Raw genomic sequence first — 236,166 nt, forward strand, 5'->3', positions numbered from 1 at the left:
ATAAAGAATAAATAAATATGAATGCCTTCAAACGGTAGTTTGGTTGTCTGATACATGCTCTCTCTGAACCTAAAGGTAAAGTCCGTCAGGTTGTTGGTGCTCAGCCTGTGTGCGCCTCCTGTCACAGATTCCAGTGTACTTTAGCTTCCAGCTTTCATCCCGTTCCGTGGATTCTCTGAGGAGATGGAAAGAACTCCACGGCTCGTCCAGAAACTCTGGTTCTCCAGCCCAGAGCCCTGACGCCGGCGGTAACGTGTCACCAAGCTTGCAGCCCCTTCTTAAAAAGGAGAAGACAAGTTGCGTCCAACTTTCTGGGTTTCTTTTTTGTCGTTGCTTGTGGTTTTTTAAAAAAAGTCTCTTAGCCCGTCTTGGTCTCTCTGGTCAGGTCCAGGTACGCCGAGGACTTGAGGAAGCGAGGGTAGCAGTCTTTCTCCATCAGCGTGTAGATTTTGTCCTGAGCCTGATCGAAAGACGACTGACTGGGCCGCGTCATGTTCTCCCTGGTGACTTCTTTGGTGGCGTGGTCGAGGTTTACCTGCGGAAACAGAGAGTTTTAGAGTCAACTTCTGGCCGGGAGGTCGGCAGCAGGATCGGCAGAGCGAAGGGAGGGTCGGGGGTGGGCCGTACCTCTCGTGGCGCGTCGGAGCAGACAAACTCCTTGTAGATCTTCCTGGCTTTGGCGGCCAGCTTGGACGGTTTGCTCGTCCGGTAGTCCTCACAGGCCAAGTAAAAGGCAATGTTCTCCTCGCTGAACTCTGACACCAGGAACGCTCTGAACAGACACAGTCCGTCTGGAAGCGAAAGCAAAGCGGACGTTAAAAACCCGTCAACTGAAGTTGATGGACAGAGTGATTCCGTCGCATTTACACAGGATCGTGGACTTACTTTGACTGGACAGCAGATTGTCAAATGATTCCTTCCATTTCAGAGGCTCGTTGACTTCATCATGTAATCTGTAAAGACAAGGGGGGAAAAAAAACATCATTAGAAAAGGTTTCCGCTGCTGGTTCACCGAAATGCTTCCAAAGAGACGTTGCATGCCGGTCTTACCTCTGCTTGTCACTTTTCTTGGCCTGCCCTGTGAGGCTGTGCTCTGATCTCTGCAGCAAACTTCCAAACAACGCCTTCAGCTCCTTCGCCCTGCAGGGACACACCGAGGCAACACAGACCGCTTCAGACGACATGCAACGTGTGCGCAAGTTGCTGGCATGAGAAAACTTGACTACAAGCGTGAAAACTCTGGTTGGGTTTACCTCTCCAGGCAGGTGATGGGCAGCGATTCAAGTCCTCTGCACATGGTGAGATGCTTCCTGCTCGTTCTTGAGTGGCTCCCAAAGTTTCTCCTGAACGATTGTGGGAGTGAGCCGTCCTCCTTGTTGTCAGCAAAATGAGCTTTCCAGCTGCTCTGCCGTCTGTGCGGGGAAAGCGGGGTTTTATAGAGGCGGTCGGCGTGTGACATCATGCTTCTCAGCCCAATGAGGGACCCGAGTGGGCGGATGATGAGACTCCTCAACGGTGAATTTCCTCCACGCTACTTCCTCGCTGCTCGGTGACTCGTCACTGAATGAATTACTTCACTGCTCTCCAGTGTCCTTGCTGTGAATAGGGGAGTGAGGGCTGTCTCTGTGTGGTGTCAGGGCTTTGCCTTTGTGAGCGTGTGTACTCATACAGTGATTCTGAAGAAGATTAACCAGAAAATCCCTTTCAGCTGTAGCATTTAACTTAAAAGAGGTTCTTCCTTTTTTAGTGCCTCTGCCTAAAAGAACCTAACATATCATGAGCCTTTCTTTGCAATGGCTCCTCTCACATGCACCCTCCGTTCTATTACTTCAAATATAAAATGAACACCTAATTACTTAAAACTTTCTGCAAATGAGCATAATCTGCTTCAACTCAGAGCAGTTTGTCAAGACAGTCAGTGCGTATATTTTTGTCGACGTTTTGACTTTAATGAGGCGTTCTATACCCGCCGTCTCCGTTTCTCGTCTCGCCTCATATGTTGACTAATAGGATAAAGCGGAACATGTGGGTTGGAGGAGTATATTTTGTGGAATATTACGTTCTGTCACATGTTTGAATTACGTGTCACTTTTGATGCCTCCCAAAATAGCATAATGTGTGCGTTAGATGAAAAGTGTCCTCACGCTTTTGTTTTGGCGGGACAACTTCTGTTTTGATTTTTCCATCAAGGATGAACTGGTCATCTAGAAATGAACGCCATGAGGAGGTTAAACGATTATTAGCTCGTTTAGCTAAACAGTAGCTGAACTGGACTCAGTTGGAGCTATACCAAGCAGTTAGCATGCTATAGTGAACGAATCTTCATCAGCGCAGACAGAGCGTCTGCATAGCTTATCAAGATCCTGAGTGATGTTTTCATTGGATCATTTCTGTGACATTTAAATTAAGAACTGTGTTTATTCTGATGCGTATATGTATATTTCCTAATTTTGATGCTCATGCCACCACATTTTTTGACATGTTCAAAACTCCATGACAGTTTTTGATTTAGCTGATAGTCTAACTGCATATGTTACAAATCCTACAGTGTGATGGGAGAATACCATAGCTTTCTAGTATCGATTATTATAGCACACTGATATACTTTGAATAAAAAGATAACTCACTATAAATAATAAATACAATATATTGCTTACATAATATTTATATAGATAAGAGGTGTTGCATAACCTGGGTAATGAATTCAGCTTCAGTGCTCGCAGGTACAGGAATAAATGTGTTTTCTTTCTTTCTTTTTTTTTTTTTGCTTCATTCTGCACAGATCCTGTCTGGGTCGTCTTTTCTATCAAGGCATGACCATGGATAGAAAGCTGTACCCATAAATAGCCTCATGGGCACAAAAACAATTGTCTACTTAATCCCAGAATCTATTTTTAGACTCGACCGGGAGGCAAGTTACCAGTAAACTCTGCTAATGGCCTGTTTCCCAGTTAGTTGAAGAGCGCTAGCAGGAAGGAGACAATCAGCCCGCCAGATGAAAAGGCACAACGCTCGCTGATAGCGGCTGAGGCAGCTTCCTCTACCGGCAGCCACCGACAATTCCTTCCCCTCTGACTGCCTGCCTCAGCTGGCGCACAGCTCTGGATGTCAACACGAGGTCACTTCAGACGCAGCTAATGAGCCTCTCTCCTCCTTCTTCTCAGGAAACAGTCTGAGAAGCTAACCGGTATGAAAAAGAAAAAAGAAAAAAGAGAGAGAGAGAGTGTCGAGGAAGCCCACATTCTGGTGTGGGTTGGAACTTTTGGAAAAAAAAAATGGATGAGTAACGCTATTTGTTTTTGATCTGACGTTCAACTGGCTTCTAGGGGGAAAACTGGATTAACACGGTTGACATTTCGTCGCTACAGTCACCAGTTCATGCGCATGTCATTGGGATTTCATGTGACAGAGCCAACACAAAGTATTGCAAAACTAAGGAAAATAATTCACAGATACATTTTTCCAAAAAAACCCCAAAAACTTCTGTATTCGTGCAGCCTCCTTTACTCTAGCACCAGAAAATAAAATCCAGTTCAGAAGCCGCCTATTTTGTGTATAAAGCTAATCTGTGTGTAACTTCATTTCACTGTGAATCCAGATGTTCTGTGAAGGCCTCAGAGGTTTGCTAGCAAACAAGCAACACCAAGCACTCCTTAAAACTGCAGTATGTAAATGTTACAAAGAGCACGTTTGTTACATATTTGTTACAACAGGCACCACGTCGTGACTATTTTCGAGGCAGATAATCTGTGAAAAGGTCCATCTCCTCCACCTCCTCTCTGAGCTTCTGAAAAAATGCAACGCTTCGACCAAAAACAACCAATCAGCGCAAGGGGGAGGGGCTCGGTGCTGTCAGCTGACATCAATGAACTCGCTGCTAGCGGCCGAGATCCAACTTACTGTTACAGGACAACTGTTTATCTGTGGTGGTGACGCTAACTAGCAATACTATTCACAACATGCTATGCTAGCTGCAGTAGCAGAGAGAATGAGCAGCGCCACGCAAGACTGTGATTGACAAGCACTAAGACCCGCCTCCACGCTCTGATTTGTTGTTTCTAGTTAGCACTGGGCGAAGGTGAAACCGCTGAGTTTTTTTTCTCCTACCAAACTATCTGCCTCATATCAAATTGTTATGACAGAGTGACAGCTTCAACTGATATGTAAAAAATAATAATAATAATAAATATGATCAGTTACATACTGCAGCTTTAATAAACCATCTGGAAACAGAACAAGTGTGGTGTTAACTTGTCACATGTAACTGAATTAAGTTCGGCAGGCTTACCTTATTCACATTTGCTTAACATGGCGACTTAATATATTCACTTGGATAAATGTAACTGATTACTTGTGACCAGTCAACATAATATACTGAAGTTGATTCGAGTGCTTTCTTGTTGCAGTGAGCGAATTGAACAGAGACGCAGCCAAGAGGCGAGTGGTAACCATGGCGAAGCTGTGGATCTCCACAGCTCAGGTGGGGAAATTTTTTGATAGAACTATTATTATTATTATTAATTTATTAATCACCAATAGGTTTGTCCTCTGTGGAAGAAGAAAGACAGCAAGATGATTGAGGAAAGTTCTCCGTCAGATGCAATGGCAGATCTAAATGATCTTAGTGGGAAAATGTCCACATTAAATCTTGTAGCAGGATTATCTGTGTTGTGCCACTGCTTGTCATGACAATGATTTCAGGTCCGAATTAACAGACTTCGCACTATCCCACCCAGAACAGTCGGCGGCTGAGCTGGAGCTCAAACATTCTCTTCCATTTTGTCTCGTTTGTGTTGTGTTTGGCTCGGTAGGGCAAAGTTCATTGGCCGAAGATTCTGGAGTCTATTTTTGTTCTCGGGTCAGCGCTGATCAGGACAACGAGGCCCATCTATGTCCCGCTCTCAGGCCGACGGAGCTTTTCCTTTCAAACGTACTTCACTGGCTGTAAACATGTTTTTGTGGAGCGCAGCGCAGCCCAATTTCTGCGGGAGGCAAAACACAATCATTCATCCAGCCAGGGCATGTTTTTCTCCTTCACAACCTTCCTATTTAAGGTTATGTTTGGGGTTTTTTCTCCCCACACATACTCTCTAAAATTTGATAGGGTGAAAACAACCACATTTGGAATAATTTGCTGCCCAAGTAAGGGACAAGGGTGAACAGAAAATGGATGGATGGATGGATGGATGCTGTCCAAGTCCTGGGTAAAATATAAATTATAAGTGGGTTGAAATGATTAATTTATCACATTCAGGTCAACAGAGACTGGCTTGAAAAGATAACTTAACTTGCATGACTATGAGTAGTAGAATCAGGAGGATCAACACAACTTCTTCCTGTGTTTCAGAAAAATGATTTCATGCAACATTCTTTAGCTTTATGTACCTTAAAGATGTTACGCTCATTTTATTTTATTAGAAACTAAAAATATCCCTTTATTGTTGCATTTTTGCTACAATTATGCCACCATATTAGCATCTACATGGTCGACAGTTTAGCCATTTTAATCATTATCGCTATGATTTAGTTGCTGGTTTAATTACAGTATTAGAGAAAATGGACAGACTATGATTTTTATCGTCTTCAAACTACTCCTTTTTTATTCAAATTTTAATAAATAAAATAAATAAATTCTACCAGTTGGTTAGTGTGGTTGCAAACAAGTACTTTGCGGTCCATGATATTGAGTAAGAATAAGTTAATACGCAACTGCCTTCATTTCATTAATCACACACTCTACTGATTAACGTTTTCCTGGCTTAGCTCATTCATAAATAACCCTTGTTTTGTCATTTCTTTTTTTTTTTATCTGTGCTCTCAGCTCTGGGACTGCCGCCGCTTCCTGTCCCACTCTGACTGCTCAGCCTGGTTTCTGGAAAGGCCGTCCGAATGCGGGAAATGCACAACTACTGGGAATTCCCAGAAGGCCCGTTCGTTTCCCAACCGATGCGGTCCCCTTTGCCCCGGCTTGGACCGCTTCCAAACATACGAGTTCGACCTCTCCGTCGTCCCTGTCCCCCTCCACCTCTATGCGTTTTGACCTCAGCCTTTGAGGTGGCATCATTCAAATTCCAGAAGAGTCCAAACCTCGGGGCGTTTATGCTCTCCCCTCTTGCCTCTTCATCTTCTTCTTTTTTTTTTTTTTTAATAACAACCTGTTCTGCATTTTGCAGAGTGCAGCAGGCTGCAGATACAGTTGGAGCTGCACCATCTGGCTGTGACGAGGGAAGCCAGGAACTGCATATTTACTAAGCCATCTATCTGGGAGAACAGGTGGAGGCTGACCTGATGCGATGGCCGCTGGCTGCCCATGCTCCCGTCTCTGCGTTATCAGATGTCAGCCGGCCATTGAACATCTGGAGATCCAGTGACGGCGATGGCAAATCAATGTTAACTAGCCTCAGGTAGGGGGGGGGATATCAATGAAGGCACGTGCTGCTGGACACTCCCATCTGTCCTGTTAGTTTCCTCTGCCTGCCAGCTCTAAAAGCAAACAAACAAGAAAAAAACAACAAGACAATCTATCTTTAATTTTGACTGACTTTCACAAGCGTCGTGTCAGTTTACAAAGAATATCACGGCACGTTCACAGAGTTGAAATCAATTAGGCCGCACCAGTTAGCTTCCAACTAGCCCCGTCCTCTCGGTTCACACACCGAGGTCCGTTTGGTCCCACCGTGAACATGTTTGGCGACAGCATGCGGAGCCTCTCTCTTTCTTCTTGGAAATAATACAAAAAGTCACAGAAAGATGGCGGCATCCCCCCCCACAGGAGGCTAATAGGTCTGCACTCGCTGTCACCGAAACAAATGCGCGAGGACGAGAACCCGCCAGCAGGACGTTGGCAGACACGCGGATAATTGGGTACATTGTCTGAAATCTAGCAGCAGGCGGCATAAATCTTGTTTAAAAGGAAATGATGAGGAACATTAAGCGCATAATGCGCCGTCTTTTATGCTGAGATATGGCTGCGGCGCAGGGGGACGATGGGTACGGAAGGTTAATCAGGTGCCAGTAAAGGAGACAAAGCTGTCACTGCGACAGCGTGGGTCAGCAGCGTCTCTGCCTTATTTATCGAGAACGCACAGCGCCCGGCAAAAGTATTCATGCATCTTGAATTTCTCCGTGTTTTCTCGTGCTTTAATCACAAACCTCATTGTAAGTTATTGGGAATTTTAAAAAATCTGATCTAGTGACACAAAGTAAGGTAGACAGAAGTGGAAGGAGAAAGAAAAAAACAATAGGTGGGGTGTTTTTTAAAAATAAAATGTGACATACATTAGTATCCTCTTGAGCTGATACTCTTAAAGGGGCAGTATAATTAGTTTTTCATCACATGATATTATTTTACAGCCCAGTAAACTAGCTATGTTACAGTCAGTTTTTACAAAAATGCTAGATCAAATATGACTTAATAAAATTTTCTTTGTAATTTAACGCTATGAAATTGGACCGCTGTCTCTTTAAGAAGCTCCTACTCTTTATGAAACTCTGCTTTCAGAGTTGCACCAGAGTTGCACGGAGAAGTAGCTCCTATAATAAGCTCAGTAGATCCGCAGTGCTACCAGGTGTTTGCTAATTGCTGCTGGCTAGTCTGAAGGAGCTGAGGTGGGAAAATCTTAAGACTAGGGCAGAGTTATATTTTCCCCAAACACACAGATACACACACGCACACAAATCTAAAGGAAAAACTACCACATCACAAGAAAATGTATGTCCATACATGCTCTTCATGCAATTAGATTGAATTTGAGCAATTTCACATAGAAGAAAAGACAAAACGTTTGTACAGAAAAACATGAAAATCAAAAACACGGCAAACTTTACAGATATTTATTTGCAAAAAAAAAATAAAAAAAATAAAATCAAAGTTTCACATTTCATTTTGAGACCGGTACTTAATTTTCAGCTGGTCTTTCACATAAAGCCCATTAAAGTACACTCAGACGTGTGTTTGTGATTTGCGAAAACAAGTGAAAACAGGTGTGAACAATTTGGCCAAACTTTTCTGTAGGCGCCAGTTTATTTTTCAAAATGCGAGATAATTGATGTCGTGTCAACTTATGTAAACGTGTGACGACATCCTCCATTAACGTCTGTTAATTTAGGTTGAGTAACAACGTTGTTCTTTAGGTTTTCTCCCCTTTTTCCATTACAAGTAATGGACTAATGTTTGCCTGCTTTTAAGCACCATTGTACAATTCGGGGTGACGAACATTCTGGGTCCGGCCTGTTGAAGGTATCTGGGCAGGCAAGCTTTAAGAGAGACATGCGCGCTTGGCAACGCTCGAGTGCGGAAAACCCCGTGGAGTTTTTCCTCACACATAACCTGTGTGAGAAATGGATACGTTATTGACCATCTAGCGGTGATCCGTCAGGGTCGAACAAGTTATCAAATAAAATTCACTTTTTTTTAAAGTTGAAGTTGTATCTGAGATAGACTTATTTATTTCTTTTCTCAAAACCACAAACTCGAACAGACCTGAACTGAGCTAAAGAGAAAAAAAGCACAATAGTTTCAATAACTGCTGAAACAGGTGAGTGGCGTGACTAAAACGGGGGAAAGACAGGAGGGTTCAATGAGCTTGATAACTGGGAGAATTAGCTGAACCGAAGAACTGGAACCAAAAGGAGCAACAGGCCTGACAACAATCTGAGAAAATAAAGACAAACCCACAAGAAAAGTAACACCAAAAAAAACTTAACACTTACTAAACGAGGGAATGAACAGCAAACCTGAATAGCACAAATGAACTAATGAATAAAAAAACCAAAATACTGATATAAGAACATGACAGGAGTAATCCAAAGAAAAAAAAATAAACAGGGCTAAGGGATAAACTACGAACTAGCAAAACCTGAGGAGCAAGAAAGGGTATGAAAAAGTCTTAAGCTAGAATCAACTAAACACAGCAGAAGCTATTCAGGAAGATTAACACTTGAATAACTTAAAACGGACCTCAGAAAGAACTGATAATGCAGAAAGTACCAACCATAAACAACCCGTAACAAAACCACAAGCCAGCACACGCAATAATCATGGCTATTCCATAAAAATCTGTCAGACGACAAGACTGACATAAAACTGACCATTTAAAACAAAATAACTTTATTTGCTGCATTAAAAAGAAAACTACTGTGTGTGTATTTGATGACAAAATAAATGGAAATCAATCAACCAAAGGAAAACAAAATAATATAAAGGTCAAACATGGCAATTTTACATGACACTGCCCCTTTAAGGCCACACAAGATGGTATAAACGTTTCACCCAGAGGTTTTACAAAATCTAATGGTACAGCTTCCTGAAAAGCTGTTTGATGCCCTGCTATGGACCACTAGGGGGCTCCACTGAGTCCCCTGCCTGATTCCCAGGGTTTTAACCACCATCATGCCACCTAGTGGCCAAATGTGTTCCTCTGGCATCCACAGCCTCTGTGACTGCAGCTCTGAGGAGGAGGTTCGTCCCTGAAGGCGGGGCTAGACACCACCCATTGCGTTTTTGCACAGCTGAATGGTTGCCATGGGAGATTAAAGGATTTCTCAAACACGATTAAAGGATTTCTCAAACACGCATGAAAGACTCAAGGCAACACTCCAGGTATGTTTTTGATGAGGGGATAACATTATAACATGATGTAAAGCTCAAAAAAAAAAAATATTAGTGATTTTAAATAATACTGCCACTTTAAAAGTTTTGCATCATCAAATACATTTTAAAACCAGGTAAAAAGCTCTTGAGAAAATACAAAATGGAGTTTTCAAATAAATATTTCACTCTTTAAGGAATAAGTAGCTATCCAAACCAACAAGGTTCTTTGTGAGAAAGTAATTGGTGTCTAAACCTAAACAACTGGTTACAATCGGCAGCTTCCTTCCAACATTTACAGCCGCTGTGGAATTTTGGTCCATCTTTCTTTGCAGAATTGTCTAAAACCAGCCACATTTTGATATGACTTATAGTAAGTCCAGACTTTCACCAGGGCTCTCTAAAACATTCATTTATTTTGAGGAAAGCACAAAATCAGGTTATAGTGTAACCAAAATAGCCCTTTTGTCCCAGTTTCCCCTCATTTTCACAAACTGAAAAAGAAGTTCACAATTTCTTAAAGTACTTTCTGCAGACGAAGAAGAAGAAGAAGAGGGGAAAAACGAGGTATTCTTACTGGTGAAAGTGTGTAACTGGACAAACAAACAAACTGAGCATGTGTGTGTGTGTGTGTGTAAGCTTATTGTTTCAATTTTAATCCGGTGTAATCACGGAGCTTCCGCCTGTAATCCTGCAGAGGTTTCACGATCTGAGATTGTTTTGCTCCTCTTGCGTCCGCGCGGAGAAACTAGCCGGGCTGCCTTTGTTTGCGCTCCGTGCGCGCTGGAACGTCTCCATCAGGCCGCCTTTACAGCGGCTCATTCTGGGCCTGTGGGAGACCGCGAGAAGCTCAGAGAGAATTAATGTGCAGGATAACTGTATCTTCAGCCGCAGTACAAAGCCAAAGCTGCGAGTGATGCTGGTAGCGGAAAGACAAAAACAAAACAAAACAAAAAAAAAAAGCAAGAGCTCGATGGAGGCAAAGCGTCTCAGATCTTCCTCAGCGAGATGCAACACAGATTCTGACAACAAAGCCTGGGTTTCTAAATGATGCTCCCCTCAACAAGATGCTACTAAATAAATAAAAACGTTCTCCAATCCTCTCAACCACTGATTCCTGCGAGGTTCCATCCAGAACAAGAGTGACTGAAGATGAACAGTCCTGAAGGTTAGACAGTAGAGGTCGAATACCTCAAACTGTAGAACAGCAGTGTTTTAGTCAGACTGTCTGATATAATATACAGAGGCCTGTCATTGCAGTCGCCCTGCTGGACGGTGATTTTTCCAGGTATTTTCCTTCCTTTTCATCCAGCACACAGGAAAAGAAACAATAAATTCATAAAAGTGCAAAAGAACCCTTTTTTATTTTCTGGTCTGTTGGGTGAGAAGTGAATAAAGAAAATTCTCTTGCTCTGCAGGGCCTAAGTCAAAGAAAACAAAAATAAATAAATATACTTTAAAAATATATATATAACTTTTTTCCTTCTCTTCTCTGTTGGTTGTTTTTGGTAGAAAATAAACACATATATATTTTTATAGTCATAAATACTTAATAGAAAAAGAAAAAAAAAACCCGCAGTTGGTCAAATTTTGAAAATCATGAATATTTTTTTATGCTCAACTTCGGGGCAAAAAATGTTCCAAGATTGTGGGGAAAAAACAAACAACTTTAAAATATTTTAACCGTTAGCTTACGTAGACTAGCGTGTTGGCAGGTCTGATGGATCGAACAGATGTTTGATACGTATTCAGTTCCTGACGTGTTGCTCTCTAACCTTTTACACCTCTCCAAAAAATGTCCAAGAATTTCAGTGAATCAGTTGTCTGCAACACAACCAGACGGTTGCATAGGCAAAGCAACAAATACGCTCAAATCAACGCCATGGATCGCTTTATAGTCTGTACAAGCCTTCAGAAATATTAAAAAAACAAAAAACAGATGTTTTATTTTCCTGCATTCTTCTTACAGATTATTGATGTCATGAAATAACAGCTTGATCTATTTTTCCAGTCAGTGAAGTTTAATTTGCAAAAACTTTCCCATCTGTTATCGGCATATTCATCCATTTGCTGTCTATCCTTGAAGGGTGGGCCCTGGTCTCTAGACAAATGCTCACTGCTACAAGGTTTAAAATTGCTAAAATGATAAAAATAAAAAGTAAGCACGTCCTTTGGTCGAACTGATTCAAACACAAACATGTACCGACACACATAGGGGCAACCGACATCAACAAAGGGTGGAAGGTCAAATATTTTCTTGGTCAGGTTCTGAGGTGTTAACAGAACTCTGAAGTGTTTATTGTTTTATTTTTTGGTGCAGTTATCATCTGCACATTCAAAGTTCACCACTTTTCCATATTTAATTCCTCGTCACAGTGTTTCCAAGTATTTATAAGACCAGTGAGCGGTGTCCGGTGTCACAACTTGGAAGCTGCATCAAAGAGAACCCTCCGCCCCACCCACCCCACGCCGACACCACAGTCCTCTCCGGGGCAGCAGGGCAATGCTGGGAAAACAATGCACTGCATTCTATTTTCTTAGGAAGTGATGCCATCCCCCAATCTTTACCGCATCCCAGCTGCAAGTCGGAAGACCAGCAGGATTTGCCATTCAGGCCAACGGCGATGTAGTTCTCGGGATTTCAGGCATCCGAACACTGTAACATTAGGAGAGGCTGTCTGAGTGGAGACTGATTTAATGTCGAACAAATCACCAGAAGGTCAAACAAACAGTTAATTTCTGAAGCTATCACTTGCGTATACACACAGATGCTCTATTGGACTTTTTGGCCTGGGAATATCTTGGTATCTCTTTCTAAGGAGCTGGTTCAGAGTTATTGTAGAGAGAGATTTCTGGGTTGCTCTCCTCAATGTTCATAGCAAGACTCATTACTGCCACTCAACAAAATATGAAACAGTGGAATTATCTGACATAGCAAATGTCTTTCACTCACAAGCTACGTTTTTCCCCCCGCATATTCTTCAACTAGTCATAGAGTAAATTAAAAAAAAGAAGTTTTGAACTTTTTTTTAAATTCAGTTCTTCATCTTTATCCACCACCCAGCTCATTGATTTGGTACAAAATGTCCTGGATAAATAAAGAACTCTCTCCGGTGCCCTTTCTTAAACATTTGTGGTCGAATATCTTATCCAGGTCCACTGTTTTCCACCCAAACAACACAGATTGGGCTGGTCACTATTTCTCTTTCTAAGTCACCAAAAAGTGCTCAAGAGCTTCCTTGAGGACAAGCAAATGTCTGTCACAAAACCTTAGCGACTTCCACTCATACCCGAGTTTCTGGCTCTGCAGCTAAAGAACCTTGAGTCTTGTGAGTCACTCAGTACCTCTCATCTGCATGAGGAGTCCCCAAAGACAGCCACCATCCTTCTCAAATGCTGTGTCCTTGGGCAAGACACTTCACCTTGCCTCCTGGTGGTGGTCATTGTACAGCAGCTACTGTAGAGCAATAGCTTACCACCATTCTCGTGACTGAATGTAGTGTAAAGAGCTTAAAACTCCTTTAGACAAGATACAATGCTTCTCAGAAACAGGCAACTTACCATTTACCATAACGTTGCCTGTCTAATGGTACGATTGCAAAGTTGATTGTTGACTTTTGACCCACTGTAGCCTGGTGCAAAGCACAGTTATGAACCACAATGTGCTTGAAAATGGTGTTCATTATCGACATACTTCTTTCCTATGCATGATTCCATTGTTGCCCACCACAAATATCCAATCTAGATATCCACGATTTCCAGGACGCTTTCCAGGGAGTCCAAGAAAGTCGGGTAATGTAGGCCAATGTTCATTGCATAAGCACAGACAACAGTCAGAGCCCTTTCCTGTTGCAAGCTGAAGCTCCTTTCACTCACCAGTGAGACACAATCAATGCTCTCAGCTTGAAATTTGTGAGCATCTCCACACCCACTTGACATCTCTCTGCCTGGTGAGCTCTGGGGTAGGAAAAATACATCCTGTCTCCAGGAGTTGAGTTCCAAAGTACAAGCTATGCGTAGTGTTGAGTTCATTAGATTTAGCCGGGCTTACTCTACCTCACATACCAACCGTGGCTGCTCACCCACCAGCCGGGGACGTTCCAATCCCCTAAAGTCAGGCCGTGCCGCTGGGAGCTGGCACGCCAAGGTCCCTGCACTTGCATAGACCTGCTGAGCCTCGCTGACCCCCGGGGGCCAAAGTTCGATCACCACACCGATAAAATGCTTATTGTGTTGTATTTTAAAGGATTACACAGCCGAACAGACTTTCCCAATCAGAACTAGCGTGGCATATGAAAATTAGCATTACGGTGTAACATATCCAGGATAACTGCTTTGAAACACACCTCAAGGCCACTGAGTGCCAGTGTGAAACAGCCATGTACACATCAGCAGACTTCCTACGTCTCTGAAATAGCTCATTGCTGCGGCCTGTTTGAGGCCGGTGCGTCACTATGGAGGTAAGACAGCAAACATTTGTGTTCTTAAATAGCAGCTGCACGTGACGACCAAAACAGATACAAAGTCAGCTGCAGAGTTACTGTCTGGAGCATGATTGCCCAAAGTCGGTCCTCGAGGGCCGGCATCCTGCATGTTTTAGTCCTCTCGCTGGTAGTACCAACAACCTTTTCAGCATGTCAATGTTCTTCTGAGACCTTCTAATGAGGCATCATTTGATCCAGGTGTGCTAAACCAGGGAGAGAACTAAACATGAAGGATGTCGGCCCTCCAGGACCAACTTTAGGCACCCTTGGTCTAGAGAGTAAATGGAGTCAAATGACTGACATAACATGCGAATACTGCTGTTAGCTTTTGCAAAGGTATTCATACTCCAGGAACCTTTTAGCGTTTCATTTTGCAAACACAAACTTTCATTGGGATTTTATGTATTTGACCCACACAAAGCAGAACATCTTCATGTTTGTGATACAACTGTGTAGCGTAGCATGACACGATTGTTCACCTTCACGCCAGACGAGAACTTTAGTCATGTGACGATCCCGGGGTGTGAGTTTTTGATTTCAGTTGTGATCGTGCTTTGATCACTTCCTGTTTGTGATTGAAAGCCAAACAAGAACTTGTGGCAAAAACATGGGAGACTGATGTCGACAGGTTCTTTCAAACTGACCTGGATGAGCTTTACTTATATTACGAAGAAGAATGTTTGAAGATCTCAGTATGTAGATGTGCAAAACTGGTGGAGCGATATCTAAAAACTCTTGCAGCTGTGATTGGAACCAAAGTCCTGACTTGTGTGCTTCTACTTTGTAATGGTCTTCATGAAAAATCCCAATAAAATACATGGAAATTTCTGTTTGGTTTACAGAGACATCAAAATCCATTTTTAAATATGATTTTGGTTGTATGTGGTTTTTATTTCTGCTGTATTTTTTGGTTTCTTGTGTTTCATTTTGGATATTTGCAATATCTTCCACTTCCAGTGTTAATTGTTCATTGGCGTTTGAGTGAGAGAACTCAAATTATTACGCCATCATCAATATATTACCTGAAAATGGACTCAAAACAACAATAGTATCATTTATCGCAAGGTTTCCTGGGACGATTTATCGGCCAGCAAAATCTGTTGCCGTGACGGGCTGAGTCTGTTATAGCTTAAAAATGTCTTTAAGACAAACCTTCTTTCATTTTTCTGAACTTTTTAAGGAGTGTGGCATTTTTCACATTTCCTGGCCAAAAAGATTATAAATCAAAGTGTCTTTTATTGCAGTATCACACCATAAAAATGGCTGCAGTTCTCTGGCAGTGTGCTTTGAAGATTTAGGATTTTCATTAGATTCAGAGTGAATGATACACCGAGGAACAACAACAAGAACAAAAAAAACTTTCCAAGTTACCAAACTCCCAGATGCAGCGGATTTCCTTGGTAGGATCCAGTTGCAAGCCACAACGTCAGCGTGGGAATCTGGGCCCAAGCGGTGATGGAATACCAGCATTGGTCACATGGCCGGCAGCATTTTTTATCTGTATTGCGGCAGAGTGGGAATCACATGCCTTGTAGCAGCTATGCCCTCTGAACTCTGGTTTTCCCTCTTGAGGGTGGAGCGATCCTTTCAGCCCGGCTTAGTTCATCTTCCTAAATATCAGAGCAGTAGAGGGCAAGTTTTCTCTCCGCTAAAGGGGAGATGAACTTCGGACGTTTTGCATTTTCAATGTTCATCGGATGTTACAAATAAAATTACAATAATGCAAGAGATAATACAAGTTCAAAGACGTGGGTGGAAGTATAAACTTCACAATTATGATCTCTCGCTATTTATAGGTGTTGTAGCAATACGCCTTCATTTTACTTTCAGTCTTGATGAATGCAATACATACAATACATGTGCTTAAAATTATTGGTAAAATTATTGCTTATAGTAAGTAGTTCTGATAAATTTAACAGCAATAATAAAGATAATATTGATGCCCATAATACCACAACAACAACAAAATTAACCAAGATAGAATAGAAATGCATTTTTGCACTTAGTAAAAAGAGTTCTGAAAAAAAACGTTTAAACGTTATTTAAAACTGAATCTAATATAAAAAAAAAAAAGTGTGATCGTCAGTTTTTTCATTGGTACATATTTTATTTCAATTTCCATGAATACTTTGTAGGTGTTTTTATTTTATTTTTTTTATTAAAATTTTTTATTTTATTTAATTTTTTAATTTATATATATATATATCACTTATTTATGATCAACTGATGAAGGATTGTATTCTTGAATTCTGTGTATATATTAGATATATTATGGTATTTCGGTGGAGGCTTTATATTAGCCATGCTATATAAATATAACATAATTCAATCATTTGAAATATAAAAAACTATAAAAACAGTTGGGGTTTTTTTAATCCATAAAAATCTTTAATATATTTGATGTGTATTTACGCCACTAAAAATATCTAAACTTTACATTTGCTATTGTCTGAGTTGCTTTGGACTGCAGATGTAATGCTCTATCCATCACCCATTCATCTGTTTTACAGCTACTAAAATCCATACAGCAGCGATGACAAACGATCGAGTTACGCAGACGACCTCTCACTCCTGCGCTCACCTCTGACTAAGCATCCATCCATCATTTTATCAATGGTGTCTTCGACTAATGACATTTTCTCCGTAATTAACACCCAGACGAGAAGGTGGGGTATAAAACGTCTCGTCCAGGGGTATTTGTCCAGCCAGTACCTGGTGACACGAAGCGCTTTAACGTCTCTGTCCAGCAGATGGCGCCAGAGCTGCGTCTCTGTCACGTCCTAATAACTGCGGCTCGTTCCGACTGTGCACCACTTCCCTTAAAATTTCCATTAATAACAAATCTGCGTGCAAATCTTCAAGGTTGTGGAGAAAATGAGAACTGATCTGCTCGAAGAAAAGAGCGAGAAAGAGAGAAGAAAAAAAACGGTTTTCAATTTATTGAGGGTGTAAAGAAGGCAATCCAAAAAAGAAGAAGAAGAAGAAGAAAAAAAGGGATTGCTTTGAACTAGAAACAGCAGAGAGAGAAGTGAGCTCAGAAAAGGAAAACAAAAAACCTTGGGCTGAAAGTCTTAGAGCCACTAAGCGGGCTTTGTGTCACAGATAATAGGACTGTGTGAGTGCGCGCTCCGGAGATACCGACTGTGTGGCAGAAATTGTTAAAGGATGTTTCTTCTTATCAAAACCAGCTCCAATTTGCTGCAGATAGCAGAGATGAGCAGCGAGGAGAAGAAGAAGAAAAAAAATTGTTCTTTTTTTTTTTCTTTTTCCCGATCAATTTTTTTTTTTCACCCTGCAGAAACCGACATTGTTTTTGTTTCATGCACCTTTCCCCCCAAGGAGCACATTATCTTGCATATTTTTGAAGCAAAACACAAGAGAAAGTATTTATAATTCTTTCATGCATCGCCCAGAGGGAGATGATGTGCAAGTGTAAGCATATTTTATCATGTTTGCCAGTATTTAGCTTTATTAAAATCACCCCGGGGCCATTCCTCCCCTCCTTCTTTCTCTGCTTGTTTAAGAACAGGAAAAAGGACAAAATAAAACAACAACTAAAAACTGGTATTTCGGCGCACGTCCACGAGGTTTTCTCTTCTTAGAAACGACTTCTTCAGTGAAAGATGGCGTTCTTCTACGGTAATTTAGTTGATTTGGATCAGTGGGTGTAACTAAAGCCTAATGGGAATGGATGATGGCTCTAACAGCACCTGTCTGAAAATGATGGCTTAAATCACTATTCTCTCTTGCGATGAGAAGTGGAAGTAAGGGCTGGAGTTAAGACCATGCTGGTGTCTGTCCCCTGGTCTGTGAAATGGCTCAATCTCCTCCACCCATTTTCTGTTTGATTGTTATAAATCGTTCAGAATCGCGTTATCGTTGCAATGCTGTGCCCGAAGATTGAGGAACCTGGAGGAGCCAAGTAATAACCAAACGCAGGAGGCGTCGCTGGAGTTTGGTTATACAAAAAAATGCAAGCAAAAATAAACACACACACACACAAAAAAAACTGTCTTAACGATTAAAGCTTTGATCAACGTTCAAAACGAAGATCCACATCTGCTGCTTCTCCATCTAAGCGAGTTTGTTTACACCGTACTGATCAGCGATTCTGTGTGGAGTGCCACTGATTCGGCTGATGGGAAAAATTGTCCAGTATGTGCTTTTCCAAGCACATACTGAGATTTTATAGCACAATCAAGTAACTATGTTAACTTCAGTTGGTGTAAAAATGCTGCATTCATCAAATATGTCTTAAAAGATTTTGCTTCACAATTTATCGCCTTGAAATTGGGCCTCCGTCTCTTTAAGGACCTCTCTCTTTCTGAAACACCGCCTTCAGGAAGTCAGCACAAAGTGGCTCCGTTGTTAGCCCTTTACAAACATTTTTACCAGCGTCACACTAAGAAGTAGCAAGCATAACAAGCTCCGCAGATGCGCAGTTCCAGCCGGTGTTTGCCAATTGCTGCTGGCTAGTCTGAAGGAGCTGAGTGGGGGAGTCGCTGCTCTGTGAGGCAGAAGCTTGGAAACTTTGAGGAGGGGCTTTGCCTCGAAGGCGGGCCTGCATCCCGCTAGGCGTTTTGCAACAACCAAAAATTCAACACAGATGTCAAACTTTATTCAACTGAAAGTTTGCAAAACAGCCAAGTAAATTAGCTCTTCAGAATTTATCTGGAAAATTATATTGAGGGGAATCTAAGTGTGCTGAACTTATTCAGAATTAGCAAAAGAGCTTTATGAAAAAGTAGCTCTGCTATTAGCACATTAGTGGATTAGCGGCAGTGTGCTTCCCACCGAGTTTTAACGCGTCAGAATTTGGTAAAGTTCAAGGGGGATGAATGCTTTTGCAGTTATTCAGAGTAAGCAATAAAAAAAAAAAAGTGAAACTGAAGATATAGCAACCACTGCAGTGACAGTAAAGTGCTGAATGAGTTTCCTGCTCAGTTTTATTCGTGTTGCAGCATTCTGTCTCTCAGCTCTCTGCAGAGCGTCTCTGTTTGACCTCCAGGTTTACTCCTCGCTCACAGCCTCCCAGCGCCGTCCGGTGATGGTAAAGTGCCGCTCGGGGGGCGAGGATCCAGGCTGCTTTCTGGACACGCTGAAGGACAATTACAGTCACATGCAAGGAAAAGAGTAAAACAACCCTGATTTGTTCAGTTTTAAGGGGCGGCCCCGTCAGAGCACTTAAGCTAAAAGGGTAATTTCACAAATGGGGATGAAGGCCATTGTGGCGATTTGTCTTTCTTCGAAGAGATTTCTGATATTCTTCCTAGTTAGACGGAGCGCTGCGGTCCTAAAGCACTATTAGCCGTAACAAAGGTTTTTTTTTCCCAACAGGCGACACAAACAATATTGACTAATCTCGTCATACTTGGTGTCGCAGAAATGAACAAATTTCAGCTGCGTGTGCAGTGAGAAAGATAATAAAAGCATTAAACATTTGTCAATAAAGCCATCCTGATGACGGAGGCCTGTCGGTAAGGCGAGCCCCGAGGCGGCGGCGAGGAATCAGGTATGATGTGAAAACCAAAGCCATTGTTGTGGAAGGCCTGGATGTTCTCTGCATATCAATGCACTGTTTTAATTAGAGACTCGGGTTTATAATGAGAACACGCTTTTCTTCCTCTCTTGAGCAGTCTGCGAAATTTTAGGCCACAGCGATCTTGTTTGCTTTCCATCAAATGCGGCTGCAATGCAAAAGATTCCAAGTTTTGAAATGTGTGTATTTAACTCGGTTTTTTTATTTTTAATTTTTATGATAAACTAGCAGAGAACAGTTGTAGGTTTAATGTTCTGAACCAGACAAATTATTCGTCCCTCTCCAATCATATCATAGCACTTCTCCAGAGTTATTTGACTTTGATCATCAGGAAATGTTTCATCATAGCTGACAGTCATTAACCATCTGCCAGAGCAGCATTGAAACACAGATGTGGTCGTCACCTTAGAGTCATTTTCTCAATCCTCAGCTGATAAATTAACTCCCGTTAGTGGCTCACATGGGGGTCCAACCCAAACATAAGCCCCTTAATTGTAATGCAGTTTTAAATGTGTGCTTTTGAGCCAGTAAGAAGACGGAAGCTTGGATTTTAATTTTTAACAAAATCAATGGTGACAGAACTCCATGAACTCACTGAAACGTCTGCTTGCTGCTGAGGATGAACCGGGCCTGCATGCGTCGAGCTGAGCTTCCAGCTTATCCGTAATCCGCCCTCCCCGTACCGCATGTCAGAGCTCACTTTACCCCAGAGAGCTCTTATGGCTTATCGAGACAGAAATGAAGACTTGGATTGCTGCGATCGTGTTTAATTAAGAACCCCCCCAGTGAATGTCTTCTGAGGCTCTAATGTCTCTTTAACAGAGGATCGCATGTCAAAACAGACCTTTCGTTCTGAGACTACGTCCCATGATGACGACACGCGGACGGTTCAGTCAGACTATCATGTAGAATTTGAGGTCATGGTGAATAATCCTCGTAAATTGTATCCTTGAATTATCATTTTAGTTGTTTTTTATATGAAGAAAGTCTGGACTAACAGTAATGTACATATAAAGAATAATTGAAAATCTGCACCTATTGTATCAGCGGATCTTTTTTTTTTTATACGCAAAGAAGGTCACGTGAAGGTCTTTTGTTGTACAGCCCGACAACTAACAGCCAAAACAATTGACTATTACCGCGATTAAGTGCCTACAGCTACGCTGCCGGCTCTGAGAGGACGCTGACACAGTGTGCAAGTTGAGAAAACATTAGATCGGCTGGGAGACTGGGCAAACTGTTTGACCTCAATCTGCTGGCGGGAGAAATTCATGAAGCATTTACGCGTCACCACCGGAGGTTCATTCTCTCCGTAAAAATGAACCAAAAATAATATTTCACTCACTCAGTTAGAATCCAGAATAATTGGTCGCTGTGCTCAGTCACTGTATTACTACCTTGTGCTGCATTGATTTCTGAAGATATGGGAACATAAACCACACAGGCTGTCAGGGTTTTGAAGCGTTGCACTGCTGCAAGCTGCGTTTCCATTCACCATATAAATGCTCAATTTGACATTTCGAAAGTAAATTTGCTTAAACACACCTATTTTGAAAAAACAGATTTTTTTATCAAAAGTTTTGGTGATGGGATAAAGGGATTTTTCAACCGTACTGAAATCGGTTTATTTTGAAAAACTCAGTACGGAAACACTAGTCCTGAGATCAACAGCTGGATGTTGCCACTGGTGCAAACCATGAAGAAGACGACAACAGGAAGTAGTTCGATGATTGTGCCACCGCGTGTTTTTTAATGACTTATCACTTAAACAAACTTCATTTGTGATTTTAATTACATTTTTTTTATTCAATGAAAACACACCAATTCCAAGATTGTGTTTTTTACATTTGTGGAATTCGTCATTTGTAATGGAAATGCAGTTACTGAGATTTGGCGTTGAGGACGACGTTTGTTTCCATTAAACGGTTTTACTTGGTTTAATTGAAAAGCCACAAATTGTCAATATCCCGTATTTATTAGGCACACTGGTGGAAACTGTATGATGAAACTACAACAGAGAAATATAAACACTTATAACAATAATAGCAACAAAAAAAAAAGAAAAAAAAGTGGTGCCACCACTGATCCCAGTACAAACACTTTTACACACACTTCACAGAAACCTGAAGTTTTAAAACACATGCTTCATTTCATTAACATACATGAAAAAATATTATTCACAAGAAGCCAACGAGGTCTTAAAACATATCAACAGGTGTGCCTCCACATAACTCAAATGTTGTAAATTAACCAAAGTGTTTAATATATAAACACTTTCAGACTTTCCAAAATATTTAATCTATGCTAGCATATGCAAACTTCCTTTAGAAAAAGAGGAATACATTTGTTTCTTCCCTAAGAGACAAAACATTTAGTTTGATTTATTGTCAGAAAGTGGGGAAAAAAAAAAGTTTATGTACAGACTATATAGATCTAGTTTGAGCTGCTCTGCCACACGCAAAGTTTTCCTGCATCACTGTTTGACTCTTCCTGTTTTCTTCTTTTAATTTCTCACATTCTTTCCACAGAAATTTCATTCTTAAAGAACCGTGTTTTGGCATTCTAAAGTGAAGAGATGTAGTTTTGAAAAATGACCTAGAAAAATTTGTCAATTCACTTCAAAGATTTCTCACACTCTTTTAAGCCTAAATTATTCCCCTTATTAAAAAAAAAAAAAAAAAAAAAAAAACCGAACAAAAAAGAAAAAAACATCTTATCAAAATGAATATTGACTTTGCCCTGGCAGATTAATAAAAACTCTCTTTTGGCTTAAGTCCTCTTGAGTTAGATAATTATTTCACACCTTGAACATCCCTTGTGCCCCGACCTGGGTTTATTTTAAATTAAAGTGCAAATCAAGATTTGTAGGATTGCAGGGTAAAGCTACAACTTTGGCAGAGAGCGACAACAGTAACTGTCGCTTGCAAACCTTTTTATGACCTTTGAGTTTTTCGCATTTTGTCATGTTTTGACCACAAACTTCAAATTATGTTGTTGGAATTTTCTATTTGACAGGCAGGCAGAAAGTAGTGATTGAAAAGTTGGAGGAAAAACATAAGGGGCTATTTTATTTATTTTATTTTACAAATTAAAATCAGAAAAGTGTGAGGTGCACCCCTAAAAGCAAGGCAATGACTTGAATTTAAAATATATGAAGTCCATCTATGTCTATTGTAATCCCAAAGTAAAGGCATATGTTCTGTGAAGGCCTTACATAAAGAAATGGCTAGAGTTGTGGAAAACAGAAAGGCAGGTTTGGGATCTAAAGTAATATTCTGAGCTTCAGACATCTCACAGAGCAAAACAAACACAAACGAAGACATGGCTGTCCAGCTACACTAAAAGGTTTGACAAGGAGAGCAAGAACCAGAGATGTGGCCAGTATCCCATGGTACCCTTAGAGGAGCTGCAGCGATCCACAGCTTAGGAGGGAGAACTGGGACTGTTTCATCCTGCAGCGACTCTTATTGGCTTGGATGTTTGGGTTGGAGTCAGGGTCGAGGGTCATTTGGGGGGCAGGAGCAGGTTTGGGCGGAGTCCGATCCTGGTCTGAAATGATGGGCCACTCTGCTACTGTGGGGGTGTGAGGAGTCTGCTTGTCGAATCTTTGAATGAAGGGGGTCTACCTTCTGGATCCAGGAGCTGGTTGCCCCTAAGAAGTATTGTCATCACCTGGACGTTAAAGTGTGTTTGGGGAATGTGAGTGTGTGTACAGTGTCTGTTCTTGCACCTCTTTGTGTAAGGTTTCAGTAATCTGTCAGGTTGGGTGTTGGATTGCCCCAAATACAACCCAGGATCCAAATGTGGGACCTAATCCCCCCATCACACTCCCTGCCACTGGTCAGTGCCTCTGTCCACCAATGCGTCAGATGTTCTGGTGTGCTCGAGTGAGTGCCGGCTCACTCCTGGTGTGCTGCTTGGCGGGGTCTGTGTCATGCCCCTAGTGCTAGTGTCCCCTAGCTCTGTCAGGCCTCTGCTGTGAGGTGGAGTGCTCTTGGGTCTCAGGTCTCTGGATCCAGGCCTGATTCTGCTCTGGCATAGCTGGCCACTGGCAGACCCAGTGGACTCGTCACTGCAGCCCGCTGAGGCTAAGGGAATATTTGTCTTGAGTTGGGACAGTTAAGCTTGATGGAGCTTGGCTCAAGGGAAAAATAGTATTAGAACCTGCAAAAACACTTAAACTGGGGTGGAGGGTTACCTTCCAGCAGGACAAGAACCCTTGACACTCATTCGACGCAAGAGTGGAATGGATAGATCAAAGCATACTCAAGTTCAGATCTAAATCCATTTGAGAATTTGTGGCAAGACTTGAAAATTGATGAGCTCAGACTTTCTCCACCCATCGGACTGAGTCTGAGCTGTTTTGCAAAGAAGCTATTGGCATAAATTTCAGTTTCTAAATGTGGAAGGCTGGTAGTCATATCCCAATAGACCTTCGGCTGTAATTGCAAACAAAGGAGGTTTCCAGAAGGTATTCACTCAGGGGTTTGAAGACAAATGACTGATTTAAATTCGTCAAAAATCTTGAAAACTGTGCGTCTTTCTCCTTCCACTTCACAATTAATACCTTGTGTTAGTTTCTCACATAAATTCCCAACGACACGTGCTGGAGCATGTGGTTGTATGACATTAAAAAGTTGCAAGGAAAACTGATCTGTAAGGTCTCTTGTCAAATATTGAAAACAATCGAGAGGAAAGTATTGTTTCCTTTTCATGCATTTTTATAGATCATTACATAACATATTATGACTTACAACCTGCTTCTTTCTTTTAAAATGAGATGAGTTCCTTCTTAATGTAGTTGTAAGGAAGACTGGAAAAGGCCGTGTGCGATGCTTCATTCGTCTTTATCATCCAGGATGAAAGTGGATCAGAAGGGGAGAAAAAAAGCAAGAGGAAATCTTCAAGTTTCTCCCATAAGGTGTAAAAGAGTGTATATATTCCTCAGAGCACTAGAACTGTGCGCAACCTTTCATTGGGTTTCATCTTCGGCGTTCACACAGTCCATCACCCCGCACCACGCATTATTCCTTTGGCTTTCATTCATCTCACCTAGGCCACAGAATTCATTCCTGCAAATTACAAAATCATTTGATCTCCTCTGGAGGATTTATGAGGCCGGTTTCTGTGGTCGGGCTCTGTCATTGACACCGTGCATGTCTTTGATGTTTCCCGATCTGTGAAATAGGTCCTGCAGACGCTGGGATTTTCTGCTCTCCTCCTCTCTGCTGCCAGGAGATGAAAGGGCCTTATGAGGGAAATGGAACAATTATCAACTCTGTCAGGGAGGCGATTCAGTTGACAAACAGCGCCACGGTGACGTGGAAGGTCATGCCCCGTTCTCTGCTTGACCAGCAAGCAGAACTTTCTTTCGATCATCTTCCTCATCCCGTTTCCAACCGCTCCCGCAACGTCACCGCAGGATATGCACAGAGCAATGTGAGAGCATAAGATGTTCCTCAAACATTTTGTCGCGTTACAACTCCAAAACTTCAATGTGTTTTATTAGTAGGATTTAATATGAGCAACGAAAAGTACAGCATGACTGGAAAAGAATACCTGATTGTCATGGTTGGTGAATGTCTCTAGCAGCTTTGCACATCTATAGGCTCTTCTTTGCAAAACAGTTCAAAGACATTCAAAGTGGATGCATGGGGTCTATGAAAAAGCAATTTTCAGGTCTTACAACAGGAATTTAGGTCAGGACTTTAAGTAGGCCGAACCAACACATGAATATCCTTTGATCTCAAACACTTCGTTGTAGTTCCGGCTGGAAGTTTCAGTCGCTGCTCTTCTGCAGCCTCTTCCAGGATTGCTATGTATCTTCTCATCATTTCTGACCAACTTCAATGACCCTGCTGAAGAAAAACATCCTGACAGCTCAATGCTGCCACCATCTGTTTCAAAGTGGAAGAGGTGTATTAGAGGTGCTTGGGCGGTTTTAGATATAGCACTTTGTCTCCAGGCCCAAAAGATCTGGTCTCATCTAAATGCCGTGTTCCATGTTTGCTAATCAAACTCTAAAAACCCAAGTCTCGGCTCGGTTGAAGTGAACTCTGGTGCAGTTCGAATGCCTATGTGAATGCCAAGCAGACTGATGAACACTCCAAAAGCAGGAAGTAGGCTACAGCGCAGGGCATTCTGTGTAAATAGAACCAAAACAAACAGACGCTCATGGCTTATGGTCTTTTACCAAAGACAGAAGAGAAATCCTCCAACCACTAAAATCGGACATTTTTGTTAACATTTTGTGAAGGTGAAAGTTACATTCAGGTTGTCATCTCGTCTCCTTCAGTGGTTCTCGGTGCAGCGCCACCACAGGTTGGGGGGTGAACAGGTTTTTCAAAGGGGTTGATTTGTTTGACGGTGAAGTGTGAAAGCAAACCGCACCAACTGAAGGTGTAACAAATGTTACAATTTTGGTCCTCGATCGTACTGAGTCTAATGGTTCTACAAACAGAAGAAAATGTTAAGTTTGGATCCTTATTTCCATATTTTTCATTATTTCCAAATGAACCAGATCTGTTTTGTAGTCTAACCAACCTCGATTATCTTCTGTGTAGCAAAAATGTTGACGGCTAAATTTAACATTTTAATTCTCGAAACAACACATGATTTGTAGGAGCTAACAGTAGGAAATCTGTCTGGTTTTGATGCTTGCTAGATGTCAGATTTATTTATACAGGAAAAAAGGCTTCATCAGCCGAGTCTCTCTGTAAGAACTCTGAACAGGACAGCCAACCCAGATCTGTCTGATTCTGATGAGGAGTCAGACTCGAGATATAATGATGGAATTCTGTGTAAACACACACAAAAACACAAAATAATTCGCAAGGGAAAAGCAACTACAAAGAAAAGTAGCACAACACCTGGCTGGCTCATCTAACCTTGTCCAATTTAACCAGCATAATTATTTCAGGGAACAAACAATGGCAGAGGAAAACAAACAAAAGACGCAGCGGAGAGTGGTTTTAATGCGCATCCACAGATGAAAATATAATGGGATTATGCAAAAAGTGTCTGACCTTCGGTTTACTGCCACGTCCCTGAAAGCTGTAGATGAAATTAGCGAGACAGAAATAAGTTAGAGCCGAGTGTCAAAATCCCAACAAATGCGGAATTCAGACGATCTATCTCAATTTACCCATCAAAGTGCTGTGAGCTTCTCCTGATCCCATTAGATGGATTCTGTGGATGAGAATGACTTCATTGAGCCTCGGACAGGCAGATCTGACAGCCGCATCCACGAAGCAAGGCGTGGTTGTAGACGTGTGCGTGTGGGGTGGCGGGCTATAGGGATGGAAAGCCTCCATTGTCGCCCTCAGGGCTACTGAAGGTGAGAGAATGGAGAGGAGGAGGGAAGCTATAGAGGAGGGGAGTGTTTAAAAACGACACCTGAATTGAGAGTAATGAATCCAGAGAGGAGCGCAGACATGTCTTTCATCTTCAGGCAAAGCTCACACCACTCTTTCATCATCGTCATCTAAAAATATGTGCATGCTCATTGCACGTACCTGCAGGCGGGGAAGGAAGACACGTTTCACTTTCAAAGAACATCCCCGGCTTTACCTCCAGGTACCGCTTTTCAGGTCCGACTGCGCTTGGCAGCGGAGCGGCGAGTGATTAAAGACGCAAAACACTCCCGTTGCGAGGATCGGGCAGGTGACAATTATTTACCCAGAAATTAGCCTTGTTACTTCGCCTGATGAATGTGTATGAAAATTAAAACTGAAAACCCATACTGGCGGGCTCACAGCACAGCTGAAAAAAACAAAAAAAGAAAAGGCGGGAGTGTTTGAAGAGTACCTCCTCAGAGCGACAGAAAACAATCAGAGGAGTTGGTTTCCTCTTGATTTCTGAAGTCTGAATATTTATCCGGGGGTGAGGCGTTTTCATCTGATTTATTTGATCATCTGTTTCAATCCGTTGTCACAGCTAAAGGAAAGTCAGATCGAGTCAGCTGCGTTTTTTATTAGTGCTGCTCGCGGCGTTATTCGAAAGAATGATTTCATGAATTTGATGGTACACATTGTTCAGGAAAGAAATCGTGACGGACCTGGGCTCAGGTGGATAGGGAGTGAAACTCCAGACAAGACCATAACCAGACATATTAAAAATTGAGGCCTTAAAACGACTTAAATTCATAAAAAACTAAGTTAGTTTTTAACATGTTAAATACAGATCTTAAATCTAGTTTTGACAGGACTATTTAATTTTATATGTATTCATTTTTTCTCTGCAAACTTTTCTGTCAGACGAAAGTTTGAGTCACACACAGACATGTTCATCGCATGTGACACAAGGCGATTGAGATCACCAGGAACTCGCTAACATACCCTTTTTGCTATGAAACCTTAGCTAGCTGGCAATGTAGCAAGGGTATGCTAACGAGTTACTAGCTAGATAGCAAGAAAAAGTATCATTGCTGTATTAAAGGTGAGCTTTAACCTTCTAATGAAGTTAACGTAAAAAGTCACAATACAGAAAAATTGAATGCATGCACACTACAGTACAAGAAATAAATAAAAAAATACTGTGCCTCTTGTGTAAATTCATAAATTCAGATTCATCTTTCTGTTGAAGGTTTCAGCACACTTGTTAGCCTCATTTCTCTGTACAAGGAAGAAAGCAGGCAGTTTGGAGGTTTGTGGCGAGGAAACCAGAGGAGAAACTGACAACTGCTGTTAAGGTAATGCTATTTGAAAGCACAGTTAGCAAGCTAACAGGCTAATATGATATTAAACAGCACACTGCTAGCTAACAGGCCCATTTCATGTACAGCAGCGCCACCTAGTTGGCTGCCAAAAAAGTATCACTGCTGTTTTAAAGACAAGTGTTAACCTCCTAATTAAGCTAATGTAGAAAGTCGTAGTGCAGGAAAATATCATTTTAAGCTCAAGAAAACCCTGGAGAAGCAGCGTGCCGTTTTTATGTACCACAAATTTGGAACAAACGTCTTGAAAAATGCTGAAAGGCAACTTTCAAAGGGCATTTAGGTGGGTGGTTTAACATTAAATCAATGCTGAAAATACATTTGATTTGAGCGGCCTTTGATAAATAATAACTGAAAGCACAGTATATTAGTTCTCTTCTTCTCTGTATTTTGCCACTATAGAATGTTTCTTTTTTTAGTTTGTTTCTTATGTATTGCTTTCATCATGTGAAGCACTTTGAACTGTTTTGCTGCTGAAACGTGCTGCACAAATAAGCTTGACTTCACCTGACTTACTTAATACCCAGTGTTGCTCTATAATTAGCGGAACAACAAAAAGAGAATATTTTACTCAATAAGCACAGCACGGAAAAAGCTCTACTAAATAATGTGCTTATTCCATATTTTTGCTCTTTTTCTTCCAGCTCTGTGAGTGTGGGTTAAGTCAAATCTATTAAAAGGTTTATATTATTTACTGCAGCCTGTCAACTTTGAGGTCATATGCAACCCTGGTTTAATAAAGTCAATCAAGCGAACGGGATTCTATCTCCAGACATTTTAAGGGAAATTGTGTTCTGGCATATACAATCAACCAAATCCACCTTATAGTACTCCAAAAACATGGTTATTGTGTGGTTTTTATTGACATTTTTGTTCGCACTTCAATAGTTTCTGTGTGCCCTGAAAATACATTGAATAATTCGACAGAACTGTGCCCGCTTTCACTGCGAAACCTGCACGACCATAAATATTCAGTCCTTTCAGATGAACTATTCTTAATATCAAAGGTCCAGTGATGCTTTAAGAGATTCAAGTGTTGATCAAAGAAGAAAAAATAAACAAATCAAATAAGACATTTTTTGTCAATACCTTGGGATATTTAGCATCATCTGTCCAGGGTGACCCCGCCTCTTGCCCATTGACAGCTGGAGAAAGGCACCAGCACCCCTCCTGACCACGATGGAACCCAAAAGCTCCTGGAGATAAATAATGTGATGGATTGAAATTTGGTCATTTACCATTCAGAGCTATATTTACTCTTTTTGGTTGAGCTGCTTTGTCAGCAGTTTGGACTAAATATGTTAATGTATGGTCTTATTTGGCTGATGTAGTGGTCAGATGCAACCAGCAGGGGGAGTCTACGTCTTGGTTAAGAGCACCGGAACTTTCTCCTCAGATGACAATGATACATGATGGAGCAGAAGCGACGTGTCTGGCTCTTTCAATAAAATATTCCCCTTCTTTAGGTATGAGTTTTTATATAAACACACCTGCACAGCTGTAAATTAGTTTAATAACTTTTAGAAAGCTCGTGAGTATATTTTTGACTCACCATAAGTTGACGCGCTCCGCTGTTAGCGCTGTTGTTGGCTACCGTACTGTTGTTTCAAGTTTGGTGTCATTGTGCATGTTTGTTAGTGAGATAGTAATACATGATGGAGCAGAGGCGACGTGTCTGGCTTTCATTAAAATAGTTCCCTTCAGCAGAGCTTTCATGATACCTTCACATATTTGGCTAACTTTAGCACATCGAGCAGCTAGCTTGAAGTAACACCCTTTTCAACAAACCAATATCACATTTTTATTTTACTCTCGACAACATTGTTGGAATGAGTGAAATGTTATAATATAACAATGTGGGTGTGATGGTAAGACAACGTGTGGACAAAGTGGAAGGCATTTTTTGGTATATATAGCATTCTTGTTGCTAGCTAGTAGCTTGACATTAGCAGGTAGCTACAATTTGCAGCTAGGCACAACTAGGGACCATTTTATCATTTTAGTTTTACCTATTTAAAAAGCAACATATTATTTCTTCAATATAGATAAATATTTCTTTAATTTGAATCGCTAAAATTTAGTCATTAAATAGCATTTTCAACTCTATGCCTATGTAAGCTAACTTCCACTATTGATTCCACTCTGTTGTTTTTGACAGTAATTGCGTTGTGCCATAAATTAGCATTAGGAGTAGCACTTAGCTCAGTAGGGGAGCTCACAGTTGGCAGATAAGTGTGGGATTTAACTTCTGTTTGTGTACTCTGAGAGCAAAACCACGTTATTAAAAAAGAAAAAAAAGAAAAAAAGAATTAAAAGTCTTTCCCGGGAGAACCGAGCCCCGGCTTTTCAATATTAGTCTGTGCACACTTATAGGTAATTGTGTGCTTCCGAACTAAAGCTCAGTGGCTCATTGAGTGCACAAGCAAAAGACATAAAGTGCTTTGGACCATCCGACTGGAATTACCGTGACCCAGTTAACCTGAACCGCTGGCTCGCTGCCGCCGCGGCAAAGGCAACCTGGCTTTGCTCGTGCAAATTCCTTCTTAATTGAAGAGACAGCTTAGCGAGAGAAGGCCGCAACTTTCAAAGGGCATTTAGGTGGGTGGTTTATTTTCACTTGAGGTGGGCTTAGTCATTGGCTGAGTCATCGGGAATGGGACTTGACGCGGGTTTTCTTCCCCTCCAAGAGCGCCGAGCGCAGAAGTGACATTAGCAAAAACGGTCAGCAAACACAAAGTCGCATATTTACATCTCCTCTAAGCAATCGGCAGTCCACAGTCGGACCTGCTTATTTATTCCGGTGCTGAATTGCGTTTGGAGAGATGAATGGCGTGTGATTTTGAGACATAATTACTACATCCCGCTGTGAATGGATATGCCAGTTTTCTCTCAATAATTGGCCGCAGGATTCCCGGCTGTGAGATTGCTGTTTGTCTGGTTATGGCAGCCTCTGCTTTCCAGCGGTCCCTGCGGACCAAAAAGTGCTGATTCCGAGTGCTTTTATAAAGAACTTATTCTCTCCTAATCGCAAAGTGGTCTCCCGGTGTGTGTGTGTGTGTGTGTGTGTGTGTAGGGGAGGCGTGTGCGCGCGCGCGCGCGCGTGTGTCCGCCCCAGTTCTGATAAATGCGAACTGGGAGTTGTGAAACTGCTGCCAGGCTCCGAGGTGTCACCCAACACTGCTGAATAAATGAACAGAACTAATTGTTTGTTTATGATTTGAAATATTAATAAGGACGGAAATATGAGGCAGTCAGTTCAAGTCACCATTTGGGACAAATATGCCCTGGAACCTCGTGCAAACATGTAGGGAACACCGTCTGTTCCCTACATGTTCAGGCCACCTGGTTGGACTTCTCTATTCCCTTTGAAAGAGAAAAAGAATAAAAATCCTCTATGTTTCCGGAATGTTCCAGGTCATAAACAATTGATTTGTAAACTGCAGGAGACGTTAGTTCCCTTTTTCTGATGAGATGATGAAATATTCTTCAACAGCTTGCTGCACATTGCACATCTACTTCACTTTGCTGCGTGTCATTCACACAGGAAAAAAAGAAAAGAAAAAGAAAACACAAAGAGTGGCAGCATCACAGCTCCAGTTTGCGGGCCGTGGGGATTTTGACTGCAACTGGAAGTGGCCTTGATGATTATTATCGAGTATGATTGCACTTCAAGGATCCTCTAGTTCCGAGCTGACAAGTATTCCCGAGCCGCTGATTAATGGACTATTACGCAGTGTGTTCGGCTCTCCAGCCACTAAGAGGAAGCATTAATGTTTCCGCAGGCGGTGCGGTAATGAGTGCAGTCCTCACGTATGAACCCGTGGAAATCCCCCCGCCCCCCCCCAAAAAAAACTTGTTCAGATGCTGCAGTTGAGAGCTCTGGTGGTTCCTCATCAGGATTTCTGCTTCGGCGCTTTGAGTTTAAAGAGGGCGAAGCTAAATAAGGAGACTAAATCCCCCAACTCCCTGGTGGCGCGGGCCCCGGGCACAGTTTTGTTTATCGGGGATCTAGGAAGCATCGTAAATTCCTTTGTATCTCTCTCTTTCATCTCCGTACGGCACCTTGATCCTCAGTGCGTCATTAGCGCAGCAGCAGTAATGAGGGGACCGGGTGAGGAATTGTAACCCTGCGGTCGCCCCGCTTTGGAAGAGCGTGTGTGTGAAGGAGAGAGGGAGCACGAAAAATACTCATTAAAAAAAAAAACAAGACATGGTGTAGATCCAAATGCTTCTATTGTTTTAAAACTTGGTAAGGAAGCACTCCTGACTTTTTTTTTTATTGTGCTACAAATTAAAATAAAGTAATGGTTATGATAATGGCTGTTACAGGAGGCACATAGCTATGAGTGAATAGATTCTGTAGCGTCTAATGAAAACTGGGATAAGTTGGTACCAGTCCACGTCACTTAACCCCTTTGTGCCTTAATATAATTACTGTTATTTTAAAAATTAAGTGTGTTTACTTTTGCTATCTTCAAGCAGATGCTGAATGAAGTACAGGCTATTTGGAATTGAACACATACAATCACTAGCAGATGCAGATTAGGTACAATTAGGCGTAATTATGCATAACAGCAATTAATTAAGTGTTGAAATCTCAGGTATGGAGATTATTTTATTGATGTTGCTATTGGTGACAACATTTGAAACTGAATCATAAGTTTCTGTTACTCCTCTGGTTCATCATCACAATTTCTCATCAAGGAGAATCAATTATTCTTCCTTTTAAACTAGTTTGGTTAAATATATGAGCCATGCAAATCATGTTTGCACAAAATAATTATCATAATAAGATTTCACCAGCTTCATTCTGCCTATTTTGAGCTCATTTCAGCATGAGCTGTTTAAGGGCTCTGTCACTTTTATGCAAATAAGCCGTTGCTGGCCACGCCCCCCAACCCCCCAAACTCAATCTTTACATTTACACTTTTTACACATGACCATGGCGACAAACAGATGCACAACTGTACAATCGTACATCTTTGACTCAGTCAGAAGCAGATGGAGTGGAGCCTCCTGCACAACCAACAAGAATGCAGCGAGCGGTTTCTGAACAGTAAGTCAACAACAAAACACTTATTTTTTCCAGCAGCCATTGTACAGCGCAAACAGCAGTAAATCTAGCTTGTCTTGTATTAATGAACTGTGTGGAGCTCCGCTTGGGTTGCTAGGTGAAGGACGGTGCCAGCCGATTGTGAGGTTTTTAAAACATCTTGTTTTCTAGACACCAAAAAACATTAATTTATTGCCAGAAAAAAGCTGGATGCTTATTTATTTATTTCTATGTACATTTGTATTTAATGCTTCAAATATTTCTAGAAGCAGGAAAGTCCCAAATGGAAACACAAAAAAGCGCAAAAAGCACATTTTGCATAATGTGCACCCTTTGATATTGCAAAAATCACAGTTGGATATAGTTCCCGTTTTGGTCACTGGATGGCAGTAAAGCACTTCCAATACAATTCTTGATGTGTGTCAGATGTGCAACAACAGGCACCATGGCTACATTAAGGTCAGAAACAAACATTTTTTCTTAAATTGGAGCAACGATTCAAAACCCGTCCGCTTTACCATGCAGTAAAATACCACAATACATTGCATCAATATTAACTCAATCACCAGTAAACGTGCATCTTACTCCTGCTGACACGAGCCCTTTGCTTTTTCCAGTAAGCTAACACTAGCATGTTACCTTCTGTTTTAACATGACTCACTGGCAATTTGACACATTTCAGTTTAGTTATAGATAATTGTGCGGACAAACTTACAGCAGTAGTTAGTTTCTTGCTTTGTAAACGTCTTAATATCTCATATATGCATGTAAATAGTCTGTGATATTTAAAAGGACCAGCACAAACTGCAGCCACATGCCTCACTTGCCGACATCAAATCACAAACAGTAACAGCAATGGGTAGTTTACTTTATTCAGGGACTCATACCAAACATTTAAAGGTGCCTTCATCAGGACCATTATGAGGTGGATGTACAGATGAACAATGGGGCCATCTGTCCATCCACCTCCTTTTATTCTTCCAGTTCTCAAGTGATGCTTTTTCTTTTTTTGTGAAACTGCAAGAAGTGTGGGGCATCTATCTGCCTCCAAAAGCCCCTTCAACGTGTCATGAAGCAGCAGAGTAGGGTCAGACTGGGCTTGTTGTTAAGGATAAAGGAGAAAACCTACAAATATCTAATGCTTTATTAATAAAACCAATACCTTTTTGTTGTTGATGCACAGTTCACAAACCCCCACGAAGCTCACAGACAGAAGAACAAGAGGACAAAAGTGAGATTTTCAGCATCTGCAATGTTTTAGCCATCCCACTGCTCATTGATAGGCTGGACGGTGTGTGCGGTTGTTGAGGGAAACAGAGCTATGAAGCATGCGGAGATAGGTCGGGCAATGCTAATCTCCCCTGCAGCAGGTCTGCATGGCAACGGTGAAAACTGCTGCAAACAATAAAACATTCAGCCTCCCTCAGCTGGAGCGCCGCTAGCCCAGGTCGCTTACGTGAGCTAAAAGTAAACCCGCAGTGTAAAGTTTACAATCAATTCAAACGTGAAAATATTAACTGTTGGCAACATCAACAGGAATACATTTCTGTGGTGCTTTCTGTAGATAATAGTCAAATGAAACACCCAACCTGACCGATACGCATAGCTTGTCAAGAAGCAACATGGCAGGAAGGTCTAACAGGGTAGCTCAGTCCGTCAGAACTCCGACTCTCACAGCGTCTGACTGACAGCAGTTCAAAACCCTCCACAATTTTAAAATGAAGTTGCATTACAATCGGTCATTTGCCACCATTCTGAACGGTTCCCAACAGAGCTATTCACTGCACTATGTGGCGAGCATCAGAGAAATCCCTGGTGGCCACTTATTTGAGCTTTACACCATGTTATAATGTTATTCCTTCCTCATAAACATATCTGGAGTGTTGCCTTGATTCTCTCATGGATGCTGGAGAAATCCTTGACAATGGCAATCCCATGGCAACTATTCAGCCTCACAGAGCACCCCATCCCTTTGACTCCCCCACTCAGCTCCTTCAGACTAGCCAGCTGCAATTAGCAAACACCTGGTGTAAGTGGAGCTCTTTATAGGAGCTACATCTCAGTACAACGGTGATAAAAACTTTGTTAAAGGGTTAATAGAGGAGCTAAGACTTTCTGATTCGGAGTTTCAGAAAGAGCAGTATTTTCTTAAAAGACAGAGTTCCACTTCCAAGGCATTAAATTACAAAGTCAAATGTCTTTTAAGTCATATTTGGTAAATATGACATTTTTATAGCAGCTGATTTCTTCATTGTGCTCTAAATACCTGGGAAGTAAATAATACAGCCCCTTTAATACAGAGACACAGGAGACAAACAACACACTCACTCATGCCCCAGAGCAGAACACAAAGTCCAGATAACCTAGCATGTACCCAGAGAAGATTCACCACATCATAGAGGGGAATATGCAAACTCCACATCAGACTAGGACTTTCAATGACCCCACCGACACAACACCAGGACAGAATCAACTCACTCGTCAAACAATCCCTGGGATTCGACATGCACCCAGAGTGACAGAGTGACATCCCCCACAACCATATAAACAGACATTCAACATCAATAACAATGCAATGTCAGCCCAGAGACAACCACCCCCAAGCCCAACCAATTTGTCATCAACCAGCCAAAGCATCAGAGACCACACCTCTAAGACTGGATACAACCATCGCCCACAACACATGCTGTACATCGTGTGAAAATGTGGAACCAGTACAGTCGACATTCACCAGACGCAGTGTCGAACAGAGCAGAAACTGCCCAACCTTCCAGCCAATGCCAACAACCCCAGCACACCTGTCCAAAAAACAACACATGCGCCCATGTTAACAGCACCCGAGCCAACCCACCGCCCCACGTCAAGCACAACCCACCAGCCACCACAAGATACCCTCCACTGCCCCCACACATGACCGCAAACACAAACCGTTTATCCAAGTCAACAGTGCAACAGGTGGAATATCTCAACTCAGAGTTTCCCCCTGAAAACCTACTAAGCCCAGTGGTAGGGGCACTAGGGCAGTCCTCCAGCACTAGGGCAGTCCTCCAGCACTAGGGCAGTCCTCCAGCAGCCCGCCATGTTTTTATGTTGGAAAATGTTAGAAGACATGCCCCAAAATATGTCCTAACTTGGAAATAACAGTGTGTGAGGTCAATGGGGATGGCACAATCAATGTGCACCCAGTTCAATGCGTCATCTAGAAACCTAGCTTAATCTGTTATAGGTGCATAAAAATCAAACTTAAATTTAAGTAAACTACTTCATTTACTCAGCAGCGAGTAAATTTAAGAGAAAAATCCATCAAACTGTGATGCTGAACTGATCTGGGTTGATTACATCGTGGACTGGCTCTGATGCCTTTACTCACTCCATGGTGTTTCAGATCTGATTAGCTTTTTTTTTGCAAGTGCCATCATACTTTTCCTAATAGGTGCCACATCATTTGATGCCTTATCATCATCCCAGTCAACATTAGGCCTGTTATTACTCCTAGCAGGGCCTAACCCCACCCTTTAATTTTCTAAATTAACAATCCCTTATGCTAATTGAATGGGCTTTTAATAGCTCTCAGCAGACAGCGCCGCAGGCGACCCGAGGAGAAGCCGGTTCTGTTCCCTACGCCCCGGCCGATTCGCCCGGGGACAAGGAAGAATAAAATCTTGTAATCTTGTAAAATCTTGTAAAAAAACCCAAAACAACAACACATGTTTTTGTTTCAGAGAGCGAACTGAAACAAAAACAAAAAACTTCACAAAGAAATAAGTGAAAGCGATGGTGAGCTGAGGACGTGGTGATCAATAACGAGTCCCCGCTTGTGATGATAAAAAAAGGGCCGGGGAGGAATCGACACTTTCCAGTTAGCTTCCCAAGAAGAGCTCCCTGTTGGCCTTTAAAGCAAGCTGCCTGAGTTGTTCTTGACATATTGTTAGCTATTATTCCTGATGCCTCCCGCGGGGCCGTCCTCTTCATAAACTCGCTCTACCCTCTTACCCCCGTCGCCGGCGTGCTTGTTCAACAGAAACACACAGATCTGTGACTGGCGTCTCCTCGGAGGCCCAGCATCACACACACACACACACACACACACACACACACGTACGCCTGCTTATCGCTCAGTCTCATTCCTCACAGACTGCGGAGCGCCCGCCTCCGAGCCCAGACATGACATCTTCTAATTACCCGCAAATCCTTCTGCGATCTTGTTTTGAGATTAATTGACGGTGCAAGTGGGGGTTTTGATTTGTGGTTTTAATTTGTTGATCATTTTTATAGATTTTTATGTTAATGTGCCCATTAAACCTGATTGGTAAGTTTATTAAAGTAAATTAAAACTGAGTTTTATGGGGGCGGGGGGACAGCAGATTGTTCTATCCAAGATCGGACGGTAAGTATTTAAGAGAGTGGAGAGGAAGAAAAAAAAAAGAATGAGAGAATATTTAGCTTATAGTTTCCCCTACTAAGCTGAATGATCATTTCAAACTGTATTTAAGCTGATTATCTTCACCTGGCATTAAAGTTTGTTCAAGGATTAGAAAAATTTTAAGTGTGATAAAAAGTAAAAGAATAAATCTGTGAGTGAGAAAATGCTAGATTTTGTAGTATCAGAATAATTAATTAGCCAATCAAAAATTCTTGTCTGCTGTCACTAGGCAGAGTTTTTCTCATCATGGGGGGGGGGGGGGGGGGGATTCTGCCTCTTTCTTCTCAGCCCTAAATTAAAATGACAAAATATTAGATTGTTACATGTGAGCACTTAAACAAATGTGGGCTCTAAGTAAAGCTTGTTTATCTTAAAGGTTATTTTAAAAAGTGCATTTAGTCTGACAAACAAGCATCATATAAAAGCAGTTTCCTAATAATATACATAAGTATATGATGAGGCTACACTTATGTACAGCCTCAAAGATTTAGCTATTGTCCTATATTTACACATGTAAACAAGTTACTAAATACTTTGATAATTAGCTGAATATTTAAACATTTTTAAAAAAGAAAAAGCATTTAATGTTTTAATATTAAATGTTTAATATTTAAACATTTAGCTAAATACTTAGCTAAACTTGGTAAAGTGACTTGAAATGAGCACCTGCCCATTATTATTTCCTTATGAAAAGATAAATGTCACAAAAATATTGTCAACCTTTGAGCCTGTAACTTTATAAGCGGTTACTTCTTTAACTCTTTCTGCTAACAAACCGGTTCTGAGACGAAGCTGGAGTTCTTCACAGACGTTCATGGACTGTTAAAAAGATTTGGTTTATAGTTTTCAGGTTAGACGCTCACAAGGCTCGGTGTGGGACTGGAGAAGATGCTAACCTGTTCAGCTGGAGTTACTGGAACACTCAAGTTTAAGTTTTCAGAAGCTGTGCTTCCATTACAAATGTGCACAGAACTTTGTTTTTGTAAATGTAAAAAAACCAAAACAAAACAATTCAGCAATTGTGATGTTTCCATTAAATTAAATAAAAAAAATAAAAAAAACACAATTAACATCAAACGTGAGAGAAAGGTTGTTCACAAAATAAATAATTTAAAAATACATACCGTGTGCGCCACGATCCTCCATCCACTTCCTGTCGTCTTCTTTGTGGTTGGCGCCCACGGCAACGTCCGGTTGGTGATCATGTGACTCGTGTGATGTGAAAAAAAGAAAATGCATTTTTGATAAATATACCAACTTTGATAAGTCCAAAAGATCCTGCCTCATCGTAGTGCCAAAACCTTTTGAAATCGGTGTTTATTTTCAAAATGTCGCAGCTGTTACAGGTTTCGCAACATGCATACGGATTATTAAAAGATCCATCAAAATGGATTGATTGTTTTTGCTGCTGCGTTTTTTTGTCCGTCCGTTCAGGCAGGTGACACCGTGGAACATCGGTCCAATCGGTCAAACGTCCAACCCCGACTGGACATTTTCTACATTCCTTTAATACTTTAGCTGGAACGGAATGACTTTCCATCAAACTCCTAAAGTTTCCTCAACAATATCCCCTGGCCGCACACACTCCAGCATCCCAGATGTGTTTTCACAGAAAGGCGCTGCATTTGTTTTTGGTTTACACTTTGGAGATGCAGAAAACATCAGCAAAAAACAGCGAGGGACCAAATTACCCGTCACCTCTTACGCATCAGGTTGTGCTGTCGAGGCAATCAAAGAGGAATTTCATAGCGCTCAGAGTGGGTGATGTAAAAATCATTCAAATAAAGTTATTTTATTTCAGACTAAATTACGATGCTCCGCTGCCTGAGAGTAATTGCCTGGTACTTTGCAGGGGATGTAATGGGATGGACATCCCTGTCATTCCACCTGCAGAAACTAACATGAAATGAAAACTGAAATCTCTTTTCACTGTTCAGGGATAGTGCTGTGAAAAACATAGTTACATATTCCTTTAGTTTTTGTTTTTATTTTATTTTTGCTTTTTGGCACCTTAATGTTGTCGAATAATGTTAATATCAAAGATAACCAGAGTAAATACAACAAGCAGTTTGCAGGTGATGATAAGTAAATGGGGAAAAAAAACAAAAAAAGAGGTCAGAGCAGCTCGGAGCCACATGACAAGTAAATTCAGATCACACTGTGGGGTTCATGCCGCCTCAGTCCCCATTTCCCCAGTGGCGCAGCGTCACTTTTACAGTCTTCTACACTCTCTGCTTCTGCTCCCAGTTGTTGGACACAGGCAGTTTAACTGCAGCAATATCTTCTGTTTGAAATACGAACCGATGGGAATGTCCTGCACCTCCAACAGAAGCATAAAGGCCGAAGGGACCAACTTTACGTCCAACTTGAGGTCAAGTCTTGAGTTGCTAATGACTGAAATGAAAGTTGACATAATGACATCTACAACTAGTGCACCTCCACCTCAGTGGCTGAGATTCCGTCGGCCGTGGCGCAGGGGGTCGGCACGCCCCGCGTTTGGAGGCCTTCAGTCCTTGACGCGGACGTCGCGGGTTCGACTCCCTTTGCCGCACGTCTTCCCTCCTCTCCTCACCCGCCTTCCTGTCTGCCTACTGTCACAAAAATACGAGCCACTAGCGCCGCAAAAACTCTTCGGAGAAAAAAAGAATTACAAAAAGAGACTCAGTTAATGGGAACGTGCCAATTTCGGGGGAAAAAGTCAAATCTTTCAAACTGAAACGTTTTGCGCTAGGAGGAAATGGTTTTTTCAGCAGTGTTGGAATTAGCGTTTTTCACGAAACTGCCATTGAAATGCCCTTTTTTTTCTTTTTTTTTTCCAACATTGCACAAGTCGTGTGATCAACAACTAGACGTAAATGATGAAGATGACAACAGGAAACGATAGGAGGAGGATGGCACGGTGTTTTGGTAAAGACTTATCAGGTGAACAAATGTATTCACCGACGAGTGATTTTGTTTCCTATTTAAAGGAAACACCACAATTGTGATTTTTTTTTTATTTATTTTTTTTTTACATTAGTGGAATATCTGAAAAGTTTTGTAACAGAAACTCGGCATTCGACCTCCCTGCCCTCTCCGCAGACACCCAGGGCGAAAGGAGATGCAATTTTAAAACTTTTTCACAATTATGCAACAAAAACAACAAAAATATTAATATTTAACATTCTTTTTTTTTTCTCTATTTTTTTTTTTCTCCAGACACCCTGCATGTAAAACCTGTAGAAAACACTGGCACTAAGAGAAACGATTCATTTGGGCTTTCAGTTACCACACAAAAAATTAATTATTACCAAGACATAATTAAATTAATGTCCTAATTTTCTAAATTCCTTTCATGTTTTGTCTTCAGCCGGGTCGAAATCTGCTTTTACTACCTGCACCACACCATATGAAAACCATGACAATCCAATCACGGTTTTCTAATGTTTTGCCTATTCTATACTGTTCAGGCTGTATTGACACACAAGACTACTGTATTCGGAGTTTAACATTTATTTTGTTTTCATATTTAAAATAAGGTAAATGACCATATTATGCAAGGTCCTGGTATTTTTGTTCTGTCCGTTGTTTATCCAGATAATTAGGCACTGAGATTCTAATAATGATAACTTAGTTTGTGAAGTGCTTTGGAACAAAATGAAGAAAAATTACAGGGAGATAAAGACCAAAATAGAACAATACAGAAAGACAATAGATAAAGACACCAAGAATGTGTTTTGATAAACCTTTAAGTATAAAATTAAAGTAAAGCTTTGACAACCTCAACTGAACGTGTCATGTTTGACATCTGAGGGGGGATTGCATGTTCACGCTGCAGCTCCTACTGCTCAGTTCTCGTTTTTTTTTTTTGCTCAGATCTGATGGTTTGTTTGTTTTGCTTTTTTTTTTGTTTGTTTACATCATAATTTGAATGCACCTGCCATCAGGCTCCAGTGTCTGCATGCGAGCCGCCACGTTTACCGAAGAAAATACGAACGCTACACACCTCGGCGCGCGTGTCGGCTCCAAAGAGGTTTTCCGAACCATGACCAGCTCCATCCGACTGTCTGCCGTGCTTGTTGTTTACATTCGATCTCGCCGCTTCCAGCCCCCCCTGCAGCGTCAGACTGGCCCCAATTTGGTGATAGAAAACTCAGATTGAAAGAAATGTTCCTGCTCAGACTTTAAAACGCTGTGATTTTAGCGTGTTGTTGAACGCACCTGGGCTTTTGATCCTCAGGTCATCTCTCTCAATAGTGGATTAGAATAGACTTCCAGACTCCACCCACTTTACATTAGTTTTCAAATATAACCAACAACCCTGAAGCACGGTCTTGTCCTCCACACACACGCGCTTTCCATATTTGACATTCCTCAAGCTGAGACTTTAACTGTCAGTACAACGGTTTGGTTTGTTTTGTTTTTCGGCCCTGATGGCCTTTATTGATCGCGAAGTGACAGGAAAGTGGGTTGTGTGGAAGAGGGAAGACTCGTGGAATTGGCTTAGACATTTCCATTAATCCCAACCTGAGGCCTTACGGTCTAATGACTTATCAGACACTGTAGCTGCTCAAGGCCACCACATCATACACTCAGGGAAATCCACCACAAGAAGGCATCTTCTACTTCGGCCAAGTAGAGGAGGCTCCTTTAACTACTCTGCTAGCGAAACGACAGTCCACGATCTATCCTGTGTGGTCCAAACTGTGAATAGCTGCAAAGAAATGAAGGTACAACATAAGCATCTCGTCTCTTAAAGGGACTCGGAGTGATCGTTCCACCAGCGCCGGTGCATGCTGCCCAGCCTGGCACGGCTGATGTGAAATTACCGTACCAGGTTTCGCGGCAGAGCACTCGTCGTGGCCTACCCTCCCTTCGACCAATGGAGAACGGCCAGAAAAGTCATGGCAACGTTTTCACGCGGATTTAGCCGGCCAGTTCGAAGGCGAGATGCGTTTAGCGATGCACAACGCCAGCAGAAAAATGGCAAGTAGCGTTCATAACATCATCGACCAAAATAGAGAAAACAATGGAGACGATGGGTGAGGCGATCAGCCGGTTTGGACGTCCAGCAGAGGCGGTCTGGGTTTGGAGACGATGATTATCTGATTGAACGACGGAACCATCATCATCCTCATCAACTCTATTTGACGTGTAAAAATGGTACTTTGTTCCACAATCAAAAACTGCGTGTGTGTTTATTTGATGACAAAATAAATGAAAGTCGACAAAAGGAAATAATTTACATGACAATAAATAGATGACCTCCAGTATGTCTTATTAGTTCAATATTGGTTTTGTTGTTCTCTCATACATACCGTATATATTTAGCAGTATTTCTTTGTATGATATTTACACTACCGCTTTTTTTGTACCCTCACCAAAACAAGGTGGGGGAATTCAATAACCAGAAGGAAACTCAACGTATGTTGATTATTATTTTTCTGTTTTTCCACTGGCCATCCACATAGAGACCTACAGTACGTATGAACGTGATTAATTTCAGGTTAAAATAATCCAATTTTATTGAAGTTATACTGGTACCACAGACTCTCAGTTTTCACTAAACTTCCTTTTGCGTTTGTCGCTGAACAACACATTCATATCATAGAGTGATTATTGTGACTCTATGATACGGAACATCATTAGAGAACACGTATTTGTTTGGATCTTTGGTTTGAAGTAAATCACTCCCTGTGTCTCTTTGCATAAAAGGAGTGAGCCGCGTCGGGACAACGGTAGTCGTTGGTAAAGTCTCTTGTCCACATGCTGCTGGTTGTCATTCTGGGACTGCTGTCATGTTTTCGTTCTTGTGTTGTTGTTGGGGGTTTTTTTCCAGAAAGCTCTGTTTGCCTCTTTTAAGGTTCCAGCTGTTTTGATGCAGCTGAAGCGAGATGCTGGTCAATTGCTTAATCCTGTTTGTTTTCTCTTTAAAAAAAAAAAAAAGACATGTGCTGTACAGAATAATGAGAATTACACTGATTTAGACCTGAAATAACAATTGAATCGATACAATATTTATTTAATCTTTTGTTGACTTTTTCTGGTGGACATTTCCTCTGTCAGCACACACTTCCTCATGCTGGTTGACTTCTTACCCACCGACACTGCGAGGTAATTTCACTTCACAGTTGAAACCAGATGTTTAAATACACTGACTAAAAATTTAAAAACACATTTTACTCTCAGTGTCTGAAGTGAAATCAGACCGAACCCCCCTCTCTCTCTCTCTCTCTCGTTTCATCTAAATAACAATCAACAAAATTATCTCTAAACTTCGTCAGAACGTTTCTTATAGATTTTTGTTTTTATTCTGCATATGTAAACTTCTCGTTTCAAATGCATGTTCCTGAATTTGAATGCGTCTACATGATTTGGTTGGATTGAGACGATTATACATCCCGATGTACAGTGAAGCCATATATCACAACAAAAACAAAAAAATTAAATCTTCACCAGAAAAATTACATCAACTCGTTTCCTGTAGATCATAAAAAAAAAAATAATAATCAAAAAAATCTGAATGCACCATTTTTAGTCTCACTTGTGCACCAAATTCTGATTTAGAAACACAAAGTAGAGATAATCTGATAATTAACAATTGATAATTATCAAGAAGTGGTGAGTAATTCTAAAATGGAAGAAGTATACTTTAACGCAGGGGAGCCCAAAGTTGAAATAGATTACTGTCAGTCTGACTTTATCCCCTTGACTTGGATTTCTGCGTTAGAATTTCAGCGGGTCCAATTTTTTTGTAGAATTTTCTTCACTTGTTTCACAATTGCAGTCTGCCTATGGTTTTAGCAGAGGCAGTGGAGTTAAGTGTTGTCAATCTTAAATTGTTGCTCATTAGTCCAAAATTATGTTAATTGGGAATTTTTAATTAAGGTAGAAAAATAAATAACATTTTCAATATCTCAGGGGTAATTAAATGCAGTTTAATTATTCATAGAAAATTGTTGCAGATGAGGACATTTGTTAATTGCAAGTATTTCTGACCTACTTTCCTTTTCTGATGCACCTGACAACCGCAGAGTCATCTGTTAGGAGTACAGATGGACGGCGAATGAAACACTGGTGGCAGCTGAGTCGGCTTTTTTATGCTGACGGTAGGTATATTTATAGTACATCATGTTGATTACTGGTTTTATTTCTGTTTTGTATCTTAATCTTAATTAACATATGCTATAATGGTACATCAGGAGGTATTTGTAGTGTGTACACAAAGTATTTTTTTGTTCTTGGATGGTTTGTTTTTTGTTTTTTTTTCTTGCTTTTTACAAATAAATTGTGATCGATATCACGGTTGTTCTTTCGCTTTTATAGTAGAAAAACAGATTTGACCAACATTTATTTAGCAGGGACTTTTCAGACCTGGAGTCAGAACAATAGTTCTAGAAGATTTAAAAGCATTATGACACCAGTGGTGGACTTGGCAAACTAACCACTGATTCGCCAAACCAGAATCTTAGCTCTGCTAATGCTAAAAACGTTTTAAAAAAATGAGAAGAAGCTAATGATAACCATTAAGATGAGCGTCTCTTCAGACTGTGTGAGACTCGCAAACAGCAAAGCCCTCAGCTTCAGTTTTGACCGTTTATTTTGCTACATACAGTTACTTTAAAGTTGTGCAAACAGAGAATGACCAAAGTTGAAAAAAAAATATGTGACAAAGTTCATCCAAACCATTTTAAGACGATTTGTTTGTGGAAATTAGATAACTTCAGAACGGAGTTTTCCAATGTTGTAGTTTTGGAAGAATAAAAAAGGCCACGGTAAGCCTGTTTAGTGAACAAATAGTACAAGTCAAATAGCCAGTAAAAAAAAAAAAAAACTAACCTACCTTCCACTCAACACTGCCTTCTTTCTCCTCTCTTTGAGTTCTCTGCATTTCAACCATGGTTTAAGTTGCTCCACGCTCCCGGGACGCCCTCGTCCTCCAACGTTACACTGCCTTCGGAAGACGCCATTTTCTTTGTGCTTTGTTTGATCGAACATCTGGGTAACAGTGACGTCATTTGCGACCAGCGTCAGTGGTTTAAAGGACTCAAAAATGGCCACCATCTTGAAATTTAAGTGGCCATTGAGAAAAATGGAAAACCTAGAACCTGGGGAGTTAGCATGCTAACTATTGTGCTTGCATCCTCAAATTGAAAGACTTTTACAGTGACATGCTGCATTGTTTTTGCTGTAACGCCAAGCAATACGAACGGTGGAAACTGTTCAGGCATGTTTTCTGGTTTATCTATTAATGTAGGCGGTTCAAAGCAATTTTAGAGGAAGTCTCATCAGGTTTTGGTGGTAGAAACCAGCCCCGTGTTCTACGCTGCGCTTCGTGTAGGAGGTCTGAGGTCTCTGCTGTTAAATTAACATTTAGGTATTATTTCAAACTTATATCTCTTAACGTTTTCTCGTGACATATGCGGTGTGCCAGTTTGATGCCAAGAAGCTTACCGAAGAAATAGCTGGAAATGGATGTAAACAACAAACATCCAAAGAGAGAGGTGGAGGCGTGGCCAGCACAGACTTAACGTCTTCGTCCACTTCCTTCGCCGTCTTGCTGCAATTTCCTTCGCTGTCTTTCAGACTGCAATTCCAAAGCTCCGTCGGTTTTCTGCGACTTCTTCGTTCACAATGTCTGGCCCACGTTGTTTTCCTCCTGTAAGTCTGCATGTCAGTCCGAGTCATTTTACAGCAGCAGATCCGTTCCATAAAGCACAGATCTGTGAAATGCAGGTTGTGCTGTGGAGAGGTCAACCGGAAAATGGGTCGCTACAGATCCTCCATAGTTACCTCTCTGATCAATCCTCTCTTTGCCTTTGGGGAAGAAATCCTTTTATTACCAAAGTCTGCTTCAAATGTATCTGCACTTTCTCCTTGGTCTCCATGATGCCGTTTGTTCTCTTCCGAAATCCTCTGGCGCGTTCACGGAACGGCCGCAGTCATACTGAGATTAAATTACAACCAGGTGGACAATGTGAGGCAAGAAGGCAGCTACCTGTGTTTTATTCACTGAATATGAACAAACGTCACGTTATCAAAGCTTGTAGTTGCAGTGTGAATATGAAACAGTTCAAAGGGCCGCGGGTGTACTGTTTTTCATTAGTCCCCTTTTTTTCCAGAGAGCACATAAGATTATTCCAAAAACTGGTTTCCTTTAAAGCTGACACTCCTGTCCCTCGCCTTTTTATTACCCATAATCCTTTAGGATTTATTTTGAAGCTTTTAAAAAGCTTTATTCAAAAGCTTAGAGGTTAAGCTCTCAGTGGTTAAAGAAAATCCAATACCTTTAAACCTCAGTCATATCTTTCAGAGCCTCGATGAATGAAAAAGAAAAAACAAACAAACAAACAAAAAAAGCGTACGAAGCAGTGAAACTGCTGTAATCTAATCCGAGGGGAACTGTCAAAGTAAAACTGCTTGTTCTTGCCATTGTTGTTGAAATCATTTTTATTTCTTTTTATTTTCCAATAAAATCTTTTGTCTTTCTGCAGTAAACCTCTCTGATCTAACAGATTCCAGTGGATATTGCCGTTGTAGCAACATTTCTGTGTTTCATTCCGTCCTTCTCGAGGGTTCGCACAACGTGACGGCCGGCGGGAGGCCGAACATCCAGCTCCGTTCAGTCAGTCAGTCATTTTTCTTCGGTCCACGTTTCTCACGACTTAAGTAAGAATTTTCTCATCAAAGGCGTGTCAACTAGTCGCCCATTAACACTCCTTTATTGTAGGTGAGGAAGTGAAGTTATGTACTGTTTGTGTGCAATTCTAAAAATGTTACAACTTTAATTGTGATTTTTAACATTTTATCTATACTCATATTTTTTTAAAACCATTATGAGCTGCTTTGGGGGCTGCACAGTGGCGCAGTTGGTAGAGTTGTTGCCTTGCAGCAAGAAGGTCCTGGGTTCGATTCCCGGCCCGGGGTCTTTCTGCGTGGATGGATGGATGGATGGATGGGTGGGTGGGTGGATGGATGGATGGATGGATGGGTGGATGGATGGATGGGTGGGTGGATGGATGGTTGGGTGGATGGATGGATGGATGGGTGGGTGGATGGATGGATGGATGGGTGGATGGATGAGCTGCTTTGGAACGTTTTAAATGTATTCTGTAAATTGTTTGATTAGCTGAAAATGTTTTGATTCAGGTGGTTTTCAGATACGCTCTACGTTGAGGCGTTGGTTGTCACTAAACAACATCTTGCATTAACTTTTTAGTGACCTCAAAATTGTTATAGACTAATCTGTGATTGTTGCTGTGGTTTCTCTCTTTTTTTTTTAGCCTTTTCTCTTTCTGCAGGTGCAGACTTGTGGTGTTGACTTGTGTTCTCTCTCTGCTTCTTTGTCTCCTTTCCTCTCATCTCCTCCCTTCCCTTGTAACCTTTTCTCCATCTTCCTCCCTTTCTTCACCTGTTCATGCCTGCGTTTATATGACCCACTTCTTCATCTACTGTGCTGTATAGGGCTTGGAGGCTCTTAACTGTCAACACATTTCATGGAGTATAACGTGAGGGAGGCGCAGTGAAGTGAGGTAGAATGTTGACTACCTGCCTTTTATTTTGAAAAACAGGAAATGCCTTAGCAATGACAAAAGTACCCCCGACAGAACAGAGATTATCTACTAGCTTGTTTTCACCCTGGCTACATGAGAATCGACTGTATGTAGAATATGAATCAACGTGTCTGTTAATTGAACCTCAAATCTTTGGCTTTTGTCATTTAGATGCGACTTCAGTTTGACTCTCAAACATTTAGCCCCGTTTCTGGTTTCAGTCTCCTCAGAGACTAGCCTGCTGCTAACCATCGGGAGCGTGTAAACAGTAGAAGTTGCTTTTCAATGACTCTTAGTAACTGCAGGCTGCTTGTTCAAAAGGCCTCTCCCCGTTACCGTCTGCTCTCACTCACACGTCTGTGTTTCAATCTCAGCACCCAGGAGACGTCTTCGCCTTTGAACACTTGTTTTCCTCTTGGATCAGACTGCGGCTGTTTTTAGCTCATGTAATTATTTGTTTGGTCTTGAAACTATTCTCCTTCTTCTTAGAGGATTAATTATTATCACAGAACCCCGGGCGAGAGTAATATCGCAGATAAGTTTGTGTTTAAAGGACGGTTCTTGGCCGAACCATAAAAAGCTGTTGCGCCTCTCAGACTGACGGGGAAACGCGGCCCAGACAGGACAGATGTCAGCTAAAGCTGTTTTATGTCGGATTAAGAATGTCTGTTCAGAAGGTAGATCAACACAGAACGAGGCGAAAGATGTTTGTCGATCTCAGTCAGGTGAACATTCGTCTCGGAGCAAAAACACAAAACCTTACCGAGTAATTTTGTCTAGTTTCTCGGGTAGATATCTTTGTACACATGAAATAAGACACAAGTAACTTTTCAGCAAGATACAAGCGCTTGTATTTCTTGAATATTGATTAAAAACAAAGGACTAGTTCCACTGGCAGCTTATTTAACTTTTAATGTTTTATTTTATTTTCCCCATTTAATGAGTAAAAAAATCTGCCAGTGGCTCTTGAGCTTCTTGATCAGTATTCAAGAGTTATTGACTTAAAACAAGCTCCTTTATCCTTTATCTTGCCGCAAGGTCACCTGTGAGGTAGCTTGGCCTTTTTTCCAAGTGTACTCTAAGAAACCAGCTGAAAACACTCAATGCAACTTTGTGTTTTAGCGGCGTGAACAAATTGTGAAGGTTGAAAAAGTAAACCTTTTACACACAGAGCCTTGTGCTGCCTTCAGGAGAATGGGACATCAGAGTATCATCCATAAAATTTCCCCAGAGCTTCCAGATCCTTCCCCAGAAGTTCCAGATCCTTTAACAAAGATGAGATAGAAATATGTGTGATATTTTTCAGTAGACCTGTCTGTTGATTTATGGATTAATAGTTTTACTGGACAGAAATGAGAAAGGACAAAGCTGGTTCTTAAATCCAAATGAGTCAAATCGAAAGTGTCATGGAGTCATCAGCCTCATGACATTAACGCTGACATAAAAAATGATATTGAAGAAATAAACACATTTCAAATCTAATTAAAAGCATAAATAATAAGAGATAAGATTATTGTGGCCTGCCATGCAAAGCAATGGCAGGAACCTATTGTTATGCACCTATTACCGTTAATGCGGCTCGAACCGCTGAATGGACCCCAGCAAAAGTGGTATCAAAACGTGCGGCTTGATCACAGCATTTGATACCACTTTTGCAGTTAGTAATTGTTCTGACATGATCACAGCACTGCCAAAACATATGTACAAAATTCCTCAATAAAACATAAAATATCTGAAAATCAGATGCCAGACAAGTGAATCACAGCAACGTCATCAGCCGGTGTGGCGCTGAACCGATGCGGAGCTGGAAGAAAGCTAACAGAAACACTGAAGAGATACAGTCGTCTAGATTGTTGTGCATTGAAAGTGTAAAGTTTATTGCAGCGACCCCCCCCTTTTGTAAAGATTTCTGCCCTGCAGTCCTCTGGACGCCCCCCACGGGGCGGTACCGCCCCCGTTGAGAAACGTTAAGATAGTGGAAGCGGACTTGTTGAAGATGTTTGCAAAAACTGCGACTGCAAACTTCTGGTCAGTCTCACAACACACCCACAGGCTCCTGAGCGAAACAGTTGGACCTCGGCCTCGCCTCGAGAAGGAAGGGGAATTATAGGGCCAATGTTTCCACCGGCCCTTTAATTATGCAATGTGACATTTCGAAAACAAAGACTTATGGAAACCTGGCAATTTATATATATGTCTATATAAAAAAAAAAATCGTTTCTCAATTAAAATGTTTTGGCAGAATCGAAATTGGTTTGTTTCACAAAACATAAACGGCTTTTGTCGCGTCACAAGCGTGCAAACCAGGAAGAAGACAACATGGTGCAAGTTGCATGTAGTTCTGAACGACTCATCACATGGGCAAACGTATTCACGTGCAAATTGAATTGTGTTTTTTATTTAATGGCACCAACATATTTGTGAGATGATGTTCTTTTGTCCATTTTAGCAGAATATCGCCAAACTTTTGCCCACATTTGTAACGGAAATCAGAGCCAATTTTCTACATTTTGAGTGACGTATGGGAGAGACCGTTAAGGCAACGAAGGATCAGGACATAAAAAAACTCAAAGGACAGGAAACAGAACAAGATATTTTTAAAGACACATGTAGATACAAAAAAAAAAAAAAATTTCAAACTGGGTCATGGACGTCCTCCGAGCGTTTCTGTGCGACTTCAGAAAGAACGAAAGTGGGTAGGCGGGTTGAAGTCAACCCACTGAGCCAATCAGCTATAACCTGCAACAGTCAGCTTATGCAAGGCAGCTGTGCTGTTAAGGGCTGTGATGTAGAGGGCAGCAGACGGCCTGCCAGCTGGATACAGGATCATTCCACACAGGAACCCCACTGTGGAACATTTGACACGCAGCAGTTCTCACCAGACCCACACATCGGACCGCACGCTTCGGCACCACGTCCAATAAGTGTTAATAAACACATCCAGATGCCTCTAGTGTGGCCTAATCCCTTACAGCCTGGATTTACTTGCAACTACAGAAAAACTAAATTTTTTGCTGTCAGATAGTTTAAACGTTTTTGGGGTTTTTTCTTTTTGTCTACACAGATGACCAGATTTCCGCAGCGAGCCGAAGCAGTTTAAAGCAGATTTGCAGCAACAATCTACAAGGGGCTAAGAGGCACAAAGGCAATTTTTTTTTATTTTTTTTTGTCTCGACATCGCTGATGTGTTTTCTGCAGAATCGCAGAGCCTCCTGCGGGAGCTTCCGTCTGTGTGGGACAACGCTGCTGGTGGCTAATGAACTCAGAGAGGTTTTTAAAGAGAGGCTTGGTCTTCAGCTGTTTGACAGAAATGTCTGGTGAAAGTGGCTAATGCTTATGACAGGAAAAAAAAAAAACCAAAACAAAACCCCGAAAGACATGAAACCTACCTCCACTGTGAAGACTGGATTACTGAACGTCCTGAATCCAGGGACGATTCCTTGACCGAGGTGATGGTGCTGGAATTTTGCGCTTGATGCCACTTTCAGTGCAACACGAAAAGAAATGAAGATATCAAGCACACTTTGACAGTCGTGGATGATGTATGGCCGCATGTCAGGTGGAGCACGGCGGCTGACAAGTCATTACCTCTGCAGGATTCACACAGGCAGAATATCATTTTTCTCATTCCATCAGTTCGGAGGAGGTTCGGTCGTTTCTCAGGATAATGATGCATATTGTCGTGCAGGCAGGAACGTTAAATGGCTTCTCCACGGAGGGCAGGTCAACTCGGCGACATCCAGCGGAGAGTTTATGTTCTTTACTTGATCTGATAAAAAGTCCAAATCGGTTCCACCACGGGTTTTTTTTTTTTTTTTTAGTATTTTCCTAGAGGCAAAACGAAGCAGTCCAGATCAGCTTCTTTTGCCAATTTGTAAAATGTTTTCCAGCTAAATAAAAGCCAACAGATTGATTTGAGTCACTGACTTAAACCTGGATGTCACCGAATTATTAACTAATTTAATTATTAATAAAGTCACTGAGCTAAATTTCAAACTAGATAGTCAGCTCACAAAATAGTTTGGGAATTATCTCATTATTGTTCATCTAAATACTTTGCATGCAAACTAAATATTTAGATCCAAGCTAAATATTTAGCAAATACGATAAGTTTAAGACTTCCTGTTTACGCTTTCATTAGAGAAAATTATTTCTATGAAAATGAATCGTTATGATTTTGGGGTGTAAACGTCAGTAGCCGCTCTATTGAAGCGGTTCCATTCATATATTTATGACCAGAATAGCGAAAATACGACTGAAATATAAACACCCACAGGACAAAGAAACCAAAATATTACTGTAAAAAAAATTTTTTTTTTCTTTTACTGTGTAACTTTACAAAAGCCACAGCAAACTGTTCTTCCAAAAATAATTCATCATGTTGGGCTAAGAGGTCATTCAGCTCATTTGCATGAACTGTAAAAAGTCCGTTTTGGAGATGATGTCTGTGGCAAACAACAGCGAGAACAAACCAACGAATCAATCCTTCTCCACAGCTGGGGGGGAAAGGAGCGTTTTAGTGCTGCCGTTCGGTTCATCGACACATCTTCTCTCGCGATGTTCTGTGCCGTGACCCTGAAAGCAAATCAGTTCAAATGGATGCAGCTCCAGCCACTAACAAGCTGAACGTTTTAGACTGATTAGCGGGATGAGGTGAGCGTCTGTAAACCCATATTTGCCTTCCAAATGGATCCCCGCTACCACTGTTTCTTATTCCCTTCTTCCCAGCACGGCAGAGCTACTCTGGAGCATTTCCAACAACTCTGCAGCACATTTCCATGCCCAGATGCAGAATATTTGCTTGTTTAAAAGGTTTAAAAGCACAGCAGATGCTCCCTATTAAACCCAAGGACTTAACCCTTTCCTGGGACGCGGTCCAGATTTTTCTAACATCCCCCTCCCCCTGCAGTCCTTTCTAAACGCGGTGCAAAACTTTTTAGTTGGCTTAATATTCCAGCTGCAGCTTTACAAACTTTAACTTAACGAGAACACGAGGGAGGAAGGGGCGGGGGGTGGACAGTCAGACTGTAAAAACAGAACTATAAAGGGTGATTATTTAGAGAGCGGACTAAATTAGCCAATGCTGGTGTTACGTTTGATAACTCAATAAAAAGGCTCACAGCCTGGAGACAGAGCTGTGTCTGAAAACCGGCCACCGAACACTGAAAAATCAATGCCGAAGCTTAAAGACAGCCCGTTGGAAGTGGTGCTAAAACTTGTAATGAAGTCGGTGCCTCGAGTTTCGAGCCCCGACAATCGATCATCTGCCACGTAAACCGATTTAAGATTACCATTCCGGCCGGGCGCATCGTACAGTAACTGCGCGCGTGGGTTCTGGAGCCGCTCGTCTCACAATCAAAACACCGTCGCCCGGGCCTCGTTCCCACTCATTCGGAACGGCGGCATCAGAGAAAATTGTGTCCGTCTTCAATCTCGGGAGAAAGCGCGTGCGGCGAATGTTGATGGAGGCACATTTTACGTTTGGCGAGCTCACCTAGATGCCAGCCCAATCAAAGCAGCACCACGGCGGCGACTGCCCCTGACGCCGACAACCCTCGGGGGGGATTGAAGCTGATTTCCATTTGGGCCAGAACCACTCTAGAGGGAGGGAGAGAGAGAGAGAAAGAGAGAGAGCGCACGAGGTGCCCGGGATTCGCCGTGGCGGTAGCTGGGTGAGCCCGTGCGCGCGGTCCGATATCCTCGCTCTGCTGCTGTTTGATGCCGGGCATGTCTCTGCAGCTGCCCCACTCATCCATCACAGTAACTGTGAATGGCGTACAGGGACGGCGGAGGAACCGAAGAAGGCGACTCCCAGCGCTCCTTCCTCTCACTATATACTTAGTAATCAGTGGCGATGCCGCTCGCTGAATGGAGAATGGGGACCTTGTGTTCTGAGGTTCCAGATGGGCCAAAACAACACAGCGCGCACACACCACTCAGACTCTCAAGTGGGAAGGAGAGGAACGGTGTGTGTGCGCGTGCGTGCGTGTGCTTGGGGAGGGAGAAAAAAAATCTGAACATTATGTGTTTTTGTTGTTATGTGTGGAAAAAAAAAACACATATAAGACGCTCAGAGATTACCCAGAGAAGAGTCTGTAAGTGTTACCGAGTTCTTGGAAAAATATTCACAGCCCTTGAATGTTTTCACTTGTCATGTTAAGAATTCAAATGAGTGTGTTTTCTTACTTTGAACTGAACAAACTAACCATTTATCTAATATACAATGTTTAATACAGTACGTTTCCATTATAATTACTTTGTTTAATATATAACACAAACTTGAATGTTTTGGAAATGTACAAGCTTTAAAGTAACAGGAGTTTGTGAATATGTGAGGAGATATAATGTGAAAATACGCAAGATTTCAGTTTTTAAGTAACAGCAAAGTTTGCGAGTTGTGGAAAATTTCAGTTTTGGATTAAACAGAAATGTGACTTAATTGAATGTTAAAAACTTCAAATTCCAGTAAAAACTCTGTTTCATGTTCACACAATTAATGATTTGGGTTTTTTTATGATTTCTTCCATAAAATATGATTTTTAAGTGGGGAATGAAAAAAGAACGTCAGTCATCTTGACATCACTTAACGTCGTTTTTCATTTGGACTGGGTTTTTTTTTTTTTAACAAGAAAAATTATTTGACAGAAAAAGCTGCAGCATTTCCTATCGAAGCACGCGTTCAGTGTGGCTTGAGTGGGTTAGCCCACTTATAACAAACAATACATCTGTCTATACACACATATGTGTGAAAAAGCTAGCAAGCAAGTTAGCAGTTAGCCTCAACCGTCTCAAGTCACAGAACACAATAAAGACGTCTGAGTGCGAACTTATTAGATAGAATATCTACACATAGAAATTTGCAAAGACCAAATTTAAGACTTGTGATTAACATATAGAAAGTCAATGTAACGCCTTCATTTTAGATGCACTAATTTAAGACTTGTTAAGGATACACACTTTAATATCAGATTTTTAGGGTTTTTCATAGTTAAAAAAAATACAGAAAAGGTCCAGATTTCCCAATAAAACTTAAAAATATTGAGATAACCTGGCAAAATGGGTAGAATTTCAAGGGGTGAATACTTTTCAAAGGCGTCGTGTACAAAGACGATTTTTTAAAATATATATATGTGTGTATATATGTTTTGTAAAGGAGCTCCAGAAATCTGCAACTGAAAATATTGAAAAAAACCCATCAAATTTAATTGCACGTTGTGTATGTACAGCACAGCCGTAAACAACATACCACACACATGACACAATATGATCCTGCTGCCCATGGATACCAGTCTTGTCTGTGCCGAGAAAACAGTAAAAAAAAAAAGAAACGCATTGAGTGGCGAGGCCATTAGCTGCACAGCTTATTCGCCTCGTACTCTGTGTAGTTTGGATGTTTGGCACTGAAAGCTTGCAGGGCAGTGAGTATCCGCGTCACGTCGGCGCCGGACAGCTTGAGCCTGTGACGGAGCAGGCAGGCGAACAGATCCACGTGCGGCGCCCCCGGTGGAGACAGGCGGTTGACGCGGTAACGCAGCTCCACCAGCTGTAGCAGGGCTGAGTCCTGGGATCCCTGAGTGTACGGGTAGTCTATCTGCAGGATCAGGTCCTGGATGGCTTCGGGGTCAAAGTGCACGCTGTACCCGAACAGCTGCATGCTGTTCACCTTCATGTAGCCGACGTTGCTGGACGGCTCCGGGTCCTCGGGTGGATCGCCGTACAGACTCGCGTTCTTGCTTCCTCCCGCCGAGTCCCGGCTGTAACTCCTCAGGTAGAAGTGGACGGTCTCAAAGAAGCTCTTCCACCTGTTCCCCAGAGTCAGCGTCCAGTTGTAGCAGTCCAGCGGGATGTCCAGCCTGGTGCGCTCCCAGTCGGGATACCCGTGCTGACCGATCGGCATGGTCCAGCTCTCGGAATGGCTGCCCCCGAAAGGGTTGACGAACAGCGACAGGGTGGGCTCCAGGGTGCTGTTCCTGGTGAGGCAGAACTGCAGGGCGAGTCCCAGGAGCAGGTGGACCCGGTTGGATTTGACTCGGTTGCTCTTGAGCGTGAGCAGCATCCTCTTCCTCCAAGACGGGTCGAACCAGGTGTTGATGCGCACGTCGTTGCTCACGAACACGCCGTGCAGCGCGAGTCGCGGGTCGCGGCGCTGCATCAGGAAGCGCAACTCCAGGTCCTGCAGGTCCCTGTCGCTCTCCATGCCCAGGTAAGGGTCGGTGGGGTCGGGCACGGCGGGGCGGCACGCCCCCTGGGTCAGGGTGAAGCCCGGGTTGCAGCCGGCGCACCGCGTCCGGTTCTCGGCAGAGCAGGAGGCGCAGCGGGGGCCGTCGCCCACAGAGCAGGGCAGCGGCCCCTGGCACGGCGGGTGGTCGTAGGGGCAGGAGCAGCTGCGGCTCCTCTCGCTGTAAACGCCCACCTGCTTGTTCTCGCTGCAGTAGAGCGTGGAGAGAGCACAGTTCAACCAGAAGTGCAGGGGCCTGTGGGGAGAGACGACAAACTGGTTGAGTAGGCATCGGGTCTGGAGACGCCGCGCTGCCCTACTGGCTCCGTTAGATAGTTAAATCATTTATTAGCCCCGTGAAGTGGCATTTAGTCCGACAAAGAAATTTGAAAAGTCACAATTTAAAAGCAATGCATTTGGACTTTGTGCCCAGAAACAAAAAACAGTGGGGGAGCGGGGGGTTGACAAAAACAGAAATATGTCAAATTGATGTGTGTCTGCCTATTGACATCACTCGAAAAGATGGAGGATGATCTTAGGTTCCCCAAAATTCTACACATTTTAGAAAGTGAACAGGTAAAGAGGACAAATGTCTCGTCACCCATGACAACAGTCTCTCTGTTAGAAAAACATCCTGTCCCAGGATAATAAAGATATTTGAATCTTGGTTGTGCAACAAGGACACAAAAAATTTCACACCACAACAACAATAGCAGCAACAAGCTCTATCAGATTCAGCAGCCAGACCACTGAGGCAAACTTAAGTGTTGTTTGTGAGCACGAAGTGTCTCAGATAAAACAAAAGGTAATACTACTATTTATATGGTTTTTTTTTTATGTGTCCTCTGTGCAAAACACCAGCTGGTGTCCACGGATCACTTCATCATATGGATAAGACTGTTCTCTTCAAATGTCTGTTTAATGCAATACACACGTTTGTGAACAATAAGTAGCTAGTCTTAGATAATTTTCTCAGTGCCCATTAAAATCAGGCAAATTATTTGACTGTTTTTTTTTTTTGTTTGTTTTTGAAAAAAATAATGTGTGAGAAAACAAACTGTAAACGGACAGTTTGAGTTTGGGGTCCTTAAGACGCCATTTTGGCCACATTACAGTCATAAAGGTTGAGCATCATGAGACTGATTGTGTGAAGAGAATGTTGACTTCCAGCTGCTTCCATTCACTTCGTGGCCCGCTGATATGGAGTCTCCTATAGTGACTTTTGAGCACTAAAGAAGCGTTGCTGGTTGGAACTGTTGCCTAAACTACAGCATGGACCAAAACACAGAGAATTTCTGTGTTTTGAATTCCCATTTTTGGTCGCAAACAATCCACTGTGGCCAATTACTGGCAGACTGGGCTTGCTATTAAATCCCTGGGTAGTGTGCAAGTCTGTTACAGTTCCTAGCTACTGCTCTTGGGCTTATTCCTATTCACTTTGCAAGCTGCCATATAAATTTTTCACCATAAAAAGTAACATTCGAGATGGATTCCCTTCAGGGGGCTCGCCCTATTATGTTCTGATGTTAAAGTTCAGTAATTCATATATAAAGTCATCAAAATGTTGCAACATTTTGGCCCGATATCTGCAGATTTCAGCAAGTCGAATGTAAGACTTTGTAATGCCAGCTTGAATCAAATTTAAGACTGAAAACATCATTACTATTGAGAATGGTTGGGGGTCCTGCCGGCTCGTAAGGGTTGACAACAGAAATGAGCCTGTGGTAAAAAATGAACATCGTCCAGCCAACTGGTGGTACACTTGCTCTTATCCATGATGGACGCAAAATAAAAAAATAAAAAAATTAATAGCCAGCTGGCTGAATAGCAAGGGTATATTAGCAGGTACTTACTGACCGCCTAGAGTCACTGAATGTAATGACTCAAACTTTTGCCTGACAGAGAAGTCCAAATTTAAGACCTGTGATAAGTGTATATAAGACCAACTTAATAAAAAAAAAGAATTTAAGAAATTTTAAGGCCTTTATTTTAATGCATAAATTTAGGACATTTTTTTATTTTTTTTTTGTTGAACTTTTTAAGGATGCCTGGACAATGTGTAAGGAAGAACATCCCCTACACCACAATTGCATCTGCACCAAACTCACTGTTCTCCTAGCAACTGTTGCAACCAGACCCGGCTGTCGGATTGCTAAACGGAAAGGCGTAAAGGCCTCTCTGCAGAGAACACGCATCCACTGCTCTATCGTCCAGTGGTGGGCTGCCTCGCGGCAATTCATGTATCGTTTTGCATTCCACTTGTTCACGCAAGCTGCTCGGGGAAGAAAACAGATTCCATGAAAGTTTTAAGAGCTACTTTGGATGCTGTAGGAAGCTTGGAGGTCTGTATCTGTTTCCGCTAAAGAAACTTCGGCTGGACCCCTCGCTTAGCGGCTTTGAGTGGCATTCCGCTTTGTGAGCGCTTGTCATTCCCAGTCACTCCCACTTTGTTGTAATTCCACCCACAGTTGACTGTGGAATATTTAGTACGGAGGAAATTTGGACTCATTGCACAGACAGTATTCCGATCACGACGGCGCACAGGAATCCACTGAGCCGCTGAAAGCGACTCATTCTCTCACAAATATTCCTAGCGGCAGTCTGCATGCCGATGCGCTGGGCTTTATACACCTGTGGCCGTGGCAGTGATTGGAACACCTGAATTCAATCGCCTGGAGGGGTGAGCGAGTGCTTATAGCGACACAGAGTATCAACAAAAACCGAAGAGGGGGAAGTTATAAAACACATTCAGGCGCCGCTGGATTAATAAAAGCTAGCCCATCCCGTCCAAACGGGGTAGGAAACAGTCAGAAGCAGGCCTGTTGCAATAAGCAGTACATCGATTAATCACAAGAAGAATTGAAACAAGCGCCATAATTTCCATTTGCACGATTTTGTTGTTTTTCTCTTTTCTCTCTCTCTCTTTCTCCCCAAAATCTAGGTGACTGAACTCTTCAGTCTGGTGCTTTAGCCTCAACTAGCTCGTTATTTTTCAAGGGCAATTTTGTTTACAGAGGCTTCATAATTCATTTTATTTGTTGTTTCTGTTGTTTATTTTTTGTGGATATTTAAAGTATGTTAAGGATCCGGTGTTAAACGTTCATCAGAATTCAAAGTTTGTTGGATATGCCATCACGTGACTAGAAAATGGTCTCCAAACAAACGATATTGTTTTCTATCGCAGTAACTTGTGGGATCATTCATCGTCCAGCGGGCCTAATTACAAGAACGAAAACAACAATTTGTGTGGAAAAAGAATATGTAAATTGTGGATGACAAAAAAAAACAAACATAAATAGGCCAAACCAATTCAATCTCCACAAATAGAAGAAGCTTGAAGCAGAGTTGCTGTCAGAGTGTGATGGTGAGGAGCCAGAAGGACGACATGAGAAGCACACTGATGGGCTCGGCATTGTTTAGCTAATTTTCCTGCCAAAAATAGCTTTCAGTATTGAGTGTTGATAAGAGACCATCCAGGTGAGAGTGAAATGACTAACTTATCTATCTCCACAGTTATTTGGCAAGAAGTTTTAAGATGACATATTTAGAGTAATTCTGTGCAGATGGTTAGAAATGTGTGTTTTATAGTTTTGTTTTTTTTTGTTTTTTGCCAGACGGGTTCCTTTGTCTTCCTTTGGCTGGGGAAGCAGCTTCGCTCCAGTCAGCACTTTTCTCCGCTCTCGCCGGCTACTTTTCCTCAAGTGCCTTCTAATAAGCGCCGTCTCGCTCTGCCGCTTACTCTCTCTTTCTCTCCGCCTCACGCATAAATCATTCTCGTAATTATGGGTTCCGGGGAGCAGCTCGGGTTAACGCAAGCATCCCTCCCCTCTCGTTCCCCCCAGCCGTCCCGTGTCTTACCTCGGCCTCGGCAGGATAATCCTCGGCGGCTTTCGGCACCTCTTGCTGAGGCTGAAGAGCTTGTTAGTGGTGCGGCGGGCTCTGGCCAGGAGCTGCTTGCTGCTGGTTTCCAGCTGCCTGTGGCGCTGCAGCAGGCCGCCGTCCGTGCGCCACAAGTGCTCCACGACAGATGTGTTCACAGCGTAGTGGACCGGCAGCTTCCCGACGAAGCCTCGGAACTCCTCTGGCAGGAAGAGGGGGAAGTGAATAAATGAACTCGGCCTGCGGCTACAAACCCGCAAATTAACAACATCCAGAGAGAGAGAGGGGAAAAAAAAGGAACCTCATCCTTTGCTTTTCGCCCGGCACAGTGGAGTGGTCGAAGGAACCGCAGCACAGAGGGAGGAAAACTTTATGCGTATATTTATATTTTCTTTGCTGGTCAGTTCAGAAAAGGAGCAACAGCGTCCGGCTTGTAAAAATATTCATAACGTTTTGACCTTAATTTTTCTGGCTCTTATCTAAATTTCTGGATTTCGCTTCCACTCATACGACGTATTGCATTATTAATAGGGCCATATTGAGAAAAAATAAATAAAATGCAAAGACAATATGATGAGAATAAAGTCATGGTATTATGAGAGTAGCGTCATAATATTCTTGTAGAGCTACAGCGTCTTAATTCTCGTACGATTTTATCCACGTAATGTTATAAATTCATTCTCCCCAATTTTATGAGTTTATTCTTGTAATACCACGACTTTTTTGTCATAGTACTATGACTTTATTCTCACAATTTTTGCTCTTTAAAAAAAAAAAATAATAATAATCTTTTTAATGTGAGCCTAATACTCTGCTGTACATTTATTCTCCACTTTCTTTACCAAAAACCAATTTTTTTCTGTACGTTGTTAACGTAGCCTAAAAGGCACTGTGGTTTCCGGACAAAAAGTTGATGGTTTTTCATAGTTCAGATGGCACTTCGATTTATGTGTGTTTTTTTTTTTTCTCTTCATGACACATGTCTTTGACTGAAGCGATTTACATGAACCAAGTATTAAGCATTACAGCCGGAAGTCACAGCGAACGCAACATGCAGCCTGACACCAGAAGGAGGCCTTACTAAAAATGAAAGATGCTGGTCATGAAGGGGTTGAATAAGTTTGGAGGAATGTCTTGGTTGCACTGATTCTTGAACATTAATTGTGAAGGATCCAGCTGCCAGCTTACACATTTTGCCAATATGTTCTACTTCACAAAGAGTTCAACTTTCTGAAGGGTTTTTTGTGGCTCTAACCGGGGACGACTGCATCGAGGACTGTAGCCTCTGCATATGGTGCGGCTGCTCTACCGCTGAGCCATGTGGCGCCCCATGAAGAGTTTTATTGAGGTGGATGAAAGACCACCGATAATTTCCCCACCTTATTAGCACACAGCTGGCAAAAGGCATGAGCACACGAAGCTGCTGTTTATGGATCCATGCCAATATGGTGCTCCCAAAAGCAGAATAATCCTCACATAAAACGCATATTTTAAAACTTCATTATTACTGCCAGGTTTATCGGGAAATCATTTCATTTTAAACTTCTGTTTTAAAAATCTCAAATAGCAGTTTTTGACCAATATACTTTATATACTGACTAGGTAACTTATAATGGCACTGAAAACTATGTATCCTTTTCCTTCTACTTCCCAAATATGAACTATGTTATAACTGTTAGAACTAAACTATGAAACGACAGGTGTTAAATTAAAAACATAGAGAGCAAATTTGAAAATGTAAGAGATATTATAGGTGTGACATCAAATGTCTTAAAGTATAAAGTGGTTTTTATTTTCATGAATGTGTGTCTGACTGAACCAAACACACCAGTGAATCAGAGGTGAATGGAAAGCAACCTGCCTATGCTAAGTTATGTGCGATATGGAGGTGTTTCCGCAACTCGCCACCAGTAACAAGACTGGTGCATGAAGGTTTTTAGGTAAAAGAATCCTGAAGATAGTGCTGTATTTACTGGCACTGCGTCCGAAACATAATAATGACCACAACCAGCAAGTGGTTTCTGGATGGTGAGTCAACAACATTTTTAAATTTTTTTTTACAGTAAATACAGCGATAAAACCAGCAGTCGAAAGTGCTGGGTTGCTAGGGGACTGGCTGGGCTCGGCTGGGGTTGCTAGCTAACGGCGCAGTGCCAGTGGAGTCCGACTTAAACAGAAGGTTTTTGAAACCACTCATTTTCCAGGTACCAAAACACGTCATCTTATTGCCACGAAATGTCTTGGGGATTTTTTTTAAAACATGTGGGAGGTTCAAAAACGTGCTAATTTAAGTTTTGCATAATAGGTCCTCCTTAATACCCTGTCTGAGCTCCAACTTGCTCCGTCTCTGGAAGAGACAAAACGATTCGGACATTTGGGGCTCCACGGTATACATCCCGGGGTCAGACGGGTTTGCTGCATAATTTATTTGGAAATGTCTCCTCTGTAAACCCGTATCGTTTAACTGTTTAAACTTATGACCACTAACTTATCACAATATATAAAAAAGTGTTCAATTAAATCCAAATTGGTCCAAAGTGGCGTTTTCCATTTAATGAACACAACAGAAAACAATAAAACTCCGACTATATGCGTTAGTGGGATCCATAACTCCAGTGAGAAATGAACTGTTAAAGCACATTGCAATCTATAAGCCATTAATCGTGCATTATTACAGATTTGGAGATGGGCAAAGCTCCTCTTTCCTCTCTTTGAACTTGAACAGCAGATCTCAAATGTGAGAATCACTGCTTTAGCCTAATAATTTTTTTTATGTTTTTGCTTTTTTTCCCCCTCTCCACTCATAAATGTTTCAGATCGTCAGAGGAAGAAATCATTTGATGATTTCATTTATGAAGGGGGGAAGAAATGATCACTGTTGAGGTACATTGGCCCACCAGTTCTTCGCTGAATTACTTTTAATTTAGCCACACTGGAATGTTGGATCGTTCATCGATGGCCTGTTAAAGGCCAGACATGGTGTGTCAATTAAGACTGGAGTTTGACTAGGCCACTCAAAAGCCTTCATTTTGTCCAAAGCTTTATCCCAAGGAACCAAAAACTGACACATTTTAACTACTTTTGGACAACAAAATTCATTGATTGCAATTACAAAAATTAGTTTTCTGATTTTTCTTCCTATTTTAGTTTTACATGCTCAACAATAAATAAAATGTTTATAAAATCTAAACATCATTAAAGATCCAAAACTCATTTGGAAATCTATTTCCAAATGAGTTTTATATTTTTAGAGCATTCTTGATTTGTTGTCAGGGACCAAAGAAAATTATTTCAAGAGCCACAAAGGGCCACACTTTGGACAGTCCTGACCTACTGACCTACAGTATGACTGAACCATAGTTTCATTAAGTATTGCAAGGCATCCTGGACCAAGACCTGTAAGAAATAAAAAAAAAAAAGTTGTTTTTTTCCCTGGAGCGTTTTTCCTTTGTCAAAAGTATTTTGTTAATTTGAAATGATCTTTTGGTCGACCATTTTTGTTCCACATTTTCTCCATTAGTGGTTAATGGCTCTCACTGTGGTTCACTGGACACTCAGAGCAACTTGGTGAGTGACTTTTGTAAAGGCCCAGAAATGTCTTTGCAACCCTTTCGAGACGGACAGACGTGACTGACATTGAATTCTGCTGTTGAATTTTCTTAAATCGTGGTAAGATGCGTTTCGTTTTTCAGACATGTCTGCTTACTTGATGTTGTCAGACAGGTTATATTGAAGGGACGTCTTGATTCTACTGGTCTGGCAATATTCACCTGAACTCAGCTTTCCAATAAAAAATAATAATAAAAAAAATGGTTAATCATGACTTTGAAATGAAGGGGGTAAAAATTTTCCATATCAAAAAAGGGTTCTTTTCCCCCTTAATTAAATATTTAATTCATTCAAAATCTACTTTTTTTTATTCACTCCAGTTACTGTTCTCTTTAAAAGCAAAAGAAAAACAAAAACACAATTAAAGAACCTTTTCATTGAGCTTAACACATTTTTTTTTTGTCAAAAATGAACATAAACATAAAATAAGTCTTCAGGGAACTTTGTTTGCAAAAGTCCAGCAACATCCAGAAATTTTTTTTTAGCCACAACACTTTTTGGGGGCTCGTCCGGGATTCTGCACCTGGGCTGAGACAGAAGTGTAATTGGTAATAGCCAAACGATGCCCTATCAAACAAGCATGTCTCGATGAGCAGCAAAAACTCTACTGAAGTCCTGATCTGGGAAACTGACATGTTAAACGCTTTTACTCTGTGCTTTGTCAAGCAGCAAGGCGCACCAGTTCCCAGGCACACATGAGCTGGAGACTACAGAATTGTGACGGATGTCTGAATCACTGTCTCGCTTCATTAAAAAAAAAAAAAGACAGTTTTTTCTGTTTCGTAATTGTTTTTCCTCAAGCTTGCGTAACTCGCTCAAGGCATTCAGGCTGATGTCCCAGCCTCAGTACAATTTACCACATTCTACTATTTTTATGTAGCGTTGCTTCCATTATGTATCAATCTGATTCTCTCCTTTCTTTGTGCCTTCTCTTGCTGCTTTTTGCCAGTATGCAGAGATAATCTTTTCGGTTATGTAGGGAATAAATGATTTATGCCTTCAAACTCTTCATTATGTTAAAATGATAACTTGGAAAAAATGATGGCGCTCTCACGTCTTGTTTCACGAGGCAGAAACAGAAGCAAGATGAATAAGCTGTGTCGGGGCTAACAAATTGCACAATTCTGCAAGTCATATTTCTTTTTCTGTGTAAGAATAACTTACACTGCGGTGGGTGGTTCGTTTTCCCCTTTTATGAAGTCAGAGAACATATTTTTGTGTTCATTATTTTTGCTCAGGGACTCTTAATACACTTTTGGGCTAAACAAATAGATTTTTTAGGAACTAACCAAGCACCTAAAACGTCAAATCAATCACTGAAAGCTAATTGTTTGTTCTTTGAATTCAGAGTCTACAGTGCCTCCCATCGCTACGGTCACCGAAGATTATGGAGAAAGAATGCAAAAAAATCTTTTGAGTTCATATTTAGAGGTACAAATTCATTTTTATTTGTCAGAGAAAGAGGCTACCTTTGCTTGAAACTCTAGAGAGAAAGGTCTTAAATGACAAGTTTTTTCCTCCCTCAGCACTAAAAGCACAATTCAAGCTGACATTTTCAGCTTCCATTTGGAAGGGTCAAAATGAACTTGTTGCTCACCAGATTCCTCAAAGTCCTTGTTGGACAGCCTCAGCGCATCTCTGATGTGCAGCAGGCTATTTTCCAGAGTGTCCAGGTCGGAGTGAGGACAGTTGCACTGAGGGAAGTCCCCACTGCACTCGCACCAGCAGTCGTTGTTGCGGCAAACAAACTGCCCCTCCGACTTGCAGCCAATGTAGTTGAGGGCCGCCTGAATGAAACGGCTCTGTAGGTAACCAGGAAGGATCACCTGCAAGCCTGAGGCGGGTCCAAGACGGGAGAAGTGGAGAAAAACACATTTTAGCACATTTTCATGTCTCTGAATTACAGTTACATTGAAATGTACTTCAGTAAGTCAAAAAGTGCAACTCGCATAGATTAATTATACACAAGGTGATAAATCCCCCTTCAGATTTTCAGCCAGAATATTACATAAAGCTCATTTAAAAGGCATTTCACACTTGTTGTGTTGTACTCAATCAAGGTGAAGATTGACGAAGTAACAGGGTATCAGATGAAGGGTTCTGCCTGTATCCAGCCATATAAATGGAAATTTGAGTGGAGGAAAAATGTAGTTGAAAAGGACAACTACAACTACGCAGCCTGTTCCTGCACAAGGAACAGGCTCTGTGCTTTGATTCCACTATTCATTTCTGTATGGCAAATCTTTGACTGGTTTTATGTAGTGTATATAAAAATCTTTATCAAATTAATCACTGTGATTAATCCTGATTAGTCACTACGCCTAACTTTGCAAGTTTAAAATATAAATATGCAAGCACAGTTGTTCTTACAGGAACGATGCCCTGGATAAGCTTCTCCTTCTGCCACACCCCAACCAATTAAAATGCAAGAAATGATCTGGGGTTTTTTTTTGTTTTTTGAAGCAGAAAGCAGCTAATGTGGTCTCCCACTATTCAACAACTACTAAGGGAAACTTACTCCACAATGCATACATACAAGTAATAGCAAACCTGTTCATCTTACAGATGAGATAAATTTCATTTTCTAGTTCTTTGATGCCCTGGGCCTCTATGAAAAACCACCACTGTGTGCACATTGTCAAAAAGTGCTTAAGAAAATGTTTTATTGTCTCAAACTGACCATGCCTGAAGATCACTAATCACACACGGAAATCGGCCGATTATGATCGGTGGCCGATCGATCGGCACACCTCTAAAAGCAGGAAGTTTGATTCATCTGCACTATGGAATATTAACGAGTTAAAATTTTCGGATTAATCGCGTGTGTTAAGGTGTTAACAATGACAACCTTGGTTTTATGTAATATTCAAATTATCTGAGGAACTGAACTGTGGATTCCACTGGCTGTCAGCTGTAATGATAAAAGGCAGCTGGAAAAAAAACCGCCAACAAACTCTTGACATAAAACTCTCACTTTTTTAGACGCAAGTGTAGCTTCTTTCAATGGCTGCTGAACTACAGAGCAGCAAACAATAACTAAACCGAAACTAGATATTTCTCCCCTGAATTTTTGTCATGTCATATAATACCCACCAACATAACCCTGGTTTAAAGGTATGATAGAGATCCTCATGCCGTTATCCTGAATGCTATCACATGTGTATTAGTCCAAGGATACAAATGATCCAACAAAACAGGACGCTATGTTCTTTGAGTCATCTCTTCATGCACATCCGAGTTGAAGCAGAAGAAGATGAAAGATTAAAGTTTGAAGGTACAGGGTCTCGTGGGGAAGCACAAATTTACAGGCTGATGTGCTGCAGGTTTGGGTCAATAAGAGAAGCAAAAAGAGCCTCACAGGTGTCCTTTAAAGAAGAGCTCTGACATTTTGGAAAATAAGCCTCTTCTGCCTTTTTTTTTTTTTTTTTACAGAGTTGGCGATTATTCTGCCTGCACCCTTCACGATGAACAAGATGGCTTGACACAGCACGACTTGTTCCCAGTGAGAGTGGAAGGAGGCACGCAGACAATTACTCTCTCTTTTTTTTTTTCCCCCTCCGGCGAATAAAGCAGCAAGTGTTTTGTTAAAATGTGCATTAATACAACAAAAGAATGGCAACACGCTGACACTAAATGCTAATCGTGGCGAGACTTTTACCATTACAGCAAACTCAAGGACTATCAGTAATCATTTCAAAGCTTTTCCAACACGAAGTGTGACATTTAGCCTGTACGACTCAACCGAAAAACAAACAGTTCAAAATATGTCAGCTGCAAACAGTTGGTGAAGAAAGTCACTATTTGATTCGATATTGATATAAATGCTTTCTTACTGATTTAGTAATAAGAAGTATACAAATAATTCATTGGAGCATCCATTATTAGTTTTATGTATTACTTATTTTTTCATTGAACAACCATGGTGGTACACTTTAACAGTGTAAAACATCGGAATATGAAACAGTAGAACAATACAGAGAACAGAAGTTAAAACATCGTCGTGCAACTGTGACGGCCAAATCCATGGCCACACTCCCATGTCGGGAACTCTTTTTATGCACAATTTATTGTTTTCATACACACACAACAACACTTTGGTTTCAATAAAAACATTTATTAGTTGATTTGGATACATTTGGTCTAACATATGTATTTATATCAACTTAAAGTTAATTTTGTTTGCGAGGTTTTAGCCGTGCAATTAAAGGAATTTAAAAACAAAATACTGAATTGATACATATCAATTTGCAAATTAGCTGCATTAATGCATCAAGACTTGGTAACAAGATAACAGACTGATAGTCATCTTTCTGTAGGTGAAGTGCAAAAGACCAGGATGTAAGACACATCTGAGCTAAACAGAACTACGAAGCTATTAGCTTAGAGGCTGAATTAACCACCATCAGCCAACAGCTAGCTGAACCACTGCTATGACACTTTTTATATGTGACACAAAACGATCAAATTATTTTTATTTAATACAGTAAGCTAACATTTACCCCAACTCCTGCAAGCATGCAACAACAATTACTATTAAAATATCAAAAATGTTTTTGTTTTTTTTATCATTTTGATTTCCACACACATCCTCAGAAAACACCCCCAACAAATTTAATGTTGGGGGTGGGCGAGTGTTTGGATATTAACATAAGCATAACAAACTTGTTAATTAAAACACGTTTTCAATGCAGGAACCAGCGTAGCATTTTATGCTAGTCGTAAAAGCCGGTCAACTTGTCTGTTAACTTTGGATTATGCGGCAGGAGTTTTGTAGTTCTACTTGCAGACGCAGCATCAGATCCAGCCATCCATGCTCCAAATCACCAGGTTTTACACAGATTGGATTCAAATACATTAAGAAAATCCCTCAACCTTCCAACTTCCTTCAAAGTGGAAGTATTTAAGTGACGGGAGTGTGACTGTGAACTTCTGCTTCAGCATCTCTTCAGATGTGGGGAGAAATAAAGATTAAAAGATTTTAACCGGTAAAGGCAAAATATATTTTTTTATCTTTTTGGTTCTCAGACAGATTAAAGTGATGAGTGATCACATCTGCCAGGGATTGCTGATTATTTCACTAGTTTGAAGTCTGAATGGATTTGTGCAAACTACTTCTGAGTTGGAAGTGATTTTAATTCACTTTCAGATCTTAGCCACAAGGAAATTGTATAAAATCACCTCTATTGAAAGCCGACTGCCATCCTGATTGGAGCTCTCCTTGCCTCCTGTCTCTCAAAGAGCCAGGTTTGGTGCAGGTCATCAACTCTACCTTTGGTCAGTGGGTTTAAAAATTATGATTGCTATAATAATAGAATTTCAGATTCATGCTGTGTTAGTTGGATTTCATTGTTTTTGTCTTGTGTCGCATTAACTACCTGGGTTTCAGTTTAGGAAACCGTTATCACAACATGCCTTCTTCACTGCATTGTCCTACAATTTTCACACCATTACTGTGTGTATTTTCCTTTACTAAAAAAAACACTGTTTCTCTTCTTTCAAGTGAGGGAAAAGTCTCTAGCAACAGGTGGGGAGGGAGCAGTGCTGCATCCAGTCTTTGCTCCAGTCTTTCTGGCACCTTCTCTGGTATCTTGTTAAAAATAAATTCCGAGATGTTCGGTGAGTTGCGGGAAATTTTCAGCAGTTTGGAGGCTTTTTATAACCGTGGTGGTTTACTGGTACGCAACAAATGGCTACTCACAATTCGAACCACCCCATAGAGAAATACGCAATTTTATTATCAGAATTGCATATTCCCCTCACTTAGACAACATACGTGGAGCTAAATCATTGGCCTTAAAGTTTGTTAAAAAAATAAATACATTTGAAAAAGAACCGGAAAAAATGTGAAACTGAAAAATGATTTTGAATCTTTAAAAGAAGTTTTGAAACTGAGACAAAGTTCAGAACTACACGAAAACACCAGCGGCACCAGAAACGATGCAGTGTGCATGCCAGGCCAGTAGGAGGCGGTGAAACCTTTTGAACTTTCTGATCCAGACGTTTGCCTCCCTAATATTTCGCTTCTATTTAGGTGCACATGGAATCTATGCGTCTTCGCTGACGGCATAAATCTTTTCCAATGGGCATATTTTTCTTTTAAGAGGGATTTATTATGTGTTTTCCAATACTGTGTGTTCTGGCATTGTCACGCTAAAGTGCCTTAGCCTCATCTATGGTCTGTGAACCTATTTTCAACCCCAAGTGGCATTAGCTGTGTGTGAGCTACTCATACAATCTCTCATCCTTTACATTTACCTTGCAGCTGAACCTTGTTTTCAGGACTGTGGACCAGAACGGAGCTGACCGTGTCCAGATTGTCATAGTTGCTGCAGCCGAGAGGCCCGGTTCTAGTTTCAGTCACCTGAAACGACATGGAAAAAACCCAGAAAAATCCCATCTGTGTTAGTTTTTACTAATTATAAGATACACTTACTTAACTTTTCATCCTTCTAAAGCAGAACATATTGGCACATTAAAACCATATTCTGCCTCAGAGGCATGAGTAATGGAACAACACTATCAAAGTAGTAATAGGACCTTATAAAGGTCTTTTAGTTAAAAGACCTTTATAAGACTTTCCTAGACAGAATATTTTTGAGGGAAAGAGGAAGTCATCGTCCCAAAAAAGTTGAAACTAATTCACAAGTGTGAAGAAACTGCTTCTGACATGAATTAGTGTTGACACATTGAAGATAGAAATTCAGGAACATTGCTTGGTGTGTTGTTTTATGCTCAGAATCCTTCTTACTTCCCATATTAAAGCTATTGTAAATCAAAAAAGAAGAGTAAAATTCCAAGATTGAAAAGTTAAAAAAGAAACAAAAAAAACTCAGAAACTCAAAGATTAACTCCAGAAACTTTCTACAATTTTTTTTTTTTTAAAAGTTTCTGAGATTAAATTGGAAATTTGCTGCAATAAAACTCAGAAATCTTTTAGGTTAATTTCAGAAAAGACATAATAATAATAATAAAAAAAAAAAGTCTTAATTTTGCTAGAAAAAAAACCTTAGAAATCTTGAAATTAACTTCAGAATTCTTCGACCAAAAACCAGAAAATTTCTGAGTTTGAAAAGTTGAAAATTTGCGAGAAAAAACCCTCACACATTTCAAAACCAAAAGGTTCCACTTTTGGAAGATTACTCAGTGAAAAATAATAATAATTAAAAAAAAAAAAACGTTCAACTTTTGAAATTAAAATTTTTGTGGTTTTTGGTAGAAATTTGCTGAGACTAGTCTAAAAATTTTCAATGTTTTCTCTAACGCATTTTTGACTTTTTGGGGCTCAAAATTGTTCTGGAAAAAAAACAAACAAGCACATTTCTGAGGTTTTTGTTTTCTATCTTTCTACCTAATACGCCGTCGTCCTCCTCCCACATCTCGATGCGTGGTTTTAACGGAGGTCCACGTGTTGCAGGCGCAAGCTTTGCATCCCTCATAAAACGCGGCGTTCATCTCCCTCCTCTCATTCTCGCTGATCTTCAATCCGCCTCAAAGTGGCAAATGAATGGAAGTCAGGCTGGCTGGAAATGAATGGAACGGTATCTTCAATCCATCAAACTGATGCATAACCAGGCTAACACGTTCTCATTTTAGGTGGGGGGCACTTGTCTTCATCAGTGGCCACTCACTTTAGCATCGAGGCTTTGCCCCTCGGGCTGATTAATGCGCTCGCTCTAATAGCCACTTCAGATGATAAAATGGATGATTGGTGTTTTATACGAGAGGATACACAACCGCCGCGCCGTTCTGCTTCCTCACTCTCCTGATTGCAGTTCGCCACAGAGCAGGGCAAAGTCCCCGAAGAAGAAGAAGAAGAAGAAAAAAAAAAAAAAAAGGCTTGTATCGTATGTTTATTAATACGCTCTATGGCTGGATGTTCGCTACAGCGGCTCAGAGATGTGATTCATGAGATTCTGCTTAGAATCAATCAATTCTTTATCTTTCTGTGAGATTTTCGGGAGCGTGAACTGCATCAAAGAGGAAAACAGATCTGACAGTCTGGTGCTCGCCTGCAGTCACAGGAGATGCAACTTTCTGGCCAATTCTGTAAATAAGCATTTGCTCTTAATCTAACTGATTAAATAAGCTACGGGTAGAAAGTCCCTGAGCTGGTATTAAAGGATTTGTGAGTCTAAGTTGTCCTCCAGTTAAGTTTCTGAAGTGTCATAAATAAAAACTTTGCTGTAGATGAGTACAGGCAGGAAATTTCGTACTTGATTATTTTCTTAACGGACAATTTTTTAATTTTTTGCATTAAATTAAGAAGTAAATTTAGCTTGCATTTAGTAGAAAATGTTAACAAACATACTTGATGTCTTAGATAAAGCACTGAAAGACTGTTACAACATTTGCTGTGTTTCTATTCACGTATAAATGTGCAATTTGAAAATAAATTTGCTTAATAGAAACACTGCAATTAAAAAAAACCAACTCATTTTTTAATGAAAATTTTGCCACCAGGATGAGTTTGTTTGGGTTTTCTTTTACTGGCAAGAACCACGAACAAGAAGACAACAGGAAGTAGTAGGAGGATCGTAGTGGAGCATGTTTATTAATGTCTTATCATGTGATCTCATTTATGTGAGATTGTAACTGTGTTTCTTATCTAATGGAAACACAATTGCAAAATTGTCTTTTTTTCGACAATAGCAGAATTTCGGCACGATTGTCATGGAAACGCAGCTGGAACGGCCCACCAGACACCAGAGGGACACATAGAGAAAACCTTAAAGATGCCCAAATATGATCTTATCAATCAAATCAAAGTAGTTTATATCTGCATGCTACCAAATGACATCAGTCAGTTCCTCCAGTTACCGACTCACCTGACAGTCTACTCATCACCATGGTTGTTCTACTTGCCTACTCTTGTTACAGGATCGTTAAATCCCACTCAGTGATCCATCACCAACTTTTAGGACCTTTGCCGTGTCGTCTGGCTCCTTCTGAATCATTTAGGAGGAAACTGCTCAGAGCTCAACGTCGCCTCACACCTCTCACTGGTGTTTGAACTTGAGTCGTGCTTCGGGGGACTCCGATTCTTGTAGAAGTAAAGCAAACACATTTCTTAGCGGACCTCCTGTGTTACAGACGTACTGCTGTTGTCGTTTGCTTTGACCCCAGTCCACTGAGATTGAAGAGGTATGTTTCTATAACACTGATCAGCTTGCTCGGTCTAATGGCAGGGTTCTTCCTGCTAAACGTCTTCACAGATCTAAAGGAAGGGTTCCCTCCTTCGGCTTTGCGCAGAGACTTGCGTGGAGGTTCATGGAGAGGTTAGCCGTCAGTCAGTACTTTCACAGTTTTGAATCATCGCTCCACAATGACTTTGAGTTGATAAATATTCATTTCCACCCCTGCTATTTTGGGGAGCAGTTTGTCAATGTTCTTCGTGGAGAAAGGAGGCATCTTGTTCTGAATTTAGCTTATGTTCAGAAAATCAGAATCCCTAGAGTCCTTAAATTTAAAGTAAGCCACCTGTGAAATCAGACAATGTGAACATAACCACCAAAGCAGGTGAAATAAAAACAAAAAACAAAAAAAACAACAGTAAAGCAAAAACTATCAAAAGCCAAAACTATAATGAGAGTTGAGAGGCTGGTTGCAACACTGAAAGTGTCATGATCTGTGTTTTTCTGTGTGCTCATTTTGAGTTTCTGAGTCTCCGTGTTGTCCCGTCTACCCCTTGATTGTTCCCAGGTGTGTCTCGTTCCGTAATGTAAATTTACATTTACATTAACTGCAAATGTTAATGTAATGTAAATTAACATTTACATTAACTGTAAAATTGCACAAATTGAAATTACAAAAATAAACGTGCTTAATGGAAACGCAACAATTTCGAAAAGACTTGTGTTTTGTGTTTTTTTTGGTAAAAGGCTCCCGTCTCAGGATGTGGTAGTATTTTGGCCGTAGTGAAATAGATGTATTTCGCAAAACTGCAATGAAAACACTTTTATTTATTTTTTTCACATCACACGAGTCACATGATCCGACAGCCGCATGTTTCTACTGGTGGAATCAATGACAAAGATGACAGGAAGTGTTTGGAGAAAGGTGGACAATGTGCACCAGAGCTCTCACAGCGTCATCACAGTTAATAAAAAGTCGTGTCATCGGAACGTGTTGAATCCACGGTTCTTCTGGAAAATCACCGACTACAACTTCCCTCAAAATATAAGGGAATTGTCGCTCTAATACTTGGATGAGACCCGGACGTCTCCTCTGATGGCTGATAGATGATGAGAATCACACAGAATCAGCCTTTATTGTCATCATACTGAAGCACGTGGAAATTTGTTTCAGTACAGCCCATACAAAAAAACAACCAAAAAAACCCCACAAATACCATAAGACCTGGGTAGACAGGTGCGTGAGGCTGCAGTTTCATGGCTGAATTATGAATACACTCTCATGTAACAGTTTACATCCGTTGCTGCTATTTTTTTGTTTTTATCTCTGCTTCTGCAAAATCAAACTCCAGCCCTCCATATTTACCCTTTGACCTTTGAGTTTCACATAGTAACTCTATAAATCTAAGGATGCTCTCTAAAAATCCAAGGCCAGATAACCAATAGGATTTCATGTAACATCCTGAGGCTTGTGCCTTAGAGGTGATTATTAAAGCGCAGAAATAAAGACTTTAGCAGAAGAAGACAATTAGCAGCAGGACTAATCTTCGCCCCAGTTTATGGGATTAATAACTTGTTCTGGTGTTTTACTCCAGAAAATTAATTCCACCCATTTTAATGTGAGGGCTGTACAGGGAGCTTTCTGGTGGTAATTATTATTTTTCCCGTTGTGGTGTCAAAGTAAGAGACTGCAGAAAAATGAGAGCCGATTTATCGCAGAAAAATCCTAATCACATTTCTTCATCTAATTGCTTGGGGTAAAAAAAAACAAAATCCTTGTTTTATACATTATCTCTTATGGTTTGTTTGTGGCAGGTTGCTGTGATTTTCGCAAAACAGGGAAATCATTTTTTATTTATCAGTTTATTGACAAAACGAGTGTTTGTTTTTTTTTCTTAATACATCTGAAAATACTGCCAACAGCAAAAAAAAATTTTTTAATCTTAAATTAAAATGAGATTTCGAGCTACTCTAAAATATTGATACTGTAATTTGAGAAACATAAATAGAGAAAATGAACACATTACCATTTAGTTTTATTCTGACAAATCCCTGCTATGAATTCATACAAAATGCAGCTCTGTGCCTTTGGGGCATGACCTGATTGGCTGAACATTTAGGACATTAATATCATGTCAGTATCTGTTGCTGACATATTTTCTTTGAGTTCTGAATCAAAAGCTAGCTAGTAATTTGTGGTGGTTATATTGGCTCACAGTTTCATTCATCGTACATCTTTATCTAACCCACAACTTTCCTTAACAAGGTTCGGCTTGTCGCTACATCTGATCTGACTTAAATAGTAAACTCACAAGAACAATCTGGACAAATCAGTACTGCTTAATTACAGGTCAATCTCCGATCTTCCATTCATCAGCAAAATTATTGACCATAACATCTTATTGAAATGAATGGAGAGTTGGGTTGGACTCTGGTCCAGTACTCGACTGGTTTTTTCATAAAGGATCTCTCTTATTCAATACCTATATGCTCCCACTGACTCAGGTTGTAACAAGAAATATGATTAGATACCATAGCTATGCAAATGATACATAACTCTACATCACTGAACCCATCCAATCAGTGAACAGATGCTTACAGAACAGATAGATGTGTGGAGGTGCCATAACGTTCTCCAGCTGAATGGAAACAAAACTGAAGTTATTATCTTTTACTCTAAAGAGGAACCATCTGGAGTCAAAGCACAGCTTCAATTACTGCATCTGGAAACTAGAGATCAGGCCCGAAACCCGGGTGGAGTGATTGACTCTGATCTGACTTTTGTTACAAAGTCAGCAAAATCTAAAGAAACTCATCCATGCGTTTATCTTTAGTCACGTTGATTACTTCAACAGTGACTTCACAGATCTGCCTTATCCAGAACGCTGCAGCTGGCATTCTGACTAAAACCAGGAAGAGAGAGCACCTCACAGTTTTTGTGTTTTTAGTTCTAAAGTCCTTCCACTGACTCCCTATAACTCAGAGAAAAGACCTTATTGGTTTATAAATCACTGAACGGTTTTGCACCACAATACATTAAAGATCTGCTGCTGTTGTATCAACCTTCCAGGCCTCTCAGGCCTTCTGGTTCTGGTCTGCTCTGCATCCACAGAACCAGAACCAAACATGGAGAAGCAGAATTTGATATCTATGCACCACAACTCTGGAACAAAATCTCAGAAAACTGCAAAACAGCTGAAAGACTGAGCTCCTTTAAACAAAGGATAAAAACCCACCTGGTTAGAGTTGCTTCTAAGCCATAATAAATGGAACACTGACCAACATATTTGATATGTAATGATGAGTTTGAGGATGGGACTCAACCAAATGTAATGTCTGTAAGAGGTTTATCAACTGTTGTCTGTATGACATTTTTAGTACTTTTCGTTTTTGTGTTTTTATCATGTTGAAGCACTTCGATCTGCCTTGTTGCTGAAATGTGCTGTACAAATAAACTTGATTCAATGATATTATATGTATTTATTTCTCAATTCTGAAGTAATTTTTTTTCCTCCCTGAATAATTTTCTTTCTCTTACTTTGAATAGGTTTCAGAACCCCACCTTCAGAAAGAGAATCCAGCTCAGTATCAACATTTTCTATGCGGCCATTCCCTGGTGAGAATGCTGGAGGCTAACAAACCGCCAGGCGGAGGGGGGGGGGAGCAACACGGCTGCCTTCAGGCGCTGACTACGTGGCGATCTCATTTCCCGCATGTGTGCTTCTTGTACTCTCACCTACCCGTATGGCGGTGGAGGCTATTTGCAGGTGGTGGAGCCTGCGCAGGGTGCTCTCCCTGTCCGTGAAGTAGGAAGCGGCCAGCTGGTGGAGGGCTTCCAGAGTCACCGCCCCCGTCGTGTTGGAGCCACTACCGCCGCCGCCGTTGGCCCCCGCGGGCGAAGACTCCAGGCTCAACTTCCTTTTGTCCACAAATATTGTCAGAGACTCCTCCCCTGGTGATAGTCAGACAGAGCGGTTCATTAGCTCAGACGGAGCGGCGCTAATCACCTTTCATTAGGATCTTTTCAGATAGAAAAGCGCAGTGGTGATTAAGTGTTGTGGAGGAACTGATGGCTTGGATGATTAGAGGAAGAGACACAAACAAGGTCTCTGCATCTATTAGACCCCTCATGAATAAATAGAGGTTATTTGAGGTCGCTAATGAAGTTACCCTAATGATTGTTATTATCTTAATCATAATGGACAGAAAATAAAATCTAGAGAAAACGATACAGATCTCAGATCAGGGCTGTTACACTTTGAGACAACAGTTGGAGACTTGAAACCTTTTTTCCTCAATCAGATTTAGTTCTTCTGTGTTTACAGTATGCATCTGCATCAGAAAAACAAGACGTACTGAATGAATTTCATGTTCTTCTCAGTCAGTCTCACGCTTCAGAACTAAAGCTTGAAGTCCAGCGCACTCACTACCCACTGGCTGAGTCTTTCTAGCTCTCTTTAATCACTTAGCTATCCATACGGCAGTAGTTGTCAAGTAAATGCATTGATTTTTCTTTAACTTGGATGATCTCCACTGGATGTGTCAGATATTCAATACCAAAAAAAGGAAACTTTTTCCAAACCCTAGTGGTGCACCCGAAGGGTGGCTATGAGGGGTGGGTACGAGGGGGCCATGGCCACCTTGGGAAAAAAAAGAAAAGTAATGCAAGCAAAAAAAATTAAATGTGTGAACAAGCAAATTTAGCTTTAAAAAACACCTAATGGAAGTTTTGATAAAACCAGGTTAGTATGTAGATATTACAGCAATGATTTATCCTTCAATCAAAGCACACGCAGTTTATTGTTAAGGAAGCAGGATTATGTAAAATCAACTTTTTTGAGCTTTACTTCATACTTAATAATGTTGTTGCCCAGATTCTTTCATGCATGTTTGAAAAAAAATCCTTTAATCTCCATGGCAACCATTCAGTTGTGCAAAACGTCTTGGTGGACCTATCACCACCTTCTAAAATGAAGCTCCTTCAAAGAGCTGAAGTTTCTAACAGAGCTTCCCACCGCTGAAACTCTCCCACTCAGCTCCTTCAGACTAGCCAGGAACAATTAGCAAACACCTGGTGGAACTGAGCTCATTATAGCAGCCACTTCTCAGTAAAATGCTGTCTAAAAATGTTGTGAAAGGGTTAATAGAGGAGTCATATTGTGTTTACTTCCAGAAGGCAGAGTTTCAGAAAAAGCAGGAGTTTCTTAAAGAGACAGAGACCCAATTTCAAGGCGTTAAATGATGATGTTAAATTTCTTTAAAGCCATATTTGATACATACAGTGTACAATATATACCAACAACTGAAGATGACAGTTACTTCACTGTGCTATAAAATGGCTCTACGTGCCTAGAAAACACATAAACAAAGTGACTTGTTTCAAACCTTCCTTCAGACATGTTTGGTTGGAGACAATAAAACAGGTTTATTAAACTTTTTTTTTGAAAACCTGCACATTTATATTTCAAGCTCATTTGTGAACCACAGTGCTAGTGTGATTGATCTGATCTTTTGTGTTAATCGATGGACACAACTAAAATATGTACATAAAATTCTTGTTGTTGTGTCATCCTAAAAATATTTTACTGGCCTGGTCTCTGGTCACCCCCAGGAGAATTTTCTGGGGGCTCCACTATCTAACCCACATGTATAGATCCAGAGTCAGCTCACATCTCATAAACAAAATACTGCAGGTTATGGCAATGCTTGCACAATGAAAAGTACCATTCCAAACGTGGCGTCATGAGGATTTTAAGATTAAAAATAAGTGTTTAAATTAGAGTGAAGATGGGTAGAAATGGTTCTAGTGTCAACGATCCAACTAGTTCACTTTGTGATGCGAGTTTTTCTGTTCTCGGATGTGAATTTAAATTTGCGGTTTCCATGAGAACACACGGTGGCAACAACAGGGCAACAGAAATGAACAGCTATGAATAAGTTTGTTAGTGGAAGTGAGTCTGCAGCTGCCGTTGACACTCGAGTCTCCTGATTGGTGATTACACCGCCGGCTGCACCGTCTCCTCAAAACAGCTTTTTATTTTCTGTCAGGTTTTCAGTATCAAGAACTCCAGCTCAGGAAACATGCCCAGAAAAAAAAACAAAAAACTGCTAATATAAATTTCTTTTATTCCTGTGGGTGTGCTCTTCCTCTTGAAGTTTTTGCTCTGTGGCAAAACAGTGTTTGATTTTACTGCAGACTTTGGTTTTTAAAGCAAATAAACTGTCTGTTAAGGTATAAATATAGTTGCCAACCGACCACAGGAAAAAAACAAACACAAAATAGAAAAAAATATATAGTCTTTGAGTTAAACAACACTTTGGAATCTAAAACACTAATAGGTCCCAAAGTGACGCAATACGTTAATAAAAACAAGATTGCTATGTCTTTGATTAAAGCTAGAATAATAGAAGTATGTCACAACATTTTTGTCATTATGTTGGGACAGTATAAGAAATCCCCACTCAGTCAGAAACAACCAATCAGAGCAAGGGGGAGGGACATAACGCTGTCAATCACTCTTATGCTCACCTCATCCTGTTTGCTCTATGCTAAGCTACAGCTGGTTCACCACAACACAGCCTGCTACAAATGCTAACGCTAGTTAGCATAGCCATTAATGACAGTGGATAAACAATTTCCTGTAACAGGAAGTTGGTCTTCCACCATTAGCACATTGAGCAGCATACAGGAAGTTGATTGACAGCGAATTTCTGTCACTCTAGACAATATTACAAAAAATATACAGTACACTAAAAAAAATATAATAAACTGACTGTAACCAGGAGAAATAAATAAGATTTATTCCAACAGCTGAAAAATAGTATTCTTTTTGTTTGTTTTGTTTGGTGATAAAGGGTCACAAGAGAATATTGCTAAATAATTAACTATATTGAAAAAATATATTCAGAAGCCTGCATCTGCTTGGATCACTTACCTAGGTGCACATTGTTGAATTACAATATTTCTAGGCATTTTTATTATACCTTACAACATAAGAATATAAGACATTTTATATTATAATATAACAAATGTTAGTTTTCAAAAACAGTCAAAACTTCTGCCTGGTCATCATTGGTATTTTCGGTTTCTTAAATCTCCCCCTCAACCTCAAAATGTTCTACTTGATTTGTATTTTTTTTTTTTATTATTATTCTCTATTAGGCTATTTTATAATGTAAAATGTTCTGATGGGGGGAAAAAAAGGACTAAATTAAGGTCATTATGAGAAACGTGCTTTGAAAGAAAGCATTTCCAAAAAGATTACCACACAAACACTGTTTCCTCTAATGTATTTGTTGTATGTTAAACCAAGTGATTGGATGTTTTTGCCAAACAACATCCTTATGGGGAATAAAAATCATGTGCTTTGTTGCTTGGCGGGCAGCAGACGGTTTAATCAGTGCTGTAGAAGCAGAAGGAAATCCCGTTAGCAGCCGTGGGAATCAGGCCTGCAGTGAAGCGCTCTCAGTACCTCCCAGGGTGGCGGAGAGCAGGAGGTGGGTGCCGTACTTCTTGATTAGACTCTCTGTAATCATCTGGAGGGTGGGCCGCCTCCCCAGCTGGCGGATGGTGTGCATCAGGTCGGGGTCGAGGGGCAAAGCCAGACCGCCGCTGCCACCAAAGCTGTCCCGCTTCTCCACCGCCAGGCTGTTTACTTTCCATCGACCAAACTCCCTGAGAAAGAAAACACAGCGTTAAGGTATGACGGATTAGGATGTGATGCGGCTTTATGCTGCTTCATACTTTTGCAATGTTGCAACCACTAACAACGGAAAGTGTTAGGGCAAACGATAAGAAAAAAAAACTAAAACTAAATTACAAGAAAAATGAAAGAAACTTAAGAGAATCAAGTTGTATTGTTAGTATCATGAGAATAAAGTCATAATACTGCGAAATTTCGTAAAACATTATAAGAGTGGCAACAGTACGAGAAGAAAGTCGTAACATGGCAAGAATAAAGTGTAACATTGCAGGAATAAAGTGTAATATTGCGACTGTTTTCTTGTAATATGACTTTATTCTCAAATTACTTTAGTTTTGCTATATTACAAGTCGTAACATTACGAGAAAAAAGTCGCACAAAAATAAAGTTGAAGTGATTAGAGAATTAAGTAAGTCGTAGTATTATGAGAAGAATAAAGTCCTGATGTTATGACTTTTTTCATGCACAGCTTTATTCTCGTATTATTACAACTTTACTTTGTTTTTCTTAGTATGGCCCTAAAACTCTGCTATATAAACCTGATGCTATTTTATTGGGGTTTTTACAAAATAGACCAATAAGCAGAAGAAAACAGAAATCTGACGTCATATTCCAGAGGCTGTGAAAACTTCTGCAAGGCAGAACACCCCGAATCTAATGTTTTGCTTAGTTACGCTGTGATTCACACGAGCAGCTGAGTTGAAAAGTAGATTTACACACAGAGAAAATAAACCCAGACTGGATTGAGCCTCCTTGCTCGGCTGCTGCCACCATTTGCAGCTACGCCTGCTGGAAACGACTGAAGTCGCTCCTGTAAGCAGAGCAAACTCTGCTGGAACTCCAGCAAAGGTGAAAACACACCGGCAAGTAGAGGTGAAAGTCGAGCTGACAGCAAAACTCCATCGCATCCCGCTGAACTGGAAAGAAAACCGAACTAAAAGCTTTACTATTTACTGTAAGATACAAACTCTGAGCCTTTCATATAAAAAAAGCACAAAAAAACAACACAGAACTTCATATGCTGAAATGCATGTGCTGAAAAAAATAATTTACCTCTTTTAAAGTCTGTGTGAAAAACGTATTGCTCAGTTTTAGTTTCACTGATTACTACCAGATCCGGAAGTCACTCAAACACAATCTAAATATCAGCAAAAAGAAAAAGAAAAAAGGCTTTGAAAGTTTTACAAAACCATTTCTGAGACTTTGGGATTCCAGTAAGTTGAGACAAAGGATGAATCAGGCGTCAGCTGCTTGATTGACGCTTGTCAGAATAATCGCTATCTCAGTACAATCGATACTAGAAAAATGAATTATTCAAACATACTCATTTGCGTCCAAATCGATACAAACGGAGCCATTTATATTTACCGAAACTGTCGCATTTCTTCCAGCAGCATCATCGCAGTAACGAAACCCTCACACCCTCTCCTCCACTGGAATGTGGATTAAATCGTTTCCGCAAAGAACTGTGGGTCAAAACCCCTCCACAGAGATGTAGAAGACTTCATTCCAGTTATTGCAAATGCTGGACAGAAGTTGTAGGGAAATTATAAAGATATTGCGTTTAGTGGGCAAGTACAATTACTCTTTTGGCATGGAGCCATGTTGGTTTGTGTTAGCGCTGTGCACAGCATCAATATTGCAAGAATTGCTTTGATTGCCATAAATATTGGCACCGTAACGTATTCAGGCTGTCTTTGATGCTGAAGCTTATTATTTAATGTAACAATGTTCTAGAAGGTAAAGTGATGGTTTGGTGGTAAAGTCATTAAGTAATGACACGCTGTAAGAGAGCTTGCTAGTTCTCCTACATCCTAATAGTGGAACTAAACTAACCTAGGCTAAAAACCTTTGAAACATTATGAATGACACATTAATCAATATCCTGATGTGTAATGTTGGCACTTGACAAAATGTAATGCTTCAGTTGTTGACTGGCTGCTCTATGACTTTGTATTTTTGTGTTTTTAAAGCACTTTGAACTGCCTTGTTGCTGAGATGCGCTACACAAATAAACTTGATTAATTGATTGATTAAACCTGATGGCTCATCAGGTTTAATCTGATGACTCAATTTTCCAATATGGGACAATTTAGAAAAATTCCCACCAAAGTGGGTGGTGCCATGAGACTCTAAGGGGCGTGGTCAAGTGAGGAGATGAGTGGGAGGGGTTTAATGGGGGTGTGGTCAGCAAATAGCAAACACCTAGTGGAACTGTGCATCTGCTAAGCTCATTATACAAACTCCTATGAAGAATGGCTGTAAACGGCACTGATGGCATAAAGAAGCTGGAGACTCGGAAAGGGTAGGAGGTTCTTAAAGAGACAAAGCCCAATTTCAAAGGCGTCAGATACAGCTGTGATGTGAAGTCAAATGTCTTTGGGGTTATTTTTGATACATACATTTCATGACAGTTGACAGTTACGATGCACACGTGCCTGTAATATACATAAAACCCCACCTTTAAACAAGAATACACAAAAATGTCACAATTTGCACAGTCACAACGCTTAGCTTAAAAAAAAGTTGATTTGAGATTCAGTTACTCCTTAAAGAATTGCAGACATATCACAGCATGTCTTAGGAAATATCATTTGGTTTAAACTGTTCCCTACATCTCTGCTGTTCCTCTGAATTCACTGCTACTGAAACTAGCTAACTTTGAATTTACTTCCCTCAGTCAAAGCGCCAACACTGAACAGTGTTGTTGGCTAGTGCTACGCAACAGAGCGTATGTATGGTGGAAAAATATTGGAATTTCCAGTGTCCAGTTAGCTAATCACTGGTGCGAATTAGCTAGAGAAGCCAGAGGATTTCTTCTTTTGTGGTTGCAAACAACCTTCACTTATGTGTTTACTAGAGAAAGGCCAATGTACTACCTGACTTACATGAGCTTACACTTCTTTATAGAAGTAATTTATAAAGCCAAGACTGGGCAAATCCAGGTTTCAAACAGGCTGGTAAAACATGAATGCTTGAGAAAATCACCAAAGATCTGTAGAGGAAACTGGAATATCTCCACTATCAGATCTGTAGAGTCCCTGAAGGAAAAACAGACATCTGCTTTGGCCATATCAGCCAAGAGAGAAAATAGATCAATATGCGTAGGACACTGACGATGAGCTGAGCCAATTTCTAAATATTGTTCAATGGGATCAGTCATCTGCCTTCGTCACTTCAGACGGCAATCATCTCACAGTTAGCAGAAATGCTAGAATTACAAAATGAATAAAATGTGTTTGTTACTCCATTAAGGAAGATTACTCAAACCTCTGTAGGTAATATTCTCACTAGGCGTAAATACATAATAAAAATGCTGCTTGTTTTATTCAAATGCTTTTTTCTTTTTAACAAAAATTGGACATTGGGTGTGATACATTAATACCTTCCTTTTTCAGTATTTTAAGTCATGTTTATGTTGTCTTATGTCTTAGTGACATAGCTGCATAATTCGAGTAGTAAAAAGGGAATACAATTAAACTATAGAGAAGCAGCCAAATGAAAAGATGTTTTATAGCAGCTGCCATGTAGTTAATTTGACATGTTTGGTTATTGAACAAGCTGAGCACCATGGGATGAGCTGACATTCAGAAGATAAATTAAACTCTCCAAATGTTTTAAATGCAGCGCGTCGACGTGTTTTATTTTGCTACTGCAGTTCAACTAGTAAAGTCCTCATTTCAGCTTTACTTTGAGATGAATATTTCCTCATATCTTTCACGCACTGAGTAGAAGAGACCGCAGTCAATTTAATATTTAGCACAGAGGAGCTCCTTTTTAATTTAACGTCTTTCATTTTTCACTCACTGTGCGTTTTCTCAAATAAAATACTAGAATACTGCAGTATATTATGGACTAAAGCCAGCAAATAACCTCAGCTAAACTCTCCTCATTATTATTCTCTGCAGAAATCTCTGTCAATACTACCTTGCCTTTTGTATTAAAATAATCTGACACATGGAAACTGTAGAAACTATATTAATTCACCTGGTAATAAATGTCATATTCATAAATAATGTAAAAAAAAAACAAAAACTTTTACCCGGTCCCACAATTATTAGTACCCCTAACGCCTTCAAAGTAAACAGGTAAATTATTTTTTAATTAATATTCTACTTTTAAAGTTGGTCAGACTTTAAAAGGGGGAACTTTTTAAATTAATTCATGTCTGTCTTTTCCCATTTGGAAATACATTTAGCCACAGACTGGGCAAAAAGAAAAATCTCCAAACCTGAAGAGCGTCACCAAGTCTCCATAGCAACCGCTAGATGATATCTACAAGCTAAAAGCCAATTTGGGTGTGAAGTTATAAAAAAGGTACTTTTGGTCCTACCATCACAAACATTAAAGTAGAGCTGGGTAAACTCACCTGGGACTTTAATTAGAACTCTGAGCTTTGGTCAGAACATGTTGTAGCTGAGGTACTAAGATGCAACAAACCATTTTACACATGTTTTCAGCTACTCAGCTTTCAACAACTTAAGTTTAAGACTTTTTAATACCACTATGGGTGGAATGTAAGACTTACAGCTCCACAGATATGAAAACTCGTCTAGCCAACTACTGATAAATTTGCACTTACCCATAACAGACACAAAACAAATACCTAGCCAGCTAGCAAGAGTGTATTAGCAGCTAGTTAGCAGTGGTCTCAACCATCTCAAGTCAGAGAACGCAATGAAGACAAACCCCAAATCATAGATTATATTATGTAACTATAAAAATGGAATATATTTATATATATTTTGCCATTCACATGACACAAGTCGATCCAACATGGCCTACAATTTGCAACATTCACCTGTGGAGCATGTGTAAGTATATGTCTGTGGCTGAGCTCTTCATCCAGGCTGTACAAATACATTCAGTGTTTTAAATCCGAGAAAGGTTGTTGCGCATTGTCACAATGTCTTACTCTCTGCATCAGATACTGCTGACCAACAGTTTTCTAAAATAAATCAGATGAGGATTATCCAATGCCACCAGTCTGGAATCATGTAGCGACAGCATCTGGTGATCCCGTTAAAAACTGTCCTGTTCAGAAGCATCCAAGTTTGAAGTCCTGTAATGTATTTTGCCCTGTGCAGAGTGGTGCATCAGACATGTTGAAGGCCTTGATTGATGCTGGTTAAATGTAAACAGTGAATGTGCTGTATTGTCAGCCTGGCCGCTGCCTTCCTTTGCAATTACAATTGATTCAAATCTCGCTGCACAGCTCAATCTGTGGTTTTCCCATTGACTTGGATTTCTCCAGTACAATTTCAGCCAATCAGTGAACAAAAGGACAAGTTGTGAAGGATGCTGTCAACTTTTTGTGCTGTACTGTAATTGTAGTCTGCCTGTAGTTTTACCAATAGAACCTAAACTACGGTCGGACATTAGCTTGGCGAAGACGTTCAGTCCGTGTTGGCCACGCTTCCAAATATTGAATTAATATTTCCACGCTTCCAGGAAGCAATTGTTTCTCAACAGGCAAGAGACCAGACCCTCTGGATGAAGCGAAGCATACAACAAGTGGCCTGTTTTCACCAGGTTAAGTATTTGTGGGTGTTAGGAACCACAGCCACCTGTAAATTGCTAAAATCTGAAAATACTCATGACCCCCTCCAAAAACTGCGTATTTTGATAGATAAAAACATGTATATCCTAATTTGCATTAATTTGCAAAGTAGAAAACATCTACCGCAGTACCTAATGTCTCTAGATTCTTCCTTGTCTCCACTTTTGGGAGTAACAGAAATGATTGACTCTCCTGGATTGGCTGCTTTGCAAATGGAAGTTAATAGCGTGTCAAGTTGCATTTTCCCGTAAATCCCATCTTTCAGAGTCTTTCAGTTCTCAAAATGACACACACACACACACAAAACTTGTAAAAGCGCATGTGGAGTCAGTGTGACCCGCCAGACCGGGCACAAAGTAAACCGCTTGTGGGGTCCAAATGACCCCATCTCTTATGAGTGCAGGAAGGTTAAAGGACATTGTTATCAATAACTGCGCAACCTGGGATTGTGCTAAAACCAATAAGTTCTTAAGATATGGTAAGCATACTCACATAAAAGGCTGGATTTTATTCAAATTTATCCAAATGCAATAAAAACTAAAATTATTTCAGGGCCTTTTACACATTTATCAAGATTGCCGGCCGACTTGTCCATGGTGGTATATCTCAGAAATGGCTGCTGTCTTTACAAAGAGCACCAGCAGCCCAGTGGGGAAATGTATTATGTGATTTACTGTGCAGAACTTTAGCTTAAAAAAAAGACAGAGAAAACAAAGCTTACTGCAATGCAAAACTCCCAGCAAAAGAAAAAAAAAAAAAAGCCACAACACCAAAATCTCACAGCGTCTTGCATCGTGTTTGTTATCTCGTGGCCTTAAGACAAACTCCTTGTTGAACTCCAGATACTCGTTAACCCCTCGCTCGCTCGGTTAGTGTACCTTTCCCAAAGCCCTGCCTGCTCTTCCACATACACACCCCACCCGCTCCTCTCAGGAGGCCATTATATCAGTGCCACGAGAAGAACAAGAGATAATTGGTGAACTGGGACGGTGTGGAGTGTGTCATTACAAGCAATCATCATGACAATAGGACAGGATGAGCGTCCATCTCTTCTGGACAGATGGCGGTTGAGCCTGCAGCTATTCCCTCAGCGTGTGGCGAACAGCAGAGGTGACAGGAGGTGGAGCTCTGGGTAAACAGGAAGCCTCGGTGTGTGCACAGAAGGCAATCAGCCATGATACAGAAAACTTTTCGGGATTGGAGGAAAAATGTTTGAAATGCGCCGCCGTAGGGGAGCAAACTGACGGCTTAATCACATGCTGCCACATGACTGACAGCTATGTTATGCTCACTGTAGAGTTTGGCCTATTACAGAGGTCAGAGGGGTAGAACTGCACTCCAATCCCATGGGCTGCTTAGGAGGCTGTAGAGAAATCATCTCAGGCATCACTGCTGCTTTACCCTAGCACCTCAATATATGTTCAACCTTTATTACAGTTTTGTAATCTCTCGATAAAATATTTTGGTGGAACATTTTGAACTTTTAATTTGACTACATGTATTCAGCGGGAAGGATCCCATATCAACAAATAATTGCTTTTCACAAAATCACAGCTTGAACAATTACTGGTGGCCCATGTAGGCAGTAACGTATTTCTCCAACAGGGCAGCACTTAGGCAAAGGTTGATTTTCTGTCTGTAAAAACCCTTTCCGTGTTGATTTGCACCAAACAGCAAGAGAGTGAAATCGGCCAATTTTCCCTTAATTAGCTCTGATTGAGAAACACTGGAAATGCATCAAATCTAAGAACTCCAGTCATTTACAGTTTGCAAATGCATCAACTAACAGCGCTAACCTTGACGCACTTTCTGAGGTTTGAGAAAAGGCAGGGCACGCATGAATACAGACTGGCACCTATTCATGGCTGAGTACTAACAGATTCACCTGTTCGCAGATTTTTCTGTGGAACATAACTCCAAATTATTCACAGGAAAAATAGATTGTTCAGTTATATGGAGCAAATCTAAAATATTTCAAAGAAAATCCAGCTTGGTGAGCTGAAAAACCAAGGAGCAAACTACTAGCTGGAGTTTGCAAAGCAGCCAATCCTGGAGACATAGACATAGAGGAAAAAAAAAACAAAACGCCACAATGAGTGCCACTCATTTTCCTTGGCAGTGATCGGCTCAACTTCCAAGCTCAGAAGACTGTAGACGCTAGCTTCTGCAGAAGTACTAAGATGGTATCTGTTGTGCGCAATAAAGCATAGTAACACATACTATATGTTTCAAATACTAAAATATGAAGTTGGAAATGGTTTTGGAGGGACTCTCACGTTTCATGGCCTCTAAACCACACAAATACCACTGTAGTTCCTTCTTTTTCTTTTGGGTTTAAAAATACCACCTTCATCAAGGAACCAGCACCTTATTGTTTCTCTTTTAAGTGTTACAGTCTACAGAAAATAAAAATCGGAATCAGTCAAAGTTGAAATTTTCAGAGAAGACTTCAAAGAAGCTTGAATCACTTTCCTGGTAAAAAAAGAGTCTTTGCTGCCATGCATTCTAACAAGAAGCTTGAATCACTTTCCTGGTAAAAAAAGAGACTTTCTTTAAGAGTCTTTGCTGCCATGCATTCTAACAAGGGTTCAAAAGCTTTTGGAAAAAAGTTATTTTACCACATTTTGGGCAGGAGATAACTAATCCTTTGTTTCACTCCAAACCCGCTTCAGGTGTTTGCTTTTGAAACGTTTGATTTTATAGTCTCCTGTGGTCAATGCCAAATGTCCCAGTTAAAATCCTAGTAGAGTTAAGCAACCAATACAAGTTTAAAATTGTAATAATAGAAGAAGAATCCAGGCAACGTTTTGGTAGAACGTAATGGTTGTTATGGGGATGTGGTGACCCAAAGATGTTCCTGTTCTCAAACCCTGTTATGGAGATTTTCTTTGCCTTCCTTACCACAGTGATGTTTACGCATGTGGCTCAACTTACGAAGCCTAATGACCAGCAACAAACGCCAACAAGCTTTTGTGTTTGCATATAATGTTGTATGTTTATAGCTGAGAGAAACAAGAAGCTGAATATCATTCTGTATATTTTCATAAACTGTCATGTGAATTTCAAGTGAACTTTTAAAAAAGAAAGAAAGGAAATATGAATTAGTCGTGTTTTCATCTTCTGGTGTGAAACAAATAAACCAGGATATGCACAGCATAATTCTGTCTGACGTTGATGCTACATGTGGCTGTAGTAAAAAGGGAAAATGGAGAGTACTCCCCTTCATGCAGGTGGTTTTCACTTGTAAATGTTTCCAAGTTTTGTGCCTATGGTAAGGCATTGATGCATGAGTAAGTTTCCTTATTCAGAAAATGTTTCCAGTTAAACTTTAGCGCATTAACTCGCTTTCAGAAAAGTCCAAATCCGCCTCAAGCTAGTGTAAGAAATCCTTTTTTTTTTTTTTTACGATATTGAGAAAGTTATTTGCATTTCTGATGTTTCCATCGACCTTTAATACGATACTTGGAGATTGGAACCAGCAACCCTCCTGACCCCATTAGGGACAAAGGGTGAACAGAAAATGAATGGATGGATTTTTAGATGGACTTATGAATATGCCTCCTCTAATCCTGTTCAAACAATTACTTTCAAATTGGAATTTGTTTCTCTTTTTGACTAAACGTGCTGGTTTTCGAAATGCTCCAACAGCAAAAAAAAAAAAAAGTCATGAATGAATTTTAACAAATTCTGCCCGTCCTTTTCTATGGTGTTCTATGTTTTGTTGTGTTGAGCCTGCAGGACAGACAGATGTGGGAATCCTTTTCCAGTAGAAGACCCACTGATGGATGTTTTGAATGCAGATCTGTGTAGAAGTTGTATTTTCTATTGCTGTCAGGCTTAAAATGCTTAATCCATAATCCCTCCAAGGTGCCGTTGGGTCAGAAATGTGAGAAAATGGGACTTGAGCTTGGCGTTTAAAAACACACTTTAGGAAGAACGGTGGCAGCAGGCCATTACCGATTCTGGTCGCCTCTGACAGCTCAGGCAGTCAGCATCTTCTGTAATTATCTCCGATTATTCACTAATTTCGGAAGAGGAGAGGCGTGAAGCCAGGGGACTCCAGAAAAAGCTGATGCGGCGGACTCGTCAAGACAAACAAAATAACAAATAAATGATTTGCAGCAGAGCCTTAAAAAAAAAAAAAGATTCCTGAGATAGGAAAATGGAGAAATTGATTTATTCGCCTGCAAGAAGCCCGCTAAGTATTTTTTCCGCTTGGTTAAACCCTTGGCAGTGGTCACCCGCAGAAAAGAAGCATTCTATTCTCCACCCGAACCCCACAGGACTGTGAGAGCAGGGAGAATATGTGTGAACATGTTAAATCACGAAGAGGATTCAGACCGGCTTATTTGCCTCTGCGCGCAGCCTAAATGCTGACAGATGGGGGGGATATGAGGCGCACGCTTCGACGAGCTCCTAACAGCTGCATACACAGGAATGCTTGTGAGGAACAGTTAGACAAAGGTGGCAGAAGCTTCTGCTAATGCAGCTGCAGGAAGTGGCAGAAAGGATGCAGCGCTCCGTGCACTGTAAGGGGATTAACTCCTGCTCTCCTGCAGCAGAGGTCATTCACAAGAAGCAGCCCCGAAATATCCCAGAGTCCTAATCCGAGGGAACGAGACTGGGGGGGGGGCATGCTGCGGTAGGAATACTCAATGATGGAAGCAAAGGCGCATTTTGAATCGCTCCAGTTGTCCTTCGGCTTTGCTCGTCTGCTAATTTGATGCGGTTATCGATACCTGAGAGGCAATGCAAGGTTTAACTGCAAACATGACGCTGCTAAACATGAGTTTATGCTGATAAACTGTTCTGGGGCTCGGATCAGTGGAGGCGGGGGGCTAAAGTGGGGCCCGGAGAGGCAATAGTCACCCCCTTTAAATTTGCTTGCACTCCCACTTGCCCCACTTGGCTAGAAAACATGCAGAATCAGATTTTTTTTGTTTTGTTTTTAGTTATTTGGTAGCGGATGCCAATGAAATCCTAGTTTGACTTTTGGTGGTTTAAATGTGGCCCCCCAATATAGATCACAAAAATCTGACTGTCAACTTAAAAACAGTCTGATATGCATTATATTTTTTTATATGAATTCACTAAAGGATAAATATTTATTTACGTTTTCCTTCCCTGGAAATATGACAGAAATTCTTCCGGTTTTGCCCCCCTCCATAAATGCTTCCTTGAGGCACCCCTGTCCATACATTAATACATATTTAAATATGAATTCACTGAAGAATAGAAAAAGTTTCAATCGGTGACATGAGTGGTTTTAGACGGGGGGCCAACAGGGGCCAGCGCCCTTGTCAGAACTGACCCTGAAATCTGTTATGGCCACCAAGATGATATGCACTGACACAGAAACCATAGTTATAGGACTTGGTGATATGATGGACATATAAACATATAACAATATAAGGACTTCATATCAGTCAAAATTTATAATTATTGGTTAGTTTTTAGTTTTAAATATCTGAAATATTGCCAAACTGGTGGCATGACCGTTTTCATTTTATCTACAGTTTTGTTTTTATTCTTTTTAAGTCATTATGGGTTGTAGTTGCAAAACATGAAACTGCTGCTGTGCAAGTTACTCAATAGGTCGTTGCTAGGTACCCAAACTGAGTGAGTTAGTTGATGCTATCACCTTGCTTACCCGGCATGACAGGCTAACTGGGTAAAGCCTTTTCTCTGCCTACATCCCCCAGAATGCTGTGCGGTTATGGCTCGATTCTACATATCGAATATTCTGTCAGACATATTATCTATTGATATTGATCATGTGCCTATCTTGATATGTATTGTTATTGTTTTATTGCACATCTGTATATAAGATACGATACGATAAGATAAGATGTATTTGTCATTGTCATCAACAGATTACAATGAGATTGAGATTTGCTTGACTCGAGTTAAAGTGCAGGTTATGTATATTTACATAATATACAATGTTATATAGCTAATTGGTTTCTTGGACCAGTTTGTTTTTTACCTTCACTGTTTTACTTTAGCAATAAATTAAAAATCAAGATGTTGCACTTGAAGTTTAAGCCATACTGAGATCACACATTTCATTTAATAGATCAATTAATTTATCAAACAATGAAGTATTGACCTGCTTGTTTCATTTTTTTGTTTTATGTTGGTAAACAATCTAGAACCATCATATATTTATTTAAATATATTGAATAATTCTGATTTGTTTATTTAGTTAATGTACCCATTTTGAATGCTTGAATGCTGATTAGAGTAATTTTCTTGCAATAGGAAGGTCGTGGGGTCTATTATAGTTTACCCCCTGGGCTTAAAAGGCATTTTGACTGGACAGTATAACTAAAAAAAGGCAATATAAATTTAATTACTTTGGTGGATAAAAGTGGCCCCCATCTGCTCACCCTTTTAAAACTTTCTGGAAGTACCCCTGTGTCTGTTATTCTTAGCAAAATGCTAACCCAAACGTAAACCCCCAACAGAATGGGGGTCTTCTTACCTATAGATTTTATACCGAGTGCTGAAGCCCTGCTGGTATCTCTCCAGCGCCTCCTGGAACTCCAGCGACCGGTGGAAAGGTCCTTTATCCGACAGCAGCCACTCCAGGGAGCCGGGGGCGCCTTCGCCCTGGCCGGCCACTCCTGAGGTCCAGCCGCAGCATAGCCACAGGCTGAGGACCGCCAGCCCCTTCCATAGCAGAGACAGCCGCTTATGACTGATCCTCTGACGGCTCATGCTTCACCCAGCGACACCTCATTCTCTCCGGACTGGAGGGAGGACGGATGGTGGGGGTGAAAAAAGTCGCGCGTGGCGCAGATTTAGGTGATTGTCAGGAGTCCGAAATAAAATCCAGGGAGAGACAGAGAAAAAAGTGACAAATAAATAACGAATTTCAGCCTTCAAATATTAAAGGGTGCGCTCCTGTGAACCTGTTATCCCGGTGAACAGCCGTCCTGATTCAAAAATCCGACCAAAACCCCGCGGGTAATCTCGTATTTTCAGGCGACAACTCCAGCTAGTTTTCTCAATCTTCGTTAACTTTAATTCGCCGGCGGGTCCGCGCGTGCCGTCGCTCCCCGGTGAGAAGTTGATGCGCGCGGCGGAGTTCACGCTGGGGCCGTCCTCGTGCTCCGAGACATTCTCCGGAGGTGGGCGGCGAGGCGAGGGGCAGGTTTCATCACCCGGACCGGAATCCGTCTGCTCAAATGCCCGAGAAACCGAAATATACGCCCAGGGCAGGCTGCGCGGCTCCGTCTCCCGCTGCTGCTCCTCTTCGCAGAGCGAGCTGGTGAGTGAATGATCTCCGGCTTCAACAAAGAGAGCTTTTTATTCCTCAGGATTTTTTTTCTTTCTAGCGAGACAGCGAGAGGGCGAGCCAGCGCATCATGATGAGGGCAACACAAACTCCGAGAAAGATCATTGGCTAGAGTCAAGTTTTTAGGAGAGGTTGATGGTGATAACGGTGATGGTGAGCAGAGCTGGTCCAAGACAGGTTGGGGCCATAGGCGGACTTTAATTTGGGGCCCCCCCTTTTTTTTAAACTATCTGCATTTCAGTAAATCATAATACCATTGGCTTATTCATTTCAACAATTCAGATAGTCTTTTTCCAATCTAATCAAGCAAAAACATTAATGTGTGAAAATAGTATTTGTGCTTTAGCTGGGCAGAGTGAGAAATGGAAGGAAAGTTTCAATATTTCCCCAAAACAGTAAAATTTTAGTTTGAGTTTATCATCCTTTTTTTTTGTGGATGAATTATGGAGATAGATTATAGTAAAAATGCGATTAATCTAAAAAAGTTTAACGCGTTAACGTTGATCTATTTTGACCTAAAGCCTCGCTTCAGCAGAGAGTTACCGAGATCAAAGACGCACGTCACACGGTCTTGTACTGCGGTCAACAATGGAGAGTGGCAAACGCGAGTGAAAAGATGACAGCGAGGAGAGTCAGAGGGATGAACTCAGCGGCATATTTCACTTAAAAAAAACTCCAATGCGATAGAAGTTTGGAACCTTCCACCGAAATCACAAGCGGTTTGTAGTTAATATTTCTAAATTAACATTTCTTTTAAACCTTCCTGAATAGGAAAACCAGGAAAACAGACAACTTCATATGCACATTTATAAGCGTGTTCTATGTACGTTTTTGAAACCATTAGTGGTGATTAGTCACAGAGCTAGAGCGTACTTAATCTGATTAATTTTTTAAAATCGATTGACAGCACTAAAATTTGTATAACAGTATTGCTTTTTCACACTTCTTTCTAATACCTCTCACATATCACATCATTAGCTCCAATGAAGTATAGACTGTAACTCCTGCTCAAACCAAAACAAACATTATAGCTATAAAGTACGACTACAATAAAGAAAAAGTATTTCTGGTCGCTGGAACAAAACACTCCCAAAAGCACGTGGTCGGTTGGTCAGTAATTGATGCCCCAAATAGGGGTGCACCGATTTATTGGCCAGCCAATTTATTGGCCAGCCAATTTATCAGCCGGTTTATTGGTGCAACAACTCAGAAAAAAAATAGTATCGACCAAAATCAGAATAGACAGGTCAGGTTTTTTTTGAAGATCGCAATTAGCGATCGACCAGACAAGAGCAATCAGTGCCTCAAAGCAAGAGGTTGTGTTTTGTACTTAAAGATTACATTTGGAATTTACCAAAGCCACAAAAGTGCAAAAATGATGATGCAAAGTTTCTGGGAAAATTAAATAGAGTTTGATTAAAGCAGACTAAACATTCTGGTCTGGAAAAAGTAAGATATAAACTGTTAGAAGAGAAATACCCTAAAAGTTTATTACTTTAGTTAGGGCGGCCATATTGGATTTGCTGTTGGGTATTGGTAAGGCCCTCCTAGCAGTCAAGCAATCCAATTTCAGAAGGTTTCTCCGAAAGATTAAGATCATTTCTTCCCAACTTGATGCTGGGAAATTAGAGAGTACAGAGTAGAGATGGGATACACATTGTCATCAATACATTTGACTTTTATTCCCCTCAGTGTGTCACAGCCTCATAGCCCGCTGCTGGCATGACTAAACCGCTGCAGCTGTCCTTTGTGAAATGTTTGCTTCCTTATTCTCCGGTACGGAAAAAAAAAACCTCAAGCCCATTATCAGAGAACAGATTTCTCGGTTTATGCGTTTCTGGTTCAGGAGTGCACTCGGCTTGCACTCCCCAAAGTGTGATCGTTTGCACGAAAATGCCATTTTCCTCTCAACTAAAAGGGGCTATTAAACTCAAAATTATGCAAAAGAAATCCGCGACCTCCAACTTGTAAATAATGCATTTTCAACCCTGAAAACATTTTCGAGGGATTTCTCATTATTTATGGCATTTCTCTGAGATAGCGCAGGTGTGAGCGACAGATGATGATTTGGATTTCAGGTGCCCCAGCACTCCTTGCGGCAACATCACACCTACTTGAGGCAATCTTTCACACGTAGCAAGCTGAGTGACTTTAGAAAGAAGCACTTATAACCCCTCAAAATGTGTTTCATGGGAAAACATGAATGTGCTGTGGAAAGATATTTGGCCCTTTACACATTCGTTCTGTTTTTGCGGTTTTGTCAGGCTTAAATGCTTTCAGATGATGAAACAACTTTTCGTATTTCACAGAGATAACCTGAGGAAATAAAAAAAAAAAAAACAACCTCACTCATAATTTCACTTATTAGTGGTGGGGAGGAGGAAACTATCCAAACTTTTTGACACAACTTAATATTGTGTGAAAAGGTAATTGTGCAACTACCGCTCATGCGTCCCCTGGAGGTAAAAACAACAACAATAAAATTCACACCATGAGAATCACAATTCTAATTTTGCACAAATTAACCCCTCTAACAGAATTTTAATTGTTTTATTAATACTGTGATTTCCAATACTAATTGGAAATAACTGCATACTGTGGGATTCTTATTAGCATTCTGTCTACGCCGATTAGAATTTAATCACCACAACTTGTTTAAAGGGGCAGGATTATGTGTCTTTTAGGCACATATTGCTGTTTTATATTACAATTAAGTAACTATGCTACCTTCTGTTGTTATAAAAATGCTGAATATGTCAAATGTAACTTAAAAAAAAACAAAAAACAATTTGTCTTCGCAATTTAACACCTTGAAATTGTTCCTGTATCTCTTTAAGAAGGTCTTTCTCTTTCTGAAACTCCGCCTTCAGGAAGTCATCAGGACACGGCTCCTTAACCCTTTAATAACGTTTTTTTGTTTGTTTTTTTACCAGCGTTTCACTACGAAGTAGCTAGCATAATAAGCAGAGTCAAAAGAGGAGGGGAGCTTCCCTTCGTGGTAAGAACTGCTGTATTTTATAATCACAGTGGATGCCGTCAACCTCCAACTACTATTTAATAAATAAATAATAATAAATAAATAAAATCCAATAAATAGTAAAATCAGGAGCTGTTTCCTGTTTCCTCCATCAGAACCTAATGTTAGCTGGATAAACACCTCTTTTCCTGTCTTTTCCTGTCATTACATTTGTCAGACCCACAGCCCCTGTTTGACAAAGACCTTGGCGTGTTAATGGTCTGCACAGAGACTCTTTTATCCAGGAGGGATTGGGATCAATAGCCCGTTTCCACTGATTCTCTCTTACAATATTATTTAGCAGAATCCCCTACAGGATGTCAAGGAATCCCTCCACCCCCGCCGCCGCACCTTTTGTTTTAAAGTTCAAATTATGACAATTTGTCAATCCGGTAATGAGCCACCTTCCCCCTCCCCCTTCAGAAGCCCAAATGGCAGCTTGTTTCCATCGGCTCTGTTGATAAGACGTCCGGATTGTCTCTGCAAACTCAAAACTCTTTGAAATTGAAAGCAGGAGACAGTTTTCTTGTTATCTGCCACGGGGGGTGGGAGGTGCAGGTTGGAGGATTTGCTTCCCCCAGGTAGCTGATCTTGACATTTGGGACATGTATCATGATAGCGGAGCCTGCGTTTGCCGGGGCCAACAAAAGAAAATGCATTAAATATTCCAACCGCTAATTTGTGTGGATAAGGAATAAGAGAACAGGCTAAATGAGCTTCTCCCTCCGGGCTACAGGCTGTTATATCCTCTTGAAATCTAGGTCTTTGTTGTCTGGATGTGCTGTAATTGAAAAGTTCCTGCTCCCCTACTGGAGCCTCCCCCCACGTCTCCACCACCTGACTTCTCTTCCACCACCTCAACCACCAGTCTCCCTTTTTCTCTTTGGTTTTCTCCCTCTACATGAATTTCCTGTTATCTGTTTGACAGATCTCCCTCCCTCCCTCCATCCGTCGGCCTCGTCGTGCAGAGCTCTAGGATGAATGTAGGCAATTTCTGGCCATCAACACCCCAAATATTTCCACCTTTTTCAGCTTCCTGAAAGGAAGAGTAGCTCAGAATAAGTTCAGGAAGATGAGGTAGAAAGGTGGCTGTATGTCACGAAATAGTTCAGAACTGATGCTCAAAAGTCTGTTGAACTCAGTCCATCACTCAGTTGAGTTTTTACAGAGAGTTTCTGAACCCGATAGTCCAGTCAGCTTGGTTCGACTGGGGACCAACACGGCAAAAATTGTTCTAGGTTCTAGAGCAAATATCTTAGTAGACCTGAAATAAGACAAAACTAACTCATAACTTTTTAGGAAGAAATAGGAGCCTGGTTTAAGGCAATAATTCCTTAACATGGATGAAACTACTACTAGTTCCACTGGAAGATAATTTCTTTTATGGCAAGATATTTTGCCCACATTAAATATAAGTTTGTTCACTTCGTAAGTCATTTAAAGGAAACCAAACAAACAAAAAACACGCTGTGCCATCATCCTCCACCTACTTCTTTGTGTTTTCTTCTTCATGGTTTGCGCCAGCAGCTACATCAGATCAATAAAATAAAACAACACACCTCATCCTATTGCCGAAACTTTTAATCAAGAAATGAGTTGTCCCCCCCCCAAAACTGGTGGTTTTTTTCTCTATGCAAATTCATTTTTGAAATTGTGCAATTATATGGTCAATGGAAACGCAGACAGTGACTTGGTTTCGTTCTTAGATTTCTTTTGATCGGGACTTGATGTGTTGTTTTTTTAAAACCTTTTTGCCTACTTCGTTTTGTTAAACAGGTTCTTTCTAAGTGATTTCTTGACTTTACAGGTCAAGCAGTAATCAGACGTAGGTAAGGCTAGGATTTGTCACTCGCGAAAAAAGTGTTTCCAATACAGTCTTACGAAATAAACCAATTTTGATACATCCGCAAAACCCACTTCATCACAATGCCAAAACTTTCTAACCAAAAGTTTTTTTGGGGAAGCCGTCGTATTTTCATTGAGAGAATATACTCTCGAAATGTCAAATTGGGTAAATACATGGTCAGCTATTGTGTCTTCGTCCCACAGGAAGTGTCCAGAAATAAGGTTCAAACCTCAAAACGTCTTGAAGGATTCAGGCTGCAGAAGGACTGTGTCTCTTGTACGTGTGTTTCTTGGCACCGTCTCTGCTAAAAGCGCTTAAAAAAAAAAAAAAAAGATTAATTTTTTTTGTCAAGTGCTTGGCACGTCCCAAAGAGTCCCACACGCTTCCTTTCTGTTTCAGTAGATAAGACGCCGGAGTCTTCCCGGTTGACAAGAGAAGAGTTTAACTAAGTAATTACTTCTTCTGAACCTCTTATTGTGAAGGAATGAATTGTCCTTGATGGGCGCCGTGTAAGGAAGATCATGGCCGCACTGTGTGCTCATTGTTCTTTGAAAAAGTCTCTTCCGCAAAAGGGATTGGAAGAGTAACTTGGCAGGTGGTGAATGTGAAAGTGCAAACAAAAACGGAGGTGATGATTATGAGGTCTCTGGCTTCGCTAATTCCATTCAACTCCGGAGAGGAGACGGGCTCTGTCTGTCTGTAATTCCAGTGGCTTTGCGAGACGTTTGGGGAAAGACGCAAACCCCGTGCAGTGGGTCAGAGAGGTTTTATCAATTTGAATTTACTTAAAAAGACTTGTGGAAAAGCGTTTCCGCGTACTGTCACGTTGCGACTCTGTGACGCCTCCCGGGTCTACCTGGAGGAGCACGCCTCAGCTCTCTCGGTTATTCAGGTCAGGGAACACACATGTCCGAGTCTTTGTCAAAGCCTCGGCTTCTGTGGCCCAGCAGCTATTTTTGCTTCTTCCCCATCCATGGCCTTTCATTCTTGAGTCACGCTGGAGCATTGGAGGGCTGACCTAGAATGCTGAAAGCCTGTCACAGCAGGATACATCTGCATAAAGAATGAGGTAGCCCAACCGGTAGCAAGACGCAGGACATAACTTTAAAAAAAAGAAAAAAAGTATAATATAATGACGCGAGCAGAGGGAAAAGGAAAAAGGGGATTTCATACTGTGCTTTATAGCTTTACACTCTACACATTGATTGTGACAGTTTAATCTCTTGCTCTGGAGGACTTTGATAAATCCTTCATACATTATTGCCCCATCCCCCTTATTTGTTTAGTTAGTGAAACTTCAGTAAAATCTGATTTATTAATATTAATATCTATATTGGTCTGATATTGAAAAACCTCTAGATTGGATATCTGTGATACTGTATCCAATCCATAAGGCTTTGTGCTGACTGACATCTCGCTTTATTTTTTTTCTTCTATATCAAATTTGAAAGAAACCAGTTGAAAACAAGCTTGCAGTTTTATTTTTACATGTTTGACCAAAGTAGTCAACCTATTGTCTTTGTCCGTTTCAGTTAATTGATTACTTTAAATCGGCGCTGACTGAACAAATAAAGGTCATGTTGTTATTACATGTTGGACCAAGCTTGTTAAACTTTAAGTGTGCTGTTCTGGTGCGGAGTTAGCACATAAATGTGTTTCTGTTTTGCTGTATCGGATTGATATCGGCCGATACTAAACCTCACATATCGGTATTGGAGGTGAAAACAGTAGATCAGTGCATCCCAACCGTTTTCTTGTTATATCTGCTAGAAAGTTGCCTGAAACAAAGGAAGGACAAAAGAAGTTCAGAGCCGACATGTTCACTCCTAAAAGCTGCACAGAGGATAATGCTAACACAATTTTGCAAACTTTACATTGCCTGCCACCACTTTTGCTAGCAGTTAGCTAGCCTGCACTTGTTCCACTGACAGATTATTTCACTTATGAGGAAAAATGTCTTTTACAAGTGAAAGAATCTGCCGATGCTGGTACTTATTCATCAATATTAACAAATTTATTTAAAACAAGCTCCTATATCTTGATGAAAAATGACTTGTAAGTTAGTTTTGTCTTATTTCAAGAGTACCAAGAAAGAAACTTGACCAAAAATATTTGGTGAGATTGTGTTTTTTTTAGTGTTGTTAATGTAAAAATCTTGCCAAATTTGGAGGATGTTTTTTTTTTCATGATATCAGATATCAGAAATATGAAATATGAAATGATGGGAAAACAAAATATCTTTTTGTGTCATGTTGAGTTTTTCGGTCTATAATGTTGAGCAGCTCACCTATACATATAAACTGATGTCTATATAATCAGCGATCATTTGTGCTGTCAAACAGTGAGTCTGTGTTTGATATGCAGTCACACCTCATAGCAACAGCAGCAGCGATTTTTCTAACTTCATCTAAATCCAGACTTTAAGCTGACACTGAACACTGTATGTATACAGTATGTAGTCAGTGGCTTACAGCAGACAAAACCAAAATGCTGCTTCCAAAATGGAAAAGAGGAAGACATTAGAGGTGAGGTGACATTATGCTAATGCAATAACCAATACTGGCTAATGTGCTAGCATAATGAGGGAGTCAATCACACTTACCAATTTGGCTCCGCAAGGGGATGATATTTAAGAAAAGCAATACTGCTACGCACAGAATACCAAAAGGTTCAGTCCCTGTTGTTGAGCTCCGGCTTACAGGACCGTTACACTTCTGGATTTGAACACGTCTTTTAAAGCCACGTCCTTTGAATAGATTCATAAAGTGGACCAGTTCTAGCAATTTCACCAGTTTTAAGCCATTTTGACAATTAGATTGTCTAAAATGCGTCTTCGTAGGATCCAGACGATGGTGTAAGAACACAGTGGGTCACCAAAACACTGCAGACATTTTGATTTACAGACATTCTGCGCATGTTCACAACATTGGAGGGCAAAAAGACAATTCTTTTACAGAACAATTCTGTTAATAAAAGGAAACCTGGAGATGTGGCTATTATTAATTTACTGCACAGCACCACAGCAACAGGGAAAATAATGCAGAAAAAGTGTTGATCTACCATTCAGAACCACTGGCATTCCTTATTTTTCTCGGTCTTATGCGTCGGCTGCGCTACATAAAGGCCTGTCGTCATAGCAATTGACTGACAACAGCTCAACTATTCAATCAGTATTGAACATAAAAAACCCCCCAAAAAACATGCAAACATTTCCCACACAAAGAACGTTCAGATTGTGAACGTTTTGTTGCTCATTTTACGGTTATCAGGAAGTGATCTTCTGAAGACAGCGGTGATTGATGAGCTAATTTAAACACCTACTTTACTGATGATCAGAAAACTGCTGTGTGGGTCGTTTTCATTTTAGTTTGTAATTTTCTTTTTAAACTGGACTGACCCACAAACAAATTCCACAGCACATTTACATGTTAGCGTTGTCAAAGTCAAGCTAGCATAACTCAGGTACTTCTCTCTACTTTTCTTAATTTAAAAATTGTGGACTTCGCGACGTTACAATATTACAGTTTTTTCTGCTACGTTTGCTCAACATAAAATTTGAGAGGTTTTGATATGTTGTCCTTAACCAAAGTGTAATCAAAAAAACAACACAGATGAAGCGTAAGTGTCCAAATGTAAGAAGAGTTGACAGGATCGCAAATTTAATTCAAATTAAGTAAGTTTTGAAATAAATTAATGTCTCTCAGTGGTTTGTTTATTATGAAAGTTCTTTCAATCACATCCACATTTCCTGTTCTTTATATAAAATGTAAAATCATCCAACATCCATTCAAACTGCACGCAAATCATTCACAATTATTCTGAACATATGCTGAACTGCTAACGTTGCCAGGTAATTAGAACACATTTTTCAAGAGAAAGCATCTCGACATTATGTAATTTTCTTACACTTCTGAGCACAATCCTCACCTTCAGAGGATCTTCATCTTTTGGCCCATTAATTATGTTGGTTTGAAAGCTGTTGTTGTTTTTTTATGGGTCTCACATCATTCCTGTGTGACACTGGAGTTCTTAAAGGAAGCAATAAATGATTATGTTAACAAATGAGCTCAAACTAAGTCATGGCTCACAACCTGCAGAAACACCTACACATTTTCTGCCTCTACCAACTTTCATTTCAGTTTATACTCAAACGTTTTACAAACATTCGTCGTGGACTTAAAAGTCAGTGTGACCTTTAGCCTCTCTATGGTTCCCCACCAGCTAACGAAAACTAGCGAAATAACAAAAACTGAAATTAGGAAAACATTTTCGTCAACTGAAGTAAATAAAAACAGCGATTAACGGGAAGAACTATAACTAACTAAAAGACTAAAATTATATTCGTAGTTTTTGTGTTTATGAATCTATTTATTAGCCTTTTGAACTGATTTTTTAAAAGATTTTTTTCAAATCCACTCAAGCAGTTTACATCAGCTGTCGGCTAACTGCAGCGCTCCTTGCTAGTAATGGCGGTTGCGCTACACCGGTCCACAAAATGGCGACCGCAAAAGTTGGGAGAAACACCGGAGTCAGCTGGTTGATCAACAATAACCGAATACATTTTCTGAAAATGCTATCTTCTGTTGAGTATTCAATACCCAATCGACGTATACATGAACAATACATGAACAATACATGAACAATACAATACTCTGACCTTTGTGAGTTCTGCACCTAAAAAAATCAGCCAAAGTATGAAAAACTAAAACTATTATTATTACTACTAGTTTATATTACTATAACATAAACAAGGCTACAACCAGTAAAAACTAGCAAACACACTCAACTACACATTAATCAAATAATGACTTATAATGAAAAACCCAGAATTGTTGTAATGCCATCAGGATACTTTGCAAAATGAAACGTACAAGAGGTCTTGAGAGAGCTCTTTGGTTGTTGCCCATTGTGAGATATTTCTTTTGTGAAAGGACATGTTTTTATTGGCCAGTTCGGACTTAATCAGCGGATATTGATTGGCACCGAGATGCGAGGTTTTCTTTCTAAACACAGACAGATTCCAGCTTGTTAAACGAATCGCCATGCCTTCCTAAACTTACCTTTCTTTGTGTCTTCAATATATTTTACCCGTCACTTTAAACTGGATCACACATAACAGACTTGACTCTTTTGATAGTGTGGAAGAAGGAGGTTTCACTCTGCTACACATAACTCTCTGGATCGAAGGGCAGATGCATGCTTTTATTTTCTTGGATGATTAAAGGACGACTGCAGTCACTTCATATTGATTGTTCCTCAATAGATCGTCCGTGCACAGATAGCGTCTTATTATCCAAGCAACTGCCTTGGAAACTGTAATTATAATGTTGCTGAGACTCATTTTGCTTTAAGGTCAGCTTGGTTCCTGGCTGACATCGGTAGTCCGTTGCGTTGAACACCGTGCGCGTTTCTCCCTAAACGCCGTCCGTACCGACTCCGTTCAGTGCCGCTGGGCAGAGCCCAACGGAAAAACAACAACACACTACGTGACGTCCTCAGAGATGGGCTATTAGTTTTGTGTTTCAAGTGTCCACAAGTAAATTTTTTATTTCAGAATGAAAAGAATCAAGTGGCTTACCTTGAAAGATGAAAAAGCATAAGTCATCCTTAGTACTTTGAAAACGTGGTGGAGAAATTTGATGAAAAGGTGTAAAACAAATTATCGTCACTAACCTTGGATGTAAAAGTTTTGTGACGTGAAAAATGAGACCAAGAGAAGGCATTTTTAAAAACACCTTCGTGAGTGCAAGAAACTGTATTGAGTGAAATGTATAAACGTTTCCTCAACTGAAACTAGACTCATACTTTGTTGAACCAGACTCGGAGTTTCAGTCTTCTATGAAAGGAATCTATTAGAATATGAAATCGTGACTTTGTAATGTCTGCAACTCTGTCTCACCAAATCTATCTGATTGTCATAAACTCTTGTCCACATTCCCTTACAGGAGACACCCGCCAGATTTACTTCTGAACTTTGACTAGGTCATTCCAAAACGTCAAAAATTACACGGCACTAATTTTTGTGAGGCCATTCTTCATTTTTACATAATGCTTCGACTCACAGCAAAGCTTTGTGTTTTGCTTTCTTTTGTGCTGTGATCAATGGCAGTACAGTAATTGTGTTTCCATTGGCTTTATATTGACACAACCTGACATTTCAAAAATAAATGAATGGAAACACAGCAATTAAGAAAACAAATTATTTTTTTTAATAAAATGTTTTGGGGTTAGGATGAGGTGGGTTTTTGTTTTTTTTGGCCGAATCAAAATTGTTTCGCAAAACTACAATGGAAAATTGTTTCCATCCTGAGTCACATGATCAACAACCGGACGTTGCCACTGGCGCAAACAATGAAGAAGACGACAACAGGAAGTCACTGAAGGATCACCATCATGTTTTTTTAATGACTTTGTGAGTGAAAAACTTTATTCCTGTGCGATTTCAATTGTTTTCCTCATTTAATGAACACACCAGAATTGCGAAATTGTGTGCGTTTGTCTTTTGGTTTGTTTTTTTTACGTTAGCAGAATATTCACATTTGTAAAGGAAACGGAGCTACTGATGCTGAAAAATTAAACTCTTTGGGTTTCTGTTGGAGGTTTGGAGTCAAACTGGCCGGTTTCTAGAGCTGTTTAGGATTTTGTTTGTTTCCGTGAGCCTCTCAGGAGGATTTCCTGCTCGGTATTCAGCTTAAAAAACCCCTGGAGTCAAGGAAGAACTCAAAAGTTCAACCTGTGGTTCTCAACAACGAACAGACACGGGGACCTCTGAAATGAACTACAAACACATCGCTGACTTAAAAATGACTCACTGCGATGAAGTGGTTAACTTGGCTTCCAGAATGAAACCTTTTATTTTTTTAGGTACTTGCTTTTTAGATTCCCTCAGCTCGAATGGTCGGAGCGTACAGACTGATCACTGAGCTCCACTTCACCGATGAACTGAGATCAACTCCAGGCTCACGCTGAGTCTGCTGACGTTTCGTAATCCTTGGATGCCGAGATGCGTTTCTGACACAGTGTGAGAGAGAAACTGTACAACGTGGCTGTGAGGTTCTGCTAAAGAAAGAGTCCAGCCTGTCAGTCATCACAGCTTATCGAAGTTATCCAAAAAACAAAAGTTGTCAGTGTAACTTGGCAGTTTTAAACATAGTTTCAAGAAAACCTTCAGGTATAACTTTTATCATTAGCTATAAATGTCTCCATGTTTTAGAGTAATATTGGAAATGAATAATTGTGTTCGGTCTGTGATGCTCCTGGGAGTAACTAAATTTGGATTAGAAAAAGTTAAAGGGGCAGTATTATGTAAAAATCAACTTTTTTGGTTTACATCATGCTTACAATGTTATTCCCTCATCAAAAACATACCTGGAGTGTCACCTGGAGCAGGAGTTTTTAAAGAGACAGAGGCCTAATTTTAAGGAATTTGAGCAAATCAAATTTCTTTTAAGTTATATTTGACATGTGTAGCGTTTTTTTTCTAACAACTGAAGGCAACAACTACATAAAACTACATAAAATTACATAATACTGCCCCTTTGAAGGATCTTCAGACTAAAACAAGGCCTCAGATAATCTGTGATTTATTCAAATACTAAAAGGAACAAAAGCCAAGAATGAACTAAGAAACTGCCCACAAAGAAATGAAGTTGTATGGGAACGGCACTGTAGCAAAAATAACACAGAGAAATGAGCTAGAAATGACAACTCGACATAACCTACAAGAAAACGATCAAAGCACAAAAGAAAGCAAAACACAAACACCCCAGGGCTGTGTCAGAAAGTCAAACATGTTTCCTTTTGTGGCTGAATAATGCAGGATATTTCATATTAATCAGACAAAAAAAGTCCCGGTTTTAGGCCAGCAATAATCTGCCATTAAAATCCATCATATTTTGCAAAATAAAAAGTAAAAATGTAGTCTTTATTGACCAATCTCGGTGGTCTCTCTCGCCTCAGGCGATTTTAAATCACCGCTCTGCTGACTGACGCGGTCGCTCTCGGGAACGAGGCTGAGCTCGCCGCGTCGTTCCGTCAGACGGAGGCAGAGCCAGGCGCCCGAGATCATCGGATGGCTTGTTCCAGCCAGCACTGTCATATGATGATGAAGAGCGAGTCAGCGTTTGATTGTTATATGAGATGAATGATGGGTGGGGCCGGGGGGATCCGATGATGTTCCCCATATGCATCGTAATCGGTCATAATCTATTTCGGCGCACGTTTACCGCAGAGCTTCGGTGAATCTGTAATGATCCCTGGGTCAGTGGCGCATTAACACGTGAAAAGAAAACATCATGAGTGTGTGGGGGGTTTTTGTGTGCGTTTTTTTTCCCCCGCTTTGCCAGGGTGCCGCATTCTAAATACATTACGTCCCGTCTAATCCAAACAGCAGCTCATAATGTGTCCCCCCCTCGCTGTCGCACCAAGCTGTGTACACACGGCGGGAACCTGCTGCTTGGTTTCTAAATACGCCTGTTTGTTGGCTTTCTGACTGCACAGGTGGCGAAGGGAAAACAAGGTGTGACCTTCAGAACCGGCTAAATGAAGCCTGGTGCCGACTGCTTCACACGAATCTGTCAAGGTTCCGTTAGGGGGAAAAAAAAATAATAAAATTAAAAAAAATCTAATTTAGCAAGCATGAGAGTGCATCTACTGGACTATGACACATGAGAAGTTAAAATCGGTGGAGGAAGTGGCAGCACAGCCAGAGTTGAGTTTATGGATTAGTTCCTAATGTTCCAACGAAACCCAGCAGCTCAACCTTCTGGGATATAGTCAACAAAACAGTTATCAATAACAGCATTGTAAATATATGAGTTCCTACTATCTCGGAGCCCTGGTCTAAATACTGTCAAATCCTAGTTAAACACACCAACGTTTGTGGTTCTAATCCAACAAAGTTTGAAAATCTTCTAAAGATATGAATTCTAAGACTAAATGTACCCTGCTGGAAGCAAATTTACTAAGTTCTTACCAACAGTAAGTAGACATCAGTCAAGGAGTGAACAGACTCTGTTCACCCTCTCCAGTTGAACAGCTGGAAGTCACTTTGAGGAGTTTAAATGCACTAAAAGTTCTCTATAGCATTTATTTGATCGCATTAGTTAAGTCTATTTCTGACTTCCCTCCATCTGCGTGTCGGTACTGAAGTCAGCAGATCATCTTAAATCCCATCTTTGGAAAAAGAAGAAGAAGAAGGAAAAAAAAGCGCTTTTTTGACCTTTCTGCCATGTTCACGTGGTGTGTTTTATATGCCACCACACGTGTTGTGAGTGACACTAAGTAATCAACACTGTGGTTAAGGAAGAGAAGAGCCAAAAAAGGAGAACTTGTACATTCACCAGCTCCAAGTGTGAATGTAGACTCATTTTTCAGCATGACATTTTTCAGGGGTAGCAATGTCTTATTCTTAACATCTATTTTTATAGTATAAAAAAACAAACTTAGTGAGTTTTACATCATGTTATAATGTCATTCCCTCATCAGAAACATACCTGGACTGTTGCTGTGATTCTTCCAGTGGCAACCATTCAGTTGTGGAAAACGCCCGGGTGGACCTAGCCCCACCTTGACTTGATTCAAGTCTAGCCCCGCCTTGACTTGATTGTGCTTTGAATCAAGTCAAGCACAATCTTGACTTGATTTTACATGTCTGGCATTAGCTGATATTGATCGTTCCTGCTTACGGGGAAAATAAAAATGCGCACTGACAATGACAAATCATTCTCGAAAACCATGTCTTAGACTTACCTTCGATTTTTACTGGATTTCTGCCCTTTACCGAGTCAACGCCTCGCTCTGCAGAAGCCGAGGTTGGCTGAGGCGATGGGAGTCACGATTGTACTGCGGGGTTACGTCTATCTGAATATCTATGCTTGATCACACCCTGGGAGAACACGAGGTTACGTCTGCTGGAAGGTTTTGACAGCTTGCAGGAGGGCATCTCTCCAAACTTTTCACAGATAAATGTCAATTTGCCAGGCGCAAGTCAAACATGGGGCTTGCGTTATGTCAGAGGAAGACATCCCCACCCAACGAGATCAACGGAAGGCGCCTGCTGACTCAGAGGCTCTGCAGTCTTTCCTGCAGCCACAGGAAACATTATGCCAGAGTTACTTCACTGATCTTCATGAAGAAGTGATACCTCCCCAGAGCCAAAGGGGAAGCAACTTTCCAAAGACAAAGAGACACTCTGTCATCATCCTCCTGTATTATTTGACACTTGAGCTAGTTTTGAGGCCATTGTCTTGGTCTTACTTCTATATAGACCATTTTTGGTATAATCTTCAAACTTGCAGTTGTGGTCAAGATCAAAGTAGTTTTGAACATTACCCAGAATATCCATAGAGATGGTAGGAAATAATATATTACATTTCTGTCATCATATCAGTTATATATATATATATATATATATATATATATATATATATATATATTCGCTCTAAAATATCTCAAGTAATCAGAAGGACACATTTTTTGATCCATTCAGTTGTTTTGCATCTATTTAACAAAAAGGAATGAGTCGTGTACTAAAAGAATTTATTTATTCTCACGATCAAAATATTATTACTCTAACTGAAATATTTGATTGACTAGTTTGGTTCAGTCAATCAAATAGGAAGCTATTAGTAATCACGATTAAATGTTTGATCTTTAAGTAAAAGACGTAAACTGATTAGTAACTCTGAAGGGACCTAGAGTTATTTAAGCTCAATTTTATGTCACAATAAACGGAGATTTTTACACGTTTTATGATTCTCTCCCAATAAAGATAGACTAACTGCGTTTCCATCCATCCATCCATCCACTCATACACTTTCTTCCGCTTATCCGGGGTCGGGTCGCGGGGGTAGCAGCTTCAGAAGGGAGGCCCAGACTTTCCTCTCCCCAGCCACTTCCACCAGCTCCTCCGGAGGAATCCCAAGGCGTTCCCAGGCCAGCCGAGAGACATAGTCCCTCCAGCGTGTCCTGGGTCTTCCCCGGGGCCTCCTCCTGGTGGGATGTGCCCAGAACACCTCACCAGGGAGGCGTCCAGGAGGCATCCTGACCAGATGCCCGAGCCACCTCAACTGGCCCCTCTCGACGTGAAGGAGCAGCGGCTCTACTCTGAGTCTCTCCCGGATGACTGAGCTTCTCACCCTATCGCTAAGGGAGAGCCCAGCCACCCTACGGAGAAAACCAATTTTGGCCGCTGCCTTTCCATCAACCTTATAACCTTATTGCTCTTAGGTGGTTGTTTTCAGCTGTATCAAAGTTGGTTTATTTGAGTCACGTGATGCAGCCTCTGCAAGCAGACGTGTGTCGGTGAGCTCCAGGTAATCCTCAGCGGTGATGACTTTATACTAGCAACTACATTGCTCCAGATATAGAATTTATTCCTGAACCAGTGAACAGGTATTTACTACTCGAACCTGACTAAGTGGTGCTGAAATTTAGCTGTTTTCGGAAGTTTTTTGTCGGTTTAAGAGAGTCCTCTCACGTGGGGAAGATGGCGGCTGATCAAGATAAACCAACATTGAAATCCCTGATGAAGGCTATCCGTGAATCGAAAGAGGAGCTCACTGGGCATATAAATCAAAAAACTGATCACATCCAACAATCGCTTACAAAAATTGAACAGTCAATGTCAACGCTGGCTGAACAGGTACAGGAAATGGAAACCAGAATTGGAGCTAACGAAGACAACCTCTCTGACGCTCAAGCTCGCATACTCAAAATGGAGAAGGAAATAACTTTCCTGAAGGAGAAATCAGACGACTTGGAAAACCGGAGCAGGAGATCAAATGTCAAAATTATAAACATCCCAGAAAAGTCCGAAGGTGCCGACATGATTGGTTACGTGGAACGACTAATCCCGCGGCTTCTCGGGGAGGAACACTTCCCAACCCCGGTTACCATCGAGAGGGCACACCGCCTGGGGCGAGCGTCGGAGCGGACCAGACCTATCCTCGTGAAATTTCTGAACTTCAGGGATAAAGACAAAGTACTCCGTTTGGCCAGGGAGAAGAGGACGGTACAGTTGGATAATAATCGAGTCTCATTTTACCCAGATTACAGCATCGAGGTGCAACGCAAAATGCTCGCTTTCAACGAGGTGAAGAAAAAACTTCGGGAGAAAAATATTGAATACGCCACCCGCTACCCTGCTAAGCTGAGGATCCGACATGGAGGAGGATTTAAACTCTTTTCAGCCCCATCTGAAGTGGAGACCTTTCTGTCCACTGTTCAGGAGGAGGGATAGAACATTTTCTTTGCAAGATGACCGCGCACCATGACTATTAACGGTAAAACAAAGTTACATAAGATAATCCATAAATACTGGCTGGCCTTCAAAGGTTACGATCAGGCGCACTTGATTCTGAAAACACCACAGGTGCGTTATGTAGATTTTGCTAAATATTGTTAATATAGTTCTTTAAGGTTTTCTGCTGGAGCAATCATATCGTTCCCTTTAAAAAAAAGAAAAAAGTTCTCTGCTGGGGATGCCACAACTGTTTAGAAGTGAAGTTTATCCCACAGTTTGTTTTCTTTTTTTTTCGTTTACTGGGGGTTAAAGTGTGGGTTTTCTTTTTTATTTTATTGTTATTGGGATTTGTGGGACACTCTCTCTATGGGGTTCATTCTGTGAATATTGAAAGCTGTAAGTTTATGGCAAAGGGTCAGAGATTTCTTTATTTTGTCCAAGTTATGTGCATTTTATGTTGTCACTTAACTAGAATATTTTTTCACATTACTTAAATTGAGTAGGACAGGACTACTAAACTGTATTTCATTGAATGTTAGAGGGATTAACAATCCCATTAAAAGGAAGAAAGTTTTAACATACTTTAAGAAACAAAGCACAGACATCGCCTTTATTCAAGAGACCCATCTCACAGATATAGAACATTTAAAGTTGCGCAGAGACTGGGTTGGTCATGTATTTTATTCTTCCTTTTCATCCAAAGCTAGAGGTGTAGCCTTGCTTGTCAATAAAAATCTCAGATTTAGGCTAAATTATATGGAGAATGACAGATTCGGCAGATTAATTTTGGTGGATTGTGTAATAAATACAAACAGGGTAGTACTTGTATCTTTGTATGGCCCAAATTTAGATAACCCAGAATTTTTTAATGACTTAATTCTAAAACTGGCAGTGATTGAAGCTCCATGTATATTAGGAGGTGATTATAACCTGGTTCTTAATCCATCAATGGATCGCTCCTCTCCTAAACTTGTTGCACAGTCCAGATCTGCGGTTGCTCTGACTCAGGGCATGAAAGAATTAGGATTAGGGGACGTATGGCGTTTACGTAATCCAACCAGCAGAGACTACTCATTTTACTCCAATGTCCACAACACTTATTCAAGAATAGACATGTTTTTAACCTCGCTCCCACTTTTGTCACAAATTAAAACCTGTTCTTATTTAGCAGCTGCGATTTCAGATCATAACCCCATACAAATGAAGTTAGAATTTCATCAATCTGTTTCCTCTTCTCCTAGATGGAGATTCAGAGAATATCTTCTTAGAGACCCAGAATTTGTCACTTTCATGAATACCAAAATCGATATGTATCTAGAAGTAAATTTGAATACCTCCTCACATTCAAATATATGGGAAGCGCTCAAAGCTTATATGAGGGGGCATATTATTTCATATGTTTCACATAAAAACAAACAAAAGAGGGAACAGCTTTCTCAAATAGAAAAAGATATAAGGACTTTGGAAATAGACCATTCAAGAACAAAACGCCCAGAATTACTTAGTGCTTTAAAACAAAAACGGATTTTATATGACAACCTGTGTACAAGTAAAGCTGAGGCAGCAATGGCTAGAACAAAATATCATTACTACGAATTCGGCAATAAAACAAGCAAGCTACTGGCGTGGCAGATAAAAAAAGAGGACAATGAAAAATTTATTCAAAGTATTAAAACGGATGATGGTAGGCATTTAGAAAACACAAAAGACATAAATTTGGAATTTAGAAAATATTATCAATCGTTGTATAAATCTGAGCTTCACAAAGACAGTGTAGATATAAAACAATTTTTGAATCAGTTACATTTACCCAAGATTAATACAGCCGACAAAGACATATTGGACGGTGAGGTAAGTGAGGAAGAGGTTCGCCTTGCTGTTAATTCATTGCAAAATAATAAAGCCCCAGGGCCAGATGGCTTTCCAATTGAATATTTTAAAACTTTTTCAAATAAATTATTAACCCCCCTTACAAGTATGATTAAGGAGGCATTTCAAAAGACAGTACTTCCTCAATCTTTAGAACTTGCAACAATAACATTGCTTCCAAAACCTGGAAAAGATGTACAAAAGTGCGGTAATTATAGACCCTTGAGCCTTCTCAACTCTGACTATAAGATCTTGTCTAAAATAATAGCATCTCGACTGGAGAAAATAATCCCAAAAATTATTCATGCAGACCAAACAGGCTTTGTTAAGAACCGACAGGGAGCGGACAATATTCGGAGGTTGTTTCATGTTATTGATATTGCTAAAAGACAGAGGTACCCCTTGGTAATACTTTCTATGGATGCTGAGAAGGCGTTTGACAGAATTGAACCTGATTTTCTTTTTGAGACCCTGAGAGCTATGAATTTTGGTGAAACCTTTATTAGATATGTAAGAACACTCTTCAATAGCCCTAGATCACAGATCTTGACCAATGGGGTTCTGTCGGACGCCTTCTCACTCTCCCGAGGCTGTAGGCAGGGCTGCCCAAGTTCTCCTAGCCTATTTTCCATTGCTATAGAACCATTAGCAATTGCTATCCGTTCTGACTCAACTATTACAGGTATAAATGTAAGTACAGAAGAACATAAACTTGCGTTATATGCAGATGATCTGTTAGTATTCATATCTCAACCGTCTAAATCCTTTCCATCTTTACTGGCATGCCTTGGGACATACAGTGCAGTCTCTGGCTACAAAATCAATTACTCCAAAAGTGAAGCGTTTCCACTTAATATGACAGAACAGGAGACACAATTGCTGCCTGGTTCATTTAAATGGTGCATAGATGGTTTTACATACCTTGGCATTAATATTAGTTCCTCGTATGATCAAATTTACCGAAAGAATTACACATCATTACTTAATAAAACCAAAGCAGAGCTGGAGCGATGGATGGATTTCCCACTATCTTTGATTGGCAGAGTCAATTCAATTAAAATGTCTATATTACCTAAATTTATTTACTTATTTCAATGTGTCCCCTTAAAAGTCCCAATGACATTTTTTAAAGATTTGGATAAAGCAATTTCTCTGTTTTTATGGCAAAAGAAGGTCCCAAGAGTTAAACTTCTTACTTTACAGGCTCCCTATGCTAAAGGCGGATTAAATCTTCCAAATTTCAGAGTGTATTACCTGGCCTCCCAGTTCCGTACTTTATGGATGTGGATTTATTCAAATGGCAACGATGTGAGGTGGGTCTCGATAGAACAACAAGAATTAAAATCCATCTCATTAGCAATCATCCCCTTTTTGAGTTCAAAAAAGCAACTTTCTACAATGACATCAAATCCTTTAATTTTAGCTACCTACAATGCATGGCTTCAGTTACACTCTCTTGAACATTAAGATACAACTGTTGGTTAACACACCACTTAAAGAAAACCCCAGCATCCCCCAGCCTATAGCAGATGGTATACTACAAACTTGGGTCAGAAAAGGCATTAGGTCAGTTGGCGATCTTTATACCAATAATGTCTTTGCCAGCTTCGATCAATTATCTGAATTTTATGACTTGCATAGACACAATCATTTCAAATATTTGCAGATCCGACATTGGATTAAGAGCCAAACAGTAGAAATATTTCCAAATAAACCAGAGGAAACCCTGCTTGAATCATGTTTATTAGATCCTAAACGTACCACTACAAAAGGACTTATTTCATGTGTTTACAAAATTGTTCTTGACTCTTCACCAGCTTATGACAAATACTCGAAAAAATCTAAATGGGAGTTGGACTTAAACTGCAACTATGATGACAATAGCTGGAACAGATTACTAAATTCATCTCAAACCATATTAACATCAACAAAACATAGGCAAATTCAATTTAATATTCTTCACCGCATATATTATACCCCATATAGGTTGAATAAGCTGAATGCTAGTATCACTGACAAATGCCAACGGTGTAGGATGTCTGTAGGGGATCTTCTTCATATGCTTTGGAATTGTGTACGCTTGCAAACCTACTGGAATAATGTAATTCTGATAACATCAACAGTTTGTGGGCTTTCTTTAGAACCTGACCCTAGGATCTGGATACTTGGAGATGTTATGTCTTTGAAATTAAATTCTTGTAAGAAATACTTTGTTTTGTTAGCATCAACTGCAGCAAAAAAGTGTATACTTAAAAATTGGAAATCTATGGAGCCTCCAAACCAGAAACACTGGATCAACGAACTGTTGTCATACTGCACTCCTGAAAAGATCCTCCATTCAGTACGGGGGACGTTGGCTAAGTACGACCGGATATGGACTCCCTTCCTGGACATTCTAACCACCCTAGACCTGAGAGACTGAACTGGATTGATCTTTACTGGCTTGTTTGATTCCTCTAATATTTTTGTTGTATCCTTTACTACTTATTCTGGCCTTTCAAAAATATGGATAGTGCTAAACGTAATGTTACTAAGTGTATTGCTACATAGAGAGAGTGGGTGGGGTGGGTGTATTTTTATTTTTATTTGGGGGGGTGGGGGGATTGAAAAAAGAAAAAGAATAATATTGTACCCTGGATGTAGATTTTGTATGGACATACATTCTGAATAAAAAAAAAAAAAAAAAAAAAAAAAAAAAAAAAAGTTGGTTTATTTCACAAAACTACCATGGAAACACTTTGCATCACGATCACACAAGTCATGTGATCAACAACCAGATGTTGCCACTGGCGCAAACCATAAAAAAGAAGAAAGGAAGTAGTTAGAGCATGATGTTTTTCAATGCCTTATTGTGTGAACTAACTTATTCACGTCTGATTTTAATTGCAATGCCGCAATTGCATTATTCTGACGTTGGCAGAATTTCAGCAAAGTTTTGCTCATATTTTTAATGGAAGTACAACTAATGTCATGGTGTTCTGCTTTTGTCTGTTCTTAGAACTTGTTCCCATGCGAATGAACAACGAGTGAATGAATGACTGTGATGCATCTGCAAAATATCAGAGCTCTGAGCAACCATAACGCTACAAGCTAACTATGCAATGCAAATGCATGTCAAAAGTAAGTCCATCTCAGAAAAACTACCACAAACACCAACCGTACAGCCCTTGGAAATGAACACAGACTGTTCATCAGAAGCTCCACTACTGTTTATGTGCTACCCAATTTACTGTCAGGCCTGACAACAATCCCCCCACCATGCGTAGTTGGAGACTGCTAACCGCAGATGGCCGACGTCCAGCTCACATTTGGATGCGGCGCAAACCTGGGAGAGAGAACCAGGCTGTTGACTGCTCGTCTGGAGATGTTACAGCAGCAGACAAAGGAATGGGATAAAAATCAGCATGAAGGCCCAGGGCCCTACACGTCTGATTAGGCTTGGGTCTGACACAAGGGGTACTTCACATCGGCTTTCAGCTCTCTATGGGTTTGCAGCATTGTTTGAAATGCTGGCTCGCCCACGTTCTGGGGCGATGCACTGATTTATCTGATGTCGTGTTGTTGATCTGATGACTAGCACAGCTTTTCAAACACTATAGGACTTCTTTTCACTGTCTGATTAAACTGGTCAACTGGACAGCTTGCTCTTATTGAGCCACTCGGTGAGGAAATGTTTTGCATGCTAAATATGCATTTCCGTTACTTCTACTTTACATCAGACTGATCCTACTTATGTCTTTCTGCAGGCAGTGGAGTTTAAACTTAAGTATTTTCTGGAATTATGTTTGCAAATGGAGCATCATATACTGTACAGACAAGCATAAGATTATGACCACCTTAAACTTAGTGCGTAGGTCCAAGTTTTGCGAGACAAAGTGTGCGAGCAATGTGTACACAAGCTTGATAGTCTGCGATGAGGCCCTCCTCCTGGCACTGGTTGGTTGGTTCTGAATGAGAACCTGTGGTTCTCGTTCTGAATGAGAACCTGTGGTTCTGCTGTAGATGACAGCAGAACCACAGGCAGGATGTGGAGAGGATTGATTTTTTTCACAGATTATCATGACATGATGACAGTTTTAACAAATAGAGAAAAAAAATATTTTTGTAAAACAAATTATTACCTACTGCAGCCTTAAGGGGGCAGTACTATGTCAAATTTACTATTTCGAGCTTTACATAATCTTATAATGTTATTCTGTCATCAAAAATTTAGCTGGAGTGTCACCTTGATTCCTTCATGCATTATTGAGAAAACCTTAAATCTCCCGTGGCAACCATTCAGCTATGCAAAACGCCTGGGTGGGCCTAGCTCTGCCTTCGAGGACAAAGCTCCGCCCCGAAGCCAGTTTCCAAACTTTTGAGTGACAGAGCAGCCCTCCTCCACGACTCCCCCACTCAACTCCTTCAGACTAGCCAGAAACAATTAGCAAACTGCGCATCTGCTGAGCTCACGATATGAGCTACTTCTCCGTCCAACACTGAGAAAATTATTAAAGGGTTAATAGAGGAGTCATGTTGTGTTGACTTAAAGAAGGCGGAGTTTCAGAAAGAGATGGAGGCCTAATTTCAAGGCGTTAAATTACGATGTTAAATTTATTTTAAGTCATTTTTGACTTAAAATATGACTTAATTACTATGTGTCTGGAAAACACATAATACTGCCCCTTTATACGTTCTATGTGGTCTGCAACAATATACCCAACCGCACTAACAGGTCAAATGAAACAGATATTATCGGAGAGTGGTCATAATCTTTAGCCTGACCTGAGAAAATAATTTTTTGTTACCCGGAAAAACGTATAGCAATCCAGGCAAGCACTACAGTAGACCACCGTTTTTAATCTGCACGTTCAGTTACGATGTAAACCGTGTGGCTCAGTTTAAAGAACAATATGTGACACTGCATCAATATTAGACACTGATTTGCTTAAACAGAGCCACCGTTAGCCACTAACAGGACATAAAAAACTCACACATCGTCTTCCTTTCAATCAAAGTGTCTCTTTTTGTTCCTTCCCTCTACAACAAAGAGCCTCTGTCTCTGACAAAAATAGCTAAACACCTTTTCACCAGCGATGTCATGTAACATTTTATTTCTGGCGATGACTTATTGCACAGGGAGACATATTGATGGGAGGAATTGTTTGGGGGAAGAGGGGAGGGGCTGTTGCGCTCAAAGACAGACATGACATGACGTGACATTCTTTCTGACCCCCTTTGCTGTCAAGATAATCTATCCTGTCAGCATTCATAAGGAACCGTCGGACACCAAAAGGAGTCCTTTGACTCGGAGTAAGCTTCTTAGTTGAATGGAAAGTCTTTGCTCTTTTCATGTGCTCTTCTCCTCCTCTCCCTCGCCTCTGTGAAAATCTGTCTGGCTGCTTATCAGTTAATCTGAGCCTCTCACTCGTAAGCCCACAGGAAACTTGTTACTGGGGGGAAAGCAAAGGCTCCTGGTGGATTTTCAGGGGGACAGTTGAAAAGCATCTGTGCGGCGGGGCGATGCTTTTTCCTTTCGCTCCGTTTCCAGCAACATAACACTCGTTACAGAAATCCACCTGTCTTTGCCAGAACGGCTGGAGTTGGAGCTGGATGTCCATGTTGAGCTCATGAAACAATAGGTTTCTTTAATTACAGAAGATAGATGCCTCAGATTTCCATCATGCCTTTCACTCACAAAATGGTGGTTTTATTCACTATGCTTTTAAAATGGTAGTATTATGAAATAAAATACTTAAAAAAATTATTTATTTTTTTTTAGATTTACATCACAAACACACCTGGAGTGTTGCCTTGAACTTTCATGAATGTTTGAGAAATACTTTAATCTCCCATGGCAACCATTCCGCTGTGCAAAACGTCTGGGTGGACCTAGCCCCGCCTTTGAGGACAAAGCTCCTCCTCAGAGCTGCAGTTTCCACATTTCTCCCTCACAGAGCAGCCCCACTCAGCTCCTCCAGACTAGCCAGAAGCAATTCGTAAACATCTGGTAGAACCGTGCTTCTGCTGAGCTCATAACACTTCAGTTGGTAAGAATGTTGTTAAAGTGTTAACAGAGGAGCCATGTTGTGATGACTTCCTGAAGGCGGGGTTTCAGAAAGAGGAGAAGTTTTTAAAACAAACAGAGGCCCAATTTCAAGGCGTTGAATTATGATATTAAATTTCTTTTAAGTTATATTTGATAAATATAGCGTACAGGCCAACAACTGAAGGTGACACGGGTACTTCATTGTGCTATAAAATGGCACTATGTACCTGGATAACAGAAGTCAGAAGCTACGATATGAAACTTACAGGCTGTACACAATCATCTTCCATTAAGGCCACAATATCTATGCCAGCAAAAAAAATTGTCTTCAACATTCCCTTTGCTTCATCTTTAATTGCTCAATATTTGGAAGTGTTTCCAATACGGTCTGAACAACTTTGTTCACTTGTACCGATACCATTGCTAAAACTACGCCTCTAAAACAGCGTGGAAAATCACCGTCATCATTCACAGCTCTTTCTGTTCTCTGATTGACCAGGCTGAAGCGCATCCTCTGAAATCGAGCTCAATGGGAGAAACTCCAGAGGGACAACTAAATGGAGATGAGGATCAAGTGGAAATTTTTTTGTTTTGTGATACAATCACAAACGTCTTTGTATTTTGGTCTGATTTTGTGTAACAGACCGACACAAATAGTAATTTTTAAGAAAATCTTTAAGTTGTTTTTTGTTTGTTTTTTTGAAACTGGAGACTCTGAAAAGTGTGGTGGTATATTTGCTCACCCTCCCAACCCTCTTTGCTCTAATGCCACTTTGCCAGAACTCTGGAGAGAAGCAACGAGATTTATAAGAACAAGCCCGAAGGAACGCGGACGCTACTGAACATCTTTATCAGTAATAACTTCTCTAAAATTCTTCCCTTGGCTTCTCCTTTTTAATTAAGAGCTGCAGTTTCTGTAGAAGGACCTCGGTATACCAGCAATAAAACTTGCCGACGTTGCAATCAATAATACTAAACTAAAGTTGCTGCCAGTTTTTATCAGTAAAAACTTAATTCTAAAATTCTTCCCACTGACTTTTCTTTCCCCCCCTTTAGTAAAAGGCTGAGGGAGGACAGTGGTTGACAAATGCTGTGACCAGATTATTTGTTTAATGGACCCAAAAAATGTTTCTCTGTTCCTGGACTCTGGGTATTCTAAGATCTGCATAGTGCTGTGTGAATGTGTGCATGTATAATAGAGCAGCTGGGTAAACAAACAAACAAAGAAAAAAAAGAAGAAGAGTGGAACTCTCTGCTATGACTAGTAAAAAACTGCATGTGATTCCATGTGTGGAACAAACTTCCAGAAAACTGCAAAAGAACCGAAACACTGAGTTTCTTTAAAATGACTGTGCTGTGTTGGTTTCCAAGCACATAGTGCCATTTTATAGCACAATCAAGTGACTGTGTTACTTTCAGTTGTTATAATAATACTTCCTGGTTCAAAGCCTTGAAATTGGGGCTCTGCCTCTTTAAAAACTCCTGCTCTTTCTGAAGCTCCGCCTTCACAAAGTCATCGCGACACGGCTCCTCTCTTAGCCCTTTAACAACATTTTTTTTTTTTTTTACCAGAGTTGCTCTGAGAAACAGCTCCTATAACGAGCTGAGCTGGTGTGCAGTTCCACCAGGTGTTTGCTAATTGCTGCTGGCTAGTCTGAAGGAGCTGAGAGGAGGCCAGTTAGGTCTTTACTTAAGTAACATTATCAAAGCAGAGTGTATGAACAGCTAATATGTAACGAACGCATTACAAGTCAATGTGCAGAATTCAGCAGCTCTAGATGAAATCATCCTCATGTGTTAGTATATGACAGTCAAGGTTCAGACTTTAATCCACTTTAAAACCGATAAGATTTAAAAAAAAAAAAGTTGATTTTCACTTCTTGATCTTAATTCTGACTCAGACTGAGCTTTTATGCACAGACTCACAGCTATAATTGCGGTGAAAGTTTTTTTTTTATATATATATATGAAGCACAGAATCAGGGGCCTCGCTAACTTTTCTTATTGTACAGATTTCATAAATCATGCATCGTTCTCATTCAGATTGACAATTCTGGACCGATTTGTTCTCGACCGTCTTATTAAAGTCGAGTAAAATCGATTGGTGTTGGTGGCAGTAAGATGACAAGATAATAACAATGAAAAAAGATCAAGTGCAACCCAGGAGGTAGGCTCCTTCAGATACCCCCGGTGGTCAGAGAGACAGAGGAACGAACACACACTGGAATTTACTGACTGGAATGTTATGAACTCAAATTGGCAAATGATCCAAACTTTGCACTTTTTGGAAAAATGTCCTAAAAATAAAAACAAGAAAGTAACCAAGTGTGATCCTATCTCCGCTGCAGTACTATTGGTTGAATAGTGGCTTAAAGCTACAATTCAAAGGGATTTTTCAGTCATTTTTCCACGTCGTACAACAATGTTACCTATTTCCAAGTTTCTCCAGCTAACTCTCAAGCTCTTCAGCAGAAGCAAACAGTGGCGCTCTCCTTCTTTAAGAAGGTTGCCAAGCAACAACGTTTGGATGCATTTTGCTGCCACCTGGAATGGAGTGTGGCTTGGGATGCTATTCATGCATCACTCAGCAAAAAATCCAAGCAAAAATCCATCCATCCATTTTCTCACACCCTTGTCCCCAGTGGGGTCGGGAGGTGCCGGTGCCAATCTCCAAGCGAACGTTTTCGGGCGAGACGAGGGGTTCACCCTGGACAGACTGTCTCAGGGCAAAAATAAATAATAATTTTAAAAAATCATAAAACACTATATTCTCTGTGTTAATTTTGTTTTCTTAAACCAAGAATATCTGCGTCTGATGCACTCTGAGCAGCAGTGAGGGGGGGCGGGACAATCAACCTCATAGGTTGACGTGAAGTCAGCCTGCACTCGCTATTGGTTGTTTAAGCCATGACCAGAACTGACACCAAAGATGTATTGTGCATTTTTTAAAAAAAAAACACTTTTTACATATCTTTATGAATGTATTTTCTTAAACTTATTTTTAACTCAATAGGCTACTTTTTCATCGTATAACAAGACATGAAATCAATACCTATTCATTTACGCTTATGTTTATAACACTGAGTTAAACATGTATGTTGCATGTTTTGCATAACACTAAAATCTGACAAGTTGGCTCCTGAAAAGTCAGCTCCCTGCATATTTGGTTCTGAAATGTCCTAGTTTCTGACCATGTTTCTTCTGTTTCAGCCTGCATGTAATATCAAATACTTCTAAGGAGCCTGACATGGTGCATGTTTTGCTCCATTCTCTTGTATTACAGTTTAGTAACATCTCTATATTTCTCAAAATTAGCAAAGACCTTGTCTTGGGTTCTGCAAATGACATATATATATATATATATATATATAATATATATATATATATATATATATATATATACAACGTCAACAGAAGAAAGCAGACCTTTCTCCACTTATAGTAGTACTTACATAGTAAAAATTATCTTTTCTTTATTGCATTCTGAAGAAATTAAAATCTAACCTCAAGGTACAAAAAACACAATAGATTCAAAACTGTCATTTTATTTTTTTTAATCAAAGTTAAAGCCAGCCTGCTGAGTTTAGCATTTATCTAAAAAAAAAAAAAAAAAAGTGAACTGGTGGTGCTAATTAAATTTTGCCTAAAAATGGAGCATCAGCAATTATGACCATATATGGAAAAGCAGAGGATTTTATCAATTTGCACGACTCAAGAGTGGAGGTGTGTTTTAATGTGATGTCAAGAAGGAAAAACATAACTAATGACTTGAGGAGATCAGTTATCAATCAATCTGAGAAGGCTAACAATGAAGTCCATGTTGCTGTCCATTGTTCTACTTTAAGAAAGATTATTCACAAGTGTAAAATATATAAGATCATCTAAGAGGTTTCAACTATTTTTATCAAAGTTCAGGCCATGCAATGTTTGAAAAAGTGCAAATAATGCCAGGCAAATGTGTTTATATAGCAGCTGTCAGCCAAAGACAACTCAACATGCTAAGAAATTAAGAACAATGTACATTAAGAAAATCACAACAGATTAAGACTGAGCAGGTTTAAAAACGAAGTCCAGTAATAAAAACATGCAGTTAATACCAACCTGCTCCAAACAGAATAAGGCATTACTTTAAAAATAAACCAAATTACATATTACTAAAACATTTACGGATGCAGAATTTCATGAAGCTGAAAATATTGAATTTTTAAAGAACAGCATAGGGAGCAGCATTATGCGTTTTCTAAGCACATAGTGCAATTTTGTAGCTTATATATATGATTTAGAAGAAAATTTACATAATAATTTAACACCTTGAAATTGGGCCTCTGTGTCTTAAAAAAAAAACTCTTGCTCTATCTGAAACTCTCCCTTCAGGGCGTCATCGCATCATGGCTCCTCTATTAACCCTTTAACAAGGTTTTTACTAGCTGCTTCACAGCGTTACACTGAGACGCAGCTAGCATAATGAGCTCAGCTACTGCGCAGTTCTACCGGGTGTTTGCTACCTGCTCCTGCGAGCCGAGTGGAAAAGTCACAGGGCAGTTTGGAAACTGCAGTTTCGGAGAGGAGCGTCGTCCTCGAAAAGAGGAGGAGCTTCGTCCTCAAAGGCGGAGCTAGGTCCACCCAGGCATCTTGCGCAGATGGATGGCTGTCATGGCGCGTTAAAGCACTTCTCCAACATCCATAAAAAAATCAAGGCACCACTCCAGGTCTGTTTTTGATGAGGAAATAACATTATAACATGATATAATGTTATAATTTGCATCATATCGCCCCTTTAAAGCTCGGTAGAGTCATTAATAATAATAATATGACAGAAAACAGATATTACCTGAAGCCACTTTCCACCTGCATCAGTGCCTACTATTCCATGAAAATATAATCTAAATACATGTCCACCACAGTCATTGTGTATTGGACATTTGTTAACAACATATCTGCAGAAAATAGGGAACATTAACATTCTAGCTACGAACGGTACATTTAAACACAAGAATAGAAATCTGCTCATGTAAATGTATTTGCAGCTGAACTAAATGGTTCTGTTACAAGTTTTCATTTTGTTTTGTTTCCCCCCCAATCACAGCTCCTTTCCAAAAGTTAATAGTACAACTGGCTCAAGGCAAAAAAGCAGTCGGCTTCAGAGTCGCCGCGTCTATTAACAGCACATTTGGAAATTTTAAATACATATGCAACAGGGTCGGGCAAAAAAAAAAAAAAATTTTAAATTAACGCTGTCATGCCTGCAGGGTAATAAGTTCACGTTGTGGTAAATTCTAATAAGTGGACGTCCCCACAGCCACAGTTTTTCTCCGGGAAAGAAAAAAAAAAAGAAAAAAGAAAAGTTTGATTGAAGGCAAGTAAAAATTGATCTTGAAGACGTCGACAGCGCACCTCCACCAGACTTCCAAGCATGAACAACACGGGAGCAAATGCAAATTGGGCAAACGTTATCATTAATGCAGCGTTTCTGACCCGGAGATCCTTTGAAGCAGGAGCCGTTGTGTTGTGTGAGACGGCTCGCGGGCCTCTGAGCTGCAGGTTAACGAGTCGTGATGGTCCAGGCGGTGCAGAGCGCATCGACGCTAGCTGAGCTGTTTTTGTGTTTCTGCTGCCAGCAGCGTTCTGAAACCCAGCTTTACTTTTGGCATCTGTTCAATATGCAACCAGCACACACAATGTATGCGGAAGGCAAAAACAAAAAACAAAACAAAACCTGAAATTCTGAATTTTGATGCAGAGGGGAAGGAGAGTTTAAAGGAGCAGATGATAATGTAGCAGTACTGGTCAGTTAAGGACAAAGCTTGTTATATTTTTGGTGGACAGAGGCGATCTTACTTCATGTAGACATCTTTATTGCTCTTACACTCGCTGCTTCTCCACTGACTGTCAAATTTCGCAAATTCAAATCCCGAAAACTAATTTGCGTCATGGAAACACTGTGCAAAGCTTTGGCGCTGCGATGAGGCGGGTTTGTTTGGCCGTAACAAAATTGGTTTATTTCACATCACACGAGTCACACGATCAACAACCTGGTGCTCCTACTGTCGGAAAACCGAAAAGACGACGACAGGAGGACGGTGGTGTGTTTTTGCTTTTTTGTGTTTTCAATCCACAGCTCTTCTGTAAAATTTGCCCAAAATGCCGCATACGTGGCCGCTCCCAAGTAGGCGGGGCTTGTTGCTCCAATACCTGAATAAGTCACTGACGTCTCCTCTGATTGGCCAATAGAGGATGAGCGCTAGCACCATGGCTCATATATCTTATGTTGGTGTTTGGATCCTTCAAAGCCACGAATTCAAATGGCTTATGGCTTATAAATGTGTGACATTCTTTTTATTTCTCATTTAATGGAAACTCCCCAATTGTGAAATTGTGTCTTTTACAGAATATTGACAAAGATTTGTGTACATTTGTAATGTAAACATCAGAAATGCTAACTAGGCGATGTGAAACCGCCAAAATGCAAAGAATGTGAAACGAAAAATCAGTCATTCACGTTATCAAAATGCTCTCACATCCCTCAGACAGTCCCGTGTAGGCGAGTGAATAACACAAAGAGGAGAAGGCCTTGAATTTTACAATCTCTTGTCCACGCCCGATGACCTGAAACACAACTGCACAACACGCCGCTCCACAAGAAGATATTGCCGGGTTGAGAAATGTGTAGGATTACTGAAGACTGTAGCTCAGTGTGTCGAGTCAGGAACACACTCCGACGGCCCGCGTGTCTGCGTTGAATTTAGGTGTTCCAATAACTTTCATGGCCACTGGTGTGTTGAATTTAGCACCAACTGTTTCTACCAACGCTTGTGGAAGAAAGGAGCTCTGGGAATCCCAGCATGACGCTGTGATAGGACGCCAATTGCGCAATAAGTCTGGTTGTGAAATAGCTTTGCTGCTTATGCTTTACAGAGTCTGTAGCAACACACGTCCAAACCTCATGTTTCCTTCCATTTAGAAAAAAAAAAAAAAAAAAAGTAGATAACAGGGCTACGCTGAATGGGTTTCCATGGCGAAGCAGCTGCATCGATGCCTTGCACTGGCAAAATCTGTAAGACATCAAGATCACCACTGACTACTGTACCTTACAATATGTACATTTTATACATTATACATTTTTTGGGGGCGGAGGGGTTTTGCAACAGAACAAATATCCAACAATCAAATTTGTCTTTCTTGTAACAGAAAGTAATTTCCTTGTAATCTCATTTAAAAAAAAAAAAAAAGTAAAAACATGAATAAAAAACTGAAGGATCCTTTTTTGGAAACTTTGGAGGGATGAGCCATAATTATCACAACGACCTGTTCAGAGCAACTCTGCTGTTCAAAAGAGGATAATTCTCTGAGGTCTAATCGTTAACATACCAAACGCGAAGATATAAATAGATGATGATCAAAGCGTTGCACGTTTGTGCTCAATTGGGAGTTTTAAAGGGGCGGCGTTAGGCAAAGTCGACCTTTCTGAGCTTTACATTGTGTTACAATGTTATTCCCTCATCAGATTCATTGATTCTTTCATGCTTTTAATCTCCATGGCAACCATTCGGCAGGGCAAAACACCTGGGTGGACCTATCCTGGACTTTGAGACGCAGCTCCATCTTGGAGATGCAGCTTCCAAGCTTTCGCCTCACAACCCCACCCATCTCCTTCAGACTAGCCAGCAGTAATTAGCAAACACCTGCTGGAACTGAATATCTGCCGAGCTCATTTTAGGAGCCACTTGCACTGGGTAAAAACTTTACTAAAGGGTTAATAGAGGAGCCCTGTTGTGATGACTTCCTGAACGCAGAGCTTCAGAAAGAGCAGCAGTTTCTTAAAGAGACGGAGGCATTTCAAGGTGTTGAATTGCGAAGTCAAAATTCTTTTAAGTCATATTTTACATATTGTTTTGGACATATTTTTATAACAACCGAAGATTAGTTACTCGATTGTGCTGTAAAAATTGCTCTAAAATATATAACACTTCCCCTTTCATATCATCTTTTTGTTGCATTACTAATTTGAGTGTTTTCACCCATGAGTGCCACAATGTGCTCTCCAGGCAGCCTTTCAGTGCAAAATGAACTCGGCTTGTCAGCCTTGGCAGAGCCGACCTCAACAAGGAGCTGCGGTGAAAGCGTCTGAAACCGAACAAAGTTCGCTTAAAGGTAAGCGCTCACCTCGCTTCCAACCTTTTGTTTGAGGCAGCCTTTACTTTATGGGTGAGTACATTTTCAAGGACCTCTCGCCGCGCGGCGCACACGCAGCTTCAGACGGCTCTCGCTGTTATTTGCGGCCGGAATGCGGAGAGCCTTTCTTCGCCTAATGGCCATCGGAGGCTAAAGGAGAGGCTGCAGAGGCTCAAAGTGCAGGCGAGGGCGTCCATCGATCCCTGGGATCCCGCGTCCCCTCGGAGCTGTCGAGTGGGGGACGTCGTGTGCGCGCCTGTATCTCTGCGACAACATCAAGGAAAGAAGGTGGGCGCAGCTTCACAGACGGCCTGGAAATAGAGCGAAATTCCTGCTGGGGCAGCAGAACAAATATTTGCTCGGAAGAGAACGACACACGGCGGCTCCGCGCTCATTTAAAAGTGTAAGTAAGCACTTTGAGGCAGCAGTTTACCATTAGAACACCAGAGGCCTGGAGGCAAATCTAAAGAGCTCACTTATCACGGGGGACTTTTGAAGTTATCTGTCCTAATGACAAGGGTTTTTATCGCCACATCTGAAATGGAAAACACCCAGCTTGAGCTCATTAAAGTTATCTTCCTGGTTTTTGTCAACACAAGTCAACCCGGGGCCCTCGGAGCGCCACATCCAGAATAATGGAAACCCATTTACCGATGCCTCATTAGGACAAAGCCAGACAGACAGAGCTAAAATACCAGCTCATCTGCATTCCAAATGTGCGATACAAATGGGAGTATGAAATGAACACCGGTGCAAGGCGTGAGTCCCCATGCTTCAGTAAGCTAAATCAAAGAAGTAGAGGTTTTTTTTTATTATTATTATTGTTGCTGCACAGCCTCCTCCCTGGCATAAAGCTGCATTTCGTGTGCAGATTAACAAGACGGCATCAGAATATACATAATAGCCGGAAAGGATTCGCAATCAATACCGAAAGTGTTGGAGTGTAAAAGTTTGGCGATAACAAAAGGAGAAAGCGACTCATGGGGATTTGTTGCCCTTCGTTCTGCTCTATTAACACCTTCGGGGTTTTGGTGTGGAAGGTTCTGCGGCCCACGCTGCAATGCCGAGCAATTATCCTCCAGGCTTCACACGCGTTACCTTTATAGCATTCTGCGTGTCTCGTTTCAGACACACAGAACGTTTGTCCCTGACACTGGTCAGTTACCGGCATCAGGGTGTGCCAAGGTCTCACAAAGTTTATCAGCTGACGCACATTACCTAGCGACTCATGCCAACTGCTTGAAGTCGGGATGACGGGCCGGAACACGGTACAGCAGTGGCGGAGCTGCTTTTCCCCAAAACTGCTGCTGTGAACTGCTAGTCAGCTGGCAGGTTCACTTCAGTATTATGTGTTTTTCCAAGCATATAGTGACATTTTATACTACAATAAAGTAACTATGTTATTTTCAGCTATACATAAAAGAAAGAAACACCTTGAAATGGGGTCTCTGTCTCTTTAAGGAGCTCCTGCTCTTTCTGAAACTCCGCCTTCGGGAAGTCGTCACATTACTCCTCTGTTAACCCTTTAACGGTGTTTTTACCAGCGTCGCACTAAGTAGCAGCTCCTATTATGAGCTCAGGAGATGAACAGCTCCATCAGGTGTTTGCTAATTGCTGCTGGCTAGTCTGAAGGAGCTGAGTAAGGGAGTGGTGGGGGAGGGCTGCTCTGTGAGATGGAGGCTTGGAAACTGCAACTCCTAGGAGAAGCTTCGCCTGGAAGGAGGAGCTACGTCCAAGCAGGCATTTAGCACAGCTGAATGGTTGCCATGGGAGATTAAATGATTTCTCACACACAGAGGAAAGAATCAGAGCAACACTCCAGGTGTGTTTCTGATGAAGCAATATTATATGGTGACGTAAAGCTAAAAAAATTTCACTTAATACTGCTACTCTGACAAACTTACAACACATGAACATTTGACTGGAAATATTACCAGCAGCAAGGAATGAGGAGAACTGAGTGGAAACCAGTTGACCTTGTCACACTACCATGTGTCGACCTTTTGTTTTATAACCTTTAGGAGACATAAATCCATTGAGACCCGTAAAAAAAACATGCTTTAAAAATGCCAGCATGCACAACACAGGAGCAGCATGTAATGTTCGACAATTGAAATGGTAGGCAGTGAACAGCTTCTTTGTTAAGAATTTGGCTTCCCAAATAGAAAGACTTGCTGTATTTATTGCTACAAAGAGTAAAATAGAGTTACATTTTCAGTCCAGTGTTGAGCTTCCTGTAGTTTTATACATCTCCTCCGCTTTCTTCCATTACCCCCCTCCCACCAAGGAAACCCCGCTTTAATTTATCTTCAGAGATGGTTCTTTACAGTCGACAACTTTACCTTCACATGTAAAGTTGCCTGTACAGTCGACAAGCAATCGTACGATTGTTTCGCTGCATGTTTTGAAGGGTTTTTAGTGCCTCTATTTCAACAGGCTGCACTGAGATTTTGACAGTCGCGAGAAAAACCGAGCACATCTATAATTCAGTAAGTTGTACAACTGCATTTAGTAGCAAAAGCTTAAAAGTAGAGGTTTTTTTTTCCTCCTCCAGTTTGACTTTTTATGTCCGGCTCAAATCACTGCAGAGGAATTTTGGCTCTCTGTCCTCCACAGCCCTGCTTCAGGGTAATGAGGCTCACAGAAATACACAGCCACATAGATCTCTGAATACCATCTGCATTTTTGACAGCTTTCAGGTGCCAAACAAAACAGTCTGACTCAAGAGTTCTTTGTTGTCCGGGGATGAAAAGCTTCTGAGCCACTCGAGGAATTCAAGGTACCCGGGTACGGCAACCAAACAATCCCAAATCACCAGTGTGACCTCAATCACGTGGTAGGACGTGGCCCAGCTCGTCAATATTGGTCCTCTTGTGCCCAGTTCAGGATTTTGGCATCGGCGCCTGGCAAAGATCACTACAGTCTATGTTTGCAGGTGATATCGTCGTCTGTAGAAAGTGTAGCATTGATCGAAGGGATCTTGGCGAAGTAGAGGTTACGTATAACCAATGTTGACAATACCGTGACATACTCTACAGCAGGAGGAGTTTCAAGGGTCTAAGTGTGTCTAGTTGAAGGTCTGTGTGATAAATGTCCTGAAACCACATGCCTGCAGGTCAACAATTCGACTTTAGGTCAAAGAGACATTTCAGATTAAGCTGCTTAGAGACAAGGTGAAATAATCCAGGGTGGTTAGAACGTGTGGGATGAGAGATTGTGGACACATTGAGAAGTGTTGAATATTAAGTTAATAGAGAAGAAAAGAACGTGCATCTAGAGGTTTCGTGGGTCTTCCTAAAGTGGTAAAATTGTGTAATATTTACTTGTTTGTTTTATTTTTAGCTTTACACAACATTACAATATAATTCCCTCATCAAAACATTCCTGTAATGTTACTTTGATTTTTTCATGCATGTTTGAGAAATCCCTTAATCTCCCGTGGCAACCTTTCAGCTGTGGAAAACGCCACTTTCCAAGCTTCCGCCCTTTCCTACGACTAACCCACTCAGCTCCTCCAGACTAGCCAGCAGCAATTAGCAAACACCTGGCGGGACTGCGCATCAGCTGAGCTCATTATAGGAGCTACTCCTCAGCGCATCGCTGGTAGAAACAAGGGCCAACAGAGGAGCCGTGTTGCGATGACGTCCTGAAGGCGGAGTTTCAGAAAGAGCAGGAGTTTTTAAAGAGACAGAATGTTAATTTCAAGGTGTTAAACTATGAAGTCAAATTTCACTTGAGTTACATAGTATTTTACTTTAACAAGCGAATATAACATAGTTACTTGGTTAATTTACAAAACGGGACTATGTGCCTGGAGAACACAACGTATTGCCCCTTTAAGTGTTTTAGGGTGTAGCAGGGAATCTAACAGGATGCTCCGCTGCCGTCTGCCTCCACACAGTCATATCAGCACCAGGTGGCTTTTGAAGGCAAACTCTGCAGAGGATCTTGTCTCTCCGTCTTCCTCCTGGCTCAGAGCGGTGCGCCGCCTAACATGCAGCTATTTCAATTACTACAGCCGGCACCGATAAAAAGCTGATTTGCACATGAATAGGCTGTCACTGAAAAGCAGAAGAACACATCTCTCCTCGGCCATTCTAATAAATAAAACTTGTTTTTCCCACTGGCATTTGAACTAATTATAAAGTGTCAAATTTTGCTGGTGCGTTAATTACGCGTCCGTAAAACCGGAACAGAAAAGATCCATCGGATACATTTCCAACATATAATTTGTTTGTGGTTTGGACTCCGGAAGGCTAAACGACATTTCTACGTTTCTTTTTCCCGCGACCCAAATAAATGTTTATTCACCAGGTGAGCAGACATCCAGACTGTCCTCCACAGTTCATTAGGGAAGAGCCTGAAGGCTTAGGAAATAAACAGCTGCAACTTATTCATGTAAGCTGAAGTATTATATATATATATATAGGCTATATATTAGAATCCCATCTTTGTCCAGAACCGCAAGCGACGCGCAGTGAAGGAGGAGACAATGGAAAAAAACTGATAAGAGAATTCTTTCTGACATGAATATCAGCTGTGTGTGTGTGTGTGTTTGGGTGTGTGTGTGTGTGCGTGTGCGTGCGTGTGTGTCAGTTTCGCTAATAAAGCCAACGGCGCTATTAGACGCCCATCTTATAAAGCGGTGGGTTTTATTCCTATGCACTTTCTAAACACATTAGGCGTGAGGGCGACACTAAGTGCATTTTCTCCAAAAGTGACAATTAGACTAAAAGGACGGTAAAACATGCGGTTTTGTTTGAGCCGCTGCAATTTGCCCTCTTGGTGCATAAACAGATCATAAACGCAGCAACCCGTGCAGCTATAATGACTACAGGAGTCAGCTCTTCAGGTGATTTGTGCTCTCAGAGGTAAGACGTGCGCGCTCATCGTCTGATTAACGTTTTGGGATCGGCATTAATTACCCGATTCTGATTTTTACGGCGCCGGTCGCTCAGCCACGCCACGCCACGCCACAGCTCACGGAGCCATATGTTCGAACTCTGGAATCTGACAATTAGTTTATGCATCTGAGTGTGCAATAACCCGATTTCATTATTATAATGCGGATGGTTGAAGTGGCTTTGATGTAAGCGGGTGGGGATGCGCCGGCGGTTCGCTCGATGGATTTGTCACAGTCAGAGTGTCGCTGGAGAATTTATTAGTTTTCCTTGAGTGGCGTTAATCAGAAGTTCCTTTCCCCCCACTTTTTCTGGCTTACGATGGATTTAGAAGGTTATTGACAATAAAGCCCCCCACACACAACCCCGCGTGTTTCCTCTGTGTGGATATAATCTGCTGGGAACGTCTTGTGAGCTGTAGCTCCCACTTCCGGGGAGAACTTTCGAACACGTTCCAAGGAAAGCGGAGGACATCAGGTACAAGTCGGATCTGCGTTTGCCTCGGTTGTCGGTGCCTGTCGCGGCGACAAGCCTTGAACCTGCTGGTCTCGAGTTTGGGTCACGACCGAAAGAACGGGATCGCGATACAAGCGGACAAAATGAGTTTTCTCTGCGGGGCATCGGGGCTCCGCTGCTGCTCCTCCACATAGAAGGGAGCCAGTTGCGGAAGGCCTGGGCAAATATCAATGACCTTTTTTTTTTTTTTTTTCTTTTTTTTTTTTTTTTAAGGAGATGACAGCCAGAGTATTTTCACAAGTTGACTTTATTTTAATAATTTTTAAAAAATAGTTTGAAATATCAAACAGAAAACAAAAGAAACCAGTATGGAGCAAATCACTTGTTTCACTCTACTGCATGTAAAAACCAAACCACCACCCAGTCCAATTAAGACGGTTCACATTTATTCAACGTTGGAACAATCCTGAAATTGTCCGACTTCGGTGGTTCTCACGGGGCCGCAGTGGAAAGTCCTTTCTATGCGTCCGAGTTATTTATTGTTAGCTTATCCTCTTTGATTTCACTTAGAGACGCCGTCCGGCTCGTCGTCGTCCCCTCGTCACTGTCTTCCTCAGTCAACTTCAACACCCACCGGCTCTCTAGCATCCTGCTCACGGTGATCCGGTGCTCCACCACGGGGTGCAGAATGCTGTGAATCAGCTCTTTCGCCTGACTTGAAACAGACGAGCCAATTGGGAATTTAATGTTGTGCTTCAGTTGAAGCTGCACTAGTTTTGTCGTGTTGGTGGTGGTGAAAGGAAGCGACCCGCAGAGCATCTTGTACAACACGATGCCCATGCTCCACACATCAGTGATCTTTGAGTTATGCGAGAGGTTCTTCAGGATCTCCGGCGCCGCGTACTGTAAGGTGCCGCAGTGGGTGTCACTCAGCACCAATTTGCCGTCGACGTAGGTGAGCTTCTCGCTGAAGCCAAAGTCACACAGTTTGAGGTTATAGTGCACGTCCAAAAGAAGGTTTTCACATTTAATATCTTTGTGAGCAATGTCGATTCCGTGAAGATACTGAATGGCCAGACACAGCTGCTTAAAAAGTCTGCAGCTGAAACATTCATCTAGAGCCCCTCTGGCTGAAATGAGCTTAGCGACGTCTCCTTGTATGCAAAGCTCCATCACAACGTAGACCTAAAGGAATCATTTCATCAGTCAGACAACGCAGCACTGTTCACAGCAGACAGACAGGCAGAGTGGGGATTTGCATTTGCTGGACTCGTCATATATACAGGAAAAGAAGGACTGCCTTTTCAATTATGACTTAAATTTTACCGAGATCCCGTGAAAGTTTGTTGAAATCCTTTGAAAGTTTCTTGAGATATTCTGAGAGTTTCCCAAGATCGGGGTACAGCGGTGGCAGAGCGCGTGACCAACGAACAGAGCCTACAAGGGCTCCGTGGCCTCCACGCGGCCATCATGGGTCCAAGTCCAGGCCATTTGACCTTTCCTGCATGTCTTTCCCCTCCCTCACAACCTTCTTTTCTGTCAATCTACTGTGATGTGAAAAACACTAGAGTAAAAAAAAAAAATCCTTAAAAAAAACATTTCTTGAGATTATCCAAAAGTTTCCCAATATTTTTTTCTACATTTGCAAGATCAGAATCCTTTACAAGATCCCGATCTTGTAAAGGTCGGGACAAGATCCCGACCTTTACAAGACTCTGATCGCAAGATCAGAGTGCGTGCCCCACATATGAAGATCCTCAGTCCTCCGTACCTGGGGGTCAAGTCCCATGTATGAGATCCATTGCCAGTTCATGGAGAGCCCATGAAAGTTGCTCGAGATCCTGTAAAAGTTTCTTGAGATCCCAATTTACTTTTGTCAGACCCAAAGGGTCAATTCTGAGACATAATGGAGGACGCCCACAAAGTGTCCTGAGTGTGGACTTAAGTATCTGGACATTAAATCAGTGCTCGACAGAAGACGTGGTTTTCATAGAAGTGAGGGACATCGGAAGAGATATCTTATCAATCGGAAACTCATCCAGCACAAATCCTATTCCGACTTGGTAATTTTAGCTCAGCTCATCACAGATGGATGATTTGTTTTTAAACGCTGCGGACGGACATGCAGCTTGACTGCAGAAAGAGTCGGCAAGCCTTTGAACTCTCAGTCGTTGCCATGGCTACCAGAATTTTTTTTTTAAGATTAGCTAGCATGTTGTTAGCGCACTACAACTGTGTATCATGGTTTGATGAGTAAGAAAAAGGAGGTGATCTGCCCTGGCAGCAAGTTATAGATTATTTTATCGGCCTGATTGTAAATAAATAGTTTAAATGGTTCGTATGATTCTTGCCTGGTTTCTGCTGGCAACATGCGCAGTGTTCTGTGAGCCATCATAATCTGTGACTGCAGGGGGCGACAGTGTGCATTTCTGTGAATGTACATGCTATAGACCAGTGAGAAGAAGAGTGTTTGTGTAATCTGGGCAGTAGATTATTTGACCCTCAAATAGCTAGCACACAGGTTATGATAGCCGCCATAATCCATGACCTTACTGCACAGACCTAATAATAATAATAATAATAATAATAATGTCAGAGCTCCATGCTAGTTTTTGTCTTCAAGACGTACATGCAGAGAAATGCGCTCACAGGTTATGATGGGTCGTGTCATTTGGTGGAACAGCTGAACTATGGATTCTTCATACATTTCACAGGATCTCACAAAACTTTTGCAGGTTCTCAAAATACTTTTTTTCTTTTTTTTAGCTCCTCCATATCCTCCTGCGCATTGTGTACTAGCTGTCAACATGTTGGCACGAGATTGGAATAAAGGCATTAGCACTTTAAAGCTACAACTATATTTAGCCGGTGTTTTACCAATTGACAGAAAAAAAAAACGCAGGCTGTAGACAGCATGATACGATTAGGTTATTGTGACAATAACAATAATAACAACAGCAGCAACACTGCCAAACCCTTTAGCCATAGCTGTCCAACCAACAGTAGTTTTGGTTTCCCATTCCAAAGAATTAGCTCAAAGCAAAGAAAAATGTTCATATTTACCATTTCTGAGCGAGATTCAAACACATCATAGGTTTTGACGATGTTGGGATGCTTTAAAGTTCTAATAATTTCTTTTTCCTGAGTGACAAACTTTTCTCTGTTGACGGTGGTGTATCTGTTCAGGCCAATAATCTTTATAGCGACTAGTTTCTTCAGATGAATTGACTCTGCTTTTACAACTTTACCAAACGATCCTTCTGCAATGGAGGCCTTATATGTGTAGCCCTTGGTTTCCATAAACGTTTTCTCCATCATGATCAGTGCACAGAGGCCTGAGTCCCTGAGTCTTCTCAGCGGAAGACTAAATTTTAGCCGGAAGCTACTGTTCAGTTACAAATCTTGCAGGGAACGCGCTGTGACATCACGTTCTGGAAGGAAAATGCAGGTCATCAAGTGCACCGTTACTTAGGAACCAAAGCAAACATTTCAATTTTTAAATCATTCCAAGGGTTTTCTTTTTTTTTTTTTCCAAGCTACTTTTAATTATTCTGCAGACTAATTGGCTTAAAACGACAGAAAGACGGGAAAATTATTCCTATTTGATTTCAAATATTTATATGCAAAGCTGAAAGCCGCAGCACAAAACCATGTTTTGTCCATTTTTATTAAAACTGCCACCAAGTTGTGACAGGATGGTACGAGACGGATAATCTGTGGCAACAAAAAACTGAGCTCCTTTCCAGTGCCGTTATTGCGGCCTGCAAAAGTGACAATCAAAAACAACCAATCAGAGCCAGGAGGAGGATCTTAGCGCTGCCAATCAACTTTCTGTATGCTGCTCAGTGTGCTAATGCTGGAAAAACAACTTACAGTCACTGGAAAACCGTTTATCCACCGCCGTCGGTAGCTATGCTAACTGGCATTAGCTTTGGTCGCAGGCTATGTTGTGGTGAAACGGCTGTAGCTTAGCAAAGAGCAAGCAGGAGAATGTGAGCACAGAGGTAAGACCCAATCACAGCTTCTCCTGGCTCTGATTGGTCGTTTCTGACTTAGTGGTTTCCTGTACTTATTACTGGGAGCAATGGGAGAAGGCAGAAGAGAAACTTGATTTTTTTTTTTTCACACATTATTTGTCTGATTTTATACCGCCGTCACAACATAATGATCATTTTAATGTCCATAAAAAAATATTTTTTTTGTTAAATTATCTTATAAGATGTTATTTAGTTGAATTCAGTTTAGCATTGTCTCTCACTTTACACATGTAAATTAGATTTAAAGCCAAAAAAAAAAAACGAACTCGATCATAAACTCTTGCAAAACGTTTATTTTTTGGATACTCGGAAAAGCTACATGCAAGGATGAATTAGTATTATTATTTTTAATTCCTTTGTAATCTGAAATTAAGATCTTCTGTTTCGTTTAAACGTCTGTTTGCAGAAGAAGAACAAAAGAACTAGGAAGGAAGGTTGTTAAATGTTTTCAGTGAACAACCAAATCTGTAAAAGTATGAAAATACCATAGTGATAAACGACCTCGACTGCCCCAAACACACACACACACACACACCTACACACACACACCCTCACACGCACCCACCACCAAGTAGCGTCACTTCATTTGTGTGGGATCACTGAATTCTGAGACACAGACGCAGATCTGACATTAAACGCAACAGATTTAGATTTAAACAAAAAAAATAAAAAATGGATTAGATGGGAGTAAAACCTAATCAAGGACAGGAAGTTGCAAACGAAAACGTTCTGGCATCAGCGGTCAGGAAAAAGTGCGGTGAGAATACAACTCCCAAATGAGCTTGTGTTAAAAATGTAAAATGACACGGGGCAGAGACTCGGAGCCGAACCGCTCCAGACCTTCGCCAAACCGCGACGACCCGATGACAAGATCTCTGCTCTTCATCACGTCCGATTGGTCACGCCTTCGTCAGCGGCAACGTGACACCGGCCGCTGAAAACTACAGCGAAGGTGAGGGAGGGGGGAAGATGTGTAATCACAATGCAGCAGTGTGCAGATATATATAGTTCTCAATTATCTATATAATTGAGATATAATTGATATATATAGATATCTATATCATCTCCAACTTTAGCAGGAGATCATTTGTGTGTTGATGAAAAAATGTATAAACTCCCTGAAATGACTTACTTGAATTAGGCCTGACAAATTATGATTTATTGCATGGCTTTGTCTCATTATTTTTAAATGAGTTGAAACAAAATTGATTGCTAATTGTTTCGAGACTTTAACCCTTTCAATATTTTTAAAACGATAGATGCTGGCGTAATGAATGCTCTCCAAAGCCATGCTGTTATGCGGCCATGTCGTCCAATTTGGGGGACTTTGCAACAGCGCCACTGTTGGTGCCAAACTCTTTTTTATTTAATTATCTGAAGATGAAAAATAAAAAATAAAAATAATCCTGCTGTAACAGCTGTAACATATTTCAGGTCAATTAGATTCACTGTAACTGAGTGCAGGTGTGAACTCAAGACTGAAAATAAAACGTGAATCAGAGGAAGAATCAAATTTAAGTCTAAGACTGTGAACATTTATCCCACCGGGTCATTACTTTTTATATTTTTAATATTGCCTGTGGTCAATTTTTCAATTAAATTATACTTGATATACATGACATTATATGTAGATTTTTATTGTTTATATATATATATATATATATATATATACATACATATATATATATATATATATATATATATATATATATATATATATATATATATATATATCACAAAAGACTGGCATTTCAACTGAGAGTCACAGCAGAGATACATCTGAAAAAATAGGTGTTTGAAGAATGCTCTTTGGATGAAAATAAAAAATTAATTATGCAACACTATGTGTGGTGAAAACAAAACAAGGCCTATCAGCACAAATAGGCCTTGTGCTGATAGGTCAAAATACTCCAAATAGGCCAAAATACTCCAAAAAGGTCAAAATACTCCAAATAGGTCAAAATACTCCAAATAGGCCAAAATACTCCAAAAAGGTCAAAATACACCAAAAAGGTCAAAATACTCCAAAAAGGTCAAAATACTCCAAATAGGCCAAAATACTCCAAATAGGCCAAAATACTCCAAATAGGTCAAAATACTCCAAAAAGGTCAAAATACTCCAAAAAGGTCAAAATACTCCAAATAGGCCAAAATACTCCAAAAAGGTCAAAATACTCCAAATAGGTCAAAATACACCAAAAAGGTCAAAATACTCCAAAAAGGTCAAAATACTCCAAATAGGTCAAAATACTCCAAATAGGCCAAAATACTCCAAAAAGGTCAAAATACTCCAAATAGGTCAAAATACTCCAAATAGGCCAAAATACTCCAAATAGGTCAAAATATTCCAAAAAGGTCAAAATATTCCAAAAAGGTCAAAATACTCCAAAAAGGTCAAAATACTCCAAATAGGCCAAAATACTCCAAATAGGTCAAAATACTCCAAATAGGTCAAAATACTCCAAATAGGTCAAAATACTCCACCATCTGTGGAGTATTTTGGCGCTGTGAGTAGGATCTCATTTATCGCGCTCATTTTCAGTTCCGCTCGTCAAAACACGGAGGCCGGGTCGAATCCGACTGTTGGGAAACGTTCGTAGTTTTATCTGCACTAAAACGACAATTAATTTCCATCTGAAAAACAAATAGATAAATCCAAGATCACAATTCTTGCAGTCACAGCTGCGTTTCTTTGTGGGTGCGGCGTTCTTTTTGGTAATGCTTTGGGAATCGTAGCCGATGCTAGTCGACGTAACAATTATAACTCATTCCTGAAAAACGTTCTCCATTCCCCCCTAAGAGTGAAAATTGATTTTCAAATTTGGAGATACACATAAAGCCTAGAGTTTTGAATCCAATTTGAAAGTGTAGTTGAAAATTACTTTTTTGTTGTTGAATGTTTTTATTAAAAGGATTTAAAAAGAAAAAAAAATCTAACATTTTTTGCATCACGGTCATACAGAGGAACAGACTCAAAGATTAATCAGTGTCTACTTCATTGCTTAAGAGACGTTTCACGTAAACAGGAAGTAGAATTTGCTAGTTTGCAAATTCTACTTCCTGTTTACCACAGCCACGCGTTACGGCAACAGATTTACACCACGTCTAACCTGGCTGATATGTTCCGAATTATTAGATGGAAACGCGACTGATTCACTTTATAAAATTTGTTTTTTTATTTTAAACATTTTAAAAGTTCATTTAAAGTATGCGTGACGTTTGGACGGAAACGTTGCTGCTGTGAGGCCGTTTATGTGCAGCTCTCCTCTTCCTACTTCTTTGCATCCTTGATTTTAGCAAGGGAATCAAATTTTTTAACGTATTTTTTTTCATGTCCTATGGTTTCACGTCACTCAGCTCCTTATTTGAGCATGTGAAAGAACGGCAAGAACTCTTCAATTTGCCTATTTTCAGTAACCCAGACATCTAAGCGGCTGTGTTCTTGCTCTCTTATTCTTGCAGGATTTCTCTGTCTCTACATGATTTAGCTTCCCTTCCCACAGACAGAGAGGGAGGATATGTGATGTCTCTCTCTCCACAGGTTGCCACTGATTGAATTTGCCGCACAGCTCTCGGTCAAAAATCCCACACTCGCAAGCGCTTAATGTAGCCCGCTCTGTTTTCAGAGAGCAAAAAGTCTTGAGTCTGCTGCTAAAATTCTCATGAGGCTGCTGGCTCCCTTCTCCGTAAAAAACTCGTTTTGTGAAACGCGTCGCCGCTCGTTTAGATTGAACATTGATTGGCGAATGCTGACGTCGTTCCGTTATCAGGGGAGATCTCATAACGTAACATGAAATCACTTCGCCGTTCGTTTTAACTGGAGAAGGGAGAAGATTTCACAAAGAAGGCTGCAAAAATATTCCCAATTGACACGGATTTTTACGTCTCAGTGTGCGACGGTGGCAAAAAAAAAAAAAAAAAAAAAAAAAACACTTCTCCATACATGTCATTACATTTTCCTTTGATGTTCAATAAGTTATGATTTGAACACGCTAGACTTGGCCTAAAAAAAAAAAAAAAAAAAAAAAAAAAAAAGCAGGAGTTGATGGAAGACATCATCAGCCTGCGGACTTAAATCCAAGAGATTCCAGAAATACATGATGCGCATACTTTCATATTTCCACTTTGCTGCCACAGTTTGAGCTTATATATATATATATATATTTAATAGACAGAAATATAGAAAAAATAAGAAATAAGACAGAAGAAATAATATATATTTAATAGACAGAAATACATAGTTACTGTTTCTGACTGGAAAAGTTTGAGTTATGGCTCCTTACATAAAATGCCACACTGGTGATATATTTCGTAAGGAGAGCCAGACCGAGGCATAAACACAATGAGATGTGAGTTATGGCCTCCAGACCAGTAGGGGGCACCCAAGAACGCTCAACTTCTCACACCAAATAAAGAGGTAACACTTTATTTGAGGAGGTGTGCATAAGACTGACATGGCACCTGTTATGAACATGAAGGAGTCTTTATGAATGTTTATTTCTGTTGTCAGAAAGTGTCATTCGGTAAATAATGACACTTTTAATGAAAAGTTGCTTTAAATGTCCACTAAAGGTGCCAACTTTGTATTAGTGTGATTATTTACAAAATAAAACAGTATGTTTTTGATGAGGGAGCAACATTATAACATGATGTAAAGCTTAAATAAAAAAAAGAAATTACATTTTAAATAATACTGCCCCTTTAAGGTGAGAAAATGTGTTATCGTCCCTTTATCGTCAACCAGGTGAATGATGTTGATATTAGGCTGCAAAGCTCAGCCCCACTATCAACACCAGTCAGTAAGAGCGTCACAAATGTATAAAACAAAAAAAACTTTGCGAGGCGTCCTGAAATGGAACCGACTGGCCTCAGTCCCCATGGTCGTATCTATGGGAAACAGAGGAAAACCTGAGAAAACCATCCCACCTGTGGAGTTGGGGTTGCTAGCGTCGCGTTGTGAAAGCCGGCTCTGTTAACACCAGTTCTGTCAGGAGCCAACATTCAGCACACAGTCGTGAAAAGCTTGTAGCACGATACCCAAAATATTTTGCTGAAGGGAGTTTTAAGAAACCTATAAAACCTGGTCTCTCATTGTTACGACGGCGTGTTAGGGCCGACTTACACAAAAATAAACAGGAGCAAAAAAACTCAGAAATTTCAAGGTTTTTTTTGTTTGTTTGCTTTTTTTTTTTTTAGCAAATTTTCAACTCTTCAAACTCAGAAACTGTTACTGGTTTTTTTGTAGAACATTTCTTAGATTAATCTCAAAAACTATGTGAACTTGTGTAAAAATGTAAAAAAAAAAAAAAAAAAAAAAGAGGCAGAAATTTGCTCCTTTTATTTTTCCTATCTACTATGGCCTTAATACACTGCCGTACATTATTCAAACATTTTTTTAAAATCTAAATAAGCTTTCAGACTTAAAATACAAAAGGTTTTGCCTGATTTAATATCAGACAAAAATAAAAAATAAATTGGGTGTATACTTCTGCTTTTTAAGCCTCGTCTGTAAATATCCGTCTCAGCTGTTGTGCAGCAGAAAAACTGATCAATTCCATAATAATGGTCCATAAAACTGTGATGAATAGTAACTCTTAAGTACTGCTACATGCTTATTCTCTGGTGTTTTTCCTCTTTGTGATCTCTCTGTGTGTGTGTGTGTGTGTGTGTGTGTGTGTGTGTGTGTGTGTGCATGTTTTTTTTTTTTTTTACAATCCAATCTGGCCTCCCATTTTTTTCTTCATTTATGGAGTAAACCTGTGTTTTCGGTTTAGCAGGGATCTGATTAAATTCTGCCCGTCTGCTGTGCTTGCGGTCGCTCTGGGAGCGGCATACGCTGCTGCAGGATCTGTTGCTGTCGGTGGGAATGTTCGGACCAAATTTCTGCAAGCTGTGGAGCCATATTTCACGGGGGGGGGGGGGGGGGGGTTGGGGGGGAATAAAAATAAATAAATAAATAAATCCCCACTCTTAGTTGGGGGTTGGGGTAGAGAGATTTGGCTCAGGCATGAGGAGTTTTGACAGTAATGAGGATACAGCTGTGCATATAAATGCAATATTTGATTTGTTACCTTAACCAGTCTCCCACCTCTGGCTCTCTCCAAGTCATATGCTTTATTGTGTGCATGTAAATGTGGTCATTATCTTGAAAGTTAGTTTGCATATTTGACATGTTTGTATTGCTGTTTTACCACTTCAAAACTGCCTGGGTGTAATTAAAAAAAAAATAAAAAATAAAAAACCAACAGAGGAGTAGAGGATGCTTTTAGATCATCAGTAAATTTCCACGCCTTCTTCTTTTGTTTGGTTGAGCGTCGTAAGGGAAAACTATCCGGCGCGATACGGGGGAATGTCCCGTACGAAACATTAAGATCGAGGCGTGTGAATTTCATCGCCATCTGCTGCGGCGTTTCACGGCGATATAAAACGTGTCAGCGGCCCTCATCCATATAAACATGTCCTCATCAGGTATTCCTCCGGTGCAGGATTAGGTGTTAACGTCTCAGACCTGGAGGTAAATTCCTCCCCTCCTCTCCCCCCATATAATGTTAATTTAGTTACTGCGCCGGCATTAACTTTGCGATCCGCCACGGAACAGACAGCCAAAAAAAAAAAAACCCTCAAACTTCAAAATGTCCTGATGAGACCCTCCCTCATAAGTTCTTCTTTTGACCCAGTTTCTTTTTTTTTCTTCTTCTTCTCCCCCCCACAGTTGTGATGCCTGCTGAACAAACGACATTGGCCATCAGTCACACGCTAAAATTAAACCAGGCCACTGCCCACGTTAAACCCGGGCACTCATCAGCCGCATCAAGTTGCCATTTTCGTGCAACAGAAACAGGAAATTTAAATTCAGTGCGCGTGGTGAATTGCGGACGAGCGGCGGGCGCGTGTGTTGGGATAATTATTTTCAATTCGGAGGACACGTTTTCGTGGTCAAGTGAGGTGAAGGGTAGTTTTCTTTTCTTCGAGAAACCTGTAATCTGGCGCGTGCGCTCTGCTGAGTGGATCAGGGCTGCAGAAGTTTTGATGGATAGACAGAGACGTAAAAACAAGGTCTCTCGTCATGTTTTTTTTTTTCCTTTGGCCCTGTCGCTTCACAGAGTTGCAGCATTAGAACATGTTGACATGGTGTCAGGTGAAGCCACTCAGGGGTGATAAATGACACCGTGGAGTTGAAAGGCAAAGCTGCCTTTTTTTCTTTCTTTGCTAATTTAACACGTCGACGTTGATATCTGCCAGTTTCTCAGGCGGCGAAATCTTGCGCATCTCTTCTTGTTTACAACACGAAGTTGAGCTACGCTGTCAGAGCGCGTCACGGCAACAAAAACATAGTGATTAAGTTTCATTTGCACATTTCAGAGCTCCTCGCCAAGAAGTCGTATCGTTTTTGAACTTTCCACGCGTGTCGTGTCACAACCACAAACTTTCAGGTATTTTATTCGGGATCTCATGTGACTCAAAGTGGTGCGTGACTGTGAAACTAAATGTTTTATTTCTTTAAATAAATTTATGAAAAATGCGGTATCATTTGTACTATTGGGTTAATTTCGATTAATTACATAGACTTTAACACGGTTAGAAACCTTAATGAACTTAATCACTTTTTTTAATGCAAAAGTTACGATCTGGAACCTTCGTAGTCACGTGTTTCTGGTACGCCCGGAAATCTGACGCACAAGCAAAATCCTCAAACGGTAGGGGTGGTTCCATTAATCGTACAATTAACGCAAATGCATTTCATCCCAAATCAAGACACTGGGTGGGTTTTAACATGATAAAAAAAAAAAAAAAATTCAAAAGGATGTGAACATTTTTACAAGGGCTGTAAATGCATTTTGTAGTCACACAATGAAGTACATCAGGACCAGTTACAGTGTTACGTTAAATATATTTTTTAAAAGACGTTTTAGTGGTTTCTCTGACAATATGTGAAGGGAAATATGCTGTTAAATATTCATTCCAAGGCCCTTTAATACAGTGGATTGCCTCAGTGCGAGCAGCCTCATAATGTTAGAACGCATTAGCCTCCAAACTACACAGCTAGTTCTTTTAGCTTTGTCTGACAGTGGGTTTTGCTAATGCCACACTTTTTTTGCCTTTATAACAAGAGCTGCGTTTTTCAATGGAGGAAAGAACTCAGGCCGTTTCTTTAAATGACCGGAGGATAAAATGAAGAAAAACTGGATCAACTCCCCTCCCCAATCCGTCAGAGAGGCTGCGTGTCCCACTGGGCGAACAAAAGAGCCAAGTTAATAAACTCGCAACGCAAATGCTCGGCTGCTACGTGTGTGGCTCGTCACGCTGAAAGTTGGTGGGATTGGTCTTATTAGCTCACAGTGGCTATGTGAGAGGATCTCTGTTTCTGGAGAAACACTGGTGATGCATTTTAACATGCCGGCTGGGACTACGGTAGGAACAGACTACAGATATCGGTCAACGGTTAGTTTACGGGTCTTAAATGTGAACAGGCTGTTCGAACAAACTACCAACTACGCGATATGTGGCCTGCTGTTTTATTTTAGCTGTGAATCATGACGTTTCATCAATGTGCTCATTATAAATAGAATTTTGTCGCAATATCTTGTGCCATGTCTTGCAAATGGCTGTTGTCGACACGGGAATGGCGCTATATTAAAACTTCTATATATTTATATAGGTTATTAGTTATTTTGGTATTCACACAGAAAATTTAATTGAAGCTTTTTGAGTACAATTGCAAACTTTTGTTGGTAAATTAATACATTCCCCCCGTTTCTATAGAGTTGACTCTGGATGCAATGTTTAGAGAGGTTGTGGTAAAATTTGTTTTAGCTAATCATACAGTACAGACCAAAAGTTTAGACACAAGTGTGTCCAAAAGTTTGGACACAAGCTTTTGGACACAAAAGTCCAAAAGTCTGTTTGGACACAAAAGTACAAAAGTCTGTTTGGACACAAGTGTGTCCAAACTTTTGGTCTGTACTGTATATTTATGACCGAATATTAAGGCCACGCCAAGGAAAAGTAAATAAAATTATAAGAATAAAGTTGAACTAATAGAAGAATAAAGTAGTATTTATAAGAATAAAGTTGCTATGTTATGACTTTATTCTTATAATTCCATTATGTTGTTATGGTAATTGGATTTATTTATTTTTCTTAGCATATCCCCAATACCCATTTGTATGTATAGCTAGTTTTATTGTTCAGGTAACTACATTTACTTTTTTAAACTTTTTTTTGTCTGTTATGAAAATTAAACTCTTACAAAAAAAAAGTACCTGGGCAACTTCAGTGACGTTCCAAGTTGCTCCGTTTAAAAATTACCTTTCAACAAAGGTGTGTCGAACATGCACCCAAAGTGAAACCGGGTTCTCCTTTCAATTGGTGGTTCAGTTTCCATCCGCTAAAAACAAGAGGCCAAGAGAAATGTAGCAGATGAATCGAAATTTGAAGCAAGCAGTGAAAACTGGGTATTTGCTTCTTTCGTGCTTACAGAGGAAAAGTCTTTGACTCACATTGTGGTGCCGCCGAAACGGGCCTGAGTGAAGAAACAAAAATGTAGCACCAAGTATGATGCTAGGGAAACTTCTAGACTCAAATCCAGTCGCGAAAAAGAGAAAAAAAACCAAAACTTTAGTTTTGACTTAAACTTGACGGTCAAGACTTGAGTCCTATAAATAATCTTTATTCCAAGCTACAGACTGCAGCTCTGACGGGGGATGTTCCACCTGCTCATATTGTACTGTGAAAGGTTGAGCTTGATTTATAAGCCAATGACATTTACAGAGCGTGGGCTGCTTATAGCCATTTTCTTCAGGTTAGCACTAGCTTCATTATAATGACACCACATTTGTCTCCCTGACTGAATGATATATCAGGCGACTTCGGGTAACTTCAGAACAAAATTCACTTGGCTTTCCTCCGACACGGTACCAAGTTTTCAGATCCACGTGATGCAAGTAATCCTTACAGAAATCAAAGAGTTTCAGGTGGATTAAGAACTTTTATTGAACAGGAGCTGGGTCTCCACGGCAGTGTCCTCAGAACACCTCTGTTTAAGGAGGAGAAGACAAAAGTTTTCTTACTACCGAGAAAACCTTGGAAATAACTTGGAGTGGAGGTACTCATGGAGAATTTGGAAACATGGCAATTTTGGAAAAGCTCACGTTTGTCGATACAAAGACTGCGCACTGGGACGAGGTGGTTTTTCAGCCACATGTAAATAGATGTATTTAGTTCCTCTGGAATGGGAACACATTGTCTGCATCACACGTGTCACGTGATCAACAACCAGATGTTACTGCTGGCGGAAATGCTGAAGAAGACAACAAAAAAGTCGTCTTCTGTGGAATCGCACAGTTCACACTCGCACACCGACCGTGACAGATTTTTTATTTTTTTTTGTTTCTGTTGCTGTTAAGACAGCTGCTTCATCACTTCCTGTTCCTGTTCCCTCTCTCATTATCTAGTTTATTGTAGTCAATGGAACATATTTCACAGAAACTTACAACAAGGTTTCTGAAAAATCAGTGAAGTTGCGGTATTACGTAAAATCAACTTTTTAGCTTTACATCATGGTATGTTGTTATTCCTTCATTGGAGACATACCTGGATGTTGCCTTGATTCTTCCATGCTTGTTTAGAGAAATTCTTTAATTTCTATTCTGTGAATCCCTCCATCAGCTCCTTCAGACTAGCCAGCAGCAATTAGCAAACACCTGGTGATGCGCATCAGCTGAGCTCGTGATAGGAGCTACTTCTCAGTGAAACCCTGGTAAAAACGTTAAAGGGTTAACATAGGAGCCATGTTGGGATAACTTTCTGAAGGCGGAGGTTCAGACAGAGTAGGAGCTTCTTAAAGAGACAAGAGGCCCAATTTCAAGGCGTTCAATTTCAAAGTTAAGTTTCTTTAAAGTAATATGCATTGTTGTAACAGCTGACGTTAACGTGCATATTTAATTGTACTATAAAATGGAAAATACTTACATCTGCCCATTTAAGATTTGGACTAAAAGCAAAGGAAAAAGAAGTAGACGATATGAACACATGGATCAACTGGTGTTAAAGTCATTAAACAGATCAAATCAAAAGCATTTTGATTTATTTATAAATTCAAAATTAAGAGCTGGTAATCTTTTTATATTTTCTTGGAACATGAATGCATATTTAGTTTTCCAACAGAGCAAATGCTACACTTTATAAATGTTCAAAAAGAATTGACTTCTTTCCATGTTGACTTAAAGGTTATGTTATTTTATCTACAATATTAAAATTACTTTTACATTTGACAAATTTAACAAACAATATTGGAACTCAACTCTCAACGTAGTGCGATGTAGTCTCAGAGCTGGACTAGATAAGTTTGTATCTGAAGGAAAAAAAAATTTTATTTCAGTGAATCATGGCGTGAACCTTTACCTGAAAGAAGTAAGACTCGGCTGGGATTTGATTTTATGTTCCACAAATATCAACTCATTTGCCTCCAGCGCCTCAGAACTTTTCAAAGTTATTCACAGCTGCTTCTTTTTTTTTTTTTTTGCCCGTAACAATGGGGTTAACGAAGCGGCTAAATGCGCTGATGTAGGTAATCAGAGGCCATTTCTTCACTTTATTCTCCAAATCTCTGAAAGCTGAAGGTAAAACTATGGCTGTATCATGTAAAAAGAAAATAAAATCAAATCCATATCTGTTGTGCAAAATACCTTTTGTTTACGTGTGAGAATGCTGACCACATGTATTTCACACAAAGCACTTTGTGTCACATCAATGAGGTAGAAAAATGATTTTTTTTTTTACTTTTACCCAACACATTTTAATTTGAAGCTCACAAATTTAAATCTGACTCATGAATAGACATTAAGTTACACAGTTTTGAATTGATCTCATATGTAATATCTAGTATCTATTATGAATGGATTTTATGAAACGGCTCTATTTGCTCACACCTTTTTCCCTGTTTCTGGTGCTTTTCTTTGGCCAATCACAGCGTCACATAGAGGCCCTGCCATGCTTTTTATTTAATAAAGCTTTGGTTCAGTTTTTAAAACAATAAGAAAAACAGCAATAACGAAATTTGGCAAAGATCTCCCGTATAAAAAGACAGTTGAGTCCCACATGTTCTTGGTAGTGTTGGAATGTGTCGGGGTGGAAAAACGGACATATTTTCTTTGCAGATCCGCATAAAACCATTAACAACATCTGTTCAACACCTGTTTAATTACAGATCATCTATAAAGTAGGATGGATAGTTTGCAACAGCAAAATCTCTTCATTTTTTTTTTACCGCAACATTTTGCGGTAAAAAAACTAAATCAACTAAACAATATTTAGAGCCAAGAGCTACAGAACACAAAAAGCCAAGGCTCACGACGGTTAGTGTCGTTGTTCGGCCCGTTCCAGATCAGGCGACTTGCTGAACCGTTGGAAGTGTTGTCTGTCAAAGCTGGGGATAAAGGCAGAAAGGCTGAACTCGAACGCCTGCACACTCTGAATCATCCTGAGTGTCTGGCCCCCTGCTGCTCACAAAAACCCTGTACATATTTGGCATCAAAGGGGATTATTTGATAGCAAGATTTCAGACTTGAGTGCTGCAGCAAGATGGAAACACTTCCAATTCCTTTTGGTGCTTCTTCTCTCGACTTTCTTTGCTCCAATTCGGTTAAGGTAAAAGACTCAAGGCAGTGCAGCTGACCCCTATGATGCACTGATCAGTTAAATCTGTCAGAACTACTTATCTGCCTAACTATGTTGTTTTTATTTCACTAAGGCCACATGGAAAATATCCAATGAAGTAACTTTGCTCAGGAATTTCACTTTCGTCCACCGTTTTGACGCTCTTAATGCGTCTAGGGAACGACTCACTAGAGACAGCAGGTGTGACATGCTATCACAAAACCAAGGAGCTACGTTTCCACTGCAAATGCAGTAAAACCTTTGTTGACTTGTCGAGACTTGGCTCCGGTTTATTTAGGCACTAAGAGTGAAAGAGAACAAAACTGTCAACAAGTAACAGGAAGGCTGAAGGGAATTTTGGGTCAACAGAGGAGCCATGTTGGGATAACGTTCTGAAGGCGGAGCTTCAGACAGACTAGGAGCAAGGAATTTTGCTATTTTAAGCTTTCAGCTTCTATGACGACAAGTTTATCATGGTGCGTTAATAAATGTGGACCCAAATACAGCCGCGAGAGACGTAGATCTGAATGAACAAATGTGAAACTTACAAAGGTGAAAATCCAGAGAACACAAGAGAAATCCAAGACAAAGACAAGCAGGAGACACCAGGAGATGGAAGAGGCTGGACGAACCAGCAAGGAGTGGCCGACAAAACCACTAGGAAATCAACTCATCTCACGGAAACCATTGGAAAGTTTTATTTCGGAAAAACAAAGTTTTTCTCGATTTTAACTTATCTCGAGAAAACTATTGGAAGATTAAGTCGGTCTGTTGAGAAAACCTTTAGAAAATGTGTCTGTAGAGCATGTCCTCTTTCTGACATATTGGGACATGTGGCTCACCTGTTGAGGTAAAACATAATGTAACCGTTTTAAAAAGCGCCAGAATGCAAATATATTCCTACTGAAGAATCATTCACTGCTTCAATGTTATTTTCGCTTCCACTGTTTGATGGACATTTTATTCCAGTGTTCAAGTGTTTGTTACTCTGATACTGGCCTGAATTAGAAAGCTGTTTTTGGGGTAAAACATGGGGATGATTGTGATGGACAAACAGGTCACAGCAGCTTTTCCTGTGGCCACTGAGAGGAAAGACAATTCTAAGAAAATCTGTATGTCTGCACTGTGTTCTCTAAAAAAACACAAAAAAAACAAAGAAGTAAAGTCTTCTCTGTTGGGATTTACCCCCAAAAAAACTAATTCCTAGGACAGATGACTTGGTCACAGTTGGTTAAAGACAGATTGGTTTCATCCAGGCAAATATTTTTAATGAGAGACAAAACGAAATGTGCTTTATAAGTGGCTGGATATTGCCTGTCTGCCTACACACAGCACAGCTACTCTTGTAACATGCGTGTGCGTGTTTGTGTGTGTTTTGGGGTCTTTTTGTAATCCGAACGCCAGTTTGTGTGTGTTCTCAATTCGAAACGGACACTGTGTTGAAGATTTCAATTTTAGGATTAGTTTGTTTGCCGATGACCAAGAAAATCACAGAGAACCAAACTGAAGCAGCGGGGTTATTTCCTAATTTGCATCTGCCAGCGCATATAATGCGGCATCCACGGGAGACGGAGCCGCCGACGTTTTGACAAGTGTGACATTTACAAATAAATCTCTGGGGGTTGTGAGAAAGAGAAAGTGAGAGAGAGAAGCCCGTACACGTTTCCCTTCCTGAAGAAGAAGAAGAAGAAAAAAAAAAAAAAACAGTGATGAAAGCGTAGAAGACGCGATTGATCTTCACCCGCTGTGTCTCCCTGCATTGCTGGCGACATCTGTTTTCCGTGTCACTTTCCATCTTGTCACTTTGTGCATTGTGTAATGCTCACCTTCAGGCTGACGGACCGATCTGTGTCCGTGTTCAAGTCTCGGCGTACGCTCTGCCTCAGCAGCTGAGGGCAAGGTCTTGATTGGTTGAGCTCCTTCCAGACCACGTTTCACCAGATGGCTCCCCCTTCCCTTCAGCTGGAGCACACTCTTTTTTTTTTTATTTGTCCTATTACTTTGCCTGTCTGTCACAGACACTTAGATTAGTGCTTTCACAAATCTACAGTGTTCAAAGCTTCAACAGTAAAGTAGAACTAGGAACACAAGTTTGAATGTATTGTGAATTTTGCGCAGGCCACAAATTATATACATACCAGCGCCGTCAATCGATTGGAAAGTTTTGCCAGACTAATGACACTCTAGCGCTGTGATTAATCATGATTAATCACTATGTTCAGCTTTGCAAACTTGACATATTTTCAAAAACCTGCATGTAAAAATGTCTGTTTTCCAGGTTTTCTTATTCAGGACGGTTTAAAAGAAGTCATTTGGTTTTCTAGGTTCTTGATTCCATTAGTAACGATCAATTCATCATTTTATTCACCCTTTGATTCATGTTTCATTACATCAAATTCTTTGTATAATCATCTTCTTGACCTCCAGATGTTTGCTTGGAGGAGTCAAGTTGGCTGTTGGCTGTGTGAACTGGCCAGCATAATGGTGGGAGCATCACTGATGGAACAATGAAGAAGGAAGACTACCTTTGAGGTTTAGATTCAGAGATACAGTAAGTAGTTAACACTTGGACTCAGCTGCAACAAAATGGAGTTCAGAATCAATAAAGCAGAAAACATTTCACGATTGTACTAGTCCTAACCTTCAAACAGTTATGACCCGTCTAAAAGACTCAGTAAACTGAATCATTTCAATTGATTTGGACAGTTCTGGTAAGATGAAGAGTCAATTGTTCCAGCCAGTGTGCCGAGACCTTGCTAAACAGAAAGTGTCTCTTCAAGCTGTTTAAGGACATTTACTCAAATATCAATGGGGAAAGTTTCTGTGAAACATAATTTCAGTCTGTGTGGACTAGATAAGAATAACTTGGATTATACAATCATTCCATCCAGCAAAAAGAACAGTTCAAAGGCCTTTTTAAAAGCAGTACGCTGGCACCACGCACAAACTAATTCTTGTAAATCTGCTGCACCCGAGGCTTTGTTTTCTTTTTTTTTCTTTTTTTTTAAAATAAAGTACATTTTACACTAAGCATTAAAAGCAACGAACAAACCCCAAAATACAAAGGCTTTCATCAGAGCACTCGAAGGACTTCTTTTCCAAAGGTAGAGACCTTTAAAGAACCTACTTGCTTGAAAGAGTACCTCCGGGGCCTCTGCACATGCTTTTACCCTGTAATTTTTTTTGGGGGGTGGGGCGGGAAGCTCATCTTTTCACATGTGCAGCCTTGCGGCCCTTTGTCGGACTTGGCAGCAGTAGTGCAGTGTCTTTAAAATGACCACAAAGTGAGCAGCAAAGCATCAGATTCGCAGATCGTCCCGGAGCTGAAATGTAAGAAACTCCAAATTAGGAGATGAAGAAGAGCGATGTCCTCCCACCAGCCTGATGCAGAATAAACGGACACACTGATGGGCTTTGATTGTGCAGCACTTCCATTCAGCATCTGAGTTACGCAGAAAAACCTAATTAGTTCTCCTTCCTTAAAAATAATATATGCAAACTCGTTGCTTTAAAAATGTTTTTAGTTTTCATTACATTAACTAATTGAGTAACATCACACAGTGACTTGTGCCATTTTATTGACCGCAACGTAATAAGTCTGAGTATGTTGTAATCACTTAAACTGCATCCAAATTTATATATATAAACCCCAGGGCTTTCTGAAGGCTTTTTTTATTATTATTATTTGGAATTACTTATCTAAAAAGAAAGTTTATTGATTGAAACAGTTCTGGGCTCCTGCTTTTTATTTGTTTCTCCACTCAAACTGTGTCAGAAAATACAGAAAGCAGAGATATTTTTGCTCCCTATTTTTCAGTAAAAGCAAACGCGAGCATACGCAAAGCCACACACTCGGGCAGAACGGAGTGGTGGTGAAGATGAACACGCGACTCACTCCTGGTGTAGCTTCGTGGACGTGGATGTGCGTGCCAAACAAATTAGTGGATGCTGCGCTCAGACCGAACGCGTTTCGCGGATCAAAGCCACAAAACGCCTCGACTTTGACGCCCGTTTGTTTCGAAGTGTGACGCTCGATATTGAGCATCAAAATTGCTCTGGGCCAACATTTTGGAGGAACAGCTTGCCTTTTTTTGTCTCTCCTGATCTCTTTGCACAATGGCGGATGAAATACTGAGAAAGCGTCTTGGTTTATTCACTGAATGGAAGAAAATGTCGTCGTCGGGTTTCTCTGCGCCACATTTAAATTAACTAAACAAGTCAGAGGTTTTGTGAGTTTGGTTGGTTTCACCACCCAGCTGCGCTCTGACGAGGGTTGCTGTCAGCGCTGCTTTCGTCTCACCCGAGCCCAGTTTGACGACCTGCTAGCTAGCATCGGTGCCTACATCTTCTGGTAGGACACCGACCACAGACCACTACGTCACAAAGCGGAGTCTCTCTGATTGGTTGAAGTTCCGTGTCCAGCAGCGAAAGCTCAGGTTTCCAGCTCCAGCGGCAGCCACCAGTCACACACTTGAAACACGCAACGCTCCAAGGCCTGTCACAATAAACAATAAATCAAGTAATCGCATGATGAAGTTAGACAAACTCAATCGTTTCCATTTGAGTGATTTATTGTTTTTCTCCTTTTTTCTCTCCCTCTCTTTCCACCAAAAACTGGATGACAAAAGTCTTCAGTTTGTCCATTTAATTTGTTATTTCGGTTGTTTTATTTATTTTGAATATTTAAAATGTCTTCCAGCTCCAGTGTTTAAATGTTCGTTAGAATTTAAAGTTTATCGATCTTGCAGGATGCGTTCTTCAGTTACTGTTAACGGTCCCAAACATCAATATTTTCATTCATCGCAATAACTTCTGTGGCCAATTTATCGCCCAGCAAAACTCGTCATCGTGACGGGCCTAGACACACGTCCAGTTGTAAACCAGACCAGACGCCCCTGATTTTCAATCGAGTTAAATACACTTAATTTAGTCGGCTAAAGTCGACATTGTCATTCGCTGGACTTAAGAATGTCACTAAAACCTTGACCAAGGTCAAGCTGTATTCACACGTCTTTTTCAGTGAATAGTGGTTCTCTCATCAGAGCTATTTTATGTTTGCCACGAGTATGGGTTTGGGTTTATTATCCATATATATATATGTTTTATTTTTTTTTTGCTTTATTTAGACCACTGCTCCCTCTGGCAATCCGTCGCTGCAGACCGAAGCTCTCCCTCCATTATCGTCTCGGTGAGGACCGAACAGAATGATGCGGTCGTGCCACCATCTGGAGACGCTGTCAAGTACAAACCGACAGTCGGTGTTTCAACACATTATTAAAAAAAAAAAATAATTTCAGGTGAGACGGGTTGGCTGCCGCATTCAAAACCAATACTCAGGGTTCAACGTTGGGACCAGCCCCTATTTCTCTCTGCCACGTTTTGCAATCGTCACGAGCGCAACGCGTTCACCTTCTGTGATTCTGTGGAGCTTTATTTCTGTAAGGTGAGAACTTTTTTTTTTTTTTTACCTTACTGCCAAAGCCAATCACCAGAAGTCGTACAATTGCAAGATGTATGAGGAAAAATACAAACCGTAGATATGCAGAGTTCATATGAAGAGGCGCACTCTTCATATGTACAGAGAGAGCGGCAGCGGCACGAGAGCTGGCGAGAACGTCTGAAACCCATTTAAAGTATGACTCACTTAATGCATCTTGAGTGGACCGAAAAGCTGGGAAATGGATGTAAATGCACCGTTTTCTCCAACGGGAATAAATAACCTTACAGCAGAAATACACAGACGGCTGAGGAAAACGGTTTCAGTTGGACGTGTTGGAGAAAGGAGAGAGAGCTACAGCCCAACTTTACAGATCTAACTACCGCCAGAAACAACTCTGCTCCGAGTTAAAGGGGAAGTATCATGTTTTCCAGCCACATGGAATCATTTTATAACACAATCAAGTAACAACGTTACCTTAAGTTGTTATAAAAATGCTGCATATGTACATATCAAATATGACTAAAAAGAAATTTGACTTTGTAATTTAACACCTTGAAATTGTGGCCTCCACCTCTATAAAGGTGACATATTGTAGAAAATTTGTATTTAGTATGTTTGTTGTACTTCAGTTTGGGTATTTACTGCTTCCACAAACACCTCAAGCACAAAAAAAACAACAACAACAACAAAAAAAGAACTCCCAGACGGTTTTTGGTGTCTGGAAAAATGAGCCGTTTCAAAAACCTCCAGAACGTCACAAATCAGCAGGTGCTGACCGTCACCTAGCAACCCTGCGGGACTGCGGCACGTTTGGTCAGCTGGCTTTACAATTGTTGGGTTGTTAACTTGCTGTCCAGAAAAGACTTTCTTCATTTTTTGCTGGTTGTACGTCTTCTTTTCAAAGATGTTCGGTCGTATAACTGCACATCTGTTTGCAGCCATTTCCACGTGCGAGTGTAAACGCTGAGTTGGGGGCGTGGCCATCAGCAGCTTACATGGATTTAAAGTGACAAGAGTCAAAGCATGTTCTGTATCCCCCATAGATCTATCCTAACCTGTTCAATGAAGCATAATGGGTCGCCTTTAAGAAGCTGTTGCTCTGTCCAACACTCCACCTACAGGAAGTCATCACTACATCGCTCCTCTATTAACCCTTTAACATTTTTACAGGCGTCTCACAGACAATTAGCTCATATAAAGAATGAATAAACTGATTGATTGATCTTTGACACACTGATAATGATGCAAACATTCACAATTCACCTCAGATTCAATGTTCTGAGTGAAATAAAATTCAATTCAATGCTATATTGTAGATCTAAATAAACTAATGGAATTGTTTTGGGTTTTTTTTTTTTTTCCTTCAACAGCATGAGAACAACTGAAAAATTATTTTCAAGAAAAACTTTCTTTCACAAGAACCTTTGATTATAATTCTTTAATGAGCTCCACGCAGCAGATTATTGCTTCTCGGCCTCTCAGCGACTCCGCTGCGAGTGGGAAAATGTATTTTTTCTCGATTGTGAACAATAAAAATTAAAACCCTCTCAAAGTGGGGGTTACTCATAACGGCTGGTAAATGAGGGGAGAATTTAAACTCAATGGCGTCCGAGAGATGCGAAAAACTACTGCAATTGTTGCAAGATTAAACAGGACGGCTGTGTTTCAGAAATGAAAGGAACGAGGCTGGAATGAGATGAGGAGAAAGAAAAAAAAAAAACCATAATGGCTAGTTTGAGGGACAGAAACAAGATGCATGGCTGGAGGTGAAGCTGCGTGTCTGGGTGCAGCGGGTCAGGCAGGTACCGAGGGCCAGGAGCATGAGGGATTTGTAGGTGACAAGGAAGATTTAATAAACGATGCGGGGCTTGACAGGCAGTTAGTGGAGATTTATGAGTGAAGGTGACATGTTGGGAAGTCTTAATACATGTTTGCGTCATAGAAGCTCGCAGAAACCGGAGGCTGCTTCTGCTTTTTGTTGAAAAATCAGAAACAGATATGGTTTGAAGTAACGAAATTGCAACAAAGTCGTGGATCTGAGTTTCCGTGTCTCCTGTTCAATGCAGTTGGTCACAAGTTTATCACCTGTGACTTCTCGTTTTCTTATTGTCACCTTCCTAAGAAACGGCTTCAGTAACAGCCAAAATATATATTTAGGGGAAAAAAATTTGAAAAAATAATAATACTTTTGGCAAAATATGAGTTGGGCAGTTATCTTAGGAAAGTGACGTTTTATCGGTTTACGGTTCTGTTTATGAACAGATAAAGGTTTGGTGACCCAATCCTAACAAATATATTATACAGCTGAAACCAGAAGTTTACATACACCAAGTAAAAAGAAACATGCAATTTTTTGTCGTCACTGTCTGAAGCAAACTCAGAGCAACTTCTTATTTTAGGTCAGTTGGAGTTACTAAAATTATTTCAATCTGCTAAATGTCACAATAATGAGAGATTTTCCGTCTACATCTTCTATATCAGAAGTTTACTTTGATACTTCAGTGTTTGCTAGCATCGCCTTTGAAGTTCAAGACTTGTGTCAAACATTTATGGGTTTCCTTCCATCAGCTCACAATAGTTTGCTGGAGTTCTGACCCATTCTAGCTGACGGAACCAATGGAACTGAGTCAGGCTTTTTCAGATCTCTCTGGGACTAAAATCAGGACTCTGTGAAGGCCTAGTCAAACACCTTGTTGTCCGTAAGCCATTTTGTAACCACCTTGGTTGTATGCTTAAGATCATTGTCCATTTGGAAGAGGGACAAAGCTGCTGTCGGCCGCGTCCCCAACTCAACATTTACACTCGCATGTGAAATGGGTGCAGACAGTTGCGCAATTATGCAACCACACATCATCGAAAAGCAGAAGTGGAGCCTCCTGCAAAACCAGCACACAATGGAGCAAGTGGGAAAATCTTTCTTTATCAAGTATTGTGTCAACAGCACTTGTAGTTGGACTTACTCCACTTGGGTTGCTAAGTAAGATGCTGGGCTTCAATTGGGTTGCTAAGTAAGATGCTGGGCTTCACTTGGGTTGCTAAGTAAGATGCTGGGCTTCATTTGGGTTGCTAGGTGAGGGGCAATTGCAGAGGTTTTTGAAATGGCTCGATTTCCAGTTGCCAAAAAACATTTAACTTATTGCCAAGAAACAAGTGGGTGGGTTTTTTAGTTGGGTTTTTTTTGTTGTTTTTTTTTTTTTGTTTGGACTTTTTTTTTATTAGCTGTAGAAACACAAATGAAAGTACAAAAATATATAAAATGTGAATTTTACATAATAAGTCCCTTTTAAGCTGTCTGTGAAAAATACCTCGTCCTTATTGTTATGTCAGCCTTATGATTCAGATTTGAATCACCCATTGAACAGTTTTAATAGGACACTGTCATATTTTTAGTCATGGGGTACTCAGCAAAAGCAACGTCTTTTAAGGCTTTTTAAAGCTACATGTTCTGAGTCTCAATAGTTTGAATTGTTTATTTCAGGTTTGTGCATTGAATGTCTACTGAGTCTGATATAGGAAGACTGACATCTCACAGGTATTTTGGTTTTGATTAAAATGCAGTTGAGTGTGAAAGGGAATATCTCACTTCCAGCATCCGAACTCGGTGGTGGTTTAAATTCATAATTAAACTTTTTTTTTCACATTGCGATAATTAATGGTATTATTGAACTACCTCAAGTTCAAATGGCACCATCTTTTTTTTCAGTAAAGCTAAAAAACCCTCAAAGAAACAAATAAATCAGTAGAAAAATCTCCATGGTTACTTGCCATTGAGGGTTGATATTGGGTGTAATGTCATGTTAGCTTAGAAACCCTACTTTAAATGGGAAAGTCTATGGGACTTAACCAAATAGAACAAGAAGAAGAAGAAGATGAGGAGGACAATAAAAAGAATAAGAAAGTAAGCAAAAGGAAAATTTGTTGACCTAAACACGTTTTTCTCAGGGGAATTAAGCTTTTACCAAATAGCTAGCTATTTAGCTAGTTTGGACTTTTGCTTTTTACCAAATAACTAGCTAGCTTACTCTCTTGGTCATTACCATTTGTTTTTCGATAGCTGTTGAGAAATTGCTTATTTACTGCCTCTTTATGTTTGCTCACAATATATCTTTAACAACATAACATTATGTAAAGCTCAAAAAAGTTAGCTTCACATAGTACTGCCCTTCTAAGAAGTTGTGTTTATGGTTTACCACAGGCCATGTGTGGGACACAGCAAGCATGTGAAATAAGGACCTAAAGCCAACTGAGAATCTTAAGACATGGAAACATTTGCTCACAGAGGCTCTCTGTCACCAACTGAGCTTGAGCTAGTTTGGAAAGAAGGTGCCTGTACATGTGCAAAGCTAGTGGAGACAAACCCCAAAAGACGTGGAGCTGTAAATGAAGTGACAAGTGGTTCTGCACATCAACTCAGGCTGAACTGGTTGCAAAGCAAATGACTAAACGATTGAAAGAGAGTCCATCTATACTGAACAGAGGGCTGTTTAGTTTTAGAAAACATCATTCTACTGAAACAGGTATATGCTTTTTAGTAGAACATCCAAACTCAATGTTAGATTAAGGTGTTACTGTTGATGCCGTCTTCACTGATTTACGGAATGACACCATCCATTATCACTAACTAAACTGCTCCATTTTAACTCCTCTAAGTGCATAAATATGGATAAGTCTATGCATTTTAATACTTAGTAGTGCTATTTTGTGGTTTCCGTCCTCGGTTTTATACTGTTTTTTTAACATCAGCCCGCCAACGAAACTAGAAATTAAAATTTGCCACTAATGTGTTTACATGTGTTCATCCCACATGGACTGCATCCCACAGTCCATGTGGGATGCAGTGTGTTAATATGCAACTGGGGATGGTTGAAAATATGTATGGCGTACCACAGGGTCGGTGTACAGGACCTTTGCTTTTTAGCTTATTCATCAGTGTAACCTGCCAGATGTATGCAGATGATGTCGTATCCGTAGCAGAAGATAAATAATAAGCGGGCCAAAAATTGACAGTGGTGATGTGTAATTGTGATGAATGGATCCAGACATTTACGTCTTAAGTTTTTTTTTTAAAACTATGGGTTTGTATTTCTCAGGAAAAGGCAAATACTGACAGTGATTCAAGTAGTTTTGTTAAAGAAAACAATCTAAAATAAGCACAGCAGTTTAAATATTGAACAAGTTGTGGTTAGAAAGTAATTGAATCAAATGAAGTTTGTTAGAAAAATCTTTTGAAAGCGCAAATATATACTTTGATACCAAAGATGTAGAATTTAAAAAAAATAAAATCAAATAAAAAGCATATCATTGCTTCCAAAAAAAACATGAATGACTAATTTGGGACAACATTGCAATATATGAGGCTATGCTCCGGCTCCATCTCAACAATTTATTCAGAAGAATACCTTTGAGGGAACAAGGGCGGGTCGTAGGGGTGACCGTTCAATATCACTCAGGAAAACCGCTAAGAGCCAAAGCTAGTTTTTAAAACATCAGGGAGATTTCACTGCTCATTTCATGTAGAAAACATCTTAAAAAAAAAATTTTGATCTTGGAAATCATCCTCAAAAATAATGACGTGTTAATATGTGTGGATTTTATGGTTGTTCTATGCATTGTGAGTCTTAATAGTGCTATTTTGTGGTTTCTGTCCTCGGTCCTGTTTTTTCAACATCAGCCCGCCAACGAAACTAGAGCTTAAAATTTGCCACTAATGTGTTTACATGTAAATGTTTATTAGCACGTTACCCAATAATAATAATAATAATAATAATAATAATAATAATAAAAATAAATAAATCAAACTTAAACTTGATGAAAATGTCTGCCTCATTTTTTCTTTAGATTTTCACTTTCTAAACATTTTGAATATTTTGGAGTTTTTTTTCTTTCCACTTCCCATGATGTGCTACATTGTGGTCACCTGTTGGACAAAAAAAAAAAAAAAAAAAAGTTGTGGTTGCAAGTTGACAAAATGTGAAAAGTTTAAAAGGTCACGAATAATTTTGGAAGCGTCCATCGCCGACTTCTTCCCCTATTAACACGGACATAAAATCGGACCAAAAAGCCTGGTGTTGTCATCATCAGCAGACCCGTGTTAACGATAGCCACTGGTAATTATCGCCGCTCATAGTAAAGGAGCAACATTAACACATGCTTGCTGTTAAAAAGGAATATCTGATTGGCCACCACACAACGCACTTCTTCCATCAAAATAAATCACTGAGGCTTCAGAGAACTGGCGTTACCCTGGAAACCACCAAGTCTGAATGGGAATTTTTCTGTACAATTTTTGGTGCTAATGACAGCCATTGCAGTTCGACGCTGCAATCAAAAACCCCTTTTCCTCTCCGCGTCACCTTCATGCGAGAACCAAAAGGTCTCATGCGAAACCCTTTACCTATTTATTAGTCTACCGCTGAAGATGCAATCTAGACTGAAATAATGATGCTGTTAGAAATGGAGCAGGAAGAGTTCTGCGTGGCGACTGTGAACCGCCCGAAACCGATTAATACTAATAAGCGAGTTCAAATGTAACAGCGAAAAACATTTCCTATCAGTTTTAAACGCAGGTACAGTTACAGTTCCTTGCTGGCGTTTTTATTTTTTTATTTTTTATTTTTGTTGAGCTTATGACTTTAATTGTCCGCCACACAGAGTGACCCCATAGCGACTTACCTCATTATGTTATGGATTCCAATGTGATTTTTTTTCCCACGCTTCTAAGCACTGCCACGCCACAACACAACATACAAACTTATTAGTTATTCCGATTAGATTGTGTTCTACTTAACACAACTCATTTGGGACTCATTAAAGGATTTTTAATGAATAAAGAAGTGACTTAATGTGCTCCAGAAGTGACCTATGATGATTTAGAACTTCATTAGTACCACCAGTGTAAGCTGACGCTGGCAGATAACCAAGAGTGGCTCCGAAAGCGATGAAAAAATAAAGGTTAAATCAATGTAAATGAGCCTGGTTGTGTTGTACGCGCTGCTGCTCATTTCTTATTTTGTATGTTGTCCAGTTTCATGTCATGAAAGAATAGAATTACTGTCAAAGTTGAGTTCAGAGGTTCAGTAACTCGTTGCACACTGCCTTTTTTTTTTTTTTTTTTTTTTTTTTGTTGCATTTTGTTGTGTCCCGGACAAAAACTTTCATCTATTTTCTTGGGATCGTTTGACACAGAGCAACACAAAGTGGTGCATAATTGTGAAGTGGACAGAAAATGACAAATTGAAATTTGTTTTACAAATAAAAATCGGAGAAAGTGCAAATTCATTTTGTGTTCTGCCACGCCGAGTCGAGATTCTGTAGAGTTGACTGTTGCTACAATCACAGTTGCTGCTTTTCGGGTGTTCCTCTACCGGCTACAATTCTGGGCCAGTCTCTTTTGGAAAAAAAATGGCTCGAGATCAGTCTGACTGGGTGGCGAGTGTCTGTGTTGCCGTACGAACGTGCTCGGACTTAAACCAATCCATTATAAACCTGGGAGAAGGTTTAGTCCTTTTACAACCCTACCAAGAAAACCACAAAAGGAACAATCATTAAAAAAAAAGAAGCAGTTTTCTAAATATTACGCTCTACCATACGGTTGAGATGTCTCTTTATGGTAAAAGGACAGAGGACAGTCAGAGGAAAAGGTGAACAATAGTAATAATTCTCGTTTTTGTTTTTTACATAAATCATCCAAAATATTTTTGAGGTATTTGATTAAGTTTAATTTTGGAAACCATTCCATTAAAACAGCAGAAAGTGTTGGACAATAACTGATCAACTTTGGATATTGGCTTGTTGACTTGGTCGATCTGTGGGCAACCACCAGGCGGAACCTTTGAGTACAATCTGCTTTTACCTTAGTAACCCAGATTGATTGCAGACCAGCTCTGGGTTTTAAATGCAGAGGCCAAGAATGTATTCAAAGAGCTAAAAGTACTGTCTCTTAGACTAGGTTGTTTTGTGCTGCATGTCAGAAATGTCGGTCCTTCACACATCCTTATCACAGGCAGAGATGAGTGACGGGTATAGGATGGTGGTCTTGGCCTTGGCGTCTTTGCTCCACTGTTTGACAGTTGATGGAAGTATGATCCCACAGGCACTGCTCAGGAAGTTGAGACATGTGAGATTACACAACTCATGCTGCCATTAAGCCAGAAGATCTTCTGTTTACTTGGAACAACTCTAAGTTCTCCAGGTTACACTTTGAATGTTTTAAAAGTTCAATCTCCAATCCAACTGTGGAGGAAGGGAACAAGTCACGTGCGTGCGTGCGTGTAGGTGTGTGTGTGTGTGTGTGTGTATGTCAGAGGTACAGACTCAAAAGATAATTCTTATCTGTCCAGGTTTTATAGCGTGGGCCAGATTCTTATCAGTACCCGGGCCTCCATTAACCATGGAATTATGCAAATTGAAATTTAAAAAAATTAATTTGCTCAATTGAAACGTGCCAATTTTCAAAAAACTTGTAAAAACCTTCTGAGCTACGATGAGGTAGCTTTTCAGCCATATCAAAATAAATGCATTTCAAAACTGCAATGGAAAGATTTTAGAATCACCTCATCAACAACCGGATGTTACTACTGCTGGAAACGCTGAAGAAGACGACGGGAAGTGAGCTCTCACAGTATCGCAAAGTTCATCAGTTCATTAAAAAGTTGTGTCATTTGAAGCTCTTTTGTAAAATCACAGACTACAATTTCCACAAAACACCGCATACTTAGCCACTCATAAGTAAAAGGGGCTTATCCTTATCTCATGAACAAGTTCATTAATGTGAAATTTTAATTTAATTTCTTATGTAATGTTAACAGTGCAACGTTTATTCAACATTAGCAGAAAGTAGACAAAGATTTTCACACATTTATAATAGAAATGCAGCAATAGATGCCTCCAGTGCATCGAATGCTGGGGATTGCAGTCCCATTAGTGTGAATAAATTGGATGCCCAACATCAGGAATTCCCCACACCCGCCTACTGAAGCAGAGTGCAAGCTGCAGGGATTCAGGAATTGTATTTATTCTAGTAGGAGCGACAGTTGCTCTGAGGCTCAAGAACGAGGCTTATATATACGGTGGCGCAATAACTGGGATGCCCTCTAGTGTGGTGCATGGTAGATGTGAACAAATGAGACCATTGTTCAAAGGAAAGTCCCCTTAAGTAGCACACCCTGCGACTGCTAGTTCACATGCCACTTTATAAGTCTTAAAATACCAAGAGTTATCTTTCATCCTGACAAATAACACAGCCGACCAAGGTACAAATCACCGAATTCAATTAAAGTAATTTCACGGAGCTTTTCTTTTGCACAATGAACCAGAGGGCCACGCTGCTGTCCCAGTGTGAACAGCCTTAAATGGAGTCCTTCAAGCTAATTGTCTCTGTTCTTTGATTAAGATGTAGTGTTTCATCGTGCTCTCTGAACTCAAGAAGAAATGACTTGTGGCTATGAATGCTCGCATTCGTTAACCCCGCTGTCCTTAAAGAGGACGTACTGTAATGAATGCCTTCTGAGGACTGCAGCACAGCTCGGCAAACCTGACTTCATTAAGGCGCTGCAGAGGGAGAACAGCACTCGAGCCCAGAGTGTTGTACGAATCCTTGTTGGTTAGTTTGCAACGAAACGTCTTACGCTCATTCAAGGATGCTGCTGTGGCTCTGCTTGTTCTGATACGTCCAAACATTCTGCAGCTGACAAAAAGGCAAGCTGCCACGGACAAAACATCCTCCGTGGGATCTCATTGTCATTTCAATTACACCAGTAGACACTGGTGTCGTAATAAGGGTACGTTCACACCAGCCTCGTTTAGTCCGCTTTAATAGATCTCTGGTCCACGTGCCCAGAAAGAAATTTGGTTTGTTTGGGAAGTGTGTGAATGTGCAATCCAACTTGTGGACAAATAAAAGCAAATAAAAGTTCCCCAAGTGGAAAAGGGGCGGAGCCTGGAACGTCTCATTCACATTATAGAACAAGTGCAGCAAAACGGTTTGATCTTAAACAGAGGTAAATGACGGGTGTGGAGCTACGATAACAAGAGACTCAGACCAACTCATTGCCATTCTACTCTATAGAAACCAAGTGAATGATTTACATGTGGAAAGGAGGGTTTTATAAGCATGTGCATGTAAAACTCCAGTTTTTTTTTTTGTTTTTTTTACAATGATCCATAATAACAATTCACCTACATTAGCATTTTCAACAACCTTTCGACTCCCACATGTTTATCATATTTATCATCTTCTCCCGTGGAATAAATGTTCATTACAAATAACTTAAAGGTTTTGTCAGTGGGTCTGTGCAGAAAGGAAGCAACTTAGTGGTCATGAAGAAATGAGGCACAACATAAAACCCAGCAAGCATTATGTGTGAATGTACTCTAGGGAGCGCAAAAACTGTAACTAATGACGGAGCGTTGAATAATGAATGAGGCATCACTGGAGTGCACCTGGTTTAGACTTAATAATGGGCCCCTCGTAAAACAAATGGTTCTTAATCCTTAGGTGCTATGTTTTACAAATGCAGAGCAATTCATCTGCTTACACCTTCGGTGACCACGTTCTTTCTCCCTAAAAATGCAGTATGTAACTTTTAGAAAAATAAAAAATAAAAAATAAAAAAGTTACTGTATCTTTTTACACAATTCCCAAAACTGTCACTTTGTCGGGACAGCATGGTATGAGACAGAAAACTCCTCTGCCTTCTCCCAGTCTACCCAGTGCTACCTGGGAAAAGAAAAACAATCAGAACCAGGAGGCGGGTCTTAGTGCTGTCAGTCAGAGCAGAATAAATGCTAATGCTAGTTAGCATGGCCACCAATGACGGCAGACAGGCGGTTTTCCTGGAATGGTAAGTTGTTTCTTTCCCCTCAGCACATTTAGCAACACATACACAAGGTTGATGGACATATGTTGCGACAGTTTTTTTTCCCTTCTGCTTAATTTGGAGTTTTCACATTTCGATTCCACCAGTTCACACCATTCAAGCTAATTCTCTCTCTCTCTCTCTCTCTCTCTCTCTCTATATATATATATATATATATATATATATATATATATATATATATATATATATATATATATATATATATATATATATATATATATATATATATATATATATATATATATATATATATATATATAAGATATATACATAATAATATTATAAATAAATTACTGCTTTTGTAGTTTTACATTTTGGTTTGTGGTGCCTGCACAACACTACTGTCATGTTTTAATAATGCAATTGAATGATTAACTTTAATAACTGATTATTATTATAATTAATACTTTTTACCTATCAATTAAATTTCATTTATCTCTGCGATCAACAAAGTATGTTTGAATTGTATTGAATTCATAATTATAATGTATAATATATAGTACACTACACACTCCGTTACTGATGTTACAAAACGTTGAATATCAGGGTGAAAATAGTTAAATTGTTGTTTAAAGTACATTTTACACACTATTGCTATATAATATTTTGGTGCCTCCTTAAACTGAGAATGAACCATAAATATACAGTACAGACCAAAAGTTTGGACATGAATTGAATTCAGTTAGAAAGTGTGTCCAAACTTTTGGTCTGTACTGTATCTGTGCCAACATTTGAACGTTACATCAACATAGTTCTTTCTAAAACTCATATGTATTATTATTAATTGTTTTTGTGTGCGTATATATAAATATAAAACTTTAGTTTGTGTTTTGTCACCTTAAACAGAAATAACAAACAGCAGGTGTCTCTGCACGCGTTACTCACAGGTTGAAAACCAATAGTGAACAGCAGTAATTGTCTTATCCTCGAGGTGCGTGGCATTTAAAACACAATTGTACTGGAAATCGATAGATGAGCTCAGGAACCCCCCCTGTCAAAACGGCGAAGAAACACAAATCAAAGCTGTGCGGCGCATAAAATGCCATCCCCACTGTGCCTCAGCTCATTTTTGGGTGGACTACAGCCAAATGGAAAACATTTTGTGCTCTGACAAATAACAGCGAAATCCTGTTTGGAAATTATGGTGTCCTTGAGCTAAGAAGAAGATTGATCACGCTGCCGGTGTTGATGCAGTGGCTGTTACTGACTTAAGAAGGCCATATATTTTAATCGCTTCCCTTCCTGTTCGCATTGGGTCTGCTACCAGTAAATAAATATACAGTCTAAATGACTGGTGTCATATTTTATACATGACTGTATCACTTATAACAAATGCCACCTCGGTATATAATACGTTTTTCAAGAATCTCTACAATTTACAGCACAAGTAGTACAAAGAGTGAGTTGGATTTTAAGAGTTTGTCGTTAGTTATGTACATAATTAAAAGAAGAAAAGCATTACACCCATCACTCCCTTACGTTTTACGTAAAGTTGAAGTTAAAATCCATGGAGACCTTTTTTTTTTTGGCTCAGTCGAGCGAGACCAGCACACTGCAAAAAACACCAAATGTTTTTCGTCTAGTTTATTGTGCAAATAACTTAATTTTGTCTTATTTCAAGTGTTCTAACTCGCTAGTAACTTTTCAGTAACATGTAGACGCCTGTTTTGAGTTAATGATTCCTCAATATTGTTAAAAAGTCCTTGTTTTATTTGCAGATTGTTTCACTTATAACATGGGAAGAATGTCTTGTCATGAGTGAAATAATCACCCAGTCGAACTGGTACTTTTCCCATAAATATTAAGGAATTATTTGGTTAACATAACCTCATATATCTTGCTGAAAAGTTACTTTTAAGTCAGTTTTGTGACGTCTTGGATGAGCAATTTTGGTCAAGTGTTTTTGAATGTCACATTTCAGCAAGGCGGTTTAGTTGTTAACATGAGAAAAACAAAAACAAGCAACAAACCCAACATGTCAGATGCCGTCATCAGAATCATCAAGAGTAATCATCATAAAATATGCATCAAATGTGTCAAACTATGTCTCAGTTTTTCATTAATCAAAGGCAACTCAAAGTAAAAAATTGGATTTTAGCCTAGATTTAGAGGAACGCAATGTTTCAGATGTTTTGCAGTCTTCTGGAAGTTTGTCCCAGATTAAAACTGAAAAGCTGAATTCTGGTTCTCCGTGATCGGTTCTGGTTCTGGGGATACAGAGCAGACCAGAACCAGAAGACCCGAGAGGTCTGGAAGGTTGATACAACAGCAGCAGGTCTTTAATGTGTTTTGGTGCCGAGCCGTTCAGTGGTTTTAAAGGTTCCGTCGTTCTAGATCACCTGCAGCTGTCTAATTTTTAGCCAACTAAAGACAAACGCCTGGATGAGTTTCTCTAGATCTCGCTGAGACATTAGTCCGTCCTTTAATCCCAAAAAATGTTCTTTATGTGATAGAAGACTGACTTTGTAACTATCTTTATGTGACTGAAGGTTCAGGTCTGAGACTCCTTGCCTGATCTCTAGTTTCTAGCTGTAATAGCTCGAGCTCCAGGTCTCAGTCCACGTTCAGACGATGTTGTAAATCCCTCTGCAGGTGGATAGATGTGAACAATTGAGATTTTCTTTGGACAACTTCATGTAGACGGGTTGTATGTAGGGATTCTACTTGTCTACAGACAAGCTCATCTCAACTTGACCGATCCCAGTTACTGTCACTCATCAACAAAATCACTTTTTTGTCAAACAGTATTTTATATTTAAAGTTATCTAAAGCATTTAAGTGAGATTTTTTTTTATTTTATTTTATTTTTTAAAAAGCATAACCATGTGTGCTATTTGTAATAAGAAGCTAGAGAACCATGACAAAAACCAATACAAACTCCAAATATGAAGCCAAAATCCAAATTTAAGAAGCTCGTTATGCGAAATGACAGTAACTACCACCATGCACAACACACCTAAATTAACCCAAGCTATTATCTAAAGCTGATTGTACCTTAGGAACACATTGGTGGCTGGTGTCCTCAGTATGACGCATGCAGAGTCTTTTGCATGACAAGCTGGGGAAGAGGAGATAAAAAGAGTAACTATTCAAATGAATTTCACTCTACCTCCTGGGTGACAACTCTAAAAACATCTACCGGTGAAGGTTTTTCCCCTCTCCAAATCTTTCAATAAGCTTTTAGAATCTTGTGGCATCTTTGCAAAATCTCTCTAATAAACCGTGCCTCTCAGCCGCGTCCTTGTAAGGGATGTATCAACACAACATCTTCCCTGTGGTCCAGCGAGTTGTTTTTGGCCTAATTAACCGACTTAGACGCGATCCGAGGCCAAGATTAAATGATATCTCTCGTGCTGTGCCAGCAGTCAGCCTCATTTGTCTTCGGGATGCAGCATTCGCCGTTTAAGCAAAGGGTAGCGGAACAAAACGCCTGGCCGTGCCGAGCCGGAGCTCCAAAAGACGGGAACATGCGCTCATCAGAATTCATTCATGAAGGAGGACTTGTGCGTTTGAGGAGTGGTTTACATAAACCCGTTAAGTTCCTGTCAGGAAACTTCCTCCGGGGGTGCGACTGAGGACACGATTCCTTAGCCAGGCTCCTGTTGCTGTAGCTAATTAAAGGCAGGATAAAGGCACAGCTTCCAACATCCACTCTATACAATTAAAAAGATTTGCACGAACTACTCATCCTGAAAATGTCAGTTTGCCAGAAATGTTTTCCTTTTTTTGGGGGGGTCAGGGGGGTAAAGTGAATTAATCAGCAGCTCAAATTGTGTGTCCGTCAAACACTTGAGTAATGAATAAGTAATTCAGGTGTTTGTTCTCCTGAAGGAGGACGGAAATCAATCGGAGTGACTGTCAAAACGCAGCCGTATCACTCACTGACAGAGGATGGGAGAGCGATCAATACGTCAGCTTTACCACTAAATCAGTAGAAGATATCCATCTTCAGCCAGGCCATTTGACAAATGATATGCAAGACACATTTTGGACCGTACCGGAAATGTTTCCAAAAGCTCTTTGACTTGTCAAGCTGAAGGTTTTACCTTTGAGCTTTTTACAGCAGACTCACTCAAATCCACTGAAGTCCCGTTCAATGAGCGGCATTAAGACCTTGCTGCGTAGTGCAAGAAATGATGTTCGCTGTCACACACCAAGGCTTAATTCTACTCCGAAACATTGATGCAAGACTGAAAAGAGTTGAGCTATGCCAAGCTCATAAAATTTAATAGTTGTATTTCTAAATCTAAAAGGCAGTTCATGGCAGAAACAGCAGTGGACAGTGTTTGAAATCTGTTAGGGCTAACTGGAAAATGATCTACACAAACAACAGAATAGAAGCGGAGCGTCGTGCTAGCATGACCAAACCAGTAGCTGCAATATTTTCCTCAAATAAAGCACCACTGCTTGAACATGTAGACCACTGCAGTAAACAGTTTAAAACCTAGTGTAGTTTTAAATCTACTCTCTGACAGAAGGTGTACTGTGGTAAATTTGGCTAAATTAGCAAGAGTTAGCAAGACTCAACCATTACAAAACTGAAAGCAACAAATGAAATGTGTGTTCCAAAGAATTACTTCCTGAAGTGCAAACAGGCTGGTGTTCAACAAACTTGACCTTGCTGAGGGTTGTAACACCCTGTAGCAAAGACGTACGTAAATTCATGTTAATTAATATTATTGTGGTACAAAAATACGTGTCTTTCGCATTCCTTGTTCACATGTTTGATTTTATACGTCTATCATGTTCAAAATAAATAAATTGAATATGTATTTAGTGAGCATCAAGAGCAAATTGGTCAAATACATCACTGGGTTTGAACGCAAAGCACTTGAGAACCCAAAAATCCATTCCGGCTTCAATGAGAAATGCAATTCAACAGATTGTGCAACATATGAAGCATCAGTCAGAAAATATGAGTAAAAAAAAAAAAAGAACTGCAGCAAGTTATATTTATTAAGCCATTTCTCTACATACCATAGATGATAAATCATAACAGTTGATACTCCCAGATTTAATGGGCTCGAAACACATGGGGTATACCCATCAGCAGGACTGATCTTTATGTCTGCCTGTAATCAGCGTCTGTTATATCTGGGGCTGAGTCAGCAGTGGCTCAGCACTCCTTAGATATTTACAGAATGCTTCACCGGTGGTTGCAGATAAAACATAATTATCAAACAGCTAAAAGAACCCTTGTTGACATATTTCAGAAGGAAGACAAGGGACTCCGAGAGAGGATCATCAAACTGGTTATTTAACTCCAAAATGCATAACTATAAAAATAAAAAAATGTAAAAAACAAAAAGCAACGCTGGAACCCAAATACCTGAAGTCCTTTCAGACCAATCAGCACACTCAAACTTTTCAAAAATACTTTAAATAATGACTTGAGCTCAACGCACTGTTTGATGAGTAGGATCAACGTGTGTGTGATTGAACTGAAATTAAAGTGCCTTGAGGCGACATCTGTTGCGAATTGGCGCTACATGAATAAAATTGAATTGAATGTTTTGTTTAGTCATTTAAATAAAGAAAAAGTGAGCTTCAGAGTTGTGGGGGGTGGGGGAGGTGGGAACAGCACACCCCCGTTTCAAGGGCTTCAATCGTCAGGATCTGATCAAAAGATCTGGTTTTTAGTCCGATTTAAATGAAACTCAGAAGGTCACAGAAAAAATAAATCACAACAGATTCTGATTATTATATAAGATAAACCCCAAATGGAAAAGCTTACGTTTGAGTAAACTCACAGTGATTTAAATAAAATAGTAATTAAATAGATTTTAGAAGACAGTAAAGACTCAAGCAATTCTATGCCGACTCCTGAAACCTGCGTACTGAAGGAGAATATGTAGATATTATCGCTGTATTTACTTTCTCCATTTTTTTTCTTTCCCTTTCAGTTAGACTTCGGGTGGACATGGAAAAAAAAAAAAAGAACAAAAAAAATAAACGTCCAGGGTTTAGTATGACGTATCGTAACGTTTACATTGCGGGCGCATTCACATGCAACAAACGAGAAAGAAGTACTTTAACTCGAGAAGTTTGAAGAGAAATACACTCCAACATTATAAAAATGATTTGTTCCTTTCAAAATTTCTATAACTCAGAAACATGCTGCGCTTGTTTTTGGTCGCTGCTCATAATGAGAAGGACGCTGCAATAAAGGAAGCCCAAGGAAACATCTTCAGCATCTTATATATAGAATGATGGTTGTTCTAAAAAAATTTTTTTATAATAGTTAGAGTTTTTTAATTGCCCGTCAGGGTCACACAGACCCCACATAGGCTTTTTTGATTATTTTTTTGTGTGTTTGTAGTTTGGGGACCTGCTCACATGTTTTTATCCAAGCTGTAAATCTAAATTGGGAGCCATTGAGCACTTCTACAGACACGCAGTTCCACCGGGGGCTTGCTAATTGCTCCTGGCTAGTCTGAAGGAGATGAAAACTGCAGCTGCGAGGAGGAGCTTCATCCTCGACGTCGGCGCTTTTTGCACAGCTGAATGGTTGCCACGGGAGATTAAAGGGTTTCTCCAAACATGCACAAGAGAAGCAAGGAAACACTCCAGGTATGTTTCTGATGAGAGAACAACATTGTAACATAACGTAAAGCTCCAAAAAGTCAATTTTGCAAAACACTGTGCCTTTAAAGTAGTAAAAGGATAGAAGATTCAAGGGGATTGAACACTTTTTATAGAACCTCATCACTAGTTTAAGACTGTATTTGCCTTCAGCAGCTTGTGTTGCTGCTTTACTCCATGGTGGCGTCTTCTGGGCTCTCCAGTGATGAAGCCTTTGAGCCGTTTTTCAGACCTTCAAGGCTCCAGTCTCTGTTTTGATGCTTACTTGTTCTGCTTTGATCCATAAAACTTGAGCACTGAAAGAGAATGTTCTAACTTTTCCACCCATAGCAACATTTACTTTCAATTAGACTTTGTGTTGAACAAAAAAAAAGAAAAAAAAGGAAAAGAGTTTAGTTTGAGGTATTGTAATCTTTATTTTAAGTAAACGATGCATTCTTGTTCAAGGAAGCACTTTAATAGAAGAACTACCTTTATAAAGACTACTTATTCCACAAAAAGTCCTTGAAGATCCAAGTTCAGACACATGCTCTGCTTGGTTTTTGTCCGTTGATTACGAGCGCGGACGCTGGAATAAAAGCATTTCAAAGCGCTCCGTAGGGCCAAATCGCTGCTGTAATCTTTTTGATCTATTAGGGGATGTGTGTGCGACCTAGAAAGGATCTCCATGGGAACATCTCGAACGTCTCATCCTTGAAAACGGAGCGCTGAAGAGAATACACGCTGTAGATAACGCGAGGTAAGAAACGCAGCAGCGACGCACAATGGGTCTCCTTACAAACCCTCAAATTAAAAAATAAAACAAACAAAAAAATTAATTCCAGCTACTTTACAATAATAATGATTTTTTTAAAAACTAATCGCTGCTTCAAGATTTTCTTTTACTCCAAGGCTTGGTGTTGGTGCTTTCTCTCCGTCGTCTCGCCTCTCCGACGCTGATGAAGCCTTTGAGCCGTTTCTGAGGACGTTAAGTGATGCAAGCATCTATTTTGTATTCTGAAATGTGGCGAGGCATGCATATGAAGTACCCGTATTCTCTCAGATGTTTGGGTTGGACAGGATGGGGTGGGATTCTGCTGACAGCACAAAAAGGAGAAAAAAAAAAAAAGAAGCTATAAATATGCTTTAAATATTCACCGAGGTTCACTGACCGCTGCTGACACCGGGGCGCAGGGGGGCGCTCCTCGTTCCGCTCAGACACGTCCCGACATAAACGAGCGAGGGAAAAATTTGCACATCTGTCACTCCCTTTGTCATAAAAAAAAGAAGCGTGAACTCTCCGTTACGTATCAGAGAGGGCACGGCGTGAGACGGGGTTTGTGAAAAGTAAGATTGTGCGGAAAAGCGGAAGATGTTTGAGATTCAGGGTAGCGCGGTGTGATTTATGTGCTCAGTCAAAAAAAATTGTGTGTGTGTTTGGAAAAGAGAAAAAAAAAGGGCTGCATTATCGTACCTTGGAAAAAAAAAAAAAAAGAAGAAACATTCCAATTTGTTACACTAAGAGCTTTACGTACTTCATAGAAAACTGCATTTGTATTCTGCTCCCCCTGAATCAATACTTTCTACAGCTGCAAGTTTTCCATGGTATGTTTATACCAGTTTTTCAAATCTACAGAAAAATATGCAAAATATAACAATGGAGGTTCGGCAATGTGAGCATCGATTATCAAGTTATGCCGAGGTTCTCTTCGCAGGCCTTTCTGGGCCCATGGACTCCGATTCATGGAAATTCCCGAGCACCCATGTGACAGGACGACCTTTAACGGTTGGATTTTTGTTCAGTGAGAAAGAGTCTTGAGCCAGAGTCAGGTGGAGAACAGCAGCAGTTTATTTTCCACTCAGCATCAACACTACTTCCCAGCTGAAACTGCAGTCTTAAATAGTCCCAGCTGTGACGGACCAAACCATATTAAATTCACAGGGGAATCCCTTCATCAATCTCCACCTATTTACATAAAATACATTTTATTAAATACAATACTTCTATTTACTTTTTATAAATATTTTCCATTTTATCATTACACCTTAAATAAACACCACAAAACCCACAAACAATTCCCCCCCTAGTCCTTTCAATGGCCTCTCCCAGAAGCTATATATGGCGTCTGGATTTGTCCAAACACCCTGGAGACGACACAGAAAAGACAGGTGAGTCACTTTACCACAGCACTCCACACTCAACAGATTCTGCACACATTTGTTCAGTTTTTCTCACCGTTAGCTCATTGCTCTGAGTAACAATTATGCTCCTCCACAGGCAACAGCAACCAACCTCACTCGTCAATGAGGAGCAGCTGTGCAGAGCCCAGAACAAAGGCTACATACTAATTACTAAAATACTCAATAAATATAATTAAAACTTCTTGTGTGCAAATTTATTGTTGTGCAAATCTCTGCAAAATGCTAAATAAAGTGTTTGTTAATACAGTGCAAAAATACCTTTAAAGTGCCATACAGTGCTATATATGTAAAATAGTCCCAGTAATGAAGATCTAATTAATATCCAATGAAGATCTCTTCATTACGACCCACTGGATAGAGCTGGGCACACTAGCCGCTGCAGCTAGTCATGCACCCTGAGGAATCATCACTGCATACTGAGTCGCGTCCACAAAGCCATACTGATCCGATGCGGGATGAAAAAGAGTCGGTCACAAAAATGTTCGTATCACCCTTATCTCTTAACTTATTTCTGTCAAATATGTATGACGACACACAAGTGCCATTGTAGATAAAAAAACAAAAAACAAATATTATGCGCAAAACTTAATATTCCCCTAAACGAAATTTTTCACTATCAAAGAAACACAATTGCAGGGCGTGCTGTGGTGGCGTCGGGGATAGCGCGGCCCACATTTGGAGGCCTTGATTCCTCGACGCGGCCGTCGCGGGTTCGATTCCTGGACCCGGCGACGTTTGCCTATATAAGTTCAGTTCAGTTACCATACCACCAGATTATTTATACACAGTCAAAAATCCTTGAAGGCTCTACGAATGGCAGGGTCAAGTCTTTATTTGTCCTTTTAGATCTTTCTCTCTCCGACGTGGACAAGAATCCAGAAACAATCTTCTGACATCTTCATTCTCCGCCGGTGTGTGGAAAACAGTCGGATGCTCCAGTTAACCTTGATTTAAACTTTGATTTGTATTTCTCTGAGAGAAATGGAAATGTAGAAAAAAAAAAAAGTAAAAAGTCTCAGCTATATCAATCGGCTTGTCAAAACCTTTTCTTTGTGCCCCACGTTCGCTACCACAGGACACCAGATGGCCACAAAAGAATCTCTCTTTCATTGCCTCCGCCTTTTTATCCCTGCTCATTAAAAGAACCTCTTTGAAAAAAAAAAAAAACAACCTTGAGTGTTAGTGCGCCGCTTGTCAAACAGTTTGTAACGCATCGGGTTTATTAAACGTAATGTTTCGTCCGAGGGATGAATCACCTGGGTTCATTATTCATACAGGTATGAGCCGGTGACCTCTAAAACCTGAGTAATGACGGCAGGTGGCCCTTACAGTGAAAAGTATTGAGCGGCGTGACGAGTCCCCTCCGTCTGAGCCGGGTACGAGATGTACAAAAAGCTCCCGGGGCAATAACTGCCAACCCTGCACCTCTTTTGGACAAAAAAAAAAAAAAAAGAAATAAAATTTATGAAAATTGAGCCGTTATCTCTGATCCCGTGTCCGCAGCTTGATCCACGCTGGTCTAAAATTACTTTGTAGTTCCACAACGTTCTCCTGCCTCTCTGCAACCATCACCGGCCAACACACTGGCAATAATTATAAATACAGTAAAAGGGCTAGTTCGTCAGCAATGCAGCCATTATCAGATGACATGTCATTATTTTTCCCCCACTTCGCTGCTGCAGTGAGCAGTGGCTGCGGGCCAGTTCGCCGGAACAAACATCTCATCGGTTTGAGGGGGCCGCTTTGTAGAAATGTGTAATGCCTGGTGAGTGGGTGAAAGAGTCGGAGAACCTGAAGTGGCTTCCTGTCTGATATGGAGGCTTGGATATTAATTATCATGCTAATCAGCGTAAACAGAAGGGGGGAAAAAAGAAAAGAGTCTGTTTTTGAGTGATGATTTCATTTATCAAGACAAAAAGCCACCCAACACAACGTGACACTGTGTGAGAAAGTAATCGTCCCCTCGCTCCGGCTTTTGACGAAGCTGCTGCATGCAACTCAGTGACCAGAGAACCGTGGAGAAATCCCCCCCACCCCAGAGTTGGCCTTCCAATGTTAATCTACAACTCAACAAAAGAACCCAGAACATCATCTAAAGTCCACAAGGCCAGAACCAAAAAAAAAAAACAAGAACACAAAGATGTATTTCCCAAAAATCCCATTGATGATTCCCAAGATCCAATAGGAAATATCCTGGAAGTACTCAGAGGCAAAATGTTACATTTTTAAAAGGTGTCCTCTTGTTCCTGGTCTAACAATTACATGGGAAAATGAGCATTATGACAATGATCAGTTATGAGGGTATTAGTGTAATTGATGGAACGATAAATTCTGCTGTTTTATCCGTAAGGAGAATAAGTGACATTTTTTGCAAGTCCACAAACAAACCTTAAAGTCTCTTTACAAATGGCTAAAAAAAAAATAAAATTAAGGTTCTGGAGCATTTTGGTTGATACCTGGAGTGTAATCCAGTTGACACAGTCGTTGTGTTTGGAACTTTTATTTCATTTGAACGTTTCTGGGTCTGTAATTTTGCCCGTGGATTATTCCAGCCACTGGTTTTCCTTTGTCTTTTTCAGATCTTTGTTGTTTTGTCATCAGTCTTGTCCTGGCTTCTTCTGATAGCTCGGAAAATAAAGCAATCTTGGTTCCAACTACCTCGGTTTCTTCTAAGAATATAAAAACCACTGTTGCTCAGCTTCGTTTGCTAAAATTCAATAGAAAAGAAAAAGGGATTGTGCTTTTAGCAGAGTAGTAATATGCCAACTTTGTTTCAGATGCTGCTGACGTAGACATTATAGTTAGACTCCTGCTAAGCAACCTTGTATGTGTGATGCAATTCTTGTTTCCCTGCTTTGCTCGAGTCGAAGCCATTTTGAGTCAGCAACTTACTTACTTACTTCTGAAGAGGAGCTCGTTTCCTTCTCCGCGGTGAAGTTGCCTTCTGTAAGACTAAGCGCTCCATAGGTGGGGCCCAGAGGAGCTTCAGACTCCTGAACATTTTTCACGCGCGGAAAGAAATTCTGAGCTCGACTTTGTGTTCCCTTTGACTTCATTCTTTTTAGCGTTTGAAAGCAAAGGAATACTTTAAAAAATATGACCTTGCAAACACACAAAGGTTCCACAAATATGACAGTGTAGCACAATAATAAACATGTTAAGCATTTGTCTTTTTTTTTTTTTTCTGTCTGATAAAATAACAATCCAACTGAGTGACAAATATGAAAACGGACCAAACGTTGTACAATCTGACCAGGACCGCTACGTTAAAATAATAAAAGGAAAATGATAAGCTATTACCGTATTTCAAACAGCTGCTCGTGTTTTTGCTTTGAAATCTTTTGCCATTCCCTCTTGCCTCTTCTCTTCTTTAGCACGCTATCTGGAGATTAATGGCCTCTGGGGCAAATCATGACTGATTCAGAAAACGTAGAAGTGGTATTTGGTGCATTCTCAATATGTGAAGTGATACTTAGCATGCACAGAGTAGGCTGCGACATAAACTAATTCATCAAACTTTTTTTTTTTTTTTTTAAGACCTTCACATTGGGAAAAAAAATAGTTTTTAGTAATTAGTTTTTCTTACTTTTTTTTATAGCTATTGCATTTGGAGGGCAAATACTAAGAGAAAGAAAGTGCTCGTTTTGCTAAATGTCTGAATCAGCATGAACAGAGCCTCAGAAGTTCTTTTTTCACATATAATACATTTTGCCTTAAACTGCAAATTTGCAGTGAAAATAGGCACTTTGATTAATGTGCATTATGTAATATTGACATTAAAATTTTCAGACTAATCTCATGCATTAACATGTTAATACCGGCAGTGTTTTCCCCAGTGTATTATAAGCCTGGCGGACCACCAGGCTTTACTTGTGCCTCTACCAGGCTAAGCATTGCTTATTCATCATTAGTGTGGATGCCTGCAGGCATTTCGCCATAAATTTCGCCACGCTTCTTGCATGCGTTGTGCTATTTTCACCATTCCACTTTGATACTGTTCAGCTTGCTCTCCTAATGCCGGCTATATCTCTTGGTATTCAGAACCGTCATACTTTTTATAATATTCAGCTTATTATGAATTTTTTCTCCCCATGGGGGGGGGAAACCGCTCCATCCTGTGGCAGAATTGAGAATTACAATATAAAATGTCGGTTGTGTTTCACAGTGGATGTTTCCGGTCCTGCCTATTAATGGCAATCAATCATCCAGTTTGAGGAATGTCATGGAGGACACGAGGCAGTGGCCATTTTGAAGTTGGACAGTTCAACAGCTTTTATGCTGTTTAACACCTGGGAATAATTTGAGCTTTTGACGTAGCCTTTGACGTGCTGCATGCGGCGTGTTTTTTGTAGTCGCCGTGCTAAACGATGACTCCAAACAAATGTCGATATCTCATGAACCATAAAAGGATTTCATTCACCCACCGTTTTTGTCAGAAGGAATATGAGAACTTCTCTGTCTTTTTCAAATTTTAGGTTTTACCAGCATGCTAGTGGTATCCTAGATGCTACTAGAAGTTTAGCTAGTTTTAGCTTTTTAACTAATTTGGCTTTTACCTGGGTTTTTCACACTGCATGGACTATTTCTTACCTTTCTGCAAGTCTTCAGCAGTTGGCTTCAAATGCTTTTGCCATTTTCATAGTGGTTATTGTAAAAGCCTAAAATCTTGTCTTAATTTTGTTTCTTTATAAAATAATAAAATATTTTTGAAGACCTTTTTGTGTGAACCTTCATATCTGTTGCTGCTGCCATACCTGAATTTTCCCTTGTTGCGGGACAAGGTTGTTTCTGGTCTGTTCTACTCTAAATAAATCTATTACTTTATTTATTTTAACTGTCATGTATTTTGCTCCATTCATCTTCCCGTTAAGCCTTACAAGTAGCTCCTGCATCCCCACAGCATGCGTTTAGAGGAATATAACGTCTGCTGAAATGTGATTCTTATTTGAGCAATTTCTTGTTTATAATCTGATTCTGTCTGAAACTCTTCCACAGCTCTATCCCTGACCTCTCTGGGTGTTCACGATGCTGTTTGTTGAGGTTGATACAGGGATGAATGCTAAACTTTTCAGGATGTTGTCAAAAATAAAATCTTTTCCACTTCACAAATATGCCCTGCTGTGCTGCCACACAAACATTTTAAGATGCATGCTTTATTGTCTGCACATCATATTGCTTTATTGTCTAACAAAGGCGCTTTTGGATAAACTTTCTGTTTTCATTGTAGACAAAAGTGACATCGTGTCTGAAGAAGGCGTTTATTTCCAAATCCAAGGTACTTTACAACTCAGCGATTAAATTATTACTGTTTTAGACGTATAAAACATGCTTGAAACGCTTGTGAGGCGTGCATTAGTTGAGCATCACTTAAGTGCGCAGCTGGGATCTGTATTATAAAATGGGATTGACGGTTATTTCTGTTGCCTCCTCTTTGTTTAAATGCGTTTCCTCCAGATGAATCCTGCTGAGCTCCGTCAGGCTCTGCATGTGAAATTACTCTAAGTAGGTCCCTATATGGAGCCAGCACTGTTTTTATTGCAATACTTCACTTTGACAACAGTGGAGTTTTTATCACGGATAAAAGAAAAGAAAAAAAAAAAAAAAGTATGTGTCTGTTGGATCCGCTCGCACACCAGAGCTCAGATGTTTACTCGGCCGGCTTGGAAAGGGATCATACGTCTGTGCCAAATTATTCCGTAGTTTGTTTGTGTCGCAGGTGGACTAGGGGTAAACAATAAGAAGCAACCCAGTCCAATTTGATTTTTGCTATGTTGTGCAGCGCAGATAAGCTACAATCAAATAGCTCGCCGCTGCTCAGGAACAGGGAAATCATGTCTCGGGAAATCAAACACAGAAGGCTTTTCTCTGGATCGACAACGACGTCTGATGCTGTCTGGCACTTTTACTTCCAACACAGAACATATTCACATGCAAAAACATATAAATTTTTTCTGACCTCAAGATGGCTTTATTGGAGGAAGAAAAAAAAAAAACAGAAACAAATTAGTGCCAGACGGATTGCTGCGCAGAAATAAATCCTGTCTGATGATGCAAAATGAACAACTATTGGGAGCAATTTAAATCACTCCCCCCCCCTCTGCCCATCCCTTATCTTCTTCACGCAAATTTCTTTCGCTCTGTAAAAACAACAGTTTAAGGCTGCCGTTGACATGGGGAAATGTGCATGAACAAATTCAGCCTCGGGCTGATTGCAATTTCCCCAGATTCAAACTCAAACATCTGAGTCCCCCGGGCCGAATTCAGGTCTGGAGAACGCAGACTGAACTAAAGCAGAGCTGCTTTCCGCTCCGTTTCTGGACCTCCGTCTGTAAATTCATTATCCCCGACTGTTCCTGAACGGGCAGAACACTCGAGCTTTAATTCTTTTTCTCGTTAACCCCTGCAGACTTGAAGCAGGTATTCATTATGCACTGATTATGTTTGTTTGGGCGGCGTGCTGCGTTTAAGCGATGCTATTCGGATCCTTGTAATCTCTGAAGCCGTGGGCCTGAGAAGGAGCTTGAAAAATTCTAACATCTACAACACAACTGTGAGACTGTATACATTTGAAACATTGCTACAATGAATTGTAGCGGATAAATTTTTCTTTAAAAACGTAAGTAAGTGCTACTCAAATAACACAGCAATCACCCAAACAGAACTATACACATGTTGCATGTTTACTGTTTACATCCCGAGATTTCGCGAACGTCGCTGGAGGCAAAGAGCCGATTCTGCTACATGCCACCCGGAGAGGCGCTGCGGCGCAGAGCAATTCTGTTAACAAAATCAAACCTGGAGATGTAGGGATTACTCATTTGAATCTATGCTGTATTTCGTGTTACGCTATGCAGACGCTCTCTCTGTGCCAATGAAGATTCTCTTACATCTGTGGCAAAAGCTTGGGCAGACTCAAATGTTAACAGCAAGAACTACTTTCTGAATAATGTGAAAGTGCAGTATTTGTAACCAAGGACGCGAACCAAAAGGTGAACGTGTGTCTATGATAAAGACTGTCGTCCCTGCATGCTACCGTATTGGCGTAATGTAAGCAAACGTTGCGGGTCTTCTTCTCTGGTGTGATCTTGTATTGCAGGATTTTACTGCTACTGTTAAACAGCCTGAATAGATGACACTGCGCTGACTTTTTTTTAAAATCCCCTTAAAGCAAAAGCCCATAACCCACATTTGTTTTCTAACTCAGCATCAGAATCAAATGTCTTTATTGTTATTGCATGGAAGAACAAAGGAATTTCATGTCAGGGAAGACAGGTGCCTGAGGCTGCAGCCGTCATGGGAGGCGCCACCCTTTTGTTGGATCAGAAAATGAAAAGCATGAGGACAACATAAATGACACTGTGTGAAGTTACATTAAAAAAAAATTAAAAATGCACAAAAAAGTAATATGTAGACAAGGGTGGGGCCAGCGAAGGCGGAGACAGCACAGGACGACAACTTCATAGTTGTAAACCTTGCATTTGGCCGTGCAATCATCATCCGCAGGATAAAATATTACTTTAGCTCAAAGCAATACCATGTTTTTTGTTTTAAGTGTGCGTGTATTTTATTTTTTTTACCCCACACCTGCAACAACACTAGATTTCCCGGCGTTTGTAACACTACACAGAGGAAGGCTCCACCAACCAGTCGGACATCGGAACAATGGAACCTTTTCAGTTGTGTGTTTGAGGTCAGGAAGGAAAACAGGAGCTCCGCTGTGAGGCTGCTGGAAAAAACACTCAACGCCAAAAGGTTGAACACAACTTCGCTTTTCCTTCAATCAATGATTGCAACAGCATGGGCCACCATTGCACTTCGTAGACCCTCTTTTCAGAGAGAGTATAAACTCTGACACACCATCAATACCAGCGCGGACAACATTCTTAACACCTAAAACCCAAAGGTGGAAAGGGTATATTTGGAATAGCACAGTAAAAAGTAAAAGTGTTTTTACTGGAATTATGCTCAACACAAATTAATAGCGCTCCATGTCTCTGGTGCTCTCGGAAAGACGCGACTCGTTCATATTTGACGACGCCCTGATGTTTTGAACTTCACACAATCGTTACAGATTCAAAGGCGAAATGTGAAGCGGAGTGGACTTCCAGCTAGCCCTTAAGAGCGACAGAAACCCCGACGGCTTCATGCAGGTTTTTCCCAAATAGACAAAGTTGCTGCTGTGAAGCACTTTCCCCAAAGTGTTTCCAGGCGGTCGTGTGGCAAAAAAGCCCAAGAAGGAATAATTTCAGATCAAACCCCAGGAGAATCTTTCGCCGTGATTGACAGGAAAGCCGAGGCCCAAGAGGCACCAGAGCATCCGTCTCCTACTATCGCCTGCTGGGAGCGCATATCCAAATATGGAAACACTCTGGGACCTGTTGCCTGCAACATGAAATCATGCGATGGCTTCAGATCCTCAGTGAAAGTGACCCCTGGAACTGACTGGCCTGATATTCTTGGAGTACTGTCTGAAAAGCAGACTGAAGGCTGCTGTCGGGTGTTTACTCTACACCAATAAAAAGGTTTGAGCTTTTATAAATATGTTTTTCTTTTTTGTCACACCTCAGTCATGAAGCAAGTTTTAACATCAGAGAACTTGCTTAAATGTCAGACGTTAATGAAAGCTTCCATTTATTGAGAGAGTAAAAACTACCCGGACCAACCTTGTTGAATGTGAAAAAGTAGTCTCACATTTCTTAAATCAAGGAACTGTCATCAATCACAATGATTTGCTTCATTTTCACTTGCCATACCCAGACATGATCACTGCCAGACCCGGAGACTCAATAAATCACGCAAATAAACCCCGTCTGACAACATCAAAAAGCAACACATTGGGCCTTTATGTAACAGAAGAAACACAAAGGTAACATAAACCACTCCATCACTCTGCCAAGGTTTACCAAACCATTTCTAAGTCTTTGGAAGCTTTTATTTTTTCAGGATGGGCACAGATTAACAAATAACTTCACAAAATTTTAAGTAATCTATTAACTTACCTTTCTATGTTTGTTAATGTGCTCTGTTTAAATAATGTCAATCAATCAAACAATTGTTTTCCGTCATCCTATGCGAGTGTTCCTCTATCTACATCCAATCTTCATTCATTGGCTGTTTCATTCTGCCTGCATTTTGGTCCAGATATAAACTCAGCAGCACAACTTTCTGTCCTTTTACTAATGGACTGTTCTGTTAGTTGGATCTGTCAGAGTCGTTTGTGCCGCGGCAATAAGCCGTGCAGTCTGGCATCATCCATCATGCAGTGTGACAGAAGTTACAGAAACATCACACACACACACAAGCGTCACGTTCGAGTCGTGTACGATTCAAAAATCATACACGACGCCGAGGCTTTAGGGGTTCAAAGCCTGACAAGGAAATATTCTCCATATAAACATGGCACCACCACTACCATGTTTATATAAACCAGGACTAATCCTTACTTTGATTCTGTTTACACCAAATTCTGGCCCAACTATCTGAAACATTGAGTGAACTGGAAACAGGGAATGAGTCCAGAATCAGAGAATTTTAGTTTGGTCGACTGAGTATTAGGGCTTCCGTATCAATATGCTCCATGCCTTTTGGAGAAAGGTGTTATTGTCATGCGGGACAATTATTAATCTACTGGCCAGAACATAAAGACGTATTAAGGACGACTGTAGAGAAAACAACGAAAAGAAAGAGTAAATTTCTGCCAAAAAAATAATATGAAATTTTGAGATAAATCTCAAAGATTTTCTAGAAAAAAATTTAAATAAAATCTTTCAGCTTCAAAAGTCAAACATTTCTGATAAAACCGCCCAGAGAGACTTTTTCTCTAATTTGGGAATACGCTAAACGCCCTCAAACCAACATGACTTTGATTTTTTTTTTTGTTCTTCCTTTTTCACGAGACCAGTTTGAATTTCCAGTGGTGATAATACTAACATTAAACTCATCTTCACCCTCCATAATAAAATGACAGAGTCTTAAATACGTTCCATGAGAAGTAGATCATCAGTTCCAGCTGAGAAGCTCAAAGCGTCAGGAGGGAACGTGCCGCTCAGTCGCGCCCAGAAGGAGCATCCGGATTGACCAGCGGATCGTTTTATCCGTGACCCGCTTTTCTTGCATATTAATTACGCTTCAATCCTCAGCCGCTCCCAGGCAGAGGGATTTCACAGATAACAGATCTGTTTATAGCACACTGATAATTGCCGCAATGTGTTTCAAACGCCATCAGCCAAATAATTCACTGTAATTATGCTTTCCTTCTACAAAGTCAAAAAGCGGGCGGGGAGGCGGGGGGAGCAAACTTGAGCCGAGATGTGAGGCAAAACAAGAAAAAAAACAAAAAGACAAAATGGTGGTAATCCTTACAAACGGTTAAGAGAAAGAGGAGAAAGCAGGTGGCACTAATTAGCATCAAATAATTCACCACCATCACTTTCAGAGAATGAATGGCGGCGACTCTAATCGCAGATAAAGCCGCCCGCAGCGGGACGGGCGTGAGCCGCAATATTACACGAGGCGGGGGACGGATCGGGACTTCGGGCTCAGCAGTCCGGGTCAATTCGCTTCCAACTGACGTGGCGCAGATAGAGTCGGAGGAAAACAGATTATTCTTTTTTTCCCCCACCCTTATCGTATTTGCAGCACTGCGCACGCGGTATGTGGAGCTGCCGGCCGATAACGCAAAGATAAGATCCCAGTTAAGCCTCCAGAAGGAATGTTTGGAAGATTTAGTAACACATGCAGGCCAGCGATGGGAATGACCAGCAACGGATTAAATCGCAGCTCCAAGGTCCAGAGATCTACTAGGGGACAGTGAACTGACAATGGTCATCAGAACGGTGGTCATAAACATGTCAGATATGTGGAACAACCAGATGAGACTTGGGGGGCGGGTTCTCCATTAACCTGGTTCCAGTTTTAAGTCTTCAAAGGGACGGCGTTATGTAAAAAAATCAAACTTAATGTTCTCCCTTAATCAAAAACATACCAGGAGGGTTGCCTTGACTTATTCATGCATGTTTGAGAAATTCTTTAATCTCCAGTGGCAACCGTTCAGCTGTGGAAAAACACCTGGTTGGACCTAGCCCCACCTCTGAAGCTCAGTTTCCGAGCTTCTGCCTCACAGAGCAATTGTTGTGATGACTTCCAGAAGAGGTAAAGGTTGCCAGGCCGGGAATCCAACCTGTGACAGCCGCGTCGAGGACTAAGGTCTCCATATGCGAGTCGTGCTTAACCCCTGCGCCACCGCAGCAAGATTCTTTAAACTCACAGAGGCTCAATTTCAAGGTGTTTAACTGCAAAGTTAAATTTCTTTTAAAGTCATATTTAATAAATTCTGCATTTCTGAACAACTGAAGTTGACAGCTACTTGATTGCACTATGTGCTTGGAAAACACATAATAACGTCCCTTTAATCTTCTTAGACTATATATTAGTCTAAGCAGATTGTTTTCCGCTAAGATAATAATCAGATAATATCGCAGGCTAGCGATGCTACACAAGAAAGTTGAAAACTGGTAAACGTTTGTCGCCGTCGTTGCTACCGTGTCCCGTGTGTCGAGTTCACTTCGAGTGGCAGAAAAGCGATGCATGTACCTCCCTGTGTGTTGAACCGTCACCAAGGAAACGAGAGACGACGAGTAACTCAACGAGTCGGAGCGAAACTTTTCGACATCCAGTCTCTTTCGGTAGAAACAGAGAGCCACGACGAATACAAGCAAGCAATTTTTAATCGCTGTCATTTTATTATGGCGCTTATTTTAATTTACCATGCGATTAATTGATTTATTGTTCATGGCGTCAGGCCTGCGGTAGCGTGGTTCTCACTTTCCGGAAGATTCTGGATTGAGATCCTGGCTTGGAGCCTTAAGGTTACCGTTTTGACATTTCTTCAGTTTCCTCCCACAGTCCGAAAAGACGCAGGTTAGGTGACCTTAGGTGATTGTGTGTACGGTTCTGTGTTTGTCTCTGTCTTGCCTTGTGATGGACTGATGGGCTGTCCAGAGTATAACTGACCTATTGCCCACTGACTGCTAAACATAGCCCCCTGTTGGCCCAGCGCAGACAGGTTAAAGTGGGTTAAGAAGATGGATGGGATCATTAACCGGAGCCGACATCGTCACCCTGAAACTCACCTTCCTTGTTGTTCACAATTAAAATCTTCCAGTCGTCTTCGTGAACCCAGATGTGCACTATGTGCTTTTTCTTTTAATACTTTGGTTATTAATTTATACATTAAGTCTCCTTGACCCTTTTTTTTTTTTTTTTTTGGCTTGAAACCCTAATTCAGTTTGCTGGAGGAACGCCCAAGCCCAGCCTGTTTGTTTCACTTCCAACAAACTGAATCAGGCACACGACAAAAGGCCTCAGACTGGGTTGTTTTAACCTTTATTTCTGAAAGGGTAAAAAGAAGTTTCTGTCCCGTATTACATCCAATGCGTATAGTGTGACAAAGGAGTTGGTTTGAGAGTACAAAAAAAAATTGTCCTCGATGAACAAAGCCGCTCCTCGAACCATCGTGTGCCTCATCAACAATAGGTCAAAGAAAAATAAAGAAATAACCACACAATGGGAAAAAGGACTCACAGACATCGCACATATTTTTCGTGTATCAGCGTTTGGTTCATATCTGACTTTCCCTTTTTTTTTCCTTTTACACAATGCCAAAGAAGATCTCTGCACAAAGAAGTGTCCGCTGAGTGTACCACCGCGACTCAGTGTGGGATTTTTACATTCACAAGGAGACGCTTGTTACGCCTCTGATGTTATTCTGACCCCCTGCTGCTGAGGAAGAAAGCGTGGCCCTGATCTGCGCATCTCCGAGTATATCAGGAATGCGAGCATTGGTTCTGAAAGGCCAGAAGACTGTTTAGCAAATGTTTCTTGCTTTTATTTCAGCTGGAAAAGCTTCCAGTTACAGAGAAACTGTCGCAATGGAGAGAATCTGCACGCATCGGCAAAACCTAGTGCAGAGCAGCCTCTCTAAAACCACCATGAACCCAAATGTTCATTGTATTTAAAGGAAACTTTTACATAGTGTAATCCGGCAAAAAAAAAAAAAAAGCTACAATTTAAAATACAAAATTGACCTTATTTTGCTTTTTAAATGGAAGACCTTAGTAATTTGTCTAACCTTCTTTAAACATGGCAGACCTCCTTGAAAATGCCGTGTCATCTCTGAGTAATAATGATCCCATCATGTGATGCGATACACACACCTGTGTGTGATTTTAGATGACACTGTGAGGGGGATTAAATGTCAGGGTGTCCTGATTTATCCCTCAGCATAAATTCACATTTTACAGAACCCTTAAAACATCATTTGTTCATCTCTACATATTATTCAAGCGTGTATTAATTTTTCTTTTTTTTTTTTGCAGCCTGCTTTATGCCTGCGTTACTTCACACGGTGAATGCCGGACTCCTCGTGGTCAGAGACCCTGCCTTTTGGGTTTGTTTTACAGCAACTTTTCTGCATTCGTACGGGTTTTATTTTGTTAGGGTTTTTTTTTTTTCCTTTTGAAAATCTTTGCAATAAAGTCAGAACAAACGCAGTTGATGGGAAATGCAGTAACTGCTCTAGCGGTTGTACATGTACAGTCTGAACATGTTGACATGAGATTGCGCTAGTTGCTTTAGGTTGTCATTGAAGGATTACTCAACGTATGCCGCTGTCTGAGGGTAATAATATCACAAAGTATTCTTTAGCATCATTCAAGATTTTTGCAGTTCCCACTAAATCGTCCAATTGGTGAACATCAGTCTTCGAAGGGACAAATACGTCAAATTTCAGGAACAACATTTCTAATTCAGACTCTTATTCAAGGTGTGATCGACAGAGATAAAAGATAGTTCAGGTGTGGAGGAGATACTGAAGAGACTCTTGGAGCGCATAGAGAGATCCTGAGCAGGCTTCAGAGCCAGCGACTCTAATAGACTGGACAGAATCATCAGGAAAGCTGGCTCTGTACTGGGACCAATGCTGGAGTCCCTGGAAACTGTGGTGGAGAGGAGGACACTGAAGAAGGTTCTGTCTATCATGGACAATAAAGAGCACCCTCTCCACCACATAGTGGACAGACAGTGGTGCACCTTCTCACATAGACTGCTCCAGCTCCGCTGTCGTAGGGACAGATACAGGAAATCCTTCCTGCCACATGCCATCTCACTGTACAATAAAAGATAAATCATTGTTCTGCACTAATCAGCACAATTTTGCACAACTGCACTGTGGCACACTTGCTGTACATATATTTACATATATACATATCTGCATTTTTTTTGAATCTCTGCAAGAACTGCTCTTAAGTTGCATTTTATATTTTACAGCACTTTACAATTTATAGCATTTTATATTTTATTTTATCTACAACTACTACTCAGCGGTAGTTGTTACTGTGTCTTGTCTCTATCCTGCAACTGCGAAGTAATTTCCCTGCTGGGATGAATAAAGTACTTCTATTCTATTCTATTCTATTGGCCCGGTAATGATTCACGTTTTCTGTATTACATCCAATCCCGATTTATATATTTTTAAAGCACTTGAAAACAACTAGCACAGGAGCAAAGTACTTTACAGTTAAAATCATTTATTAAAAATAAGAATAAAGACACACAAAAACCAATAATACACAAGGAACGCCTGTTTAATGTCTATGGGCAGGTCAGTCCACATTTGGCTACATGACCAGCATATGAGAAAGATGAGGAAGTAACTCTAAACTGATAGCAGATGCTTAATTTCAGGAGTTATCTTTCAAAGTAAGTTTTTCAGAGCTTATCACAGAGAAGAACCAGGACACTATGTTCAGAAGACACTAAATTTGAACACAAGGACGGTCAGGTGTAATCCAGTACCCCAAATGTAGGCTGTAAGGTTCAGGTGAGAAGAAAGAAAAACAGAGGATCAATTCAATGGTGCCTAGAGAGAGAGAAAGAGACAGATGAAACTAAAGAGGGCCCAGAACAGAACCCTGAGGAACTCCACCTGTCTGGGGCTCTACAACCGAGGAATACTGGTTTATTTTAAATGAAAAAAAAACAACAAACTGTTTCTCAAATAGGATTTGAATCGCAGTAAAGAAGCTTCATTGCATGATGCTGGAGGTGAATATGTTAAATATCCACAGTGTCCAAAGCAGAGGTCAAGTCTAAAAAAAAATTTATTATCCAAGTGGTATATTCTCTTGACTCAGCAAATGATTAACTGTGCCGTTTCCGTACTGCTGTGTCACTTCATCCTTCAGATAGAAACTTTTCAGAGATGTTATTTTCCTTCAAAAAGTCTTTCAACTGGATGAGGACTATTTTCTGTTGGACCTTAGACAGAAACGATCGTTTGGAGATGGGACGGAACGCTGCCAGAACTGAACCGTCTAACTTTTTTTCCTTTTTAATGAGTGGTTGCACTACAGCGTGATTAAAAAGAGGCTGGGAACGCTTCCTAAACTTCCGAGTTGTTTTTATCTGGGGAATGAAAAATGATCCAACACAGTGAAAAACGCTCTGAAATAAACAGGCAGGAACACTGTCGGGTTTGTAGGACGCAAGCGTCGCGCCGCCTCCCTCAGCGGGGATGGAGAAACCGGCTCAACAACAAGAGGGCACGGTGGAGACACGAGGAAATAAAGAGACAACCTGACCAACAGCCAGTCACTGTTGGATCTAACATCATTTTTTTTCAACAGAGAATATGTTTTGCCATTAACCATAGATTTGTCCAACTTGAAATATTGAAATTACATGAATAAATTTGCTTAAAGGAAATACGTTAATTAAAAAAAGGAGACAGGATGAGGTAGTTTTGTCAGACGTGTCAAAATGTATCTCGCAGAACTGCAAATTAAAGCATTTCACAACCCACAAGTCACGTGACCAACAGCCGTGTGTTACTACTGACGGAAACGACTAAGAAGACAGCATCAAGTAGTATCATCCAGCCGATTTATGGCACAGATTTTCTTCATTTTTAGGAGATCGGTGATTAGTGATACTTATATGCAAACCCAATCTTATCTACCTCAGCGAAGGTTTAAAAATCAAACACTATCCTCTCCTGCTCTGCAGTGAGAAAGGGTTGACTGACAGACCGGCCCACCAGGTCATATCTGTACTTATGCAGTATACAAATGGTCAACCCACTGTTGCCAACTTAACAACTTTCCTGCTACCTGCTATATGTAGCAACACAAAAAAATGGTATAGCAGCCAAAATTGGAATTGGCACGTCAGATCGGAATCGGTGATGGGCCAGAAAACTACCATCGGTGCACCCCGAGGGAGGAGGACGATAATGGTTTGTTTTGGTTTTTGGAAAACAGCTGGCTCTACTTGAGCTATAGCAGCATCGCACAGTTCATAAATTACTACATATTATATTTCTGCCAACAAATGATAATGACCTTATGCATGTTGGTACCAACTACATTATGCTTGGGACGTTTTGGGCTCTGACCCAAGGCCTAACATTACACACCGTTCATTCCAATGAATCATGAAAAACATGAGAGTACTCACTCAACCTCGGAATATTTGCGTCACCTCCCGACGTTTGGTAGCACGACCCCGGCGAAGCTCAGCATGTTCCCGGTCTCACGCGTTGTCCGAGTTGCTTTCAGGATTTACGGTCACCTGAAAACGCCATCTGGTTTCTGACACCGAGTATCTTCCGGTACGGTCCACAAAAGCGGCAAAGTCTGTCAGACCTGGAGTGTCCCCGCGATGCCAGAGGCGCTATCGGGCTTTCCGGTATCCCGAAGCGCTATCCGGTTCGGCGGCGTCTCGCTCGCTCCCACGTCGGTCTAACATGGCTGCAGGCAGGACAGCTTCCTGGAGTCCGGCTGACTTCCGAATAGTACCTTATACAAAGGTGACCTAAATACACTCGGAATCTATCTATTCCTATGACTTCCTCTGGTTTTAAATATACATGAATTGTTTTTTTGACATTATTAAAAGTAACCCTTTAATGCCAAATGCATCGTATTTAATCCAATTACTTCTCTGCTAATGTATTTTAATAAATCCTCTATTGCGTTTTCTTGTTCGGTACTCATATTCGCGATGAACCGCACTTCGTTAGATAGCTGTGTTCACTTTATTGCTAACGTTCAGGTTATCAACTTCTTCACTTCCTTTGGTTAGAACAGTGCTGCCAACACAAAAGAACTCGCTCTCATTGCCCCCCAGTGGACAACAGCAGTACAACATGCACATAAACAGAAAGTGACAGGATACAGAATCATGTATCCTGTTACATCCTAATTTACTTTGAAACTGTACCTTTCAAAGTAAATTAGAAAACATGAACATATAACATAAAATAACTCAAAGACAAGTTACGATGAGAACATATTCTAACATCCTCTTTAGGTATCATGGAAATGTCGCTTTTACAACGGCTACAAAATAGGTGCTTTTGGCTGTGATGATTAAATGAGCACAAAAGTCTGATAGGTCGATTATGACACAAACAAATTTAAAAAGTGAGCAAGACGAGACAAAAATTGTTTCCTTTGCAAAAAGAAAAACATTCAATACTTAATTTGGAGGGGGAAAAATCAGAATTTTTTGATTATTGTTTGTGTAATCAAATCAAAATCAAATCAAACTTTATTTGTATAGCACATTTCAGCAGCAAGGCATTTCATAGTGCTTTACATCAAATCAAACACAATGCAACATAGAATCAACAATAAAAACACAATATCAATAAATTTGTAATTGATTACGTTTCAAATAAAACTCTAAACAAGTGGGTTTTTAGTTGAGATTTAAAGGAAGTCAGTGTTTCAGCTGTTTTACAGTTTTCTGGAAGTTTGTTCCAGATTTGTGGTGCATAGATGCTAAATGCTGCTTCTCCTCGTTTGGTTCTGATTCTGGGGGTGCAGAGCAGAACCAGAACCAGAAGACCTGAGAGTTCTGGAAGGTTGATACAACAGCAGCAAATCTTTAATGTATTGTGGTGCTAAACCATTCAGTGATTTATAAACTAACAACAGTATTTTAAAGTCTAATCAAACTTTAAATAACTAATACAAAATACTGAGTTCTCGAAAGTTTCTCTGCTGCAACTTTTTAGAATATTCTGTTGAAGCACAGAGCGGCGTGTTTGGGCAACTCCTGGTTTTGGCTGCTGGTGCTGTGAACGGGGCGGCTCTAAAACTTTTGGACGGAACCTTCTGGCTCAAACTGTGACCTCCCGCCCCCAGTGTTGAATCATCTGACTTTAACCTTTGACCCACAGTGGGGTGAGACAGGGTGTTCAAAACGCAGGGGGGGGGATAATTCACCAGCACATAAATGATTCAGGGAAGCTGGAGCGCTCGGTCAAAACGCAGCCGTTCATTTGAATACAGTCAACATTTTTCAATCTGGCGTGGCTAAACCGAATCGCATTAGTATTCATACAAAAAGTAATGATGACAGAGAAATACAAAGAAGTAATAATAATCTTGAAGTCAATTTCTGGCTGCAACAAATTCACCTGATAGATAAGGTGTATTATTATAGAAGCAGTGATTGCAATAGAAAATTTAATAAAAAAATAAAAAAAACAATACCATTGAATTGCAAATAAATTGGCCCAGCAGAAAGGTTCTTCATATTTAAACTCTCTGTTTACACCTCAGTCTGTCTATTTTTTATTTTTTTGCTGTATCCTGTGTGGGATCAGCGGTCAGGGGGGGTCAGCTCGAGTCCAGCCTGGACTGATCTCCAGTCTGTTACAGGTGGACGTTCACACCCTCACACCTGAAGGCAGTTTAGAGCCTCCAGTTTAACCAGAGCGAGCCCCCCCCACACACAGATCAAACACACTGACAATCCACCATGAAAACCCTGTGGGACTTGGCTGATCTTCAACCCAGCCCTGCTCACTGTGAACGATGCTAAGTGCTGCTGCAGGTGAAGCCACAGGAAGCAGGAGTGTCTATCATGTTGCCATTCGTGGCCTTATGAAGGAGTTTGTTTTGTCCCAGTTCAAAGTATTGCAAATTCCACCTGCATACACAAGCTGTTAAGCTGCAGCGCTGATATTTGAAGAAAGAGTGACTCGTGTGTTATTCTTCTTGTCGAAGTGTCAGTATTCCGTGTTTTCCAGGCACATAGTGCCATTTTATAGCACAATCAAGTAACGATGTTAACTACAGTTGTTACGAAAACATTGTGTACATCAAACATGACTTAAAAGACATTTTACTTCCGTATTTATGTCTGTGTCGCTTTAAGAAGCTCCTGCTCTTTCTGAAACTCCGCCTTCAGGAAGTCATCACAACATGGCTCCTCCATTAATTCTTTTTACCAGAGTTGCACTGAGAAGTACACCCTATAAAGAGCTCACCAGATGAGCAGTTTGAACAGGTGTTTGCTAATTGGTGCTGGCTAGTCTGAAGGAGCTGAGTGGAGAAGTCGCAGGGGAGGGCTGCTCTGTGGGGCCCAAGCTTGGCTGGAGACTGCAGCTCAAAGGAGAAGCTTTATGGAAGTAGGAAGTAATTTGTAAAGCCAAGCATTTACGCACCTCTGAATGGTTCCCCCGGGAGACTAAAGGATTTCTCAAACATGCCTGAAAGAATCAAGGTCACACTCCAGGTACGTTTTTGATGAGGAAATAACATTGTAACATGATGTACAGCTCAAAAAGTCGATTTTCAATTATATGCCATCTTTTAGAATAGCCTATAACAATAGATCACAAAATTTCAGATATTTCTTGTCTACCTTTACCGTTTACCTATAAGTACAGCAGGAATGAAAATTCTACAATCTCCTGTGAAAATGCCGGATTTTTTAAAGCAAGAAATGGGATCATGCTAAATCACACAAAAAGAGATGTTGGTATAACTGTTTAAATATCCATAAGCTAATTTGCTAAACTGCCTTTTAATTAACTTTCAGCTTTCAACCTGGAGTCTATCAACCTCCCATGTTGACTTAATGATATTGCTTGGACATGTCTTGTCCACACAGGTACCGCCGCAGATTTTCTGACAATTCTGTCATTTAACAATACTCCATTATTCCATAAATCTAGATATTATTTAGGAGACTAAAATACAAGCAGTTCTGACCAGAAACTCCTGCAGCTCAACCAGTGTTAATACAGAATCTTGTCAGCCTTGACTGGTTTCTGGAGAAACATTCATTTTGTCATTCAATATTTCTACCAGTAGTTGACGACTGTAACATGGTTTAGATGTGATGCAGTGGAATTTGCTTCCTTTACCGCCCTGAAAATTTCTTACAGTAAGATCTTTTCGTTGTTTGATGCGTCCTGTCTTGATTTTCTCCAGGATGCTCTGCTTGACATATGTTAAACTGCCTTAGAAATTTCTTTGGGATTATTTCAAATGTAATAGACACGGAGATGGACAAGAAATACGAAAAGAAAAGGACAAAGTAGGGGGAAAAGGTTTAAACGAAAAGAAGGGGATCGGAGTAGAGGAGAGAAAGAAGCCCGACAGGAACACAAGTCTAAACCTGCAGAAAGTGAAAAAAACAAACCAAAGAAACCACAACAGTAAGCAACACACACATATATAATAATAACTACAAAATTTCTTAAGAAAGTCCTGCCAAAATCAGCCGAACCTGAGTCTGGTGTACTAAGGTGAAAAATTTGCTAAAATGCTGATGTTAGCTAAAATGCTGTCAGTAGAATAGTATCTCTAGCATGTTCACTAACAGCGACTTACTCCACTCAGTATGCAGACATCAGTGTATTGGTAAAAATAATCTAAAATGTTATGGTATAGCTTAAATTCTGTCGGTAGCATGTGGCGTATCACTAGCATGTTCACTAACATTGACTTACTCATTATGTAAACTAAGCTAACAGCTAAAATGTTACTGCTAGCTTAAATTCTGTCGGTAGCATGTGGCGTATCAGAAGCATGAACTTTCTCCACTCATGCTTAATGTGGCTAATGTATCAAAAAAATAGATAAAATGCTCATTTTTGCGAGACAATGCACTTCTCTGCTATGCATTGCTATGGTAGTCGCCAATTATATCACCGAACAAGACATAGCACAAGTTAATTGGACGTGTCTCTGAAAAACATCTGGATCTAAATATTAGTGATCCTTTAGATTCTTTGAAATCAAACTGAATCTTGAACTAAAGGTTGCAAACGAGCATAAATCCCGCTGGGCTATTGAATTGTACTACAGGTTCATCAGAAACATTTTTATTAATGACAGGTGTGTATGCCCACGGAGACGTTACTCTGAAGCAGAATCACTAAAAGAATGAAATGAACGGAGGCTGAAAGCCACAGAACACCGGCTGCTCCGCGGCTTTCACAGTCGCCACTGATCCTGAAGTTGAGGGTTTGGAAATAATAATAATAATAATAATATTGCCTGTGGGTTTTCAGGGTGAATGTCAGCGTTGACTGTAATCAAAGGGTTTTCCGGTTTGTCTGATTGGCTTGGCGTGTTTCTCTGAAGAGAATTAAAATGATCATAACTGTTAGCTGAACCTCGACGTCACTCTGTCATTTGTCCTCATCTTGGCAGCCGTTTCTCATTCCTTCCCACAATGCCTTGGGCATGCATCAATAGCCTCCATACAAACATTATCCTTTGCTAATGTCGTGTCAGTTAAAATGAACAATGCTGCTCCCTTTTCATTCATCTATAGAAAGTGTTGTAATAGAATGTTTGTGAATAAATTATGACGTTTGTCAAATTGAGTGAATGAACTGATTAACTTACTATCTGTCTGTCTGTCTGTCTGTCTGTATGTCACTTTGGAGGTTCTTAGCTTTATTTTTTTAGTTCATGCTAATTGTTTCTCATAAATGCACTATGTGTTGTGCAAATGTTAGCAGTGATTTGAGAAATACAAAAAATAAACATTAAGGATACGTGATAAACAACTGAAAAATATTTAAATCAAAAACGTCAAATTGTTAATTATTTGACTTGTTTGATTTATTTCCATAAGGATCTTCATTATTCACCTTATTTTTAGCCAAAATCCTCAGAGTATCTCTCTTTGTTTTTTTATCACATCCTGGTTTTGCTGGTTAGTAATTTGTATCATCCCCAGTGCTGTTGTACAGATATGTCTATACTGCTGTATTGTTAAAAATCAAGTTCAAAACAACAACCCAGCCGGTCCCGTGTCCCAGCCGCTTGCTTTCACTGGATGTCAGCCTTTGCAGTCGGGTCGGTGGTCGATACACGCTCCCCGACTGCTTCCAGATCTGCCTCAGAGGGTTTATTTGACCGCGACTGAGGTCGGGTCAGTTCCCCTCACACATTTCCAGACTCCAGTCTTCCTCTCACTCTTACAGACTTTCACTGCTGACTTGACCACAGCTAGTGCACACAGTTTAGAAACTCTTTTTCCCCCTTTCAAAAACTCCAAAGAACGCTGTCGTTTTCATCCCCTCACCGTCTACACACCTTGCAGTGTTCTAGGTGGGCTGGTGTCTATCGCCAGCAGTCATTGGGTGAAATCACCAGTCCACTACACAACCAGGTAATGGTTGTGTAGTGGACACAACCTTAATACCTAAGGGCAATCTAGAGACACCGATTAGCAGCCATGTTTTTGGACTGTGGGAGGAAGCCAGAGTACCGGGAAAGAGTTTCACATGCACGGTACCGAAAGCTTTGCCACAAGTCAAGCCAGAACACAGGACAGATGAGGGAAAACTTTAACAATCAGCCCAGCATTTGACACATTATGTTTGGAGATAAAATAAACCACCCTTATGATGAAACATGGTGGATTTTGCAGCATTTTTCATGCTGCAAAATCTGTTAAAGAATGAGGAGTCTATCTGTCTATCTATCTATCTTGCTAGCGATTTGCCTATCTTTCAGTCTTTTCACTTAAATCTTTATTGTTTTTTTGTCAAATGAATAATCAAGAGGAAGTATTAAAAAAACACATAGCACCTCAACAAGTAGGCTACAACAACAGTCTCAAAAACTATATAAGTATACACACATATAAACAGCAGGAGGCAGCAAATAGCTAGCTAGCTACCTAGCTAGCTAACAACTACATGTCTGACAGCAGTGAAATCCTGTATTTTCATGTTGTTTTAATTCTTGTCTTGCTGCTCTGTTTTCCCACAAGTATTCTGTGGACATGGCAGATCATACACCGTACTGATTGGCCAGCACTCTGTGCCTTTTGTACAGACACCTTGAGTGATGTGGTTCTAAAGAGGCCCGGACAGAGCTCTTTATCATAGCTCTATGAGACTTTCAGAGTCTCTCCAGTAATCAGCTCCACATGCCAATAGTGATGGATTCCTCTCTGCAGCGGCCCCACAGACAACGCGCACATACAAATCAGAATTTACATGCCCAAGTCTCTATTGATCAATAAACATTTACTCTTGAGGAGTGACTGAAAGTGCAGGCCCTGTTGTCATAATCAGATCAAACTTTTGGATTGATAAACGCGTAAACCGGGTGATGCTGCAGTATTTTCGTCATGCTACCTATGTATGCATATATTTTAGTGCTTTGGCTTGTTTCTCTAATGGTAAACATTCTTGCACGTCTCATAGGAAAAAAACAAAACAATTCTCAAGCTGCCAGGCATTTTGGCTGCAGCTGCCGGGAGTATAGGCACGCAAAAGACATTGTTGTAAATCGCAGAGATCATTTTATGTAATTAGCTGGGAGAATATGGCAAACAACAAATGGCTGTAATACACATTTAAAGAGGTTTAGCTTTTGCTGCTTCAGCTAAAAAAATAATAGTTTTAAAAAAAGTCCACACACCCTTGTTCTCATGACGTAAAAAAAAATAAATTTAGACCCATCAGTTCAGAACTTTGTCCACTTTTAAAGTGACAGTTGACCTGTAACATTAAACTGAAGACAAATATAAATGGAAAAAAATTCAAACCTGCCCTCCTGTAGTCAAATCAAGTTCATTTGTATAACGCATTTCAGAAACGAGGCAGTTCAAAGTGCTTTGCTTCATGTAAACGTCATACGGTCTTCATTTGTGAAACAAGCAATAAACACAACATTTTGCCAATGTCATCATCAAAATCATCAATACACAACAAATATGTTGATCAATATTGAACTTGCCACAAATCAGGAGTAAACCCAAACAGGTGGGTTTCTAATATTCCTTTAAAGGAGCTCAGTGTTTCAGCTGATTTGTTGTTTTCTGGGAGTTTGTTCCAAATTTGGAAGACGAGGCCTCAAGGGTTTCTGGATTCATAATGTTGTTAAACTAACTACAGGTGGATTTTTAAATTTTTTTTCTTCCTAATTATTTGACTTTTGAAGGTGATGGGCTGCTTGCAATACATTTAATTTCAGGGCATCAGAGTCAAAGGAGGCGAAGCTCAAAAGCTCTTCGCCCTTTTCCAATTTCTTTTTCTGTTCGACCTTTTGAAAACCATCAGTATTTTTCCAGTTAACTTTGGTATTATGCACATTCAAGGCAGCGGTTTTGACATGAAAATGTGTAGAAAAGTCAAAGTCAGAGTGAATCATTTCCATGGACAACATCTATTTAGTATGGAAAAGTAAGACATTTCCCAGCACTATTTGCTCCAACACCCATTACTGGTAGGAGCTGACTGAAAGCTAGCTATTAGTACCGCAGCACACAGTAAGTGGTGCACCACTGATTACATCCACGGTGCCTCCATAGCCTTATCAGCACAGAAGCGCCTCCTTTTCTTATTGGCTAAATAACCTCAAGTGTAGCCCTTGTAATGAGGAAAAAAAAAAAAACTGACAGCAATGAGCCTAATTAACTGACTGATTAATTGGTTGATCCATTGTCACCGGCGTCGACAATTTATTCATGGGATCGGTGGGACGGTTTGTCCTGATGTGAAACAATCTGCCAGAACAAAAAGCAAATGTCAGAATCGAACGGTCCGGCAGCAATGATGGAGCTGATCTTTCGCAACAATGAGGAGAAAAGCTGTCTGCTGACTGAGCGGCGCTCCGTGGAGCAAAGTAAAGACATGAGATTCAGTGTTCCAGATGATAACATTTTATGATGACGGCTAACATAATTGTGTCAATCTGTTCGTAGCGTGCGTCCAGCATTTAAATTAAAAAAATCTCCTGTTTTTATTTTCCACAGCTGGTACTGAAACCTGTAGCTAGATTTCTAATTAGTCTGTCCAACTGTCCAACTTATTGTGCTGATGACATCCAGCTTCTGCTTGTACTGTTTGTTGTTGTTGTTGTTGTCAAAATGAATCACTGGGTGGCGACATTGAGCCAGGTCAAAGTGTCAGTCACAGTTATTCAAACAACTTAGGAAACCCTGTTAGAAATATTCTCTTCTTTCCTAACAGAGAGGGGTTGGTGTATCAAAAGGAAGTGTATTCCAGCAAAAATGTTTTCACACCCTTCGTACTTAGAGCAGGTGTTTCCTAATTTGGTTCAGATACTTCTTGTTTACATCGTGTGAGGAAAGTTTGACTTACTCCTTACTTTAAGATGGGAGAAGCTTGAAGGGTTTATCGTATGTACAGACTGTTTCAAGTCACCCCATAGGATCTCAATAAGATCAAGATCTGGGCTTTCCATTTCTTAACTTTTAGTCAGTGCTTGGTGGATTTACTGGCATGTTTTGGGTTGTTGCTGGCCTGGTAAAATCCAGCCCCTTGTTCTATACAAGCTGGACTCTCAGCTGTAGAGGATCGACTGCTTCCTGGAGGCGTGGACTCTCTTTCAGTTTTAAATTTTTCCCAATAACTAACATCTGCCATTTGTAAATGCGCCACTGAGATGCTATGAAGCTAACCGGATATTGCCTGCTGTAAACAACCGTACTCGATTGCAAAGAGAGAAGCGAACCAGACAGCTTTTCATGTTTATTCAATATTTGGAGGCGTGGCTAAGACGGATTGAACGACCTCGTTCACTTCCTCCGCTGCCATCGTTAAAACTACCAGCAGACTGCAATTCTAAAACAGAATAATCAACGTCATCGTTCAAAGTTTCTCCTTCTGTTCTCTGATGGGCTGAAATTCTACTGGAGAAATCCAGGTACATGGGAGAAATGCCAGACAGAAAAAGTGAAGGGACATGAGAATCAAACTGAAATTTCGTAGGAAGGCAATGGCCAGGTTAGTTTGTTGTCATGTTGTAGGATCCACTTCTACTTCAGCTATAATTTTTACAGTATGACTTTTAATTGGGTGTCCAGTCAATTCAATATTAGACTCATCTGTACAAAGAACAATACTTCAGAGGTTCTATGTTCTCTCTGGAGAACCAATCTACATTTCACCCTTTGCTAAAATAATGACCAAAGTCTTTTTTTTTTTTTTGCCAAAAGTGATTTTTGTGATTTTTTTGTGTGTGTGCCCAAACAAATTACTTTTGTCAAAAAAATGACTTCGGGCATTATGGTAGGAAGGTGACAGTATCTGAGGCTTTAATGAGACAAAGTTTCGCTGATGAGTAATGGTGTCGTCATGGCAACCTGATGTCGTATGCCTATGTGTGATTTCACTCTTTTTGCGTGGGAATAACTGCAGTGAATATCTTAAAATTTGACATTTATCTTAATTATCCAAATTCTGAAATATGTAAACAAAGAAATTTTAATTCACTCAAGCTGCAATATGACTGTCACAATATGTTCAGCAGATAAAACATGTTGCACAGCGTTCATTAGAAATCTGTAAGGTTACAGTAAAGGAGCTTACGGTTTAATAACAGAAGTTTGTCACGGTGTGGTTATTCAAATTTGAAATATGTAAATATTTGGAAACGTTTTTGAGAATACCAAAAAAAAAAGATCACAAGCACAGTTATTGAAATCTTTTTACATCAAGGTAGTTTTTGTTTTGCTTGCAATACCCGCATACTTTATTGTAAACGGCCTTCTTATTATGTACGAAACGTTTACAGTAACAGTGTGGTAATCATTCCTAAATCTATCGCTGCTGCATCAGTTCAGCCAAATCATCGCATCCTGAATACGTACTTATGAGAAGTTACTCGCATCACAGCCATAAAACCACACATTAAACCAAACCGAGACTTTTTTTTTTGTGCATTCCCCACTCAGCGAGATGCTGTGAACCAGCGATTTTCACCAGAATGCAAGCGCCTGTTTCTTGTGTGGAGACGGCACCTGGGTGACAACCAGAAAGGGAAGTGATGTCACAGGTGTTGCTGCTGTTCACGGGTCTGCGTCCTCTGCTTCTCAGAGACGCCACAGCTAAACGTGAAAGTCGCTTCCAGGAAGCGCTGGGCCTTCCTGTAAGGTGGCAGCAGGGAGAGCCCAGGCCTGACAGCGAGCTGTGAACCGGGTGTGAAAACTTTCTGAAACGACAGAACGCTGGAAGCCGCTTGGGAGGGTTTGTATAAAACCGGAACAGAATTTGTTTGGGTTTCACAACACTTTCAGACGTACGGCGGTGAAAGTATACGCCACATGTAAATGTTTCTCAGGAAATACCTGTCAAACGGGGCACTTCTCCTAAAATTCACACAGTTTGTCATCAGAACAATAACCAACCTCCTGGGTTACAGGAGGACGGCGGGGTGTTCAAAGTGAGGCTCGGGGACTGTTTTGTGACCGCTGGATTGATAATGTGTGGCCCATGGCTTTATTTCGAGAACAATGTACTGGTGGTTGATGCAAGTAGAGACTTTTTATATTTAATAAAGGCAAAGAATTAACAGATTAAAAATTTTAATCTTCCAATAAGAAAAAATATTGGCTGCAGATCAAAGTATTCATCACCCAGGCTTTGATGCAGATCGGCTATTAATGAATTTATGAAACATAGCAATATATTTTTCAATAAAAGTGACTTAAATCTCTTTTCTAATGCTTAGCAGTGCCGGTTTCTAGTATGGGTGACATGGGCAACCGCCCAGGGTGGCGTCTCGTGGGGGGCGCCCCCATCTCCCGGTGTGGCAATCCCTGCTCTTACTCCTGCAGGTTCTGACTGTCAATAATGCCTAATGCAAACTAACCCACCCGCTTCCCCACTCCACCACCGGAAAGGCGGCTCGCTCAGGGCGTTTCACTTGAAACCTGTAGAAATTAGCAAAGTGAAAACCTTTTTTCTATGACGTAAATGTGCAAAACCCCTTTTTTTTTTTTTTTACATTTTGGCTCCACAATAATTTACACAACCCCTTCCAATGACAATGAAAAAGATTACTAGACTCGTTTAAATAAAGTACTGCAGCTTAGTTAATTGTTATTCCCTTTCCCCTTTCTTTCTTCTATTTTCTGTTGTAATTTCTTTCTTTTCTTTTTTAATGGCCCATGAGTCCTTTTAACTTGATGATTTGGGCTCATGTCACAAAAAGCCTGGACTCCTCACAGTATCTATCGTAAAATCATGACAGTTTACTGTCTTACAGGGCAAAACGAAGGAACAGACGACCAATGCTTTCTGTGCTGTTTGAGCTGTTTATTACTAGTTGGAAAATCCAGTATAGTACATAAAATCAAAGCAAACAAGCGCTACATTAGAAGCAAAATAACGGCATTTTGCTGAGAAGCAAAGCGAGAAAAAATTGGACAGGCCCCAGACATTTTACCTTCACACACTTTTCCAGATAGTTTCACCCATTTGGTACAGGCTGTAAGCGCCTGTATCACTACGCCGGCTGTCAGCTTGGATTTGTTTCTACGCAGCGAGTGCTAAATTAATTTTACACTCACCAGAATGAAAATGTCAAAGGCACATTTTTTTTTAACAATCTTACACTGCAGAATAACCCAATATCAGTACATCTCGCAGCTGATAACCGAGTCATCCATTTTCTCCTTGTCACATCGTCAGACACTTCATTCTGCCCTCCTGACAGGGATACTTTCAAATAATTGTCTCGTGCTGCGCACCAGCGCTAATGAGTGAAATAAATCGCGAACCCCCCACCCCCAAGTCCAAATTAAAGACGAGACTGAGGAACTTTTAAACTGAAGCCTGGTCCAATCATTCCCTGAAAAAAGCTGTCAATAACGTTTTAGTAAACCATGAGACGATCGGGGAAGAGAAACTCCAAGCACGAAGTGTCGGGGTTAGAGGTAGAGACAATGCTTCTTTTTTTTTTTCATTGATGGTTGTGAGATTAGATGGTATTGCAATATTTTTCTTCATGGGTTGAAAATATACAATGTAGGTGCGTTCTGTTTTGTTTGTGTTTTTTTCACAGCTGATCTCATATTTACTCACGGTGGATTTAAGTAGTTACGAGCTTTATAGGCCAGGAACAGGAACGGGGAGACATTAACTTATCTGGGTAACAACTACAAAAATAATACAGAAGTCCATTTGCACATGTGCAATAGCATTACGTTTGTATTGTTCAATGTTATTTTATGCTAGCTTGGTGCTTCCGGGGCCCCCTGGAGGTGCAGGGGCCCTAAGCAGCCATTTAACTCTCATATGCCTAAGGCTGGCTCTGTATTTCATGATATTAGAACTGGACAATATATCAATATTGTCATGTTGGATTTGAGGTTTTTCACCCACATGCAGGTTCTACCACAAAGGCCGAAAAGTCTTGATTCAAATTATTTATTTAACAATAAATGTTGAATGAAATCTAATCCAGGTTGACTCTCGAACCGGCAGCGGTTGGGCGGCTCCGGTTCTGCTTGGAGAGGGAGAGGTTAGTGAGAACCGGGTTGAGGGAATCTTGACAGGGGAATGGAGAGTATTGCTTACAGTTCGTCTGATGCAGGGTTGCTGAGGAAGGGGGAAGGATCCAAGAGGCACAGAGGTTCTGCGAGAGTGACAGGGGCACGATCGGCAGGCGGAGGAGTCCGGGTGACAAAGAGCAGCCGCTGCTGCGCGCTGTGATAGGCGTGGTTCCTGGCTTGATCCAGACAACTGATCGAGATCTGCGAGATGACAGAAACAAGATTAACTTTGAACGCTCATAGAAATGACAAGAACTTGGAGTTGACTCTGACCAACAAGTGGGACCATCGAGCGATGAATAGCTGCTCCACCGCTTCTTAAGAATCCTGCAGCCGATTGCGGGAATCCGCTGCAGGTGCGCCAGCCTGCCGGAAACGCTCCCACGAAGATCGTCTGTTAGAAGAGCACTCACACCAACTTGAATCCTAACAAATATACACTGTGATAGACACGCAAATCAATAGATAACACATTTGATGCAATTTTCAGTAAGTTCACTGAACAACCCAGAGCCGCACAGCATTCTGGGGAATGTAGGCAGAAGAAAGGCTTAAGCCGCTCAACCTCTCAATGCCAGCTAAGAAACGTTAGTGGCATGATGAACTAACTCCTTCACTCTTTGGCTACCTAACAACAACCTGTTCAGCAACTTGCTCAGCGGCAGTTTAAGGTTTCGTCTTTTGCAACAGTATGAAAACTGTGGCTATTTTTGATATTTAAAACAAAAATCTAATCAATTATCATCGACTGATATGAAACGTTTACATTAGTCAGCCATATTGTCCAGCCCTAACGATGATTATTCCTCATCATTTTGATGCTAGTTTCAAAACTTGTAATTGAGTTATTTATTTATTTTACATCCATGCAGTCCAGCCTGCTCAGATATCTGTATTCTAAGAAATGACACACCGTTCACTCTCTCTCCTGCTGTCGATGCTCTGGTCAGGACGTATCCTCCTGACGTTCATGATGTTCTGCTGCTTTGTTTCGTCCAGTTGACCACCAGGTTGTTATCTCTGCATCAGCCTTTGTCTCCATGCGTTAATTCATAAGTCATGTTTAGTCACCAGGTCTCCATAGGTGCATAACTGTGTACTAGCTGTGTGACTGAAAACCAACCTTGCACAGCAAGATGAACAATGGTGATATTTCAACCATTGGTGACTGACTTTAGTCTCCGAAGAAGTTCAGCGGCAGTACCATGCAGAGGACTTTTCTCTATTAGTTTAAGGGTAATTATGATATTAAATGCCCGGATTTAGTCTGCATACAGGGTCCTTGCATAGGTGTGTTCATGGTGAGTATTTGCAGGGTGGTGGTTATTGCATTCTCTGTCAACAGGTTGGCGTAATGGTTATAACCACAACAAAATCTGCACACACTTAGCTTTGCTCTGTTTACGTCTTGCATGTGCATCCTGCATGTGAGTCGCACAACTGGGTCATTCCATGCACAATGTTTGGTAAAATGCCAACATTTGGTAAAAGTGAATCTCAAACTTTTCTGCAAACTGAAAGCCTTGCGCATTGCCACTGCTGCATGCCTTAGAGAGGCAGAAATTCATGTTCATCGACAGTTCACCTTAGATCAAGCAGCTACGAGTTGCCTCTGCAACAACAAAGATACAAAAACAAACAGGAACTCACAGGACTGTTCATCGGTCCCCCCGAGCCAGTCAGGACAAACAGTAGACGTTCCATGCCCATAATATTTCTTGGAGTTCCAGGTTTGGTCCAATCAAAGTCAAATGTGAGAAGGTGGCCTTTACGTACATGTTTTGGTTTTATCTTGATCAGTAAGTTTGTTGTGTAGCATGTTTTGTGTTTCCTGTTTGTATGCATGTGTATTTACTGAAGGTAGGCCACCTGCCATATTGTCATCTTCCTAATAATTCTGTATAATGTCTTTGGAAATTATTATTTTTGTGTTTCTAAGTACTCTAAACTCCCTTTTTGTTGAAATGCGGTATACAAATTAACTGAATTGACCGAATAAAAATAATGGGCTAAGTCATTTTTTTGCCAAAAGTGTATTATTATTATTATATACAGACTGACCAGGTGTTTCCCATCCACCCTGTTGGGGTGGGAAACACCCATCCCAACAGCTGGTTTTGGACGAACCAGAACAGCTCTAGAGTAGCTCGGTTATTCGGTGACAGACCAGCAGAGACGATAAACCGGTTGGCCAGAGTAGAGTAGCGGGGATGGTAAGAACCAGTTCACAAAGGAAATCGGCACATAGCAAGGCTGTAGCAAAATCCGGTGTTACAGATTTTTCCCTTAACACCTGTTCCCGGGACTGGACGCGTGGGCCGGACTGCGGGATTCGTCCAGGATGGAATGAGGACGGGAAGGAGAGGCTCGGAGGGGAGATGGCGGCGGCAGAAAGACTGAGCTGGATCAAAAACCGAGAGTCGAGCGCTGAGTGACGCCGCAGGAGGAGTTACGGTAAGATTTTGCTCCTTGAACGTCGCCACTTTGGGGACTCTAGTTGGATCAGTTGGAAAGTGGCGATAGAAAGTGGTTTTGGTAAAGGTCTCTTTTGTTTGTTTGTTTTTTGGGAATGTCTTCGGCTCTAGTAGTGACAGGGACAAAGCGAAGGGGGTGGTAGGAGCGGGGAACTGAGGCCGGAAGTCAAACTCGGGACACCACGTTGAGGTCACGAGTCGACCCTCTTTTTATGTGGTGTCCGCTATAACTGCGCCACTGTTTTATCATTTTGTCATAACACACTAATTGAACGTCTAACTTGCCCTGCTTTTTTTAAAAAAATATTTTTTTTAGTATTCCTAATCTGACTAGATGGCGTTGCTGGACATTAGTATTAGTTTTATTCCTGTTAACTGACTAAAAATAACCACTTGGTCACCACACCAACACATTTCCCCTCTTTTCATCTTACTTTGACGTTTGTGTGACTAATGTGTAAAAGTCACCTTAGCGTCAATCAAGTTTACAGCTCAGATAGTTTTGTCGGCCCTTTTACAGAAGGTCTTTGAAGGTGGCTCGTGGTATCCGCCGACTGTAACCAGCAGGACTATGAATCTCTCTGTTAGCACAGCGGCTCTGCAGCGGCCTTGACCGTCTGGTTGCCAAACAGAACTCGTGAGAATCGAGCTCGGTCCCCCAGACGAGCTGTTATGTAAAAAATAATTAAACTCAAGAGACAAGACAGGGCTCCATTTCACCCATAAGGTTACATATATATTTATAATGTGTGAGGGTTTTTTTTTTTTTTTTTTCGGTTAGTATTCTCTACGCAGCAACCACCCAGCAGGAGTCATTAAACCCACGCCGCCATCTGCGCAACTGCAAGCTAAAGCCCCCACAGCTGGGTACAGACCCTGGCTTCCTGCAGTGGTGGGCATTTTTCTCTGCATTACTCAAGCATGGGCCCATAAGTAAGCTGAGCACTTGTCCAGGTTATTAATATTAAATACCATCTTGGATGGGAGTGGTAGGGAATTGCAAATTAAAGTCGATTTACATTTTATACTTAAGAGCATGCCGAGTCTTGTTTAACCCACATGGTAATGAGGAAAAATGTCTTCCCTGATCCGTTTTTTTTTTTTCCTTGAGTCACTACTGCTTATTCTCATCACCGTCCCACATAAGCAAGAATTTTATTGCACAATTAATGTACATTTCTACCTTTTAATCCAGTCAAGCAAAACTGCTCTACAATAAAGTGTGCTTTTATCACATCTATAACTTACTTTAGACATTTTCCCTTTTTTCCACATGCATGTTTTACCTTTTAATATAACATATCGACGACCTGCATGCACGTTACACGGGCACACAAGAAAACTTAACAGGGAGAATCTCTATCATGCAATAGACATACCACTCAATGCACACTGTCAGAAACATCAGTCTGCTGACATGCGATGAATTGTCATGATCTCTGATCTCCGGTATTAAAGTCACATGTGATTCATGCCCATCTGCTCCAAACGGCACACTGCTCTCTGCACTGCAGCTGAACGCTGGCACAGCATATAAATCGCGAGGCGCATAATCACCCAAAAGCAACATCATTCCCAGACTTCCTCTCATGCTGGTCATTTTTATTCTAATATCGACCCTTCTTCTTTTTTTTTGTTTTTTCTTTTCTTCTTATCTCATTCCTAAATGCTCTCAGACGACTCGGTTCACTCACCACCCTTCTGGCTGAGATCATTTGTAGCTACAGATAGCGACGTTTCTTTTTGTTCCTATCTTCACATACACAACATTATAACCACTGACAGGTGAAAGGAATAGCAGTTATTATTTCAGCGTGGTGTTATTGGGTGGTGTGTGTACATGAGGCAGCGAGTTGAACCCCGTTGTCCTTAACAAACTGATGTGTTCGATGCAGAGAAAGTTAGCAAAGGCTAAGATTTGAGTGGGTGTGACAGCAATCACACTCCAGTAGCTAGTCGACGTGTGCGATGCTGCATTTTTATGGTGTCGATACGATTCCAAGTAAGTATAGCACCATGTCAGCAGTACCTTTTATTCCAGTTTAGTATCTTCAAATTTCTGACCCATGTTTGTAGATTTTCCAATTAAAGATTTTGTTAAAGAATTCGACAGAATTTGGACAAAACTTTTAAAATACTTTCATATCATATTACAGGGTTTAACCCGAAGTATTGTAAGCCTGGCGGGCCACCAGGCTTTACTTGCTAAAGCATTGTTTGTTTGCTTTAGTTTCTGACTTCACAGTTGGTGTTTGGGTTTTGTTAATGTCTTCCAATAACACATTTACAATTGCCTAGTCATAATTTCAAATTTCCTGTCGACTTCAAAACATTTTTCAGCTCAGAAGCATGACTGTTCTAGCGCCATTACCGCCAGGCTTAGCAGGTTTTCAGGGGGAAACCCTGTGACATGGTGAACAGAGCAGAAAGACAAAAGTGCAAAAAAATGTGAACGAATCGAAGCAAAACCTTGTTAGAGGTAGATGTGAAAAGCTGAAGCACAAAAAAATCAAATGTATTTTCAAAAGAAAATCTGAAACTAAAGTATCTATGTTTTTCCATCGATCGGTCTGATACTGATACCGACTCGGTATCGATGTCATCGATATTTTGGATTGATCCACCCATCTCTAGTGGCTGGGTGGGTCAGAGTCCAAACTACATCTCTTCGCAGTACGCACCGGTCAGTACCAGTCAAAAGTAAAGATTATTGGTAAGCAACTCGGTGTTGACGTCACTCTTGGATCAGATATGGGCATAAAGTCATTTATCCAGACAGCATCGTCTTGTCTCCTTGGAGGTCATATTTTAACAGATTTTATACAAGATTTCAAAAAATTGTGGTGCTGTTAAATAAAATGCAATTCTCTTGAGTTGCATATAAACAAAGTATGTCAATAGATGATTATTGTTATCTGTTATTATAGATTTGGCAGATAGTTGCAATGCGAGGCTGCAGCCTGTTGTCAGTGGGCAGACTGCTGCTACAGGCACTGCTCTGCTGTATTATTGTCGAAAAGGAGAAAAGCTTGAGTTTCATGCAATCATTTCAAGAGGTTAATGTGAATTCAAATCATTACAGTAATAATAACTGAGGTGTGAACTCGGCTAACTGGAATTTAGAAAGTAGCTTAATTTTATTTATCTGCCATGGAGCATAGGGGATTTGTTACCATTGGCCGACTGTTGGGGGAATTTGACAGAAGGTAGGGATATTTGCTATTTCATGGACAAGCCGCTGTTGCTCTAAGTGATGCAAAAAGAGCTAATGATGCTAACTGCTAATAAAAGTTGTTAAAAATGCTGTTTTTAATTCTTTTGATTGAAATGGAAAACTATATTACTGAGCTGCTATGGTAGAACTTCTCCCAGTCTGTTGTGTATACACAGTTACAGCTAAACAAGTTCATTAATAAACTGATTTAGCAGGACCGAAAGATAATATTAATATAGTCATGAAAGGATCACGGTGTGGCTTATTGAGAATGATGACTATTGTAAATATTTGAAGGTAAGGCCACAAATTGGAGCTGTGCAATTTTGAGTAATATTTCTTCCTATACATCTGCTTACAATACCGCGTCAAAAATGCTAAACGTTTGTGTTCAGATCAATTGCAAGAAATCCTGCAGTGTAACATTTCTAATCATAAGCGTACCCAGGAAGAAGCTGGGGTAAAGAAATCTTGAGCAGTTGAGGCTCAATGATTCTCACGGAGAGCGAAGGCTGGCCTGAACGGCCCAATCCAAGAATCCACATCCACAGGAGATCAAACTGCGAGAGACCTTAAAAGAAAAGCGATAAAATACACAGAATTCAAAACATTCACCACCTCATTCTGTAACAGACAGAACATTCAGTCTGTTACAGTACAATCTTTCTCCAGGGTTGGTGTTTACGTCGCGACTATTAAGAAGTGACCACCTGAACACAGCATTGGTTAATTGGCTGATTTAAACTTCTTTTTAACTGAATCGAAACACAACAAATTCCACAGCACACCTACATGTTCAGGTAGTCAAAGTCAAGCTAGCATTAGTGACCTATATCCCTGTCTTACTTTTATTAAAACTTTCTCCTGACCTGTGGAATGTGATACACTTGTACCTTGTTCTAGTTGTCGTGGTTGTCTAGTTTCTTATATCACGCGTACATGTAAGCTGTAAAGCGGTATGTTGACAACTTGACAGCTAAAATCAAAGCTAGTCATCATTGGTGAAATATTTGGTGTTTTTCTTTTTGCATGTAGGGTCCCCTGCTGCTGTGTTAGTCTTAGCATATCAGAGTTGGAATAACGTTTGGCCCTTAAAATGTGACAAATGATTCAACGGGGAACAAAATTGCAATGATTCTACTGGACTGTCAGGCATGAAAACAGCCTTCGGTATTAATTCGTAATGTCTTAGGCATTTGGTATAAATTTATTAACTGAGTGGCGAACGTAGTCTTAACATCAGAGACAAGCATTGCTTTTAAACTGGTGTCATTAAACGGAAACGCTGCAAATGATGAAAACGAAGCGCTTCCTCAGCCGTGTGGCTGATCTGACGGACGGTGCCCTCTGGAGAAGGATCAAGGTCTTCCCAGTGCCCTGCCTCTCTGCTGAGTGCTCATCTAATTTCCTTTATCACAAATGCGTCTTACTTTTAGATAAAAGCAAAACCCGCAGAGCCCTACATAAGAACACAATGATACGGCAGAAATTTCTGTGCATTTGATTGAAGCTTCCCAGCCTTATCTCTTGCTTCTTTGTCTGCGTTCGTTTGACGTTGCCTCTCTGCAAAACCCGTGCGCGTCTGCAGGGGAGTCCTTGACAACCCGGCGTGACCTTCCACTTTATTTTTCTGTCTGGATTTCACCGGGTTTTCAGCCCGGCTCTAGACGGAGCGGGCGGAGCCTGCCTGCCTCAACAGATGTTTACAAAAAGGAAGTAGCTACTGCTCTCCTTCCCCTTCAACCATGTCAGCACTTTGCCATTTCAACTTCATCACTTCCCCCCACTTTTTTTTTTTTCTTTTTCTTTTTTTTTGCCGAGCAACATCTCAATCACCCTCATAAGTGTTTATTTGCATATTATCGCTGCTCACAGATGCACGCTTCTGTTCACTGATGCTGCCGTACAGGAACAAAACGGGGGTATTTCCCGCATTGCTGGAGCGACATGTAAAGTGAACCAATATGCATCAATCATGTGATTTTTAAATAAGTAGAACTGCTGCGCGCTGATAGTAAAAGCCTCCATAGTTGAGTGATACTTCTGACAAGCAGATTATCCTGTGAGGAAAATTACTTTAGCAAAAGCTTGTTTTTTTTTTCTTCTTCTTCTTCTTTTTTAGACATATATAAATAAATCTATTTATTCCACTCTGTGCCAACAATGTGATTTGGTAGGATGGAGGGGGAACCTCCCTCCCCCCTCCCCCCCCACCACAAAGCTGGTGAAAGTTTTGAATAATTACTAATGAATATTTTAAAATGGTGTTCAGATAATTAAGCGTGGTTAATTTTTAGAGCTCAGCCGAGGCAAAAACTGCAACCACTGGCTTTTGTCCAATCTGCTGTTTAAAATAGATTCAGTACTTTTGTGATACAGGAGTTTGAATAAAATATAAAATTTATCTATTCCACCCAAAAAATCTGAATGTAAAAAAATATATATATATATTTTCACAGTGCTATATGTTTTTCTATTAGATTTAAAGTGACGATGTCACTTCAGTGTGGCACAGGAAAGTGAGTGAGTCATTATGGCATATTTAACAGTGCAGTCGTATCTCTTGACAACTATTATATGACGGTCATAAACACATTTTGGATCTCTACTAAAGTTTTGGTCTGCTTTAATTTCCCGCTTCAGTTTGATCCGTGTTCATTCACCCACTGGGAATACCGTAAGAAACATAGAATAGATATAAAAAGGAAAATGTGCACCGCAGCTTTATCATGATATGTACTGCAACTACGCTGAGTAAAAAATACAAAATTATTTACAAAAACCTGCTTGTGCATTTGTATTTATTCGCACCCTAACTTAGAAAAGTTCTCTGGATCCTTCAGATTCTGTGAGCATCTCTTCTCAATCTCTTCTTTTGGGTGACACGTTGGTTTTGGAGTCTAAGATGAAAATGTTTTTCTTCTGAGGCCTCTCTTTTGTTCATTGGTTGTAGGTTTGGACTCTGAAACTGAAAAACAAAAGAGCTGAAGGTTTAGGGTCAAAATTGGATCAGTATTTCACTTTTTTTTTCTTTTTCTGTCCAACTTGATAAAACACTCGGCTTCATCTGAATTATAATCATCCCAGAGCAAGATGCAGTCAGCAGATTTGGTTTCTTTAGACCATAAATTAATCCAAGCCCTTGAGGTTTTCCAGTGGGGAATCCAGGAGACGGCCATGCAGAACATGACAGCACTTACCAGAACCTCCTGAAGCTTCTTCAGTGTCCCATTGGCAGCCTCCCTGACCAGTTACTGTCTCTTTTGGGTGTTTAAGTTTGGTAACGTCACTGCTGTTCTGTTTTTCTATTTTTACCTTTATGCAGTGTGTTTTGATCCTGTCTAACTTCTCTTCAAATTGGGCGTGCTGTGGTGGCGTAGGGGTTAGCGCAACCCACATTTGGAGGCCTTGAGTCCTTGACGCGGTCGTCGCGAGTTTGATTCCCAGACCGGGCGACATTTGCTGCATGTCTTCCCCCCTCCCCTTCCTGTCAGCCTACTATCATATAAGGGACACTAGAGCCCACAAAAGACCCCCTGGAGGGAGGGGGAAAAAAATTCAAATTGTCTTTGGCAAAAGGATTCAAACGCGTTAATCTCCCTAGGTTAGCTGAACTTTATTTGCAGCGATCCAGATTCTTTAAAGTAGATGGAAGGGGTTAGCGTTCGCCTGTCCAGGATGTACAGTATGTTGCTTTGAAGGTAGAGAAAGTTCTGAAATGATTTCTCATGCTGTCATATTTTTACATCATGAAGAGTTGGCATTTCACCAGCGGTGTGTAGACGCTTGCGTCCACTGGATTTGTTCGTCCAGCGTCGTAGAGCCTGTGTTTTGGTGGAGGTGATTGGGTCAGATTTGGTTCTACTTCTTGTTGGGACCATAATGGTGATGGCGCTAGGAGTTCGTCCAGTAATCGGTTGGTTAGGTTGTCGGTTCGTTCGCCGCTCCATCCAACTCTGCCATTGAGACACTTTGAGATCCTCTGGACTTGATATTACCACTACCCTACAAGTTCAAACCGTTTACCATCTGACCAAACAACATGGTTTTTGGCAACTTGATCAGAAGGAACCCACCCAACCCTCGTAAACAAAGACATGATACTCGTTGGCAAGAAATGGTGGAGCAACCGTATTGATCTGGTCATAATTTAAAACATGGAGGCCAGTAATGGGTTTCTAATTAATCCGATTTGCACAGAACCTGCAGGTGTACCACGGTGTTTAGCGGGTTTTAGGGATGACATCATGAGCGGAGCCATGTTGTCACCGGGCAGATCAGTCAGAAAGGTAAGCAGACACGGAGCGTGCAACGGACAGAGATCAAATCCGGTTGTGTTTCGAGTTTGCACAAGGCCAGACGGCTGCGTTTCCTCTGCAGGTGTGGTGGACAGATGTCACAGCTTCGTGATTCTGGAACCAACAGCACCAGAACCCGTTCAGTCATCCAGCACTGTGTTAGAAAGACCGGAGCATTGCACAGCGGGCTTTTTAATGTTTACCACCATGATGTGGACCAACAGAGACCTTTATGATGTTTGGAGACACTGTTTTGCGTGAAAACCAAATGTTGAAAATCAGACATAATTGATCTGAGTGCCTGATTTTTTTGTTGTTTTCTTTGTACATTTTTTCCTATGTTTTTATTATTATTATTATTATTATTATTATTTTTAATTATGGACACATTATGTACTTCTGTAAATCTGATAGGGCAGGTTTGTTTGTTAGAAACACAGACCTGGCTTGCTTCAAAACTGCTCTGATTAAACTTTTTAAGTTTTCTGCTACCAGCTCACCCAGTAAACACCCGGCGTTACAGAAAACAAAGTTAGAGTGGCATGTGGTGTTGAGGTAAAACAGGGGCTCTACATATAGATGCCAATAGTTCTCACCACATTCGTGAGGACCTCTGCGCCTCCGTTGCTCATCTTCCTCCGTCTCTCTCTGCCCATTTCCTGTCGAAAGTTGTGTGATTAAAGGCCACCAGAGCCACAGAGTATGAAATAAAAGAAACAAATAAGTCAGAGAAAAGCTAACTCGTTGCTGCCAGCATAAATGACACAATTTCTTTTTGTGCAAACTTTACATTTTATGCGAGAGCAACATGGGTCAGACCATGAACAGTCACATGAGAAAAAGAGGACACCATAAGAGCGTGTTTTTATTTATATATTTGGACACATGGATATTTAATGCCCATTTCAATAATACTGAGAGGTTATTATTATTATTATTATTTTTAAATGATCGTCACAAAGTGAACAAATATTCTTTTAAAGTTTTCCGAAGAATGTAATAAGTGTATTTTCTTCTGACATTTACACCAATTTTAAATGGTTAAAATTACACGAAGATGTATCACATTTTGTGTCCACGGGTAGAACATTGCATCATGCCTGGTTAGGGATTGCCTGCTGTTGATATGAAAGTGCAAAGAGAATTTACAAGCCTCATTTTCATGGTAGGTGTGGAAGAACGAACTCTTTGTTCTGAAATAAAGAGATGATAGCCACACTGATGTTTCCCCCGAAAGAGCCTAGACAAAGGCCAGGACGAGGGCGGCTAGCATCCCTGCAGATCCCAAACATCCTTGAGACAAATTGTTTAAACTTTTACCTCCAGGTCAGCAGCACAGAGAGCTGCTGGCAAACACCAGCAGCCACAGAGACGGTTTCTTCTCTCAGACTGTCTCTCTGATGAACACAGTCAACACCTTGTAGTCAGAGTAGTCGGCTAGTAGATGGTGAAAACATAAGCATGTTTGGACTGTAGCAATTCTCCTTTTTTATATATATAAAAGGGAGAAATATATTTTATATGTATATAAAAAAGGCAGGCAATATATGCACATATTCTTATTTAATTTAATGTAAATTTTATATATTTACTTTGTGCGCAGTTAGAATTTGAAAACTACAGTCAGATTTATTGTTTCTGCACATAATCTCAGCCAGTAAAGATGACTCTGATTTGCGAAGTAAACTGAGTGCGACATTTAATTGTTGAAACATCCAGATGGAGGAGATGCTGGTAGTAGAAACCAGATGCAGCGCTTCTTTTTGGCGGGGGGGTGGGGGGAAAGAACACATCAACGGATCTAATGTACGTCGCTTCTAGATATTGTATGTCACACATTTTTCTCCATCAAGTTTTCTTTAAAGAAAACTTTAGAGACAGAGTCGCAGATGACCAGCCTAGGCATGATAGTTGCTAGCCTATTTAATGCTAATGCTAGCCTATCCATGCTCATGTACAGCAGAGAAAGTAGGCAGTTCAATGGGTGACCAGGCTAGACATGCTAGCCATCAGCCTCTCTAGGCTAGGCATGCTGGTTGCTAACCCAGCCAATGTTACTGCTAGCCTATTCTTGCTCATGTACAGCAGAGAAAGTAGGATAGTCCAATGGGTACGCAGCTTAGATATGCTCTTTAAAGACAGAGTTGCAGATGACCAGCCCATGCTAATGCTAGCCTACAAAGCTAAAGCATGCGAGTAGTCTAATTCTCATTTGTGAGTATTGGTCACTCAGTGTCAGTCAGTCATCAATCAGATCAGTAGCTAGCTTCAGAATAGACACAGTGTCTCGTGACAAGGGAGTAGCCACCACTACTTCCAAATTAACACTAAGTTAGCGTTAATTTTGGCACTAATACTGTGCCATAAAAATCTACGAGGTACTAGAAGGTGCTTTATAAAAACACGAGACTGTAGAAATATAAAACCTGAAGCTGAACGGGATTTTTACAACACAACAATGACTCAAAACATACCATGAAATCCATCACTGACTAGACGTTTCTCACAGATGGTATTTAAGTTGTTTCACATTTTGAAAATATATTTTTCTTTATTTGTTGAATTAAGTAACTAACCAGAATATTTGTAATTAACAACATTTCCCCATACATCACTTTAGCTTTATGCTCCACGTACACAAATGCTTGTGTATCTTTTCATATGAACATTTCAAAGGGTGGAAACTAATAAATGGAAGCTGATTGATGCCATTTTATCTCTTGTAGGGTTTTATTAGTTTTTGTGTCAGCTCCTCTGTGGGTTGTTTAAAAGAAACCAATAGTTGTTGGAACTAGAGAAAAGCTCCTATTGACTTTCTCTAATCACATCATCACAATAATCTTAGTTTATGATAAATCTACTACTTGTATATTTTCAACAGATTGTTGAATATGATGCATGTACTCATGAGGTAAAGTTTAGTTAATTATTTTGAATTGATGCAATATTTAGTTCTTTATGATGGTTCTGACAGTGTAAGGTGAATTGTTGAAGAAGCGCTTGCTTGCACTTCCTTGCAGAAGTATTCACATCCCGTGAACTTTTCCACTTCTGGTCATGTTGCAGCCACAAACCTCAATGTGTTTCATTTGGATTTTCTTTGATGGACCAACACACGATATTGCATAAATGTGAAGTGAAATGAAATGAAATGTGGTTTTCAAATGTATAAATCCAGAAAGTGCGGTGTGCCTCTGTATTGTGATCCTTTTACTCTAATTTCCCCAAATATAATCCAGTGCAACCAGCTGCCCCCACAAGTAACCCATAGCAACCGGGGGGTAATTTAAATTCAGTATATTGTTGTATGAAGTCTAAAGCAGGTTTTGCCTATTGAACTATGTGGGACATTTGCAGAGGTTATTCACAAACACACAAAGTTTACAAAGTTTAGAACCGCATGTCTTCCTCCCTCTCCTTCCCCTTTCCTGTCAGCCTACTTTCAAATAAGGGACAGTAGACCCCACAAAAGACCCCCTGGTGGGAAAAAAAAAGAATCTAACTGATGAAGAATATTTCCAGTGAAAAATTAAAGACTAGCCCATGTTGTGTTAGCAGAATAGCATTGGTGAATCAGGAAGCATAAGCAGGTCCAGACAAAGAGGTTGGAGGAAGGTGTAAGGCCTGATATGAATGAAGAAGGTCATTGAACGCGGTACGTACATGATCCAGGGAAGTTATTCGCCAGAGGAAGCTGGTTTGGTTGGGATAAACTACCCAGAAGACCCAGAAATTGAGATGATGAGGACAGACAGCTCAGTGGAATAACATGAACATGTGAGGAGGAAGTGTTCAGAGGGTGGTTCCTTTTAACTCTCCTTCCTTCAGCCTGTGTGCCATCTGTCTAAGGGCGTCACAGACACTGAAACACTCCACAGTCATAGATACAGTCTGAACTCGTGGTTATTTAACAGTCAGTGGACATATACAAGAAGGCAGAGGTGGGAGGACTGGACTTGAAGACCTTCCCCTACCGAGTCTCATCCAGATTTCTGATGTACAGCCGCAATCTGTTGTGGGGAGGGAAGGTGTATACCACAGTCCACAGTCCTTCATTATTCTAGTTGTTCCTAGGAGGCAAATCATCCACAATGTTGATCTCTTTTGACTTCACCCAATTTTATCTTTATCAGCCGTGTGTCTGATATTATGGCCTTGGCCAGGGGTGGGCAATCCTGGTCCTCGACGACTATTTGCACCCAAATACAAACCTCTTCAAGAGGTATAAATACTTCGACATCACTGATCATTCTTCCAATAATGTACTTACAAAGAACATTTCCCCGAAATCACCTGGGCAATTTTTCTTTCACTTGCAAAAAAGGGAAAAAACAAAATGTCCAAGACGTTGCCTTCCCCCAAAAAAGAAGGGGGGAAAAAAAATTCTTTTAATTAGCGTAGCCATGTTTCTTTGTCAAAAAAAACTAACTTTAACCAATCTGTCGACAGGATGTTGAACCCGAGGGGATTTTCTGTGTCACTGATGGAGCTGCTGGCCCGTTACAGGAAGTGGAGCAGGTATGGGAAATGAAATGCGAGCAGGGTTTATAAAAGATGTGAAGGGCTCATCAAATGACGGGTTAAACAGTTTTTTTTTGTTTTTTTTTCACGGCCCTATTTGTGGCCTACGGCTCTGCACTCACGCTAACAGACGAGCATGGAGACGCTGCTGTTTCTATTTCCTCAATTTAACTACATGGCCCCAAAGGAGGAAGCATATTTCAGAATGTTTGCTGTAGAGGACTTGCAGTCACGAGCGATGAAGGACGACAGCAGCAGGTTGGTGTCTGATCTCGACTCCTTTTCAGTCTTCTAAAGACTAATTTAGAGCAGATTTACTGAAGATGTTTATTAATAGACGCGTAGAACTGGAACTGCAAGGCAGCAGATTGATTTTAATCAACACTACCGCTTTTGCAGCTTTAAGTCGTTCCCAGCGAGTCTCTGTTTTTTTTTTTATTAAGACTTGTCAGCTAACCTGACTTACCTTTTAGGTCACTCTTTACCACGAGCAAGCGGGTGTAATTAATTGTGTGTCATGTCAACCACCTCAGAATATGTCGGAGGAAAAGTTGCTGATTTGCTAAATAGTGCCACAAGTTCGGCGCCGAGTGTTTTTGGAGCTTGATGTATTTTCTGCCTTGTTTTGCAGACAGAAAGACAAAGAGAGGAAGAGCCGACTAAGCCTTTTTCTCACCAAGTCGGGCTCCCATGAAAACGTCAGTCCCCATAAAAAGACAAACGCGACAACGAGCAAGTGAGGCACAATTCATTACTTTCACGTACAGCCGCTATTATGCCAGGCGACCGTGATTCATTTTTAACCTCCCCGAGTTTCCAGCGAGGCCCTCCGTCGACTCATTAGGCGGCATGCAGAAAACCTGGCGAGGAGACGGCTCTCCGAGAATCCCCCCAAAAACATTGTTCGCTGCATCATTAGGGAGGATCTGACCGTTCATCTGACTCTTTTTTTTCTTTCTTTCTTTCTGTAGCATCTCACCAGAGGCAGCCTTGCAGTGGAGCGACTCCTTTGAAGAGCTGCTGAAGCACACAGGTCAGTCCGAGCCTCGGAAACTTTCGAGGCAGCGCCTGTTTAAATTGCTGTCCGAACCAGTCGATTCGACTGTCAGACGCTTTTGCTTTATATGGGCTCAAAACTGGAACGGAGCGCTCGCAGCAATAAATAGACAACGGAGACGACGGCGGGAGTTTCACTACATCTTTTAATGTTTTGTCAGAACAGACAGACATACAGAAACTGTGCAACTTCCTCCTAATCACAGAAGTAACACTTTCAGGGCCACACTGAAACCCTGTGTGCTGTTTTGGAAACATTTTTAAAGATGCCTTTAAAGTTCCTCTGGACCTGCTGTGAATATTTTTAATGTTTGGTTGTTGTTTTTTTGCTGAAGTTACTCCTGTACATGTTAAATACCAAGGTTCCAGTTTGACACTGGCAGTTTTCCATCATACCAGCAACTAAAATCATATATGGTAAAAGGACATAAATAGAAACTTAAATATCAACATGGAAAATGTTTTCTAGAGATTGCTGAAGGAAAATGCCTATAGATGGACATAAACTCCTGATGAATTGTAATCCTAGCAGACCTACCTTCCACTAGTCACTAATTGTTGATGACGCAGTCAAAAGATGGTGCTATTTTCTATAAGGACTAAAGTCGAGGTATGTAACTTTTATAGAAAACATCTATTTTGCATATTGAAACTGTCACTGTGTCGTGATGGTTTAGCATACAGATAATCTGAAAAATATCCACCTTCTCCCAGTGTTCCCTTATATGAATGCTAATGCTAATTAGCATAGCTTACGGATGACTGTGAGTAAATAGTTTTCCTGGAACGGTGAGTTGTTTTGCTGCCATTAGCACGTTGAGCAGCACGCACACGCGATTGATTGACATCTCTAAGACCCTCCCAGTGGATTTGATTGGATGTTTCTGCAGATGGAAGCTAAGGAGAGCGATTTTTTTTTTTTTCACAAAGTATCTGTCTCATCATGTGCCATCAGATATCTTTTGGTAAATAATGACAATTTTAATCCAAAGTTGACACTTAATGGACGTGTCATTATTTACGGAGTGGTGCTTTTTTTTGTTTGTTTGGTGTTATTTTTTTATAAATAAGTCACATTCACCAGATTTAAAGACTTTAAAGTTACATAGAACGTTTGATTCTCAGTTGTAACGGGGGAAGGTTATTTTATTGATTAGTTAATTGGTCTTATTCAAACTAATTTTAAATCAGAATGGGGGAAAAACACGTTGAGGATTAAGATTCGGAAAGAACAAATTAAAGAATCCACCAGCATTCACATCAGAATCTATTCAGGATTACAAGAAAGTGGCTATTTGGGTCCAGTTGGTGTCGTTTCTATTGTTGACAGAAGAGGCCATGTTTTCTTACACCGGTATCTGGAGCTTACAGATAGCTGTGACCACTGAAGAGTTCATCGTTGGCCAAAGAGGTCACTTTTAAACAGGAAGTGACACTGATCTCTTTTAGTCAGAGTTGGGAAGTTTGAGCTTTCTGCCATGCTAACATGCTAATATGATAAAATGACCAATACAGTATTTTTGACAGAATTTTCCCCCCCAAACTATAGAAAAGTTGATCGACAGTCTCTGTATGTCCAGTCGAGGAACATCTCTCCTTTTACCACACGTTGTTCTAACAGGTCGTGGTTCTGTTTTTTTTTGTTGTTTTTTTTCCAGATGGGGTGGAAACCTTCTCTCAGTTCCTCCGGACGGAATTCAGCGAGGAAAACATTGAGTTCTGGTTGGCCTGCGAAGAGTACAAGACCATCGATTCAGAAACCAAGCTGCTGTCCAAAGCCAAATATATTTACACTGTTTATATTGAATCGGAGGCTCCTAAAGAGGTACGGTGGTGGCATCTTTATGTTCTCCAGAACTGCGTAGATGTAATGGCACAGAGCTGTGAACGCTCCAATGACATTTAGCGTCGTCTTAGCTTATCTGTCACTGAGGACTGTTTGAGATGAAATATTTATGTCACCGTTATAAAAATAACCGTGGGCGAGGTCCAACACACTCCATAGTCATGAGCCTGTGGCGAGCTGACCTTTGTGAACAATCATTAGGCGCAGCAGCTTGCTGAGGTCATGTGCATGCATGCTGCAAAAAGCAGGTTGAGTTATTTCTGAGTGTGAGACGGTTGCGGTTTCTACACAATTTGCGCTTGACGATGCGACCACCATCTGATGCTCCGTTCAAAGCCTGCAGCAGTTCAAGGCTTGCTCAGGAGTCTGCTCGTCTGGTTTGAGGTTTTGAACTGTCTTTGCGAAGCTAAAGAGAGCATCTCCCACACACTTTCAGTCTAGAACGAACACACATTTAAGAGAGTGAAAGGCTTTTTCTTCTTCTTCTTTTTTAGCATGGCAGCTTGTCTAATGTGACCATTGTAGTTCCTGTTGTGGACGGTTTGTTTGCAGAAGAGATAAACTTCTACACCGGCGTGTAGGATAATAACGCAAGATATGACGAGCGCATTTCACAAAGGGCATTTCTAAAATCATAAAAGTGTACTAACACGCTTCCTCGAGCAAATCTGGGACTTCCCTGTCGTTCTTTGGGGAACCTTTCTCAGCCCTTTATCTGTATAACTTTCTCCTCGATAATAATTAATAGTAGGACTGCAGCGAACGATTCTTTCAGTAATCCACTATTCTGGCGATAAATAATCCTTGGTACACTGCAGAGTTTTCGTTTAACCACTTAGGTTTATTTTATACAGACAAAGAAGGGTTACTTAATCAAAAAGTGTATATATTTTTTTTATACAGATTTGGCTTAGTGATTGCTGAGTACGTTGCTATTTCCTCAAATTGCATGAGTCTATAATCTAGTTAGTGATTAGTAAATTAGTTGACAACTATTACAGTAACAATTAATCCCATTAATTGCTTCAACCCTGATTCATAGCAGGCATTAATTCATGATTGACCAACACAAAGTACTTCAAGATTAGGAAGTGGCAGTAAAATTACAGATGATTTCAAATCTTTTTTTTTTTTTTTTTTTACAAATATAATATGGTCTCTATGGTATGGTGGGAGTAAGGAAGCCTTAAGAAGTTTGCAGTTTGCACCAGTCTGTGTAGGAGACACAGCGAACACATGAAGCAATCTTCACTGGTCGGTTCAGACCTGAATAGGTCTGTCTGGCCTTTAAGCAAAGACTTCACACCGCAATGAAACGCACCAAACCCACCGTTAGGAATGGCTGAATCAAACGTCCAGTTCTGAATCAAGTTTGAGAATCTGCGGCAAAACCAGAAAACAGATCTTCACTCAGTAGACTTTAGCCGTTTAGCTAAAGGAATGGAAGGCTGGTAGAGAGTCCAAAAGACCCGCAGCTGTAATTACAGTGAAAATCTGATCGGTCGGATACAGATATATGCCCGCTTTTACAAATTTTCCTGTGAAACTTCTCAAACATGCACTACTTTTTGTTGGCCTAACCCATAAAATAGGAAGTTTGAGGTTATAATGTGACAAAACCTGATAAGTTTAAGGGCTGTCGATTTGTTTCGCAAGCTACTCTAAATCTTGACCAACGAAGCTAAAATCATGCGCATCACTCTGTTGGATATTTGTTTTTAATGCACCACCAATAAGCCGTGTCTCCTGTTCTAACTGGTTGTACTTGATGTTTGCCTTTGCTTTAACTCAGGTCAACATCGACTACAACACAAAGATGGCCGTCCAGAAAAACATGGAGCACCCAACGCGGGGCTGCTTCGACGCAGCCCAGACGAAAGTCTTCAGCCTGATGAAAAAGGACTCCTACCCAAGGTTCCTGCACTCTGACATTTACATGCGCATCACTCGGAGGAAGGGCCCCGGAGCCACCATGTTCCGCAGAAGGTCACGCTCCTGCGTGTTCAACGAGCGCGGGGAAGCCAAGACCGAGCCCTCAGCTTGGTAATCGCAAACGTTGCGTTGCTGCATGGAATGGATTCGCCATCATCCGGGGGACCGTCTCTGATTTGCAACGCGACTGACACGATGCGGTGTCTCAGTTTAGGCCCAACAGGTTCTGATATGTAGAGTGCAATATTTTTGTGTAACCACAGATTTCACAATGGATGACTTATCAGACACAGCACCACAGTGAATTGACATTAACAGTAATTTAAATGTACGATTTGGGAAATATTTCCTTCCATTAGTTTTTGTAAGATTTCTATCCCGGTTTCTGTTTGTTAAATTTTACCCTGTGGTTCTCTTGTTTTACCTTACAAACTGCTAACAGGGAAGGACAGAAACTATTACTATTTTAATTTACCTAGCTTCATTTTCCTGACGGTTTATGTTTTGTTTTTATTTGCCTCGGACGTTAGAGCCTGGATCTGTATTAATAATCATCTCTGAACCTTACTGGGTTCCAGTCACAGTTTATAAAAACCACTATGGTTTGCTTCTGTTGTGCTGCATGACCAGGCTAAAAACTATTAGCCTCCCAAGCTAATAATGATGGTATTCCTCTGAGGTTTACCCATCCAAACACCGTAGCAACCAGAGCTTGTACAATGTTATCATTCGTCCATTCATCCATCCATCCATTTTCTATACACCCTTCTTCCCTAATGGGGTCAGGAGGGTTGCTGGTTCCAATCTCCAGCTGCGTCCCGGGCGAGAGGCGGGGTCACCCTGGACAGGTCGCCAGTCTGTCGCAGGGCAACACAGAGACATACAAGACAAACAACCATTCACACACACACCTAGGGAGAATTTAGAGAGACCAATTAACCTGACAGTCATGTTTTTGGACTGTGGGAGGAAGCCGGAGAACCCGGAGAGAACCCACCATGCACAGGGAGAACATGCAAACTCCATGCAGAAAGATCCCGGCCGGGAATCGAACCCAGGACCTTCTTGCTGCAAGGCAACAGCTCTACCAACTGCGCCACTGTGCAGCCCCATGTTATCATTCGAATTTATTTATTAACTTTATGAAGCAAACGTTAGCATAGCATGGCTGCCATATTGGATTTTCAGGCCAGATTGTGTGAGAAACGGCTGACCTTTCATCATTTTTTCTAATATCAAAGTTGGAGATTGTGACTTAGGCAATTTCAGTCAAAGGATTAATTGAAGTAATGGGCTTTTTTGAAACCTGCCATGTCTTTGGAGGTTTGCTACCCATTTGTTTCCTAGCAACTTAAAGCCAGCACAGACAGCTGTATTTTTTTTATTTATTTGTTTTGCTTTCCCACGGTTATTTTCCGCTAAGCTAGGGGTAACTTCATGTAGACACGAGCATGCTAACAATGCTGTTGTTTCACGCTTGCCTTGAAAACGAAAGGGCATTATTACCAGAAATGTGGATGTATGGATTCTGATTATTCACTCGGCACCAACAGCCCGAATCCATCCTGGGAGGTTCTTTAGCAGCGGTAACATTTTCTGCCCTATCGGCTAAAATATTCTGAGCCCAGAAAGGGGATCGCTCCGCTGGATGCGACTGCCATTGTGATGCACCGAGTCACAATAGCCTTCAGTGAGGATTTTCTTTAAACATTCCGAAACTTGAAGGAAAGTGGAAACATTTGAGGAAGGGACGCGGTTCAAGTGCTTTTTGAGGCACATTCAACACTTTGTCCCCCCTCTGCACAGCCGCGGTATGTTACAGATTCATACTGCTATGCTTAAGTTTTCATTAAAACTGATGATTTGTGCCTCTTGCACTGTCGACCCCCCAGATCCCCCCATGTGAATAACGAGCAGTGAACGCCTGCGGTCGTATTGACTGCAGAGGACCTAACTGTTTTCTTGACATCCGATTAGATCATACATGTCTGCTTGTGATCAGATTCCCTTCTCACACACACACCGTGTCTTCTCTGAATACTAATATTATGTCACATTAAGATTGCTGATTTTCAGTTGCCATCTAATATAACTTATGTATTACTTGATCTCCTTTGGTATTCAACTGCTGTCAGATGTACATACTGTATGTGGACAATATCAAATAAAAAGACTTTCCTGTATAATCTGTGTTAATGAGACCATAAATGACATTAAGTGCTTTGAATGGGCGCATAAACAGGACAAATAGAGCTGTAATGTGGACATATTAAGCCAGTGGGGAACACCGGTTGCATGTAGCTCCCTATACTAAATCACTGAAAAATTAATGACCCATATCAGCTCTAACCACTCTAGTGTGGAATTATTTATGTTGCTGTATACGGACGGGGCGAGCTATGTTTCCCGCAAATGGAAGCAAGTATCAACCCAGACGTGCCTCTGCAGCACATCTGCATATTTCCAACACACCGAGGTTTTGTATGGACTGCATCGGGGTTTCGCCTCATTTGCGCTGAGGTTTCTAGTAGCCTTCATGAGGTGGAAGTCCTTCGCAGAGCATGTTAGTGTCAATCTCCTCGAAATCTGTGCAGAATATCTCAAAATTCACATTATTTATTCATCCCCGTGGAAGACGGCAGCACACGTGCTGGGCTTCGGCAGGGTGAAGGTGTGGGTGACGCAGGGGGTCATGATTTCCTCTAATTGCCTGCTAGCAATAGCAAATGTGGATTCGAAAGTTTCCCTGTCAAACAAGTCACAACTGAAGAACAACTCCTCTTAAAGGGAAAGCACCGGAGGTAGAGCTCTCCCAGCGAACTCCAGATGACTTTTTCCCCTAAGACTGAAGCTTCTGGCTGTTCTGAGAAGAGCTAAAGGCAAATCAGACTTCTGCCATCTTTAAATGAAAGCTGTGCCGAGGTCAGAACATTTAAAACATTTCGTCTGAGCCACTAATATCAAACGAGGAGAAGCGGCATTTAGGATCTATGCACCAAAAATCTGGAACAAACTTCCAGAAAACTGTAAAACAGCTGAAACACTGACTTCCTTTAAATCTCAACTAAAAACCCACTTGTTTAGAGTTGTATTCAAAACGTAATCAATTGCAAATTTATTGATGGAATCTGACTATGTTGTGTTTTTATTGTTGATTCTATGTTGCATTGTATTTTTGTGTTTGATTTGATGTAAAGCACTTTGAAATGCCTTGCTGCTGAAATGTGCTATACAAATAAAGTTTGATTGATTGATTGATAATAGAAAGTAAGGCAGCCTGGAAGGAAGTCAATAAAACAACCATTACTTAAATTGATGAGACTTTGTAAAATATACGCTACTTTACCACAGCGATCATAATGTCTTTTCTATGTTTAAATGGTGCAGAAAAGTTTAGGTTAAAATTATGCTTTTCTTCGTTTGTTTTTTTTCAGGTTTTTTAGTATTATTAAAGGTAAAAATGTAAACCTGTTTCATTCCTGAGAGAAAGAACCATAAAAATAAGAACTGAAAGAGCCGGGCTGAAACTCTGGTGCCAACACCTTTTTATTTTTCTAATGAAATTAAATCCCCCCCCCATACCCACACACATGTTCCTTAAATAATATAGGTTTAGGGATGTGCTGTGGTGGTGCAGGGGTTAAGCACAACCCACATAAGGACGCCTTAGTCCTCGACGTGGCCATTGCTGGTTCGATTCCCGGCCTGGCGACCTTTGCTGCATGTCTTCCCCCTTCTCTCATTGCCCACTTTCCTGTCAATTAACTGTCGAATGGGGGCCACTAGAGCCAATAAAACCTTTTTAAAAAAAATATAGGTTTAGAACTTTTCATCTTTCCCAGTCTTATTACTTATTCCCAGACTTATTACTACTATAAAATTTTCCTAGCTTTTTACAAATACAAATTTAACCACAAATAGCTAACATCCCTGAGATTTCCTTTCAAACTGTCTATTTTTAACCGCCTGCTCCAATGCGGTGCAAACAGCAAAAAATTGACTCATGAGCCTTACATGTTCAGTTCCCTCATCAGAAACGTACCTGGAGTGTTGCTTTGATTCTTTCATGCATGTTTGAGAAATCCTTTAATCTCCATTCAGCTGTGGAAAACGCCTGGTGGGACCTAGCCCCGCCTTCGAGGACGAAGCTCCTCCTCAGAGCTGCAGTTTCCAAGCAGAGATTCCGTCTTACAGACCCCCACCCCCCATGACTCTCACAGTCAGCTCCTTCAGCCTAGCCAGCAGCAATTAGCAAACATCTGGTGGAACTGTTCATTTCTGGAACTCATTATATGAACTATTTCTGAGTTTAAAGCTCAGATGAACATTTCTAGACTCTTAATAGAGGAATGTTGATGTGATGACATACTGAAGGCGGAATATCAGAACGAGCAGGAGCTTCTGAAAGGGACAAGGGCCCAATTTCAAGGCATTAGAAGAAATTTGACTTTGTAATTTAAGTTATGTTTGGCATATGGAACATATGACAAACATACCTCTAGCGAGCTAAGAATTGAACCTGCGACCACCGGCACAAGGAGGACCACGGTTCTCCATGCATGGGTCGTGCTTTGCCCCTGCGCCACCACAGAACCCCATTCTGCTGTTTTGTTTTGTTTTTTGCATGACATTCAGGCACCTTTGTGGCATTTCTGAATTTTTAAGTGTCTGATTTTAGACCCCACTGCAAGCAGGCAGTTTGGATCTAAACTCAAGACTGCATACACTTAACACTGGCTCATGGGAATGAAGTGTGTGAGTTAGCCTCAATGTCTTTATTAGGTCTAATGCTCAGTAAGAGTCTTTATATCTGCTGGTTAATAGTTACCCTGAGTGGCACGCTTCACATTTATTAATCTAAGTAGCTGTTTCACTCAGGAAGATCACTGGTGGCGCACATGGTCAGCATCTGTTTCTCATACAAGTCACCATCGGCTTGTTTTTAAATGCCAATTTAAACCTGACATGGGTTTAAAGAAGAATTAAAAACAACTTTCCCACAAACCACTTTGATGCTGTTGTGATTGGACTCGCTCTAAGGTGATGAAGTCCGCTTTGGTCTTGGCGCCTCTTGGATTAGCCTCTGGCTTAAGCCTCCATGGCCGACCACTCTGGATTTGTATTAAAGAGACTTATCCATTTCAGGTAACGTTTTTGCTTGCAACCTTTCAATAGAACCCGACTTCAGAATTCCTAAACTAAAACGAGGCAGAAATCAGTTTGACTGAAGAAATAAACATGAAAATGGAGATAAATGCTAGTATGAGGAGACATGAAAGCAAAATAACTTGTTTTAAAATTGGCTCTTTCAAGCTTCACATGGTGTTATAATGTTAATCCCTCATCAGAAACGTAGCTGGAGTGTTGCCTTGATTCTTTCCACGTATGTTTGAGAAATCCTCGAATCTCCCGTGGCAACCATTCAGCTGTGAAAAATGCCTGGTTGGACTTAGCGCCACCTTTGGTTTCCAAATTTCCGAGCTTCGGCCTCACAGAGCACGACTCCCCCGCTCGGTTCCTTCAGACTAGCCAGCAGCAATTAGCAACACCTGGTGGATCAGCTGAGCTCATTATGCTAGCTACTTCTCAGTATAACGCTGGTTAAAAACATTGTTAAAGGTTTAATAGACATATTGTGATGACTTCCTGAGGGCGGAGTTTCAGGAAGAGCAGGAACTTCTTAAAGAGACAGAGGCCCAATTTCAAGGCATAAATTACAAAGTCAAATTTCTTTAAAGTAATACGATGTATGACTTTGACAACTGACATTAACATAGTTACTCGGTTGTGCTATAAAGTGCCACTATGTGCCAGGGAAATATATAGTACTGACCCTTTAAAGTATCCACATAGCAAGCTTAGCTCATAATTTCTCAAATACATGAACTAAAAGATTCCAGTTCCACTCTAAGATAGTCAGGAGTGTTGTGTCCCTGGGCTAAATACTCTACAAGCTTTACACAGGTTGATCACATCTTAGAAGCTCTTTCATCTGACCCCATGTGAGACAAATCTAGAGATTATTTGACTGCCAGACTCAGATATCGAGCTGCAAAATCCACCCTCCTTGAAAATCTGTTTTCACTCGACGCCCGCAACCATATCGACGAACCTGGATAAATCTCAGAGCAACTGCAGACACAAGGCCACGTTAAATTTTGAAAGACTCAAGGTAAGAACCTCCTCCCCTTCCAAGGCAATGAAGCTCTCACCGAAGCAGCACAAACAAACGCATTCAGAGGATGCAGCTAAAAAGCCAACTCGATGCCACGTTCCCTCCACTTCCTAAAGTGTGTGAATGTTTTGCGGAGAACAGGTGGCAGGTTTCTCTGTCAGCCAGCTGCACACTAAATATCAGGAGTCTGAGAGGCTGCCAGCAGAGCTAAATCTATAGAGCGTTGCCGGAAATGAATCATTATTAAAAGAATTTTTTTTCTTCTTCTTCTTTTTTCACCGCCATTTTCCTCATCTCCTTATCCCATCAAAGTAAACAGAAGCCGTGCAAAATTGTAAGAAAGATTACTTGCATACTGAATTACTCTCAAGGCTTTCTAAATGTGTGTTTTTTTGTTTTTGTTTTTTACAGGTCTTTTTCAGCTCTCTAGGCTTTCATTTAACCGTGGTCAGACAGGAAGTGGGTTAAATCACGGAACAAGCACAACGGGCCGGGACTCGAACCTCTGACGGCTACGGCAAAAAGGAAGGCATCCGTGTACGGGTCTTTTCCCCTGAGTCACGCCGTGCCCGGTTCTTTTCTCTTTTTTTTTTTCTTTCGTTTTGTTGCCTCCTACTCTCCACCTCCAACCTGCTTCCTGCTGCCTGTAGCCTCAGTGGAGGAATCAAAAACCCGTTCAGGTTCAAATGAATAAACCCAGTAAGACCAACAACAAAAGAGAGAGTCTGACGAATCCAGGGTTGTTGTAATTACACAACATAATGGAGTTTGGACAAGCGGAGAGAGAGAAAGAGAGAGCGAGAGAGAGAGAGAGAAGAGCTGCGGAGGACTACAGTGCCACCGTGTGTATAGTGACGATACTGCAACCCTTTCTAACGAAACTATGAAAACAAATTAGGTGCTTTTTAACAAAATGTGCCTTTTTAGCTAGTTGGGAAGCACTCTGCTATCTGTAACCTCTAATGGCATTGGAAGGGGAACAGTACGCTTTGAAATTAAGAAGAAAAAAATAAAAGGCTTAATCTGGACGGGAGCATCACAGCCGCTCTGCAGTGGCCCCTTTTTTGAAAAACAAATTCCTCGACTTGCCGCTTCTCCTCACATGCAAATAAGGGTTAGCCTGGGTGTTTTCCATCATCTGCTGCGATTTACATTCTCGCCTTGTTTTGGTTCTGTCACATTTCAGCCAATGGTCAAGAAGGTCAGCGAAGGTAGCGGGGGAGGGGATGAGAGGGAGAGAGAGAGAGAAAAAAAAGAAGCACTATTTGTATGTGTAGTGTGTGTGTGTGTGTGTGTGTGTGTGTGTGTGTGTGTGTGTGTGTGTGTGTGTGTGTGTGTGTGTACAACCAGCAACCCCAGAGGAGAAGTGAACACTCATATATAGCCAATGATCTGTTATGCTAATGTGTGCTGCAGTAAACGACACTGCAACTGTCTGTGGCTCCAGAGAGAAAAGAGAGAGACCCAAGATATTCTTTAAAGCATGTCAGAAACAGTGGAAATGCACTGAGATGTACAGCTTCCCCATGCTAAAGCTGAGGCTAATAGAACTGAAAATGAAAAGCGTCGTATAGAGACGATGTGGATTCTGCTGCGTCACCCGCCTCCCGGGGGAATGCCGAACCAAACTGTGAACATGTGGGCTGGAAAAAACATTTAATTGTTTCATTTCACTCTTTGTTTAAAATGCTTCAGCTGCTCTGTACGGAAAGCCAATAAGCCAATTAACCGTGTTTCTGTCAGGCTCGTGGTTGTTTCGTCTGTGCTGTCGGATGTTTGGCGTTCATCTAAAACTTTGAGAAACAGTTTGGACCTTCGGAAGTGAGATTTTAGAAACTTTGAATGCCTAACGATTAGTTAATTCACCTGTGGTAGACAGGTGTCTGGTCACTGGGAGCTTGCAGAAAAGTGAAGATGTTTCTGTGTTTTAGCTGCTTAAAACATAAGTTGAAAATGTTCCTAATTGGCAGATATTCCTAAAGACCTAATCAGCTGTGACTCGTCAGTCCACTTTAAGTCCAACAAGAGTGGAGTAAGCTTCTTAGATTTAGAGACCGGTGTTTGTGTTTTCTTCTTTTTTCATTTTAAGGGTTTTGGGGACATTTATCTGGTGAGTTGGACTGTGTTGTGATGGCTCACACTAATCCAGAACTACTGCAAAGTTCAGTCCACACACTGTTCAACTATGTATGCTTCAAGTACGGATTAGTTCTCATTTACTTGTTGATCTTTTTGTGACAGCCTGGGTTAGCATTTCGATGATTCAGACTCGGAGAATATGGGACCTGGTTGTGTGAGCACATCTCTTTAGTTCTTTTTATTTTTTAAAAGTTTTTACTGGCACTTGTAGCATTTATGTGATAGTCATAAGTCATCGTATTATGAAAACGGTCGTGTTGCAAGAACAATAAGTCGTACGAGAATAAAGTTGTAACGTAGCAAAATGTAATGTTTCAGTTGTTCTATGACTTTATGTCTCTGTGTTTTCATGATGTAAAGCACTTTGAAACGCCGTATTGCTAAAATAAAATTTGATTGATTTGGTAATAATATGAGAAGAGAGTCACAGTATTAAAAAAAAGGTGCCATATTTTGAGAATAGTGGTATTGTTATGAAAACAGTCATAATACAAGAATAAAATAATATTTCGAGAATAAATATCTTCAGTTGTATTGATTATTGTAATGGCGTCTTCACAGGTCTGTCCAACAAATCAATCAAACAGCTGCAGCTGATCCAGAATGCTGCTGCTGGCGTTCTGACTAAAACCAGGAAGATAGAGCACATAACACCAGTTTTAAAGTCTCTCCACTGGCTCCCTGTAGCTCAAAGAATAGACTTTAAAATACTGTTGCTAGTTTATAAATCACTGAATGGTTTAGCACCACAATACATTACAGACCTGATGTTGTTGTATCAACCTTCCAGAACTCTCAAGTTCTAGTTCTGGTTCTGCTCTGCAACCAGAACCAGAACCAAACGAGGAGAAGCGGCATTTAGCTTCTATGCACCACAAATCTGGAACAAACTTCCAGAAAACTGTAAAACTGAAACACTGACTTCCTTTAAATCTCAACTAAAAACCCACTTGTTTAGAGTTGTATTTGAAACGTGATCAATTGCAAATTTATTGACGGAATCTGACTTGATGTTCTGTTTTTATTGTTGATTCTATGTTGCAATTGCACAAAAATCCTTGAGGGACGGCGGAGTCCCTACTCAAAATTCAATGAAAGAGTTGTAGGGAGCCTGGTGCCGGAAGCCCGTTGAAAGGCTGTTTACATCGTTTTAAACTGTGTGATTGTGAGCGTGAGTGGGAATAAAAATAGCAACAGGTATTTTGTTCCATATAACACAGTAGGAGTGTAACAGGTAAACATTTTATGGATGCAACTCGACTAAAAACCAACCTGTTTAGGATTGTATTTGAAACGTATCAATTACAAATTTATTGACGGAACCTGACTTAATGTCGTGTTTTCATTGTTGATTCTATGTTGCAATGTGTTTCTGTGTTTAATTTGATATAAAGTACTTTGAAATGCCTTGCTGCTGAAATGTGCTATACAAATAAAATTTGATTGATTTGATTGAATAAAGCCACATTATTACAAAAATAGTTGTTACACGAGAATAAAGTCAAAATAATATGAGAATAGTTGAAATATCATGACTTTATTGTCGTACGACTTCACTCTGATAATTTTGACTTTATTCTCATATTTTTTTTAATTAACATGGCCCTGATACTCAGTCATACTATGCAATACAAACTGTAGTTGGCATAATTTCATGCTTCAGTTGTCAGAAACCAACACAGAGTAGAAATCAAGATCAAATCTTTAAACTTCTACGAAGCTGATGTTCCTTTTCGACCCTGACTCTGTTCAAACCTCCGCTACGTTAAAGACAAAAATCTAACATTGGCTATATTTAACTCTACAAATGTCACAGAGTGAAATTAGAAGTGGCAAAATTCATTAAGCCGTGAATCATTCCCTTGTTTGTCTCGCCTGGACCTGCAAAGCCTCACGTCTCACTTCCTGCCTGCATCAGAAACAGAAGGTCACAACGTTTCCTCTGATATTGTTGCATTTGAAGCAAAAAAAAAAAAAGAGAATGTATTAAAGTCCAGCTTAAAGCAGAGAGAGGCCAGGCTCTGAATGTGTTCAACAGCTTGAACCGTGGCCTTACACACACACACACACATACACACGCACACACACGCATATGCACTCACACCACACGCACGCATATGCACTCACAAAAGCACAGCAGTCACCATGGCCTTACCTTTGAAGGTAAATGTCACGACCCACGCTGAATAAAGACGCCAAAGTCTGTCCCAAAAGTTTCTCAGTGCGCCGCTTTCTTTCCCTCTCTAATAGAATCAGCAGGAAGAGCTGTGGGAGATTCTTCATGTAAAAAAGCTGCAATGCTAAAGTCAAAGTTCAACATAAAGTTAAATTTTCCTGTGGAGACGGTACCAAACTTCCTAAAGGTCTCTTGCAAAAGTAAAGACATTTAAAATAGAAATAAAGTAGTGTCATATTGCTGATATAAACGGTTTTGGTTGGAGTTATACTAAATAGCTAATATCGACTGAAACACCGGGTATGTCCGACAAGCGGGTGGTTATTACCAGGAATAGCTTTACAGAACCGCAATTCAAAAATTCTAAACCCACCGTTTAAAGTCTGGGTCGACTGAATTTGGTGGACGTTACGTAACGAGATTCATTGGGAAAAGGATTTAGCATTGCTAAGTTCAAACTTCAACGAAAGGTCGTCAGTGACGGTGTTTTGACATTGTGCCAAACTCCCCAAATATCAAAAGTGAAGATATTTAATATCCAGTAATACAGTGTCATATCCCACTACTATAAACGGTTTTGGTTGGAGTGATCATAAATTGCCAATATCGACTAAAGCACAGGCGGTTAGCTTTCTGCTAACGCTAAGGCACCCATTACCAGGAATAGCTTTACAGAACCTCAACAGAAAAAAACCCCAAACCAACCATTTACAGTCTGAGCTGACTGAAACTTTAAGACGTTAACACGTTCCCATTTTCTCTCTTTTCCTCTACAGCCGACCTAAGACGGAAGAAACATGTTGAATGAATCACTCCTACAAATTTACTCAACTCTCTTACTGTTCCTCCATGCAGCCTGACCTCCTTAATACATCTCAAAAACCTCTACAAACGTCATGCTGAGATGTCTGACTGCAGTGAAGAAAGTTTCAAACGCTCACGAGGGTTCCTCGCCACCTTTTAGTCTTCTTACTGAACATGTGTGCTACACGACTGCTTACATAAGGAGGATGATGCACGAGAGCTGAATGTATTCGGACAGCAGCAGGAAAAAAATAAAATAAAATAAAAAATAGGTGAATGGAGGAAATTCCCCAGTATTGCTATCGAGTTTGAATCCTTTTCGCTCCATAATCCTGGAATCGCACACCAAATTCCAACATGTGTTTGGCTCTTAACGAATCAAAGATGAAGCCAAACTGGAAAGGTTTCTAAAAAGAATTTTTGTACAACCCAAAATATAAAGTTGCGCTGAGACGTTTGCGTACTTTTTCAATAATTATGAAGGTACTCTTAATTTAGGGCTATTTCCACATGCATAATTATGCAGCATACAGCTTGAATTAATGTTCCCTAATTGACAAAAGATCAAAATTATACAGACATTCACCTAAATCTTTAAAGAGATCACCCTGACAGCCATCTCTTTAATAGCCACGCCAAAGACATTTGACTTTATATATTAAATCATCATTGACTGCAGTTTGTCTTTAGTACTCAAGAGAGTCACTTTTACTCCTAACTGTTAAGAAGCTTGTGGAAAGTGATAAAGCTACTCGGTCACACGTTGGCGAAAGTCTTATGGCGGCATTTCTTCACACCCGCTAAGTTCACAATCAGTTGTGTGAAAGTGTCATGGTGTGGTGTGGCGGTGGACCCAGACGCAGCAGGCAGTGGGCGTAGAAATAAGTGGAGTAGAGGAGCTTAAATACTGGGAGGTAGTAAATGGAACAACGGACCTAAAGAGATGAGATAACTGGTTGCAGGTGTGAGCAGTTGACACAAGGAAGCCGAGGAGATACACTGGAGAAAAAACAGAGAGGAAACACCAGGGAGCTGAAAATACCTTTAAAACAAAAGAAAACATTAATACTAAAGAAAACCTGATGAACTAGAAGACAAAAAGACATGAGGGGAAAACCTAAACAGAAGGAAGGCTGCTCTATCAATAATACGAACTAGGGGACGTAGAGCTATAGAAACTAGAAGATCTGAACAAAGAGATAACCTAACTAGATTTACTACAGAAAGACTAAATAAACCTAAAGTAACAAAATAACTAGAAACACTATGGGGGGAACTAGAAGGATTAAATAAAAATAAAATATAATCACTAAAGAAGCTCGATATGGACTCCGACGTACAAGAACAACAGAACCTAACTAAAGAATGAACCTAACTAGAAACACTCTGAAGGGCTGCAGATAAGGAAAACAACAAGGCAATTCTAATCACACTAAATAACCTCAAATAATAAAACTGAAATGATCATGAAGGGCTAACCTAAAGTGAACTAAAACATAATCATAAATATGATCCAACCCAAAAAGCCAGAGTCCTGACGGAAAGTACAGAATCATTTGAAGGTTTGCCACCGTTGGAGAAAATGCCACGTCAATGATTGCTGCAACTGTGACAACGTACCACTGCTCACGCGGCCAAATTAAATTCCGTCTGAGCAAAGCTTTAATAAAGTTTGAGCTATTTGGCTGCAATGACATCTAAATAAACGTAGCTCACCTCAAAGAAACAGTTGAATTGTTGAAACTTGACTGAACAAGTCAGGTTTCAACAGGACTATGATCCTGTTCACACCAAACCTGATTTTTAATTGAATAAAATCAGTTTGAATACTGCTGAACGGTTTGATCCCTAAACTCTGAGATCTGAA

At 40.6% G+C, this 236,166-nt stretch overlaps 4 protein-coding genes across 9 annotated transcripts; 1 reads left to right on the plus strand and 3 right to left on the minus strand.

Annotated features, from left to right (window-relative positions):
* Window positions 1-347: 347 nt before the first annotated feature.
* LOC122840637 (regulator of G-protein signaling 5-like) lies at window positions 348-47,065 on the minus strand. Of its 3 annotated transcripts, XM_044133179.1 has the most exons (8): window positions 45,624-45,771; window positions 38,926-39,010; window positions 6,286-6,483; window positions 1,254-1,412; window positions 1,051-1,140; window positions 886-953; window positions 628-791; window positions 348-535 (listed from the first exon to the last, which is right to left on the minus strand). In XM_044133179.1, the coding sequence occupies exons 3-8, from the start codon at window positions 6,354-6,356 to the stop codon at window positions 359-361; spliced, it is 729 nt and encodes a 242-aa protein (XP_043989114.1). In that variant the 5' UTR covers window positions 6,357-6,483; window positions 38,926-39,010; window positions 45,624-45,771; the 3' UTR covers window positions 348-358. The 3 variants fall into 3 exon arrangements, with proteins under 3 accessions (XP_043989114.1, XP_043989113.1, XP_043989115.1); XM_044133178.1 differs by lacking the exons at window positions 38,926-39,010; window positions 45,624-45,771 and adding an exon at window positions 6,616-6,903; XM_044133180.1 differs by lacking the exons at window positions 348-535; window positions 628-791; window positions 886-953; ... (1 more) ...; window positions 1,254-1,412; window positions 6,286-6,483 and adding exons at window positions 26,494-26,665; window positions 26,757-26,800; window positions 29,415-29,521 and having other exon boundaries at window positions 45,624-47,065.
* An 8,445-nt stretch (window positions 47,066-55,510) lies between these two features.
* On the minus strand, window positions 55,511-191,117 carry LOC122840638 (BMP/retinoic acid-inducible neural-specific protein 3-like). 4 transcript variants are annotated; one of them, XM_044133183.1, is made up of 8 exons: window positions 190,552-191,117; window positions 102,523-102,623; window positions 80,643-80,845; window positions 76,911-77,122; window positions 70,295-70,400; window positions 65,637-65,873; window positions 60,410-60,632; window positions 55,511-56,807 (listed from the first exon to the last, which is right to left on the minus strand). In XM_044133183.1, exons 3-8 carry the CDS (start codon window positions 80,746-80,748, stop codon window positions 55,682-55,684), a joined length of 2,010 nt encoding a protein of 669 aa, XP_043989118.1. In that variant the 5' UTR covers window positions 80,749-80,845; window positions 102,523-102,623; window positions 190,552-191,117; the 3' UTR covers window positions 55,511-55,681. The 4 variants fall into 4 exon arrangements, with proteins under 4 accessions (XP_043989118.1, XP_043989119.1, XP_043989117.1 ...); XM_044133184.1 differs by lacking the exon at window positions 102,523-102,623 and having other exon boundaries at window positions 190,557-191,117; XM_044133182.1 differs by lacking the exon at window positions 102,523-102,623.
* On the minus strand, window positions 132,690-136,319 carry LOC122840640 (testis-specific serine/threonine-protein kinase 2-like). Its single transcript, XM_044133185.1, has 3 exons — window positions 136,139-136,319; window positions 135,329-135,696; window positions 132,690-133,450 (listed from the first exon to the last, which is right to left on the minus strand). Exons 2-3 carry the CDS (start codon window positions 135,581-135,583, stop codon window positions 132,785-132,787), a joined length of 921 nt encoding a protein of 306 aa, XP_043989120.1. The 5' UTR covers window positions 135,584-135,696; window positions 136,139-136,319; the 3' UTR covers window positions 132,690-132,784.
* Window positions 191,118-206,040: 14,923 nt separating the features above from the next.
* rgs18 (regulator of G protein signaling 18) lies at window positions 206,041-225,188 on the plus strand. The gene is made up of 7 exons (XM_044133186.1): window positions 206,041-206,118; window positions 218,100-218,168; window positions 218,302-218,429; window positions 218,803-218,907; window positions 219,143-219,204; window positions 220,886-221,052; window positions 222,866-225,188. Exons 3-7 carry the CDS (start codon window positions 218,308-218,310, stop codon window positions 223,118-223,120), a joined length of 711 nt encoding a protein of 236 aa, XP_043989121.1. The 5' UTR covers window positions 206,041-206,118; window positions 218,100-218,168; window positions 218,302-218,307; the 3' UTR covers window positions 223,121-225,188.
* The last annotated feature ends 10,978 nt before the right edge of the window (window positions 225,189-236,166 follow it).

Source organism: Gambusia affinis, linkage group LG12, assembly GCF_019740435.1.
Source record: "Gambusia affinis linkage group LG12, SWU_Gaff_1.0, whole genome shotgun sequence".
NCBI lineage: Eukaryota > Metazoa > Chordata > Actinopteri > Cyprinodontiformes > Poeciliidae > Gambusia > Gambusia affinis.

Coding starts and splice junctions, on each gene's coding strand:
- LOC122840638 (XM_044133181.1), bottom strand. CDS start 93,153: ATGAGCCGTCAGAGGATCAGTCATAAGCGGCTGTCTCTGCTATGGAAG. Junction 80,846..92,917: donor ACTCGGTATAAAATCTATAG/GTAAGAAGACCC, acceptor TTTCTTTCTCAG/GGAGTTTGGTCGATGGAAAG. Junction 65,874..70,294: donor AAACAAGGTTCAGCTGCAAG/GTAAATGTAAAG, acceptor GACCCGCCTCAG/GCTTGCAGGTGATCCTTCCT.
- LOC122840637 (XM_044133179.1), bottom strand. CDS start 6,356: ATGTTCAATGGCCGGCTGACATCTGATAACGCAGAGACGGGAGCATGG. Junction 792..885: donor CAATCTGCTGTCCAGTCAAA/GTAAGTCCACGA, acceptor TTTCGCTTCCAG/ACGGACTGTGTCTGTTCAGA. Junction 536..627: donor GCTCCGACGCGCCACGAGAG/GTACGGCCCACC, acceptor CTGTTTCCGCAG/GTAAACCTCGACCACGCCAC.
- LOC122840640 (XM_044133185.1), bottom strand. CDS start 135,583: ATGATGGAGAAAACGTTTATGGAAACCAAGGGCTACACATATAAGGCC. Junction 133,451..135,328: donor TTGAATCTCGCTCAGAAATG/GTAAATATGAAC, acceptor TGATTCCTTTAG/GTCTACGTTGTGATGGAGCT.
- rgs18 (XM_044133186.1), top strand. CDS start 218,308: ATGGAGACGCTGCTGTTTCTATTTCCTCAATTTAACTACATGGCCCCA. Junction 218,430..218,802: donor ATGAAGGACGACAGCAGCAG/GTTGGTGTCTGA, acceptor CTTGTTTTGCAG/ACAGAAAGACAAAGAGAGGA. Junction 219,205..220,885: donor AGAGCTGCTGAAGCACACAG/GTCAGTCCGAGC, acceptor TTTTTTTTCCAG/ATGGGGTGGAAACCTTCTCT.